General features: G+C 41.4%; 8 protein-coding genes and 1 long non-coding RNA gene across 13 annotated transcripts; 5 read left to right on the top strand and 4 right to left on the bottom strand.

Moving 5' to 3' along the window:
* The first annotated feature begins 53,586 nt into the window (after positions 1-53,586).
* On the top strand, positions 53,587-55,303 carry LOC124280622 (extensin-2-like). Its single transcript, XM_046716602.1, has 3 exons — positions 53,587-53,674; positions 53,997-54,690; positions 54,913-55,303. Exons 1-3 carry the CDS (start codon positions 53,587-53,589, stop codon positions 55,301-55,303), a joined length of 1,173 nt encoding a protein of 390 aa, XP_046572558.1.
* Positions 55,304-126,096: 70,793 nt separating this feature from the next.
* Positions 126,097-141,646, top strand: LOC124280640. Its single transcript, XM_046716621.1, has 4 exons — positions 126,097-126,433; positions 133,979-134,149; positions 135,318-135,394; positions 139,082-141,646. The coding sequence occupies exons 1-4, from the start codon at positions 126,394-126,396 to the stop codon at positions 139,340-139,342; spliced, it is 549 nt and encodes a 182-aa protein (XP_046572577.1). The 5' UTR covers positions 126,097-126,393; the 3' UTR covers positions 139,343-141,646.
* Positions 141,647-144,448: 2,802 nt separating this feature from the next.
* On the top strand, positions 144,449-162,993 carry LOC124280639. 2 transcript variants are annotated; one of them, XM_046716620.1, is made up of 4 exons: positions 144,449-144,735; positions 157,395-157,573; positions 158,788-158,865; positions 161,050-162,993. In XM_046716620.1, the coding sequence occupies exons 1-4, from the start codon at positions 144,711-144,713 to the stop codon at positions 161,326-161,328; spliced, it is 561 nt and encodes a 186-aa protein (XP_046572576.1). In that variant the 5' UTR covers positions 144,449-144,710; the 3' UTR covers positions 161,329-162,993. The 2 variants fall into 2 exon arrangements, with proteins under 2 accessions (XP_046572576.1, XP_046572575.1); XM_046716619.1 differs by lacking the exon at positions 144,449-144,735 and adding an exon at positions 150,910-151,054.
* A 3,786-nt stretch (positions 162,994-166,779) lies between these two features.
* Positions 166,780-195,018, bottom strand: LOC124280633 (acid sphingomyelinase-like phosphodiesterase 3b). Of its 3 annotated transcripts, none has more exons than XM_046716614.1 (6): positions 194,918-195,018; positions 173,948-174,140; positions 171,283-171,527; positions 170,146-170,309; positions 169,830-170,007; positions 166,780-167,442 (listed from the first exon to the last, which is right to left on the bottom strand). In XM_046716614.1, exons 1-6 carry the CDS (start codon positions 194,985-194,987, stop codon positions 166,928-166,930), a joined length of 1,365 nt encoding a protein of 454 aa, XP_046572570.1. In that variant the 5' UTR covers positions 194,988-195,018; the 3' UTR covers positions 166,780-166,927. The 3 variants fall into 3 exon arrangements, with proteins under 3 accessions (XP_046572570.1, XP_046572569.1, XP_046572571.1); XM_046716613.1 differs by lacking the exon at positions 194,918-195,018 and adding an exon at positions 180,491-180,796; XM_046716615.1 differs by lacking the exons at positions 173,948-174,140; positions 194,918-195,018 and adding an exon at positions 189,172-189,287.
* Positions 190,508-205,395, top strand: LOC124280638. Of its 2 annotated transcripts, none has more exons than XR_006899727.1 (2): positions 190,508-190,520; positions 205,302-205,395. It is a non-coding gene; the product is annotated as an uncharacterized LOC124280638 (long non-coding RNA). The 2 variants fall into 2 exon arrangements; XR_006899726.1 differs by lacking the exon at positions 190,508-190,520 and adding an exon at positions 195,462-195,486.
* LOC124280635 (acid sphingomyelinase-like phosphodiesterase 3b) lies at positions 197,034-213,518 on the bottom strand. The gene is made up of 6 exons (XM_046716617.1): positions 213,412-213,518; positions 200,388-200,580; positions 199,630-199,874; positions 199,074-199,237; positions 198,575-198,752; positions 197,034-197,961 (listed from the first exon to the last, which is right to left on the bottom strand). Exons 1-6 carry the CDS (start codon positions 213,476-213,478, stop codon positions 197,450-197,452), a joined length of 1,359 nt encoding a protein of 452 aa, XP_046572573.1. The 5' UTR covers positions 213,479-213,518; the 3' UTR covers positions 197,034-197,449.
* A 4,506-nt stretch (positions 213,519-218,024) lies between these two features.
* LOC124280621 (acid sphingomyelinase-like phosphodiesterase 3b) lies at positions 218,025-224,436 on the bottom strand. The gene is made up of 6 exons (XM_046716601.1): positions 224,364-224,436; positions 221,678-221,870; positions 221,060-221,304; positions 220,066-220,234; positions 219,249-219,424; positions 218,025-218,536 (listed from the first exon to the last, which is right to left on the bottom strand). The coding sequence occupies exons 1-6, from the start codon at positions 224,434-224,436 to the stop codon at positions 218,025-218,027; spliced, it is 1,368 nt and encodes a 455-aa protein (XP_046572557.1).
* A 7,860-nt stretch (positions 224,437-232,296) lies between these two features.
* On the top strand, positions 232,297-246,209 carry LOC124280637 (1,5-anhydro-D-fructose reductase-like). Its single transcript, XM_046716618.1, has 10 exons — positions 232,297-232,570; positions 236,523-236,690; positions 237,592-237,708; positions 238,234-238,311; positions 238,804-238,926; positions 240,648-240,760; positions 241,197-241,278; positions 243,586-243,669; positions 245,863-245,945; positions 246,101-246,209. The coding sequence occupies exons 1-10, from the start codon at positions 232,496-232,498 to the stop codon at positions 246,138-246,140; spliced, it is 963 nt and encodes a 320-aa protein (XP_046572574.1). The 5' UTR covers positions 232,297-232,495; the 3' UTR covers positions 246,141-246,209.
* A 2,268-nt stretch (positions 246,210-248,477) lies between these two features.
* Positions 248,478-257,129, bottom strand: LOC124280634 (acid sphingomyelinase-like phosphodiesterase 3b). Its single transcript, XM_046716616.1, has 6 exons — positions 256,897-257,129; positions 252,570-252,762; positions 251,430-251,674; positions 250,433-250,596; positions 249,786-249,963; positions 248,478-249,133 (listed from the first exon to the last, which is right to left on the bottom strand). Exons 1-6 carry the CDS (start codon positions 256,967-256,969, stop codon positions 248,619-248,621), a joined length of 1,368 nt encoding a protein of 455 aa, XP_046572572.1. The 5' UTR covers positions 256,970-257,129; the 3' UTR covers positions 248,478-248,618.
* Positions 257,130-271,480: the final 14,351 nt, after the last annotated feature.

The following is a 271,480-nucleotide window of genomic DNA, read 5'->3' as shown; positions in this document are numbered from 1 at the left end:
AGTATCTTATGGTGTCAATCACTTGATTGTCTGGTCCAGGCTCGAATGTTTACAGGGGCGGTGGGGTAGCCTAGTGGTTAAAGCGTTGGCTCGTCACGCCGAAGACCTGGGTTCGATTCCCCATATGGGCACAATGTGTGAAGCCCATTTCTGGTGTCCCCCGCCGTGATATTGCTGGAATATTGCTAAAAGCGGCGTAAAACTAAACTCAGTCAGTCAGTCAGTCAGTCGAATGTTTACAGACCGCGTCGTACAGCTGTAATGCTGCCGAATGCACAAACACATACTGATGATATAGTTAGAATTGTACAATCGACACTTGACAATCGAGATCTCTTACGGACGTGGAAAGTTTTTATTATTATTTTCCTATTTTACTTGAATCAGTCTCATTGTGTGCGCTCTACCAACTAATAAAAGAAGCTGAAAAGAGTAAATAAGAGTTACGTCCCTTTATAAATACTTGCCTTCACTCGGGCAGTTTTGAGCGCCTCACATGCAGCTCGTTTAATTCTGCACTAATTATAATGTAACTCACAATGTCACCCTCTTTAATTCTGCGTAGTCTATTCAGTAACCCATGTTTGTCGTAAGAGGCGACTAACGGGATCGGGTGGTCAGGCTTGCTGACTTGGTTGACACATGTCATCGGTTACCAATTGCGCAAATCGATGCTCATGCTGTTGATCACTGGATTGTCTGGTCTAGACTCGATTATTTACAGACCGCCGCCATATAGCTGGAATATTGCTGAGTGCGGCGTAAAACTAAACTCACTCACTCACTTCAATATTTTCTACCCGCGAAGAATAAATCTTCAGCAGCCAATGCTTGTGGTCAGAGGTGACTAACGCTTGTTGTAAGAGGCGACTAATGGGATCGGGTGGTCAGGCTAGCTGACTTGGTCCATGCATGTCATCGTATCATAAATGGGTGGGTTGATTCTCATGGATTCGAACCCGGGTCTTCGGCGTGACGAGCGAACTCTAAGGCAGTGAGGTAGCCTTGGGTTAAAGCTTTCGCTTGTTAAGCCGAAGACCTGGTTTCAATTCCCCACTTGGGTACAATGTGTGAGGACCATTTCTGGTTCCCACGCCGTGATATTGCTGTATGCGCCCAAAATAATAAACTACCTAAAGCATATGTTTTCTACGAAAGTGAAATCTGACCCATGAAGATCCGTGTTAGAATTGATCTTCAGCAGCCCATGCTGGTCGTAAGAGTCGACTAACGGGATCGGGTGGTCGGGCTCGCTGACTTGGTTGATACACGTCATCGTATCCCAGCTGCGTAGATCGATGCTCATGCTGTTGATCACTGGATTGTTTGGTCCAGACTCGATTATTTACAGACCGCCGTCATAGCTGGAATATTGCTGAGTGCGCCCTTGGCCAACAAACCACCCAACCAATATTGATGGAATATTGCTTGAAGCGGCGTAAAACAATACGCTCTCTAACCCTGAATCACCATGATAGTGATAATGTACTAATCGCCTGATACTGCTAGTCCTGACTGCGGCGTTAAACAACATATGTCACCTCAACCACCCACGCTCCATCGGCAATGAATAACGCAACATACAGCCGCTCGCAGAACGACGACAGCAACATTTTATGATAAAATCTTCAAGATCGGTACTTTTAAATGGACATTTCTAAATCGAATATACGTTCCTTCTACAATTAGGTCTCGAAAGCACAAAGACACATACATCCAGACAAAGTCAATACAATCCGAAAGCACCAATCACTAACAAGTCAGAAGATGCGAGTTCTTCATGTCTTTCATTCATAACCCACATGATCAATAGAGTCGCTGACTTTAGTCTGCACCAGAGCTCACCACGAATCACGAGACTGTCGGTGATGTGATCTATTTTAGATCGCTATCATGCAGAATTGATGAACTAGTGCCATTCCTCCTAACAACAAACGTTATCGTTTTACTCCCATCTCCATCCCTCCTCCGCAACCTTCACTTTACTGATTGCCGGAGGAGGGCCCCGCAAGGGGTCGGGAATTGATTTTCAAGAATTCCGTTACATTCATTTGAATTTTATGTGCATTTTGATTGATGTTTCGAATGAGATATGGTGACATGAGGTTCAAGTTTCGTTCACGGCGTGCATGTGTGGATATTTGTACATATTTTTACATATAGTGCTGACCCACTGAACAGACTCTCCGCCGGTTTGATTTATCCCCCTTGTGTGGAGCCCAGGCAGGGCAACAACATGTACCTTCTTAAACTGTCCTTTTATATGCGTCACGATATAGCTGAAATATTTGCTTGTTTCTTGTTTAACGTAAACAGACAATCAAGTGATCAACAGCATGAGCATCGATCTACACAGTTGGGATATGATGACAAGTGTCAACCAAGTCAGCGAGCCACACCACCCGATTCAAGCATGGATTGCTGAAGACCAATACTAGCCCCTTCTTGGCTCGTGGCTGTAATAATGCCGGTATGACTTAAAATTTTAACTCACACACTCACTCTTTTTGTATGATGCGATCTGGGTTCGAACCACCGACCTTCCCCTCTCTAGATGACATTATCCGCGTCTTGAAGTCATGAGAACAACCAATTTTTATTTTGGTTGTCGTTTCACGATAATCCAGCTATATCGGGGCGGTGGGGTAGCCTTGTGGTTAAAGTGTTCACTCGTCACGCCGAAGACCTGAGTTCGATTCCCAACATGGGTACATTGTGTGGAGATAAATTTCTGGTGTCCCCTGCCGTGATATTGCTGGAACATTGCTAAAAGCGGCGTAAAACTAATCTCACTCACTCCAGCTATATCACTGAATCTTGACCGGATAACTAGTGGATGATGTTGTGAGCAACATGGTAAGAAGACACGCAGTCAACCAAGTCGAGGAATCTGAACACCCACTCCACAGAGTTACTTCGTATGGCAGTCATAAGAATGTTAAATATTGCATGGCACATTTTTATCTAAATGTATAGACTCATCCGAAATGAGACAGCTGGAAACACATGGCTGAACCATGTGACATGAGACGACGTCACACAGAGGATGACCCTGGCCGAAATAAAGTCTGGGCAGGTGAGTGATTGGCTTCCTACGACTGAGACATATTTAGGTATTCTAAGCTTTAGTCAACACTGGCTTCTGACCTAATCATGCTGATATTTTGTAACTCATCCGTAAGACAAACACACGAGCCTTCTCTTCAATTTGTCCCTAATAAAAATATAATGACTCAAGCCGATTTACTCTGTACACCGCTTGCGGTGTCAGCTTTGCTGTGCGGAGCTCGACGGTATCGGTTTGAAAATGGAATCGGGGGTGAACTAAAGGTGGGACGTGCCACGCGGAAATAATTCCATGCAGAATTTGCATATATATGGAAACTTTACAAAGTTAATCGATTTCTGCTTATTTCACTGAATCAAATCCGGCACATTCTACATACATGTATGTTTAAATTATATGTCGAATGAATTTGATGATAAAAATAAATTCCTAGAAATGCTTTCCGTATGGTGGCTGATTAGGGCCATCGCTTTCTCGCCTTAAAATTCGGAGGCGAGAAAGCGAGAAAGCGATATCACGAGACGAGAAAGCGAGAAAGCGATGGCCCTAATCAGCCACCATATTTCCGAGACATATAAATTTAGTTAGACGAGAGATGCATACTTCACGTTTCTCTCAAGAACGAAAATAAACTTATTAGCAAAATTATTCTCTGTCGTATTGAACAATACTATATGTCATCGATCTCATTTCATATACCAGCTCAGAATGTGATTATTTCAACAAGACACAGTTGACTAATCTCTTTCTATTTTGATGCTCAAGCTGCAGAAATATCCAAACTTAAAACTTAATTTTCTACAAGAACGATTTCGTTACTGGATCTTAAATAAACATGATTTAATCTGAATCCGTAGAGATACAGATTAGAAGGTGGTAGACAATGATAGAGATATGAGTAGATACGGAACAGTGAGTGAGTTTAGTTTTACGCCGCTTTTAGAAATATTCCAGCAATGTCATGGCGGGGGGACACCAGAAATGGGCTTCACACATTATACACATGAGGGAATCGAACCCGGGTCTTCGGCGTGACCAGCGAACACTTTAACCACATAGCTTTCGCAAGATATAGAACATACACAAGTGGGTTGATACTGGGTATAGATGTCGCATGCTGTTAGCAGGTATATGGTAGACATGGGCTAGCAACGTGGTAGCTATGAGGTAGACAATGTAAGAAACTGAATAGATATGTTGTAGATATGGGGAATGGGAGAGTAGGTATTGGGTAGATATTGAGTAGATGGTAGACACTGAGTAGATACAGGGTAGGTTGGATGGACAGTCGGTAGATATTGGGTAGACACAGGTTGGATATTGGGTAGACACAGGCTAGATATTGGGTAGACATAGGTTGGATATTGAGTAGACACAGGTCAGATGTTGGGTAGACACAGGTTGGATATTGAGTAGACACAGGTCAGGTGTTGGGTAGACACAGACTAGATATTGGGTAGACATAGGCTGGATACTGGGTAGACATAGGTTAGATATTGGGTAGACACAGGTTGGATATTGGGTAGACACAGGTTGGATATTGGGTAGACACAGGTTAGATATTGGGTAGACACAGGTTAGATATTGGGTAGACATAGGTTAGATTTGGGGTAGACACAGGTTAGATATTGGGTAGACACAGGTTAGACATTGGGTAGACACATGTTAGATATTGGGAAGACAGGTTGGATACATACACATGGTAGATATTTATAGATAGAATAGCGAATAGATTTGGGTTGATAGAAGGGTAGACACAGGGTGGTTAGAGACAGAATAGGCTCGGAAAAGATATGCGTAGATATAGTGCAAGGACATTGGATCAAAGGATAGACATGGTGTAGATAGAATGGACAGAGGATAGACACGAGGTAGATGTGGGTAGACAGTATGAAGACATTGGGTACACAGTGTGGACACAGAGTAGATATCACTGGAGTGAAGGCAGCCATCCTGACAATGTACACGTGGAGTGAGTGAGTGTATGGTTTTACGCCGCTTTTAGCACTATTCCAGCAATATCACGGCAGGGGACACCAGAAATGGGCTTCAGAAATTGTACCCATGTGGGGAATCGAACCCGGGTCCTCGGCGTGACAAGCGAACGCGTATGTAAACGTGGACCAGATAGAAGTGGACATAATGATGATTAAACATGTAACACGCCAGAAGTGAGTGAGTGAGTTTAGTTTTACGCCGCACTCAGCAATATTCCAGCTAATATGGCGGCGGTCTGTGAATAATCGCGTCTGGACCAGACAATCCAGTGATCAACAACGTGAGCATCGATCTGCGCAATTGGGAATCGATGACAAATGTCAACCAAGTCAGCGAGCCTGAACACCCGATCCCGTTAGTCGCCTCTTACGACAAGCATGGGTTACTGAAAGCACTTTCTATCCCGGATCTTCACGGGTCAACACAACAGAAGGAAAGCTTTTGCCTCGAGATAACCGTGGTTTCGGTATACATGTATAGGTATTTATCTGTCTCGCTCTCGAGATTTTAACGAATCTTTGGCCGTCATAATGAGGTGAGGTGAGGTGAAATTGGGTTTAACGTCGTGCTTGAGAATATTTCGCTCATATGACGACGTGCATGCGTGTGTATGTGTATGTGCGGCTGCTTGTACTAGCCCAGACTTAAGCTGGTTTTATAGTGCTAGCTCACTGAGATACCATGCCGCAGTGAAGCATGAATACCCCACTCAGACACATTATACTGACTCCGAGCCGACCAGTCCTTGTTGTACCCATTAATGCCGAGCGCCAGGCAGGGACCAACAAGTACCATATTTTAACGTCTTTTGGTATGACGCGGTCGGGGATCGAACCCGCGACCTTCCGCTCTTCGGGTGGACGCTCTAACCACTACACCACGGAGGCGGTCCCGTCATAATGAACCGATATAGAGTGTTGGAAAGGCAATAAAACGATATTATTTAGCTGAATGGGTGCATTCATGATTAGAATGTAATCACTCTAAGAACATCCTGGGAATTTTCAACTATGGGACTTGAAAGTAACTACGACGTAAATATGGGTGATGAAACCCGACTGCATCCGTTGTTAATAGTAAATCACAACAGGGCATTTTGGATTACATGTAAAAGGGGCGGTATTGATTGATTGATCATTTAATGATCGATTTTCGGTTTTCGTTCACTAAAAAATAGTCTGAGGCAGTGTTTTTTAAGAAAATAATCATTAAACCTAAAATGTGAAAGATAAAAACCTTTAGATTTTTATGGCTGTTATTCGATGTGGAGAAAATAATACATTTAAAGTTTCTTGCGAAGCACTTTTATTCGAGGCTATAGTTAATTAAACGCAACTGTATTTCTAAAAAAAACCAACTAAGAAAGAAGTCATTTCTGCATGCAACCAGGTTTCCATAACGCCGATCACGATTCAGTGGTCGGAGCTGTATTGCAGTGCGTGGTAGAATCGCAACGTCCTCGTTAGGGATCGAAATATCGCTGCGAGGAGCTTGGGAAATCTGCGCACACAAATTGATCAATGACATACGTCATTGACTGAAGATAAGTTTGTTCGGTGTGTTAAATCAAACGATCTGTACATTCATATTCTTGATTTAAAAAGGTCGAACCGTGATCTGAAAGCTGCAAAACAAAACGCGAGTCGTAAAGTGAAGGTATTTCGTGCAACGTCAAATCTCATATAAGTGAGTTGATTTTTACGCCGCACTCAGCAATATTCCAGCTATAAATCTGAAGAACCCTAATATTGGAGATAGACAAGGAAAGAATAATGAGTGTAACGTGTCGTTTTAAACTTGCTCCAAACTGCAACAATTACGAAAGTAAAATTCCACCATTCATGAACTCCAGACATTAGCGCACCCGAGTCCCAGGGCGACAAGCGAACGCTAAATAACTGCTTAAAGGAAGCCATCAAGCAATGACTAACGACAAGTGGACCTAAAGCGTCACGTGACCTTACGATACAAAGGAATTTCTGCACACTACACTTGTGTTATAACTACATGCTAGGAATGCTCTTGAAGATCCAGGTTTGGTCTTCAGCAACCCATGCTTGTCGTAAGAGGCGACTGCCAGGATAGGGTGGACAGGCTCGTTGACTGGGTTGACACATGTCATCGTATCCCCAATTGCTTAGATCGATGTTCATGCTGTTGATCATTGGATTGTCTGGTCCTGACTGGTTTATTTACAGTCGCCATATAGCTGGAATATTGCCGAGTGCAGCGTTAAACAACAACCAAATATACTGCTAGAACTAACGGGTAGTAAACTCCATGACACTAAACAGTATCACTGCAATATAAGCATCGTTGTGGGACAAGTATCGCTGGAGTAAACGCCGCTTGTTACGTCAACTACTCTCAGATAAATCCAAGGAGAGGTCCCCAGTAACACAGCTCTATATCAAACTCATTCGACCTGCTGTCCAAGACACTCCTTCATGAATATTGTACGCGTAAATGGTCCAATATGCTTGGCACTTAAGCTAAGAAATTGAAAAACTAAATCATAACAGCAAAAAGCAGTTTCTTTTGCGGCATCTTTGAACATATTTTACAGCAAATAAGTTCAATCACTGTGAAGTAACAGACATGACTGGGGATACAGGATCAAACGCAGGCTAGTCACCTCAGTCATCGATTTCCCCCACCGTGTCTGAGGTCTATTATAGATGAAAAGAGGCACACTGACCCGGGGGGTACTGCATTGTCTCGATAGCCCATCGTGCAGTTGTCAGTCTTTTCCATTATTCATCCTTGACCGGTCAGAGTGAGCGTGTGGGCTTTATGCCCCCAAGGCTGAGGGTAGGGAGGGGAGATTGCACCAGGGAAAGAGATTGCCTGGGGATGGGCTTTGAGAGTGGGAGTGGTTGGAGTGAGTGAGTTTAATTTTACGCCGCACTTAGCAATATTCCAACTATATGGCGGCGGTCTGTAAATAATCGAGTCTGGACCAGGCAATCCAGTGATCAACAGCATGAGCATCGATGACATGTGTCAACCAAGTCAGGAGCCTGATTTCATTTGTACCCGCCAATCAAACATGGGCGTACGTTTTCTTTTGGGGTGATGGAGGGGTAGCCTAGAGATACAAGCGTTCGCTCGTCACACCGAAGGCCCGGGTTCGATTCCCCAAAGGGGACAATGTGTAAAGCCCATTTCTGGTGTCCCCCCGTGATATCGCTGGAATATTGTTGAAAGCGGCGTAAAACCCAAATTACTCACTCACCCACCCGCCGTGACGAAAATCTTGAGAAACATTATCCAGAGAGATCCGTAGCCGCCTATGTGTTTCTTCAAGAGTAAATAATCACAGCCCAGAACATGTCTACGTCATATTATTGAACACACATACATCTTCTATTCCCAAAGCCAAGAAAAGACACCATACCATCGTAGCAGTGGGTGAAAACCGCGTTACCATATGGATGGAATTAGATTTGTGCGGTTCTTTTATTGATTCAAGTCAGGGATTGGAATGAAAATCCAAATTACTGTGTGTGCACTTCAGTAATTATGTAATCAGCGGAGATCCTATGGCGATAAGACAAATACGTACGTAAGTCAATATTCTCAAATTAATGTCACGGTGACATGATGAAATTGACAATGAAATTAACCAGATCCGTGTCAATGTCACCTCGTTCCCCGCCCACTCACCTCTGATATCAACAACCCCAGACAGACCCTTCTGCTCACTTGTCAATAAGAGGAAGTGGAGTCGACTTTGGTAATTACGTATTTCCAGGAACCGTTCTTGAGAGTATTCCTGAATCATTTTTGCATGGTGCACCAATTACATCTCAAGAAATTATGTGCAAAAACCGAGTGAGTGAATGTTGCAAGTTAGCAGCAATATTTTAGCGGTGTAAGGATTCATGTACACTGTATGTGAATCGTTTTGTGTGCCACATTCAGCAATATCGTCCTTATATCGTAGCTGCCTGTGAACGATAAGTCAGTTTTGGAAACAGAAGTGTATATAACTGCGTTGTACACTAATAGAGTGAGTGAGTGAGTGGTGAGTGAGTGAGTATGGTTTTACGCTGCTTTTAGCAATATTCCAGCAATATCACGACAGGGACACTAATAGAGACTTGAGGCGCATTTATGTAAATTTCGTTGCTTATTGCACAAATTGGGTGTCCAACAGTTGCGTTTCAATAAAGACAATGTAGACGATACTATAGCAATATGTAGCAAGTGTCATTTAGATGTCGTAGAAGATGAATACCGCTTTCTATTTGTATGTCCTTACTACCATACAAGTAGGATGCAGCTTATTCCTGGGTATTATCATATAAATCCATCTGTATTTAAGTTTAAGCAGTTGTTATGCACAAAAAATATGAATGTTATTAAAAGCCTAGCAATCTATCTGAAGAGAAACCTACCTGTCTGATTGTTATATATTGATATCTATGTATACTATCCCAAAAAAGAAACGCATAAGCGTTTTGTATTGTTTAAAAATCTATTAATTACCTATTGTGTTCAAACAATCGTGAAAATATGTAACATGTTGATAACATGGTTTTACACAATTGCACAAGTAAAACATCGACTTTACGTGAAAATGTTGATTTTGATGAGATTTCTTACAAGGATTAAAAACGCATCAAAACGAAACAAAAATCAACCTTCGAGTTGAAATTGTGCAGCAAAGAGCATGCACTGTCTGGCTATAAAAAATCCAGATTACTTTTGGAAATTGGCATTCGTTTTGAAGGCGTTTCAAGGTCAAATCACTACGCCACGTCGTGACGCTGCGACACGGAACATCGCCATTGAAAGAATGCACGCTGTAGATTACCAATCTTCTGTTGCCAGGCGTCTGAATGTAAGTCTGATCACGATATCACGGCCTGCAGCTCGTTACAACCAAACAAGTATAACAAGTGACCGTCCCCGTACAGGCAGACCTCGAGTCACCACTGCAGCCCAAAGTCGGTACATCCGGGTACAACATTTGCGTGATCGTGATCGTACTGCCACGGGTGAGAGCACAGCAGCCAGGGTGCCTGGACTTCGGAGGATATCCGGTCAAACTGTACGGAACAGGTTGAGATAGAGCCAGGAGACCCGACGTCGGGACCGTGCTACGTCGTCACCATCGCGCTCAACGTCTCCGTTATCTAAAATTATTCACTTGGTTGTATTGACATTACGTTATTCTCAACTGATGTAAAAATTCATTTCTTAAAGTTTATTTGTGGACGATTTATACATGTTTGATAATACAACATTTTCGCCACAGATTTCCGTTTCTTTTTGGGGATAGTATATATGTATTGTATGCGCACAAACAAACAAACATGTATTTTTTGTACTCTGGGCCATGAGGCCATTATGCAAAATATACTCTCTCTCGGAAATATTCACGGTTATTTAAAGCTCTTGGCGTATGATAAAGTTCGGAGTGAGTGAGTTATTTGGAATGATCCTGTACTCATCAACGCTGGAGGGAGCTGCATCACGTCTGAATACATAGGACCTGAAAATCCGGTGGTTGATATAAGAACGTCGAATCCGACTTGACAGACCATCAGTCATGCTTTTTTTGCGTAAATAAAAGTATGCTTTGAACTGAATTAGTTTTTTACTGATATAATTTTAACACTGTTCATTGATATCAGTGATTAATTTTAGCCCAAAACTACAAAATAACACACGACCAGTAAATCAAGTATTTTATCAATAGCATCAATCGAACTTACTTATTATCTCAGAGCCTGACTAGCTACTGGTCTCACTGTTCCTTCACCGAATCTTTCATTAAGCACCGGGGCGGTTGGGTAGCCAAGTGGATAAAGTGTTCCCTCGTCACACCGAAGACCCGGGTTCGATTCCCGGCATGAGTACAATGTGCAAAGCCCATTTCTGGTGTTCCGGGCGGTGGGGCAGCCTAGTGGTTAAAGCGTTCGCTCGTCACGCCGAAGACTCGGGTTCGATTCCCCACATGGGTACAATATGTGAAGCCCATTTCTGGCGTTCCCCGCCGTGATAATGCTGGAATATTGCTAAAAGCGGCGTAAAACTAAACTCACTGACTCACTCTGGTGTTCTCCGCAATGATATTGCTGGAATATAGCTAAACGTTGAGTAACACTACACACTCACTCACTCATTCAGGCCACTGACTTATCGAGTAACATTGATTGTAAATCTGAGATATTAACCTTTAAGACATACCACACATATCATTGGTATAATAATCATATACCTATCAATGATATGAGTAATTTTCATTGCGATAGAGCCAAACATAAAGACAATAATATCAGAGATGGTGTTAATGACCAAATCCGTAGTACGCCCCCTGTCGGGCTGATATGGCTTTTGAATGGGCGATCGATATCGCCCAGAGTGGTAATAAATTGGAGTTACGTCCCTTTGCTGGTCGTATGCTCGTCTGCTCTGCTGGCGTTTCCGTGACAATGTCTCGTAAACAAGATAAAAATGTATTGCATTCACTTGCAAGAAGATTTATTTTACAATTTTTTTTATAGTATATGATACGGATATTTTATGGCAGTTTCGGTAGCTTCCCTCATATCAGCCCTTGACCCCGGATCAAACCTGGGGCTGACAGAGGGATCTCGGGTTGATTTTTGGTTTGGTATTACAAATGTTAACTGTCACATAATCTTTAAGTAATAACCGGAAGCTGTGATATAACGCATAGTCACAGAACGATCACATGCTGTAACCACTTACGTATACGGACTTGAAGCTGAGAAACGAAGAGTCATTATCATGGCGAATCACCCGTGAATTGGTCTTCAGCAGCCCATGATTGTCGTAAGAGGCGACTAACGGGATCGGGTGGTCAGGCTCGCTGACTTGGTTCACACACGTCATCGTATCCCAATTGCGTAGTTCGATGCTCACTATGTCAGTCACTGGAATGTCTGGTCCCGGCTCGATAACTTATAGACCGCTGTCAAATAGTTGGAGTATTGCTGATAGCGGCGTTAAACAGCAACAAATCTAGGATTCAGTCCCATGTCTTCGAATCCTGGTACGACAAAGGGATTTAAGTCCTATTTATCTGAACGCTGGTTGTTGTAAGCTACAGAGGAGATTATGGGTCAAGTGGTCCAAGGAGACGCAAATTTCTGACAGGCACTAACCTTAGATTCGATTCCAAGATTAGCGCTGATCTTTATCCGTAGTTCCCCCCACAATCCCAAATTACTGATTTTCAGCCAAATTTGTAAAGTCAAATGGCGTCATCTTTCCTTCTCATTAATACCCCGTGATATGACCGAAATACTGTTCAAAGAAACGTTTAACCCTCCCATTCACCCATCGTATGACACCTTGAAACATCAAAGTAGACAGAATGAGTCACTAAACAAGAACACCCACATCCCTACCACTGGTGCCATTAAATATGTTTTGTTGCGAAATCTCAGTACCAAACCTTACACAAAGCTGTCCAAAGCCGCAGTTTAATAGCTACGTACATGATTCCCCAGACAAGTGATGTCCTGATAAGTCCTTGTGATCTTCCTTCACTATGGTCTTATCAGAACTATCAAAGAAGTTTCTGTGTATTGTATCTTATGTAGCAATATCATTAAAAGGGTGACGATCTGTATAACAAAACCAAAAGTAAAAAATACCTACTGTCACAAATGAACAGTTTCCTGATACTTGAAAGGGAGACCACTCATACATGTGCGTTTACGTGTCATCGATCATCTGAACAATTAATATATCTCCGATTATACCCCAGACTACAGCTTGTCATTTTGTCATCAATGGCACTGGCTGCAGCCATACTCAGATATTTTCTGCGTACAACAACTGACAACTCTCATTAAGGAACAAGATCCGTATATTGGCGTGACTGATATTGATTATCGTGTACATAGCACAGTTGTCAATCAACAAGATTAGGCAGCGAGGGGAAAGCAGACATCAATTGCTGAATGTTGTTTTATACCGCAGGCACCTTTCAACAAAATTTAATGTAAAAGACTGTGTAAACGCTGAAAATATTTTTTCTTATTTTCAATGCAAGCAATTTCTTAACATGGTGAAAAGAAAAACGGTATAAATTCATAAACAAAGATAAATATTGCGAACATACAAACAGTTTGAATTTCGCTTGATGCAAGAATAATCAGCCTTCTATATTCTTTGATCACAAAGCTGTATAAGATCATTCCCTGGTGAGTGAGTGGGTTTAGTTTTACGCCCCTATTAGCAATATGCCAGCAATATCACGACGGTGGACACCAGAAAAGGGCTTCACACATTGTACCCATGTGGGGAACCGAACCCCGGTCTTCGGTGTGACGCGCGAACGCTTTAACCACCGTCCCAGATCAGTGTCAAACCTGATGCGATAAGGCCAACCTAATCACACAATTTTAACAGTTTTTTTTATCAAGATTTCGGGCAAAAACTGCGTTCATAATTAGAGGTATGACTATACGGAAATGTCACGATACGATACGTATCGCGATATCTTGGAACGATACGATTCCATTCGATGCATATCACGATATGCTAACTTTAGTTATTTTCTTTAAAAAAATTATATTTTGATAGCAAGTAACAGTGTAAAGATTTACATAACCGTCAATTTCTAGTGAACATTAACAATTTTAAGGTCAACGATACATATCACGATACGAACAAAAGTATCGATATATTTATCGTGAGATAAAGTATCACGACTATCGATACTACGATGTATCGTCATAGCTCTGTTCATAATTACATAATTCAAGTGACCCGTGAGGATCTGGGTTCGAGTTTGTCTTCAGCAACCCATGCTTGCCGTAAGAGGCGACTAACGGGATCAGGTGGTCAGGCTCGCTGACTTGGTTGACACATATCATCGGTTCCAAGTTGCGTAGACTGATACCCATACTATCAATCAGTGGATTACAGACGCGATTGTATACAGACTTGATTGGGTTCAAGACTGTTGGACCAATTCCCTTTAACACCGATCAGCATCCTGAATAGGCATGGCAACCATAGCATCTTCAAAATTTGAAAGTAAACTCACACATCATGTTAAACTGCATCAGTTTGATGACATTCATTTTAGCTATCTTGATCGCACAGACTCGTTCTCTTCATCACCCCGGACACACAGTCATAATTAATAATTCGTGTTCACAGATTCCTCTGCGTTATGACGTTTGACGTCACAGACGTATTTATTTTAGCCGCCAGTCTGATGGATATACCTTTGCCATTTATGTCGCATCGGAAGATGGATTTGTGTAAAAGCGACTGGGGGCGGTTGTCAGGAGCACTCTCTCCTTTTGTGTCCCGTTTACACAGGGGGGTTAGCTCAACTGGATATGTTGGTGATGGGAAGTCGTCCGTTGTCCTTGTCGTTAGCAAACTGACCCGACCCTGGTTAGAATTGGTCTTCAGTAACACTTGCTTGTCGTAAAAGGCGACAAACGGGATCGGGTGGTCAGGCTCGCTGACTGGGTTCACATGTTATCGTATCCCATGTGCGTAGATTGATGCTCATGCTGTTGATCACTGGCATGTCTGGTCCAAACTCGATTATTTGCAAACTGCCGCCAAACATTTGGTGAGGCTGACTTGAGAAGTGTTCCCAGACACGGTAAAGCTTGTTCAGCGCTTGGACACGACAATTCAACATGGCTGCCAGGGAGTCATCTTTGCTGTTCTAATTAGCCGTAAGGGCAGTAAAACTGAAATTCTAAAGGTGAAAAGACTAGTTAACATATTCTCCATTTCTATAAAGCGTCTTGCATCTGAAAGCCACCATGGCAACTGAACGGCAATCACAAAGCTGACATACTGTTTTTATGCGTGTCATTTTTGAATGCCTTAAGCAATATTATGATGAATTGGTTATTGGATCCCTCGACTGAAAACTTCACAAAAATGGAAACAAGTAAACCTTTGAAAGTTTTCGCATCTCAACTCCACTCTGTTAATTTGTTTCAGAAATAGACTACCCTTCAAGTTAGGAGGCATTGGTGAAAGGAAAAACTAATGTTTAACGATTTTCAGTTAAAAAAATCCCATACATTATCAGGCATTTCCCCGACAACACATTGGACTTTAACTTAAAGTTTAACAATAATATTGTCAGTAGTATTATATAATGGGCACCACCTCATGCCACGAGAGAATTTGTTATGATATACGCTAAGGAAGAAAGTAAGTTTTGATTTTAATAACTCGGTGAAAACAAACCCTAAATACCATTTATCCTCAGACTGGCGGATGTTCCCCGACAGCGGGGCGCCGCCATTTTAAAACTAAAAACATCTGTTAGAATTAATGAGATTATAGTTTGTTTTCTTCAAGTTAGAAAAATCAAGACTACTTTCTACTCGTTTAAGTGGTTAATGTCCACTCACCAGTATGTAGATACTAGTGACTATGAACTGTAATATCTAGACATTTTATAGTTTGTGAATGTGAATCATAATTCGCACACACACACCCCTAGTTTACGCCAAATATTAAAATTAAAACTTTTTGTTCGAGCAATATTCCAAAACAGCAATATCACGGCGGGGACACCAGAAATGGGCTTCACAATTGTACCACTAATGTGGGGAATCGAACCCGGGTTACAACGAGGGAGTATTAATTGCTGTATTGCATGTGAAAACTTCGCCGCCCATGACATGATTAAATATCGAGGTAAAACAACACAGAAATGGGATCAATTTGGATCAGATTTACAAATAGAAAGATGTAACTGGCACACAAATTATCGTAATTTTATAGCTTTCATTTTTCCACAACAATTGTCAGTCTGAAATATACATTTTATTATAACTATGGTGTTTTTGCTTTAAGTGGCGTGTTTTGGCCATGATCACCGTACAGTCTCTACATGCTTTACTAGCGGGGCAGGGTAGCCTAGAGATCAAAGCGTTAGATCCGCAAGCCGAAGCCCCGGGTTCGATTCCCCACATGGGTACAACGTGTTCAATCCAGTTCTGGTGTCCCCGCCGTGATATTGGAATATAACAAAAAGCGGCGCAAAACCTTACTCCCTCACTCCTTCATCGTTAACCACCAGCTGTAAGTGTCGCTACTTGGAGTTACAGATCGATCCTGAAGTGAGGTATGCAAAATGGGCTCCTTCCCATATCTTATTGGCTATGAAAAAGAAGCTAAACATCTATTACCTATGTTCTCTTTCATCATTGTACGCTATAAACCTCACAGTACTTTTCGCGAAAAACGCAATCTTGCATCAATGTTGCTGTTAGCTGCCATCTTGTTTTCCAAAGCTGTTTAGGAGCTACATTCCAGCTGACAGCCCTTGTACTTCAAATCCAAGTCCGTTTGTTGGTCCGGAAAGTAACGCTATTTCTTTTCAAAATATCAGTGTGTGGTTTCCCTATTTTACCTTTAAAGTCACATAGCACATTCCCTAGTTAGAACCTTTCATTAATCTTAAGTAATACGTTCACTGTTGTTTAACGCCGTGACAAGCAATATTCATGCCATATGACCGCAACTTCAAGTAAAGTCTGGACCGGACAATCCAGTGCTTGACGCCATGGGCATTGATCTAACATATTCAGATCAAAACGACTTAATCGTTTTGTCGTACCGATCCGATCTGACTGAATCCCAGATTTGTTTGTTGTTGAGGCCGCACTCAAAAATATTACACCTATATGACAGCGATCTATATGCAATCGATTCTGGACCAGACAATCCAGTGATCAACCCCATGAGCATCAATCTACGCAACTGACATACGATGACATGTGTCAACCAAGTCAGCGAGTCTGACCACCCGATCCCTTTAGTCGCCTCTTACGACAAGCATTGGTTGCTGAAGACTAGTTCTAACATGGATTATCAAGGTGTTTTAATGCTTTTGAGACAGAAGAATCTATATTAATAAATTGATGATACAACCGTCAGGAACCCTAATGCCACATTGTGTCCCGTCTTAGTTCCCGGGCTATTTTTAATAAATCTGAAGCAAATTGATTATTAACATACAATCCTTTACAATTAGGCTAATTATAGCCTGAGATCCCCTGAGCCATTAAGAGCATTGCTCGTGAGCCAGGTGATCGGTCACGGCGCTAAGGGCTGTCCCTGTGGTCAGGCACACGTACTCTGACCACCTCCGTAGCTCCGGTCTCACCAGCTGTGAGATTATGTGTCAGAGAGACAGATGACCACCGGAAATCCATCAGTCTGCTGAACCAGACATCCGGGATAAAATGGATGTCCTGAAACTAGGTTAATGATTATATATGGTATGTTTGGAAAAATGTAAAAATAGGTACCATCGAGAATGCTGGTGTACAAGAATCCAGGCACCAATATGTCAGAAACATGCGTCAGTAGATTTGTGGGAGACAGATCCAAAATTGACGTTCAGTGCCAAAAATATCCAACGTATTTCCGTAATTTCAGTTGTTCTATATGTTTCCGTGTGTTTCTTTTAGAGTGAGTGAGTGAGTTTAGGTTTACGCCGCATTTAGCAATATTCCAGATATGTCATGGCGGGGACAACAGAAGTGGGCTTCAAACAGTATACCCATATAGAGAATCGAATCCGGGTCTTCGGCGTGACGAGCGAACGCTTTAACCAGAGGGCTACCCTTCCGCTTCTTTTATACGAACTATTGACAAGCCTTTGCGTGAGTTTCTGACTAGTGACACCGATAGGGCAGGATACAATCACATTTTCGCACCTATATCATCGCTATTTTGATAGAAATTTACAAACACCCGCATAAAATATAGTAATTATTCATTCTGTTTCGTATGTTTATGGAAAGTGCATTGTTAATCTTAAATGAAACACAATGAATGGAAAGAAAATATGTCGCCATACCTTTTAGTCTATATGTCTCTTGCTTAATGCCGCACTGGACAATATTCCAGCTATATGACGGCTGGCCCAGCCAATCCAGTGAGTGACATCATGAGCATCGATCTACACAGCTAGGATACAAAGTGATGTATAGACCGGGCTAGAGATCTCGTAAGACGCCTCTTACAGGCATTGGTCGTTGTGATACGGTTGCACTGACAAGGAATCACAATCAGCATTTGGACAACTTTTACGAGTTTACAGATTCTGAAGCATCATTTATGCCCACTACCATGATGACAACCCGTGAAGATCCGGGTCAGAATTCTTCTTCACCTAACGACATGGCGACTAACGGGATCGGGTGGTCAGGTTCGCTGACTTGGTTCATACATGTCACCGTGTCCCTATTGCGTAGATCGATGTTCATGCTATTGAACACTGGGTTGTCTGGTGCAGACTCGATTATTCACAGACCGCCGCCATATAACTGGAATATTGCTGAGTGCGGCGTTAAACAACAAACCAACCATGATGACATATCAGGCTCCAATCCAAGGTCTTCATAACCCAATGGAATGACATCACGCCAATGCAAGAAAACAGACAGGTGTCAAAGACTGTGTGTGTACATTTCACCGGGGCAAGGCGGCTGTCGGCTCAGCGCTAGGAACAATTCTACGTGAAATTCCCAAGAGAAAATGGTAAAGAGACATTGCACTCCTTGGTAGAAATGGCTGACAGACAAAATTAGCCGAAATCGAAGACATTTTTCAGCGTTCATTCACTTGATGGCCCGGAAATCAATTTGTCTCCTCTCAAAGGGTCAATCGTGGCAGAAGAACTCGGTTTGTACGTCTTGAGGAGGATTCTAGTTCGTTTAAGAATTTCGCGCCTTCACGAACGTGCTTCCGCTAGGTGAAACTTACATGTGTTGGTGCACATTTCAATGATATTGATTGTCTGGGTGTGAAATGGACATACTTTTGGCCGATTCAATAACGGAAATGCAGAACGATGAGGAACAAATGTTTCCATGCAAAAGGTTTGGGCGTTTTTTGCATCCTTTCTACGCTAATTCCGGCGGTGAAGGCGTTTCGTTGATGATTGAGCGAGAAATAAAACCATTTCTGAAAGTTGAGTGTAGAATCCAATCTTCGCAATCCAAATCTTACACATGAAACTCACCAGATTCCGTTTCTTGCACGTCTACCGGTTTAAGGTGATGGATGTTGAGCACATACGGACAAGGAGATTAAAGATCCACGTACGGTAGTTCTTCGAAATAGTTCCATAGGGAATCGCCGCAAGACGTACATTATCTGAAATCTCTGGTTCAAAGCACCTGCTGTCAATGATTTCAGTGATCAATTCATATAATAAAAATTTCACAGCTGTTTTGCATTTTAGGCCTCAAATATGGTTTGACAGGTAATCGAGACCGTGTTTCTCTTACGTTTCATATTTCATTTCATGGCGCCGCAACTTGCAGGATCAGCTGATCGTATGCTCGAATCCGGATTGTGATCCATGGTGGATCACCAACGTAAGTAATTTCGTAAAGACCTGCGGTGCCATCACACCGACATTCTGTGATCTCTGTTAAGTAGAGTTTATGGTTATGGCCCGGGAAAGCGAAATCTGGACGAAGCCTCCTCAATTTAGGTGTCGCTTTCGCAAGAACGTCAAGCTACAGTGAACACTGAATTTAGCGTTGCCGGGACTCTCACAAGAAAAACAAAGAAATGTGAGTCGTCGTCTTATACCGTAGTCATGGTAGAAAATTGATAAATAAGTAACAATAAACGTTTGAGTCACAGACTGTTTACATTGTCACTATGTCACATTGATGGATCATGTGGAGGTGGATCTTGATGGTGGATCAGGTCAGCGACGTGATCAGTGTAGTCAAGGACACTGATGACGTCATTCGTCTATCCAATTAAAAGTCTAAGTACAGAAAGTACAAATAACAGTAGAACTTCGTATTATGTAAACACTTCAGCTGTGAATTGAACCCGGGTCTTCGGCGTGACCCATCGCGCCAGATCGAACCCGAGTCTTCAACGTGACGAGCGAACGCTTTAACCACTGGGCTACCCAACCGCCCCGATTGAAGTGGAATCAGCGTGTGTAGTTATGACCAGGTTCCACAAAATGAATGCTTAAAACGAAACTTATCTTCATTGTTGTTTCTTTGTGTTTGTGGACACGGCCATCGAACGGATGAACATACAGAAAAAGCATCGTTATGCGGAAGCCAAGGCGGAAGAAGGCAGACTGGGCGTACACCGTATTGGTAAGCAGAAAATGAAATACCTATCTACGGACATGTTCTAACTGTTCCACGGAAATAATCCTTCTTTGACTGACTTTCCAGGTGCCATCATGTGATGACGTGGATACTTGCGACCATTGGCAGTAATATTCTGCGTTCTTGTACTTTTCATGTTATTCAAAAACATTACTCAACAAAAGTTGAATCGCAGCAACACGCCCCCTCACTTAAAAAAAGACAAATAAAAAACAAACCAAAACAAACAAAAAACAACCCCCAAAAATCCCCCAAAGCAAAACAAAAAACAACCCCCAACAAAAATAACCCTCCCCACAAAAGAAGAAAAAAAGAAGATAATAAAACGAACACAACCAACAATATCGTATATTTGAAACTTTGAAATGGGTTGATGGTTGAAATGATGGTTGAATAATTAATGTTGGTTTCTTATGTTCGGGGATATAGAGCAGAAGGGCGAAACATTCTCGACAAAAAGACCTTAAGGACGGTGGCAGTTCGCCCTATTAAAAAACCCGTGTTATACCACGTACCAACGTTGAAGCTCCAGTCGACTGGTGCGTGCCCAACTATACGGTGATTTGTCAGATACAGCCCTTAACCCACACGCCATTGATCACTGATGTACAATATCGTCTGAAAATTCTTTTCCAAAAATAGCAAAAAAATCAACACGGGCTCCTCCACAGATCCTAATGACCGTTGGTCATCGGTGAGATAATTGATCAAGGAAGCCAGGTAACCAAGGTAACCTAGGTAGTTAATCAACTCGGTGGTATCAGTAATTGTACACGTCACTACATGGAGCTACGGATGAAACAACCGGAAAGATCTGCCAATCTCGCCAGCATCTCTTCTCTTCTGGTTCACGACAGAACATGAGCTATTTTATTTTCAAATCCCATGTATACCTAAATTTATGCGATCTATGATAATAAACTACCAAAACATATGATTTAATTCATCGAAAGTGAAATCGAGATTAGTCTTCAGCAAACCATGCTTGTCGTAAGAGGCGACTAACGGGATCGGGTTGGCAAGATTGGTTACCTGTGTCGTAAATTATCGCTTTGGCTTTGGTTCCATCTAATCCAACTGATACTCGTTAAACCCATTGCCACCCCTTCTCCAATAGCATCAGGGTTCTTAGGATTTGTTAGGTACCCAATACATCGACGTTGCGTAAGAGGCGACTAACGGGATCGGGTGGTCAGGCTCACTGACCTCGTTGACACGAGTCATCGTATCCCACCTGCGCAGATCGATGTTAATGATGTCAATCACTGGATTGTCTGGTCCAGACTCGATTATGTACAAACTGCTGCCATATAGCTGGAATATTACTGAGTGCAGCGTTAAACAACAAACAAACAAAAGAAACTGATCTATTTCCGACTGGGCTGCGTTCTTTTACGTTAATTTTGTGTACCTCTTCATTCCCTTCAAAGGTTAGCAAGCATATGTACGTCTGGGAGCCTTAGTACATGTAACCTAAATAAATACACTCAGTGCAGGACCATATGTAATAACTACCATTTAAGCAGAGATATAAAACTGCCCCAGAATTAGATTTAAAAATGTATGACACGTTTAGGGACAATGCAGCGTTTGCAATTAGCGTTCGATGACTGCCTCTAAGTCTCAAATGAAAGACAACACCTGAAAACGTAAATATACACAGTAGATTATCACTTGAAACAGATGCCATTGGGTGTAAAATGTAGATGGTGAGAATTAAAGGAAGGTGAGTGAGAGGGTTTAGTTTTACGCCGCACTCAGCAATATTCCAGCTAATTATAGGAATGAATCACTGAAATCCAGTGACGACAGTATGTGTTCGCTAAGATAAGACCTCCAACAGCATCCGCCGGTTTCAAGGAAGAGGTACACGAAAAGAACTCGCATTACTTTCTGCATCCTTCATTAAACTGACAAGATTCGATATTGATTTCGTCAACCCAATTATCAAAATTCATTAAACAAAATCATTCCAATTATCACTAAAAACCCGGACAATGAAAAAACCCTCTGTCATTATGCCTCTTCTACATCATTAAAAGAAGCATTCCCAGGTTTCGTACAGCATTGAAACGCCCAAGGGAAACGAACGTCTTTTCATTTGACTAGCAATCTCTTAATAGGCCGGTAAGAGCAAATAGCAATCAGATGAAAACCTCCATCGTTATTTTCATATCACTGAAAGTTCTTGTCCTTTCGCCTTTGAATGGCTTTGAAGTAAAGCAGGATGATAATGGCAATAATATCCCTTTTGTTATTGCACGTTTAGATCCTTGTCAGAGTCTACGAGCGTGGGGGCCATAATATGATTGCTGAACATATAGGAATATTTCCAACGTAGCTTAAAGAATGTAACAATGACACAACAAGGTGTTTTTATCTCGTCTTAAATAACCTTTTCAATCGTATGCAACATCTGAGATAAGTGCTTCCAAATATCTAAACTGATAATCGCGGTTGTCATGGAAACATTATATCTGAGTCGTGATGCAAATACGGATACAGAATCTATGAAGTACAGTGTGCTTGTATTTTCAGCGTCCCGAGCTTGTATAACGCCACACTTGGCAAATTTACGGCTATAACGGCGGTCTGTAAATAATCGGGTGTGGACCAGAAAATCCAGTGATTGACATCATGAGCATCGATCTATGCATTTGGGATACGATTACATGCATTAAACAAGTCAGCGAGCCTAAAAATCCCGTCAGTCGCTTCTTACGACAAGCATTGGTTGCTCAACTGCCTAACTGGATCTTCACCGGTTCAATGTTTTAAGTAATAAGGGCTGGCGAAAATAATCGATAATCGGAAATATCGTCGATATGTTTGTTTGTTGATTAACGCCGCATACAGCAATATATCGTCGATGGGAAAGAATATTAATGATTAATTATATGAAAAGTCTGTTATCAATAATATCGTATGTTAACTTTTGCAACAGCAACTAATTTTAATTTTCTCATTGTCTGCTACTAAATTATGTTTCATTAGGAGCCCAAGCAAAACATGTCACCACTCACACGTGATGTGATTATCGAACGAGGTTTTTGGCAACATCTACACAATGTTAACTTGAAAGTCAGCATCAAAACACATACTTTGTTTTTTTTTATTCTAAATAACCCCCACCCCGCAAACAAACCCAAACAAAGCAAAAACAACACCAAACAAAACAAACAAAACACAACCCACCCCCCAAAAAACCAAACAACAACAACAAAACAAACAAACAAAGAAAAAAAAACCAGGTGTGTACTTTCTTTCTTTTTTAAATTTCGATTAGTTTCTCATTAATTGAAATGAATTCTTTTTTTTCAAAGACATCTAAACTTTGATGATGTCTCCCTACTTCGATTATTTTATCGTAAATTCTATTATTTTTACGTTACTTCAATTCTATTTGAAAACTAGAATTTTCGAGAAAATAATTCAAGTAACGAGAATTTGGTAGCTTTTAAGATAATTTATAATTACGTGAAAATGATCCAAATTACGTGAAAAAAGATTCAATATTTTAATTAACGAGAAATTTATTGGATATTCTGTTTGAAAAAAAGAATTATTGTGAAAAGGAGCAACATTCAACGTAGAAATTGGCTCCACCCATTACTTCAATGTGGGGGAATAGAACTAAGGTTGACGGTGTGACGAGCATTATATCACTGAATTATCCCACCTCGTTGTGCGGAATATAGGAGGTGGGTAATAAATACCTACACGAAAGCAAGCACGCAAACTCACGTTAGCCGCACGCATTCAATTTCTCAGAAAAGTTAGGGAAAGAGCGAATGGCACAAAATCATGATCCACAGCCAACTTATCTTAAAGGGGCGATTGGGTAGCCTATTGGTTAAAGCGTTCGCTCGTCTCGCCGAAGACCCGGGTTTGATTCCCCACATGGGTGAAGCCCATTTCTTGTGTCCCCGCTGTGATATTGCTGGAATATTGCTAAAAGCGGCGCAAAACTAAACTCACTCACTTGTCTTCAAAATACAAGATGACCAGGAATTCTTCCAAGAAAACTTTCTGCAACCATGCCATTGATTTGGCTCGGAAACATAAATCACCAGAGAGTTTACCAAACCGATATTCATGTCAAAACCAAAAATATTGACAGTCCTAAAAAATGTCGTTCACATCGCATGCCAACGAACTGTTCGCTGATGAGAATCTGACAGACACGCCACAAGAGTAAGCCATATCGCTTTCGACCCTTATGGGGGAAATCTTATGAATCTTAAACCGATAGTAGAACTATTTGGCAATTGTAATTTTCAGATGCCTACTTTAAACTGGGCTATTTAAAGGCAATCAATCTTAAAGTGGATGGGCCGGGTGTTAAACTCAGATTTACCCATTGGAAGCTATTGCCCCAAAGCAAATGGATGTCGGATCCCAGGACTATGTCCGTTTCGAAAGAGGCCCATCTTCCCCAGAATCTCTGGTAAGATTCTCAAAGAAACACACGTGATAGAGGGGCCTTTAAAGTGGAAATAATTCATTTCCCCGATTCAGACCTTTTGGGGGTTTTCGTGCCTGGGGGTGATGAGCGGTACAAGACACTTGCTAAGAGGAAGTGAATTTGTTGGTCTGATTACATTGCGCTTCTGAACAGGCGAAGAGACGTGGTTTATATACTCATGCCAAAAATGGTTGTCACCCCCTCCCCACCCCAACCGCCCACACACACCCACCCCTCTCAATGAAAAACATTGAAGGGGGAGACAACCATTATTGGCATGAGTATATGAAGAAGTGGACTCTCTGACTCTTTTCAGAGAGTGAATGACAGTTGTTTTACGCCGCAGCCCACAACTCTGCTTTGTCACGGCAATTGGAAATTTAAGTGTTAGGCATTTTGTAATTAACATTAACTATATTCTGGCCAAAAAGAAGTCCCTCACACTTACCCACCTATTAGATCTGACGAGAGAGATAAGCTACTTTGGCAGGAACAGTTTGTTCAGGAACGTTTGTCTACATGAACAGTCTGTTTTTGTTTTGATAGCACCAAAAAGTCATTTTATGTTAAAGGTGAAAATGAATTAATTATAAGATGTTTCCTGGTAAACAACTAGAGAAGGACACAGCTGGGACAATGATGGGCTTCTCTTTTCTTATATTGGCATCCCCTCTCCCCCCCAAAACAAACAAACAAAAAAACAATAACAAACAAAACAAAACAAAAAACAACAACAAAAACAAAACAAAACAACCCCTCTAAAAAAAAGATAAGAAAACCCAACAAAACAAAACCAAAACAACCCCAAAGAACAAAAACAAAACAACAACAAAACAAAAACAACCAACTTCAAAGCATAACCCCCCCAAAAAAAACAACAACAAAAAACAAAAAAACAACAACAAAAAACCCAATCATACCCAAAACAACACCCCCCCAACAAACAAAATACAAAAGCATCAAAACCAAAAACAAAATAACGTAAACAACCAAAATACAACAAACAAAAAACTACATAAACAAAACATAAAAGATTCCCAAAAACATTAAAGTAACACAAAAAATACACAGACGAAACAAATGTCATTCAATGAATCAAACATGTAAACAGTTAAAAAGACATAAAAGACAACAGACATAAAGATGGTATGTATGGCGCCACGATAATAACAGTCATCTTTAATCTGGTCTCTGAAGAGCCTCTGACATTTACACCAACCAATATAGTGCACATTTATAGCGATCTATAAAGATCTTTTGACTCACAGACATCCTATATTCTACTATTCTGATACATTCCTGGTAAAAAATTCTCAAACACAACTAACGAAGATAAATGCAACTACAAGGATTGATAAAAACCAGATTCCTGGATCTGTTGAGTTTACTGATAAATGTCCCTTTCTGACAGTCTGCAGAGCTGCTGTGGGCGACATAATAAGCCCACCTTAAGGACAACAATGGGATCTTGAACACCAAACTGAACTCCATTTCATCTAACCTACAAAGGCTCAGGTGAAGTTCAACGTGTCCAACGGTAGAGGCTAAAAAATGACTGGTTCACAAATATGTTGACTGACATACAGATATCAACAGTCAGCCATAATGGATGATGCTGCCTTCGCATTGTCCATTTGCCTCATTGTGTACAGTAAAAAATAGTGCATCTTTGGACTAAGACTATATAAATATAATGCTGTACTAAAGATTTCATTCAAAATGACATTAAGATCAGGTCTTTCGCTCCGAACAAAATATCTCTCGCGGTGACGATATGACAGCCGTCTCAGAGGTCTCATCTTGTACTTTCTCATCAGCCAATCAACGTGAAGTCTTGTCATGTAAACGTGCCCATCAGCCAATCAGCATTGGTGATTCTGAAATCCCCGTTCGATTGAGTGAAACGAGCAAAACATCTGACTTCTGAACCCTGACAAAAAAACGAAACGCGGACAACTTGCGCTCGTGTTGAATGGCCTTGACCTTTCGAACACGAACGTCGAGGACAGCACTGGACAAGGACGGCACTACGCTGCCAGATCCATAACTGACAGAGTGCTATTGCTTTTAACAGACGATAGCAGACTCTGCTACTACTGTTTAGTCGCGCGTACAGTTGGGAAACGATTGACGACTGACTGGATACAAGATTTACATCCTTAAGGTGGTTGTGTTGTGATGGTTTGAGGAGGAATTTGTTGCAAGGGACTTGTATTTATCATTGACCACGTCACGTCATATGTGTAGGGATGACGTTTTTCCACCCGTGCTGTTACATTTCCTGCGCCGATAGCAAAGAACGCCCTCACATCAAGAGAACGCTAGACCACACACTGCAAGGGTCGTGCAGGATTTCTGCAGGGGACAATACAAATGGGTTCACATATAGCAACCGTGTGGGGAATCGAACCGGCGTCTAAGGCGTGAAGAGCGAATGCTTCAACCACTAGGTTTGAACCCTATTGAACACTCGTGGGTTCATCTTCATCGCCGATCAGGAGACGTCCTTATCCACCACAGAAGCAATTACGGCTGTACGCCTTAGTGAGGGTCCAGTGGAAGCGGAATCCAAATGACGTCATCAGGCACCTGGTGGCCAAGCTCGCTGATTTGGTTGAGACATGTTATCGTATCCCAATAGCGTACATATCGATGCTCGTGAATGAGTATTGTTTTACGCCACTTTTAGCAATATTCCAGCAATATCACGATGGGGGAAACCAGCAATAGGCTTCACTCAATGAATCAAAGTGGATAATTCGGTGTGACGAGCGAACGCCCCACCAACCTGCTGCAGAGACTGTCTGTTATCTGTGGACCGACTCAAACTGATCATGACGCTCTTCATTACGGAGTGAGTGAGTTTAGGTTTACGCAGCACTCAGCAACATTCCAGCTATATGGTGGCGGTCTGTAAATAATCGAGTCTGGACCAGTCAATCCAGGGATCAACAGCAGGAACATCGATCTACGCAATTGGGATACGATGACATGTGTCAACCCAGTCAGCGAGCCTGACCACCCAATCCCGTTAGTCGCCTCTTACGACAAGCATGGATTCTAACCCGGATCTTCTCGGGTGTCTTCATTACGGAGTAATGTGGACAGCGACCATCATGTCCCCTGAGACGTCATGACCCCATATCATCAATTCACATTACCTCATTGATATCATGCATGCAATGTCCCCATTTCATGTTTGGTTGTCCATAGCTCCAATCCAACGTGGGTGTAGTTTCTTATGCCAGACAATTATTACCCTTCTCCCACCTCATTTGGCTGTATACTCCCCTCAGGGAGTTGAGAACGACATTCCAGTGCACACTGATTCTGGGATGTGGTTTGGAGGCATTGCTTTCACCATTCATCATGACTATTTTTAATTTTCATGAGTACTGACATTAAGATGTAAGTCCAAGGAACTTCAATCGATATCTGAAATAATGCAAAATGTTCACAAAAACATAATGTTACCATCACTATGTTTCCCATCTCAAAGATCAAAACTCACCCACGCCAGTCTTTATCTTTTGATTAAAGCGATAAAAGCCGTTTCATACTCATTAGGAATCTCTGCTAAAAGGAGAGTTGGTTGTTTTTACAGTATTCGAAAAATGTTGCATTTGACCAGAAACATTTCAATAGTTGGATCAAACGTTTTATTGGTATTACGATTCTGTGATAATTGAATATTGCACTTTAAAGAAATAGAATAGCACCATTAATGCCTTTGATCCAGCCCACGTAGTTGCAGATATAATATGAAACGTCAACGTCAACGTCAACGTCAAAGCCCAGCGTCGATTACCTGCCGAAAAAATATTCCACTGGGCGTAAAGGGAAATCTAGTGGTGTAAGTGCCATGAACAGTTCCGTGAAGATCCGGGTTAGAATTGATCTTCAGCAACCCATGCTTGTCGTAAGAGGTGACTAACGGGATCGGTTGGTCAGACTCCCTGACTTGTTTGACACATGTCATCGCATCCCAATTGCGTAGACTGATGCTCATGCTGTTGATCATTGGATTGTCCGGTCCAGACTCGATTATTTACAGACAGCTGGAATAATGCTTGGGTGGCGTTAAACAACAAACAAAGATAACAATAAATCTATCATGACACCAGGTGTTCGCGGAGAGAAAGAGTAAGCATGACGTGCACTACCGGCACCACACGCCATTCACAAAATAAAATGCATATTAATATAATCATGTCTTGTTTACAATCATGATTTTTTGTGTGATTGAAGATGCCACATGTCAAAGTGTTGTATTATATTTGGCGAGAGTGTTTACGTGCATAAAACCGATCTTAATTTACGTGCAAGATCGAATGAAAACAAAACATTTTAAAAGATTCCAACACTCAAATAACATGCCCATCTTATATTCCTATTATACTTGAGTAGTCCTCGGCTTCTATTTTTCTTTCGTTTCGATTTGGTTCTGAGTTGTGTTTTTAAAGCAGCCAGGGCTATTAACCAGCGTTCTTTGTTTAGGTGTTGATGTAATATTTATGTGGTCTCACATCAAATACACATTCCTGAAATTTGTTCGATATATAGCAAAACCGTGTTCTGTTGACGGATGTGGATTTCCATGCACGAAAGCAAGTTTTGGTTGTTTCTTTGAATCTTGCAATATCCTTCTAAAAAACGCATTAAATCGTGTTTGTGTTGGGTTGGATTGGGTCGGGTCGGGTCGGGTCAGGTTGGACTGGGTTAGACTGGGTTGGACAGGGTTGGATCAGGTTGATTGGGTTGGGTTAGATTGGGTTCATTCGTAACTACTCATGTCATTCCGGCAAGCCGGATGGCGTATCGTACCCCTCTCGTGGCCATGTTTACGACTGGGCCCTGTCTAAGCGCCAATGGACATGGAGATGAAAATAGTCTGGTACTATTACCAAGGAAATATAACTCTGAATTTCCAAACATGGCTCCTAGAATATCTTATATCCAGTGGGCAAAACAGCAATACAGTCATTCCTTTTGTAAATACGTTTCAGTGTTTAAAGTTTCTGATCCTTTAGCTCAAAGTTTATGTTTAAATTGTGCTTTGCATAGTTTAGCAAAGTTTCAAACTTCAACGGTGCCGCCATTTTCATGCTTCGAAATGCGTTTTACTACGCGCGATTTGATTGGTTTGCCACGATTCTTGGCAATAATGGCGTACGATAGGGTACGAGTGCTCTTGTAGGTCACGGAAAGAGGCGAGTAGTTACGAATGGATTGGGTTATGTTGGGTCGGGTCAAGTCGGATTGGACTGGGTCAGGTTGGATTAGGTTGGTTTGGTTTGGTCAGTATTGGTTTTGTTTTGGTTTCTGTTGGTTGGGTTGGGTTGAATTGAAATAATCTGATATCATATCAAAAGAGAAGCAGGGTAACCCCTCAATCTCTCAGCTAAGGCATAATGAAACTGATCCCTTCTGAAAAATGGACACTGTGATTTCAAACTCTAGCTGCGTCTCTGCAGTTTTTGGTTTCACCTTTACCCCTCGAAAATAATTTTTTTATAATTTGTTTATTTATCTAAGCATTTACACGGTTGGGCATGGCATCGTGTTTAGGAGAATAGAGCATGACAGTTTGCCCAAACCTTATTGAAATAGTCTCTATTACAGTTAATGACAGAGGTATACTTTGTTAACTTATAAAATTCAGTGAGCTCCTTCTGTATGAACTGGAATGTTGGTGGGTAATTATTATTTCTAAAGTTGAAAATGATCCGTTTTGACAGGATGATGACACGGTTTAAGGGATTGTTATTTTTCGATAGATAGCCAAAAGAACGTTTTCTTTGGATATTGTTACCGAACTTTGCAGTTTGTACGATATCCAACCTTCAATGTCTCTCCAGATGGAACTCACTTTGTTGCATTCCCAGAATATATGTATGACATCTTGCATTTGATTTAAACAGTAACATCATTTGTACTGTCGACGTAACCCATCTTAGAGAGAAGACAGTTGGTTGGCAAGATATGGTGTAAGATTTGATATTGAAACCACTGTAGTTCAGTCACTTGGGATAGAATTGATACACGTCCTATGTTGTTCGATAATATCATGTCCAAGAACGTACTCCCATTTAGCCAAGTGGTTATTTCTCTCGCATACGTTTTTAATAAGGATTTTGTAGTTATACTGTGAACCTTTTTTTTGTTTGTTCAGATGGTATATATGAAAGGGTAAAAGAGGAGATTGTAGGAAAGTGTTTAATTTTGGTAATCGTTGGCTTCTACAAAATTGTTTTACAACTTCAACAACACCTGTGTGGGTTAAAAAGTTAGTTTTCACGTTGAAAACAGTTTTGAAGGTTTCGAATGGCATGAATTGTCCTTTCTTATCTACAAGATCGTTGATGAAACGTACCCCATTTACAAACCAATCTTTGTAAAATATGCTGGTATTTCCTATTTTTATGTTCTCGTTGCACCAAATATATTGTGCTAAAATGCCCTTATCATTTATACTCTCCACGTGGATGTTATCTATAAAGTTCCACCAGGCCTTCATAAGGTCTTTGTAGTATGCATTTCGTATCCTACCCTCGAAAATAATACACGTGTTCCTCTTTTTGAAACACCTGTAAACATTGCCAGGTACTTTCACGTACACAAACTTAAATCCCTTGTCAGTAGGAGAACATGCTGAATCCCGTTCACGGAGATAGACGAGGTTTATCGAATGCACGTCATGGTTTCATTCCGTAAACAGAACACCGCCCGTCATTAAAATCGCAAAGCATTTATTTAACTTGAAACGGCGAATGAAAAGTTATTCCGTCCACGTGAGGTGCACACCTGCTCTACATCATTTATTGAAACCGGTGTTGGTTGCGGGGAGCATTCCCTACAGACACGCTATACGTCCGTGTAAAGCCATGACACATCAAAGGCGAGGTCCGGTTCGATCTGAAACCGGTTTATGTATTTGTACTGTTCGGCGAAAGGTTCACCACGGGTTCCTTTGAAGGTTAAAAGTATTTGTTGGATGTACTTCCGGGTTATGGTTCTACCTTAAAAGAATAACTAGGGGATTGGCAGGTTACCTAATTATTGGACGAGAATTTCGTCTACATATATAGCTCACAAACATTGTTTATATAATTAAAAAACGTAACATAATTATAGGGATGACAGCATGAAGGGCATAAACCACGTGAGGTAATGGGTCAGAGGTCACGGACGAAGCTACGCTACATGTAACACACGTGCAAGTGCTTTTTATACCCAAAGTATCGAGTAAATGAGGCTGTATTAATGATGCTTTGATTTGAGTACAAGCTGCGATAGGTTAAGTGGGTTACACGGCTGTCTTTGTGTACTGGTGATTAGGTGCCTGACTCGGACGGTGTGGGTTCGAATCCCGGATGGGACTCAATCCCGTAAAGGAACTAGAATCTATACTTCCCTGAGAAAGTGTAATCTCAAATATAACATATGCTTTGATCAGTGTTTCCGTTACACAAAGCTGTGATCCTACTGGTTCAAGCCTGGGATCTAGGTAGGCATGCACCGTACACCGGCGTGAGAGTGGACTAATATACGTTAAATCACATTTAACCTCACATTCACGTCTTGAGTGAATGAATTGTGTTTTTTGTCGCGTTTATTATTTGATGAAACAGAAACAAGCTCTGCAAATTACCTAATGGGGAAGGAAACTAACCCGGGCGTTGCGAGCGAACACCTTCACCACTAGCCTACACAACCACCTTTACGCCTTAAAAATGTGCATACAATTCAATATAATTCTAGCGTTAAGTCGTAATGTTAGTTACAACTCCGTCAAGATCTGGGTTAGAATTTGTCTACAGCAACCAATGCTTCTCGTCAGTGGCGACTAACGGGATCGGGTAGTTGTCACATGTCATCATTCCCCAGCTGCGGAGATCGATGCTCATGATGTTGATCACTGGATTGCCTGGTCCAAACTTAGTTATTTACAGCCCTTCACCATATAGCTGGATATTGCTTATTGCTGTGTGCGGCGTTAAACAACAAACAAACAAAATGTTAGTAACACACATAAATGTTCCCTTCAGAGTACCACTAGCCTTGCTCCAAGGCTGTACTGAATGCCAAGCCCATGGATGTATACTAAAGAGGCAAGTCTAGATAAGGACGCCCGATATTTCTTCTTGCAAGATCTCCTTTATATCTGCACAAGATCTTTCGCCGTTCAACGGCTCTTCAGTCGTACAATGAAAGCTTTCATGATTATTATTTCAACAACGTATTACCTTTGAGACTTGCGCAAGTCTTGAGTACCACTTATAACATCATAACACCCTATGCTCATTGGGTTTGATTCGCAGCGCACTCCATAAATAGCCACAGAGCTGAGAGCCTACAGTTGGAGAGACGACATTAACACCAGTGCACTGTTACCACTTTAGTTCGGTTAAGCGCATCCTTCCTTCACCGACGATTACGTCTTCTACCTCTCACTGGTACATACACGACCACACCGACGGACAACTCATGGTAGCACTTTTCAAACATAAAATTTTCTCTAATGGAGAATTTAAATGTCTTGTTTTTTCGCAAAGCGAAATGCGTTCATCACACCACCAAGCGGGAAATTTTGTCTCAGCACTGGTCCTTCCTCGGGCACCGCAGGTAATGTTCTTTTTCAATTAAAAAAAATAAACCGAGTTGAGTAAAATGGAAGAAGAGTGGAATTTCGGAAGAAGACAAAATGTACAATTTCCTGACCTTTCCGCCCAAAAACATGAATAAAAAATAAATCTGATTTTTTCGTATTCCATATGTGACAATCTTCTACCAAGCACTTAAGCTGTAAGTGCTGGAGGAAAACCCAGTTATTGACGTTTAAAGCTTTATTGTATGAAAAATGGAGATCTGAAAACGACGATCACGCTGGCTTCGTTATAATTACTTTTTGGCTGTAGGTGTTTTACAATAAAAAGTGAGTTTGAACTGAAAGCAACTTGGCAATGTCAAAACAATTTCATCTGCTATCAGTATGTTTTTAAACCTTGTTTTCATTGAAAGTCCATACCCTCAGGAGTTGTAAGGTAGACAACTACTACATGCGTTCAAGGGAAATTTCTGGGTTTTAAAACCTTTTTTGGTAGACCGCAGGACAAGTAATATTTTTCGATGCATTCATCTAATCGATCCCTATGATATACAGTCAAACTGGGTTGTCTAGAAGTTGAAGGGAATAACGTAAATATGATGATGAAAGTGATGAATAAAGAATGCATACATAGAGACCGTGCTTTTAATTCGAGATAACCGTAACTTCGATACATCAACATTCGACACATGGGTGAAGCATTTAGTAACCAAGTGGATGTTACTGTGCATACTATGTTATTGTTATTCACACCACTTTTAGCAACATTCCAGCAATATCACAGCGGGGTACACCAGAAATGGGTTTTACACATTGTACCCATGTTGGGAATCGAACATGCTCTTTAGCGTGACGAGCGAACGCTTGAACTACCGGGCTACCCTACCGCCCTTACAGGTGGCAAGCCTCACTGCAGTTAGTTTCTAATTTGGAAACATTCCGAACGATTTGTTCGATGAGGATCGCTACAGTTGCACATAAACCAAACCAATTGACCGCAGTCTGTCTGGCGACCTGTCTGACCTTCTGTAAGACCTGTGGTCCTGGGGGAATCCCAGAGCTTCTGTAGACGTTATGTTATATTTAAGTAATGACATGTTATTGCGCCTGTTACTGAGATAAGAAGACATATTGAGATTAATCTGAAGAGCTGCTTAGTTGATGAATGGGTTAAGATAACACTGGTAGCTAACAGCAAGCGGATTCCAGGATCAAGGTATTTGTATCTAGTGACAATCGTTGTAATGCCAGGGTAGAATAAGTCTCACACATCCAATGTTGGTTTTTAGATCAGTTTCTAACCAATTGAATACAAACTACCCTACGATTTTGTTCAAATTTGACCAACACGTAGAGGCTACAGCGCCCGTTAATCGGAGCTACGGACAGTTTACGGGCGCCGTAGACCCATCGCAGGCCATTTGTGAACCAGGCATAAGAAACCCGATGAGAATTTGTCTACAGGTACCAATGCTAGGAGGCCACTAACGAGATCGGGTGGTTGGCATATGTCACCGTATCCCAACTGTTTAGATCGATGCTTATGCTGTTGATCACTGGATTGCCTGGTCCAAACTCAGGCATATTTAAATGAAATCAAACTGTATGGCAAAGTATTCTCATGAATGTAATAGTTGACCGTGATTGTGATAAATTCTCATCACCTTCATTGTGTTTAGTTAAATTAATGACATTTCTCGCTAGGAATAAATTTTAGTTGCAACATTGCTGATGCGGTGTTAATCAATATTCACTCACTCACTCCCATGCTGGTCGTCATAATGCAGCCACTAGACGTTTACCCCTTTGGGAGAATCTGGGATTCGAAACCACTATCGTAGGTATCGGACATTCCCAAGGGACGCAACTCTGCACAGCGACTGACGGTAGTTAATGCTGTCTCAAGGTTTACATGACGTGATCTTCCGTGACAGATCTTGAGGGAAAAGGTGTCAAATATGAATAATATATCTGTTTTTAGAAAGTTGCACATTTCGACCAACGAGGAGAGATTATTTTGCGGGATCCCCAAAGGGTACTGTTAAATTATCTACTAACATCCTCAACCAGAGCAACCTGTAACATTCATGGTACCAATACCAAATAAGCACAACCCATCGTAGAGGTCACACAACGAATCCAGTTCAGGTCGATGTCGATGTCAGAGTCTTCAAGGGTTCGTGTTGATTTGGTTGCTAGTATCCTCAATCAGAGCAACCTGATGTAACTTCCATTCATCCAAAACCATAGACGCATAACCCATCGTAGAGGTCAAACAAAGAATCCAATTCCCGTCGATGTCAATACTGAAGATGGTATCAGTAAAACTATGTGATTCATTGTCCGGATGCTGTAGATAAACTAATAAATCTATACTAAATTACTCCTTGAAATATCGGAAACTACATACCCGGATATTGCAATCTGTTTGATACAATATCATAAGAACGCTCTCTGCTTTCTCGTATTTTTTAATTCCTTCCACATTCAAAAAAGGAATGCTCCCTGGAAAACTCCATGACCTCCGTTATGCTCAACGATAAACAATCGATGTGGCGCTTTGACCTGAATCTATGGGAGACATGCACTCCATCCCAAACTTGGCACCAAGCCATTTTCAATATCTGTTGATGTTCCTACAATGCTTTTGTGAGTTGTATTCATGCTAGGTGTAGTAATGTGTCTGTAGGGTGTGGCTATCCATGGATACTGGACGAGATCAAGAGAATCAGATAACCCGTTGTATTCCCTCACCCCTGAATCCGATGAAGAGTTTATGACTAGTGACTGACATATATGTATTGTTTGGTACGTAACCCACGCATTCCACTCCCTTGGCGGCATTTTAAAATTATTTATATATTTTGTGTTGTCATATATTATTTACATTACAACGAATTATTGCAAAACACTGCTAACGGTCTAAAATTTTGAAACAACTCGTTTTGAAATAAATGATAGCTGATGGGCAGGACTGCGGTAACCTGTTTCTTAAACACAATACGATCGCACTACTTTCTCATGGGGTCGATGCATATTTTGTCTTATTACGTGATCGCGGTGGCGTATTAATACATGACACAACGATCATGAGTGGCGTCATCCAGCTAACTCCTCATAGCTCGTGTGACCCTCCACAAAAATGTTCCAGTGAATTATCAACATGATGACAAAAAATGCATACTAGATAAGATAAAAGAACCTCTATTACACCCTCTGTAATTATAACATAGGACACAAACGATTGGGGGTCGATTGAAGCACGAACAGCTGATCTATATATTACCCTGAGGAAAGTAGTACGTCATAACCTGACCTTAGGTCATCATCACAAAGTGACCAATCACAGACCAATAATTCGATCTCAGACATGTCTGATACCATTTGTAAGAAATATGTTTTTCACCAATGGGTGAATGAGAAGCTAGTATACACCAAACATGGCGTCAAATCCAACACTCCTTTGGGGACGACGCCATCATTCGAGAACACACAGAAATCTGGCGGAGCTAGGTGAGGAGAAAAAGATGGGTGCTGCAGGTAAAATCCAATCCTGTAGCAATGGCAATGACTGACTTGTGTTCTGACGCATTGTCCTCATGGAAGAGCACATCTCTGCTCAGCTTTCCATGTCTCTTACTTCCATTCTGAAACTGCTTCAGAAATGCAGCATAATACTCTCCTTTTATTCTAGTGCTATCCGTGAAGATCCGGATTAGAATTGGTCTTCAGCAACTCATGCTTGTCGTAAGATGCCACTAACGGGATCGGGTGGTCAGGCTCGCTGGCTTGGCATTGACACATGTCATCATATCCCAATTGTGTAAATCGATGCTCCTGCTGTTGGTCACTGGATTGTCTGGTCCAGACTCGATTATTTAGAGACCGGCGCCATATAGGTGGAATATTGCCGAGTGTGGCTTTAAACAATAAACAAATGATTCTTTTACCCAAGTCAAACATGATGCCACCCTGTCATTCAATAAAACTGGGGCCATATCCATTTCATCCGATGGACGTCTTTGCCTTCTTTAGTAGCGCGACCACCTACGTGGTGCAGTGGATAGAGTGTCCGTCCGGCCAACTGATGGTCGGTGGGTCGATACGTAAGAAATGGTATTTGATGTTTGATGTTTCCCTGTCTGCATTAGGGGATAAGGCAACGTGGACATTTAGTATACTGGGTCTGGGAGGGGAATCCGTGTTAATCATGGGTATCCCGAGGGGCAAGCACTCTAAAACATTAGTCTGGGTGAATACAAGTAGAGTCTGGACCAGTCTCGAATATTTACAGACCGCTGTCATATACCTGGAATATTGCAGCTACTGGCGCTAAACAACGACAACAAACAAATAAAAACAACAACCTCCCCTATCCACCAATCCGCAAATACAGACACAGACAAGCACGCACGCACGCACGCACGCACGCACATCCACTGTTTTAAGTGTTGTTTTGGCTCAATGGTAGACCGAAGTTCATGCACAGTCACATGTCACGTTTGGATCAGCTCTTACACAGATGAGCACGTGACATGCTCTGCCTCTTGCGCTTTTAATGAGATGCCTCAAGCTTTCGAACCAACGAGTTTCTTCATTGCCAAAGTTTCTGTGATAATGAACTGTACTCTCTCAGGGGAAATGCCTCGAGACCTAACAACCTGACGCTCATTTATCACCATGTCCTGGATACTTCTGATCAGGTCTAGTGTTTCTAACCTTCCAGCGCGGAGGTCGCCTTTAAGAGTCTCTTTGCCATGCTCAAGCTCTGCTGCCTATCTCTGCAGTGTGAATGAAAGGGGCATCCTTCAACAGTATTGCACCATTATCGTTATCGATTTGTTCTGATTTTTTAATGTGCTTGATCACGGGTTACTTTGTTAGAGTAGGATGTGACGAAGGTATTTTCAACGTAAATAAGAATTGACACTCTGACGGTTTTTTGTTTGTTTTATAATTGATTTCTATATGTAAATTCTTTTGGTTATCACGCTAAATCACGCGAAAATGTCGTTAAAGTAGCTCACTTGATGGTCATGAGTGTTTATGTAAATGAACGCTCCTCAACTAGCTCCACCACGACACAACTCAACTCAAGGAAAGCAGAAAACATAGAAAAATTGCATAAGGAATAAATTCGAGATAATATAAGGAAGATCGATGTATCCCCAGACAAAGAACTTAAATTTATAAAAAAATAGATGGGATGCAAATTATTTAAATTTCGCAGCTGGTACATTATATATATATATCATTCCACTTGTATAAGTGCTACATAAGCCGTATAATTTCCTGCAATATACACTGTAAATATAAAAATGGAGTTAACACCAAGAGGGTGTCACTTTGTACAGCAATATAACTGAGTACCCCTGAACATGGAACGCTGCGCATGGGGGACCCATCTCTGGGTCAATTTCTGGTGAAAATTAACAATTTTAAGGTCAACGATAAATATCACGATATAGCTCTAACGGCCACTAAATGTTCCATGGGTTGAATGTATGTATTTATCTTTCAGCGTAAACCATCACTTCAGTCAGCTCGGCGTCAGTGATATAATGGTGATAGGGATGGTGAGGTGTATTATACATCGATTTGTTGGATACTCTGTGGCATTGAGGATGTACTTTATTGGGTAATTTCCCTATGGTCGTTATTAACAATATTGTGGTGAAAAAGTAGACGAGGAGGAGAATAATGATGGTGACTAGGATGATGGTGTTTTTTTATCCAGAGGTTTTTTTAAAAAATTATTGTTTATTTTTTTACTGTTCAATTCACATCGTTTATTGCTCTCTTGCCTTTAGCAATGGAGTCTGGTTTGAAGGAGGTTATGGACTGGTTGAGGATTTGTATTTGATGTTATTGTTGATGTTGTTGTTGATGATGATGAAAAGAAATCGATTTAATGACAACAATGATCTCAGGAGTGACAACGACGACGACGACGATGATGACAATGAAAAGAAATCGAATTTAATGACCACAGTTATCTCAGAAGTTATGATGATGATGATGACGACGACGACGATTATGATGATGATGATGATGATGGTGGTGATGTCGAGAATGTTTATAACGACGTGTATTAGCAGTGGGTCAATGCTCTTTTAAATCAAACCGTGATGATGATGATGATGATGGTGATGTCGAGAATGGTTATAACGACGTGTATTAGCAGTAGGCCAATGCTCCTTTAAATCAAACCGTGATGATGATGACGCCCTGTCAGCTAGACCACAAAGGCGTTAGGTACGAATTAGATATGATACAAATACATTTTCAATGGTCTTAAATATTATTGATTGATTGAGTTTAGTTCTACGCCGCTTTTAGCAATATTCCAGCAATATCACGGAGGGGGACACCAAAAATGGGCTTCACACATTGTACCCATGTGGGGAATCGAACCCGGGTCTTCGGCGTGATGAGCGAACGCTTTAACCACTAGGCTACCCCACCACGCTCTTAAATATAAAACTACAACGACGTCCCAGCGACGTCACGATTATCTTATGAATCAGATTCCATTGGATAGAAGAAACAAAATCGTGGTAAAAATATGATAAAAAGACAAACTATTTCCCCTATCCTCAATTACATGTCAAAACAGAAACATCAAATCTGTCTAAACAGGAAGGTTTCCAAATTGCCACGTGTACACTGAATCATATGTTTAGTCTCCGCAAAGATTTTGCAACTTCGTAATAGATTTGAAGTACCCAAAGAAACTATCATCGACCTCCCAATAATATGAGAATATGGAATCGTTTTATTGAAATTAATACGCTGCGTAGACAACGAAAATCAATGTTGTCATGTATATAGTAGATATGGCGAGTCGTAAAAAATCATGTATGTATATACATCAGTGTAACAGTATATGTCTAACTGCGCCAGATGTTTCTGTACTGTGAATCTGAAACGTGAACGGTTTGCCGAGATTTTCAATATAATTATGCATTTGAAGGTCTTCTGACAGCTGAGTACAGCTAGGGGATTCAGTTGTTTGGATTGGCAAGTGATGTATGTTTGGACATAATACCTCTCCTTTACATATTCGAAATAAGTCAGTTTAGAACTCAATACACATTGAAGGTCATCTGATGTGGAATACGAGCAACAAAAATAGGAACAGTGCGTTGTACTGAAAAAGGGCTAACGTGAAGAGGACTTTCAAAATGCCACCGAAATTGAGCTGACTACACATAAATCGGAAATAATTTGTTCGATTTTGTCTCAGCTGTCCTTAAATGTAGCACGAAGAGAGAAATTACACGTATGTCGACTTGATCTAAGCTTACACAGCTGGAAACTCGAATTCAAAACGAAATGTGATTCTTTTTTATTGAAAAAATGTCATATTTTGTATCAAAATGCCTGAGGCAACATTTTCAGCAACGACATAGAAAAACGACTTCGAGAGAAAAAAACCCAAAATAACTTAGATGTAGCATCTTTTACCCTATTCTCATATCAGAAAAGGACGTTGGGGTAGCCTAGTGGTTAAAGTGTTCGTTCGTCACGCCGAATACCAATGTTCGATTCCCCACATGGGTACAGTGTGTGAAGCCGTTTCTAGTATGCCCGCCGTGATATTGTTGGAATTAACTCACTCACTAACTCATATCAGCATAAACATTCTGCAAAACAAACAGAACTGCATCGCATCACCTTGAGCTGTTATCTGAACACATCAGCAAACATTTACCTGAAATAGTCAAAGAGTGAAACGGGTGGGTGTTACGCCACCTGGAACAGTATTTCAGTTATATCACGAGTGGGAGCGGGGTAGCCCAGTAGTTGAAGCGTTCGCTCGTCACGCCAAAGACCCGGGTTCGATTCCCCATATGGGTACTATGTGTGAACTCCATTTCTGGTGTCCCCCGCCGTGATATTGTAGGAATATGGCTAAAATGGGCGTAAAACTAAACTCACTAACTCACTATTGATATTTTAGCAATATTCCAGCAATATCACGGTAGGGGGACACAAGAAACGGGCTTCACATCATACCCATGTGGGGAATCGAACCCAGGTCTTCGGCGTGACAAGCGAACGCTTTAACCACTAGGTTACCCACCTCCCCGAGCATAGCCGGAAGCTAAAACAGAAATCTGTAATATAAAAAGGAACGACGCACTTTCTGAACCCAACACTGAACTAAGTTCAAACATCTTTAAAGTATAATAGTTTAACGTGAAAAGCCTGACTGAATGTCTTGTTAAACACAATTGGGAGGGAAATATGGTAGAAAAACGAGTTGTTCGTCCTCTCGATCTACCAAAACGATTCTTTTGTTGTTAGTACAGAACTAAACTCACTCACTCACTCTGTTACATGACAGGGAATCCCTAAATTATGCAGTTCTTTAAACGTTTACTCCTTCGCTGCCAATCAAAGAGCACGGGTATGGTGCTGACTTAATACATAGTCAGAAAGGTCATTGCCAGGTGTCTGAGGTGCGTTATCCCAGACACGTATATTACACCTGTGAATGGAGCCATGTACTAGCTCTGAGAGTGGTTGAGACATTACATCACAGTGATCAAAGTGATATACAGCAGAGGTGAAAGTGACACTGATCAGTGATCAAATTCGTGCGAAACAGTGATCAAAGTGACGTACGCCTGTGATCAAAATAATGTAAATTATTGATGAAATGGTAATCAAAGAGTTTGGGCCGGGATCAAAGTGGCATAAAGCAGTGATCAAAAATAATATAATCCAGTGATAAAAGTGATATAATTCAGTGATCAAAGTGGTATAAACTAGCGATCAAAGCGACAAAAACAAGTGATCAAAATCATATTATCCAGTGGTCCAACTGATATAAAGCAGGCATCAAAGTGGTATTAAGCAATGATCAAAATCATATACAAAAGTCATCAAAGTGACTTAACTCGGGGATCACAGTTACGCATATATATGAAAGCAGCCAGGGGTAGAGACACTGTTAAAATGGCGGGGACGTCAATAGCGTCCTGGTTATATTCTTTTGTAGAAAGGCTTAGCTGCAAATGAATGCTTCAACTAGAAGAAGGTTGTCGTTAACTTCCTGGAATTGTTCCGTATTACAAAATTGCTATACTCTTCTTTCTTTTATATGTATCCACACACTAAACGACAAAGACCTGGCAACCTCCGAACGATAATTCGTAGATTATACGCCAACGTACGACCTCGTCTTGTAAATAACGTCACCGAAATGCATTGCTTGTCGAATTTGTGATAGAACGTTCATCTGTTATAAATGTCAAACGAAACGTTAAAACTGACAGATCAATAATACCCATCGGAATCTTCAATATTATGTTAGCAGCCGTCAGCTGACGCCCCCAACACTTGTCCATTACAATGATGTAAGATGATAAAAGACAAATCACCCAAGAACCTAATGGCGTAAAACCATACCGATTTCTCGTTAGAATTTGACCCAGAAAAAACCCATCAACAGTAATACTTTCTGTAAACAGAAAAATATTGCTGCAAGCACTCCGTTTATCCTAAGTATTGAACAAGCAGCATTTCACCCTTTAAACACGCGAGCCCTTTCATCGCGAGATAATTATTTAATCGAATGCTAGTCAGGGTCCATATTTTTCTTCAACATTAATCTCTCAACATTGACACTGGGGTCAAAGCAGCAGTCTGATGGCTCGAACTTTCTTAATCGTTTGCCATAATTTTGTCGTTCTGACAATATGAATATCTCAAGTATGACGTTAACTGAATAAATGCGCATAAGTGGTGGCGATAAAATACCAGTTTAGTATTCTGAGTGTCGGGAAGGCAATATAAAATGAAGCTTGACTGTAACACTTTGATGTCATATCGGTAACCGGGAAATAACATTTCTCTAGCAGTAATTGAACCGTTTTCCCGGCTCTAAAACAACTGTCAGTTAGTCCCTTCCAATACTGAACATTTTTAACAACCGCGCAGGATTTCTAAGAACTAAAAATCAATTTTGATGAGGGAAAAAGACTTGAATGAAATACATTGTTGCTTCATGTTAGCATAGAATGGGGGGAAAAGCGAATCCTTACCGTGCCATTTCCGAGGTGAGGAGTTCCACTTCTTCATATATGTAAGTAAGTAGATCCAAACTCCACACAACGCTTGATCCGAGAAAACAGACGGCTGACAATATCGTGGGTCACTGTGACCTTTGATAATGTCTATCTTCTGGTGGAATCGGAACAATGAGTCATGAATTTTTCATTTTTCATAACGATTCATCCATGATTGTATCACAGAGTGTGGAGGAAAGACCAGTATTTCAACACTGTTGTCTCCACCGAGGGTAATTCTCGACGCCGATGATTACATCACAACACCAGTAAACTGTCGCATCCGGGCTTAGAAAGAGTATCTCCAGTCCGCTCGACACACCTCCTCAAATAACTGACATTTCTCCAAACGAAACAGGCAACATTCAGAGTCAATAGTGTCGTCTGCTCTAGGTGGGTTATCCAAAGCCGAGGCGGTCATTCTAACTGATCCACAAGATGCCAAAACATCATTGGATAAGGGCGCTTCGCGAGCTCGTCCAACTTCGTTCAATATCGGACATCGACTGACGTAAGGTGATCTTCCCAATCCTCTATCATACAGTTTCCTTCCTGATGAACCATTCCTGATCCGTCTTTGGAAACGGTATCTACAGAAGCAGACGACTCTAACCGAAGTGTATACGTTATGAATGAGTCGTCTGCTCCGCAGTTTCCTTAAACCGGTCGTCTGCTTCTCGCGCCAGCTGCCAGTCAATATTTTCAACATCACCTTAAGTCGGAGAAGGCAGAAGCCAAAACGGCTCTCTTAAAGTCTCCTCAACTGTTGTTTTGAGCTAAAAAGGCAGGCTCCGTTTTGTTAATTTCTGCCCAATGGAAAACGAAATCGTCCGAGAGTAGCCGTAAAATCGTGCAGTCTTTTATTGAATAGTTTTAAAACGGCAAATAACCTTAGCGGTTGCACCCATCACTAACCAAGGTGTTACAGACATATTCATGTTCAAAACGACTTTTTTAGAAAAGAAATGTTACATGGTTACTTCGGACAACGTGAAGTAAAACCTTTAAGTTAATACTATCGTCAAGAAATATAAAATGTTTCTTGGAAACGCTGTCTTGAACTATTACTCAACTGGGCGGTGGGGTAGCCTAGTGGTTAAAGCGTTCGCTCGTCACGCCAAAGCCCAGGTTCGATTCCCTAATAGGCACAATGTGTGAAGCCCATTTCTGGTGTCTACCGCTGTGATATTGCTGGAATATTGCTAAAAGCGGTGTAAAAACCCAACTCACTCACTCACTACTACTCAACTATTTTATATTGTTTCCTAAATAGCAATTGTTATAGGGGATCAGTTTTCCATACACTCAGTGTCACGTATCTTCAGTAGCCTCATCAATGAGGATAACGAACTTTGGGGATTAACGAAGGTATTCAGTAACAGATACGTGGGCTAAATGTTGATTTGTCCGTCTCAATCGAAAACTAACGAAGGTGGAGAGTGGTATTTAGAATGAGTGGTTTTACGCCACTTTTAGCACTATTCCAGCAACATCACGACGGGGACACCAGAAATGGGATTCAAACATTATACCCATGTGGGGAATCGAACCCAGGTGTTCGGCGTGACGAGCGAACGCCTTTACCACTAGGCTACCTCACCGCCCCCTGGTGTTTAAATTTACTGGTGCAAGGACTGACAGTTGTGAAGACTAAAGGATGGGATTAAATGATGGGAAGACTTACAGCTGTGAAGACGAAAGGATGGGATGGGAGTACAAGCAGTTGTGAAGACTAAATGATGGGAGTACTTACAGTTGTGCAGGACTACTAAAGGATGGGAGTACTTACAGTTGTGAAGACTAAAGGATGGGAGTACTTACAGTTGTGAAGACTAAAGGATGGGAGTACTTACAGTTGTAAGGACTAAAGGATGGGAGTACATACAGTTGTAAGGACTAAATGATGGGAGTACTTACAGTTGTTATGGGAGTACTTACAGCTGTGAAGACTAAATGATGGGAGTACTTACAGTTGTGAAGACGGGAGGATGGGAGTACTTACAGTTGTGAAGACTAAAGGATGGGAGTACTTACAGTTGTGAAGACGAAAGGATGGGAGTACTTACAGTTGTGAAGACTAAAGGATGGGAGTACTTACAGTTGTGAAGACTAAAGGATGGGAGTACTTACAGTTGTAAGGACTAAAGGATGGGAGTACTTACAGTTGTAAGGACTAAAGGATGGGAGAACATACAGTTGTAAGGACTAAAGGATGGGAGTACATACAGTTGTAAGGACTAAAGGATGGAAGTACTTACAGTTGTGAAGACTAAATGATGGGAGTACTTACAGTTGTGAAGACGAAAGGATGGGAGTACTTACAGTTGTAAGAACGAAAGGATGGGAGTACTTACAGTTGTAAGGACTTAAGGATGGGAGTACTTACAGTTGTGAAGACGAAAGGATGGGAGTACTTACAGTTTTGAAGACTAAAGGATGGGAGTACTTACAGTTGTGAAGACTAAAGGATGGGAGTACTTACAGTTGTGAAGACTAAAGGATGGGAGTACTTACAGTTGTAAGGACTAAAGGATGGGAGTACTTACAGTTGCGAAGACGAAAGGATGGGAGTACTTACAGTTGTAAGGACTAAAGGATGGGAGTACTTACAGTTGTAAGGACTAAAGGATGGGAGTACTTACAGTTGTAAGGACTAAAGGATGGGAGTACATACAGTTGTAAGGACTAAAGGATGGGAGTACTTACAGTTGTAAGGACTAAAGGATGGGAGTACTTACAGTTGTGAAGACTAAATGATGGGAGTACTTACAGTTGTGAAGACTAAAGGATGGGAGTACTTACAGTTGTAAGGACTAGAGGATGGGAGTACTTACAGTTGTGAAGACTAAAGGATGGGAGTACTTACAGTTGTAAGGACTAAAGGATGGGAGTACTTACAGTTGTGAAGACTAAAGGATGGGAGTACTTACAGTTGTAAGGACTAAAGGATGGGAGTACATACAGTTGTAAGGAGTAAATGATGGGAGTACTTGCAATTGTTATGGGAGTACTTACAGCTGTGAAGATTAAATGATGGGAGTACTTACAGTTGTGAAGACGGGCGGATGGGAGTACTTACAATTGTGAAGACGGGAGGATGGGAGTACTTACAGTTGTGAAGACTAAAGGATGGGAGTACATACAGTTGTAAGGACTAAATGATGGGAGTACTTACAGTTGTTATGGGAGTACTTACAGCTGTGAAGACTAAATGATGGGAGTACTTACAGTTGTGAAGACGGGAGGATGGGAGTACTTAGAGTTGTGAAGACTAAAGGATGGGAGTACTTACAGTTGTGAAGACGAAAGGATGGGAGTACTTACAGTTGTGAAGACTAAAGGATGGGAGTACTTACAGTTGTAAGGACTAAAGGATGGGAGTACTTACAGTTGTGAAGACGAAAGGATGGGAGTACTTACAGTTGTAAGGACTAAAGGATGGGAGTACTTACAGTTGTAAGAACTAAAGGATGGGAGTACTTACAGTTGTAAGGACTAAAGGATGGGAGTACTTACAGTTGTAAGGAATAAAGGATGGGAGAACATACAGTTGCAAGGACTAAAGGATGGGAGTACATACAGTTGTAAGGACTAAAGGATGGAAGTACTTACAGTTGTGAAGACTAAATGATGGGAGTACTTACAGTTGTGAAAACGAAAGGATGGGAGTACTTACAGTTGTAAGAACGAAAGGATGGGAGTACTTACAGTTGTAAGGACTTAAGGATCGGAGTACTTACAGTTGTGAAGACGAAAGGATGGGAGTACTTACAGTTGTGAAGACTAAAGGATGGGAGTACTTACAGTTGTGAAGACTAAAGGATGGGAGTACTTACAGTTGTAAGGACTAAAGGATGGGAGTACTTACAGTTGTAAGGACTAAAGGATGGGAGAACATACAGTTGTAAGGACTAAAGGATGGGAGTACATACAGTTGTAAGGACTAAAGGATGGAAGTACTTACAGTTGTGAAGACTAAATGATGGGAGTACTTACAGTTGTAAGGACTAAAGGATGGAAGTACTTACAGTTGTAAGGACTAAAGGATGGGAGTACTTACAGTTGTAAGGACTAAAGGATGGGAGAACATACAGTTGTAAGGACTAAAGGATGGGAGTACTTACAGTTGTAAGGACTAAAGGATGGGAGAACATACAGTTGTAAGGACTAAAGGATGGGAGTACATACAGTTGTAAGGACTAAAGGATGGGAGTACATACAGTTGTAAGGACTAAAGGATGGGAGTACATACAGTTGTAAGGACTAAAGGATGGGAGTACATACAGTTGTAAGGACTAAAGGATGGGAGTACATACAGTTGTAAGGACTAAAGGATGGGAGTACATACAGTTGTAAGGACTAAAGGATGGGAGTACTTACAGTTGTGAAGACTAAAGGATGGGAGTAGATACAGTTGTAAGGACTAAAGGATGGGAGTACTTACAGTTGTGAAGACTAAAGGATGGGAGTACATACAGTTGTAAGGACTAAAGGATGGGAGTACTTACAGTTGTGAAGACTAAAGGATGGGAGTACATACAGTTGTAAGGACTAAAGGATGGGAGAACATACAGTTGTAAGGACTAAAGGATGGGAGTACATACAGTTGTAAGGACTAAAGGATGGGAGTACTTACAGTTGTGAAGACTAAAGGATGGGAGTACATACAGTTGTAAGGACTAAAGGATGGGAGTACATACAGTTGTAAGGACGAAAGGATGGGAGTACTTACAGTTGTAAGGATCCTAAAGGATGGGAGAACATACAGTTGTAAGGACTAAAGGGATGGGAGTACATACAGTTGTGGAACTAAAGGATGGAAGTACTTACAGTTGTAAGGACTAAGGATGGAGTAGTTACAGTTGTAAGGACTAAAGGATGGAAGTACTTACAGTTGTGAAGACTAAATGATGGGAGTACATACAGTTGTAAGGACTAAAGGATGGAAGTACTTACAGTTGTAAGGACTAAAGGATGGGAGTACTTACAGTTGTAAGGACTAAAGGATGGGAGAACATACAGTTGTAAGGACTAAATGATGGGAGTACATACATTTGTAAGGACTAAAGGATGGGAGTACATACAGTTGTAAGGACTAAAGGATGGAAGTACTTACAGTTGTGAAGACTAAATGATGGGAGTACTTACAGTTGTAAGGACTTAAGGATGGGAGTACTTACAGTTGTAAGGACTAAAGGATGGGAGAACATACAGTTGTAAGGACTAAAGGATGGGAGTACATACAGTTGTAAGGACTAAAGGATGGAAGTACTTACAGTTGTGAAGACTAAATGATGGGAGTACTTACAGTTGTGAAGACTAAAGGATGGGAGTACTTACAGTTGTAAGGACTAGAGGATGGGAGTACTTACAGTTGTGAAGACTAAAGGATGGGAGTACTTACAGTTGTAAGGACTAAAGGATGGGAGTACTTACAGTTGTGAAGACTAAAGGATGGGAGTACTTACAGTTGTAATGACTAAAGGATGGGAGTACATACAGTTGTAAGGACTAAATGATGGGAGTACTTACAGTTGTTATGGGAGTACTTACAGCTGTGAAGATTAAATGATGAGTACTTACAGTTGTGAAGACTAAAGGATGGGGTACTTACAGTTGTGAAGACGTAAAGGATGGGAGTACTTTACAGTTGTGAAGACTAAAGGATGGGAGTACATACAGTTGTAAGGACTAAATGATGGGAGTACTTACAGTTGTTATGGGAGTACTTACAGCTGTGAAGACTAAATGATGGGAGTACTTACAGTTGTGAAGACTAATGGATGGGAGTACTTACAGTTGTAAGGACTAAAGGATGGGAGTACTTACAGTTGTGAAGACTAAAGGATGGGAGTACTTACAGTTGTAAGGACTAAAGGATGGGAGTACTTACAGTTGTAAGAACTAAAGGATGGGAGTACTTACAGTTGTAAGGACTAAAGGATGGGAGTACATGCAGTTGTAAGGACTAAATGATGGGAGTACATACAGTTGTAAGGACTAAAGGATGGAAGTACTTACAGTTGTGAAGACTAAATGATGGGAGTACTTACAGTTGTGAGGACTTAAAGGATGGGAGCTACTTACAGTTGTGAAGAACGAAAGGATGGGAGTACTTACAGTTGTAAGGACTAAAGGATGGGAGTACTTACAGTTGTAAGGACTAAAGGATGGGAGTACTTACAGTTGTGAAGACTAAAGGATGGGAGTACTTACAGTTGTGAAGACTAAAGGATGGGAGTACTTACAGTTGTGAAGACTAAAGGATGGGAGTACTTACAGTTGTAAGGACGAAAGGATGGGAGTACATACAGTTGTAAGGACTAAAGGATTAATTCACTAGTTCAGGTGCGTTTGCTACTAGTTGTAAATACTAATGAATGGAAGGTTTGTTTGGTTTTTGTTTTACGCCGCACTCAGCAATATTCCACCTATATGGCTGCGGTCTGTAAATAATCGAGTCTGGACCAGATAATCCAGTGATCAACAGCATGAGCATCGATCTACGCAATTGGGATGCGATGAATGAATGAATGCAAGGACAAACAGTTGTAAAGACTAATGAAGGCGAAAACTAATTGTTGCAAAGACGTAAAGGTTGGTCGTGATATCGCTCTATGGTGAACTGAATTCACTGATGCCTTTAAGGTGGAACACATTTTGTAGCCAAGTATGGAATCCTAGAAGGGACATTGTCGTTATGTCTCATTGTCGCGTTGTCGCCCTTCTAGGTTTCCATAGGCAAGTGCTTCAAGCGTTCGCTCGTCATCCGAGTTTGAACCTTACAATTACAAAGTGTGAAGCCTAATTTTGGATATTGCCCGTCATGTTCCCAACACTAAACCCCATATTACCACCTAACGTCAGAGTTGTGTCCCTTAGGCGCGCTTGGATCAGCTGATTATGATTAAGAATCAATGATTCACCTTGACTATGAACCATGTCGCGTCACCCTGATGTTTGTACGTTTCAGTAAATGGGTAAACATCAAGTAAACTGTCATTCTGAAACTGGAATACTGTCCCGTCACCCTGACGTTTGTTCGTTTCAGTAAATGGGTAAACATCAAGTAAACTGTCATTCTGAAACTGGAATACTGTCGCGTCACCCTGACGTTTGTTCGTTTCAGTAAATGGGTAAACATCAAGCAAACTGTCATTCTGAAACTGGAATACTGTCCCGTCACCCTGATGTTTGTAGGTTTCAGTAAATGGGTAAATATCAAGTATACTGTCATTCTGAAACTGGAATACTGTCCCGTCACCCTGATGTTTGTAGGTTTCAGTAAATGGGTAAATATCAAGTATACTGTCATTCTGAAACTGGAATACTGTCCCGTCACCCTGACGTTTGTTCGTTTCAGTAAATGGGTAAACATCAAGTAAACTGTCATTCTGAAAGTGGAATACTGTCCCGTCACCCTGACGTTTGTTCGTTTCAGTAAATGGTTAAACATCAAGCAAACTGTCATTCTGAAACTGGAATACTGTCCCGTCACCCTGATGTTTGTAGGTTTCAGTAAATGGGTAAATATCAAGTATACTGTCATTCTGAAACTGGAATACTGTCCCGTCACCTTGATGTTTGTACGTTTCAGTAAATGGGTAAATATCAAGTATACTGTCATTCTGAAACTGGAATACTGTCCCGTCACCCTGATGTTTGTTCGTTTCAGTAAATGGGTAAATATCAAGTAAACTGTCATTCTGAAAGTGGAATACTGTCCCGTCACCCTGCTGTTTGTACGTTTCAGTAAATGGGTAAATATCATCATTCTGAAACTAATACTGTCCCGTCATTGTTTGTTCGTTTCAAAGTAAACTGTCATTCTGAAAGTGGAATACTGTTCCGTCACCCTGATGTTTGTTCGTTTCAGGAAATGGGTAAATATCAAGTAAACTGTCATTCTGAAACTGGAATACTGTCCCGTCACCCTGATGTTTGTTCGTTTCAGTAAATGGGTAAATATCAAGTAAACTGTCATTCTGAAAGTGGAATACTGTCCCGTCACCCTGATGTTTGTTCGTTTCAATAAATGGTTAAATATCAAGTAAACTGTCATTCTGAAACTGGAATACTGTCCCGTCACCCTGATGTTTGTTCGTTTCAGTAAATGGGTAAATATCAAGTATACTGTCATTCTGAAACTGGAATACTGTCTCGTCACCCTGATGTTTGTACGTTTCAGTAAATGGGTAAATATCAAGTATACTGTCATTCTGAAAGTGGAATACTGTCCCGTCACCCTGATGTTTGTACGTTTCAGTAAATGGGTAAATATCAAGTAAACTGTCATTCTGAAACTGGAATACTGTCCCGTCACCCTGATGTTTGTTCGTTTCAGTAAATGGGTAAATATCAAGTAAACTGTCATTCTGAAACTGGAATACTGTCCCGTCACCCTGATGTTTGTAGGTTTCAGTAAATGGGTAAACATCAAGTATACTGTCATTCTGAAACTGGAATACTGTCCCGTCACCCTGACGTTTGTAGGTTTCAGTAAATGGGTAAACATCAAGTAAACCGTCATTCTGAAAGTGGAATACTGTTCAAACCGGCGTTAACATTAACACACCCGCGTGAGGAACTCCAGACATTTGCCTCGACGTTCAACCCACACAAGATTCCAGTTATTAGCATCAGCGACTAAATATCCACCGCCACATCTAACTCACCAACCACTTCTGATCAGAGATAATTAGATTACTCGTGGCCAGGACATCATTATGTGACGACAGGTTCTATACGGACGACCAATTCATCCTATTATGGAACCCGATCTTTGAGTATTAGGATTAAGTCGAAGGGCTTCCGACCAAGCACCTGTCGTCTACAGTCGGGAGTCTGAGTGAAACAGCATTATAAAGACCCACCGAGACAGCAGGACCTATGACAACTCGCTGACGGCAAAGAGGACTTACGTTTATGCGTTGTTGTATTGGGAGGCAAGGGACCGAGTTTTGTATATTCTCGGAGATGTGGATGTGAGTGTGAGTGTGGGTTTGGGTTTGGGTTTGGGTATGGGTACGGGTATGGGTATGGGTATGGGTATGGGTATGGGTATGGGTATGGGTATGGGTATGGGTATGGGTATGGGTATGGGTATGGGTTTGGGTTTGGGTTTAGGTGTGGGTGTGGGTTTGGGTTTGGGTTTGGGTTTGGGAGTGGTTGTGGATGCGTGCGGGTGTGGGTTTGGGTGTGGATATGGGTGTGGGTAGGGGTATGGGTGTGGATTTCGCTATATTTCTGAAAAATAAATCTTGTCAGCTGGAGTCATGCAAAATATGTGAAAAGAATAGTATGTCGTCCTGCCAGAATGGCGGCATCTAACAAAGCCAAAGGGGTTATTTCTAGACACAATTATACTATTACATTGGTCGTGTAATTGTGGGTTCAATTATGACTATCCAGAGATGGGGCAAGGTTCGACTCCGATATGCCCACAACCCTCTTTCAATAATACAATAGTTCTACTGTATTATTCGTTTCTTTTGCACTGGAATTCGTATGTCTTGTGTAGGTCACTGAGTATTGTCCATACTAAGCAGTACTTATGAGCAAGGGTCGATGGAGTAGCCTAGTGGTTAAAGCGTTCGCTCATCCCGCCGAAGATCTGGGTTCGATTCCTCACATGGGTACAATGTGTGAAGCCCATTTCTGGTGTCATCGGAAGTGATATTGCTGGAATAATGCAAAAAGTGGCGTAAAGTTAAACTCACTTATTGACACCCGATATCAACCTTTGTCCTTTAAGGCCGTCAAACGTTGACGATTTACCCAGCGTATGCCGACGTATGAACGTATGAAAAAAAAGGCGAATAAGCTGGCGTACGTCGAATAAGTTATGGGTAAGTTTTGTATAAGGTAAACGCACGCTGAAGAACGCTGGTATACGTTGTAGTATGGCGAGGTCGTCGGAAATGTTTGTGCACGCCAACGATTTTCGACGTATGCAAACGTATGGCTCATACGTCCTGCATACGCGGGCAATGCAATCGTTGACACACATTCACACACGTTACTTGTAAGTCGAAATACGGCTAAATAATGTCTACTGTACCCATGAGTAACGTGCTTTGAACGTATGCGTAACTTTTATCGACTTATTTTAACTCCAACGCATATTGACGAATGTAGATATTTGACGTGCTCCGGACGACAACAGAACGTACTGAACGTGTGTACAGCTACGGTATGATGGCGTGTTTGGCAGCGTTTAGGGGAATTGGTAGATAAAAATGGGGTTCACAGGAGGCAACCGTCAGAACTCCTCAAGACACCATGGTGACCAGATGTCCAGGAGATGTCCAAGAGATGGAGGATTCGGCAAGGCTGAGACGAGAATACCTACTATCTGCCCTTCAACATCAGCATGACCTCATCGATTTGACATTGTACCAGTTGCGTGCCAGGGCCAGGAGAAGAAGACGTGAACGAAGGAGAAGGGCCTGGGTGCGACCATGGATCGGGAGGCGACGGCAGTTTGGCATGTATGACCAGCTTATGGTGGAACTCCGAAACCAGGACAATGCATCCATCTTGGTATGCGTATGTCCCCAGCGATGTTCGACGAGCTGCTAGCTAGGGTGGGGCCAAGGATAACCAAGCAGTACACCTTCTACATGGATCCGCAGTAAACTTTATACAGGGATCCACAGTACACCTTCTACTGGGACCCGCAGCACCTTCTACAGGGACCAGCAGCACCTTCTACAGGGACCCGCAGCACCTTCTACAGGGATCCACAGTACACCTTCTACAGGGATCCACAGTACACCTTCTACAGGGATCCGCAGTACACCTTCTACAGGGATCCACAGTACACCTTCTACAGGGATCCACAGTATACCTTCTACAGGGACCAGCAGCACCTTCTACAGGAATCCACAGTACATCTTCTACAGGGATCCACAGTACACCTTCTACAGGGATCCGCAGTACACCTTCTACAGGGATCCACAGTACACCTTTTACAGAGAACCGCAGCACCTTCTACAGGAATCCACAGTACATCTTCTACAGGGATCCACAGTACACCTTCTACAGGGATCCACAGTACACCTTCTACAGGGATCCACAGTACACTTTTACAGGGATCCACAGTACATCTTCTACAGGGATCCACAGTACACCTTCTACAGGGATCCACAGTACACCTTCTACAGGAATCCACAGTACACCTTCTACAGGGATCCACAGTACACCTTCTACAGGAATCCACAGTACATCTTCTACAGGGATCCACAGTACACCTTCTACAGGGATCCACAGTACACCTTCTACAGGGATCCACAGTACACCTTCTACAGGGATCCACAGTACACCTTCTACAGGGATCCACAGTACACCTACAGGGATCCATAGTACACCTTCTACAGGGATCCACAGTACACCTTCTACAGGGATCCACAGTACATCTTCTACAGGGATCCACAGTACACCTTCTACAGGGATCCACAGTACACCTTCTACAGGGATCCACAGTACACCTTCTACAGGGATCCACAGTATACCTTCTACAGGGATCCACAGTACACCTACAGGGATCCATAGTACACCTACAGGGATCCACAGTACACCTTCTACAGGGATCCACAGTACATCTTCTACAGGGATCCACAGTACACCTTCTACAGGGATCCACAGTACACCTTCTACAGGGATCCACAGTACACCTTCTACAGGGATCCACAGTACACCTTCTACAGGGATCCACAGTATACCTTCTACAGGGATCCACAGTACACCTTCTACAGGGATCCACAGTACACCTTCTACAGGAATCCACAGTACACCTTCTACAGGGATCCACAGTACACCTTCTACAGGGATCCACAGTACACCTTCTACAGGGATCCACAGTACACCTTCTACAGGGATCCACAGTACACCTTCTACAGGGATCCACAGTATACCTTCTACAGGGATCCGCAGTACACCTACAGGGATCCTTAGTACACCTTCTACAGGGATCCACAGTACACCTTCTACAGGGATCCACAGTACACCTTCTACATGGATCCACAGTACACCTTCTACATGGATCCACAGTACACCCTCTACAGGGATCCACAGTACACCCTCTACAGGGATCCACAGTACACCTTCTACAGGTATCCACAGTACACCTACAGGGATCCACATTACACCTGCTACAGGGATCCACATTACACCTTCTACAGGGACCAGCAGTACACCTTATACAAGGACCCACAGTACACCTTCTATAGGGATCCGCAGTACACCTACAGGGATCCACAGTACACCTACAGGGATTCACAGTACATCCTCTACGGGGATCCACAGTACACCTGCTACACGTATCTGCAGTTCACCTTCTACGGGGATCCACAGTACCCCTTCTATGGGAATCCACAGTACACCTTCTACATGGATCCGCGGTACACTTTCTACATGGATCCGCTTGAGGCTGGCTCTGACTACAAATTCATTTGGGCAGGTACTGGATCAACAACCGATGCGCAGACATACAATGACTGTGAGCTGAAGGGATGCGCTGAGGACGGTACCCTAGGTTTCCCTGACCCTGAGCCTCTTCCCAACCTCAACCAGGGTGTCCCCTACTTCTTCATCGGTGACGATGCCTTCGCCTTACGACCAACCATGATGAAGCCATACCGCCTTCGGGGTCAGACGAATGAACAACGCATCTTCAACTAGAGGCTTTCCAGAGCAAGGAGGGTAGTAGAAAATGCTTTAGCCACATTGGCTGACAGATTCCATGTACCATGATTCAAGTACCATGCATCACCCCTCCACTGTCAAGCTCATTGTCAAAGCATGCTTGATCCTGCTCAACCTCATGAGGATCAGGTAATTGTTTACATTGCATTTTGATGCAGTATACAATGCATTTGAACTTTTAGCCTTTGTTTATAAATGTATATGCTTTTACCTAAAATTTTATGGGAATCATTATATATATTATTTTTCATTGTACAGTGGAGGAGAGTCATCCTCGATAATCTCCAGGGTATACGTTTCGATCACTCTCCACTATACCCTGGATGCATCCACAGCTTGGCCCGAGGATGGCAAGAGGGACGTCACTTGGAGGATACACACACAGCTAGTGGCCCCAATGCTGCCTCCCAGGATACAAGATACAGAGGAATCTCCTCAATGCACTGGGTTAACTCCAGGTGGTGCAGCTTCCTGGCAATATAGGATGATCTAGATGATATTTGTGTTACAAGTCATTAAAACACTCAGTAGTAAACAAACACCTTTGAAAAATGATGTTAAACACTGTTTTTATCTAAATAAATAAACGAATGCCTTTGTTTGTATATAAATATTAACAGTTGTTTTGTTTTTATTTATGAACTAGATTATACACGTAATAAATATAAGCTAATAATGACAGACACACACTACATGTATGGAAACGAATAAGGGAACACATGAAAGTACAAGTGTCCCTTTATTCTTTTCCAGGTTTCTTCACAAGGTATGTATTGTACTGTGGGAGAAATTCTGGAAAAAATAAAGGAACTCTTTTACTTTCATGTGTTCCCTTATTCGTTTCCATGAGTATATGAACCAACTACTTTTCATTGACATGCCAAGGAATAGGGTTAAGAGATAAGGCCATAAGTAATGTATTATTGTCAGTTATTGTATTTTGATTTTAAAATTAAAAATTAAATTAAAAATAACATCAACAAACATTAATTTGTGACAACTTTTATTCAGTGCTCGTCTGACAAATAACTGTACGTGATAACAATGGTCATTCAAGTACATACAAAATGGCGCATAAATTGCCAAAACACTGTCTCTGGTAATCCGGAACTCTCACTGTCACTGAAACTAGTTCTTCTCTAGTGGTGGAAATGTCTTCAGCTCCTCAGACGGACTGCTTACAGCATCAAAATTACTGGTCAGGTTGAGCATTCCTGAGAGTCCAGAGATGTTAGACATACTCTGACTGTTAGCGTCAAGGCCGCTGGGGCTCTGGTTCAATACCTGGTGGGCCGAACCTATAGTAGCAGGTACAGAGGCGGACCTTGGCTGCTGCGTGATCTGAGGAGGAGGTTGAGGAGGAGGAGGCTGAGGAGGAGAAAGCATCATCCGCTGGTATTGAGGCTGTTGCTGTTGGTACTGTGGCTGCAGAGGCTGCTGCATGTACTGGTCCACGTAGTCAGCTATTTGTGAACCCCAGACTGTCGCAGCCGGTGCCTTGTGTCTCCACACGAGGGGAGGGGGCTGGTATATCTCCCACGCCGATGGGGTGTAGGTAGCTGGTGCTGAACTGAGCCGCACGTAAGCAGGAGCAGGAAAGATGGGGACTCTGGGAGGTTCTTCCTCGTCACTCTCCTCGTCCATCAGCTCACTGAGGATGGTGTTGACGCGTGACCGTGCCTTCCGGAACTTGCGCTTGGACATGATTACCAGGCTGTCGCGCACGTAGTTGGCGAAGGCTGTGGTGACTGTGATGGGCTGAGGCTGTGCGAGACCTTTGATGAGCTCCCCAGACTCGTGCACCCTCTCCTGGAGTGACTGCAGCAAATGGTCATCGTCCTGGCTACGCTTGCCCAAGCGCTGTGAACATGAGGAGAGGACAGTGAACATGAGGAGAGGACAGTGGACGACGTGTGGTCATCAACCACCATCTGCAGAGGCAGCCTCGGAAGCCTCGAGGTCCCCGCTGTGAGCTGTAATTGATGCCCTCACCTGCAAATATTATTATTATTATTATTTTTATTATAGGATATTTATATAGCGCACATATCCAGGCAACTAGTACATGCTCAAGGGGCTGGTATTACTTATGACAATACAAGGCAATTCATTCATTATAAAATTGATATAAATATATAACAATATTACTTTATACTTACACTGTTGACGGGCTCATGATGGCTGACCAGAGTCTTGATGAATCTGAAGTGTGCCTTCACCCACTGATCTCTCTCTGTCAGTTCCGGGGAGCTGTCACCGCTCTTCTTCTTGTCGAGACGATTGTCAGAGGCTTGAACCACCCTTGAAGGTGCTCGAAAGTCTTTCCCATGGCCTTGGCTTGATCCTCCCACATCTTTGCCCTTTTGTCCACCCTCCGGTAGTCAGTCTTCTTGATGTCCCAGAGGATGGCATTCTCGAGAAGGAAATCGCGCATAAGCTGCTCCTCTTGAACATCAAGACAAAACTGTGTCTTCTTGGCCCTCTTCTTCTTGGCCTTGGATGGCTGAGTGGAGGTGGACTGAGAGGAGGTATCTGACGATGTCCAAGAGTCGTTGGAATCAGCATCATCTCCATCGGAGGGTGAGGGTGTGGGTGATGATGGATCACGTCCATCATGTCCACGGCCGCGGCCAGCAGACTTCTTGGCAGCATTCTTCGAAGATTTCTTCGGCATGACGGTGATGTTGATACGGTGATGTGGATACTGGGACACTGATGTAGGTATTGCAATGTCCAGTGCGGTTATGATTTGAATCGTCCAGCAGCAGCCTTTTTATAGGCTACGACACGTGATCGTCGGCGATACGCTGTCGCCCGCTCTGCATAAGTTAACAGATTATCGTTGGGTACAAGATGTGAACGCCGGCAACACACTAATCATTTGTTGGTATAAGTTATCTGTAAGTTATCGACACGGTCTATAAAAACTACGTCTATAAAAACACGTTACACACTATTATTATCATTATTATAGGACATTTATATAGCGCGCATATCCACGCAACTAGTACATGCTCAAGGCGCTGTATACACCCAACTCGTTATGAATACACTATGTTTACGCCCCGCATTGAGTGAGTGAGTGAGTTAAAATTTAAAGTCACTTTGGCAATATTTCAGCCATATCGTGACTGCCCCGCATTGAAAACACCATCGATAGTTTGTGATACATCGACATACGCTGGCTAAATATTCAAGGTGTGACAGGGCCTGTAAAGTTGACATTGTAATGTCTTTTTCTTTAAAATATGTGAATCGGAGGTGGTTTTAAGGCAAATCGTGTAGTAGCAACCAAGGAATCTTGAATGGTTTCATAAACGGATTTGCATTACATAAAATTGACTGGTAGTTCACAAGTTCTTCATTTTTTACGCTACTTTATCCCAGAACAAACATACACAATACTTATAACACTTTTATACTGTTAAATTAAAACTGACGCGGGTTTCTAAGTTAGTTTCAACACTGGCACCTAGGTCAGAATTCAAATGTTACATAAAAAGGTTACTTGCCTTGGTGTATCGCTCTGTTACTTCTTGTAACCGTAGGGGCGGTGGGGTAGCCTAGTGGTTAAAGCGTTGGCTCGTCACGCCGAAGACCCGGGTTCGAATCCCCACATGGGTACAATGTGTGAAGCCCATTTCTGGTGTCCCCCGCCGTGATGTTGCTGGAATATTGCTAAAAGCGGCGTAAAACCAAACTCAGTAAGTCTTGTAACCGTTAATCAGAACTCATACATTTTTTCGTGAAAACAGCGTGTACTGTTCACAGAACTTATCAACCCTTGCTCAGAACCAAGTACTTTGACCACATGGCACTGCTTTGGTGGCCTCGTGGATAGAGTATCTGCCGGAGAGCTGGAGGTCGGAAGTTCGTTAAAAACGTTAAGAGATGATACTTATTTCACTGCTTGGCGCTCGGTATAACGGTTTCATAATTAAGTGAGTGGGTGAGTTTTGTTTTACGCCGCTTTTAGCTATATTCGAGCAATATCACGGCGAGGGACACCAGAAATGTACCATGTGGGGAATCGAACCCGGGTCTTCGGCGTGACGAACGAACGCTTTAACCACTAGGCTACCCCACCGCCCCCTCATAATGAAGGGGGTCATGTTAAATTGCGGCATTGTTTATCAGTGGGGTAGAACAAAAGAGCCGGCATTAGTCCGAACAATGTCAAACAGACACACAGAGAGATAGAGGCAGGCACAGAGACAAGGCACAATTTGACACACAGACACACACACGCATACAGACACAGACAGAGAGTGTGTGCTAGCACTATAGATATTGGCATTTGTTCGGACTATGAAAATGCCGAGCACCGACAACCATCATGTCTGTTTCAATTAAGGCCCCATTGATTCAGATTGACGTCTTGTATGTGCATCAGGAATTGGTCAATCAGTAATCCACGTCAGTCAAATCAGAACATATTCTTGCCCTCATAATGGCTTAAACCAACAGCAACCAAATTAAACCCTATTACAGCTCTATAATGAGTTTAACCCAGCTTCATAATGACTACAGCTTAGAGAAACTGGCCGTAACAAACATAATATTCTAAAATGAATCTCATATGAATGTGACTTAATCCCTGAGACAGGTTGACGAAGGTAATTAATTCTCGTTATGGGAATGAAAATCCCGAGGCGATTGTAAGCCTAATCAGCTTATGATTTTGATCATAAATGAGGAAAGGTTGATTTGTCATTATTCTCTGTAAAGACGGGAGGATATACAATATTTTATCTTTATAAATGTGACATGAACTTCATCTCCGACTGATGCATCATTTTTGTGAACCTAGGTTGCGTTCTAAAACCTGTTCCTGCTAATGCAACAATTACCGGAGAAAGTTAAGGAGTTTGTAAAACCTACGTTATTAAGCACAGACTTAAGTTGATACTTAAGTTAAAAACTTAAATAAAATTTGAAACAAAAGTATACATGCAATACATCCAGCCATAATCTCGCGCTACAGATCAACACAATGAAGCGTTATAATGAAATGTATTAAATTTAAGTAATAGAAGTAATAGACAAAATAGGAGTGATCATTTTTAGTTTCGTATTTGTAGTTTTGTATCACTGGGCTGTGTTTTTAACTACTGTTATTACTTGTACGTACACGTTAGATACTATTTTTGTGAACCCACCCATTTTATTTCAAGTTTATTTTAGTTTTCTACACTATTTTAAAATGCTGATTCCACCATACAGTTGGATAAAGTTCAGATTGGTTTGATCAAATTACAAGACGATACCTACAGTCATAGTACAAGAGGAACCCGTTGCCATGCCAAAGCGGATCTGGAACTACGATTCCGCAATTATTGAACCAGAAGCATTATCAATCTCAACACAAGATATTCAGCGAGTTGACCTTTAGTCGTTGTCTAAATTGTCTGGGTAGGGACGTATATCTTGCTAAGCTTCGCCGTGAAATGTCTGGTAATTAGTTAAATGGATGAATGGTTATCTTTATGCCCAGTTTTCGTGACTGAACATATTTACTGAGAACAATACAATCCACCCATCACCATTGACTCGTTGGTTCACAGTGTAAAGGATACATCTCGTCACTGATTGTAGCTAGGTCCACGGTTGTTAAACAGACATATATTTTATTTACAAATACAAATACGGTTGTTTTAGGCACTTCTAAGAGAAGATCCTCGAGTTTCGGAACAGTCGACCATATACGGTCAAAAATAGCCCACGTCTCGCTCTCATAGAAACCTGTAAACAACTAGTGGAGATCACTATGATTTTCAAGCGCCTAAATCTGTTGCCGCTCGCAGTCAATAAAATGTACTTGCAACACATCAACTGAATACCTAATACTATTCATGATACTATTAATACCTAATAATAAGTCATGTTTCTCGAACCATATGCGCTGGGATCTACCGGGATACTGTTTAGTAGTGTTTTCAGTAACATTATACACAATCACTACCCCATTGTCGGTTGCCGTATTACGTAGGTAACGGAATGTGCCGAGTAGACCCGAATGGTTAAGAGTTATGCACGTGGTTTATGCTCTCTTGAAATTCAAGCGGTGTACAGTGGCATTACTGTCATGAAGGGTTCTTTAATTATTGTGTCATTGGGCATTCGCGAAGCTGTTATTGACTGTTCTGCATGTCAGCTCGTCCCCTTACTCATTCTGATTCTGGTGAATGTCGCTTTTTATTACTAAAAAGCAAATGACAGCGATCAAACGCAGAAACAGGTATATTTGTAAATTGTTTAATGTCGACGTGCTAAAATTCGTTTCTTTCATCCATGAGCATATTTCGTTTTTGAGATTTTTAAGAGAAAAATATGGCCATACCGACTGAGCATGTGCGAATGCGCTGAGGTTAACGCGCTTCTAACAGAGTGAGTGAGTGCACGAGTACGATGCTTTTAGCAATATTCGAGCAATATCAGGGCGGAGGATACCAGAAATGGACTTCACTCATTGAACCCATGTGGGGAATCAAACCCGGGTCTTTGACGTGACGAGCGAACGCTAGAACCACTAGGCTACCCCACCGCTCCCTTAGTATTCAAGTCATATCACGGCGTATCAGGTTCTATTGGAGGAGTAAGAGGCGACTAACGGGATCAGGTAGTCAGGCTCGCTGTCTTGGTTGACACACGTCATCGGTTCCCAATTGTGCAGATCGATGCTCATACTGTTGATCACTGGATTGCCTGGTCCAGACTCGATTATTTACAGACCTCTGCCATATAGCTGGCATATTGCTGAGTGCGGCGTTAAATTAAACTCACTCACTCACTCTATTGGAGGAAGGTCCGAAGAAGGTCTCCAACATTTGGTTCAAATACACAAGCACGGGTATGGTTCTGACAAAATACGAAGCATTAACGTGGCGAACCGGGGTTTGAATCCACGACCATACGTTTCCGACGTTCCGCCCGGAAGCATCACGGGTTCGATCCCCGACCGCGTATACCAAAATACGTTAAAATATGGTACAAGCACGGGTGGCGGTTTAATGGGTACAACAAGGACAAAATATGTGTCTGAATCATTAACGTGGCGAACCAGCTTAAGTCTGGGCTAGTTTGACCGCACATCACATACGCATGCCATACGTTTCCGACGTACCAAAGGGATGCAACTCTGCATAGCGAGATGCAGCGAATCAGGCAACTGGGCCCTTTGCGCCAACACAGAAATAATAGGTTTGGTTGGTTGGTTTATTTTAATTGTTTAACGCCGCACTCAGCAATATCCTACTAGCTATTTGGCATCGGTCTGTAAATAATCGAGTCTGGATCAGACAATGTAGTGATCAACAGCATGAACATCGATATCTATCTACGCAATTGGGATTACATGTGTCAGAAATGTCAACGAGTCCACCCGATCCTGTTAGTCGCCTCTTACGAGAAGCATGGGTTACTGAAGACCAATTCTAACCCGGATCTTCACGGGTAGAGAAACAATGGGAAATTGTATCGTTGACATAAAATGTGTAGAAACGATACCATAATCCGAACAAAGGTGTGTTATCTGTCGTGCATTAATTAAAGAAATGATAAAGAGAACAAGAAAATTCATACCGCTTCAACGTAATTAAGACATGATTGACAGATTTTGTGTTAGAGCAAGCCTCAAGGAAAACTTCTAACAAGGAAGCGGCTTGCGCTCAGTGGAATCAAAATGACCCCTGGCTATTTATCAACAGAGTGTTGTATGGAGTTGTTGACCGTCCAATTAGAGTTGTGAGGAATACAGCATTACAAACAAAGAACGCTGTTCGGAGATTTCCTCTGAGGCTCCACAGAGAAGGCATCGCTGACGTTCCGAGAGCAACACAAAGGTTCGTTCATTTAAACGGCTTCAGGTTACAACAGCTGATGGTGTTCTTGTAAAGAGGTTTCGGGAACAAACAAAACGGACACACTCTTGGACAGATTATCGTTCGACAGATCAAAAGAACACAATTATTTGCCCTTGGAATCTAGGCCTACGTTGCCACTCGCCTCTTTCCTTATCTTGTAAGAAGAGTCGTCCATGGATCGATCAATGACACATACACAAATACGACGACTCAATCCCTATGCGCTTTATCATTTTAAGGACAGTAGAATCTCGTTGTGTCGAACATTAATGTGTCGAATTCACGGTTGTATCGAACTCCACTTTCAGTCAGTCATTTTGTCATGATTTATATTCGAATCTGTGGAACTTGATATGTCAATATCCTGGTTATCCCATGTCGGAGTTACTCCGTATCAAAACTGAGAATAAAAGGTACTATTGATTGGCCAAACAGTCGCTATTTCATGAGTCTCGAACCATTTGCGGATCCTGGACCGCCTAAGGCCCGCAACTTTGTACAGTGAATCCGACTGGGATACCCTCTTACCAACACATTAAGCATTTAGTTCTCACACACAAAGTTTGTTTGTCCTCGCTTTAAACAGATCCGCTGTAAATAATCGAGCCTGGACCAGACAATCCAGTGATCAACATGATTTAAACATATTTATTTCCAAAGAAAGGAACCGGTTTGGTAAACAAGCATGAGCTGATATGAATACCGCTCCGGGTTACAATGGAAGGAAGAGTACCCATGTCATGATGAATGTACAATGTGAATGATATATAAATGTTGCACAAACGAGAAATAACGCCAATCATTGTTAAACAGTATATGTCATATGAAGAAATTATTTTTGATCTGCCTGTTAAATTTATAAACGAGTGCACTGAAATTAAAAGTTGTTTGTTTACTATCGAGGAACAGCTTTGGTTTCCAAACAAAATTGATTTTAGGTCAAATCCTTTAGTATAAAAATACATAATTTGACGTATATCGTTGTAAAGAGTACATGAGAAGAAATAATGAGCAGAGTCTTCATAGTTGTGGCCACAAGAGCAAGATGATGTTGGAGATATAAAGCTTTCATATTTGTGCGCATTAAGGTCACTACATTCAAGTCGGAGACGAGAATGTATGATTTAACAAAATCTACCGAAATTTAAGTCAAAATGACTGTAGATATTAGAATCATTTAAAAGTACATTTTTGAATCTCGATAGGCACGGTGATTCTCTATGTTCAGCTGGTAATGAATTCCATAATTTAACAGTATCTGGAAGAAAGGACCTCGCATAATTTACAGATTTACAGTTTATAGTCTGAAGATTTGAATCACCATGCAGATTATAACCAACGATATCTGATACTCTAGGCGGAAAAAGGTTACTAAGGTAACTTGGCGTAGTGTTATTAACTATTTTGTAAAACATGGTCATTTTATGAAGGTACCTTCTACGACACAACGGGTGACAATTAGTTTCTTTGTATATTTTATGATGGCTGGTACCACGAACAGCACCACACACGATTCTTAGAGCATCAAGATTGAGCTTTTCAAGTATATCTGCTTGCTGTTTAGTACAATTATCCCATATGTGACTGCAATAATCCAAAACTGGTAATATGAACTGTTTGTACATGGTTTCTAATGTTTTTCGGTTTAAACGATATTTGAGACTTCTTAGACAATTCACCATTGGTGCAACTTTTTTAGCATAGTCGTTAATGTGTTCATTCCATGAGCAATCATGCTGAAGTATAAAACCTAAATGTTTAGGACTTTGTGCGGAATTAATGACATTACCATTCATGGTTAGGTTCGGCATTGGAGTTGGTTGCAATTTTAGAGTAAAGCATATTAACTCTGTCTTATTGGGATTAAAAGATACTTGCCATTTTTCTGCCCATTCGGCAATTCGCTGTAAATCATCGTTCATTACAATAGCAGTTTCCTCAGGATCATCATTGATCGCATATAAAGAAGTATCCGCAAAGAGGCGTATATTACTATTTATACCTTCAACTATATCATTTATATAAACAATAAACAAGAGAGGCCCCAATACTGAACCCTGGGGTACTCAAGCAAATGCAGCTTTATTATTAGATCTAAATCCATTAATTACGACACGTTGTTCTCTATTTACAAGATAGCTTTCAAACCATTTTAGCAAATTACCCTTTATACCATATCTTATAATTATAATCTTATAATCTATATAATTTATAAATGATACCCTTGTGCCAAACCCTGTCGAATGCTTTGCTTACATCACATAATACTGCTCTTATTTCTTTTCCTGTATCTACTGCACCGGCAATGAAATCATATAAATGCGTTAGTTGATTAACAGTAGAAGTGCCTGGTTTAAATCCTGATTGGAGATTAGAAACTATGTCGTTATCTCTGAAATAATTGAAGACGTGTTTGAAAACGCACTTTTCAAAAATGTTAGCCAGACAACTTGTGAGTGCAACGGGTCTATAATTGGAACAGTCATTAATACTACCTTTTTTGTAAATGGGGACGACAGAGGAAAGGTAATTTCAGAAAGGGATTGGTTAAAGACATCTGACAGAGGGGCAGCCAACAATCGAGCGTTCATTTTCAGAAACTTATTGCTAATTCCGTCTGGGCCTATTGCTTTTGTAGTATCTACAGAAGAAAGAATATCATAAACTTCGTTTTGGTTCAGATAAACGTCACACAAAGAATTATCAGTATACGAAATAACCTCTTCAATATTCCTGTCTGGATAACTAACTTTTGTTTGATTTGTGAAATATTCATCTATTATATTTGCAATTTCATAATCGTCATAAAGTTGATCATTATTTAATACTGGAGGAAAGTAGCGATCAACATCATGAGCATCGATCTACGCAATTGGGATAAGATGACATTTGTCAAACAAGTCAGCGAGGCTGACCACCTGATGCCGTTAGTCACCTCTTACGACAAGTATGGGTTACTGAAGACCAATTCTAACCCGGATCTTCACGGGTAGATTTGTCTTGTGAGTGTGTGAATGAGTGAGTGGGTAGAGGTCAGTACTGCTTTTAGCAATATTCAAGCAGTATCCCGTCTGTAGACCGATCTTCATGGGTAATAAAACGTCTGTTTATTACCGACCCGTAGCCTATGCTTTGTCGTAAGAGGCGACTAACAGGGTCGGGTGGTCAGGCTCGCTGACTTGGTTGACACATGTCATCGTATCCCAATTGCGTAGATATATGCTCGTGCTGTTGATCACTGGATTGTCTGGTCCGGACTAGATTATTTACAGACCGCCGCCATGTAGCTGGAATATTACTGAGTGCGGCGTAAAACTAAACTCACTCACTGTTTATAACCGCTTTGAACAGTATAAAACGTATCGCACGGTGTGTGAGATCCAAATAATACATGACTTACATGTGGTCAGTATGATGCTGGCAGGCAGATCAAGGATTTGGGTTTCATCAGAGAATCCGCCTATGACCATGGAACGCATAGGATTGCCGAGGATTGCCTTAAACTAACGGACAAAGTGTGCCCTCTCCAATAACCAAATGAGAACACGAAGACTCTGGTTTGTTTTTATCTTCGTGTACGCGTGTCTACCGCAGCACACAACACTACTCTACCTACATGACAACGTTATGTAAATAACCGAGGCTGGACCACCCAAACCAGTGATTGATATGATAAGCAAAGATCCACAGGGTAATATGATACGCTATCAGTCCTGACGTTCAGACTGACTCTCGATCCACTGATAACCTTTGATATCCATTGACGTATAAGTTGCCCCTTACGATCAACATACGCTGCCCGGGACAAAGTTGAATCCGGAAATTCCACAATTTCCATGGGGTTCCTCAGATCCAATATCTTGTTTCTAGGGGGCTTCTACCCTCGTTGGGAATCGATTCTATTCCTTCAGTGTGACGACATACGTGTACACAAACACATATGTACATGAGCACCGCCATGTAAGTGCAATTATCACGAACGCGGCATTAAACCCCAGTGTCAGCGTCGATCTGGAAAACCAAGAGAGCTGACAGCCATCTGCCATTTCTGAAAGGGATGCGTGGCTCATCGCAGCAGAACAGTTGACGTTGCAGTAATTGTTGCCGATGTAGGTGTAATTGTAGACGAGGAAGCAGTCAACATCTGCATGTCGTCTCCGAAGGTTACGTCTCCTCCAAGGGATTTGAAACTGGGAGACGCTTTGATCAGTAATTCAGTTTTATCACCACACGGCAATTACACGTGTCGGAAAGGTGAGCGTGTTAAAAGATGTAGACGTTTACCGCTGCAGTCGAACCCACGAGCATCGGTGATGTGGGATGCTGATAGATCAATGGCATGTCTCGGTGACCTGTATCCCTCTGGGGGTTTCTTCTCGCATCAAGCTAACACGACATGACAGAACTAATGTGGCGATGAACAAAATGTTTGCCGTTCCAAAGCTTGCGTGGATGAACGCCCATCCTCTCAGGCATGCTTTTGAATTTTTAGAGTGGCGTGTATCAAACATACGTTTGCCGTTTCAAGACAGGCGCTTAGCAACGCCCACCCTTACAAGAAGATGTTTGCTTTTCCAGACAGGCGTGGATCAACGCTCACCCTTACAACAAGATGTTTGCCGTTTCCAGACAGGCGCTTAGCAACGCCGACCCTTACAACAAGATGTTTGCTTTTCCAGACTGGCGTGGATCAACGCCCACCCTTACGAGATGTTTGCCGTTTCCAGACATGCGTGGATCAACGCCCACCCCTACAACAAGATGCTTGCTTTTACAGACATGCGTGGATCAAAGCCCACCCTTACAACAAGATGTTTGCCGTTTCCAGACAGGCGTGGATCAACGCCAACGATTACAACAAGATGTTTGCCGTTTCCAGACAGGCGTGGATCAACGCTCACCCTTACAACAAGATGTTTGCTTTTCCAGACAGGCGAGGATCAACGCTCACCCTTACATGAAGATGTTTGCTTTTCCAGACTGGCGTGGATCAACGCCCACCCTTACAACAAAATGTTTGCTTTTCCAGACAGGCGTGGATCAACGCCCACCCTTACAAGAAGATGTTTGCTTTTCCAGACAGGCGTGGATCAACGCTCACCCTTACAACAAGATGTTTGCTTTTCCAGACAGGCGCTTAGCAACGCCCACCCTTACAACAAGATGCTTGCTTTTCCAGGCAGGCGTGGATCAACGCCCACCCTTACAACAAGATGTTTGCCGTTTCAAGACAGGCGCTTAGCAACGCCCACCCTTACAACAAGATGTTTGCTTTTCCAGACAGGCGCTTAGCAACGCCCACCCTTACAACAAGATGTTTGCCGTTTCCAGACAGGCGTGGATCAACGCCCACCCTTACAACAAGATGTTTGCTTTTCCAGACAGGCGTGGATCAACGCCGACCCTTACAACAAGATGTTTGCTTTTCCAGACAGTCGTGGATCAACGCCAACCCTTACAAGATGTGTGCTTTTCCAGACAGGCGCTTATCAACGCTCACCCTTACAACAAGATGTTTGCTCTTCCAGACAGGCGCTTAGCAACGCCCACCCTTACAAGAAGATGTTTGCTTTTCCAGACAGGCGCTTAGCAACGCCCACCCTTACAGACAGACAGACAGACAATAGTTTATTAACGTCTCACTTTTGTACAAAGCTAAAATATGCACACAATTGTATGTACAATTCATTTATAAAAGTGTACAGAATCATTCAAAATAGAATTATAAGAGACATAAACAAGTTAAAAACAGTTTTAACCATTTAATAAGCAGATGTTTGTGTTTCTAGACCGGCGTGGATCAACGCTCACCCTTACAGGAAGATGTTTGCGTTTTGAGACTGACGTGGATCAACGTTCACCCTTACAAGATGTTTGTGTTTCCAGACAGAAGTGGATCAACGCTCACCCTTACAAGAAGATATTTGTGTTTCCAGACAGAAGTGGATCAACGCTCACCCTTACAAGATGTTTGTGTTTCCAGACAGAAGTGGATCAATGCTCACCCTTACAAGAAGATGTTTGTGTTTCCAGACAGAAGTGGATCAACGCTCACCCTTACAAGCTGTTTGTGTTTCCAGACGGAAGTGGATCAAGGCTCACCTTTACAAGAAGATGTTTGCGTTTTGAGACAGACGTGTATCAACGCTCACCCTTACAAGATGTTTGTGTTTCCAGACAGAAGTGGATCAACGCTCACCCTTACAAGATGTTTGTGTTTCCAGACAGGCGTGGATCAAGGCTCACCCTTACAAGAAGATGTTTGCGTTTTGAGACAGACGTGGATCAACGCTCACCCTTACAAGATGTTTGTGTTTCCAGACAGGCGTGGATCAACGCTCACCCTTAGAAGAAGATGTTTGCGTTTTGAGACAGACGTGGATCAACGCTCACCCTTACAAGATGTTTGTGTTTCCAGACCGGCGTGGATCAACGCTAACCTTATATCTTTCCTCTAATGTCAACGGAAAATGATATCAACAACACTCACTAACTCTAAGCTAGCTCTATACTGCAACACGACGGAACATGTCCACCACACTGCAAGGTTGATGGCAAAACAATCAGTGCATTTCGCCTGGACCCACAACGTCCAAGTGTCAGTCAGAAGGCTTGACATTTCCCATGCTACTTGACTCGTAGCAGCTGACGTTGACAACATCTAAGTGCTGTTGTGGATGTCGCGCAACGTTACAGACACCGCCTGGGGATGGATCTACAGACTATTGCGACACTATTGACAGATGGAGTGCGGTGCTGATAAATGTGTTTCGATAATCTCAAAGTTGGTTCCATCGACATAGTTCAATTCAAACATGACAAATATTCTTAACATTATAATTTTAGGTTAGCTTTTGAATCAAGAAAATAATGACAATTTGTTTCAAGACGTGAATTCAGGGTGGGCATTTTTGTAATCATGTGTTTTGTGTACGCGACAGCGGCCAAAAGGTTGTTGTTTAACGCCGCACTCAGCAATATTTCAGCTATATGGCGACGGTCTGTAATTAATCCAGTAAGGACCAGACAATCCAGTGATCAACAGCACCAACGTCGGTCTACACAACTAGGATACGATGACATGTGTCGAGTCTGACCACAGGATCCCATTAGTCACCTCTAACGGTTACTGAAGACCAATTCTAACCTGGATCTTAACGGGTCGACAGTGGTGTTGGACCTTCCAGGTATTACCAAAGGCATAAAACATTGATATAAGAACAAATGTACACAAGGACGGTTGAAGGACCGTGAGAAAGACTCAACTTTCCGGGCAACTTCGGCATTGAACATTTTGAGCAACGGTGCTACCAACCTAAAGTAGCATATTAATTGGACTGTATGTCCACGTCCATGTGCCCGAGCCTTGGTGAAGAAGTCCCACAGATCAGCCTGGTCGAAACTGGGGAATTGACATATGAAATTGGAGTTATCATTAACTGCTAGGTCGTTTTATATCTAAAAAATTCGATGCGATATAAACAACATACGTGTAATTGCAGTAGTTTTCAGATATGTCTCCAAACCCTATAAGATATAATTGTGACGACGTCTACATCATCAAAGAGATTATCTCATAGAGAACAACAACAACAACAACAACAACAACAACAACAACAACAACAACAACGACAACGTCAGAACGCTGTTCCTATTGACGAAAATACCAGTGGGGTAGCCTGTTGGTTAAAGCGTTCGCTCGTCATGACGAAGACCGGGGTTCGATTGTGTGTCCTATGTGTGAAGCCCATTCCTGGTTTCCCCTTTCGTGATATTGCTAGAATATTGCTAAACACGGCGTAAAACTAAATTCACTGACTCACTATTAATATTTTAGCAATATTCCAGCAAATATCACGGTCGGGGGAACCAGAAATGGGCTTCACACATTCGGGAATCGAACCCGGGTGACGAGCGAACGCTTTAACCACTAGGCTACCCCACCGCCTCGAGCATAGCCGGAAGCTAAAACAAATCTGTAATATAAAAAGGAACCATGCACTTTCTGAACCCAACTTTGAACCTTAGTTCAAAACTCTTTAAAGTCTAATAGTTTAACGTGAAAAACCTGACTGAATGTCTTGTTGAACACAATTGGGAGAAAACCATGGCAGAAAAACGAGTTCATCGTCCTCTCCATCCACCAAAACGATTCTCCTGTTTGAACAGACCTTAGTTAAATACAGAAAGGGTCTAGCATCACCAGTCATTAACAGCCCGTATATCTTCACCCTTGCAGACTTCTGTCTGGAAGGCACTGTGTCTTTGGTACCGGCGTCTGATAGAAAACCAATGCTGCTCCGCATTGGCTCAGACATGTGCCAACTCGGAGTGGCTGCCAAGGAGTTTTTTTTCCTCCCGATCTATTGAAACAACTTTGAATTTCAATCGCTTTGAACGAACAAGACCGTTCTCTAGTCTGTTTACTTCAGGGTTGCGTGTTTTTTTTAGATGTGTGGAAAAGCTGGGAGTATTTACTTTCGTCTGACGCCAGCCGATTGGGGATAATTGGATTTTGAATGTATACATTGCTGTGGTGGTAACATAAATGATGAACCATGGTCTGTCGTAACTAAACTGTTTTGTAAAGAGGGTTAAATCAACTTGAACTACTTATTTATAGTAGGTTCACTTCAGGGGATTTATGTAAAAGCTCACTTTGTCTTTAAATGTTCTTCGATAAGGCGCTTAATGATCTGTTTCAAGGCTGCGGTTGAGCGGGAATAGATTTGTCTTGTGAGTGAGCCAGTTAGTTTAGTTTTACGCCGCACTCAGCAATATTCCAGCGGTGGTCTGTAAATAATCAAGTCTGAACCAGACAATCCAGTGATCGTTCTACGCAGTTGGGATATGATGACATGTGTCTGTCCATGTGTCATGAGACATATTCTGCAATAAGGCGCTTAATGATCTGTTTCAAGGTTGCGGTTGAGGGGGGAATAGATTTGTCTTGTGAGTGAGTGAGTGAAGTTCAGTGCCGCTTATAGCAATATTCAAGAAGCATCACGTCTGTATTGGAAACACCAAGTATGGGCTTCACGCAACACAGACGAGACAGCAGCTGGGTGAATGACTGTGTTCAGCGGCTGTGAATGGGTACCCGGAAGAATGAGATGCTAATATGTTCTGTCGAATGATATGTTCATAGCGGGAGACACCATGTATGGGCTTCACGCAACACAGACGAGACAGCAACAGGGCGAATGACTGTGTTCAGCGGCTGTGAATGGGTACCCGGAAGGATGAGATGCTAACATGTTCTGTCGAATGATATGTTCATAGCGGGAGACACCATGTATGGGCTTCACGCAACACAGACGAGACAGCAACTGGGTGAATGACTGTGTTCAGCGGCTGTGAATGGGTACCCGGAAGGATGAGATGCTAACATGTTCTGTCGAATGATATGGTCATGGCTGGAGACACCATATATAGCCTTCACGCAACACAGTCGATATCAAAACAAGATTATAATTGCAAAGGCGTTCCCCATCTTCCACCTGTCCCACACCACACCCTAATCAATCTCTTTTTGCGTGGGAGACACGACTACTAACGACTGAATCAATAGCTGTCTCTTATTACGACAGATGTACAAACAAAGGAACCTACATCTTAAGGACACATTTGCAGCGCCCAGTGTCGATGGTTAATTGACCTAATGTATGTCTATAAATGAACACAAAACTTTGTCACGGAAGATAATAATGGGATTTTCAATCACGCACTTTTGAATATGTTGGTTGTAAAAGCGATAACACAATGAGTATTTTGTTTATTGTTATCCATCTTCGATGTAAAATAATGAAAACCTTCTCTCATCTTCATTCTCCTCGCCGTTATAGAACACTATGCCCCGATGTCAAAAAAAATACAAAAACTATTGCACACTTCGAAAACAAAACAAAAAGAAAGAAAAAAATATTGCAAGAACAACAAACAACCTAAAGAAATATAAACAACCTCAACCCTCCTCCCTATACCTCAAATCAAAACAAAACCCCAACAAAAACCAAAAGAAAAACAAACCTTGGTTAGCGTGATCTTCCATGATCTATGGTGGCATAATGATCTATACTGTAAACGTACTTATTTTCGCGTGGTGCAATTTTCGCGGAATTGACAGTTTAGACTACATCGCGCGGTCAATTATTCGCGCAATCAGTAATTGCCGGAACTGCCAGCTGTCTCTTTGGCCGCCACTAATAGCAGTGAAAACAAACAGAGTGGCTTAACCTGTCAGGCGGCGTTTATTGCTTACTCACAGGAAATCCCTATCTGTGCGATATACTAGTACACAACAATCCGTTTACTCACGGAAGTATTAAGTGCTTAGGAAGTGAGATATCGTGATGCAAGTACTAGTATATAAAGAGATGAAAAACACATCAGTCTTATGTTCCGAATTCTGACGATCTGACGATGGCATTGCGAATGTGGTTAAAGAAAGCACCTACCCCCAAGTCACCTGGACTTCCAGATCCAAATGAGTGTAAAGATGACACTGAGATCAAAGTTGTAATCGCTGCAAATGCTGCAGTAGATCTACTTAAGGAAGAAATGGCGACAAGTGACACGTCACGTGACCCATCATTCCGTAAAAGGAAACGTGGGGAATACCAAAACTATGATGCGGAAGTACGGGCGAAAATTGCTGTGTATGCAATTGAACATGGTGTTATGAAGGCAGCCCGTAAGTACTCTTGTGAACTGAAGAAGAAAGTGAACGAATCTACCGTCCGTAGTATGAAAGCAAGTTTCTTGAAACAGCAAAGTAAATCGGCAGAATCTCCACGCCGATTGGTTAAGGCTGTCCGAGGTCAGAGGCCAAAGCTGGGTCAATACGAAGACGAGATAAAGAACTTGGTGAAAAAAACAAGATTGTCTGGTGGTGCTGTCAACACAAGAACATTGCTTGCAGCAACTGATGGAAAAATAACTCTCCGAGGCAAAGGTTTCGGTGTAAATAGTAATGGTATGTATTAACTGATGTGTTTCAAATAAACTCTTATTACACATGAACACGTGTTGCTTATTATGCTTGTATCAAGGCCGGGTATCACAACAACATATTATGAAAAATGACGACATAATTGATAATAATGATTCCATAATGCATATTTCTTGGCACAAAGAAGAAATTGATGAAGGATACAGAGTGGATATGAAAATAATTGTCACTACTTAACAGGGTCAGTGAACTCAACGGAGCATTAGGGTGAGTGAGTATATAGGTGAGGTGAGGTGAGGTGAGGTAAAATTGGGTTTTACGTCGTGCTTGAGAATATTTCGCTCATATGACTACGTGCATGCATGTGTATGTGTATGTGCGGCTGCTTGTACTAGCCCAGACTTAATCTGGTTTTATCATAGTAGTGCTAGCCCACTGAGATACCATGCCGCAGTGAAGCATGAATACCCCACTCAGACACATGATACTGACTCCGAGCCGACCGGTCCTTGTTGTACCCATTAATGCCGAGCGCCAAGCAGGGACCAACAAGTACCATATTTTAACGTCTTTTGGTATGACGTGGTCGGGGATCGAACCCGCGACCTTCCGCTCTCCGGGCGGACGCTCTAACCACGACACCACGGAGGCGGTCGAGTGAGTAAATAAGGTTTTACGCTGCTTTAACACATATCCCAGCAATGTCAGTCAGTTATATTCCAGCTACATGGCGGCCGTCTGTAAATAGTCGAGTGCCCGTTATTAAGGGTAAATGGCCATACAAGATGACCACCACAATAACGCCTGTTTATTAAACGACTAACTGAGTCGAACATTGAATTTCACTCAATATTCCAGCCATCTATAAATAATAAATAATGTTGACCACAACCCAGTGATTGACATCATGAGCATCGATCTACGCAATTGGGATACGATGACATGTATGAACCAAGTCAGCGAGCCTGACCTACCGATCCCATTACTCGCCTCGTGCGACAAGGAGAACATAATAGGTTGGCTTCGCACGTTGTACCCATGTCGTAAATCGAACACGGGTTTTCGGCGTGACGAGCGAACGCTTTAACCACTAGACTACCATGCCATCCCATAGATCTCTAAAGACCATTTCAGTTATATCATGGTGTGAATTCAGCCAGGAGTTCTCTACGTTTACCTGTTTGTAACACATGATCTCTATTGGGTACAGATAAACCAACGGTCAAATTCAGGGAAACCTGGCATTCGAACCAACGATCATATGACGCAAGGGAGGTAACTCTTCACAGAGGATTGTGACGCTCTCAGACGACCAGGCTACCAGAATTAGCGTTTAAAAGAACAGGATACGCACGCACGCACGCACACACGCACGCACACACACACACACACACACACACACACACACACACGGTAACAGGTGGGCTCGATCCCGTCACACACACACACACGGTCACAGGTGGGCTAGATCCCGTCACCTCAAGCTCGCTGGATCACTATTCCTAGGATGCTAATACAATCATGACAAGTCTATGGATAAATAGAGGCGCCACTCGTGAACATATCAACTTTGTCAGACCACTCGATGAAATATACATTAACAAAATATTCTATTAATTATATTTTTATCATTGTTTATAAATGATCGAGACATCGAGTAAATCTGCATTTTATTACGCAACCCAACTACAGTCTAGCCCTTGCACCCACACAAAATAGTTCGCTTAAAATTTTTATCCTACAATAATTAATGTAATGTTTCTACTTTTTGTAGTCATATTTTATGAAATACAAACTCATATTAAAAGTAAATGTAGAACTTTAATAACAAATATACTTCAGTATTTGTCTGGAGATGCAATCAGTGCGCGTATTAATACATATAAACTTGAAGAGCAGCCATTGTTTGGTTGGTTGTTCCAGGCAAAAGTGATATTCTACTCAGTGAAATAACATCTTATTCTACTCAGTGAAAATACCATTTTTATTTTCACCAATATTTACAGTACTTAACTTTTAAGAATATAATAATAACTTTTCTTAATTTGTGAGTGCAACGTTCAGACAACGGTACAAAATCTATACTGAAACGCCACACACACCAAATAAAAGGAAATTTAGAGAAGATGTCATCTATAAATTTGACATGATTGTACTTCCCAAATTCAGTTAGTGGGTTTAGTTTTACCCCGCTTTTAGCAATATTCCAGCAATATCATGGCTGGAGACACCAAAAATGAGCTTCACACATTGTACCCATGTGGGGAATCGAACCCAGGTGTTCGGCGTGACGAGCGAACGCTTTAACAACTAGGCTACCCAACCGCCCTCTTCCCAACTTTAAAAAAAAGGCCACTCAAAGAACGATGCTTGTATTTGACAAAGTTTCTCCTCTTCGCCATGTTCAACTGTGCACGAGTTGTCGAGATAATGTGACTTAGTGATGAACCGTTTTCAGACTTAGAAACAACAAGACAATACATATGTGTTAATGTGTCTGAAAACAGTGATTTATTTAAACCCACAAAGGTCGGAATGCGTAGGTTCTATTACGAACACGGCAATAAAGACAAATTGGTGAAATCACGTTGTTTTGCCATTTAAACATACGAATATGATATCCTTAGATACATCAGACAAACTTGTTACATACTTTCTGTCTGTCAAGTACAGTAGACATGTATATAATGAGCTAAAGAGCCACAGTATTATACTTTTCATAGTGCGAGGCACCCGTGGGGTTTCCGTGTTGGTATAGGTGTCGAGCAACCTCTAATGGGCCCCGTTTCACAAAGCAACCTAAGCGTTAACGTGATCTTAATTATTACGTTTAAACTTTGTAGGGTAACCTTGTCACGTCTAAGGCCTAGGTTCGATTCCCAACATGGGTACAATGTGTGAAGACCATTTCTGGTTTCGCGATATTGCTGGAAGATTGCTAAAAGCAGCGTAAAATCATACTCACTCACTCATCAATCTTACTTAACGGCCCGAAGACGTATTGTTACAGAGGTAAGGTTGGTCTAAGGTTATTTTGTGAAACCTACGGAGTGAGTGATTGAGTGAGTGACTGAGTGAGTATGGTTTTACGCCGCTTTTAGCAATATTCCGGCAATATCACGGCGGGGACACCAGAAATGGGCTTCTGAAACTTACGGAACAAACTACTAAGGTTACCCGACCCGTGAAGATCCGGATTAGAATTGGTCTTCAGCAACCCAACCCAACCCAGGAATCGAACCCGGGTCTTCGGCGTGACGAGCGAACGCTTTAACCACTAGGCTACACCGCCGTTCTTTTCCTCAATACAAACAGTATCACTCTCGTCATGTTCGGACGTTGTTATTGTTGTTGTTGTTGCAGCTTCAGCAACCAATGCTGGTCGTAAGAGGCGACTAAGGGGATTCGGTGGTCAGGTTTGCTGGCTTGGTTGACACATGTCATTAGGGCTGGGACGGGTCCAAATTTTCTACCCGGGTACCCTTCCCTCTATTATTCTACCCTAGCCAGATATCCGTTATGTTAATTCATGACATCAAATTTTCAAGAAATGGCAATATATTCTTCAGCTAGGAGGCTAAAATTTGGAGTTTTTCAAAATCTTAATCATGTATTATATTTAAAAGAAGTGACTGTAAATTATGGCTAAATATTCAAAGACGATACAACCTTTTTTATCATGAAAGAGTAACATATTACATTGTTTAATCTATTAGTCACATTATCATAACGGGTCCGGGTACTGAGACGGGTACCAGGGTCCAACTCATTACCCACCCGTCCCGGGTATCCGGGTTACTCGTCACAGCCCTACATGTAATTGTATCAAAAAGAAACAGACTAAACATGTTGGTTGGGGGTGGGGTGTTGGGTGGTAGGGGGTGGCCGTTACATACCCTGTGAGGATTTCAGCGCTGAGTGGGCTCGTCCTTCCACATCCCAAAAGCGGGACAGAATACACCTCAGGGACTACATGCTTGCTTGTCTGGATCCACAGGCATCAGGTGGGGTAGCCTAGTAGTCAAAGTGTTGGCTCGTCACGCCGAAGACCCACATGGTCTGTTGAATCCCCACATGGGTACAATGTGTGAAGCTCATTTCTGGTGTCCCCCGCCGTGATGTTGCTGGAATATTGCTAAAAGCGGCGTAAAACCAAACTCAGTCAGTCAGTCAGCCACATGCATCAAGCGGTTTAAGCGTTAAGCATATATGATAAAGACGGACTAACAATACTAGCATCGCCAGGAACTTTCCGCTCCTCTCATTAAGATCGTTAAGATCCTACTGCTACGACTAGCGTAAGCCTATATTTAAGTATGGGAGTTACGATCACTTAAATCTAAGATGGTTTTATGCAACGGACCCCAGCTACGCCAGTCGTAAGTCTATGTTAAAGTATGGGAGTTACGATCACCTTATCGCTTTGTGGAACGGGTCCTTTGTGGCCTATCGGCATTATGTGCAACGTTGTTTATGCTGCACATGTGTCATGGTACGCCTACCCCGACGAAGAAGTTGACCGTGTATTTTTGAAATTATTAGAGGAAGCCATCGATAGATACTGAACGGCTGGAGGACATATTACGAAATCGGAATGGAATCCCTTTTTGCAGGTGACAAAGAGTGAGTGAGTATGGTTTTATTATTATTAGAGGATATTTATATAGCGTACATATCCACGCAACTAGTACATGTTCATGGCGCCTTTAGCAATATTCCAGCAATATCACGGCCGGGTACCCATGTTGGGAATCGAACCCGGACCTTCGGCGTGACGAGCAAACGCTTTAACCACTAGGCTACCCCACCGCCCCTGGTGACAAAGGGAGGTATGAAGAGTGAACTGAGTGACCAGATTTGCCCAGTGGAAATGGACAATGCATTTGATAAAGCCTCCATGGTAATTGTACGTTTGCTGACTTCGTCTCCAATCCATATGGTCTTACAGTACCTTGTACATCTACTTGATTTTCAGCTCCGTATTTTACGAAGCTTTCACAAACGTGTTAATGTCATTGCGACCATCCCGCCGTGGTCTATAAAAAGTATCTGTATTTTTTGGTATAAAGTCTCTGGGCACATGGGTTGTTTGGTAATGGTCACTTAAATTCCTGCATTTCAGATTTTGTCTGCAATTGTCTGAAACAATTCAGTTTTGTTTTCAGGCATATGCTTTACACATTACCATTATGTATTTGTTGTTAGTTACACCTTTAACGAAATCCCCAATTTGATTCAATATGACTGAAAATTGGTCTCAGTAATGAAGAACAGAACTAAATATATTTCCCTCTTATTCCATGGTGTTCCAACAATGTAAATTAAATTAGTAAGGGAGGTAACCGCACTTGGACTGAATACGCCACAACGTGTCGATACCATGTTTATCAATTTCGGCATGTGACGGGTGTAATCGCATTGTAGTCATAACAAGGAACGCTTTTGAAACCAGTATTGTTCATATAGTTTCAAACATGACTGTGTTGATTAAACATTGGGGGTAAATTATTTGACTACTTTGAATTTGTTTGCTATTGTAACGAACACATGCTACTGTGTTGTCGCCGTGTTGCCGCCGTGGATGAAGGTGTTCTTGTCACATCTGTGTTGTCATGCAACCTGTGGCGCGTTATTTGTTGATGAGGCTCAACTGTGCAGACTCACAGGTTACAACAGTCGAGCTCAATACATTCTACACTGTTGGTGCATACCCATGAAGATCCGGGTTAGAGTTGATCTTCAGTAACCCATGCTTGTCATAAGGGGTGTGCTACGACGTAAATTGTAATAAAAACGCAAATTGTAATACTTGCAGCAAATTGTAATAACTTGACGTAAATTGTAACAAAAACGTAAATTGTAATAAAATCGTAAATTGTAATAAAAATTGACGTAAATTGTAATACGCAAATTGTAATAAAAATTGACGTAAATTGTAATAATTTTCGTTGCGGTAAAATGTAATAAATATTTACGTAAATTGTAATAACAGTTTTAATCACTCGTAAATACGCAGGTGTTTGTTTTTCGTTGCATTTCATACATCAAATAAGCTTGTTAGGGCAATAACTCAAGAACAAAATGATGGATATGGTTCAAATTTGGTACCAAGGTATATTGGCGAGATTCACCGACACAAGTGAAATGGAGTGACCTTGAGATAATTTTCAAGGTCGCAGCAAAAATCTGAGGGTTTTGCCAATACAAAGATTGTTAGCCCGATAACCCAAGAAAGAATTGACAAATCTTAGCTAAATGACGAAAATGATATTCATCCTGATATATAATCGATATAAGATCTCTTACTGTCCTCTGTATCATGTCTTTTCGCAAATATCTTTTGAGGTTTTGATATGTATAACTAAAAAGTGGAGTGGGGTGGGTGGGTGTTTCTAACGGGTATATCTAACACACTTGCATGCATGTAGAGTCGGAGACAAATTAGACATTTGTATAGCGCTACATATCCAGAGTCCTGCTCATGTGCGCTTAGTCGGATGCTCGTTTGAAGAGGATGGTTTTGCGACAAGATCGGAAACTGTTGATATTTTCCGATTTTCAGGTAATCAATTCCAGAGTACAGCACCCGGTCTGCTAAATGATCTGTCTCCGTATGTTGTGGTTCGGACCAATGGAATAGCCTAGCTGACTAGCAATGAAATGCATCACAAATTACACTTAAGGAAACAAAATATGAAAGAAACATTTTTGTATGTTTAAGATTGGTAGAGGTCGGCTAGAATCAAACCTAGATATTAAACTGCACAAAAGGCAATTTGAAACTACAATCGCTTGTTCAAATGACTCCCCCTTCGGTTTACTGAAAGAACTCGAGTAAGAAATGATGGATTTTGTTCAAATTTGGTACCAAGGTTTATTGACGAAATTTACCGACACCACTTGAATTTAGTGACCTTGAGGTCATTTTAGAGGTCACAGCGAAGGTGTAACAGTTTTGCACATGCCAAGCTTGGTAGCCGCGAAATTAGGAAAGTATTAATAGATTTTGATCCAATTTTATATCAAGGTGTACTGGCGGGAATCCCCCTACACCAATTGAAACAAAATATGCAAAAAACATGCTGTATGTTGGTAAAAGTCAAACTTAGATATTAAACTGCACAAAAAAGCAATTTTAAACTATAATCGCTTGTTCAAGTGACTCCCCCTTCATGTTTACTGAAAGGGCTTGTTTTGGAGACACTACTCACCCACTTTCAGTTGACGTCATCATAAGGATATAACTCATCCTAAAGTTTTCACTTATTCATACAGGGTGTCAAGGGTTCAAACTAAATACTGAATGGTCACACAAGTGTCAGCTCTCAATATGTTGTATATCTGGACACAATGTTTTTGAAAATTTAAAATGAGGGTGTCCTAAAAAAACAGTCCCCGTCTAAATGTAAATCAAGCAATCCAAATCTTTGAATGTTGATGATGATGGGAAGTCATCCAATATTATGCTGAACATATTTTATATGATAATATCTGAGGGTATACCATTATCCAAGAGATAGCGCAATGGTGCAGTTGTAAGGCGTCTGCCTATCACGCTGAAGGGCCTGTTTCGAGGAGGCACCGAGGTTCGGTTCCCGAGATGGGCACATTGCGTAGTATCCTTGGACAAGATACTTAGATCTACACTGTCTCAGTTCACCCAGCTGTAAAATGGGTACCCGTGAGTATGTGCTGGCAATGTGAGTGTTTAGTTCATTGCGCCTAACAGGCAGCATGGCTGTACAGTCCCCAGGGAGTTGAAAAAGTATCGGAAACTACGATAGTGTCCTATGATCGGGGATAGTAATGTACGTAGCGCCGTGAGCAGGCAATGTGCCTGGATGTGAGCGCCATATAAGTGGACTATTACTATTACTAGATAACAAATGGGAGATTGTTTTCCATTTTCTGCAAATTTGCAAGAAACATAATACCCCAATGTTGTGATGACTAATATCTCGTTAACCACATTACCCACATGAAATTGTGGATATGACTTTGCTAATGATATTGTGAAATTTCAAAAGCTTTTTACAGGGCATGGCATAAAGGTTTATTACACAAATTAGAAAATGATGGTGTTCGTGGAAACGTACTTAGTTGGTTAACTAACTATCTATCTGGGCCCGGTTGTTCAATACTCGGTTATCTTAACCGCCGGTTAACTCCTAACGGCCGGTTAAATCCTTAACCGGCCGTTAGGTAACCGAACGTTAAATATGCGTTGTTCAAAACATGGTTAGTCATGCCGTTAGCTAACGTCGCCGTCAAAGTTTAACAGTGTGGTTAACGTCACTGGTTAGCTTCCATATATCCCATAGTTCCGTTTTCTGTTTACTTCCGGTTTACCAAAAATGGAACGCAAAATGTCGCCTGCACCCCAAGGAAAAAGAGAAGTCGAAATTTCTCTGCTGACGAAGAGAATGTAATCCAGTCAATGGTTGAGGCCAACTCTATAATTTATCATAGGCATGCGAATGTCGTAGCGTTACGAACGTTTTGTATTGGAACACAAGGTGTCAGCCGTTTGCATAATTTATATTTCAAAGACATATGATCCCAGCTCTGTGTGGGACTTACTTCAATTCCAGCAACAGAAAAGACATTTTAATGACTGACTTACTGACTGACTGACTGAGTTTGGTTTTACGCCGCTTTTACGAAAGGCCAACAACCATTCTGATAAATCCAGTCTTCAAGTGTGTCATACAGCACTATCCTGCTTATATGAATATGAATATGTTACATTTCTATTGTACATGAAAACAGACAGTGGGTACTTCGATAAAGTTAACGGTATGTAGAACAATACAGCGCTTTCCCAAGATAACTTTCTATTGGTAATTCTGTTATCTCGAATGTGGCAACTGACTTCACGAATGCACTTTTCTCTGTTTTGTGTTGACTGCAGTGAGTGAGTTCAGTTTTACGTCCCTTTTAGCAATATTCCAGCAATATCACGGTGAGGGGACACCAGAAATGGGCTTCACACATTGTGCCCATGTGGGGATTCGAACCCGGGTCTTCGGCGTGACGAGCCAACGCTTTAACCATTAGGCTACCCCACCGCCCCACATTTTAATGAACAACTATACCACAGCTATAGATAAAATATGATGAATCCATGAAAATAATATTAATATTAGAAGCATGTTGTCAGTGGATAGAAAATGTATAAATATTACACACAGAGTTACGCTTAGACGGCTACAGTCTTAATGAATCTTTGAATTCCCACAAGACCTATCGCTCACTTTTCACTCCTTAAATTGTCATGACTGTATGGACAAGTTGTGAAGATGCTATCAATATCATTTATTAATTATTTGCCAAGTCTGTCAAAAATTGTAATGTATGAACACACATTGCCAAATCTTTTAACATCAAACAATATAGATGTTGTATAATTAATACCATAGCTTTTATCTGAAATATGCATTCAATACCAATAGAAACTTAATATGTTACTAGCACCACGTGCAAGTAATCAAACTTTAATCGTACTGTTACGACGTAAATTGTAATAAAACGCAAATTGTAATACTTGCAGCAAATTGTAATAAACTTGACGTAAATTGTAATAAAACGTAAATTGTAATAAAAATTGACGTAAATTGTAATAAAATTGAAATTGTAATAAAATTGACGTAAATTGTAATAATTTTTCGTTGCGGTAAAATGTAATAAATATTTACGTAAATTGTAATAACAGTTTTAATCACTCGTAAATACGCGGGTGTTTGTTTTTCGTTGCATTTCATACATCAAATAAGCTTGTTAGGGCGATAACTCAAGAAAGAAATGATGGATTTTGTTCAAATTTGGTACCAAGGTATATTGGCGAGATTCACCGACACAAGTGAAATGGAGTGACCTTGAGATAATTTTCAAGGTCACAGCAAAAATCTGAGGGTTTTGCCAATATAAAGATTGTTAGCGCGATAACCCAAGAATGAATTGACAAATCTTAGCCAAATGACGAAAATGATATTCATCCTGATATATAATCGATATAAACTGTCCTCTGTATCATGTCTTTTCGCAAATATCTTTTGAGGTTTTGATATGTATAAATATAAAGTAGGGTGGGGTGGGTGTGTGTTTCTAACGGGTATATCAAATCAAATCAAATCAAATTAGACATTTGTATAGCGCTACATATCCAGAGTCCTGCTCATGTGCGCTTAGTCGAATGCTCGTTTGAAGAGGATGGTTTTGAGACACGATCGGAAACTGTTGATATTTTCCGATTTTCTGACATTTTCAGGTAATCAATTCCAGAGTACAGCACCCGGTCTGCTAAATGATCTGTCTCCGTATGTTGTGGTTCGGACAAATGGAATAGCCTAGCTGACTAGCAATGAAATGCATCACAAATTAAACTTCAGGAAACAAAATATGCAAGAAACATTTTTGTATGTTTGAGATTGGTAGAGGTCGGCTAGAATCAAACTTAGATATTAAACTGCACAAAAGGCAATTTGAAACTACAATCGCTTGTTCAAATGACTCCCCCTTCGGTTTACTGAAAGAACTCGAGAAAGAAATGATGGATTTTGTTCAAATTTGGTACCAAGGTTTATTGACGAGATTTACCGACACCACTTGAATTTAGTGACCTTGAGGTCATTTTAAAGGTCACAGCGAAGGTGTAACAGTTTTGCACATGCCAAGCTTGGTAGCCGCGAACTCAGGAAAGAATTAATAGATTTTGATCCAATTTTATATCAAGGTGTATTGGCGGGAATCCCCCTACACCAATTGAAACAAAATATGCAAAAAACATGTTGTATGTTGGTAAAAGTCAAACTTAGATATTAAACTGCACAAAAAAGCAATTTTAAACTATAATCGCTTGTTCAAGTGACTCCCCCTTCATGTTTACTGAAAGGGCTTGTTTTGGAGACACTACCCACCCCTTTCAGTTGACGTCATCATAAGGATATAACTCATCCTAAAGTTTTCACTTATTCATACATGGTGTCAAGGGTTCAAACTAAATACTGAATGGTCACACAAGTGTCAGCTCTCAATATGTTGTATATCTGGACACAATGTTTTGAAAATTTAAAATGAGGGTGTCCTAAGTCCCCAGTCCCGTCTAAATGTAAATCAAGCAATCCAAATCTTTGAATGTTGATGATGACGGGAAGTCATCCAATATTATGCTGAACATATTTTATATGATACTATCTGAGGGTATACCATTATCCAAGAGATAGCGCAATAGTGCAGTTGTAAGGCGTCTGCCTATCACGCTGAAGGGCCTGTTTCGAGGAGGCACCTAGGTTCGGGTCCCGAGATGGGGCACATTTGCGTAGTATCCTTGGACAAGATACTTAGATCTACACTAACTCAGTTCACCCAGCTGTAAAATGGGTACCCGTGAGTATGTGCTGGCAATGTGAGTGTTTAGTTCATTGCGCCTAACAGGCAGCATGGCTGTACAGTCCCCAGGGAGTTGAAAAAGTATCGGAAACTACGATAGTGTCCTATGATCGGGGATAGTAATGTACGTAGCGCTGTGAGCAGGCAATGTGCCTGGATGTGAGCGCCATATAAGCGGACTATTACTATTACTAGATACCAAATGGGAGATCGTTTTCCATTTTCTGCAAATTTGCAAGAAACATAATACCCCAATGTTGTGATGACTAATATCTCGTTAACCACATTACCCACATGAAATTTTGGATATGACTTTGCTAATGATTCCTTCAAAATAAAATGGAAGCTGTTTTTCAAATATTGGACATCGAGAATATAGTTAGTTTGACTACTTTTTCAACGCCCCTCGTAACATACTTAAAAGAAATGAGAACGTCTAAGGAAAAAGCATTTCGATCTCTGAATACTTCTGAGCTATTTAAATACAAAAAGCAAAGGAATAAAGTAAATAATCTGAAAAGAATAGCCAAGGGAAACTTTTAATCTATTTTTGATAACTATTTATCACTTCAGTCTACTCAATCAGGTGGTTACTACTTCATCGGGACCCATTCCCCTTCTTGTCACTGATGATTCTGGGATACCTTCAGGTTTTACAGATTTGGATAAAGCTCAAACATTAAATGAATATGTTGTATATATAATGTATAACAAATGTCATTGTAACCGAAAAGGAGGTATCTGATAAGACCTTACCAGCAAACAAATCTAGTGGACCTGATGGCATTAACATGAGAGTGTTAAAACGAATTTGTACATCTATAGCTGAACCTCTTTGTTTGTTGTATAATATATCACTGAGTGACTGTATTTCCTACATTGTAGAAAACGGGTAATGTTACTCCTATTTTGAAAGAAGGAAATGCATCCCTCCCAACTAATTACAGACCTATTAGTTTAATATTACCTATCCTTTGGAAAATCCTTGAAAGAATAATGGTAAAGCATGTGCACGACCATTTCCATGAACATAACATTTTAAGTAAATTCCAGTCAGGTTTTACTGCTAGTCATTCTACTACATCTCAACATAGACATTTATCATAATATATGCTCAGTCCTAGATAATCACCACCTTTACTGTATGCTGTTTTGTGATATTTCAAAAGCTTTTTACAGGGCATGGCATAAAGGTTTATTGCACAAATTAGAAAATGATGGTGTTCGTGGAAACGTACTTAGTTGGTTAACTAACTATCTATCTGGGCCCGGTTGTTCAATACTCGGTTATCTTAACCGCCGGTTAACTCCTAACGGCCGGTTAAATCCTTAACCGGCCGTTAGGTAACCGAACGTTAAATATGCGTTGTTCAAAACATGGTTAGTCATGCCGTTAGCTAACGTCGCCGTCAAAGTTTAACAGTGTGGTTAACGTCACTGGTTAGCTTCCATATATCCCATAGTTCCGTTTTCTGTTTACTTCCGGTTTACCAAAAATGGAAACGCAAACTGTCGCCTGCACCCCAAGGAAAAAGAGAAGTCGAAATTTCTCTGCTGACGAAGAGAATGTAATCCAGTCAATGGTTGAGGCCAACTCTATAGTTTATCATAGGCATGCGAATGTCGTAGCGTTACGAACGTTTTGTATTGGAACACAAGGTTCCAGCCGTTTGCATAATTTATATTTCAAAGACATATGATCCCAGCTCTGTGTGGGACTTACTTCAATTCCAGCAACAGAAAAGACATTTTAATGAAAAACTATAGCACAGCTATAGATAAAATATGATGAATCCATGAAAATAATATTAATATTAGAAGCATGTTGTCCGTGGATAGAAAATGTATAATATTACACACAGAGTTACGCTTAGACGGCTACAGTCTTAATGAATCTTTGAATTCCCACAAGACCTATCGCTCACTTTTCACTCCTTAAATTGTCATGACTGTATGGCCAAGTCGTGAAGATGCTATCAATATCATTTATTAATTATTTGCCAAGTCTGTCAAAAATTGTAATGTATGAACACACATTGCCAAATCTTTTAACATCAAACAATATAGATGTTGTGTAATTAATACCATAGCTTTTATCTGAAATATGCATTCAATACCAATAGAAACTTAATATGTTACTAGCACCACGTGCAAGTAATCAAACTGTAATCGTACTATAGGCCCCAGGGCCAACACTGCTGAATAAAATCGATCTATTATCCGACCTTACTTTTGACAAGAATCTCATGAATAATACTGTGCAATATCGTCATTATCTGAACGCCTTCACAGACGCATATTCCGGAAAGATGTCTTGAAAAAACATGAAGCTGCGTCTAATTTATAGATGAACATAATTTCCTCGATACTCATTAATCAGATGAACCTTCATTTAGTTCAATTCACAAGTGACTGCAGAAAATGCATAATTCTTGTTAATGACTTCACGGTCGGAAAACATATATTATATTTCATAAGTGCATTATAGAACGCTATAGCAGATAAACATAATTTCCTCGATACTCATTAATCAGGTGAACCTCCATTTAATGCATAGATAGTTCTTTTCAATGTCTTCAAGGACGGAAAACATGTATTATATTTCATAAGTGTATTATAGAACGCTGCAACGATTCGGCAGAGAAATACTATTGTGCCATAGTATTCCTTATATGAACCTATCAGTGTATAACATTAGCATTCAGATATTGTTATAAAATAAGTTAAAAATTCCAAATATTATCGTGTAATATGACAAGAGATAGTGTTGTGTTCGCTGTGACAAAAAGGTTTCGATATTCAAATATAACATTTAATCAAAGTGACTACGAAGTAGGCCTGCATATCACTCACAACAGAAATAGATACATAATAATAATGTTATGTTTATTTTCCTACACATCAGTTGCGAGAGCAATGTTTATGCTAACTAAGTTTTCATCAATTAATACAGCATTTTTAAAAGATGATTTGCTTCAATTAAAACATTCGAAGAATGAAAAAGAAATTAGGCCTATTGCTGAAATGATTAGTAAAAATATAATTAAAATCCATCTATGGGAAGGGATGCCAGACGGACATATCAAAACAAAATCGGATAATTACTTGGAGTATAGACTTTCAAAAATAGCATATTAATTAACAATGATATCAGTTTTTAATAAAATCACTAATAATTCTGAAACGTTGCCGATAAGCCTGGAATCGTGTTCAGATGTTTTCATAAATACACTCACACGAACGCCCAAGTGCACTTTGCGCCCTATTGGATAGTGTTTACAAAATCACGTTTCGCGAAGGCCGGTATTGAAACGCCAATTACATCACTTGTATTTCATATTCAGCGGCGACAAATGAATCACTGCATTCTAAGGCTGGGACGGGTACTCGGGTACTCGAATCCGGGTCGGGTACAGCTGGAATCGAGTCCTATTTCTAGGAATCGAGTATCCGGAAAGGGAGAGAGCTCTGTAATGACAAGGGCAGACAATAGCTTGTCTTTTTCATTTTTGACGTAACACACATTTACATCATTGAGTGAGTGAGTGAGTGAGTTTAGTTTTACGCCGCACTCAGCAATATTCCAGCTATATGGCGGCGGTCTGTAAATAATCGAGTCTGGACCAGACAATCCAGTGATCAACAACATGAGCATCGATGTGCGCAATTGGGAACCGATGACATATGTCAACCAAGTCAGCGAGTCTGACCACCCGATCCCGTTAGTCGCCTCTTACGACAAGCATGGGTTACTGAAGATCCATATTCTAACCCGGAAATTCACGGGTTTTTACATCATTGGTATTGTCCGATTAATGGAGCATAGTTTTAATGACTGTAATTTATCTGTGCATGAGCAGTGAGTAGTTAAGTTACAGTAGCAGCAGGAACAAAACGTTCGTTGTTATAACGAGGAATGTAAGTAATGGTGTTACTCTCTATATTGGTTAAACAGACGTAAATTAAATAGCTTGAGGTCAGTTTTAATGTCTTATTACCAACTGTTCAAGTTTTCTACAATAATCTCTGTCAAATCGTGATTGAATATTCAGAAAGTTGACCCGAATGTATTTCTTACATTTCCGGGTACTCGATTCCGATTCGGGTACGTACATGCGGGTACTCGATTCCATTGTTTCCTACTCGTCCCAGCCCTACTGAATTCCTCATACATTTTAGAATCTAATTACAACTGGTCTTTTTGGCACCAATACCAAGTGTCTAGATAAAGTGAAACGAAAGATATTGGGGGTGGAAACAACTGCTGTGCTCGAAAGACAACACCTGTTTGAAATGTAAACAAAGAAAATTTCAGACTTTACACTGTGTAGCATTTTCTCAAATTTTCAGACACCCATTTGCATGGAAAGAGCATAGTAGCAAGAAATAGGAAATTAAAAATAGATACAATACAGGAATGTGATGTGTTTACACGAAACTGTCAAGTTTCTGTGCTGCGTGACGCCATGACTGACGCAAAATCACGCAGAACGACAACGGTAATAATCGGCATTTCTGGCTTCTTCTCTATCTTAAAATGGGAGTGTATTTGGCAATTTCTCTGAGGTGAAGGTCGGTAGAATAAGAGTATACACAATCACCATATCCCGCCGATTACACTTTCAGTATCATAATGTAATCGTTCGGATATTTTTTCATGAAACTAATTTAATTATCTACATGTAGCCTTGTTCAATATCATATCATACGTGGGTATAGGGTGTACGTGTTATATTCTTTGAAAGTGTTTGTTTGAATAATATTTACAGAAGAAATTCACACATTTAGTGTAGTAAAGCATATATAAACCTTTCCACAAGTGTTAAAAGATGAAACGTAGGCATCATGTACTTGTACAACATGTATTTTAGTTCCTATGATGTGCATAGATACAGTTTCGTATGTAACTCTTCGTCAGAATAATTTCCAATATCGAAGTCCAGTCCACGATACACCCTATCCTTTCTTTGCTGAACTGGCATCATGAAAGCAGTGTTAGCCATGAACGCCATTTGCGAGTTAACCACACTGTTAAAAAGTTAGCGGCGGTCCTTAGGTGTGTTAACTTAACGTCACGTTAACAGCCTGTTAAAAGTTAACAGAGTTTTGAACAACAAGATAACCCTCTGTTATTAGGTAACAGTCGGTTAAATGTACTTAACGGCTGGTTAAAAGATAACCGAGTTTTGAACAACCGGGCCCTGATAGACGACAGTGTGTCTCTGTTAATGGAACATTATGAAAAACTAAATGTTACTGCAGGGGTTCCTCAAGGATCTGCCCTTGGTTAATTTGTGTTCCTTGTATATATCAATGATTTACCTGGAAATTTACAAAATATCACAATAATGTTGGCCGATGACACATCAATCGGTGTTGCGGGAAAATATGTAAAATCCATAGAAGCAACTCTCAACTATGATTTAGCCCAATTGAATAAATGGGCAGAAAAGTGGTGTGGTGTGTTCTAACGGTTATATCTAGCATACTTTAAGACATAGAGGGGGTGGTGGTGGTTCTAACGGTTATATCTCAAATACATGTAGAGGCGGGAGGCCTAACGGGTATGAACAACAATAAAAACTTTCATGCATTTATGACCCACATTTTCGAACCTTTTATCAGTCTCTAAAAGGGGAGCTGGCAATAGATTTTAATGAGCTTCGTCCTTCAAGCCTGAAAACCTTTTAATATGGTTGATTAATCCTTTGTCATTTATCAAAAAAAGTAGTGAGGTTGTGCTTTATTGTTATAGATTTCTAAAATATATGGACACTATTGGGACGTTGGTAACTGTCATCAGACATTATTTGACGACATTTCTCATGGTTTGAATATAGCCGACTTTATAGAAGATAAATATCAGTTTACAACACAACTGCCTAAATCTTGGTATTTTCGGAACCAGAGAAGGGATATGCCGATATTTAGGTCGTTAACCTAGCATATTATGGTCACGAATATAATTTTCTATTTATTACCGAAGTCTTTAATTGCGGAAATTACGCGATAATCTACTTTCCAACAAAGGCAGGCTCCCCGTCATCGTTGTATTTAGAAGGCGGCTTCTTAGAAGCAACGTGACGTCATAACATTGTTCATGATGTCATGTCACCATGACAAAGTGATATTTTACCCGGTGCATATCGCATGAAAACAAATTATCCCCGATATGTTTGCCCTCGTATGTTATAAGCATTGTTATTATCATTCTTTGAGGTTAATGCCACCCGTTGAATTCTTTGTTGTATTTTGAGCGGTGAAACTAAATAAATGATTTCTTTGGTCTACCCATAACAATTAAGGTGTCAACTTCCACTGTATACCTTACAGAAAGAAGTTTTGACTTTACTTTGATAACGAGCACATCTGATCGATTCCTTGAAGCAAATGATGCAATTCAATATCATTTCTACATTTTATTTTAAATGCATCAATCAAATACAACAAATGAGTAGACAGATTGACTGCTATGTGGCAAGGAATAACCAGGCGCCAGCGATTTATGATATCCTTAGCAAATGTAACTTAAAATTCCCTCTCATAAAAATACAATAATATGTAGTAATATGATGAAGAAAATAATACGAACCAGGTTAAACTATGACAACGCAATATATGAATGTATGATCGAAACATAAATCATAATAAATCACATATGATTAAAACATTAAATTAACTTCAAATATGTCATTGCGTCAACATTGAAAATAATTCGAAAATGAAGAAGAAGAAACGTACATTTCAAAGCGTAAACAAACAATATCCTGTTATTTTGGGATATGCTATGAAGAACTTCAAAATGTAATAGAAATAACATTAAATTATTGAAAGCTATTGCTCGTAAAATATGTCCTTGCGTCAACATCGAAAATAACTCCATAATGAAAAACAATTAACTTTAATTTTCGAAACATACACAAATAATCTCTGGCTTTTTTAAGACGTGTCACGAATAATTTCACAGCTGGTAGAATTAACATGAAATTATAGAAACCATATGCTAACAAAAATTTGAAAATTAGTAATGACAAAGCGTTTGTCACAAACATAGCTATTACCCCCGCCACATGTCGATATCTGAATGTCGCAATTATCCTCTGTCTGACCCTGAAAATTATGTAAACGTTACCGAAACTGTCATCTGATGCCTTGATACAAAATGCGAACAAATTCCATCCATTAGGTTTGGAGATATCGCAAGAATACTCGCTGTGACCTTGAAAATAATCCGAAGGTCACTGAATTCGACTGGCGTTAGACGATACTCCCAACGCATCTTGGTACTACCTTTAAGCAAAACATATTAATTCTGTCTTGTATTTTCGCACTAAAAAGTTAGACATGTGCAAAACACTTTTCACTGTGAACTTAAAATGAGCACAAGTTTCCCAATCAATTGGTGTTGGGGGAATCCCGCCAATACACCTTGATATAAAATTGATCAAAATCTATTAATACTTTCCTGAGTTCGCGGCTACCAAGCTTGGCATGTGCAAAACTGTTACACCTTCGCTGTGACCTTTAAAATGACCTCAAGGTCACTAAATTCAAGTGGTGTCGGTAAATCTCCAATCTCCAGTCAATAAACCTTGGTACCAAATTTGAACAAAATCCATCATTTCTTTCTCGAGTTCTTTCAGTAAACAGAATGGGGAGTCATTTGAACAAGCGATTGTAGTTTTGAAATTGCTTTTTTGTGCAGTTTAATATCTAAGTTTGATTCTAGCCGACTTCTACCAATCTCAAACATAGCATATTTTGTTTCCTGAAGTTTGTGATGCATTTTATTGCAGATTTTACGTTTTTGGGGAGTACCAAGCCAAGATACAAAGTCTCACAAAATGGGGATCGTGAGGCTGCAACATAGCAAAACCAATTTGCTTGAGGCTGACAGATAATATGTAGAAAAATAAAACATAAAAACAGCTGCATTTGTATCATATTCTAGGTGAGGCTGACTACTATTTGAACGTCCCTCGTAGTTATACCCGTTAGAACACCCACCCACCTCTCCGACTCTACATGCATGCAAGTGTGTTAGATATACCCGTTAGAAACCCACCCCTACCCCACCCCCACTTTATATGTATACATATCAAAACCTCAAAAGATATTTGCGAAAAGACATGATACAGAGGACAGTTTATATCGATTATATATCAGGACGAATATCATTTTCGTCATTTAGCTAAGATTTGTCAATTCATTCTTGGGTTATCGCGCTAACAATCTTTATATTGGCAAAACCCTCAGATTTTTGCTGTGACCTTGAAAATTATCTCAAGGTCACTCCATTTCACTTGTGTCGGTGAATCTCGCCAATATACCTTGGTACCAAATTTGAACAAAATCCATCATTTCTTTCTTGAGTTATCGCCCTAACAAGCTTATTTGATGTATGAAATGCAACGAAAACAAACACCCGCGTATTTACGAGTGATTAAAACTGTTATTACAATTTACGTAAACATTTATTACATTTTACCGCAACGAAAATTATTACAATTTACGTCAATTTTATTACAATTTGCGTATTACAATTTACGTCAATTTTATTACAATTTACGTTTTATTACAATTTACGTCAAGTTTATTACAATTTGCTGCATTAGTATTACAATTTGCGTTTTATTACAATTTACGATTTAAAAGCTTTCTCAGCCCGCTCCCACATTTCAGACAATGGTTGAGTTTGATTTCAAGTCGCTTTGCTGACCAGTATTCCAGTTACACCTAGGCGTGTTAACTTGACGACAGAGGAAGACTTGGAATGATGCTGCGAGCACTCCACGCAAGCGAAACACACACCATCGGTTATACTATTGTTAAACCTAGAAATGAAATCAAGGCGAAGGGATTCAACCAGTTCCAAGAGCGCAATATGGCGCCTTATTCCATTGGACCACTTTCGGCTTTACAATGTAAATGAGGTGACTTGTATTATCTGAATTCAGCTCAATGAATCCGTAAAACACCAATCTTTCTCACAAGCTATGCCACCTGGTATACAATATTTTATACCCCATCCGTCTTAACCGAACAATGATCAGATCCCGAATCAACCTTGAGGTATACCTATACATTTCTATGTATTCATCATCCTCCACACAGTAGTTGTACCGATTTAGGACCGCCTCCGTGGTGTAGTGGTTAGAGCGTCCGTCCGGAGAGCGGAAGGTCGCGGGTTCGATCCCCGACCGCGTCATACCAAAAGACGTTAAAATATGGTACTTGTTGGTCCCTGCCTGGCGCTCAGCATTAATGGGTACAACAAGGACTGGTCGGCTCGGAGTAAGTATAATGTGTCTGAGTGGGGTATTCATGCTTCACTGCGGCATGGTATCTCAGTGGGCTAGCACTATTAAACAAGCTTAAGTCTGGGCTAGTACAAGCAGCCGCACATACACATACACATGCATGCACGTAGTCATATGAGCGAAATATTCTCAAGCACGACGTAAAACCCAATTTCACCTCACCTCACCTCACCTATACATTTCTATGCATTCATCAGCTTCCCCACATTAGATCTGAAAACGCTACCTCTAACGCAGTACTTTTCAACACGAGTCTCCAATCCCACACGAATTGTCACCCAGACATCAGACATGATTGTGTAAGCCACTATTCCCAGCCAGGATTTGTACATCCTTACTAAAATCTTCACCATCCGGGCCAGACGTCAATGGACGCCAAACCAGCTTCAGGGCGCTCAATGCATCTCCCGTTCATCACATGTCTATCTCCGAGAAAGCAATTTAACACCTGGAAATATATGTGCCCACGGTAATAAAAAAGATTCCCTTTCAACAAACGGACATCCACCCTCTGAAGAGATGTCTGCTTGCCAAACAGATGAAACTGATTTGTTTCCTTGAATAACTGAACGGATGTTCTTTGACGACTTGAGGTGTTTGTGGATATTTGGTAACTGTTAAAGCGTTTGCTTGACGAGGAGCTTTTCGTAACTAAGGAAGGGAAGAATTGTGTGGTTTAATGGCGAGTGAACTGTCGTTAGTTGCTTTCGCTGGGTGTCGAGGGGATTTGATACACGTGGGTTGACGTTCTGAGTCCGAATGCTGTGTTAATGTATCCTGTTAGGATGGTATTGTGTATCATCATCATCATCATCATCGTCGTCGTGGTCATCATCATCATCATCGTTGTGGTCATCATCATCGTCGTTGTCGGGGTCATCATCATCGTCATCATCGGTGTGTCATCATCATCATCATCATCATCGTGATTGTCATTTGAATGAGGAATGTGGCCATCACTATCAACGTCATCTCCCCAACCTCCTCATCATCACCAGTGTCAACCTTCTGCGTAACCACCAGCGCCATCACAATCATCATCATCATCATCATCATCATCATCACCAGTGTCAACCTACTGCGTAACCACCAGCGCCATCACCATTATCATCATCATCATCATCATTACCATCACCGTTAACGTAAAAATTCTGCATGGCCAACACCACGACCACCATTACATCAACGCCATCATCCCCATCATTATCATCATCACCAGTGTCAACCTTCTGCGTAACCACCAGCGCCATCACAATCATCATCATCACCATCATCATCACCAGTGTGAACCTACTGCGTAACCACCAGCGCCATCACCATTATCACCATCACATGAATCAACAATACGGCCATCAATCCATGTACAAACAAAAGACGAAACCAACACATTAGGATCCACGCAGATCCGCCATCTTCTCCTCGTGTCTGAGGAAGAACGCCATGAATCTTTACTTCATATAAATAAACCGGTATTGGTAATTATCATTTATTCATTGCCTTTCTTTGTGTATGAGGAAGTTAGAGCGGAGCCAATTTGCTACACACACCTCGTTCAATATAGCATATCGCCATCCATAGCCGGGCCACGTAATGGAACTGGCGCCTTGCCAACAACACAGTGTCAATTGTGCTTCTCAAAGGGGATTCTGGTGTGACTGTGTTCTTTATGAACCCATATATACTTCATCTATGTTCCGTTTGTGCACAGACTTCTCTGGAACCAATAATCAACGAATGAACGTATATGGTATGAACAAGTCCCCATGACGTCACAGATGCGCCAGTTCATCCAATGAAAATAAAAGCAAAACAGTTTCCAATATCGTACTATGTGTCTGCTAAAAGGTGTGTCTGTTGTACGATTCCGAGGATATCACAAACATGTTTTCCACGTTGGTAGCACCCATCACAGATTCATGCAAAGGCAAGGCAATTATTCACCTAATACACTTAAATTACATTTGTGACGTCATTCCATTGTGTGTTCGCTCCATTACTTTTCAGGAATGGAGCGATGTGTACCAGTTTCAAAATAAAACCTTCATTTTGTCACTTTGATTTTTAATTTTGATAACAGAAATATTCCCAATACTTTGAATGTAATTTAAGTAGGGTAATATCCTCGTAACTCTCCATTCCTTAAAAATAATGTGCCTCGGCCCCTCCGGGGCCTCGGATCCATTATTTTTAAGGAATGGAGAGTTACTCGGACATTACCCTCTACGGAAACGTGATACACGTCATAATAGGACATTGGGTCAGATAATCAAGGAGGGGAGTACAACTCGTACCCATAGGCATCACCTCATGATTTCACATCGATGACACTAAGACGAAGTATTTCACATATATACTACTCACACTTTGATAAGGATCACAAAAATTCACAACTCACTTAAACGTAGATAGATACAGTGGAAACCTGATAAGTAAAATTTCAAGGGACAAAATTGTTTACTTATCAGTTTTTTACTTATCCAAACTTATAAAAACCTGCAAATGACAGCCATATGCATGTATATGTATGCATATGTAACAATGAACAACTTATCAGGGCTGGCCTCCAGTTGTCAGTGTATTGTCAACTGCGTGCTGCCAGCGAGCTGTAAGTAGGATGTTTGTTTAGCTGGAGACTGACACGTGCCCCTCATGTCAGATTATTGTATCCATTTAAAACTGGATAAATAATAACATGATAACCCCTCTTTAGGCAGACAGCCACTAAATTCTAACCTTATGCACTTGATACATGTTTTTCATGGCACCAGTCAACCATTTTGCAAATCATGGAACGAGTCATTGACAAATAAACAACGCCTGTCAATACCAGGTATGGGATCCACAAGATGCAGTGACATACTGAAACCTAGGAACTATGCTTACAATTAGCTTAGATATTTAAACCAAATTTGACCCCACGTCATAGTTTTCTGTTGAATCAATGATTTGATTCTTAACAAAGTGTGAATAGTATAGTTTTGCTAGTAAACCTTTGTAACAGTTCATTATCATCTAATGTATGCAGAACTTCTCTTCTTTCATTAAATATATTTTGGAATACGTGTGGCAGTCATTTTGTTTCACATGACCTAAGTCAAAACAAGTTGATTTAGGCCTAGCAAGTTGAGTCTTAATAGTTAAGTAAAAAAATGACAAACTTAAGTCTAAGTCTGTTGATAAATATAACTTAAGTTTAACCTCAAAACTTATGTCGAAAATATGAGAAAACTAAGTTTTTTAACTGACTTAATGTTTTTTAATGACTTAAGTTGTTTGACAAATACGGACCCAGATGAAATACGGTTTCTTTTTGACAAATTGCCCTGAACCTTTGAGCACAGATATGCAACTGTATGCAAATCGATCGTACTGATGTGTTGTTTCTTCCTAAGTTGACGTATTGGCCTTATGATTACATGAAGCGTTAATTCAATTGCATTGGTTTTTGCTTTGGTCGTCTGTGGTTTTCCTTAAACAAATTATTATTGCCAAAAAATAATGTCATTCCCATTCCAGAATATGCAAGAGTCCATGTCTAACAACGCCGAGAAAGCAAATATTTCAAATGAAAATCGATTAAAGCATCTGACCATATGCCTGCAGTTTGATGAACGTCCCCATGGCCCCCCAAATCCCGTTAGAAATAGACTACAAAGTCGCTATTATGTTCCACGGTGGAAAATCTCGGATCGTAAATGACCATAAATGTACAAACTATCTCAACACGATCGCTTAATTTTATCCGCTTGACCATTGGTCAGCTGGAAACGATGACCCGCACAAGGGATAACAGAATCAGAGCAGAAGGGGTCGTAAGGAGGGTCGGAATTCGGTTCGAGGTTGGACGGGAACAGGCTGATATTGACGGAATAGGAATGGTTATTCTCGTTCCATTTCCAGATGAAATGGTATTGTGCAGATAGTAACAGTCGTTGGAGAGTTGGATTAAAAATCAATCCCGTTTCATGGAAGTTGTCTGTGACGGATTTGATTACACCCCATGCCGGCCTGGTCACGTTTTGCAAGTGTCGATTTCGTTTCCTTCATCCGGAAAACGTCCGGGATGAATTTTTAAAGAGGTTGAGGCGAGTATGAGCCCGAACTCAGGGCCGAAGGTGACTAAATTTGGCGTCCTTGGCGAAACAGGGAATTTATGCTTGTGCAGGGGACTGTGTGCGTCTGTGTGGGTGTTTGAGACGGAATACGTCAAATGGCTCTTATTCTTGATGTATTGAACATGTATCTGTGAGCCATCTGACTTCGTTGCCAGTGTGAATATATATATATATATATATATATATGCGCTCCTCTCATCGTGCTCGTCTTCACAGAGGTTAGTAAGCCCCTCTCATCGTGATCGTGTTCACAGAGGTTAGTAAGCCCCACTCATTGTGTTCACAGAGGTTAGTACGCCCCTCAGTTCGAGTTCACAGAAGTTAGTAAGCCCCACTCATCCTTTTCACAGGGGTTAGTATGCCCCCCAATTCGTGTTCACAGAGGTTAGTATGCACCTCCCGTCGTGATCGTGTTCACAGAGGTTAGTACGCCCCTCACTTCCTGTTCACAGGGGTTAGTATGCCCCCAATTCGTGTTCACAGAGGTTAGTAAGCCCCTCCCATCGTGATCGTTTTCATGTTCACAGAGGTTAGTACGCCCCTCAATTCGTGTTCACAGAGGTTAGTAAGCCCCTCTCATTGTGTTCACAGGGGTTAGTATACCCCCCCAATTCGTGTTCACAGAGGTTAGTATGCCCCCCCAATTCGTGTTCACAGAGGTTAGTAAGCCCCTCCCATCGTGATCGTGTTTACAGGGGTTAGTGCGCCCCTCTCATCATGTTCACAGAGGTTAGTACGCCCCCCAATTCGTGTTCACAGAGGTTAGTATGCCCCTCCCATCGTGACCGTGTTCACAGAAGTTAGTACGCCCCTCTCATCCTGTTCACAGAGTTTAGTACGCCCCTCTTAGTGCGCCCCTCTCATCATGTTCACAGAGGTTAGTACCCCCTTCTCATCCTGTTCACAGAGGTTAGTACGCCCATCAATTCGTGTTCACAGAGGTTAGTAAGCCCCACTCATCCTTTTCACAGGGGTTAGTATGCCCCCCAATTCGTGTTCACAGAGGTTAGTATGCCCCTCCCATCGTGATCGTGTTCACAGATGTTAGTACACCCCTCACTTCCTGTTCACAGGGGTTAGTATGCCCCCAATTCGTGTTCACAGAGGTTAGTAAGCCCCTCCCATCGTGATCGTGTTCACAGGGGTTAGTACGCCCCTCTCATCATGTTCACAGAGGTTAGTAAGCCCCTCTCATCCTGTTCACAGAGGATAGTACGCCCCTCAATTCGTGTTCACAGAGGTTAGTATGCCCCTCCCATCGCGATCGTGCTCACAGGGGTTAGTACGCCCCTCTCATCATGTTCACAGAGGTTAGTACGCCCCTCAGTTCGTGTTCACAGAGGTTAGTAAGCCCCTCTCATCGTGTTCACAGGGGTTAGTATGCCCCCAATCGTGTTCACACAGGGTTAGTATGCCACCACCACCCCCACCCCCACCCCCAATTCGTGTTCACAGAGGTAAGTAAGCCCCTCCCATCGTGATCGTGTTCACAGGGGTTAGTACGCCCTCTCATCCTGTTCACAGAGGTTAGTACGCCCCTCTCATCCTGTTCACAGAGGTTAGTACGCCCCTCAATTCGTGTTCACAGAGATGTAAGTAAGCCCTCTCTCATCGTGTTGACAGGGGTTAGTATGCCCCACCATTCGTGTTCACAGAGGTTAGTATGCCCCTCCCATCGTGATCGTGTTCACAGAGGTTAGTACACCCCTCTCATCCTGTTCACAGAGGTTAGTACGCCCCTCAATTCGTGTTCACAGAGGTTAGTAAGCCCCTCTCATCATGTTCACAGGGGTTAGTATGCCCCCTCATCGTGTTCACAGAGGTTAGTATGCCCTGCCATCGTGATCGTGTTCACAGGGGTTAGTACGCCCCTTTCATCATGTTCACAGAGGTTAGTACGCCCTCTCATCCTGTTCACAGAGGTTAGTACGCCCCTCAATTCGTGTTCACAGAGGTTAGTAAGCCCCTCCTCATCATGTTCACAGGGGTTAGTATGCCCCAATTCATGTTCACAGAGGTTAGTATGCCCCTGCCATCGTGACCGTGTTCACAGGGGTTAGTACGCCCTTTCATCATGTTCACAGAGGTTAGTACACCCCTCTCATCCTGTTCACAGAGGTTAGTACGCCCCTCAATTCGTGTTCACAGAGGTTAGTAAGCCCCACTCATCCTTTTCACAGGGGTTAGTATGCCCCCCAATTCGTGTTCACAGAGGTTAGTATGCCCCTGCCATCGTGATCGTGTTCACAGGGGTTAGTACGCCCCTTTCATCATGTTCACAGAGGTTAGTAAGCCCTTCTCATCATGTTCACAGAGGTCAGTACGCCCATCAATTCGTGTTCACAGAGGTTAGTAAGCCCCACTCATCCTTTTCACAGGGGTTAGTATGCCCCCCAATTCGTGTTCACAGAGGTTAGTATGCCCCTGCCATCGTGACCGTGTTCACAGGGGTTAGTACGCCCCTTTCATCATGTTCACAGAGGTTAGTACACCCCTCTCATCCTGTTCACAGAGGTCAGTACGCCCATCAATTCGTGTTCACAGAGGTTAGTATGCCCCTGCCATCGTGACCGTGTTCACAGGGGTTAGTACGCCCCTTTCATTATGTTCACAGAGGTTAGTAAGCCCCACTCATCCTTTTCACAGGGGTTAGTATACCCCCCAATTCGTGTTCACAGAGGTTAGTATGCCCCTCCCGTCGTGATCGTGTTCACAGGGGTTAGTACGCCCCCCTCATCATGTTCACAGAGGTTAGTAAGCCCCTCTCATCCTGTTCACAGAGGTTAGTTCGACCCTCATTTCGTGTTCACAGAGGTTAGTGTGCCCCCCTATTCGTGTTCACAGAGGTTAGTAAGCCCCTCCCATCGTGATCGTGTTCACAGGGGTTAGTACGCCCTACTCATCCTGTTCACAGAGGTTAGTACGCCCTGAATTCGTGTTCACAGAGGTTAGTATGCACCTCCCGTCGTGATCGTGTTCACAGAGGTTAGTACGCCCCTCACTTCCTGTTCACAGGGGTTAGTATGCCCCCAATTCGTGTTCACAGAGGTTAGTAAGCCCCTCCCATCGTGATCGTTTTCATGTTCAGAGAGGTTAGTACGCCCCTCAATTCGTGTTCACAGAGGTTAGTAAGCCCCTCTCATTGTGTTCACAGGGGTTAGTATACCCCCAATTCGTGTTCACAGAGGTTAGTATGCCCCCCCATTCGTGTGTTCACAGAGGTTAGTAAGCCCTCCCATCGTGATCGTGTTTACAGGGGTTAGTGCGCCCTCTCATCATGTTCACAGAGGTTAGTACGCCCCCCAATTCGTGTTCACAGACGTTAGTATGCCCCTCCCATCGTGACCGTGTTCACAGAGGTTAGTACGCCCCTCTCATCCTGTTCACAGAGTTTAGTACGCCCCTCTTAGTGCGCCCCTCTCATCATGTTCACAGAGGTTAGTACCCCCTTCTCATCCTGTTCACAGAGGTTAGTACGCCCATCAATTCGTGTTCACAGAGGTTAGTAAGCCCCACTCATCCTTTTCACAGGGGTTAGTATGCCCCCCAATTCGCGTTCACAGAGGTTAGTATGCCCCTCCCATCGTGATCGTGTTCACAGATGTTAGTACGCCCCTCACTTCCTGTTCACAGGGGTTAGTATGCCCCCAATTCGTGTTCACAGAGGTTAGTAAGCCCCTCCCATCGTGATCGTGTTCACAGGGGTTAGTACGCCCCTCTCATCATGTTCACAGAGGTTAGTAAGCCCCTCTCATCTGTGTTCACAGAGGTTAGTACGCCCTCAATTCGTGTTCACAGAGGTTAGTATGCCCCTCCATCGTGATCGTGTTCACAGGGGTTAGTACGCCCCTCTCATCATCATGTTCACAGAGGTTAGTACGCCCCTCTCATTCCAGTGTTCACAGAGGTTAGTAAGCCCCTCTCATCGTGTTCACAGGGGTTAGTATGCCCCCAATTCGTGTTCACAGAGGTTAGTATGCCCCCCCATCCCCCCACCCCCAATTCGTGTTCACAGAGGTTAGTAAGCCCCTCCCATCGTGATCGTGTTCACAGGGGTTAGTACGCCCCTCTCATCCTGTTCACAGAGGTTAGTACGCCCCTCTCATCCTGTTCACAGAGGTTAGTACGCCCCTCAATTCGTGTTCACAGATGTAAGTAAGCCCCTCTCATCGTGTTGACAGGGGTTAGTATGCCCCACCATTCGTGTTCACAGAGGTTAGTATGCCCCTCCCATCGTGATCGTGTTCACAGAGGTTAGTACACCCCTCTCATCCTGTTCACAGAGGTTAGTACGCCCCTCAATTCGTGTTCACAGAGGTTAGTAAGCCCCTCTCATCATGTTCACAGGGGTTAGTATGCCCCCCAATTCGTGTTCACAGAGGTTAGTATGCCCCTCCCATCGTGATCGTGTTCACAGGGGTTAGTACGCCCCTCTCATCATGTTCACAGAGGTTAGTACGCCCCTCTCATCCTGTTCACAGAGGTTAGTACGCCCCTCAATTCGTGTTCACAGAGGTTAGTAAGCCCCTCTCATCATGTTCACAGGGGTTAGTATGCCCCCCAATTCGTGTTCACAGAGGTTAGTATGCCCCTCCCATCGTGACCGTGTTCACAGGGGTTAGTACGCCCCTCTCATCATGTTCACAGAGGTTAGTACACCCCTCTCATCCTGTTCACAGAGGTTAGTACGCCCCTCAATTCGTGTTCACAGAGGTTAGTAAGCCCCTCTCATCCTGTTCACAGGGGTTAGTATGCCCCCCAATTCGTGTTCACAGAGGTTAGTATGCCCCTCCCATCGTGATCGTGTTCACAGGGGTTAGTACGCCCCTCTCATCATGTTCACAGAGGTTAGTAAGGCCCCTTCTCATCATGTTCACAGAGGTCAGTACGCCCATCAATTCGTGTTCACAGAGGGTTAGTAAGCCCCTCTCATCCTGTTCACAGAGGTTAGTATGCCCTCATTCGTGTTCACAGAGGTGTATGCCCCCATTCGTGTTCACAGAGGTTAGTATGCCCCTCCCATCGTGACCGTGTTCACAGGGGTTAGTACGCCCCTCTCATCATGTTCACAGAGGTTAGTACGCCCTCTCATCCTGTTCACAGAGGTTAGTACGCCCCTCAATTCGTGTTCACAGAGGTTAGTAAGCCCCTCTCATCATGTTCACAGAGGTCAGTACGCCCATCAATTCGTGTTCACAGAGGTTAGTATGCCCCTGCCATCGTGACCGTGTTCACAGGGGTTAGTACGCCCCTTTCATTATGTTCACAGAGGTTAGTAAGCCCCACTCATCCTTTTCACAGGGGTTAGTATGCCCCCCAATTCGTGTTCACAGAGGTTAGTATGCCCCTCCATCGTGATCGTGTTCACAGGGGTTAGTACGCCCCTCTCATCATGTTCACAGAGGTTAGTAAGCCCCTCTCATCCTGTTCACAGAGGTTAGTTCGCCCCTCAATTCGTGTTCACAGAGGTTAGTAATGCCCCTCATCGTGTTCATTCGTGTTCACAGAGGTTAGTAAGCCCCTCCCATCGTGATCGTGTTCACAGGGGTTAGTACGCCCTACTCATCCTGTTCACAGAGGTTAGTACGCCCTCAATTCGTGTTCACAGAGGTTAGTAAGCCCCTCTCATCGTGTTCACAGGGGTTAGTATGCCCCCTAATTCGTGTTCACAGAGGTTAGTATGCCACCCCCCCCCCACCCCCCAATTCGTGTTCACAGAGGTAAGTAAGCCCCTCCCATCGTGATCGTGTTCACAGGGGTTAGTACGCCCCTCTCATCATGTTCACAGAGGTTAGTACGCCCCTCTCATCCTGTTCACAGAGGTTAGTACGCCCCTCAATTCGTGTTCACAGATGTAAGTAAGCCCCTCTCATCGTGTTGACAGGGGTTAGTATGCCCCACCATTCGTGTTCACAGAGGTTAGTATGCCCTCCCATCGTGATCGTGTTCACAGAGGTTAGTACACCCCTCATCCTGTTACAGAGGTTAGTACGCCCCTCTCAATTCGTGTTCACAGAGGTTAGTAAGCCCCTCTCATCATGTTCACAGGGGTTAGTATGCCCCAATTCGTGTTCACAGAGGTTAGTATGCCCTGCCATCGTGATCCCAGGGGTTAGTACGCCCCTTTCATGTTCACAGAGGTTAGTACACCCCTCTCATCCTGTTCACAGAGGTTAGTACGCCCCTCAATTCGTGTTCACAGAGGTTAGTAAGCCCCTCTCATCATGTTCACAGGGGTTAGTATGCCCCCCAATTCGTGTTCACAGAGGTTAGTATGCCCCTCCCATCGTGACCGTGTTCACAGGGGTTAGTACGCCCCTCTCATCATGTTCACAGAGGTTAGTACACCCCTCTCATCCTGTTCACAGAGGTTAGTACGCCCCTCAATTCGTGTTCACAGAGGTTAGTAAGCCCTTCTCATCATGTTCACAGAGGTTAGTACGCCCATCAATTCGTGTTCACAGAGGTTAGTAAGCCCCACTCATCCTTTTCACAGGGGTTAGTATGCCCCCCAATTCGTGTTCACAGAGGTTAGTATGCCCCTCCCATCGTGACCGTGTTCACAGGGGTTAGTACGCCCCTCTCATCATGTTCACAGAGGTTAGTACACCCCTCTCATCCTGTTCACAGAGGTTAGTACGCCCCTCAATTCGTGTTCACAGAGGTTAGTAAGCCCCTCTCATCATGTTCACAGAGGTTAGTACGCCCATCAATTCGTGTTCACAGAGGTTAGTATGCCCCTGCCATCGTGATCGTGTTCACAGGGGTTAGTACGCCCCTCTCATCATGTTCACAGAGGTTAGTAAGCCCCACTCATCCTTTTCACAGGGGTTAGTATGCCCCCAATTCGTGTTCACAGAGGTTAGTATGCCCCTCCCATCGTGATCGTGTTCACAGGGGTTAGTACGCCCCACCTCATCATGTTCACAGAGGTTAGTAAGCCCCTCTCATCCTGTTCACAGAGGTTAGTTCGCCCCTCAATTCGTGTTCACAGAGGTTAGTATGCCCCCTCCACGTGATCGTGTTCACAGAGGTTAGTAAGCCCTCCCATCGTGATCGTGTTCACAGGGGTTAGTACGCCCTCTCATCCTGTTCACAGAGGTTAGTACGCCCTCCCATTCGTGTTCACAGAGGTTAGTAAGCCCCTCATCGTGTTGACAGAGGTTAGTATGCCCCCAATTCGTGTTCACAGAGGTTAGTATGCCCCTCCATCGTGATCGTTAGTATGTGTTCACAGAGGTTAGTAAGCCCCTCCCATCGTGATCGTGTTCACAGGGGTTAGTACGCCCCTCTCATCATGTTCACAGAGGTTAGTAAGCCCCTCTCATCCTGTTCACAGAGGTTAGTACGCCCCTCAATTCGTGTTCACAGAGGTTAGTATGCCCCCAATTCGTGTTCACAGAGGTTAGTAAGCCCCTCCCATCGTGATCGTGTTCACAGGGGTTAGTACGCCCCTCTCATCCTGTTCACAGAGGTTAGTACGCCCTCAATTCGTGTTCACAGAGGTTAGTAAGCCCCTCTCATCGTGATCGTGTTCACAGAGGTTAGTAAGCCCCTCCCATCGTGATCGTGTTCACAGGGGTTAGTACGCCCCTCTCATCGTGTTCACAGAGGTTAGTACGCCCCTCTCATCATGTTCACAGAGGTTAGTACGCCCATCATTTCGTGTTCACAGAGGTTAGTACGCCACTCCCATCGTGATCGTGTTGACAGGGGTTAGTATGCCCCCCAATTCGTGTTCACAGAGGTTAGTATGCCCCTCCCATCGTGACCGTGTTCACAGGGGTTAGTACGCCCCCCTCATCCTGTTCACAGAGGTTAGTACGCCCCTCTCATCCTGTTCACAGAGGTTAGTACGCCCCTCTTAGTGCGCCCCTCTCATCATGTTCACAGAGGTAAGTACGCCCCTCTCATCATGTTCACAGAGGTTAGTACGCCCATCAATTCGTGTTCACAGAGGTTAGTAAGCCCCACTCATCCTTTTCACATGGGTTAGTATGCCCCCAATTCGTGTTCACAGAGGTTAGTATGCCCCTCCCGTCGTGATCGTGTTCACAGAACTTAGTACGCCCCTCACTTCCTGTTCACAGGGGTTAGTATGCCCCCAATTCGTGTTCACAGAGGTTAGTAAGCCCCTCCCATCGTGATCGTGTTCACAGGGGTTAGTACGCCCCTCTCATCATGTTCACAGAGGTTAGTAAGCCCCTCTCATCCTGTTCACAGAGGTTAGTACGCCCCTCAATTCGTGTTCACAGAGGTTAGTATGCCCCCTATTCGTGTTCACAGAGGTTAGTAAGCCCCTCCCATCGTGATCGTGTTCACAGGGGTTAGTACGCCCCACTCATCCTGTTCACAGAGGTTAGTACGCCCTGAATTCGTGTTCACAGAGGTTAGTAAGCCCCTCTCATCGTGTTGACAGGGGTTAGTATGCCCCCCAATTCGTGTTCACAGAGGTTAGTATGCCCCTCCCATCGTGATCGTGTTCACAGAGGTTAGTAAGCCCCTCCCATCGTGATCGTGTTCACAGGGGTTAGTACGCCCCTCTCATCATGTTCACAGAGGTTAGTAAGCCCCTCTCATCCTGTTCACAGAGGTTAGTACGCCCCTCAATTCGTGTTCACAGAGGTTAGTAAGCCCCTCCCATCGTGATCGTGTTCACAGGGGTTAGTACGCCCCTCTCATCCTGATCACAGAGGTTAGTACGCCCTCAATTCGTGTTCACAGAGGTTAGTAAGCCCCTCTCATCGTGATCGTGTGCACAGAGGTTAGTAAGCCCCTCCCATCGTGATCGTGTTCACAGGGGTTAGTACGCCCCTCTCATCGTGTTCACAGAGGTTAGTACGCCCCTCTCATCATGTTCACAGAGGTTAGTACGCCCATCATTTCGTGTTCACAGAGGTTAGTACGCCACTCCCATCGTGATCGTGTTCACAGGGGTTAGTAAGCCCCTCTCATCGTGTTCACAGAGGTTAGTACGCCCATCATTTTGTGGACACAGTATTTAGCATGCTCGCCCCTCTCATCGAGGTCACGGTGACCCTTGCCAAACACAAGGCTAACACAGTGGGTTCCCCTATCAAATGGTGAACACAGTATGTTGAAGAACAGTTGGCTCCCTTTAACTCCTCGTGTGTGAGTGGAAGCAGTTAACAGTACACACTAAAATTACATATATGTTTTAACGAACGACCTCAATAACAGATGGACGGAAAGAACGAATTCTTCTCTTTACCCCGGTATCTTACTGCAGTATGCTCGTTGAAATGCTCATAATGAATTACGCTTACAACGAGTGAGTGACTGAGTTTAGTTTTACGCCGCACTCAGCAATATTCTAGCTATTTGGCGGCGGTCTGTAAATAATCGAGTCTTGACTAGACAATCCAGTGATCAACAGCATGAACATCGATCTGCGCAATTGGGAACCGTTGACATGTGTCAACCAAGCCAGCGAGCCTGACCACCCGATCCCGTCAGTCGCCACTTACAGCTTACAACGAACGCAGATGAACCATTAATGATAGTTCGTCATAAGCGTCCTTTATAATACACTCATTTCAATATAAAGGAGGTATTGGTGTTGTTGAAGATAGTCTGCTGTGGTCCATCTGTTTTGTTTCAAATTGCATAGGGGACGAAAAAACCTTTAACATACCGCCTACACCCGCCCCCACGTATACTACGAGCGTAAAACGATCCATTCATCAGCGGTCTCAAATGAAGAGAAAAAGCATCAAGGAATTGGTCCATTCATAGAGCTATGAAAACAAACGGAACCATCCAAGTTGGCAAATCGATTCTCTTGAACCAAGCCGCGTGCTGCGAGTGAACAGGTTCCTTGAAGCATTGAAATCCCGATGGTGTGAATACCTTCCTGTAGACAGATCTTACACGAATGAATATTTCAGCTGGTGAAATGTATATCTGTTATGCGGGGGTTGGGTCGTAGCTTTAACTTTGCACTTCCATCGTGGATTGAAATCGATTACGGTTTAAGTCTAATAGACACGGTTTCTAACGGTAAAACATGAAGGGTTGACCGCTGCTGGAGTACAGCGTGGGCCATCAGTCTGATAATGGAAGCAAGTCAGTTGCCAAGGTAAATAAAGTAAACTGAAATAAACCCATGTACAACACTTTAAAACCTCAGAGAAAGGAATTAGCGTTGAACAACGGATCTCAATACGTGAGTGAGTTTAGTTTTACGCCGCATTCAGCAATATTCCAGCTGTATTGCGTTGGTCTGGACCAGACAATCCAGTGAATGGGGACGACGTCTGTAGAAATGTAGTCCACATTAATGAATTTCACTATATGCTATAAATATATTTAGAGTGAGTGAGTGAGTATGATTTTATGCCGCTTATAGCAATATTCCAACAATATCACAACGGGGGACACCAGAAAGGGCTTCACACATTGTAATCATATGGGAAATCGAACCCGGGTCTTTGGCGTGACGATCAAACGCTTTAATCACTAGGCTACCCCACCGCCCCATTTATATATATTTAGAAGTGTACTGAATACGAGTCTTACATTAGTGAAAGTTTTTCTGATTGGCGTTGTTTGTGAGGGTAACGGTATAGCAGTACAAATTGAGTCTGTGATCATCATGTGTTTAAAAAGAAGTCATGTTTACAAGACGTTTGATTCAGCTGAAACGTCTACGCCATACATACAGTCGTCAACATGAGTGAACAGAGTTGACGCCCCTTTTAGCATCATTCCAGCCATTTCACGACATCAAGATCGGGTTCACCGTTTCCAAGGGTTCAACACACGGATATTTGACAAGACGGTGTGTTGACCGTTCGGATGCCCCAGAGCCCAGGAAACCAGTGGGGCAAAGTATTAATAGGGTGGACAGATCTGTGTCAACCCATCAGAAGCAGGAAAAACCCAAAGTTTTCTTTTAACCTCATTTCATAATAATACTTACATTTGCTTAGAATGAAATCAAGATATATTGATCTGTATCAGTCAATCAGTATCAGCAAATATGACGACCATTTCCAATACTGAATCAGTCGAACATATAGAATGGATATGATGTGATCTCACGTGACATGACCTTGATCATATTCAGAAAATGATGCACACTGATTATGAACCAATTCTTCCGTAACAACACAAAAATGCATCATCAGATACAAAGTGGATTATCTTGATCAGTATATAGTCAGTTAAACACACACACATTAAATTCCTACCTGAGTCGGACCTCGCACAAGAATTCCAGTACTTCATTAAGACGATGTTGTACACAGGTTGTAATTCCCTTCACATAACAGAGACCACAATGGTCTTATTAATCTGTCGTGGTTTCCTTAATGGATTGTAAATTTTCTCCAGTATCCGAGCAAGATAACCAATGTGTCAAAGTTGGACCGGTTCTACAATACCAGTGCCAAACGCACGGAGCGGCAACAATGGTAACTCGACCAGAGAAGCAATCGATTCCGGAGACCGGTGTGAGTTCAGCGGATAGCTCAGTAACGATCTCACTGGATCTAATAGAAGGATGGATGGATGGACGGAGAGAGAAACATGACTATGACTTCAATGAAATGTTTGTTTGCCCAGCAATATATATATATATATGTAGATAAACGGGACCAAATAATATGTACCAGACAACCCACTTATTCACATCATGACAAGTGGGATACGATGACAAGCGTTGCGTCAAGCTTAGATTCCTGAAAACCAATTCTAACCCGGGTAATAAATGACAGAATGTGACAAGAATGAAAGACTGACAAAACTAATGAATATAGTGAAATGACCAACACAATGGATATGACACAAATTAAAGAATGTAACAAAACTAAATAAATATACCTGAACGAAAAGTAGTATGACAAAACTAATGAATAAGATAGGTATGGACAATATCACTAACCCAAATGAATATAACTGGAATGAAAGATATGACAAACAATAATGAATTTGAGCAAGAACGAAAATATCAAGGTTGATACGTAATAACACAGTGTGGAATGTTGGTGTTGAATATATCTGTAGCTACAGGTAACAAAGGATGGTACGAGGTCCTGTTGGCACCAATCAGTGATGTATTTATACTTTATAGCTGTGGACGGGAAAGAAACGAGCCAGAGTGACGTTATTGCCAGTTCCTGAGGGTACCTCAAATGAAACTCCTCACATCGATACTTGTGTCCTACGAACCTCATACAACAGCCCAGCAAAATGCCACGCGTAGCAATGGAGCTTGGACAGAGGCTACACACCATCAAGGTATCAATGTATTAAGGTAGTATAAGACTAACGTTTCTCCCAGTCTGTACACATATTAAATATTACGTAAATATTACGTTCTTAAAATATGGTTATTGGTTACTTAAATACAGATATATTCTGTATGTTTAGTGTTATTTCCTGGCTGACATTTGTCGAATGTAATAAATGGTCCTCATTTTACTAGGAACAGCCCATGATTACTTGCGATATCAGTGTCAGGAGTTTGGCTGGATGCAGTAACATGGCGGGCGTCATTGATTCAACCTCAATCCCGTATATAAACATCCCAAAGGGACGTTACTCTGCATGCACAGCAACGCGCGCCTAATCATCTCAATGCCAATCAAGCAAAAACGAAGACCAATTGTCCGGCCAAGTACAAGGACTGGGTTGTTTTCATAACCGCGAGGAAACTAAACGTGTTAGGAAAATGGCGCTCTGTATTCCGGATACGGAATTGCATTTATCCTGACTTGTAAATCATGGCACGAGGTCGGGAGTCTGTCGTCAGCTCATGGACTGCAGATCTCAAGGGATATTGCAATACTGTCGAACTGATCCTTTGTGTTGGTGTTACACTCTCGAGCAATTGGATTTTGACTCGACGTTTCGTTTGTTGAATGTTTCGTTTCACTTGAGTCTTTATTTTCGAATTTATCAATTCTGGACTGGTTCACATGTAACATCTCAGAATTTCAGTTTATTGCAATTCTGTCAAGTTGCCTTCAAGTTGAAATTGTAATTGTTCCAAAGAAATAAGATAGGAAGGAAACCGATGGTATCCTACACGATTTGGTGTCATATTTGGGTTATTTTAATCGGTATGAAGAATTTAAGTATACTACCGTTAGTCTGATGGTTAAGTTTCCACGAGGAAAAGGAACACATATTTCGTGGTCGATCACTCACATGATCATAGACAAAGTTGCAACACTTGGTGAAGTGATGACCCAGAAGGTACATACGCACTGGTACATACGCACTGGTTTCAGAGACAAGGGAAATTCGTATCAAGATGTTTTCAAATAAATCTGATCAGAAGTTCCAACTTGAAATAGAAACTGAAATTGATTAAAGTAATTTATTTGAAGAACCCTTCGGACGCTCTTTTTAATTAGTGTTATTGTAGAGCGGCGGTTTAGTGTAAGTATACTGGTTGCTGTAGAGTTGGTAAGATAAAACAAGTATCACACCCAGTGTGTGAAATAGTTTCTAAATGTTACTAGCCAGTCGGTTACTAGCCAGTCGGGCTTACCATGCCTGAAAGTTACTAGCCCACAAAATAATTCACTAGCCCGAAATGTGAATGTATACATGTGTACATGTGTTATAACTAAACAGCATTTACAAAATTACCCCATGAAAATTCACAGCCATTCGGGCCAGTGACTGTGGAGATTTACTGGCCCAACTGGATTTTTACTAGCCACGGGCTAGTGGGCCAGTGGTTATTTGTCACACTGTTCATACCTTTCTCAAGATCAAACAACGTGACACCGGGTGTTCGGGACACTCGAGACATGATAAAAGTCAGGATTTTAAACAATGAAAAACAAAAATTGATTTAAAACACCAAATTCGACCATTAGTTCAGACTGAAATCTTCCTGTGAAGTTGACTGAATGCATTAAACATTAATGTCCGCTTCTCGTTACCGTTGATGAATATCCTTCAAGGAATGATAAAAAATGTTTCGATATATTTTTTCTGTAAAGAAACCATATCAGTCACAGTTTGGAACCGACACATAAAAGTCGACCAAACCACAAACCCTGCTAACAAACGATTCAAACGAGTCTCAAGATTCACCACTACAAAACTCCACACATACGCGATCGATTTCCACATGAGCTAAATCCCCATGTGCGCCAAGGTAAAGCGTCAACAATCTTACCTGGAATAGATCTTCGGCTCGAGTTCCAGTTCCTCATTATTGTTGTACTGCTAACTCTGTTTGAGCACCAATGTCCCCTGTTCTTCAAGAACGTCCAATCTCTAGGAATGCCTTAGTTCTCAACACTCTCTGTTCCTGATCCACTGGGTTGTACCTGAACAACCTCAAGCTATTCGGAGTCCACAATCCCAGAAGTTGTAGTACCCGACACCGTTTCACTTCATGAGGTTGTATTATTCATATGTATTGTGTTATTACATCTCTTAATCCAATCCGATGTGCAAACAGTTTTTTTCAAGACCCTCCAAAGACGTTTAACAAAATGATGAAAGTCAAATGCGTCTAAAACTCTCCGGAGTTTGGATGACTGATCTGGATGTTTTATTAATACATTTGGGTTATGCCATCAAGAATTTTTAACCTTCCGATGGCGTCTTTCTTGTTTCTTGGTTCGTTCTGAAACAATGCGTGGACTATAAAAGGTTCTCCAAGATTCTTCTATTTGTCGCGGTATTATCTGTGTTATTTAATTAAGTATTTCTGTCCCGCTGAATTTCTGTTCCGTCTGGTAACCAATAGCAACAGAAATCAGAAATGGGGTTGGTAAAAAAACCTTTCTCGATCTGACGCACTATCAGTCCAATCACCAACAAAACCTCCTTACAATATATCTAAAGAACTGACAAGATCAATATATGTCTTCTCAGTACGACTGTAGACTAATCCCGTCAAGATTAATATCTCTGTTTTTAATAAACGTCCACTCATTAATTATGCTCCATCCCTCGTCCTTAAACGTTCCAGCTTCTCCAAGTCTGTCTGGTAGCACTAATGGCAGAAAGTCCTCACGAAAATACTCTTCCAATAGTTTCACTCGATCAATTCTGTCCAGAAATTGTCACGAGATCACGTGAGGCGAGGGCGTATATAGACACACGTGGCCATTCAGTACCATCAGCAGTGATTCTACTTGATGTACTTTCTTACTCAGTGTTTTTTTAATACAGTACTGAGTATGTTTTGTCGGTATCCAACAGTGACGATGCTCAGAGTTACAATTTTAAAATTTTAGTTAAATAATTTTCACAAAACCTTCCACTAATAGATTCTTGATTTCCCATTTCTTTGAATTATTAAAAACGGAATACTGTAATTCGTTTAGATCCACAATCACATCAACAAAAGATGTATTCACACCCGTACATATCCCGATAACCTTTCAAGCCAAAGCTTTAAATAAGATAATCCTCCGCAGGTCCACGTGAAAACGTGTAAAATATATCACAAGTCCTTGAAAAACATCCCTTAACATCAGCTGCCGATGAAATGTACCATCGATATGAAAGCTTTCCGTCTCAAAGGAATACAAACAGCGAGTTTACTGATTCCTTTAAAGCGTTGTTTCCAGTCGGCCTTCTAACGCACGATGACGGCTCAGTTAGTGACGGAAGGGACAGCCTACTGAAAAGCGCGGCTCTACTTGCCGTAAGCGGTCACCGGCGGATACAGCGATGCTGAGGAACATGGTTGACATGGCAAATCCTAATTACGACATATTAACGACATTTGCCGCAAACCGTTGCGATGGACGTTGGGTTTAGGACTGGCGGGAGGACGTGATCATTGGTGGTTACGGGAGTGTTGATGGATCGCAGTGCATGAAATATCAATATACCTCTTAGGGTTTCGTTCGGGCGTACTTATGGTAATCGAATGTGGATTTTATATACAGTAACCCGAGCCACTGCGTTGTTCTTGTGTATCAGCAGGAAGGATCGCTATTAGGGTACCGAAAGTCTTATAGAATGTTGTTATGTATGTACACGCACTTATCTATATGTTTAGTTATAGAAGTACACGCACACAACCCGTGAAGATCCGGGTTAGAATTGGTCTTCAGTTAACCAAACTTGTCGTAAGAGGAGATTAACGGGATCTGGTGGTCTGACTCGCTGACTTTTTTAAGTCATAGCCTCCCAACTGCGTAGATCGATGGCTATGATGTTGATCACTGGATTTTCTGGTTCAGGCTCGAATATTTGCTGCAATATAAATGGAATATTGCTGAGTGAGGCGTTTAATAACAAACAAACGAACACGCACAAACACACATATGTACATATATACGTACTTACGTACGTACGTGTTTTTTTATGCACCTACATGTATAGTGATGTTATTTTTCCAGTACATCATTGTCGTCGTAGTTTACAAACATGCGTGTGATTCACAACTAAATCCAGGATCGGTTAATTCCTACCAGGGGCGGTGGGGTAGCCTAGTGGTTAAAGTGTTCGCTCGTAACGCCGAAGACCCCGGTTCGATTCCCCACATGGGTACAATGCGTGAAGCCCATTTCTGGTGTCCCCCGCCGTGATATTGCTGGAATATTGCTAAAGGCGGCGTGAAACTAAACTCACTCACTCACAAATCGCGTACCATGGTACACGTAGTTACCACCAGTTGTGTACTTGTACCAGCTTGGCTTATTTCCAGCCGTTTGACATTGCTGATTGCGGCTGAAAACAACAATCACTCAAACACCGCTGGAACGTCGAAGATTGAGTTTATTAACCGTACATTTGCGCCAATATGTGAATTGTCACTATCTATCGACGCCAACAGACCATCAGTTGCACCTATCAATACCCTTGCCATGCCCATCTGTCCATGGGCCTGTGTCTACCAGTCACTGCCCAACGTTGTCGGTGTACGTCAATCATCATCAACACTGAAATGTACAAGAGGGAACATTGTTATCGATTGGAAAACCCTGGTGTGTTTCACGTACCACTTGCAAGCTTCTGATGAAATTAAACCGTCCGGCATTATACGCCGGAGACGTTGACGTCACGGTGACGACATGACGATCATTAACGCTGATCTTTGACCCTCCGTGCAACACTAGGGGTCAGTGGTCCCCCATCTTTGCAGAAAGGGGCGCTTCTCTCTGCACAGCAAATGCTTTGGGCAAGCTGCTATTGATTTGTTGTTGATGTACGATCCATACAATGTCTTGCAACCGGAGGATATAATTATTTGGGAAGGCTAGTCCTTCCTAGCTTGGGCTTGTCCCCTTTCAAGTCATTTTGATGAGATTGACTGAGATTTACAACTTTTCAGAGGAACGGTCCTTATTACGCTGATGTAAAAGCGACATGTGTGGACTGAGGATGAGGCCGAAAAGCCAAATGGATTGAACTTTCTTCTTTCTCAATTCTTTAATGCTTTTTTCAAAAACGTGTAATTTCAGATGAATTACCCATTACCGTTTTAACTCATTCTGTAATATTTAGATGCATGAGACAGTTCAAATTGGAGGTATTGTTTGGGCTGAATGTGATTTAAAGCCGCTTGTTATCTCGACATGCATGTAGAACAAATTGTGTGATGGGAGCATTTTTTATCAGAACATTTGACTTAAGAATGTTTTTAACGGATGTTTGCTGAGCCTTGTTTATTGTTTAACACCATACTCAGCAATATCTCCGCTATTTGAGAGAGGTCTGTAGTTACCCGAGTCTGGACCAGACAATCCAGTGACTGACATGAGCATCGATCTACACAATTTGGATACGATGATATGTGTCAACCAAGTCAGTGAGCCTGACCACCCGATCCCATTAGTCGCCTCTTACGACAAGCATGGCTTGCAGAAGATCACTTCTAACCCAGGTTCGTTATCAGAACGCACCTATGATTTGACCACTTGATCAATATTCACAATGAATCAGTACAAGCCATTCCCTACTTGAATTAAGCATTAAACCCAGGCGTATGGAGTGAATGAGTATAATTTTACGCCGCTTATAGCAATAAACCAGCAATCTCACGGCGGAGCATTCGTGATCAACTCGTGTTATTCCGGGACAAGCCGAATAGCATCTTCTTGGAGGTTACGGAAAGGGGCGAGTGGTGACGAATGACGGTGGAGGACAGAAGAAATGGGCTTCACACGTTGTACCCATGTGGGGTATCGAACCCGGGTGTTAGGCGCGACGAGCAAACACTTTACCCATTAAATTACCCCACCGCCCCTCTTATGATAGAATGCCTAAACGATTAACCATAAAATGCAAAATTATGATCAGTAAAGAAAATTGCGATTACCTTTCTGAAAGGTTTCTATTGTTTACACCACGCTTTTGTTTAATACAGTTATTCATAGGGTACGACAAGCATGGGTTACTGAAGATCAATATTCTACCCCGGATCTTCACGGGTCTCTGGCGACGTGAATTAGAAGACATCTGAGAAACAGGCTGATAAAAGCAATTGATTTCGAATGTCGCTATCATAAGCTACAATTCCTTCTGCTTATTAATAAATAATGGCACTTGTAGCAACGGAACTAAAGTTACTATATCCGGATTCTTTAACAACAACAAAGCATATTTCAAGATTTCAATTTCGTCCTTTCAAATACTATTTTGGACAAACTGGAATAAATAATCGTTCTTTACACTCTATCTTCGACAAAATAACTATTTCCAGACCAAACTCAGCTTATTTGGGGAAATTTGTTATTTCAGGAACAAGCGACGGCCTTTGCGGAAAACACCTCGATCGTATTTCAGTAACGCGCACCTTTGATTAGAGCCCTGACGTCATGTCGTTCCCAGCGCTCCTTGTGTGACGTCATCGAAGCACTTTGCTGTCAGCGATTGCCAAATGGACTGTATTGTGGTCAACAAGGGCTGCATATAGTTCCTCTGAACTCAACACACATCAATTACTGAGTATATTTTTGCCTTTAATGAGTAATGATATCCTGAACCTGAAAAAGATCGAGTTTTTTAAGGAATACTCCTCTTTGAACTGTTCACAATTGACGGTTTGTAGTCATGACAACGCTCAGTGAACCGATACTTATCACTAGCTTCGTTTGTTGTGGTAACACGTTAGATGTGAAGACATTGAATTGACACATTACATGCATAGGGTAAATACAGCTTGCAGCCCGCTGAATGAGATACATAAAGTGAGTAAGTGAGTTTAGTTTTACGCCGCACCTAGCAATATTCCAGCTATATGGCATAAAACACACACGTACGTACGTAAGTACGTATGTATGTACATATGTGTGTTTGTGCGTGTTCGTTTGTTAGTTGACGTCTTACTCAGCAATAGTTCAGCGGACCGTGAATAATAGAGTGTAGACCAGACAATGCCGTGATCAACAACATGAGCATCGTTCTGCGCACATTGGGATACGATGACATGTGTCAACCAAGTCAGCGAGCCTGACCAGCCGATCCCGTTAGTCGCCTCTTACGACAAGCAAGGATTACTGGAGACCAATTCTAACCCGGATCTTCACGGGTAGATACGTAACGTAAATTTTGAGGTGTCGAACTTGTGGTTGTCTCGAAGTAAGATTTTGGTTCCTGCGTATTCCTTCTTTAGTCACCATAGTGTCGAACCTTGGATAGCTCGATGATTTTACATAGGTCCCTAAATGCGTGAATAATGGTGAGTGAGTGAGTGAGTTAAGCAGCACTCATATGTTCCTGCTATATGGCGGCGGTCTGTAAATAATCGAGTCAGGACCAGTGATCAACATCATGAGCATCTATCAACGCATAGATCGATGCTCATGCTGCTGATCACTGGATCGTCTGGTCCAGACTCGAATATTTACAGACCGACCCAATTTAGCTGGAATAGTGCGGAGTAAAACTAAACTCACTCACCCATAGCCGTGCTGGTGGGTTTCACCATAAGGGTGAAGTCTGCGACATTCTGTACTCACCCCCCCACCCCCCACCCCCACACACATACACACATTTATTGAGCTTACTGCCAGTGACACAACTGTGATTAACGATTTTGAACCCAACTCTGTCACTCTTTGCTAAGGGACTCTTCCAAGACTTTTTGGGACAGTGGAGCGGCCTAGTGACCAAAGGGTTCGCTCGTCACACCGAAGACCGGGGTTTGATTCCCCATATGGGTACAATGCGTGAAGCAACCAATTTCTGGTGTCCCCCGCCGTGATATTGCTGTAATATTGCTAAAAGCGGAATAAAACTAAACTCACTTACTCGCTCTGAGTTTGTTTCACATTCAGCCATACTTTTGTATTTAGTCTCGTCAAGAATCCAAAACTTGCAAACGTAAAACAGGTAATCACAGTGAACATAATATTATCTACTAGTTTAACACCAATATTTCAAATTCAATATTTCAAGTTTACGCTATTTTATTTCAAAAAATTTAGTGGACCCAGTAACCCTAACTCGTCCTTCGATGGGTTTTATATCATTATTATTTCCGTAGCTTGTGATCTGATCTTATCAGGTCTGACACGGCTAAAAACGTTTTAATTTTAAAAAAAAAAAATGATTTAAAAATTACGTAATCACGAATTTTACTAACGTATGTGTTTACTTTAGTAATGATGATAGATCACGAGTTCAAAACACGCATTTTACAAATATATTGTCATTTTTTTTACTAGGAAGACTTAATATAAACATGAAGAGAAAATAAATATGCATAATTGCATCTAGAGCAGTCGCGCTGTGACCGTGAGTGATGTATGTAGGTAGAGACGTTCCATAATCGAAGTTTTTTCTTTCTGTTAATATATTTTGGTCAACAGTGGGAGGACAGGTGCATAGGAGTTGTTAGTCGCTGCGTTTTACAAGTACAATCAGAATATGTTTGCTTTTTGTTTAATTCCCACTTATTCTTCCCGAGGCTTGAAAATAATCGATACTGGGGTTTGATGAACTTGTGATTGATAAAGTGAGCAACGATCCATGCAAGGTCATTATTCTGGACTTGATGAACGAGTGATTGATAAAGTGAGCAAAGACCCACGCAAGGTCATTATTCTGGACTTGATGAACGAGTGATTGATAAAATGACCAACGATCCAAACAAGGTCATTATTCTGGACTTAATGAACGAGTGATTGATAAGGTGAGCAAAGACCCATGCATGCTCATTTACTTCAGATCTTGTTGCTCGCTGTCGCCAGAGATAGTTCTGAGGACACCCCAAGACAGGTCTCGTCAGAATAACCTAAATTTATAATAGAACTTGCCACTGTGGTTGATAACACGAGCACCAGGCCAAGGAAACCGGGCTAAATGTCACATATATTGGTGTTCTAATTTCGAAACGTTTGAATGTAATACTTTCGAGATTGAGTAAAGATATGGTATAAATGTTGATATTGAATGGTTTGAAACATTTGACATGAAAAGCCACACTTCTTACTCGAAACCGATGAAGGTTTTGTGGACACTAATATGGGTATTTACAGGCCGCTTCAGGCAATTCAATCACGATCACATCACTGGTGGAAACATCGATAATACTTTTCAGGAATCGTCGGGACGTTTACAGCTTAAATACAAGCTTTTAGTTTGATACGTCCATCCATCCATCCACACACACACTAAAGCGCTAGTATCCAGCGTTAGCTGCTCAAAAGCGCTAGTGTCTGAGATAATTGAAAGGGTCACAGAAATACCATATTGATGAAGAACGTTTTGAGTTTAGGTTTGAACGTGGGTAGTGTTTGCTCGGATCTTATGTCAAGTAGAAGACTGTTCCAGAGGAGGGGTCCTGCACGTTTAAAAGAGCGGTCACCAAACGGTTATTTTTGTACTGGAAGAGAGTACAACTAGGAGAAATGTTTCACATGAGCGCAGTGTCCTAATTGGGTGGTATCTGGTCAGCAGACTGCTGAGGTAACCTGGTGCTTTGTTGTGGAGGGACAGGAACACCAGTACAAGTATCTTGTACTGTATCCAATAGTGCCCTGGCAGCAAGTGAAGGTCAGGCAGGACTGGCTGTATGTGGTCGAATTTCCTCTTCCTGCTAACAGCTCTGGTTGTGGTGTTCTGAACTTGTTGCAGTTCCTTGATCAGGTATTGGGAAGCACGAAGAGGACAATCGTGCCCTGGCAGCCAGTGAAGGTCAGGCAGGACTGGCTGTATGTGGTCGAATTTCCTCTTCCTGCTGACAACTCTGGCTGTGGTGTTCTGAACTTGTTGCAGTTCCTTGATCAGGTATTGGGAAGCACGAAGAGGACAATCGTGCCCTGGCAGCCAGTGAAGGTCAGGCAGGACTGGCTGTATGTGGTCGAATTTCCTCTTCCTGCTGACAACTCGCTGTATGTGGTCGAATTTCCTCTTCCTGCTGACAACTCTGGTTGTGGTGTTCTGAACTTGATCAGGACTGGCCACTGGTATTGGGAAGCACGAAGAGGAGGGAGTTGCAGTAGTTCAGGCGGGATGTTACGTGAGTCTAGACGAGTGAGATGGCTGCATGCTGGCCTTATTAGCCTAATGTGGAAATAGGCTCTGCAGATGGTATTAACATGAGACTCAAGACTGAGACTGCTGTCAAAAATCACGCCGAAGTTGCGAGCCTCTTTGCTGATTGGATTTTCACAGTCTCCAATGGTAGATGGGTACCGTAGATGTAGATGTTTTGAGCCGATGATCATCAGTTCCGTCTTATCATCATTTAGGTTAAGGAAATGCGATGTCAACTATGCCTTGATGTGTTTAACACAGTCTTGGGTTTGTTGGTGAGGTGAAATTGGGTTTAACGTCGTGCTTGAGAATATTTCGCTCATATGACGACGTGCATGCGTGTGTATGTGTATGTGCGGCTGCTTGTACTAGCCCAGACTGAAGCTGGTTTTACAGCGCTAGCCCACTGAGATACCATGCCGACCAGTCCTTGTTGTACCCATTAATGCCGAGCAGGCAGAGACCAACAAGTACCACATTTTAACGTCTTTTGGTATGACGCTGTCGGGGATCGAACCCGCGACCTTCCGCTCTCCGGGCGGACGCTCTAACCACTACACCACAGATGCGGTCATTGGGTTTGTTGAAAAGCATTGATTGCTAAACGCTGTTCCACGCTGAAGGTGAGATAGAGCTGCGTTCCGTCCGCGTATAGGTGGAAGCTTGTACTGTCTCACTAGGTCTCCGAGTGGGGAGGTGTATATTGTGAACAATACAGGGCCCAGGACTGAGCCTTGGAGGTCGCCATAAACTAGCTCCTTCTTGTCCGACATGTGCACATCAAAGCAGACTGATTGGTATCCAATGTAATTCCAATGCCTTGCCTGTTTCTCCTAGCCTGTTCTGAAGGTTGCATGTACAAAATTACACGTTGTTATAATATCGTAGTTCTATATAAAGTCGTTTATGTGACAGGGGCATTATGATTTTTTTTAAACAAATGTGACAAAAGCTGGCCAAACTCTTCCCAAGACAAACCTAAAAGCGCGTTATCAATCCGAATAATATGGGATTAAGGTCCGGAGATCATGAAGGCCATGTCATACGGGTGATATTGTTGGAGTGTAGAAAATTAGTCACCCCAACCCCAACTAAATGCGTTGTCATCCACAAAGATGAAGTTGGGACCACGTCGTTGAGCTAGAGGACGGAGGACTGGTGTGGTAACGTACACCTGTCATGGCACATGACGATGAGGTCAGTTCAGTTTCCAGCCAGGACCTCAGCCCTTACCAACTCCCACCCCAAAATGACAGTTTTCCGCATAGTTCTGGTACAGTTGGCATATTGTTAACCCCTGTTCCTCCGTACCCCCAACCATCATTTAAGTCCAAACAATATCTCATCTGTGAAGCGGACGTTGCCCCAACGATTGACGATCCAGTTGCGATGGATTAGTGCATATCAGTTATTTCATCGGTTAATTTAAATCACACACATATACTAAGCAGCAAAAGAAACGTCAGTTTGGAATTTGCCTTCGCAGAAACGGATAACTGTAAACTCATTTAATGTTTTGATTGTATATTTTTTACAACATCTCCAACTTTACCTGAGCAAAGACATTCCTTCCCAAACTCAGAATGGAACCCAGGAAATGGTCTCAAAAACGCAACCTGATCTCGGAGATGGTACGGTGTTCTCATGTTTTTCATGCAACTCATGCTGCACGTATAAAATGCACCCCCAAACCTGGTTGAAACATTCACATTACAACGTCAGCAGGATGCCGCGACTCACGACAGCTCAGAGGAACCAGGCGCTAGGAAGACTTGAAGCTGGTCACACTGCACAAGCCGTTGCCAATCACTTCCAGGTCAACGATCGGACCATCTACAGGCTGCAGCAACGTTTCCGGGCCACCAAAGCCACAAATGATCGCCCCTGTACTGGCAGACCAAGGGTGACCACAAGACGACAAGACCGCCATGTTGTGCGACAGCATGTACAGAATCCCTTCATGCAGGCATCCCAAACAGCACGCCAGACAGTGGGAACACACGGAAGACCAATCAGTACTTATACAGTACGCCGACGTCTTAACAGCGGGAACCACCATTGCCGTAGACCTTACCGTGGATCTATCCTCACCCCTCGTCATCAGCGTGAACGTCTACAGTTTGCCCTATAACAGCAAAACTCGCGACACAGGCAATGGAGAACTGTTCTGTTCACAGATGAGAGTCGGTACTGCGTATCAACTGCAGATGGCAGAACAAGAATATGGCGACGACGTGGCCAGCGTTACTCAGACCGATGTGTTATGGAAAGAGACTCATGGGGAGGTGCAAGCATCATGGTATGGGGTGGAATAGGCCTGAACCAGAGAGTGGGTCCTGTGGTGTTCCAGAACCTTGGTCCAGGGAGAGGAGGCGGCATCACAGCGGTGCGCTACATCGACCAAGCTCTCAGACCCCACGTCATACCACATTTCGCACGTCACCGGAACAACATTTTCCGGCATGATAACGCCCGGGCCCATACTGCCAGAGCTACACCGGACTTCGTACAGCAGAACGGTGTCAACAATATGCAGTGGCCGGTCCTTAATCCTGATTTAAACCCAATTCTTTGGGATGAAATTCAGAGGAGACTGAATAATGTCATACCAAGGCCGAACACAGCCGATTGATTGCGCCAAGCCTTTCTCAGATTGTGGTTCCAGGTGCCAATGGCTTTCATCAATCTATTGGTGCACTCCGTGCATAGACGCTGTGCTGCAGTTATTGCCGCTCGTGGTGGTCACACTAGATACTGAAGTAAAGAGTCTGAATGGAATGCAAACGTTCACGTAATGTTTTCAAATTCTGCTGAGTCATTCGTTGATGTGCCAAGATATTGTACACAAAAACTGTTTTTGATCCGCTTATTATGTCAATTTCTGTAATGATTTGATTACAGTGCCTATCTCATTTTCAATTCGTACTGGCGTCTTTTTTGCTGCTGAGTATATATATGTTGTTTACTTTTTTTAGGTTGGTTGGTTTTGTTGTTTAACGCCATACTCAGCAATATCTCCGCTATTTGAGAGAGGTCGGTAGATACCCGAGTCTGGACCAGACTTCCAGTGACTGACATGAGCAACGATCTACGCAATTAGGATATGATGACATGTGTCATCTTAGTCAGCGAGTCTGACCACCCGATCCCGTACGTCGCCTCCTACGACAAGCATGGGTTACTGAAGACCTTTCCTAACCCGGATCTTCACGGGTTCGTTTTGTTTTGTTTTAGGAATGTAGATCCATACCGTTAGAGTTCTATTAACAAACGCTGACACTCTTGTTTACCAAGGGTTTAGGGGTGTAACGGCGTAACCGAATGCATGCCAGTGGACATTGTCTTGACGTTAATCAGTGCATGTTTGAAATCATTGATACAGAACATCGGTCACCCCACGCCCAAAATGAAGTCATGTTAAATTTCGGTCTTCAGTTTTCAGTTTCGCCACGACGTCGTGCAGGTGGCATGTGTCTATGCACGACCATACAATGCGCTCGATGACTTGGTTAACACATGTCAACGATGCTCATGCTGGTGATCACTGGATTGTCTGATCCAGACTCGATTATTTACAGACTGCCGCCATATAGCTGGAATCATGCTGAGGGCGGGGTAAAACTAAATTCACCTACTCACTCTTGCAGGTGGTACTCTAATGGCGGTATAACAGCAAATGAAAAAAAACTGTCACATCCAGGTTAGCTATCGACTGAATATGATGAGGAAAGTTTCGGACATATCAATTACATATAAACAAATAGACCGCTAGCTTAGGCAATGTATTGAATATACAATTTATACACCGATAACATTCATACAACAAGAAATAATTTTCAAATAGCAATGCAGCCACGAATATGTTGTCATGGAAACATGTCGTCATCACTTGCAGCACAATGAAACGCTTAGATAAAGACTAGGAAATAAATTAAAACATATATTCGAGTGTAAATAAAATGCGTTTCATATCACCGCCGGTCTTTTCTTTATTCGCCAAAGACGTTTACTGTCTACGTGTTTTCACGCAAACAGGGTTATAGATGAACGCGCTTTGACTGCACGATCACTGGAGTGTGACGTCTCATAAATATTGACCCCAGGCCGTTGCTCGTCCTTTATGACAGCCTATCGGGAGGCCGGCTGATTCGATATATGTTGTGTTGAGAGCGGAGGTGTGTGTTTCACAGTTCCGTGTTTCACTACGAGCCTGTCCTGTCATAAACTGCTGAGGGTCTGTTGATCAACTGGTTTAACATAACTGTAATCCACGATGGCATCCGGCGACGAGGATACGGGAGGTAGCTGTACAGGTAGGTAAACTTATGGTACATGTGTATCTATTAACGTTTTATGTCTGGGAAAACAGGCGGAGAGACGAACATCTGGTATTCAATACACACTGTATTGACTGTAATGTTAATGTGTACTGGTGATTTTCTTGTGTAATGATCATTAGAATTTTTAGTACGCTGTCACAATTCTTCTGTACAGTACGGGGTTACGATAGCTCTACCACTAATATCACTTCCTCGTACGAAGATCTACGTCGATCTACCCTACGAACCAGTGGAAGAATTGGTGGGGAAAGGTGTAAGCCAAATCACCTCCTTTCATTGTAGACACCATATGCTGACATAACCTATTTTAAACTGTTATTTCTCACGTCAGGTGGCTTGGGTATGGTGTTCACCACACCTTTTCTAAAAGCCCTGTTCACCTCTCCTACCCGACTGCCTACGATTTACTTTCGTTCTGTTTGAGGTACAGTAAGGGTGGTAGGATAGTGTAGTGGTTACAACGTTATCTTGCCATCACACAACCCGGTGGGACATGCACCCTTTGTATCAAGCCTCGTGTCCCCATTGCTAAAAGCGGCGTAAAACCACATTCTTAATATAATCTGCGTTTAGTTACAAACCGTGTGCAGTTACAGATATATTTTTTTCAGTTTTATTTATTTTTAAATTATTATAACACCCCGATGGGACATACACACCTATACGTTCTACCGTGTAACGGTGAAGAATGTTTTTCATGCTTGTCGAGGGCACGGGGCTTAAGAAGACCAGCCCTCACCAATAGGGCCATGACCATGCCGTTTTAAAACCATTCAGGTAAAAACTGCTTGGTCATTCTGCTTGTATATACAGCAACAAAGTTCCTGCGATGAATGGGTGTAGGAGATCAATAATGGATCAGCACGATTGTCGGGTCCGTGATCGATATATTCTTCGTTAGGGTATTTTATTGATCTGGTGGCAAGCAACTAGGTCTGGATGACTTGCAAATTTCTAAACTGCTCGTCAAAAGAAAATATTCACTGGAGGATTGGATTTCATCAAACAGTTGTAAATGTTACTGGGCTGAAATCAATTGTCTGGTTTGATGTAGTCGTCGATTTGATTCATGAAATATTCATGAATACCCGTTTCAATCATATCACAGTCATCAAGTAACCATTGTTACAGGGCGGATACAGCTTTTGAGAAAGGGGGTGGGTGGGGTGGGGTGTGTGCACACTATTGAGAAAAGGAGGGGTGCACATTTCATTTTCACCCGAGTTTCAATGGTCATTAAACAAACTTTCAGCACCAAAGGGGTGCACCCCTGCACCCCCTCTGATCCGCCTATGTTGTTACACAGTTTCCAACGTGGTTGTATACTTTTGTTGAAAGCCAATTTGTGTAAAGACTATGGAGCCTTATGAATTCGGTTTCTGCAAAAATGGTCAGGAGAACCAGCAAAAAATTGGTGAATTCAGTCCAAGTCTAAGCAAAATTGAAGCATTTATAACTGTTTATGAATCTCAGCATTCAGATGATATATGTCAATGGGGACTACCACCATCGAATTTGTACTTGAGCGATTTGGTATTCTCTGGCTTGTTAATGACGATTGTGAATTCGACATTTACAATCCGTACCTTGTCATACAGCATACGTCATGCAAGCACGTTCCGCTGACAGAAAATGTGTATTACCTGTAGTTCATTCAACAGTTACTTACTAATAACTCTTGCAAAATTAGTGATATACTTTAGAACCTATTTCAAAAGAAGGAATCAAAAGATAATATACGTATTACAGCAATGGATACCGTCCTCGTAAACGAAAACTTTTAGATTTAGACAAACGTTTTAGGTAAAATGATGCTATTCTGAAGGTATTAAGCAAGAAATCGCATCCCGTACATATATTATGAAACTTATTGGACGTATCGTCCTAGGCTATGACCTGTGACAAGAATGCTTCGTGCATATATTTTCGCATTAAACATCGTGAAGATTGAGGCGGTGAAAGCCGAGATGTCACTTGTCAGTGACTTAACTTACATGACATGATCCCACAAAAAGAGGGAAATGTTTTAATTTGTTGCACAATTACAAAATATCAAAGGCATTATAGAGATAAAGAGATTGACGAGTGTAAATGGCAGCAATGTTGGAAAATGATCGTCACTGTCTAATCTGTTACCCTGTCTAAACCGGCATTTTATTTCGGCCCCGCTGGTTCCGGTTTAGACAGGTTTCACTGTATAATATTCTAACAAAATAACTAGATCTGGGATTGGTAACTCTTATACCCGAGACGGGTGGGTGATGACTTGGACCGGGGTACCTATCTCAATACCCGGGCCCGTTATTATCATGTTACTAATAGATTAAACAATGTAAAATGCTATTCTTTAAAGATCACATATACTCTAGGGGGGTACAAATACATAAATCACTAATTGGCATCGTTATAAATGAAACCCCTTCATTAAAACTACTCATTTCGATCTTTAATTAACTTAAATCGACCTTTTGACAACTGTGCAATTTCACCGCGAATTCTCACCGCGTCTCTGAATACGAAATTTCAAATGCAATCAGAGCGGCGTATGTTCTCACAATCTATACAGTCGTGATTTAAAAGCTATTTGTCAATCCTGGTCATTGCTTTGCCTAGTTTCCGAGTTACAACTTGTTTTCACAGACGAATCTGTCAAAATCTCTTGGTGTCGCTAGGCCTTATTTGTTCGAGCCAGACGCTAGTGATAGCGAAAACGATGATCAGCCTCTCTCATCACGGTTACGGTTTAATTTCTTCAACCTAAACAGTGCGACATTAAGAAGGGTGGATGCCCATCAGATGCGGTTATTTGAAAATATCCCCGGTAGTTCTTGTCTGATTTGAAATAAAGCATCAAAAGCAGTGTGGGCTTTTTCAGGTTTTCTAATGCCTGGATGGTATAATGACTGATCCAAATTGATCCCATTTCTGTGTTTTTTTACCTCGATATTTAATCATGTCATGTAAAAATATGACGCCTATTACGTATGATATTAAAAATTGACGTGATTTATTTAAATCCGTAAACTAAACAACCCTACTTTGCCATTGCTAGAAAAATCTGAAAATATGCTCAGGTAAATAGGGTACATTCAGTTTTAGCACACAGCAAATGCTTATATGTATTTCTTATGCAACAATGAAGTTCTGTTTGTATTCTCAACACAGTGTGCCCATAAGTTTTCACATGCAATTAAACGGTTGTATTGTCTTTGGCGATTTAGGCATAATTTACAGTCACCTGTTTTGAATATAACACATGGTTTAGTTAAGGAAAACCTCGAAATTTAGCTTCCGAGCTGAAGAATATATTGCCATTCTTTCAAATTTTATGTCAGGAATTAACATAATGGGTATTAGAGTAGGGTAGGGTAATAAGGATGGGGTACCCGGGTAGAAAATGTGGACCCGTCCCAGCCCTAAAAATAACCCCATTCTAAAGAAAAAAATTGACATCTGATAAATTTGACATATGTTACTTTAAAGTGAAGTTTTCTCAGAAAGTTAGTGTTTGTTACTAAAGATATTTGAAATCTTTACCTCATAAAAATAAAGATGAGTGAGTATGTTTTAACGCCGCTTTTAGCAATATTCCAGGAATATTAGGAATGGGCTTCAAACATTGTACCTACGTAGGAATCAACCCGAGTGAACGTTTTAGCCACTAGGCAAACCCTCACTCACTCACTCACTCACTCGAACAGCACAGTCATATCAGATACAAACTAATACAAACACCGGTACCGACCTATACAAACACGCTGAGCATTGTGTAAGCCACCGTATGTGGTAACACAGCTGCACAGTATCATGTACCAGTACACACACGCAACAATGCTTCGTGTCTATACTTAGCACCCCGGATGTAAAGCCAAACAAAAGAGACATTATAAACACAGTCACGATGTCCGATTTTTTAAACACGTAGGTTTGCACAAATTTCAATGAGTCAGTTATCCGGTTTTTTCTTGAGCCTCCAGGAAGAATAATCTGACATAGATTCGTTTCACAGTCACGATAACACATCACCTACAATCGTTGTGCAGTGGGTTACCTATGGGAGGTCTGTGCATATGATGGTAGCAGATGCAGGCAGCCCAGTGACTTTCCAATACGCTTTTAGATCAGCGTTTAGTCAGTCAGTCGGTTAACAGTGAAAATACCTGAAATTAATACATCTAGATTTGTTAATATCTGCACTGTAGAAGAGACAAAATATCTGTAACTATGATTTTGCTCAAGGAGTGGCTTTGTAATATGTGCATGTGGTTGGTTGGTTGGGTTGACTCAGCAATATTCCAGCTATATGGCGGCGGTCTGTAAATAATCGAGTCTGGACCAGACAATCCAGTGATTCACAGCATCTACGTATGGAAAAGAACACCTATCTCAAAAACTAATTTATTCTGTATTTTTGTTATTCAGGAAATAAGAAATGTATACAGCAAAAATCATTTGTTCTCGCATTTGTAGAAATTGAATCCATAAAACAGACTGCACCGCAAAACAATAGCGGCATGCAGAGAAACAACAAAGAAAAGCAGCAGAAAACATCAAAATAAAATCAGATGTTACTGTCACAAAGTTAGACACCCAGGTCATTAAAAGGTTTTATATTCTTCAATACATGATAGTGTATTAATAAATTAATATAAGAAACAAGAATGTTAATACCTAACGCTTAACTGTCTTGTAAATTTTCACTTGCTGTACGTACCTACAGGTCACGATATGGCTGCAATATTGCCGATGTGACGTTAAATATTAACTCACCACTCACTCTACCTACAGCCTTTTATCCCAGTACTGACACGGGTTGGAAGCATTAGAATGAGTTCTGAGTCGGCGGAAATATATAAAGGTTCATTTACAAACTATCTGTCAGTCATTATTTCAATTGTTCTACAGGGGTTAGACAGGGTGTGCTCTCAGTCCCTTTTCCATATTCATCAAGGAGCTATGAGTGATAAGTTTTGATAATTGAATGTTTATATCAGGAGACATGTATCTCGTATTAGTTGCTGATACACCTCCTCAGTTACAAAAAGCAATTAGATTTTCTGTATAGATATTGCCTTAAATGGGACATGGAGATCATCACTGACAAAACAAATTGATTGTTTTTCGAAACGGGGTGGACGGGGTGTGGGGGCCGGTTATATGAGAAATGGTATAATGGTATAGACATAGAAGAAAATAATGCATACACGTATCTAGGTATTATGATGACACCTAATCTTGTATGAACAAGAGCACGCACTATTTTAGCACAACAAGCGAACAAAACTCTACTTCCCATAACAAGTCTTATTCGTAAATGTGATATAAATATTCGTGATGCATTCAAGATATTTGTTATGAAGATTGTACCAATTTTGATGTATGGAAGCGAAATATGGAGATTTAAGGAAGTGAATCAACTAGAAATAGTACACTGATCATTTTGCAAATTTGTATTGAAGTTCAGTAAATCCTTAACGAATACTTCTATGTGCGGAGAATGTAGAAGATATTCCTTGTATGTGAACTCTTATACGAATTGCATCAGGTACTGGTTAAGAATAATTGTCATGCCACCATATAGATATCAAAAACAATGCTATAGCAAACAAACAATAGCAAACGTACAATCTGGGCTTCTAATAATGTGCAGCTATTATTCACTTATGGTTTTGGCCATGTCTGGATTCAGTGTGCAAAATAGTTTCCAAATTTTGAAGGCCCGTCTGGCTAGCTGTGCCTGAGAGTTACTAGCCCACAAAATAATTCACTAGCCCAAAATTTGAATGTAGAAATTAAGCGAAAGATTACACAAACGTAAGCTGCTAATATGATGAACATTTTTATCAGGCCATTATCTTGCATGATTTAAAACAAGTCGGAGAGAGGATATGTTAACAAAATGACCCCATGGAAATTCATTATCCAGCCCGGCCAGTGACTGTGGAGATTTACTGACCCGACTGGATTTTTGCTCGCCACGGGTAAGCGGGCCATTGGCTATTTCTGCACACAGATCTGGATACAGCAGGGAGTAGGGAATGCGGATTAAATTTTAAAGCTATTTAAGGAAAGATTAATTGACTGTGCCAGCAAGACTGACATGCAGAACTTACAGACACGCCTCCATACAATTTTATTCTACTATAAAACCATCATTTGCTTCCGATATTGTATATATATGATCTTAATAATATAAAATATCTGAAGGCACTACTTATTAGTAGAAGCTGTTACAATCGTCTAGGAATACAATGTATTAGAAAAGTTTTTTTTGATTATGAAAGTCCTGAGTCTAACTGTTTCTATAGGTAATGTAACCGAAGATGAAATCCATATTATACATTATTGTCCAATTTGTCAAATTCTTCGTAATGATGTACCACTTATTTTCAAATACAGCAGATATATTAATGGTTTCAGGTACATGTATTTAATGAATTGCAATGATAATAATTTCATGTTAGGAAATACTTATACAATGTGTTTCGTGTATACAAGGAGAATTCCCTTTGATATGCATGTGTGTATTTACACGTAAATATTAATGTACCGTGTTATGAGTCCATTGAATTGAACTGAATTTACAAACTGGTCGGCGGCCAATTCACAATCGGTCGGGCGATGAGAAACACAGAAATAAAAAAAAATATGTTGCTCTTATCATGAAAGGAAATCCTTTATCCTCATCATGCATACCTTCATCACAATTTTACTACATACGTACATCTATCATGGCTTTATATTTATTACAAGAGAACCGGGGAGGTGGGCATGGATGGCTCAGTTGTCGGAGGCTGTTGAGGGTTGCGTCCGTTAGTAACACGGGACCCTACCTCACTTGAAACTGACGATCGCGTTTCCTTGGAGTGCCCCTGTATATTTTCCGTGTATATATATATAACAGATATATGACTAAGGTCACATCGTGTTAATATCTCCCTATTCATTTACCTGGTATCGATAAGGTAGCGTCGTCACAAGCAAACACATCTTATAAATCTGTGTTCTTCGGTACGCTGTGGACCCGTGAAGATCCGGGTTAGAATTGATCCTCAGTAACCCATGCTTGTCGTAAGAGGCGACTAACGGAATCGGGTGTGTGTAGATTGATGCTCATGCTGTTGATCACTGGATTGTCTGGTCCAGACTGGATTATGTACAGACCGCCGTCATATAGCTGGAATATTGCTGGGTGTAAGCGTAAAGCTAAACTCACTTCACTCGCTCACTCATCGTGGTGGTGGTGGTGACACTGATGATGATTTTATGGGGTGGGGTGGGTGGATGTGTTGGGGTTACCCATTTTGTTCTGCGAGCTGGGGGTCATCCATTTTGTACACACGTACTGGGGTCGGGGTGGGTTAATAAATTTTGTACAAAAAATATTGTAAATTATGCTTAGAAATTATGGGTAGGTGGGGTGTCATTGATTTTGTACATGGGGTTTACGTATTTTGTACATAAATTTTAGGGCGGGGTCATTCACATTGTTCATTCACATTTATGTCCTTGTCACAGCTCCAAAACTCGAGGATGTCAAGCGGACGGTTGTCGGCCCTGCAGACGTTGTCAGTTATCGAGATCGTCGTCGGAGTACTGTGTTTCACTCTCGGTATCCCCACATTGGTGTTCACCAAAGACAACCCCTGCCTACCCTTCTTCTGATCCGGAATATACACAGGAATAGAGGTAAACCTGAATCGGAATGGATGTTGTGTGTTCTTTGGGATTCAGGGCCTATTTTCGTTTTCCAGTTTGAAAATGAAAAATACGTATTGAATATTTCGCAAACCAAACAATGTCTCTGAAGGATTATTATATTTTCTTGTAGTGTTTGACGTTTATATCAGTCAACCTTGAATATCATCGTTAGCGGAAGCGACAATATGGTGATTTAATTGTCAGTTATTATGCAGGTGTTTGATTGGTTAAACATACGACAAACACGTAATTTGCTTGTCACAAGATGATTAATTAACATATTTGTATTCCTTTCGACTTTCGCAAGAACACACTTTAAAAGCATCTTTGTGCAGTCCCCATATATTCCTCGGTTGACGTGGATATTGTCTCATGTTATCAACCACTCGTTTGGCCAATACCTTCGCCGTAATATATATAGCTGGAATATTAATTATTGCGGCGTAATACATCACTTCACACTTCCCTGGCGACCGTCGCGGGATCGTGTAAAGGTTGTGAAGTGTTATGTTCACGCCAACGAATGCTTGAATTGGAATACATGTACAGTACTTGTATTGCTTAAGTTCATATTCTCTCACTTTATGCAGGTGAATCACAACTTCTAAATTTCTGATACAAAAAAATGGGATATTGTATAAACAAGGGCTGGACGGTAACCCGGATACCCGGGACGGGTGGGTAATGAATGAAACAATGTAATATGTTATTCATACATGATTAAAAGTTTTATTGTCTTTGAAGATTTAGACATAATTTACAGTCACTTTTGAATATAATACATGTACATGGTTAAGATTTTGAAAAATCGATATTTTAGCCTCCGAGCTGAAGACTATTTTGCCATTCCTTGCAAATTTGATGTCAGGAATTAACATAACGGGTATCCGGGTAGGGTAGGTAATAAGGGTAGGGCACCCTGGTTAGAAAATCCCAGCCCCAGTATAAACACACACAAGCTTGGGGTCAATGAGCATATTCCCCTGCTATCTACAGCGAACTCAGGATATATACTGTATAATTAGGAGCATACATGTACATGTGTACATGTATTGTCTCGTGAGACTCGTATCGTGATACAGGACTCCATTGCCGTTCGGGACAATAGTACAATTATGTAAATCTATTGTGATCATATATCTGCTTTCTTCACCAGGTTATACCGACAGGATGTTTGGGATATTAACACCGAAAGAAGCGAAAGCTACAGATCCAGCAAGACTGCGATGTCTAGTAAGTACCATTAGACAGTGAACACTACCATAAAACACAAATTCATTTTACCTGGTATCGATAGGGAAGGTCATCACAAGCAAACACATCTTATAAATCTGTTTTCTCGGTACGCTGTGAATCCGTGAAGATCCGGGTTAGAATTGATCTTCAGTAACCCATGCTTGTCGTAAGAGGCGACTAACGGGATCGGTGGTCAGGCTCGCTGACTTGGTTGACACATGTCATCGTATAAAAATTGCGTGGATCGATGCTCATGATGTTCATCACTGGATTGTCTGGTCCAAACTCTGATTATTTACAGACTGCCGCCATAGTGCTGTAATATTGCTGAGTACGGATTAAAACTAAACTCACTCACTCACTCTTCCGGTTCGCTGTGAGAACAGAAAACTTATCTAACAGTTTCGTTAGCTACCGTTAGATTAGGTAACCCGTCCTAAGAAATGCTTACAGTCACAGAAAAAATATCGTAAAGGCGACTAACGGATCGGGTGGTCTGGTTTGCTTGACACATGGCATCGTATCCCAGATGCGTAGAACGATGCTCATGATGTTGATCACTGGATTGTCTGGTCCAGATCAATTTATTTTACACACCACCGCCATATAGCTGGAATATTGCTGAGTGAGGCGTTAAACGACAAACCAACCAACCAATCTTATTCTTTTCCGATTCTTTCTTAAAAAGTTCTTGACGGTGATCTTAGTAAAGCGATGGCTCGTATCGCTGATTCCTATTGGCACGTTAATGTTTTTATTCCTGTTCCTCGTTGTGTTATTGCTGGAGTATTGCTGAAAGCGGCATAAACCATTTTATACTGACGCACATTGAAAACGCAAAACCAAATCTCAAATGAGGAAAACTTAACAAACAAACAATACTTGCATGAAAATTGTTCTACAGTTATGTTGAGAATTTCATTGCGCTTCATTTTCATAAAAGATGATTGCAAGAGTTCCGCCAATATGACTGACACGTCAAGCGTCACACACAGACCCCCTTACGTCCGTCAGTAGCGAGTGTGACATCCCTGAGCCTGTACATTACGCACGGAGTCGACGCGGCATGGATTCGCACAAACGTCGAACAGGTGCTTGAGGGATGTTCTGCCCTCCTGTTGTAAAGCCAGGTCAACTCAGCAACGTTGTTTGGCTGATCGACGTTGACGTTGACGTTGACATTGATGAATCCGGCGGCCAAGCTCATGTTCATGTTGCTGCGTGAAGACGCGTTGTCTGCCATCTGCAAATGACACACAGAACCTGACCCATTGAAAACACCCACTGGTTGGAGATTCATGGTGGTTGGAGGCTATGTTACTGTGCAAACAGGAGTCTGTTGACTCGATGACGCTGCGTAATGACGTTTCCCAACATGGCCCCCTTAGTGCCACAGCCTGCAGACGTCAAAATGACTGTCATGGCGCTGATGTGGCGGCCTTTACGTCCTACGGTATTTCGAGGTGAGTTTGCTGCCGTCTGAAAGCGGTTTCTTTGGTGAACTCGTCGGATGTGCCGGTCTGACGTGCCGTCGTGACTGGAGTTTGTCCTGGTAAGGGACGGTCGCGGACGCTTCCAGTTTGCTTGATGACGCTTTTGGAGTCTGTTGATGGTGGATGGGCTCACTCTCGAAGTGGTGGGTGACCTCATTTTGTGATGTTCCCACCAACAGCATCCCGATAGCTTGTTCCTCTGCTGTTCACTGAACCGTGGCATTTTGTGACTGCTAGTGAAACGGTTGGAACCATAGTGCCTTTATGCGTCCAAAACCTGGCTTTGCATGTGTATGTCATGATAATCATGCACCCCAACAGGTCCAAGGAATATGCCAGAGTTGTGTTTCATGAACTGTACCCATGCCAGAAACACGAAAAGGGTTCGGACCCAGATGTGCATATGGTTTTATTCGGCAACCTCACATCACTATATTTTCGTGTGGTAAATGAAATTGCTTCACAAAACTTTGTCTGAAATTGCCAAAATGGGTTTTGCGTTTTCAATGTGTGTCAGTATACTTACTCGTTTAACATCAGCAATAATGTCTCCAGCAACCCATGCCTGTGATAGTAAGAGGTGACTAATTGATCGGCATGTCAGAATTGCATGATATATTTACAGCATTTACCGCGATTTATCATAACAGATTGTATTGATAAGTTTAACGTTCGACTTCTGCGTAAAACAATATCCATATAGCTTGTTTAGAGAGATTTGATACAGATAGTTTGAAAGAACATTTTCATCAAAAATAATTCCAAGATATTTATAAACAATAACAGTTTTCCTTAGGTTCGTTCAACTAACTGGTTGAAATATCCAATTGGGGCATCTGAATTTTTATATAGAGACAATTGGGAAGTCTAACTAATGGATGTCTAACTAATGGGAGTAAGCCGTGACTTGGTTGATGCTTGTTAGTTGGTTGGTTGTTGTTTAACGCCGCACTCAGCAATATGTCAGCATATGATGCATCTATAGTTTTTCATTTCTACCATCGATTAATTGCTATCGGAGGCTCAACAAATGCAGTCCATAGATAGTTCGATGCCTCGTTATAAAGTCCTACAGTAAATTGCATATGTTGCAAAAGTATTTAGCAACAGTTTTCGCCTAGAAACGTCCTTGACGTTTGTAATGTTTTGTCCAAGTCAAGTTTCAAAAGTGTATGCTCTCATTTGCTCGAGTACACTCAAATATTACATCATGGAAGTAATATGGAATTATTTGGCAAGTGATGCTTGACGTTTTCGAGTTTAATGTCTGAAAGAGACGTTTACTACATAATTTTTCATCTCAACTCCGTAGTTGTATCAATGCCATAATACAACATTGTTAGTACAATATATCATTACGACGTTTTGCACAATATATCATTACGACGTTTTGCAATGGAAACATGAAAAACAAAACAAAAGAAAAAGTACAACCCTCACCCCACCCCACCCCCAAAACCCCAATCCAAAACAAAACACAAACAAAAACAAACAAAACAAAACCATAAAACAAAACAAAACAAAACAACAAAAAACAAACCCAAGGTACAGAACAGCGGTCATTGAAGAATAAGGATAAGTTCCATCTAAATTATAACAAATGTGTTACTTAATCTGGATTGTCCTCTTGCTCTTGTGTGACCTGAAGAGCCGGGTCTCGAGTCCCCACACGGGTAAAATGTGTCCAGGTTCCTTCTAACTCACATTTTGAAGTTAAAGAGGGTAGATGGAGAGTGTGATGATGATGTAAATGCATAAATGCAATGGTCTTTTAAATATCGAGGGACCATGGGTAGCCTAGTGGTTAAAAGGGTTTGATTCCTCATATGGGTACAATATGTGAAACCCATATCTGGTGCCCCCGCCGTGATATAGCTGAATATTGCTAAAGCGGCGTAAAACCCCAACTCACCACTCACTTTGGTTGTCACAGTGATTTTAGTCACCGAGAACAGAACTTGTACCAAATAGGAGGATGCTCCCTGGGACGGTGTAAATACAATTTCCTGCTCATTAACAACTTTATCATTTGTTACTCAGTCGAAGACCCGGGTTCGAATCCCCTACATGGGTACAATGTGTGAATCCCATTTCTGGTGTCGCCCGCTGTGATATTGCTGGAATATTGCTAAAAGCGGCGTAAAACTAAACTCAATAAATTAATGTTAATTCAGTTTTCATTTCTCTCCAGGTAATCACATTTCGAGTGTTTTTATCACTGGGAATAGACGTTGGGTTAGTCCACTTCGCCTACGGATCTGGTCATGTGTCGTCTGCTTCACCGGAAATGGCGGAGCACGTGCGGGGCAATACACCATTCCGCCAACAGTCTGCTCGCCGTGCTCAATATGACCGTAGGACTGGCCATTTTGGTGCTATGCTTAGTGAGCACTATCGTCGGTTGGCAGCCATTCGCTATTCTGGAAAAAATGGGAAGGTTGAGGACGATTAAGGAGATGGTGAAGGCCTAGACGTGCCTTCTGGACCGCCCTTGGCTTTTCTCAGCTCAATAGTACCTTTGGGGTAATGGATAGGCGAGCGACCCAAAAAATTTAGTTCCGGAAGTCTCTCAGAATACTGAAGACTATCGGGACTTACATTGTCTCTTGATCCTTTACATGCTCAACCTCTCTGAGCTACTGTCTCATATCTGATCGAATGGATATCCTTGTCCGTTATGTATATATGGCCTAAAGAGACTGGAACTGTGAAATAACTAATTTATCCCATGTTTTATTTTTCCGTAAACGGCTCGATGCGGTGAGCTTTACATACAAATTTCCTGACCCATCCGCCACCATAGATTCAGATCGGAGATGACGGATCTTCAGCATTATGAGCGAACGCTTTAACCACTAGCTTACCCCGCAGCCCCTCCGGACTGAGAAAAGAAACCATGGTGGCGAATAGGTGTGTATGGCATGCTAATAGTAATTATGAGCATCTGAACATCCCAGATGCATACGTAACGTATCGAATGTTTTGAGTTGTTCTCTCTTCTGGTATTTTAGATGCAACATTCATGAATATTCATCTCTGTGTGTGATGCAAATGTGTTCATATGCCTCGGATACTGGATTCAACGTCAACACGACAGCCAATTTGTGTTTTTGAAACACTTTCTCTCATGAATTTAATCAATGGACACTCCAGCATTTGATACGTTTCATCTAACATTAACCAAGCAATTGGTTGTCAGCTTTAGGTATTAATTTTCTCGGTGAGTCACTGTTATTTGTAGGATAATCGTTAGCCAACCAAATGTAAACAGTTTCTTTACTTCCGTCCCATTCTTTGCCTCAATATGTCTGATGGTCATGCCCGCGCTTCTCACAAACATCGAGTTTACAAGGAGGTTACATAAGTCGAATTTTGCGTAAGTCGATATTTGGCATCAATCGATATTTGACATAAGTCGAATTTGGGCGGGTGCAGGATATCCATTTATCTGAGGCTCCGGGAATCTCTCTCTGCTGAGTAGTGTCCCTTTGGTTTAACGGGAACGTATAATCGTGTGTTTGAAACCTTTTCGCCCGATTGTAAACTGACATAGGAAAGAAAGTACACATCTGGTCCTTTGATGTTTTTTCAGAAAATCAACGTAAATAGTGAGGCGCTGGCGACGTTTCTTTGCATAAGATATCTATGGCATCACGTACACAAACTTTGTGACTTGTAATTCGCAAAAACTTTGTTAAAAAAATGTTTACGTAATGTTTTCAATAGTCCCAAAGCACTAGGTGTGTACTTTCTTTGTATATCAGTATCATAAAAGTCTATGATTAACATGTCTTCATGCATGATTTTACCCACATCAAGCTGATGATATAATTTGTTTGAACTACAGTGAAGTAAGTGAACTGATTAAACGTGAAACACTCCGACGTGCAAAACTACATATCCATGGAGACAAGGAACAGGCTAAAAAATATTCAGATTTACAACTGAAACAGTATTGACTGTTTGCTATTTTGCAGAAAACCACTGGTTGAAATATCAATATATTTATTCAAGAGTTCCTGGAATTCTTTATATATGCTGCAGATTTTGGTATGGTATTTATGGTAGTCAATGACATCATGAGTGAGGAGTGAGTGAGTGAGTGAGTTTGTTTTCATGCCGCTTTTAGCAATATCACGGCGTGGGACACCGCAGTTTGCGACGACTCAGAATGAAGCACCGAGTGCAACACAATACATGAGTGTACATATTAACCTACTGACGGGCCCGATGTATAGCATAAAACAACGATGTACGTACGCATACCGTATGAAATTTGACGCTTTGTATAGTGGCACTACTTCAATACTCAACTGACATTTGATGGTATATACTCAGTTGGGAAAGGTGCACTCATATACCTGTGTAAATACTCCTAAGGACTGGTTTTACTTGTATTTATGTTAAAGTTTCTTTATAAACTGCTTGCCTAAAGAAAAGTGTTCATCCATGGTGATTGTGGTAAAAGGCGGAACAAAGAGGAACAGTAATGGTTGGTAATGATTGTATTTTTATGCTGCTATCGTTGTTTATTTTGGACTTTACATAAGGCATGTAAGTTTTCGACAGTTGCTTACAGCTAGTATGGTTTTGAAAAACGTTGTCAATATTTCTTCATCAAAACCAGTTGCCAGACGTATACTTTCTTTGCCTAGTAGTTTGTCTACCGTACCTGTGTAAATACTTCTATAAATACTTTTACTTGTTAATATGTCTATTATGCTTTTAAAAATAAAATAATTTATTTTTGTTACAAGGATGTCATTTTAAATGCAGAGTTGCTTCCCCATTAGGTTAGCATCCTATCATCATGGGTTCGAATCGCGGTTAATTATGTTTTTGGTTAGTCAGCACCATGCCATTGCGTATGGGTTTCACCTCGAAGAGGAACTTGGTGGCTTTGGTGGCCTTGTGGTTATGGCGTTTTTGTTTGTCACACCGAAGACCCGGGTGTGATTCCTCATTATGGGTACAATGCGTGGAACCCTATTCCTGGTGTCCCTCCGTGATATTGCTGGAATATTGCTAAAAAGCGGCGTTAAGCCAATACTCACCACCAGTTTGGCAGAATTGCATCCCTGTACCCAGCAGACCCTTTGAAGGTCCGGGTTAGAATTGATCTTCGATCAGTAACCCATTATTGTAAGAAGCGACTAACGGATCGGGGTGGTCAGGCTGCCTGACTTGCTTGACACATGTCATCGGTTCCCAATTGCGCAGATCGATGCTCACTTTTCGGTGTTTTGTTGATCACCGGGCTGTCTGGTCCAGACTCGAATATTTTACAGACCGCCGTCATATATAGCTGGAATATTGCCGAGTGTTGCGTAAAACTTAACTCCCTCACTCGCTCACCCCTGTGCCAGAAGCTCATGATCCCAGCGTTCGAATCTCGGTTGTGTTTTAAGGTTTGCTGGCACCATACGATTGCTTGTGGTTCCCACTCAAAGTGGTTCTTCGAACTTGAACCGACCCGTGAAAATCTGGGTTAAAAAATGGTCTTCAGCAACCCATGCTTGTCGTAAAAGGCAACTAACGGGATTGATGGTCTTGCTGCCCTCATAGACACGTTACCGCTTGTTATCGTATCCCAGTTGTGTAGATCGATGCTCATGTTCAGATTCGATATTTGAACGACTGACTGCCGCCATATAGCTTGAATATTGCTGAGTGCGGCGTTAAAACAACAAACCCAACCAATCAATATTACAAAGCAATAGTATTTCCACCGTATGTGCTTTGATATGAAGCGTCCGTAAAATATGTCAACGCCAGCACTGCAACATAGAGTTGCCTCGCTTTTAACAAAAGATTGTAAGAAACTCAGTTTCCAAATCTCAAGTCGGTGTATCAACTTCATGTTGGGCGGTGTTTGTTGTTTAACGCCGCACTCAGCAATATTCCAGCTGTATGGCGGCAGTCTGTAACAACTCGAGTCAGGACCAGACATTCCAGTGATCAACATCATGAGCATCGATCAATTTTGTAATAGAAACCTGTGGCACTTACTCTTGGAAAGTCCAGTGAATGAGGAGCATGGTTTTCATCAATATTCTAGCAATATCACAGAAATACGTGAAATATTAGTTGCTTTAAGTTATTTTGTTATCCGTTTTATTGCTAATAATATAAAAAAAAAAAACATAAAATAAATAAAAGGAATATATCCTGACATTTTCCGTTACTGGGAAGCTGTTATTATTATAATAAACTATAGTCCGTCAACTGAACTTTGGCACCCTGTTTTTCACAATTTACCTTTTAACCAAATATGCCTTCAAAATGTTTTTGTGCATAGGCTCTTTATATCTCATGACCTATCCATATTTAAATTTCATAATTTTATGTCAAGTATTAAAGCTTCTTCTTAAGAAGCCATCTTATAAAAATATGAAAATAGAAGTAGTTATACAAGGGAGTAAAATGATACGATGGAACAGCCAACAACATGGCGTGACACGCGTGCATCGTGTTTACATTGTTACGCCTGCAAGCAATAGGACTCCTCTATAATCATCATAAATCCATTTTAAACAAGTAGATTCATTGAAGTCTTAAAAGGCTGGTTGCTTGATCTCTTCTTGTATCTATATCCAAATTTTGAGCAACAGCTTGCATATGGTATGCTTTGATACATTGATGTCATGGTCTTCTTTGAACAATATTTTCTACAGTTTGCTTGATAATATGGATCGATGTAACCGACGCATGACGTCCTCACAACCCTTCTATCGAATTCATCAAGCTTTGTTTCTTTGCATGTTTTGAGACGGTGTCCCCGATTTAACTGCCAGGCTCTGAAATAGTGTCATGGGAGATAACTCTTTGCCATATTCTTTTTTGCAGATCTTGGTGGCATTAAATGTCTTTGGAGAAACATTCAATTGAAAAATTGAATTTTCTTTCGCTTTGCCTCTTCGCTTGAAAAAGTTGTAAACTCTTTTGATGATTTGCCGGTCATCTTGTGCAACCTCGTTTTCCCTACAACCTGTGCGTGTTGACGATCTTTGACATCACTTAAGCATGCTAATGTAAATACCCGTGCATGTACATATCACTCTGACACACTTTTACAGTGTTGTTGGCTTTTCCATCAGGTGCGTTAGCCCCCTCGTAAAACTCTCCACCGTTTTACAATAATTATATGACAGGTTTAAAGGCAAAATCTTTAATAATCGTTTTAAATTTACTAAAATCGATATCTTGTTTTATATAAATTGTGAAAAACAGGGTGCCAAAAGTTAAGTTGACAGACTATAGACATATTCCTGAATATGTATGGTTTTTATTGCCTGAAATTTTTAAACCACTTGTTTGTGCAGATGCCATATACCTGTGAAATAGGAAACAAGTGACCTATCGAAAGTCCATCACTGATCAAACCTACAGATGCATACAGACCTATCTAATTAATACCATAAATAAACTGGAATACATTTTTCTTGATCAATGCGGATACGCCCTTTATACTGCACTTACGGTTGGCGCAGCATTGATTGAGAACCAGTCGAGAGTTCTGGGATATCATCCGGGTAGGTACGGGATTTGAAAAACAATAACAAAGGCAACAGTCAGTCCCGAAAATCAGTTCCCCATGTCACAAGCAACCTGTTTTGCACGGGTGAGTGAAGAAGAGGCGCGCGAGTTTAACCCACCTAACAACTCACCACTAGTGACCTACAACACGCATCCACATCGACGAGACGTAACTAACACTGCGTGAATCGTGTGTGGTCATTGCTTCATTGGAAACACATAATGAGAGCCAGGAATACTTGTGATATACCGAGGAGGGTTAACTGTTCAAATTTCTTCTAAAGATGAAGTGTTGCAAAGGTCATGGATGTAAGTAGATGTGTAAATATATAGCTTGTATGTTTGTGTTTATAGAGTATATAATACGGAGCCTTATTTACTGACAAGCCTGAGTGTAGCTTTCGGGGTGAAATGATGCGCGAGCGAGTAGTAGATCTACATATGTCCGTGTTTGAATGTACAGAGACGTATTCGTTGTGGATTAAGGTGCGCTTAGAAATGGTGTTGGTCACCAAAAGCAGCGCAAACAAATCACTTGTACTATTAATGAAGGATTGCTATAACAGCATATATGGTTTCTGGTTGGCAGTGCTTAGCGTGAACTCCTAGCAACAGGTAGCAGCTTGTGACCTCATTATATACGAGTAGAAATGGTTCAATCGATAATCCATTTGCGGTCAACCCTGTGTTTTAAAACTGGTTATGAATTGAGGTGACATAATGTTGACAATATATTTCCCCCACAGACTATCAACTATCTAGCTGCTTCCGATCTAGATAGTAATTCAATAGTACATGCTCCGAAAGAAAACTGTAGCATTATGTCTGTTTTTAGAAAATTATATGCCATAGAAAATTTGTTAAAATCAAATAGCGTTATGATGAGATAAAATCGAATTTAACCTTATGCAAATATGTTTTTGCATTTATTTATAGTTTAACACATGACATTGATTATAATTTATATTACTATTATGATTGCTAAAACTGCATGTATGTGTAATATAATATTAAAGTACACATGCACCATCATACAACGCTATCAGATAAAATTACAACATTGTACAACTCAGATATCTACCGATGTAAAGAGAAGAAAAAAACAGAATGGCATTTTAATAATTTTGAACAGAAGAAAAGTATATTATTCGAAAAAGGCTACACCAGAAAAAGGCTACACCAGTTAAAGTGCATCTTCAAGGGTACTTTAATTCCCACTTCAATTTTTTATGATAAAAATAAAACCCAGTACATTCATACTATATTTCAATCTGTATTATGATACTGTTAGTATTATAGTAAACATCAAATAGTTTACATTTTTCTGACTTACAGTGTCAACAAGCAGTTTGCCTTCATAATGATCAGGCGATTATAATAGCCATGACAAAGGTCATATTTATTTTCTAGACCTAGCTTTTTTGTTTCCTTGCTGTAAACTGATTTTTCAAATTCTCACACAAAAAAAATCAATAATGTCATTTTATTATATATCCTTAATGTATCATAATTAAAATGTAGTCACTGCAGAAATTTGCAATAAATATCCATCATTCATCCATACAATCACGTTATACACAATGCCCCATAAACCCTTACAGGTACCTAAAAAGATTTCAGCAATTTCATCTCTATTTTTAAGTCGTATTTGAACATTATATTAAGAAACGTCGTGATGATTGACACAATTCGTCCGTTACTATTTATTTATTTCACAATTACTTCAACAATGTTTCGCATTTCTTAGTTATCTACCTGGAAAATACTAGTACTTGTGTTGTCAAAATCCCAAAACTGGCCAACGAAATTCACACGTTGCATACAAGAACTTCACATTTCGTGTACGGCATCAGCTACCCGCCACAATGAAATACATGGATTGCATGTATAGAAATTATTAACCGAGTGTGTTTCCATAACGTTAATATCATATATTAGGAATAAAAATAGTATTTTAATACATAATTATTATTCCTAATATATGATATTAATGATACAGAAACACACGGGGTTAATAATCTCTTTATCATATAATGCCATTCTTAAAATTTCTCTGAAAAAGAAGCAACTCGTACGTAGGGTTATATGAAGAGAATCGAGCATTGGCGTAAGAATACTTAGCGGTACACCAAGGTGAAGGTCGTTCAAGACAGCAGCATATGGTTGTGACTAGTCGCCAACACAGCGCAAACATAACTCGTGATCTTTCTGTCTAAAAAACCCCACAAAATCAGGGTTTTCCTGGCTGTGTTTTATTATCATTGCGGGTAATCACCTCATCAATATCAGTTTCAGATACATGACGGATTCGATCCGTCGTCTGTATTGTGATCGTTAATTCGAAATCATTGGCTGGTACCTTTCTTAGACGATTGCCTTTCAGTCGTGCCTCATAATCCGTACCTTCAATTTGAACGAAGTACACCGTTTCATGTTTTCTAAAGTCAATTACTGCAGTAATGACTCCAGAGCCTCTGTCATCAATTCTTACAGAATCACCAATTTTGAGAATGGGTGCAGCTATGTTTGTTTACAAACAATGTAAACTCACGATGACGTCATCAATGAAATGTTAAACGTTTTAGGATTCGCATGGCGTGTATGGAGTTTTGTGAAAGTAGTTCGTGGATTGACGTAATTTGCATAGTTATCAGATTTCGATACCATGTTTATCAAATTGCTTCATTGCATCGATAACACGCTCCATTAGATTATAGACTATTATTGCCCATATGGTGAAACATAAGCAGGCTGGCTATTCTCGAAACGTTCGTAGCCCTAAGAACTTCTTAAGCTCATTCTGAACACATTGGCTACGATCAAAGTTAAGAATTCTTAGGGCTACGAACGTTTCGATAATAAGGGTCCCTGCAGTGTCGTATATTTCATATGTATACATGCGCACATATCACTTTTGCCTAGCAACCATTGTTTCTGTATTTCGTCGTCTGTGACGTCATTATACAATTGAACGTGACGTCAATGAAGAGGGCCGTAACACCTGCTTACCGTGTTTTGCTGCAGACGTTTACATGGATCGATAAAATGGATAATAAACACATTATTACGCTCGAGCAAGTGTGTCATATGACTGATACGAAACTCGTGCAAAATTAGTATTGTTCTCGTCGTATGACACACTTGCTCAGATAAAATAATATCTATGTATCTAATGCGAAGGAGATTTGAGTACGTTTTCAATTAAAAAGTGTTATATTCAGACATCTAGTGCAAGACGTAAATCGACAAAACATGACCTAAAAACGATCAGCTGATTCTACAGCCGGGTCTCAGGCTTTTCACTATTGCAATGTAAGCGATCATGGTCATCCCTGATGTGTTTAGGAACCATGGAATAAATATTTTAGCACATATATTAACACGTGATATAGCATCGTTAAAGGGGAAAATAGCTATCGTCTATGCACCAGCGTGAAGGTGAAGGCTATATTGGTTAACTGTCTCTAAGTGAGTACAGCTCGCATTGCGCATACGAGATGCGCGGTCAGTTTAAGGTTGGCAAGATCAGCGAACCCAGCGGGTTAGTGAAGGGAAGATAATTTGAAAATTGCCCATTTAATGTTTAGCTAACAGGGTAGGTAGAAACGTTCTCCCTGGCTGAGGTCAGTGTACATTAGGCGGAGCAGGGCAGACTAGGTCGTCACAAAACTGGTTTCCCCGAGGTCACTGATCCGGGTGTAGAATGAGACCTGAATGACCGCTGTCTCTCCATTATATAACTCGTATTGAATAGAGTTACATCACCAGCCAGGCGTAAACGTACAAGGAACAAACGGTGTCTCCTTTATTTTGATACCCATTGAACAGTACATAAGCAGTGTATGAATTAAGACCCGTCCAACCGCCCGAGACGGGCTAGATTTCTGCCGGACGGTCTAAATTTACAGCTAGCCAGCCCGATGGACGGTTGAAAAATATATTCAGATAACGTGTCCACTGGCAATGTCTATTTAGTATTTAACAAGGACTGGTTAAATCTATTCTGTGCTGGTAAGTTTTTGAAGTTACCAGCCCAGATGTCTGGCTGGGTTTTTGGCTTATTTCATACACTGATGACATAAGATAAAATATTATGAGTACACAGAGTATATTCGATGGCAGATCTTTAGAAATATTTTTGGGTGAATGAATTTACGGAACTGGTACATAATTATTTAATTAGGGTCCGTTCATAATTTATGGCTAGGGGGGTAATGATGATTTTTATAGATAAGCATGCACAATGTGAATGAACCCCCCTAAAATTTATGTGCAAAGTAAGTGACCCCCCCCCACCCCCTGGCATGTCATGTACAAAATCAATGACCCCCATCCCCACTTCCCATAATTTTTAAGCATAATTTTTATTATATATTCATGTACAAAATAGCTGACCCCAGATCAATGGCTGTGCTGTAGGTTTCGTATATTCAGTCAGAGTCTTTTGAACTGAGTTTTGTCTTAATATGTTCACGGCATTATCAAGCTGGACATACAGTGGCGTTTTCTTATGCCTAAAACTTCGAAGCCCCGCGTATTTGTTCTTGGTACATACGTATACTTCCGGGCCTTTGACCATGCTATCTTGACATCAAGGGTGGAAATAGCCTTCGGCTAAGGTCCTGTCTCCACCCAAACCTATTGAGTGTGCGACTGACGGTTTGGGATTGTGTGAAAAGCGGACTAGGCCTGATAATAGTAAAATAGTTTAAAGGCTTGTGGAATACCCCTAAAATGTCTTATCAAGTAATAGCGGTTGCGCGTCAAAAGCTTTTGTGCACATAAAGTACATCACTTGCTTGATAACGATGTTATCACACATGGACTCTATCATACATACGTATGTACCTACCTACCTACTCTCCCAACACTACCTACCTACCTCCCTTCCTACCTATACCTACCTCCCTTTCCACCTACCTCCCTACCTCCCTTTCCACCTACCTACCTCTCTTCCTTCCTTCCTACCTACCTTCCTTCCTTCCTTCCTGTCTGCCTGCCTGCCTGCCTGCCTGCCTGCCTGCCTACCTACCTACCTACCTACTTACCTTCCTACCTTCCTTCCTTCCTACCTACCTACCTTATTACCTACCTACTTACAAACCTGCCAACCTCCCTTTCACCTACCTCCTTTCCTTCCTACCTACCCACCTACCTACCTACCCACCCACCCACCCACCTTCCTACCTATCTACCTACACACCCACCCACCCACCCACCTTCCTTCCTACCTACCTCCATCCCTTCCTACCTACCTACCTACCTTCATTCCTCCCTCCCTCCCAACCGTCCTTTCTTCCTACCTGTCTCACCCATACACCTTCCTTCCTTCCTACCCATCTACCTACCCACCTACCTTCCTTTCCTCCCTCCCTTCCTACCTTCCTTCCTACCCATCTACCCACCCACCAACCTACCTTCCTACCTACCTCCACCCTTCCTTCCTTCCTACCTACCTCCTCCCTCCCTCCCTCCCTCCCTCCTCTTCCTTCCTTTCCTTCCTACCTACCTACCTTCCTCCCTCCCTCCCTACCCACCTCCCCAGCCGTCCTTCATTCCTACCTACCCATTCACCCACCCACCCACCTTCCTTCCTACCCATCTATCTACCCACCAACCTTTCCTTCCTACCTACCTACCCACCTACCTTCCTACCTCCTTCCCTACCAAACCGTCCTTCCTTTCTACCTACACCCACCTACCTTACGTCCCACCTCCCTCCCTCCCACCCTGCCTACCTACCTACCTACCTACCCACCCACCAATCTTCCTTCCTACCTATCTACCTACCCACCCACCTTCCCTTCTTCCTTCCCACCTACCCACCTCCTTCTTACCTTCCTACCTACCTACCTACCTAAATACCCGCACACCTACCTCCCTTCCCTGACACCTACCTACCTTCCCCTCCCGTCCCCCCACACATACACGTGTCATTTCCATTGCCATTTGCCATCATAAAAGCCTGATCGTTGATATTTCTATCCCTCTTTTTAGTTTGAAATTCATTCCAACAATATAATTGGGAATCATAAAAGCCTGCTCGTTGATATTTCTACCCCTCTTTTAGTTTGAAATTCATTCCAACAATATCAAAATGATGTACCAGAAGACGGGCTTCTCAGATGGTACCAGGTTTATCAAAAACATAAGATCGATCACCCTATTCACTTAACCATATCATATATACGACCTGTACTGTTTACATTGACAAATCATGCTCGCAGACCTACCGAATTCCTAAATGCCTACCTGTGTAATTTCGCAATAATCTACCTAGGTTGGTTCTTTTGTGATTGCTGAATAATTTGAGTTGCATCATGATCAATACTATATTGCAGAATCGTCAGTAACGTAATAATCTTATGACCTTGTCCAACCCTGCCAGGCTGTTTGCCAATGCCATGCACTGTTGCGGTTGAGTACTGGCGCACCTGGGACACAGGCTTTTGTTGTTGTGTGTGACGTCCCGACAACGACGCCGTGTAATTAACGCCGAGTTTCGCAATCACCCTGCTTATATTTATAAAGGGGCTTTGTGTTGGTGTTGATCCACTAAGGGTTTGACTGTCCACAAATCATCTCGATATACTTCTGACGATGGCGCTAACCAAATGTGGATCTTCATGTGAGTATTATAAACTTGTTTTAGACCGCTACTTTCGTCTAATGGGTGGGGGCTATTTTGGTCAGATAGTGTGCATTTTGATCCCCTGTTCTCGCGACAGAACGTTCATACTCCAGTAATGTTCTGGCACAATGCTCTTTTCACCATTGAAGCCGCTAAACTGTTTACATGGAAACTAGTGCGTCTTATTTGTCATGCATCCGTGTTTATCAGTGGCTGAAGGTTATAGATTTTGTTTACTAGTTGACTACTGCCGGGTTCATCTCAAATTCAGGGCGGTGGGGTGGCCTGGTGGTTAAAGCGTTCGCTCGTCACGCCGAAGATCCAGGTTCGATTCCCTACATGGGTACAATGTGTGAAGCCCATTTCTGGTGTCTCCCGCCGTGATATTGCTGGAATATTGCTAAAAGCTGTGTAAAACTAAACCAACTCACTCACTCATCTCCAAATCTCCGAAACTCGAGGACAATACAAAACATTCTTGCGGCAAGTTGTGCTGTGCTGAGAATGTGTTTAGGTTCCTTATTGATATCTTTGTAAATACATTCGTTTGATATCTGCGTTTGGGTTAGTGGTTAAAGCGTTCGCTCGTCACGTCGATGACGTGGGTTCGATTCCCCATGTGGGTACAACGTGTGGAACCAGTCCTCCGCCGTGATATTGCTGGTACAGTGATAAAAGCGGTGTAAAACCTAATTTACTGTCGGTCTACACTTCAATAGTTAACAGTATTGCGAAAATATTAGTCCACGTTATCAATAATGATTATTTTTTTTATGATATGGCAACCTGGATCCTTTTCTCCACTCTATGTGAGTGAGTTTAGTTTCATCGTAGAATGGAACCCAAAAACTGAATTTTCGAAAACGCATTTCTTAGCAAAGCAAATGTTGTACGGCTTACTAGTGACTTTGGTGGAGTTTCTATTTCTGTGTGAGGGTATAGACTTTAGCAAATGACGTGTTTGTGAACTGACGCCTCACTGAGCTATATTCCAGCTTTATAGGTCTGCAAATGTTTGGGTGTGGTCCAGACCATATCGATCTACATAGAGGATATTATAAGAGATGGCCATGTCATACTATGTTTACGACACGATTGGTATTGGTATTGTCGTAACTGGCGATTCGGCTTCAGTAAACCCCACCGCAGTTACCTACTAATTATGGTCGTCCCACATTGTCAGGGGAGATGGTAGCTCTGGCGCTCCCTCGCTTGGTCCGTTGCAGGATGCCAAGTCAAGGAGTGAGGGGTCGGACGGCCGTGGACTCCTAACTAGCTTCATAACATTCATGTACTGGCACCCATACATTCAAAGATTAACGCAACACCAAGTTTATACTCACATAGTTATAAAGTTTTTACTCTGTCTCAGTCCATCTCTCTAAATACAACTGCACCAACCGACAGGGTAGGTTCGTACCGCACGGAGTGGCGTGGATTAGCCCTAAATGTTGATTAGCCCGCACACTGAGCTCGTAGTGCCAAACATGTCTTTTTAAATGGTTCGAACCTAGCCTGATTTTTGGTCACATGCTTCCACTCATCGTTATAATTCGTTAATCCTGTATCCTTCCTTGCACTCATGTATGTCGTGATTGGATGAATATTGTGTGTTGTGATTGGATGAATATCGGGCAGCACCGTTCGGTGACTCACCTCTTTTAATTGATTTGTTATTGTTTCAATGTAAGATTAATCTGTTATGTATTTCACTACGAATGTGTTCTGTCTCTCTTTCCATAGCCTACGGCTAAACGCCATTTCATGGAGACATTTCGTCTCCATACCGTGCCTAACCATTATGACTGGAAATCTAATTACGGAATCTGATGTAATTCTCTCATGGTTTTAGGGATGCATTTTTACCTTATAACAGTATTTCCCGAGCGAGAGCGAGGGATATACCGATATTCAGGCACGAGTGTCGTAAACATAGTAGGATATGGGCACGAATATAATATTCTATTTATTACCGAAGTGTACCGAAAATATACCCAAATCTACTTTCAAACATAGGCTGGCTACCTGTCGTCGCTGCATGTAGAACGCAACGTCATAAAAGAAACGTGACGTCATAGCGTTGTTCATGACGTTACGTCACCATGCCAAAGTGATATTTTGCCCTAGGGCATCGTATGAAAAATATGAACCCCGATATTTTCGCCCTCGTAGGTAATAAAATGGGATACGATGACATGCGTCACCAAAGTCAGCGAGCCTGACAAACCGATCTCGTGACTCGCCTCCTATGTTGGTTGGTTGGTTGGTTATTTAACCCCGCATTCAGCAATATTCCAGCTACATGGTGGCCGTTTATAAATAATCGAGTCTGGACCAGACAATCCAGTGATCAGCAGCATGAACATCGATCTACGCAATTGGGATGTATCAATCAAGTCAGCAAGCCTGACCACCCGGTCACGTTAGTCGCCTCTTACAAGCTGGCCTCTTATAACAAGCATGGCTTGCTGAAGACCAGGATCTTTATGTCGCATGTGTTTAGCTGTGTTAAGTCTGTCAAAAATATCGAAACTCGGTCAGAATAAAAGTATGCGTAGGACGAAAATATTTTAATCGACTCTTGAGTGAATAAAGTACATTACAACATCCAAAACAGGTATTGGCTAATATCTCGTTTGACTGAACACTTGGATGAAAGCCTTCACAAAATATGTTGCAATCGTCGAACAAGAAGCGTGACACGTAAACATGACTTGCTCGTGTGCGTTTTGTGCTTCGGGGGACATATCGGGTTACAGGACTGACCCTCATGGAGCTTTCTTCCACAGATACAACCACTGCGTTATGGTTTGGAATCTTTCAACCATGACCGTAGTCACTACAGAGTGAAATGCTACACCTCAATCATTGTGTATATATTTAGCAGAGACGACAATTGGCCGCCCAGGTGCTCTATTTCATTCAGTCAGTGAGTGAAGGAGTTTAGTTTTACGCAGCTCTTAGCAATATTCCAGCTATATGGAGGCGGTCTGTAAATAATCGAGTCTGGACCAGACAATCCAGTGATCAACAGTATGAGCATCGATCTGCGCAATTGGGAACCGATGACATGTGTCAACCAAGCCAGCGAGCCTGACCACCCGATCCCGTTAGTCGCCTCTTACGACAAGCATGGGTTGCTGAAGGTTCATTCTAACCCGGACCTTCACGGGTCCATTTCCGAGTCACGTGATATGTGAATAGGGTTCAGTGTTTTAGGTTAAGGTCTGAGTACGTTAACCCCAAATCAGATCATAATTATGATAAACGTAAACATCATAACCATATCTAGAACCAAGGCTAGGTAAATAAATGACTGTGTATATATCTTCACTATCTCGGGTCACCCTGTGTCTGTGAGGAGATAGGCACGACTGAGTATAGTACACATTATGACATTCAAGTTTTGAGAGGTGAAATCATTAACGATAAGTGCAAACATGTTGAACTGATGGCACCTGTCAGCGCGCTAATCGCCATTCTTTCGGAGACACTTACACCTCACTGTCATAATGACTTTACGTACACCAGAGACCATATAATCTCTATTATATGGTCTCTGCGTACATATATTCACCGCAAACAGAATTGTGTCGCGCCCGTTCGCCATTGACGTCCTTGGCCTTAACCTGCCCCGCACTGAAAAGAGCAAGGGAGCTAATTGGCTATAAATAAATATGTCTCATCACTTCGCATTTGTCACCACTCGCCCCTTTCCGTAACCTCCAAGAAGACTCGTCCCCCACTTGATGCTTGTTATGTGCGAAAATACGACAAACCAATCAGAGCGCGCGTAAATGACTGCGGTGCTTTGGTAAAAATAATCCCGAGTACTTAAATCGTTTATGGCATTATGTCATTGTTTAAAAAATCATGAAAAATATATATCGTCATATTGGAAGTACAAAAGAATTAGCTAACAGGATTTTGCTGCCTATTGTGGTGTTTTTGATAAGAATCATGCGATTGACGGTGAGAGATTCAAATACACGCACGTGCGTTTGTTGACATAACGGCTCTCATGGGTCCAACTGAGGGTGTTTCTGACGATCTTACGGGCTTGCTATGGAGATTGTACGTGCGCTTCCAACAAATTTAGGAAATGTAATTATAAATCGCTACGCGTTTCAAAACAATAATATTATATCTGTATGTAACTAATCAACTTTAATCTTTAACATTGGACATATATTTAACATCTCTGGGAATACTTTAGTCTGACCTTCTTGTGGTCATTCATATATTTTTCAGCGAATTCAGTTGTACCAAGGAGGTTAAATTCTTTAAAATTGCAAAAACAAAAACAGCTATACAATGTATGAGTACTTCGGTGATATTAAGTACCATTGGAATCAAACAGGAATAGAGTTATCGTTCCTGTTTGAAGTAGTTCTGATGTTCCTACGCCAATATGAAATCCTTCCAGAGGGGCACGAGTCGCTATTCGGCTTGTCCTGGAATAACACGAGTTGGTCACGAATGATCACTTCGCTGACTCTTTTCAGCGCGGGGCAGGTTAAGGCCAGGTAAAAAAAATCGTGAAAAATATATATCGTCATATTGAAAGTACTAAGAACGTAGCTGACAGAATTGTGCTGTCAAATGTGAAGTTTTTGATAAGAAACATGCGATTGACGGTGAGAGATTCAAATACACGAACGTGCGTTTGTTGACATAACAGCTCTCTCACTGGTCCAACTGAGTGTATTTCTGACGATCTTCAGTTTCCAAACAATAATATTATATCTGTATGTATCTAATCAACTTTAATCTTTAACATTGGACATATATTTCACATCTCTGAGAATATTTTAGTCTGACCTTTTTTGGGCATTCATAATTATAGTTTTCAGCGAATTCATATACAAAACCACTTGGGGTATGACAGCAAGGTTACAGGTATGTTCAGTTTGAGAAATATTTTAAAGTCATTTTTGAGTTTCTGCCTTGGGATTTAGTATTTGCAAAATCCCAATTGTAAATTGGTCTATAAAATAAATTGTATTTGCATATTCAATAAAACAAATCCCTTTGTGATTATTAAACCCTTTTCAGAAATATAATTGGAAATCTAAGTCGAACATCTGGTAATAATTACGTCAGAATATGTCTTTAACAAATTAATATGTTTTTCTTCTTCTTTTAGTTGTTCCAAGGAGGTTCAATTCTTTAAAATAATTAAGCAAAAAAACAAAAACAGCAATACAATGTGTGAGTACTTCGGTGATATTAAGTGCCATTGGAATCACACAGGAATAGAGTTATCGTTCCTGTTTGAAGTAGTTCTGAATGTTCCTACGTCAATATGAAATCCTTCCAGGGTGGCACGAGTCGCTTTTCGGCTTGTCTCGGAATGACACGAGTTGGTCACGAATGGAATGCTGGTCCAGATGTGGTTTCAGAGTGATTTGATTGACGACGTTTTGTTTCGAAACTTTCATGCGCATGCGCAAGACCCTTTCCGGTAAAGGGTTGCATCCCCCTGTCGACACCCCCCACTATGTACCAGGGTTTCTGACAACTCCGTTTTTCAGTCTCTATATGCAACTTCAACTTATGACTCGTGAAGATCCGGGTTAGATGTGGTCTTAGCACCCCATACTTGTCGTAAGAGGCGACTAGCGTAAGAGGCGATCGGGTGGTCAGTAGTGGTGTTCCGATTAATTGAAATAATCGAAGATTGGTCGCAGTGACCAAACGACCAAGCAATCGATCACATTTTCTCATAATCGAACACAAACGATTTTGGAACTACTGTTTTAGTCTTTGAAACTCTTGTCGATGGAACATATATTCGAAGTTGTCAGGGCCTGAAAATGTGTTTAATTCTTAGAAAACTCACTTCACTAACTGAAACGTCATGACTTAATAATAGTTGAAGACTCTGAGTAGTTTATGTTCAGTATAAATTAGTCACCACATTAAAGTAGCAAGTTGCATCATGTTATACTTATCTGCAACTACAACCTGAATAGAAAAATCTGAGAAATGAGGATAACCAAGGTTTTTCGATGATTTCTCGTTGGTAATGAAGCAATCATCAATTGTGAGATTTCAACCAATTCCCAACACTAGTGGTAAGACTCACTGACCTGACATGTCATCGTGTCCCAATTGCTCAGATCGATGCTCATACTGTTTGCCTGGTCGAGACTCGATTAGTTACAGACCATCGCCATATAGCTGGAATACTGCCATGTGAGGCGTTAAACAACACCCTGCTTGGTGCGGTAAGTTATTATTTATTTAAAAACAAACATGACAAAAGCATCATTCAGACAATATAATTTAACAACATTTATAAAATGTATATTTTCTGTGTTTCTTTCCTCCTCAGCTTGCAAGGTGTCTGTTGAAGAGGTCAGAGGTCGTATGGGATCATACCGCGTGTTGTCAGTAGTCATGATCGTTGTCGGAATAGTCAGCGTCTCTTTTGGTATCCCCACTGTAATCTACGCTGCTCCAAATCCAGCCAACCCGTTCACCTCCGGCTCTGGAATTTTCACAGGAGTATCGGTACGAATCTTCAGTTCATCTTCTTGCTTATCAATATTTAAACCCGTGGAAATCCGTGTTAGTCTGTTTGTCTTAAGAGACGATTATGGGAATCAGGTGAGATTTGATTGATGAGATGAGGCTCGATGACAACTGCGTAGATCGATGTCCATGGCGTCAGTCACTGGATTGTCTGGTAGAGACTCGATTATGTATTTTGTAGCTGGAACATTGCTGAGTACAGGAAACCAATAAAAGAAAAAACAACTGGTCATTATTTGAACATGAGAAAAAAACGTGAATCTTAACTTTTAACTTTTGATGGTGAAGATATTTTCCGTTTTGTATAATTATTTCGAAATGTTCATAATGCATTGGTAATTCGTAATGCACTGACCCGTGAAGATCTGGGTTAGAATTGATCTTCAGTAGCCCATGCTTGTCGTAAGAGGCGACTAACGGGATCGGGTGGTCAGGCTCGCTGACTTGGTTGACACATGTTATCGGTTCCTCATCACGCAGATCGATGATCATGTTATTGATCACTGGATTGTCTGGTCCAGGCTCGATTATTTACAGACCGCCGCCTTATATCTGGAATATTGCTTAGTGCAGCGTAAAACTAAACTCAATCACTCATGTAATGCACTGCATGTATGGTCATATGTAATTATTATTAGCACTAACTTGTGCTTCTTGAGCTGATTTTGGCAGATATGTTAGATATGCCTCTCACACAATGACTCACTCACCCAACCAGCGACCGACCCACCCCCAAACTCAACCAGCTAGCCAGCCAGCCATCCACTCACTCACTCATCCAGTGACCCATCCAATCCCATCCTCCCCACTAAAAGCAAAACCAAACTCAGTCAGTCAGTCCACTCACTCACTCATCCAGTGACCCATCCACTCCCCACTCACTCATTCACCCAGCAACCGACTCACCAGCCAGCCTCTCACTCATCCAGTGACCCATCCAGTCCCCCCTCCCTCCATTCACCCAGCAACATCCACCTGCCATCCACTCACTCACAGCAACCGACCCACTCGCTCACTCACTCACCCAGCAACCGACCCACTCACTCCCTCGCTTATCCAGAGACCGTCTCAGCGACCCACTGAAAACAATCTCGTCCTACAGGAATTAGTCCAAACTCACTCTTTGAAGCACGACTCAGTTCGTTTTTGTCTATATTCTATTTTGCTTGATCTGCTATTTATTCTTTGTGCAGTCTGTCTTGAGCGGGATCTTTGGGATGTTGTTGATGAAGGAGGTACTGTCAGAGAAACCATCAAAGGCAAGGTGTCTGGTAAGTAACACGTATTATATTTCATTGGGATTATCTCTGGAAAGTGTTTAAGAATTTTTAATTTCAAGGAAACAGCAAAATACTTTATATTGTCTATTTAATCCATTTCACGTAGATATAAAGGCGTACTAAAACCCTCCTTTGAATAGATCTAAGACTCGCTCTATTTACAAATTAATCAAGGAACTCTAGATAAACTACAGATACTAGTACTTTTGTTTGGTTGAGTCCCATCTGGGATTCGAACCCACACCCGCAGAGTCAGACACCTAATCGCCAGCACACAAAGTCAGCCGTCTAACCCACTCAGCCATCGCCGCTTCCCTAAAAATGGAAGTTGGACAACTGGTAGTCTAGACCAGGGACTTCGTGTACCCCGCTGATAGGTGTAAATTGAAACGGCTCCCACGACCGAAAGCTATGAATGCACAGTTCCATTTAGAAAGTGGTCAAATACAATGCATGTTATATTTGGGATGGCACTTTCTCTGGTCAGTGTTTAAGAATTCTAATGACAAGGCTAAAATCAGCATACTTTAAATTGTCCATTTAAATCTAGTTCACGTAAATAAAAGGCCTTACTAAAAAAAAGAAAAGTACTATTTTTTTTTTATAAAACCACCCCCTGAATAGATCTGAAACCCAAGATTGGCTTTAGTTACAATTTAATTTAATCAAATCGTTGCATTTATCGTAATAAAAGGATAGTACTGTTCTGAATATTTTTATCTTTAAGTCCCTAATAATCCAAAAATATCGTTGATGAACATTTGAATCCGCTTATCTATATTTAGCTTCAGCTGGAGTGTATTGCGTTGTTAGGGAACTTACAGACTCGAAGCATATCATCCGTCAATCTCATGATATTGATGATACCATACGGTTATTGTCGTAATTTGAAACCCAAACAACTCGGCACCAAGCCAACTGTCACTGTTGCCTGGTAACGGCGGTGTAAGTTGACAAGCGGGCTGAAGATGTTTGTCACGATAAAGGGATCACGACTGGATATTGTTAAACGGCTATGTGATAGTACTAGAGAGCCCGTTTTGAGATAGTCGGACACCCGTATGGGATATATAACGTAGGTGCGTAGCTAAACAAACTAACATATTGACTTTGGATTTGGTTATTCGTTGTTTATAGGAGTTGGGGGTCTTAAGACACTTAGAGCGCAAACATTAAGTTTACTGGGGAAAACAAATACATATACATGTAATAAATAAATAATGATATAATAAATAATGTAAGGTCCAGCTTATGAACAATGAAATTTCCAAAAGTATTGAGTATTCCCTTCATCAATGCACAAGGTGGACGCACTCGCTACTAATCTTGTGAGCTTGCTTGTGAAGCCCCTCCTATGGTAGGGCTCATTTGCATATGCCAGGTGCGGAACGCTCACACTGACGCACGCACGCACGCACGCACGCACACACACAGACACACAAACACACACACACATACACACACTTCGTCTTTTAGAAAAAACGTGCCCGTGACTTATGTCTTCGCAGTTGATTTCTCAAGTTAATTTGGATGTGGAATGTTTGTGTTCCACGGTCTGTTTGAGATGCTATATTTAGGGATGACACTTTCGATTTTTCTGAATACAGTTTGTTATCCCCTTCAACAACGCAGTTGCGGGGGATATAGAAACAGTTCCGTGCGTCCGTCACACTCTGTCCGAAGTATATCTCCTAAACTATTCGTGTTAGTTTAACCAAACTTGGTACACATGTCAACCATGATCCCTAGATGTGCCTTTTGGGGTTTCGACCGAGATAAGAATTTTATTTTCTGCGGTTTCCATGGAAACGTGACTTAGGCTGTGGCTATGAAGATGGCATATTGTCCGGAGCAGATCTCCTAAAGTATGCGCGCTACCTTCATCAAACTCGGTTCATATATCAAGCATGATCCTTAGATGTGCCTTTTGGGGTTTCGACCCAGATATGAATTTTATTTTTTTAGGTTTACCATGGAAACATGACTTAGGCTGTGACTATGAGGATGTCATCTTGTTCCATTTCCATGGCAACAAGTTAGGCTTCAACTGAATTTGATGGTAGTGCTCTATTCTGGAGCAGATCTTAAAAACCTTTCAATACTCTCCTTCCACTTTGCTGTATACACTCCAAAATATTTGACATAATCATAAATTTGTCTGCTTGTTTTGTTTAGGTGGTGGCAGTGAGGATGTTTTTGCAAGTACAGATGACGGTCGGGGGTTTGCATCTCGGTTATTCGATCTGGTCATGTGTCGTCTGCTTCAGCGGTGATGGCGGCACCACCTGCGGTGGCGAACACCGTTCTGCTCTCAGTCTGCTCGGCGTGTACAGTTCCATCGTTGGGCTGGCCATTTTTGTGATGGGCATTCTGGCCCACGTGTTCGCCTGGAAGATATTCAATGCCGCCTGGTCTTTGGGCAAAAGGTCCGAAGTGGAAATGGTTAGTGCCTAGACTTGTGACGCTAATACCTTGACCAGACAGGCATTACACCTGGGGGTGGTTGTACAAAGCGATCATAGCGCTAAGGTGATTGTAACTCGCGTACCTTAACATAGACTTGCGTTAGTCTTAGCGCTAAGGTTGTTTTGTACAACGGCACCACCAGCATCACTACAAGACAGCACCAGATCTCTACAAAACCGACCGCCGTACCAGACCAGATCTCTACAAGACCGCTACAAAACCGCACCAGATCTCTACAAGACCGCAACAGATCAGTACAGGAACTTACCAAAGAAGATGCAGTCAAACACCTTTGTGTCGAAGCTGAAGGGACATACGTAATACTTCGAGTTACCCGAGGTTATCCGAGGGTTCGAAATAAACGTGAAACCATAACACAAACGTGAAACCTAAAGAAGGGTTACCCAGGGACAAACTTATACTTCGAGACAACAGTAAGTTCGACTCAACAGTGTTTGACTTGTTTCCCAGCGTCATTATCACTACTGAACATAAACAAGAAAACAAATTTAATAACCTTCCTGTCAATTCACGCACCTGGATGCTTCATTTCTTCTTCATGGACAGTTTTCCATTAAAGGCTGGATGCTCCCATTTCAGGATTAGTGTCTGAAACGGTATAATTGTAGGCTTGGTGTTCTGGTCCATACTGCTTTGTCATCACGTTACCTGGATGGACAGGTAAAGGTCAAGCGACATGTAAAGACAATCATATGTAAAACAGATCTTGCCTATGAAATACTCGTATGTATACAATGTTATTCTTCGCACAATGTACAAGTGTACAGTATACCCTCAGATTCCACGGCACAATATATCAAGAAAGTGTTTAGAAAAGTTCATTATATCTGTTATAAGTTTTTGCCCCTTTACGGTTGCAATGTCTAAAAGTTACTAGGCATGTATTCACAAAGATTAAGTAATTATCACGATACACAACTGTCCAAACATACATTTTATACTGAACTCCCAAATGTGTTTGAAACCTTCACAACCGTGTGCTTTACGTCTATATTGACATGTTTCCATTACCGATCCTATATATACTAGTCAGATTTTCTATCGACAGTTCAGGAAAATTGTTCAGTGTTCAGCTAAACCGGTTTCATTGGGATTATTCGTTGATTCTCGTGGAACCAGTTACAAGGCGCATTTGGATTATTCGTTAATTCGGTTAAACCGGTTACAGGGTGCATTCGGACAAATCATTAATTCTGGTCAAACCGGTTGTTGGGCACACAACTCCGGTAAATATTAGAAGTAACGGACATACTGTGAACAAGCAGTGAGCTACTGCTGATAATGTTCACCTGGATTATATTTTTATCATAAAGAATTTAAAGCTGACTTACTTCTCTCACTACTTTGGTTCTCGATAAAATGTAAGACCGTTAACCCTGTGTCGTAACCCGAGAATCTTTTACGTCGTCACGTAATACAGTATATGCAGAAACTTCCGTGCCTATATTTTATACAACTTTATTTTCCGAATTAATTTTAATTTGGCCACAACAATTTTATTTCTTGTTTTACAGATTTTTGTCCTTAGAAAAATTAAGGCCAGAAAGACAAAAAATATGAAAAAGATCACCAGTCAAAGTAACATTCCTAAAAAATACTAAAATCATTTTACTTTTAGCAATTTATGAAGTGTATATGGGTAAAAAAAACGATTTAAAAAACTATAAAAAATTGTTTTTGGTTTACATTTTAGGCTTAAAACCTCAGGATTTTATTTTTTAAGCGGGGTAAAATACTTTTTATGTTTTTTCTTATTCTAAATAATTGGCCTTGACTTCATATTCCATGATCTGTTGATTACTTTTTGTCCACTTGTTCACGTCCTGTATATATTTGTAATAAAAGACCAATTTTCATATTAGAGAATAACTTTTGTCATCTTTCATAGGACATATTACCATGATGCCATGCCGTGGATGCGTGTTCATTGACAATGCGAAGGAAACGAACACCTGTTGCAGAGTTTATGTTATTGCTGAGAGCAGTGTGCGAAATAGCCACCGGCCCGTGGCTAGTAAAAATCCAATCGGGCCAGTAAATCTCCACAGTCACTGGCCCGACTGGCTAGTCAATTTTCATGGGGTCATTTTGTAAATACATCTCTCTCTCCGACTTGTTAAGTTATTATACATTTTTAAATGATCTAATAAAAATGGCCTGATAAAAATGATCACAATATTAGCAGCTTCATGATAAAAAAAGTGTCTACATTCAAATTTCGGACTAGTGAATTATTCTGTGGGCTAGTAACTTTCAGGCATAGCTGGATCGACTGGCTAGCAAAATTTGGAAACTATTTCGCACACTGCCCGAGAGATGTCTTTATACCAACGAAAGTGATCACTGCCTTGAAATATTCTTCTGTTGTCTTCGAGGTGTCACAACAAGTATATCACTATCCTATTTGCTCTCATACACAGACCATTATAAGTTGTTCGCTGGTCTCGAAGGGGACATGGGTTGATGTACCCTCGATGTTTCTTTATGTTCCCTGAGCCCATAAACAAACATCAGGGTACATCTACCCATGGGCCCCGAGCGACCAGTGAACAACCTATTTATCTTACCGAATTACCTCAATGGTAATTTTGAACTGTTTGAAGCACGGGTATCGGATCATAGCATGGAGTACCAGACAAGAAAAACAAATTAAGAGTTATCTCCCTTCCATCGATTTGCATTCGCAAAACATCTGTAATCTCCGTACATCATACGTGATTCAATGTTTTTCGAGATGAAGAATTTCTACTACGAAGTACCAAATGAGTTCGGCATTCCCAGCGGGGTACATAGAAAATGTTACTCGCTTGTAAGTGGGGTACATTGAAAATAATAGAAGAGCGCTCAGCCAATCAGAAAACGACATTTTTGTGTGAGGCAAGATAAATCATGATGTTATAACTCACAGCTAAGTCTGTAATACTAAGGGTTAGTTTGAAACTGATGACAAAACGATTTGCATAGCATATTGATATTATTCTCTTTAAGATCTATCTCTTTTTCTTATACTACTTTCTTGTCCACTATCTGTCATCTTTAGTTGCCGGACTCTAAATTACCTATGTACATACCAAGGAGAGGGTTTTCTAAGTTGGAGAACTTGTTCCTAATCCTTTTCTCTGTGAATAAAATATGTTTAAAACAACTGATGACATTATCTAGGTTCCTAGTCTGCAGTGCAGACCCTGAAGCAAATTTACCCAATGTAGCCCGTGCAAGTGTAGAATGTGTGGCAAGTACAGGTTTCCACAGTTTCTGAAAATGAAGAAAGTCTCTGGGCTCCTTTTCATTGTATTTTATTTTAATTTTAAAACTTTTTGTCAGTTAAATATGTTCGTTTCAGAGACTAGCTGTTAGTCTACTGGCTTCCTTACTTTATATTGTAAATGGCAATGTACAAAAAAACACAAATTAGAAAAAAATACAAACAAACTAATAAACAAAACAAAAGAACCCCAAACGAAGAATATTTTTACAAAATGTTAGTTGGACTATTACATAGTGTCATATTATCAACTGTTGTTTTGCATCTTTAAACCCAGTTATAATTTATAATATATTTGAACTATTTAACGAGTATTGGTCATTATCTATTACCTCCAACATATTCAGTAAGTGGAAGTACCTGCTTCCTTCATTTTGAAACTCAAAATCTCCTTTTTACCAGTTTGTACCTCAATGACTGTTTCATTTGTGTAATGAGCGGCCATTGTCGGGGTGAGGTCACTAATGTGTGGCATACTGTTTAAAATCAGGGAGACCTTTAAGTGTTATGTGTAACGATTTGTGCATCGAAGTATACAAGCTGTGTGTTGAGTGAGTGAGTTTAGTTTTACGCCGTTTTAAGCAATATTCCAGCAATATCACGGCGGGTTACAAGAAATGGGCTTCACACATTGTACCCATGTGGGGAATCGAACCCGGGTCTTCGACGTGACGAGCGAACGCTTTAACCACTAGGCTACCCCACCACCCATAAAGAATATAGCTGACACAGTTCAACTAACTCTTGCAAAAACAACAGTAATATCAGTTTTCACGTTCCGAACTACTGTACACTACAGTCCGTTTGAGTCAGAAACGGACCGATGAATTGCAAATTTTATCATTGTACAAAATTGCCACATAAATATAAATAGTACACATGTTTATCATTTACTAATACCCAACAGCTTTCTTATATTTGAAAATTTTCCCGACTCCACCAAAAAAGTTCTTTAAGAAACTATCATTAAAATTTTGACACAGTTCACTATTTGTTACGAGGGAGGAGTACAGAGAAAGGGACAGCCAGGTGTGCGCGAAAGGATGGCGACGGCACAGCACAGGCTAATGAATCAATAACTTGGCGGGCACTTATGCACGTGCTTCTCGCACACCGCCACTCAAATAGGGGACAAATTACAACAGGCATTTGATGCAAGAGTGCATGCCCAAAGGGTGCAACATAGTCTCCTATGAAGGCATGTGCGTGCCCGACGTTCATGTATCACCGACAACCCCACTGCACGTCATTTAAAACAAACGAAACGCTGGACTAACGATATGTTTTCTAAGATTTTCAAATTTCGAATTTGACCCCCGATCTCTTCAGTGACCCAAATGCACCACAATCCCATCATACCAACCACTTGAATCCGTTATATCTGATCACCTACTCCACAGCAAATATGATAATATCATTTCCATTGGCCAGGACCATATGGATATGTCCTGATGATTCCCACTATCCCCTACATTTTGTGCATAGTATATGTTAAAGTTGAAAAAATTCTTCAAATTTACTGACGCTGGTTTTATCATATCGCAAGGTATGTTTCATGAGTAAAACACCGCACGTGTAAAACATAGCATGTGTAAAACATCAGATTGGTTTTATTTGTAATGTAAAGATTATTGAAAACAGGAACTAGGATTACGGGTGTCATTAGATTGCAACTCTTCTGGTTAATTGTACATAACATTCAGATCATGTTTATCGTATCATATCATGAATATATACACAAAGAACTTAGTTAAGCACCCCTGACATCTCACGATTGAATGAGCCCCGATCGTAACCCTTTGGAGCATATCTGGGGCATGATTGGTCGTTGTGTGCAAGAAAGAGATCCTCCTGTACAGAACCTGGCTCAGTTGGAAGCTGCTTTACACAAGGAATGTCGTACACTGCCCCTTCAGAGGACCAGGAGGCTGACAGGGGGTATGAGGAGGAGAGTACTGGCTGACATACAGTCACTTGGAGGTTACACTCGGTATTGACCTTGAAACACGCAAAATGACATTTCCAATGTTCACATTAACCAATAAAATTGACATTCCAGGGCCATACTTGTGCAGACATGGTTTTGTATGAAAATCAGTGGGTTTTGTTTTAATGAGCAATTATCATCATAAAATCAAAATGGATTCCAATCATTTTGTCATTTTATGAGCCGAAGGATCATACGGGTCAGAAAACCTATCATTGCAAAAATACATGGGGTGCTTAATTAAGTTCTTTGTGTGTATTATGACAGGATCACGTATTTACACATCTATCTTAAAGAGGTATCGATGTTTGTCTCTAATACACTGTATAGCACATGGTGGCTAACATGACAATAAGAAGGGACGAAGAACACAGCCTTGTCGAACCTCCAACTATTGCTGTGTAGCAAGAATCGAACGACCCCTCGGTCATGTGGATGAAACCACAGTTTAATTCAGCTCGACACTTCTCGTCACAGGCATTGACTGTTGTTTCTCCATTAGCCAGGACGGAATGGTGTCTGATATACTGATCAAGAAGAGATTTGTCTGTCTTGAAGGCCTGTATAATGTTATCAATTGAAACAGCCGAGAGATCAGACTGCCCGTACGCTTCGGTGGCTTTGTACTCTAGTTTCCAGTCAGAGGCGTTGTTTCTGTTGCTGGCAGTCAGGTTCATGTAATACTGGTGGATGTCTAGTGGGACTCCGTTTTGCTGGTTGTACTTTATAAGTCTGATGGCTGGGTTGTGGGGATCGCTGGTTACATCGTCATTCTTGTATCGCCAGGGGGTGAGTGATGGAGCCATGAACATTGGTACACCAGGACCTCCTGGAATAAACAGAATAGAACCTACCGTCATGCACAGGTCATCATAAACCGGTAGGTCAGCACCAACACCTATGCTCGTGAGTGAGTGAGTTTAGTTTTACGCCTCTTTTAGCAATATTCCAGCAATATCACGGCGGGGACACCAGAAATGGGCTTCACACATTGTATCCATGTGGGGAATCTAACCCGGCGTGACGAGCGAACGCTATAACCACTAGGCTACCCCACCGCTCCCCATGCTCGTGAGATTTACAAAAGGTGGTAAACGGGTAGACCAGCATCACTACGGGATTTCCTTCCACATTAAACAGACCTGCTGCGATATTACTGGAATAATGTTAAAAGCGGTGTTTAAACCACGCACAACATGTTATGCAATGTGTTCGTACTTTAAAGTGGGATGAATACCCACTTCAAGCACGAGTTTACAGACATAGACTAATTCCGTAATCTAATACTGAACATTATTGAAAACGCACCAGTCTAAAACTGTCCATATTTTCATCAAGATGGATTTCAATATGACAATGATCAATGAATATAACTAACATGAAGTCGAAGGGCATGTCCAGTTGAAAAAAATGCTTTAGAAACAAATTCCTGTCCACAGTATGACTCTTAATTCCAAAATGCATCAACATGCAGCCACGCCATGAAAAAAGCGCGAATTTCATTCTGAATTCATACTGACTGTGACATTAAAAGCAGGTGTATGAAAACCGATTCTCATTGCTTTACTAACGATTGTGAAACGAGGACAGAAATGCCGAAATAGAACGTGCACTAGGCATGATTCAGGTTGGCACCAGCAGCAGGGATATTGCTCGACAACTTGGACTTGGCCACTCCACCATCGTTAGGCTTCATAGACGACATCAGTAGACAGGCAGCACCCGTGACCTTCAATGACCTTGGCAACAACGTGTTACGACGCTCCATCAGGATCGCCATATTGACCTTGTCCATATCAGTGATTGAACACTGCCGACTGCAAGGACTGCTGCACTAGTTCAAGGTTGACGTGGGGGTCATCAGCGCTGACTCCATGCGACGCCGTCTACACGCTACAGGGCTCCATGCTCGACGTCCATACGTTGGACCAATTCTGACTGACAGTCACCGTAATGAGCGTATACAATGGGCTAGCAGGCATTTTCAGTAAAGGTTACAACAATGGCAAGGTGTGGTAGTCACTGACGAGTCACATCTTCATCTACGTAATGCTGACGGACGATTACGTGTTTGGCGTAGACGTGGTGAACGTTATGCTGATGAGTGTGTGGTTCAGACAGAACTTTGGGTGGTGGGAGTGTCATGGTCTGGGGTGGAATAAATTACAATCACAGGACTGCCTTCATGTCTGTCAAGGGAGAGTTAATGCCCTTTATTACCGAGGGCACATTCTTCAGAATCACATCGTATCTGTCTTCCATCACCACCAAGATGTCCATACTTTTTAACAGGACAACGCACGGGCACACACAACAAGACTTTCCATGCAGTATCTGGCCCAGCAACACATCCAGGTTATTCATTGGCCAGCACAGTCGCCAGATGTATCCTCCATGGAGCACTTGTGGGACGAAATTGGTCAAAGTCTTTCGCGGCGACAACAGATGCGAAACATCCGGAACTTGAGGCTGCACTACTGCAGAAGTGGAATGCCATCCTCAAGAACTCTATTCGGACGCTTATTGACTCAATGAGGGGACGTTGAACTGCATGTGTCAATGCAAATGGCGGTCACACGCGATATTGATTTTACGATTTGACCCCACGTGTGTTTGATCCTTTCTGACTGTGGAACATTTCAATGAATGAGCGCCTTTTCTGTGTTGTTGTTTTTGTCAGTTGTCCATCTGTTATTATCCACTCAAAAAATATCAATTCCTTACATGTGCTTTTAATAATCTGAACTTTTATAAGTGGTGCGTTTTCAATGATGTTCAGTATATATTCCACAATGAAAAAACAAACAAAACTAAAACAAAATGCAAAGCCGAATCTCCTTTGAGGTGTCATGTATCGTGTCAACATAAAGAGGACATGGAATACAAAACCGGTTTCTTTAAGTACGTAAATTTAAATAACACACCACTGGTAATAATTCAGTTATGACACCAAGTATTGACCAACCAGATCAATTATTCCTTGCACGAATGACGGGCTTCGACAAAAAGAATGGTGTCAGAGATTTATCCCTAAAGAGACTTTTGATAATACTTTTGATCTTGAAAATATCACTTGTTCAGAATATATTTATATGTAACGACTTTATCATAACCAAGATTAGCAGGACTCTTGTCACACAGGATTTTTTGATCACATCAGTGTTTCGATCGTAGCACTGCAGGTGATTGGGAGATGGGAAAAAAAGGTCTACCTACCACCAGACATTTGCAAGAGTTTGAATGCGTCGGCGTGGTTGTGACCGAAGAACATGCCCACGATGATGTCGGAGTATGTACGGCTGATATCTAGAAAGCGGGTGTTGTAATGGTTGTAAAACCATTGGACCTTCTCTGGGACGTGGAAGCCTGGAGGGACGTGGGCAGTCATCAACACCTTAAGCAGGGAAAGGTTTAAAGAAATAATTTAAGTAACGTTTTAAATGTGCGTTTTGAAGGATCTTCAACGACTTTCCAAAACACGTAACCCTAAACTGCAAAGAAACTGTGTTGCTTTGTAACATCAAGAAATCACCTTTTCTCCAGCAACCTTGGCGTTCTTGAGGACCGCCTCCAGCCAGGCGAACTGACCAACAGGGTCGGTCAGTGCAGCAGTCAGTTTGTCCGACGTGTAGTAAATGTTTGTGTTCAGTCCTATAATCCTCAGTCCCTGAGCCGTCTTTACTGTGTAGTAGGCGCCTGACAGATAAACATAAACAGAAACATAAGACTTTCGTAACAGAAAAGTGTATGCTTTAACCTTACATAAAGCAGTTTTTTACCTCTCAGCACAATGTGGGAGAAAAAATACAGGCAGATTGTACAATTCTGTGATCACTTTGCGGAACTATGACCAATGTCACATGTGTACACAGTGGGGAAAAACTACAGAATACCGGATAACTTCCGCCATTTTTGAAAACTTTAGAAACTGCGCAAAAAATGTGCACAACTCAACTCGAGTTTTCAGTACTTCGCTATCTTAATGTACTTACTTTTTAGCCCTCGGATATCCGTTACTCTCTTCTTTTAGGTTTGTTTAACTAATAAGGTTAGGGTTAGGGTTAGGGTTAGGGTTAGGGGGTTAGGGTTAGGGTTAGGGTTAGGGTTAGGTAACTTTCCCACGCTCAATCGCTCCAACTCCCTGAATTTCGAAGCTTCGTTATTTCAAAGACTCATATACATTTTTTTATTGTGATAACTTACCTTTCATTTTCAAAATCGTTGGTTAGTTTTACTGACCAGAAGTCGTCCCAAATTCTGATTTTAATGGTTATTTTTTTATTTTGATGCCCCCTTATTTTTTCGAATTTTGTGGTTTATCAAGTGCATGTGACACTAAACAATATGGCTGGTAGGTATCCGGTATTCTGTAGGTGTATCCACAGCGGTTGAACCATGGGAGAGGCGTTACGTCAGTAATGTTAGTAGGGCCACAACTCTCTGATCACTTTGCGGAACCCTGACCAATAGCACATCTGTACAATCGGTTGAACCACGGGAGTGGTGTTACTTCAAAAAAACTCCAAACATTCTACTGTTAATGACTTCTTCCGATTATATGACGTTAGACAGATCCAAGTAGACGTTTATCAAGAAACTATGAATATAATTTGGAAACATTCTGATAATATTATCTTTCCAACTTGGAAATAGGTTTGTCTTAGACTACCTTTACGGAAGTTCGCCATCTGTTCTGCATCGCCAATCCAGTCTTCCCAGAGTTCCGCAGTGGCGTTGTACAGGAGGTGCGGTGTGTCTGGGAGCTGGTCGGAAGGATACCAGTCGTGGTTCCCCATCGTGGCGTAGACCTTGACCCCTGGGAACGCCGTCTTCAGGGCGTCAGTGATACTGCTGAGGATGTGCACGACGTATGTCTCATTGGTGTACTGATCTGCGATGTGGGCCACGTTATCACTGTAACAAGCAATGGAAATACAGATAGATAGTATAGCTATGTTGTAAGGCATTTGCGCTTTGTTTAGTCTATACGGACCAGGGGTGGCTGGAGAGGGTGTTGTGATGATAAGATGGAGTGTACCTTCTAAAGTACTCACGGAAATTGAAATGAAATGATTTTTGGCCTTTATTTCGAAGTTTTGAACACAACTGAAGTTTCATTCTTAAATATTCTATGAATATCGTTTTTTCCAACTTTTGTTTTCACACTCTTTGTAAAATCATCCGAAATAGACGACTTTACAGGAGTGCAAATCGTGTCATTTTAACCTCTTGGAATTTTATCAAAGTCACAATGTACGTTTCTGATGCAAGCTATAGTATGCAAATGAGATGTAATCTCCATAGGTTCGCGTACATGACATATTTTATGAAAAACGTCATATACTATTTATCCTGTATATCCTAATTGATATACAAAATAATTGATTTAGGGATTTTCTCATTACATATTTTATGCCTGTACTCTTGTTGAAAGTTTGCTATATTTACGAGTTCGTTCATACTTAGCCTTGATTGTCAATTGCGAAATCGCTATGGCAACGCACGTGCATCTTCCCGTCTAAACAGTGCAGCAGGTAGTTGTTACCACCCATTGTTGATTATGACGTAAGTTATAACATGTTTCTAAATTTGTTGATAATATGCAAATTTTTGTAAAATGGTATTTTGGATGATGATAAAGAGGACCAAATTAAAAGGCTTAGTTGGGAAAAACATAGCTATTTTAATATTTGTTAAACTACCTTAATGAAGTTATAAACAAATAAAAGCCAAAAACATTTAAAAAAATATTTCTATTTCCGTGAGTACTACAAACCCGATCCCTCGTTCGCAAAACCTCAACCTACTGGATCGGATGTTTCGCCTCAGTAAATTGCAGATGTCATCTTACTTTGACGGCGTTGAAGGTTGCTCATAATATCCATCACTAGATTGTCTGATCCATGTTACCTTCGTTACAGTCCGCCGTCATATCACAGGATTCATCTGAGCACCGCGTTTAACAACACGGCAAGCAAAAGAACAAAATACATATTAATTAGTTTTGACAGAGCACGTATTTTCACAATCAACACGCCCATGCTTATCTGCACAGCCAGGATTACATACACTGTATCTTCGTCGCGAAAATGATTTGATCGTGGTCTTCTCTCATGCGTGCAGAGTTCTCTGACTTGGATCACTCATGTCATCGTATCACAAATGAGTAAATCGATACTCATGCAGTTGATCACTGGATTGTCTGGTCTAGACTCGACGTAAACTGAATGCGGCGTAAATCTAAACCCAACCGCTCACTCGTGCAGAATTTCTGTCGCGCATTGACTTGACCACCACAACAAGACAAAAACTCACTCTTCATGACAAGGATTCTCCATACATATAGACCTGACTTAATAATCGAGAACACGTTCTAGTTTACCATCAATATATATTTCAGTCAGAGGCATACACTACGAATCAGAAGAATAAAATATATGAATGTTTGCCTGAAAAATACGTTATTTGTGCTATTAAGAAGGAATGAAGTCCTTATACAACCCAGATGGTTTATCCAGGAAGAGTGCAGTTTGAATTCTAATCACCACTGTTGCAAAAATACATGTTATGTCGTGAATGGAGAATGTAATCGTTTTGAGGGTAGGTAAATCTTTATTATTTGCTTAATTTGGAATCTACTTCGGGATGTGATGGGTTTGGAGAAGTGTTCTCAGGGTGCCCGAATCACGATCTATTTCAGAGCCCTTGAAACCAAGACTCGTGTTGCCAGTGGTCAGTTGAGGCACAGTTCTGCCGAACTGTTACCACAACTGTTTTAACAACGATCCTTCTTTTAATAGCACATTGCGTTTCAACAACGATCCTTTTTTTAAAAGCACATTATGCCCTTATCGCGTTTCATCAACGATCATTTTTTTAAAAGCACCTTGCCCACTTGTCGGGTTTCAACAAGGATCTGTTGTGAAAAAAGCACATTGTGCCCTTGTCGCGTTTCAACAACGATCCTACTTTTAAAAGCACCTTGCGCACCTGTCGGGTTTCAACAACAATCCTTCTTTTAAGAGCACCTTGTCGGGTTTCAACAACGCTCCTTTTTAAAAAAGCACATTGTGCCCTTGTCGCGTTTCAACAACAATCCCTTTTTTAAAAGCACCCTGGACAGATTTACACCAAATATCCACGCATTCTGGAACACTTGGACTTCCTGCAAGATTATACAAAGGGCTGAGTTCAAGCCATGTACGCACGTTCTTTGTGTAAAGGTTTCAAACACTGTCAGCAAGTATGACTCCACCACCGATATTTTGACATAAAATACTGATTCGAATTAATAAGTGATATTTTGGAATCAAATGAATATCAAGCATCTTTACCCAGTCCAGAGGATGAAGTCGACGTCTCTCTCTATGTCGGCCATGGCGTTGATGCTGTCGAGTACGAGCCGCCAGGGGGAGTCACACCAGTAGTCGCCATAGATACCACGAACCGGAACTTCGTCATTACAGGACCGCATCTCAGACCAGTACGTTGTGTCGTAATGATAGTCCGTGATGTGCCAGAAGTAACCTTAGAAAAAGTCAAGTTGCTTCTGAATAACCACATGTATCAGTATAATCCTGACGTGTTAGTCAACATTTACATCTTTATAGATATAGAATTAATCGTCAATACTTGGTACATTGGGAGGTGGTTAGGTAGCCGAGTGGTTAAAGCGTTCGCTCATCACGCCGAAGACCCAGGTTCAATGCCCATCATTGTTCAGTGTGTGAAGCCCATTTCTGTTGTCCCCCTCGTGATATTGCTGGATTACTGCTATATATGTGGCACGGCCACAGGGTGAGTGAGTGAATGAGTGAGTGAGTGGGTTGGTGGGTGGGATTGGGTGGCATGGGTGAGTGAATGAGTTTAGGTTTACGCCGCACTCAGAAATATTCCAGCTATATTGTGGCGTCCTGAAAATAATCGAATCTGGACCAGACAAGCCAGTGATCAACAACATGAGCATCGATCTACGCAAGTGGTATACGATGACATGTGTCAACTAAGTCAGCAAGCCTGACCACCCGCCTCTTACGACAAGCATGGGTTACTGAAGGCCAATTCTAACGCGAATCTTCACGTCGTGTTTTCAGAGATAGGGAAAGAAGAGTGTGATCTGATTAGTCAGGGCTCTACCAAAGATGTGGTTCGCACAAAGGAGAGAGTATGGATAATTTGACTTGCATCAGTTACAGTACGCTGCTCATTCCATTGCATGATTTTTAATAGCCACGCGTCACAAGTACACTTCTTTTCACCTGTATATATAGGTAAGGATGATGAGGTGTCGCCTAAAACTCTCACTCACTCACTCACTCATTCACTCACACTTCAACAATTATTAACATCACGACAGCAAGTTACTACTTTAGCCCAGACCCGTGAAGATCCGGGTTAGAATTGATCATCAGTGACCCATGCTTGTCGTAAGAGGCGACTGACGGGGATCGGGTGATCAGGCTCGCTGACTTGGTTGACACGTGTCATCGTATCCCGATTGCGTAGATCGATGCTCATGCTGTTGATCCCTGGATTGTCAGGTCCAGACCCTATTTTGTACAGACCGCCGCCATACAGCTGGAATATTGCTGAGTGTGGCGTAAAGCTAGACTTACTCACTCACTCTAGCCCAGTAAAGTGGTTGATAGCATGAAGCCTTTGAGCGAGGGACGGTTCTATATGTTTGTAGCGGTTGGGTAGCCTCGTGGTTAAAGCGTTCGCATGTCACGCCAAAGGCCCGGGCTCCCCACATGGACTCAATGCGTTAAGCCTGGTGTCCCCCGCAGTGATATTGCTGGAATATTGCTTAAAGCAGTGTAAAACACGTTTCACCTACTCATTCACATGATAATGATAATAATGATAATCATGATGATGATAATAATGATAATCATGATGATAATGATAATCATGATGATGACAATCTAGCTCTCTGCTTACTTTGCATTCCCGGGAATATTCCCTTCGAGGTGTTCAACGTCTGCCCCCTTGCGCACAGGGTTACACAAACGTCTTTTAACGACTCGATTAATGTTAAACAGTACATTAATAGGTTAATTGGGTTTCGGTACGCACTGTGAGGAGAAGAAAGTGCCAAATATATTCAGTGGAATGCGTGACTGGTTTGCGAGACCGGGTACATTTAAGGGTGGGGTTTGGTTGGCATTACCCTCACCAGATTATACCCCGGGGTAAACTATAGGCTAGCCCAGTTTATACCCCGGGGGTATATTCTGGACCAGGCCAAAGTATACCCCTCCAGCCCAGCCTATACCCCTAAACAATTATGTTTACAATTCACTCAATATGAGTGTGTGACTCCGGGCTGGAAACCATCCTCGATCTACGCAAAGGCATCTGTTTCACTGTTTCCGACAATATCTCCAATGCACAGGATCGCCAGAAAGAAAACTACGATCGACGGCACACCAGCAACAAGGAGATAGCTGTTGGATCAACAGTGTACATCAAGAATAACCGACGAGTCCAGAGGATGGGAGCCAAGATGGAGCCACGCTGGACTGGACCATACTCCGTCGCCGAGACCTTGACCAAAGGTCGTGTGAAGCTACAGAGCGTGAAAACCAACAAAATCCTGAACAACACATACCACGCCAGTAACCTCAAAATCTACTCCAGTGACCCACCCACTAACAACAAAGCCGAAAGCCCCAGTGATTCTGTTGACGATCCGAAGCATCGAAAAAGACTCAGAGATGAACTGGAGTCAGGCGACCATACAGACCATACTACCACACAAATCAAGTCAACCCGTTTGTTCAACCCTATCCCCCAAAATGCTCGAAGGATTTTGGCTGCTGCATAAGGCCTGAACTCTTCAAAGGACATTTATTACGGAAGATCAACAGACTTGACAGCACCCCGACGGACATACAGAACCAAATGCGACGGCATCTGCTACTTCCGCTGCACCAGTTACAGCCTGACAGGATCCGAAGACAGTCACAGCACTATCCGAGATCGAGTGGTTCAGCATATGAACAATGACATAAATAATGAACTAAAACATTTCCTGAACCAAAATGTCAATGAGTACATCACTAATTCAGGAATTTCACGAGATGGAGTGTGGGCAACAGATGCAGAAGTTATGTCAACAGCAAGTCTGTTACGATGTGACATTTACATTTACAGTACAGTTGGTCAGTCAATGCAATGGCTGACATACCCTGCCAGATTCAGCTTGAAAACCCAGACTGATTATGCTTTGTACCTGGAGAATGTATCGGACCATTTCAATGTTGTAACCAGTGTTTAATTGTGTGAGAAGTACAATGAAATTATAGTAGTATCCTTAATCATTTGTTTTCTGTAGGGGTATAATCTGGGCTGGGGGTGTGTGTGTGTGTGTGTGTGTGTGTGTGTGTGTGTGTATGCTATGGCCTAGTCCAGAATATACCCCGGGGTATAAACTAGGCTAGCCCAGGTTATACCTGGGGTATAGTCTGGGCTAGACCAGTTTAACCCACGGGTATAGTCTGACACAGGGGTATACTCTGGCCTGTTTGGCAACACATTCGTGACCAACTCGAGGTTACGGAAAGGGGCGAGTGGTGACGAATGCCGGCAACAGTGATGAACCCATTCGTCAACACTGGCCCATTTCCGTAACCTCAAAGTAGAGGCTTGTTCCGGAATAACACGAGTTGGTCCGAACGTCATAAACCTTACATAACTGTCACACAGTTTTCGACTGTATTCTTCACATCGAAATATATGCCAGTTTTGTGATGCACCCGTTTTCACATGCGGTCGTCATGTTGTGTGAAGGAGAACACACCTCTCCGAGGACTTCCGTGTATAAGAGTGAGTGAGTGAGTTTAGTTTTACGCCGCTTTTAGCAATATTCCAGCAATATCACGGCGGAGGACACCAGAAATGGGCTTCACACATTGTACCCATGTGGGGAATCGAACCCGGGTCTTCGGCGTGACGAGCGAACGCTTTAACCATTAGGCTACCCCACCGCCCCTCTGTGTATAAGAAAATCCTAAAGGGAGGGAAAACCTGTTAGGGGACTTTAATGAAAAAGTCAAACCTCTAACCAGGTTTTACAACTGGTAAAACCTTTAATTTGAGGTTATTCCAAGGTTTTAAGCTACCTCTTCAATAACGGATAAGGGTTAGGTTTATAAACGAACTGAAGGTGGCGGGACCCGGCCACACAACATTTACAGTTAACTCTTTAACTATCACTACCCATTTGCATCCAGTTGTAATACCGGAAATATCCGAATGGTCTCAAATGGTTCAGAAACAAATTTGGAAACGTAACGCTCCTAAGTTGTGGGATGCGGGGTGTTGGTTTAGAGATGGGTGTTGTGAGGCAGTGGGGTTTTGGGGTTGGGATGGATGTTGTGAGCTTGTTGGATGCGGGGTTGTGGTTGTGAGATGGGGATGGGTATTATGAGGCTGTGGGGTTGGGAATAGGTGTTTGTGGGGCTGTGGTGTTTGTGGTTTGTGGATGGGATGAGTGTTGTGTTGTGAGGTTGAGACATGCGGGGTATTGGGGTTGGGGATGGGTATTGTGAGGTTTTGGGGTGAGGAAAAGGTGTTTGAGAGGCTGTGGGGTTATGTGGTTTGGGGTTGGGATGAGTGTTGTGTTGTGAGGCTGAGACATGCGGGGTACTGGGGTTGGGGATGGGTATTGTGAGGTTTGGGGGTTAGCAAAAGGTGTTTGAGAGGCTGTGGGGTTATGTGGTTTGGGTTTGGGGTTGGGATGAGTGTTGTGTTGTGAGGTTGAGACATGCAGGGAATTGGGGTTGGGGATGGGTATTGTGAGGTTTTGGGGTAAGGAAAAGGTGTTTATGAGGCTGTGGGTTGGGGATGGGTGTTGTGAGGTTGTGAGATTTGGGGTTGAGGATTTGGGGTAATAATGATAAATGAGCCCTGACTATTGTTTAGTATATTAAGAATCCAGTCTGGACTAAATACTAACCTATATATTCAATGAATATATGAATATACGTTCATACTCTATCACCCTGACGCATAACATTACATCTAGGACATTCAAACCCTGCAAGCAAACATCCAGGAGTAGGACCCGGGGTCACTACAGGCACGTATCTTAATAGGGGAAGGTATTTGGGTCTCGGAACGCTCGCGAGACTCGCTATTCTGGATTTTTGACTACGGTTCGAGCGTGTTTACACACTTTAATATAAATATCGTGACACTGTGTGATGACTTGAATAATACCTGAAGGTCGCGAGGCTTCTCCACGTTATGAGGAGACCAGGTTTTGAGGTAGCCTCTCTCAAAACACCGACGACACTGGAACGGCGTAAAACCATGACGTGAAGCAGCGAGTTTAGTTTTGCGCCGCTTCTAGCACTATTCCGGCATTTTTTACGGCGCAGGACGCCAGAAATGATCTTCACAATTTGTGCCCGTGTGGGGAATTCAATCCAGGTCTTCGCCGTGTTTAGTGGACGCTTTAACCACTAGGCTACCCTACCGATCTGCTTTTGCAAGAAGCAAAGAAGGAAGTTTGAGCTTTCATTGCATTCATCATATGTTTTGCAAGAGAGTGTGATAACTTTTAAAACAACACAGTCGTACCTGTTTGCCTGTTATATCACAACCGCCTGTAAATAATTAATCGGACGTGTGATAGATAAACCAGTGGTTGATAGAATGAGCACATACTAAGGGGTTGACTTGACTTGATCTTGAACCTGATCCATAGTCTCCCCTTGCGACCCGCCACGTAATGCTGTGGACATAGCGCAGATCACCACGAGAATCTCTACATCAAAATGTCTCAGGGCAATACATATTATTACTAAAGAAATAAGCCACAGACACAATATGTGGATGAAAAGCAATGCAGCAATGCAGCAGAAACAATTGCCCGAGTTAGAAAAAAGGGGTGTACTCTTGATTGCATGTTTCTAAACTCGTCGAGGTACCAGGGTGTTGAAAGGTTTGAAAACCAGAGAACCAAACATTCAATCTCCAATAACACATGACAGTCATGAGTGGCGTGTTTACACAGAGTATCCAATGTCAGTAAACAATGTAAACGGGAGCTCTTTGTATAATCCAGAGGATCTAAAATTTATTTGAAATGTATTTAGTATTTTATTAGTGCTGAAAGTTCCATGCAATGAAACATACTTACCTACCTTTATTCATATGTAAAGTTTGGATGATTAGAGATGGTATTACAGTAGTCTGCTGTTATACTGGAATGTGATCACTTGTCACTGAAGCAACCGGTCATTTTTTAAAACTCGAATGCAGAGCACATTTACACCACGATAGCTGAGAACTCTCTTTCCTCATTCTACAGAGCACATACACCATACCTATTTTCAAACCCTGCGTTGTTCACTTCTTTTTCTGCAGAACCCATACGCTGATTTAACTGTGTTGACTGTCCCTTTCTGCAGAACCCAGACGCTGATTAATCTGTATTGACTGTCCCTTTCTGCAGAACCCATACACTCATTAACCTCTGTTTACTGTCCCTTTCTGCAGACACTGTTATTTCTCTCCCTTCCCCCCTCTCTAGAACACGGGCACAACCATCTTCCTTCACCTTGCTTCAAAGCAAAAACATCGGTATCTCTCTCTGCTTCTTCTCCACAGATAACAGAAGCTCTTTTCTCCTCACTACAAACACACCACTCTCTCTTTCTTCCATTCTCTGCAGAACTCATTCAGCACCTTCTCCCTTTCACCCCTCGCCGCAGAACACAGGCATTCCCCTTTCCTCCTTTTTAATCGTCGTATATTCTCATTATATCGCAATACAAGAACACGTATTTCATGTTAATGTTAAATAACTTGTTTTCTGGTTTCGATATGTTTTGTACACACACTAATAATGAAAAAATCCTTCATCTCACCTTCTTGTGCACCGGCAGATGTTGAATATAACACAAGTATACAAAACAGTTTTATCCAACCGTAGTACATTCTGCTCCGTGTTGCGTGATCTAACATCACTATCCCAGGTCACTTAATCCGTCGTACTGTCGTCCCAGTCACGTGAGACGAGGCGGTGTGCAAAAGTACATTAACTGTGACCCACAAGCCGAACAAAATGTAAGTTAGATCAAGATGAATCAAGCATACCTGACTGCTCCAACAGGATGGTCAACAACTCTACACAAACATCTTTGGAAGAGGAGAGGTGGGGTAGCCTAATGGTTAATGCGTCCGCTCGTCACGCTGGAAGACCGGGGTTCGATTCCCCACATGGGTACATTGTGTGAAGTCCATATCTTGACTGACTGACTGAGTTTGGTTTTACGCCGCTTTTAGCAATATTCCAGCAATATCACGGCGGGGGACACCAGAAATGGGCTTAACACATTGTGCTCATGTGGGGAATCGAACCCGGGTCTTCGGCGTGACGAGCCAACGCTTTAACCACTAGGCTACCCCACCGCCCCAGTCCATATCTTGTGTCCCCCTGCCATGATATTACTGGAATATTGCTAAAAGCGGAGTGAAGCCATACTCAATCACTCTTTTGAAGAATAGAGGTAATCCTTTTGTCACTGAGCCCATCCTGCTTCCCGGTAAGCACTTTACCCGGAGTCTCTACATCATGCCGTTATTATGTGAGTGAGCTTAGTTTTACGCCGCACTCAGCAATAATCCAGCTTATGGCGGCGGTCTGTAAATAATCGAATCTGGACCAGTCAATCCAGTGATCAACAGCCTGAGCATCGATCTGCGCAATTTGGAACCGATGACATGTGTCAACCAAGTCAGCGAGTCTGACCACCCGATCCCGTTAGTCGCCTCTTACGCCTCTTGGGTTATTGAAGATCAATATTCTAACCCGGACCGTCACGGGTCGCCGTTATTATATTGAAGCGTTATGCGACTCGTTGGTAACTTAACATTTAAACCTTCAGATAACAGATCTTTTAGGAGTATTGTATAGTTTGTGTCAATATTATGATTTCTCAGTGTTTCAGTTGGGGCATGGAGTCAAAAGGTGTAGAGCACCGCTATTCGCTGTGTAGAGTTGCGTCCCTTGGGCACGCCAAACATCTGCCATTGCGGGTTCAAATCCCGGTTGGGATTGAGTTTTTAGTAGGGCTCTCACGAGTCCAAAATTTGGGACTCGAGTACTCGAGGTGTGAGACCCGACTCGGACCCGAGTACCCGACAATTTGGATGCTTATCTGAAACCAACATTCAAGCATACACGTAGCTGTTCCAACTTCCAATCTACGAATAATGCAACATGTATATGTGAATCCAAACGTTCCTGAATAAAGCAATTGATATTCAATGTCAATGGAAGTATCTATTACCTTTTTATTTGCAAACAGAATGTGAAGGCAACGTAAGTGTCACTGTGACCCAGTTCTACGCGATCAATTATGTGATTAATATTCATGAGCTGGGCCGGTGATACCTTATTACGCCTGTAAATGCTGTAATATGATTGGATGTGTCCGGGAAAAGAAACCAATCAATGTACTTCTCTTTTCTTTTGGTTTTAAGTTTGACTGCGCTTTCAAGATTATCTAATATTAATATGTCGTTGCAGTTATGACATATTAGCAACTTTTAAACATTCACCTGGACGATAAGTCACATAATCAATTAACCTTAATCACGGTTAAAATGCGGCAAAAACACGTTCCAAAGCTGGAAGATACATAGATAAAGCATTCATTGATTGGTGCTGCATTAGATACTAGTATCTTGTAAAGATGGATCGACTATGGAACTTAAAGAATATGTAAAACAGGATTGATGTTTATTTGAGACTTCTTATAGTGAAAACGGTTTGGTTTCAAACTAAAGACTAACCATTTATTGAGTAACACTACGCTGTATTTCTTCTTCCGAAACTCTGCTGAACGGAGATCACGTCAATGGTATTCATTGTGATTAAAAAATTTCACTATTAAGGATATAGGTCTCCAAGTGTGAATGTTATTTTGAATGCGTATGTATGTGTTGATTGTTGAATATGTAACACTGAAATACGCTGGATAAGAACGACTGAATATCTATGTAGAAAACAAGTTGTTCAAACATAGGTATAGTGGGCAGGGACAGTGATACAGCCGTGAGTGGTTACGCTTGTCCACGCGTCCGTAGTTAGGGCAACAGCAGGTACTGTTTTGGGTACTGATATTTTGTTCTCCTTGCAAACTTCATTCGACTTTATGAGGTAGTTGTGAATTGTCGCAGTACATGGGACCTGGTAATTTGGGTTCAACGGTTCACAGAAAGCCCTGAAACCCTCCCCTTTAACAAGACTTAATGGTCGCATATCCTTAACGCACATAAGCATTGCTTTTTGCTTATACCTTCATACCATTTCCTGTCAACAGGCTTGCGACTTTTGCTATCAAACTTACTGCCCCAGCGTTGCTTGTTGAGCTGGTTTTCTGTCTACAGTGCTTATTGTGGGTGCTTACAGGACAAATGCTTGCGTAACTAAGGGAAACGCCACAAAGACGGCATTTCGTATTTTGGCCACTAAATCAAGATAAAAATGCGTCCAGACATTGGATTTTTTCTCACGATCATTCATCTTGATTGCATGAGATGTTTAGAGGTATCTCCCCTGCGAGTCCTCGAGTCCATTCAATTGGACTCGAGTCCTGTTTTACCCGACTCGGCCCCGAGTACCCGAGTACTCGTGAGAGCCCTAGTTTTTAGTCTACCTGTTCTCGCTGTTTATGCCAAAGTGTTAAACGTCTATGAACGGCATTCTTTTCTCTCACTCAAAGTGACATAACGTGGCACACAAGGAATACTGTTTAAAGCGACCATAATCCACTCACTCAACCCAGTATTATTTCGGACAGACCCGTGAAGATCTGAGTTAGAATTGATCTTCAGTAACCCATACTTGTTTGTTTGTTGTTTAACGCCGCACTTAATATTCCAGCTAAATGACGGCGGTCTGTAAATAATCGTGTTTAGACCAGATAAACCAGTGACAGACAGCATGAGCATTGATCTACTTATTTGGCATACAGTGACCTGTGCCAACGAAGTCAGCAAGCCTGGCCACCAGATCCCGTTAGTCGCCTCTTACGAAAAGCATGGGGTTTTGAAGACCAATTCAAACCCGGATCTTCACGGTTCCAATGTGATTGGTGAGCGGAACTGGCTATATTGTACAGTGGGGTCATCTGGATATGAGTACAGATATCTTGACAGGGCCATGTCAAGTTAGATGATTTAGGTTAGACGTGTAGATCAATCTACTCCACAGAGCGTGCGGAAATCACGTCTACTTTAGCTACATCAGAAGGTCTTTATCAGTACAAGCCACTTCAGACGCATGTGACAGCTAGTTACATCATCAACGCCATCATCCATTCAGTGGAGTGGGGCGGTCGTTGAAGATGACTTATGGCTACTAAAAGAGACTTCCACATGCTTCATGAACTGTAAATGTGAATGCAAAACGTGAATTTGCTAAAGCACATGTTGTTTTCTAACGCCACATATTCCGCCAAGGTTATGTATACCATGTCAATAAAAAACCAAAAGAATAAGGAGAAAGTTGTTTATTTGTCATTGTCTCTAGCATATTAACCAAGAAACATCTCCAGCTCAAGATTGGTGAGAACGGTGACTTTAAGAAATCAATTGCAAACTGCCGCTGAAATAGTGAGTGAGTGACTATGGTTTTACGCCGCTTTTAGCAATATTCCAGCAATATCACGGGGGACACTAGAAATGAGCTTTCTACATTGTACCTATCTGGGGAATAGAACCCGGGATTTCAGCGTGACGAGCAAACGTTTTAACCATAAGCCTACCCCATCCCCCTGCCATTCAAATAGGGAACCGATTACAACAGGCATTTGCTGCAAGAGTACATGCCCATACGCTGGCATTTGCGTGCACGACGTCCACGTGACATCGAAAAACTCACCGCACGTCATTTAAATCCGAGGAAACGCTGGTCTAACGATTTGTTTTCTGAGTATTTCCAAGATTTTCAAATTTCGAATTACAAACCGAGGAAACGCTGGTCTAACGATTTGTTATCTGAGTATTTCCAAGATTTTCAAATTTCGAATATGCCCCCCAACCTCTTCAACGACCCAATGCGATACCATCTCATCATACCAATCATTTGAATCCGTTATATCTGATCACCTACTACACAGCAGATATGACCACATCATTTCCATGTGGATATGTCCCGATGATTCCCAATATCCCCTATATTTTTGCATAGTATATATAAGTTGACTGACTTTGGTTTTATCATATTGTAAGAATGATATGTTTCATGCGTAAAACATCAGATTGTTTCTATTTGTCGATAATAAAGATTTGTGCAAACAACAGGGGCTAGGATAACATGTCAATCATGGGAGTGATTTGTTTGTAACTCTTCTGGTTAATTGTACATAACATCCAGATAATGATTATTGTATCATATTATGATTACATTATAATAAGATCACGTATTTACACATCTATCTTAAAGAAATGTTTCTCTCTAATACACTGTAAAGCACATGGTGGCTAACATGACAATAAGAAGGGACGAAGAACACAACCTTGCCGAACCTCCAACTATTGCTGTGTAGCAAGAATCGAACGACCCCTCGGTCATGTGGATGAAACCACAGTTTAATTCAGCTCGACACTTCTCGTCACAGGCATTGACTGTTGTTTCTCCATTAGCCAGGACGGAGTGGTGTCTGATATACTGGCCAAGAAGAGATTTGTCTGTCTTGAAGGCCTGTATAATGTTATCAATTGAAACAGCCGAGAGATCAGACCTCCCATACGCTTCGCTGGTTTTGTATTCAAGTTTCCAGTCAGAGACGTTGTTCCTGTTGCTGGCAGTCAGGTTCATGTTGTACTGGTGGATGTCAAGTGGGACTCCGGTCTGCTGGTTGTACCTGATAAGTCTGATGGCCGGGTTGTGGGGATCGCCGAATTCATCGTCATTCTTGTCCCGCCAGGGGGTGAGTGATGGAGCCATGAACATTGGTACACCAGGGCCTCCTGGAATAAACAGAACAGAACCTATCACTACTGTCATGCACAGGCCATCTTAAACCAGGTCTTCACAAACCTGTGGCTCAGCACCATACCTTGCTCATGAGTGAGTTTAGTTTTACGCCGCTTTTAGAAATATTCCAGCAATATCACGGCGGGGGACACCAGAAATGGGCTTCACACATTGTACCCATTTGGGGAATCGAACCGTGACAAGCGAACGCTTTAACCACTAGGCTATCCCACTCCTCCCCATGCTCGTGAGATTTACAAAAGGTGGTAAACGGGTAGACCAGCATCACTACGGGATTTCCTCCCACATTAAACAGACCTGCTGCGATATTACTGGAATAATGTTTAAACGGTGTCTAACCCGAAACTTGTTATGCAATGTGTTCGTACATTAAAATGAGATGAATACCCTCTTCAAGCGCCAAATTCTTTAATTTGATATATTGCAACACGAAAAAACAAAACAAAATTAAAATGCAAAGCGGTATAATGTATCAGTTCAACTTATAGAGGACGCAGAAAACCTATTTTTAAATATACTTAACAAAGAAGTTATGAGCCATATAATACTTTGATATTGAAGATTGGGCCATGGTCCTTATCTTTTTATGATGAGTATACATGAATAGTACAGCCACGACACCCAGTATTAACCAACCAGATCAATTATTCCTTAGAAAATGAGTGACAGTTTACGTCATCCGGTTACCTTACTGCCCTTTGAGTAGGGCTTCTAATAATACTTCATGACCCTGAAATTCTCCATTGTTCAGTATTTATTTATATGTGAGTGAGTTGGTTTTTTACGCCGTTTGTAGCAGTATTCCAGCAATATCACGGCGGGGGACCCCAGAAATGGGCTAAACACATTGTATTACCATAACCAAAGGTTAGCGCAGGACTCTTGACATGTGACAACCAAGTCAACCGCCTGACCACCCGATCCCATAAGTCGCCCCTTACGACAAGCATGGGTTACTGAAGATCAATTCTAACCTGGATCTTCACGGATCAGTTAATAAATAAAAGTCATGCTACCTACCACAAGACATTTGCAAGAGTTTGAATCCGTCGGAGAGGTCGTGACCGAAGAACATGCCCACCATGATGTCGGCGTATGTACGGCTGATGTCAAGAAAGCGTGTGTTGTAATGGTTGTAAAACCATTGGGCTTTCCCAGGAACGTATATGCCGGGAGGTATGTGGGCGGTCATCAACACCTTCAACAGAAACATGTTAAAAGAATTTAGTTAACGTTTTAAACGTCCAAAACATGTAAGCTTGAACTTCAAAGAAACTGTGTTGCTGTGTAACATCAAGAAATCACCTTTTCTCCAACAGCCTTGGCGTTCTTGAGGACCTCCTCCAGCCAGGCGAACTGACCAACAGGGTCGGTCATGTCAGCGGTCAGTTTGTCCGACGTGTAGTAAATGTTGGTGTTCAGTCCTATAATCCTCAATCCTTGAGCCGTCTTCACAGTGTAGTAGGCACCTGACAGATACAGTCCACACAGTTAATATAAACATCAGCCTTCGTAACAGACAATTGTTTGCTGTAACCTTACAGAAAACAGTTCTTTACCTCTCAAAAAGTACTGACAGATTGTACAATTCTGTGATCACTTTGCTCAACCATGACCAATGTCACATCTGTACAGACAGTTGTTGAACCACGTCAGAGGTGCTACTTCAGTAATGTCAGTAGGACAAAAAAAGAAAACTCCCAAAATACTATGTTATTATTATATAGCACACATATCACGCAACTAGTACATCCTCAACGTGCTGGAGCGTTCCCTTGATCAACGGATGTCGTTTTTCTTTCATTCTTTAACCAACTCATCTCCCTGGGAGTTTTCAGCTCATGCAGCCTGTTAGGCGCAGCGAGTTATCGCACATCCTCACCCTCACAAGGTACCCATTTGCAGTTGGGTGAACTGGGACACATAGTCACAGTATTTTGTCCAATGATAAAGCACGTTACTATACTCACAACTAGGTGTCTGCACGTGTTCGTGTGTATACCATTTGGTCACCTACCATCGGATGAGTGGGTTCTTTTAAGTGCACAGGGTTGTGTACTGCACACTAGGGGTTGTGACAAAACTGAAAGAGCCTGCTAGTAGTATTAGCTCCAAGGTTTTAACACTCGGTCACAAGTTGGGATCAATCCAGGCACCTTGCTCTTACCAGCGCGGCGCCTTAGACAGCTCGCCGACCTTACTACTGTTAATGACTTCTTCCGATTATATGACGTTAGACAGATCCAAGTAGAAGTTTATCGAGTGTCAAAGAGGACCTATAAATCTTAATTTGGAAACATTCTGATAATACTGTCTTTCCAACTTGGAAATAGGGTTGTCTACCTTTACGGAAGTTCGCCATCTGTTCTGCATCGCCAATCCAGTCTTCCCAGAGTTCCGCAGTGGCATTGTACAGGAAGTGCGGTGTATCTGGGAGCTAGTGGGGGATGGTGTGCACCTTCCTAGACTCGATCCCTAGTTCGAATTCGACCTACTCCATCTGATGTTTCGCCACCGTGACTTGCAGATGATAGCATGCCATCATACATGACGGCTTTGAACGTTTCTTATACTAGACTAGATTGTCTTATCCATGATATTTTCTTTACAGTCCGCCCTCATATTGCAGGTATTTAACAACACACCAAACAAACAAACAATATACAGAAGTATTTAATATTGACAGAGCACGTACTTTGGCAATCAATACGTCCATACGCATGTGAACCTTCTCATTGTCTAGCTTAGTATAATACATATCTTGGCTCTTCGTTGCGTAAGTGACTTCACATAGGCAAACTCTCAAACCACTAACTTCGGTCAGAATTTCTGTTGCCATGAGCTTCAACTCAATAACAAAACAGAATCTCTCTTCATGACAAGGGGTCTTCATAGATCTGACTTTACAAAGGCGAAGAATGAAAGATATGAACTTCTTGGCGAAAAGATGTTTTCTTGAATATTAAGAAAGAATATGGCCCTCGGGAATAGGTTGTTTCCAGGAAGGGGGCAGTTTGTATTTCAATCACCACTGCCAACTTGTAGAAAAATAAAAAATGCTATGTCGTGATTAGAGAATGTAATCGTCAGAGGTGTCAGTAGTTTTCTGAGACTGTCCGAATTACGATCTATTTCAGAACACTTGGAACAAAGGCCCGTGTTGCCAAACGGCCAGTCAAGGCACAGCGCAGCGGTATTGTCACCACAATCAGGTGTCCTTTGTTTAAAAGCACTGTGCGCTTTTCGCGTTTCAGCAACGGTCCTTTTTTTAAAAACACCTTGCGCACTTGTTGGGTTTCAACAACGATCCTTCTTTTAAAACCACCCTGTTCACCTGTCGGGTTTCAGCAAGGGTACGTTTAAAAGCACACTGAAACATGCATTCTGAAACACTTGTACTTCCTAGAGACTGAGTTCAAGCCATGTAGAAGTTTCAAACACTGTCAGCAAATGAGACGCCAACATTAATATTTTGTCAGAAAATACTCATTCGAGTTAGTAGTGATATACCGGAATCAAATAATTGTCAAGCATCTTTACCCAGTCCACAAACTGAAGTCGACGTCTCTCTCTATGTCGGCCATGGCGTTGATGCTGTCGAGTACGAGCCGCCCAGGGGGAGTCACACCAGTAGTCGCCATAGATACCACGAACCGGAACTTCGTCATTACAGGACCGCATTTCAGGCCAGTAGGTTGTGTCGTAATGATAGTCCGTGATGTGCCAGAAGTAGCCTTACAATAAGGGAAAACAATCAATGAGCGTCAAAAATGTGGTTTTCCTCCAAAACGTAGTTGATACGTGGGAATACTGTTGAAGGTGAGGTGAGGTGAAATTAGGTTTAACGTCGTGCTTGAGAATATTTCGCTCATATGACGACGTGCATACATTACAGACACATTATACTGACTCCGTGCCGACCAGTCCTTGTTGTACCCATTAATGCCGAGCGCCAGACAGGGACCAACAAGTACCATATTTTAACGTCTTTTGGTATGACGCGGTCGGGGGATACTGTTGAAAGCAGCGTAATCACAATTCACTGAACTCAACAGATCGATAAACCCAAAAGCGGATCCAGATATTCTTAAGTTTACTGCATGTGTTAATGATATTTCAATATTTAATAAGGCTGTTAGCCCAGCGGATAAGTGATCGAATTGTGCACTTCGTGTTACAAGAATGAAATTTGGCATGATTGTAGCTTATACCATTCTTATTAAATAAAGATCGAGAGGCCTCGCAGATTTTTGATATTTTTCAGATTTTTGGGGAAAAAAGTGAATAATGATATTTTTTTTCTACTATTTTAATCATAACATTTTCTTATATTCTCCAATTCTCATAAATTCACAATATTCTTGATACATAATTTATTAGGATTTAAAATTGAGTTGAGATAACATTTTGTGGAAAATTCATTTTTTCTCCCCCTATTTTCCCCCCAAAATGAAAAATGGCCAAAATCTGCGAGGCTTCACGTTTTGAATTTGCAAAGAAATGATAAAAAATGTTAGATCATAGGATGATCTCATACTTATTTTACTGTTGTAGTCGATATGGCGGCCATTTTTAAAAATGTCCGTCAATTTTCCCTTTTTCAGATTGTCATGATATAAATTGACTTCCATAGACCTAACCATTAAAGATAGACAAGACATGTATATGGAAAATAATCAGCTATGAACTTTCTACAATTTGATATATGATGTTTGAGAATTGGAGAATTTAAAAAAAAGTTATGATGAAAATAGTAGAAAAAATTATCATTTTTCACTTTTTTCCCCAAAAATCTGAAAAATATCAAAAATCTGCGAGGCCTCTCGATCTTTATTTAATAAGAATGGTATAAGCTACAATCATGCCAAATTTCATGCTTGTAACACAAAGTGCACAATTCAGTGAAAAAACTGCACTTATCCGCTGGGCTATGTGGGGTAGCCTATTGGTTAAAACGTTTTCTTGTTACGCCGAAGGCCGGGTTCGATTCTCCAAAAGGGTACTTTGTTTGACACCCTACTTTGTGTCCCCCGCTTGATTTTGTTGGAATATTTCAAAGAGCGGACTAAAACCCAACTCACTCACTCACTCAAACAATTAATTATTTATAACACGACTCGACAAGTATAATTTATATTAATCGGTTAATCGGAGGTCGGTATGCACAAAGAGAAGACAGTGTTCCATATGATCAGTGGATCGCGCTGTATATTAATTGGTTAATCGGGGGTCGGTATGCACCAAAAGGAGAATAACTGTTACCCTGTTTTGTGAAGCACCCGTGTTCACATACGGTCGTCACGTTTGTTATACGAACTCACTTGGGCAGGACCCGGCCACACACGATGTACAGTTAACTCTTTAACTAGCACTTCTCATTTGCAGGCTGATATAATTCCGGAAACATCCGAATGGTCTCAAATGGTTCGGAAACAAAGTGGGAAACGTAACGCTCCTAACGCTCGCCGTTTCGGCATAGTTGTAAAAATAGTTCAAAACGCAGCGGAATGAAAAGAAATATACATACAAATGAAAAAATAAACAAATTAAAAGAAACTGATTCATAATCGGATAAAAATCCATGTAAGTTGTCATCATGTCATCATTTATTTTGATACTAGGAATAACGATTGTTGATAAATATCAATATACCGCGCCTGATTTTGATCATGGCATCCAAGCTGACGGAAGCACTCCAAAAATACTTTTTGTGATATTTCAACGCGCGTTTTTGTGCTGGTTTTCTCAAAGCAAGGCATAGGCAGACTGTAAACAGTGTTTCCCTTTTAAGGGTTATTCAAATGTGTCTGGGCCGACAACAATCGCGGTGTATTCGAAATTTGTATCTTCATATAATTTATTCTACCATGGCTACGTGAAATGCTCGAATTTGATTGGTCAAGCCATAAAATCAGACGGTATCAATTTGGATTGAAAATGCGTCTGATTTCACGGCGCTTCACTGCGCACGTATACAACACTGCCGCACTACTTCAGCTTGGCCACCAACATGACTAATATCAACACAATGATGGAAATGCTGATGAAACATGTATTAAAACTCGAAAAATACAATTATACGATTTCTTCTCCACAATTATAAGGGGACCTCACTATCATAATTATTACCTTCTATTATAAAAATATTCAAACTCAATTACAATACACAGCCCCACACATAAACAAACAATATCTCACATATAAATCAGAAAATCTTGTAACAATACATCCCTATCCACAGGGGCGTGTCACGCTTAGAAACAGCGTTAGAAAGACATATAGGTATAAAGACCCTACCCTAGTACTATATAAAAGGAAAGGGATGTAACGACGGAACCACCCCCTTCCTCAATCTAAGTTAGATTTCACCACGTAAACTGTTTTTCAGGATCCGTCGAGGCATACGGCGTTATATGCGGATATGCGTTATGGATTGTTGGGTGGGTTGGTTGAAGGTTGTGGGATGCAGGCTATTTTGGTTTGGGTTTGGGTTGTGGCGGATCGGCTGTAAGGGTTCGGGTATGGGTTGTCGACAGTAGGGTTGAGTTGTTGGGTTGTACAGGTCTGGAGGTGTGGGTTGTAGGTTGTGGGATGCGGGGTGTTGGTTTGGAGAAGGGTGTTGTGTGGCTGTGGGGATTTGAGGGTGGTGGGATGGGGATGAGTGTTGTGGGTTTTTTGGGTTGGGGATGGATGTTGTGAGGTTGTTGGATGCTGGGTTGGGGATGGGATTGTGGATGGGTATTGTGAGGTAATGGGGTTGGGGATACGTGTTTGTGAGGCTGTGGGCTTGTGTGATTTGGGGTTGAGGTGGGTGTTGTGTGGTGAGGTTGAGGCATGCAGGGTATTGGGGTTGTGGGGGGTTGTGAAATATTGGGTTGATGGTTTGGAGTATTAATGATAAATGATCCCTGACTATTGTTTAGTATATTAAGAATCCAGTCTGGACTAAATACTAACCCATATATTCAATGAATATTTGAATATATTCATACTCTATTACTCTCTCGCATAACATTACATCTAGGACATTCAAACCCTGCCAGCAAACATCGAGTGAGACCCGGGGTCACTACATGCACGCATCCAAACAGGGGAAGGTATTTGAGTCTCGGCACACTGACGAGTCTATCCTGTTCTGGATCTTTGACAACGGTTCGAGCGTGTTTACACACCTTGTTATAAATATCGTGACACTGTGTGATGACTTGAATAATACCTGAGCCTGAAGGTCGCGAGGCTTCTCCGCGTTATGAGACTAGGGTATGGGGTACACTCTCTCGAAACGCCCAAGACATGGGTTCGATCCTGACGCTGATACGGCGTAAAACCATACTCATTCACTATGAAATGAGTTAGTGAGTTTAGTTTTACGCCGCTTTTGGCAATATTCCAGCAATATCACGGCGGGGACACCAGAAATAGGCTTCACACATTGTCCCCATGTGGGGAATCGAACCCGGGTCTTCGCGGTTACGAGCGGACGCTTTAACCACGAGGATACCCAACAGCTTTTGTAAGAAGTAAATGACGGAGTAGAAATGTCATAACTTTAAGTTTTCATTGTATTCATCATATATTTTGCAAGAAACTGTGGGAATATGTAAAACATCACAGGTATACCTGTTGGCCAGCCTGGAAATAATCGGACGTGGGATAGATAAACAAGTGGTTGAAAGCCTTTGGTACAAATAAGGGAGCCTGATGACCTGATCCATCTAAGTGACCCCTTGCTACCCGCAACGTAATAATGTGACCTTGCCTAGATCACCAGAAGAATCTTTGCTCAAAATGTCTCATGGCAATACATTTTATTACTAAAGAAATAAGCCACTGACTTGATACATGAATCAGCTGACTGAAAGGCAATACATCAAATACAATTGCCAGAGTTGGAAACAAAGATATATCCTTTTGATCACATATTTCTGAACTCGTCGAGGTACCAGGGTGTATAAAAGTTTGAAAATCAGAGAACCAAACATTCAGTCTAATAAAAACCATGACAGTCAAGAGTAGTGTGTTTACTCAGAGTATCCAGTGTCAGTAAACAGTGTGAACGTCAGCGCTTTGTACAATCCAGAATTTATTTGAAATAGTCCGGCGAAAGCTTCTATTTATGTCTTTATTCATGCTGAAAGTTCTTTACAATGAAACACACTTACCTACCTTTATATATGTGTACAGTGGGGGTGATTAGAGATAGTATTATAGTAGTCTGCTGTTAAACTGGAATGTGATCCCTTGTCACTGAAGAAACCAGTCATTTTTAAAAGGCGAATGCAGAACACATTTACACCACGATAACTGAGAACTCTCTTTCCTCATTCTACAGAGCACATACACCATATCTATTTTTAAACCCTCCCTGCAGAACACAGACGCTAATACACCTGCGTTGACTGTCACTTTCTGCAGACCCGAGACGCTGATTAACGTGTGTTGACTGTTCCTTTCTGCAGAACCCAGACGCTAATTAACCTGTGTTGACTTTCCTTTCTGCAGAAAACAAACACTGCTGTTTTTCTTCCTTCCCCTCTTTCTAGAACACAGACACTTTACTTCGCTACAAAGCACAAACATCATTATCTGTTTTTGTCCTCTCTGCATAACGCAGACACTGCTATCTCCCTTTGTTACTCTAACTACTAAACACATACACTCCTATCTCTCTTTCTTCCCCTCTTTTAAAACAGACACTTTCTCTACAAATCACATATGCTACTATCTCTCTTTCTTCTCTTCTCTGCAGGACACAGATACTGTTTTCCTTCTTTCCAGCCCACTCGACAGAACACAGCCACCGATAGATTTTGTTTTTGCTTCTCTAAAACAGCATATCTACTTCTTTTCATACAAACACCACCTTCTCTCGTTCTTCCCTCTTTGCACAACACACATATCAATAGCTCTTTTCTCCTCACTACATACACACTAATCTCTCTTTCTTTCGCTCTCTGCAGAACACAGACCTGGCGATTTTACTCTTCTTTCTTCCACTCTCTGCAGAACACGGAACTGACAATTTTACTTTTCTTTCTTCCACTCTCTGCAGAACACGGAACTGACGATTTTACTTTTCTTTCATTCTCTCTCTGCAGATCTTATTCAGCACCATCTCCATGGCTTCAGAACACAGACATTCCCCTTCCCTTCTTTTTAATTGTCGTATATTCGCATTACATCACAATACAACATGTATTTCATTTTAAAGTTAATTAACGTGGTTTGCTGTTATCGATATGTTTTTAAGATGCATGTACACGCACTAATAATGAACAATTCTCACCTTCTTGTGCACCAGCACATGTTGAATATAACAGAAGTATACAAAACAGTTTTATCCAACTGCAGTGCATTCTGCTCCGTGTCTATCCCAGGTCACTTATTCCGTCGTACGGTCGACCCAGTCACGTGAGACGAGGTGGTGTGCAAAAGTACATTGACTGTGACCCACAAGCCGAAGATGTTAGAGTTTTTAAACGTCATAACAAAATTTAAGTTAGATCAGGATGAATCAACTTACATCCTCAGTGGAAAACATTAAGTCTCCATTGTTTGTCGAGGAATATCCTGAAATGAGAATGCTGTTGCATGCTCGTGGATGGTAATTTTCCCGGTACTTATTTTTCTTTTGTGAAGAGCGAGTGAGTGAGTGAGTGAGTATGGTTTTACGCCACTTTTTGCAATATTCCAGCAATATAAAGCTGGGAACACCAGAAATGGTATTGTGCCCATGTGGGGAATTAAACCCGGGTCTTCAGCGTGACGAGTGGACGCTTTAACCATAAGGCTGTCCCTTGCTATTTCGTTATTATGGTCACGATGAACCAGTTAACTAGTGTTTTGTTTCGAAAAGTATATTTTGATATCCTTGAACGAAATGTGACATCTAAAGTTAGAACAATCAGATGCCTCTGTTATATTCGGTTGAGTCGTTAAATGTATTGTACCTAAATTTTAACAAAATCTCTAAATATCGATCAGATGGTTGTAGAAGGAAGATACTAAGTTAAGTAAAGTTATATAACACATGCAGTGTCACATGACACTATTTTAACAAGAAAAGAAAACGTCGTGGGTGGTCGCTGTTTAGAGATAGTTGGAATGTGCATAAACCATGGTTTTACTATTTGTTATCAGGCTTTTAGTCACCTTTCGGTGTAGATACTTACACCGTTATCAAGCTTTTAGCTTGATATCCGTGTGAGAATCTCCACCGAAACGTTATCAACCTTTGTATCAATTTTGCTTGGATTATCAAAGTTAACGTTGCACATATTCTTTTACTAACCAAACACTTTTTCTCAGAAACTACAAACAGTAATGCCATGGCGTATGTGAGGTGAGGTGAGATTGGGTTTAACGTCGTGCTTGAGAATATGTCACTCATATGACGACGTGCATGCGTGTGTATGTGCATGTGCGGCTGCGTGTACTAGCCCAGACTGAAGCTGGTTTTATAGTGCTAACCCACTGAGATACCATGCCGCAGTGAAGCATGAATACCCCACTCAGAAACATTATACTGACTCCGAGTCGACCAGTCATTGATATACCCATTAAATGCCGAGCGCCAGGCAGGGACCAACAAGTACCATATTTTAACGTCTTTTTGGTATGACGCGGTCGGGGATCGAACCCGCGACCTTCCGCTCTCCGGGCGGACGCTCTAACCACTACACCACGGAGGCGGTCCCATGGCATATGTAAAAGCTTGATAACGGTGTAAGAATCTACACTGAAACGTCGCTCTATGCTGTAAACAAGAGGTTGAAATCCATAGAGTCGTTTGCTTCATTATTGACTCACCAACTTCAAGCATGCCGATCATCACATACATTGAACTTTCTATTTTTATATGTTTAATTCTGCTTAGTTTCTTAAAGTTATTTTTTGTGCATATTCTTTTTCCTTCTTCTATCTAATTACTTTTTCTGAGAAAGTACAAATAGTAAAGCAATGGTTTATATAAAAGCTTAACAACAGTAAAAAGCTTAATAACAGGGTAAGAATTTACACCGAAACCTCGCTCTATGTAATAAATGCGATAAGTTGTTATACATATAGCCGCATGCTTCAATATTTTGTATGTCCTTTCAAACTTTGTTTATACCATTAGTTTTTTCGGTTTACCACTAAGGGGTAATATGTACGAGATTAACGTTTGATGAAAGAAAAACAAACAAATAGGGCGCTAACCTTAAAGTACCTTCACAATTATACATGCAATATGAGCAATTTTTACACGAAGAACAGGTTTTACATATACAAAGTGGTGCAAACAAAGGCAGTAGTGATAAACTCTGGGATCCTTTGCTGATTTGATTTATATTAACAAAATAATAATCAGTAGATGTTACTTATTGTTATTGTTACATTCACTAAAAACAAAAGAACTAAAGTTGTAAAACATATATTTATTATGGGATAAATATTGGGACAAACACAACAGTGAAAACAAACGTTCCGTCACTATTGCACGGATGTAAAGTGTAAGATCTCACGTAATTGACCACTGTCCTTTATCAGTCAAATTGAATTAATATTCGTATGAGTTATGCCGAATGTCACAAGCTACTGGATGAAGACTGCATGATTCACAGCGTTCAAGGGTCGCGAACGAAGGTTATCGTGTTTCCTTACCATTGCACTAGTGACATGTAGTATGACAGGTGTTTGGATCGACGATTTATTTTACAACAGTATCTGTTAAATGTTCACATATTTTACGAATGAACGAAAAATGATAAAGAGTAAAGCACGAAATGAAGCTCACATTATGAACACAGAGATCGATATTAAAGAGACATTTCTCCTACTATAGAATACAACATATGGTGACTAAGATGACAATAAGAAAGGACGAAGAACACAACCTTGCCGAACCTCCAACTATTGCTGTGTAGCAAGAATCGAACGAATCCTCGGTCATGTGGATGAAACCACAGTTTAATTCAGCTCGACACTTCTCGTCACAGGCATTGACTGTCGTTTCTCCATTAGCCAGGACGGAGCGGTGTCTGATAAACTTATCAAGAACAGATTTGTCTGTTTTGAAGGCCTTTATTATATTATCAACGGAAACAGCCGAGAGATCTGACTGCCCGTAGGCTTCGCTGGCTTTGTACGCAATTTTCCAGTCAGAGACGTTGTTTCTGTTGCTGGCAGTCAGGTCCATGTAATACTGGTGGATGTCAAGTGGGACTCCGGTCTGCTGGTTGTACTTGACAAGTCTGACGGCTGGGTTGTGCGGATCGCCGGTTTTGTCAGTAATTTTGAAACGCCAAGGTGTGAGTGATGGAGCCATAAACATTGGAACACCTGGACTCCCTGAAAAGTACAAAGAAAATCCAACTTGAGCCAGCCATCCTCCACATGATAATAGTGTAAAGTGTTTCGAAATATTTTATTCATGCTTCTTTTGGTTGGTGTTGGAACAAGTTCTGGGATATAGTTTCAATTTCAAGGCTACAGGTAAATGTCGGTTTCCAAATATTACATAATCAAGGATCGCGTTACTCTATTAAACACAGGCGGTATTTCCTTTAATTATTAAAGTGATGAGCTAGTTTAATTAGGCTGAACCCAAACGTACTTGTTTCTGCTATTTGTAACGTTAGGAATTGATCAGTATCAGTATATGTGTTGATAAGTTTAAAAGACGCTTTATGTTTTCGCCTTCATCGCCAGCTTTTTTCTTGGCATGATTCCTCGAGTTAAATATAAAAATGGTTCCATTCCACTGCAGCTTAAAATAAAAGAAATATGTAGCTGGCTGAAATCAGCATGACATGACAATAAACACAAGATATTTTCTGGCGTATTTTAATAAGATGATAAAAGGTTAGTACAATGTAATTGAAATATTACATAAAACATTTGAACGATGTAATAATGGAAGAGTAGCATAATCAAACATAGCTAATGACCGATGGCTACCTACCACCATTTCTTTGCAAGAGTTTGAATCCGTCGTAGTGGTCGTGACCGAAAAACATGCCCACGATGATGTCTGAGTATGTACGGCTGATATCAAGAAAACGGGTGTTGTAGTGGTCGTAAAACCACTGAACCTTCCCTGGAACGTGGATGCCGGGAGGGACGTGGGCAGTCATCAACACCTTCAGCAAGGAAAGCAATAAAGGAAGTGAGAGTCTTTTCACATAAACCGTCCAGTATATCCACTTTCCTCTCTTGATAATGTCAACATTTGCATAATTATCTTATGGAAACAGATCAGTGCATCAAGTTTATATCAAATAGCACAGCACAGTATCTTTCAAGGTGTACAAAATCAGAGAAATGTTTGAGTATTTCCAAAAATTGAAGCAAGAATATGTTGTGAGCATTTATAACATTATTTCGCGTGTGTTTTCAGGAACAGACACTTGATGACATAACTGAAACCTGTTTTGATTAATACTAATTTGCAATATAACTACCTTCTCTCCAGCAACCTTGGCGTTCTTAAGGACCTCCTCAAGCCAGGCGAACTGACCAGCAGGATCAGTCAAGTCTGTGGTCAGTTTGTCCGACGTGTAGTACAGGTTTGTGTTAAGCCCTATAATCCTCAGTCCTTGGATTGTCTTCACGGTGTAGTAGGCGCCTGACACGAGATGAATTTGTAAAAATATGAATTCGTGTCTATATTACTGTTGGGTGAGAGTGAATGTCAAAACGCCAATGGAACACTTCTAACATTGTTTTTCAGTTTCATTTGGATACCAAGATTTAAAGCACTGTGATGACAAACTAATTAAAATAATCAAGATGAACCGCAGTTAGCAGATCAACACTCTTCCCAGACACACAAACAGACGCACGCACGCACGCACGCACACATGCGCCCAATGTTCAGTAATATTTCCAATGGGACATCAACGCCTAACAAAACCCATACTGCTTTATCTAAACCACATTACACTCACTTTTAATACCGCTAAACGAAAACAACATTTCATCACTAGTTTTGTCCAATATAATTGAGTGCTTGTCTACCTTTACGGAAGTTTTGAAGTTGACTTGCATCGCCAATCCAGTCTTCCCACAATTCCGCAGTGGCGTTGTACAGGAAGTGTGATATCACGGGGTACTGGTCGGAAGGATACCAGTCGTGGTTCCCCATCGTGGCGTAGACCTTGACCCCTGGGAACGCCGTCTTCAGGGCGTCAGTGATACTTCTGAGGATGTGCACGACATAAGTCTCATTGGTGTATTGATCCGCGATGTGGGCCACGTTATCACTGTAACAAGCAATGGAAATACAGATATATGGTATAGCTATGTTATAACACATTTATCAAATAACAAATCACTTCGAAAGTGCAAAATGTGTTTATTTATGCTGGGGAACAGGGTCCGAAAGGACAGTCACTCGTGTTGATTTGCACTCAGAAAAGGACGTAATCATTTTAAAGGGACGTAATTCTTCAGCCTTTAATGACCCATCCACTGTTCTAGCTTCGGCACTAAAAACAACCATCCAATGAAATTACTCCTGTGAACGGGAGAAAGGACTAAAGGTGGTGGTGACATCACTTCCAAAATGAATCTAAGGTTGCGCATAGGTCCAGGATATTTACTGTGATTGAATTGAACTACAACTCATTGTATATAATACAACATAATACAATATATTGGCCATATCCATCCTGAGACGTTTAAAATGTTCCATGTGTCACCGAGATTTCCATGTATCATCAGAATACAATTGAAACATACTTCAAAGCGAAGCCAAATGAATATAATTACTTTACCCAGTCCAGAGGATGAAGTCGACGTTTCCTTTGATGCTTGCCATGGCGTTGATGCTGTCGTTGACAAGCCGCCAGGGGGAGTCACACCAGTAGTCGCCATAGATACCACGAACCGGAACTTCGTCATTACAGGACCGCATTTCAGACCAGTACGTTGTGTCGTAATGGTGGTCCGTTATGTGCCAAAAATAACCTTAAATAGAGACAGCACATCAAAGTTACGTTGTATTCGTATGTTATTTTCAAACCAAGCTTAACGTTTACGTGTACAATGCATGTATTTTCTGCAATCCACGTGATGCACCTGCCCATGGGGATATCCGCATATGAATATATCCCAAACGACCTTGGGCGGTGGTTAAAGCCTAGTGGTTAAAGCGTTTGCTCGTCACCCCGAAGACCTGGGTTCGATTCCCCACATGGGTAGAATGTGTGAAGCCCATTTCTGGTGTCCCCCGCCGTGATATTGCTGGAATATCGCTAAAAGCGGCGTAAAACCAAACTCATTCACTCACTCACCCCAAACATGCAATTAGCTATAGAGTACACTGATGTTGGCTGCATGCTTCTCTACCTACGTTAGAATATTTGTGAAATATACATATTTGGTGTATGCTGAAATACAATTATAAAGAATGGAAGTTCAGCTAATTAGTTACGCTGCATGTGTCTTTTGTTGAAGTGGTGGACAATAGTGTGGTTCCTTTGTTACGGATCCATTAAAGGTTTCCTAGGTGAGTATTTTCTGGCGAAACGACATGGGCTTTACTGAATCTGTTATGGGTCTGTTGGCAGGTGAAGGTTTGTCTTATAACTGCTTGCAAAATGCTGTCTAAATTCGTATTACTAAAATGTACAAGATGATATACTTTAATTTAGTGCCTGACCTGTAATGTTTAAAATACCTACCACATGTGTGTCAGTCTGTCTGCATCCAACACGTACATTGAACGTTGTAATAATGAAAACAGTATGGCTATCCTTTCCATACTTGTGTGGCTAACCCTTACACATTCCTGTGGTCAACCCTTGCACATTCCTGAGACTATCCCTTGCATATTCCTGTGGTCAACCCTTGCACATTCCTGTGGTTAACCTTGCACATTCCTGTGGCTAACCATTCTTGCATTCCTGTGGCTAACCCTTGCATATTCCTGTGGTTAACCTTGCACATTCCTGTGGCTAACCATTGCACATTCCTGTGGCTAATCCTTGCACATTCCTGTGGCTAACCCTTGCACATTCCTATGGCTAACCATTGCAGATTCCTATCGCTAACCCTTGCACATACCTGTGGCTAACCCTTGCATATTCATGTGGCTAACCATTGCACATTCCTGTGGCTAACCCTTGCACATTCCTATGGCTAACCCTTGCACATTCCTGTGGCTAACCCTTGCATATTCATGTTGTTAACTTTGCACATTCCTGTGGCTAACCCTTGCATATTCCTGTATTTACCTTTGCACATTCCTGTGGCTAACCCTTGCACATTCCTATGGCTAACCCTTGCACATTCCTGTGGCTAACCCTTGCATATTCCTGTGGTTAACCTTGCACATTCCTGTGGCTAACCCTTGCATATTCCTGTATTTACCTTTGCACATTCCTGTGACTAACCCTTGCACATTCCTATGGCTAACCCTTGCACATTCCTGTGGCTAACCCTTGCATATTCCTGTGGTTAACCTTGCACATTCCTGTGGCTAACCCTTGCATATTCCTGTGGCTAACCCTTGCATATTCCTGTATTTACCTTTGCACATTCCTGTGGCTAACCCTTGCATATTCCTGTGGTTAACCTTGCACATTCCTGTGGCTAATCATTGCCCATTTCTGTGGCTCAGTCTTGCACTTTCCTGTGGCTGACCCTTACATATTCCTATGGCTAACCCTTGCACATTTCTGTGGCTAACCCTTGTACATTTCTGTGGTTAACCCTTGCATATTCCTGTGGCTAACCCTTGCTCATTTCTATGGCTAACCCTTGCACATTCTTGTGGCTAACCCTTGCACATTTCTGTGGCTAACCCTTGCACATTTCTGTGGCTAACACTTACAAATTCTGTGGCTAACCCTTGCACATTTCTGTGGCTAACCCTTGTACATTTCTGTGACTAACCCTTGCACATTACTGTGATCTGATAACGCTGGCCAGCAGGTGTTACAGATCATAACACACACAAGGACTTTTGACACCAATGGCGAGGATCTCAGTCCCGATTGGCAGAAAGGCAATTACAATGTCACACCTGCTGATGTATTTTATCAATGCCATATATACATTGGCCATTTCCACCGTCATGTAGCTGGAATATTGCCGAGTGCGGCGTTAAACAACAAACAAAACAACCAACTGGCCATTTCTTTCTGTCATGTAAATTGCTTGTCAACACAGCAGTACTATTAACAACGCACTGAGGAGGCATATGAACTGGCAAACGTTAGAGCACATTCAACACAACTTTACCCCTTTTAACCGACGCAATTAAATGTACAAATGTATTTTTTATTTCTTCTGGCGGCCATTGTGCCAATTAAGGCATCATAATGACAGCCCAACGCGTCCGTCAACTGGTATCGTCCTGTGGTACGCCAATAACTAGAAACCTCTACCGTAAACATTTCCTCCGCGATGTAATCTATTGTCATTAGGCACATACTGCTTTCCCAGCACCACGGAGCTGAGGCAAAGATGCTTAGGCCATGATAAAGTTAATATACAGTGAGAACAATGCCGTTCCAAACCTTAGCTATGATCACCAGTCAAACGTTCGTAGCACTATGCCATTCGTAAGCCTATGATAAGGTATAGGATTTCAGATAATAGATAATTTACTCATAGTTTCTACAAAATCACATTTTAATAGCAGTGAATACGTATTTCATTTTTTTCATGGAAATAGAAAAAGCACTGTCCTTGTTACTGCGTCGAATTTCAGTTTAAAATATGTCCCCTTTTAGTCACAGTTTTATGCTCATGTTGTTGATCACTGGATTGTCTGGTCCAGACTCGATTATTTGCACACCACAGCCATACAGCTAGAATAGTTCTGAGTGCGGCTTTAAACCAAACCACACGATGGTTTCCCCCCGAAATAGATGTGTCACGGGTCACACACCCATCATCAACGCGTGGTCGACGGGTTAAACACGAGACACCAACGAGGTACATCCGGGAAGCATCACGCGTTTCCCATCCGTGTAGGGGAATGAAGTTCGGCAGTAGTGCATGCCAACCTGCCCCACATCCAATTGCTATTGTGTTGAAAGGCCAGGCAAAGTGTAGTAAATTATTCGCCTGCTATATATATAGCAAATCTGGGGCGGTGGGGTAGCCGAGAGGTGTGATTCCCGGGGTCGATTCACTACATGGGTACAATGTGTGAAAACCATTTCTGGTGTCCTCGCCGTGATATTGCTGGAACACTGCTAAAAGCGGCGTACAACCAAACTCACACACTATATCAAATCTCGGAGAGGGTATTTTCAAGAGCTTGTCATTAATGGTTTTAAACACTAGAAAAAAATGGCAAGGGTATTCAAATATTTTCATAAACACTTAGACACATCATTGAAATCTTTCAGGTCATGCTTGAAGCATTAAATGTTATCTTCCCGTTTTAATGAATGATCCTATGGGAAAACGAACAGGTCCTTTCAAGGCGGACCCGTGAAGATCAGGGTTAGAACTGATCTTCAGCAACCCATGCTTGTCGTAAGAGGCGACTAACAGGATCGGTTGATCAGGCTCGCTGACTTGGTCAACACACATGTCATCGATTCCCAGTTGCGTAGATTGATGTTCATGCTGTTGATCACTGGATTGTCTGGTCCAGACTCGATTGTTTACAGACCGTCGCCATATAGCTGCAGCTGGAATATTGCTGAGTGCGGCGTAAAACCAAACTCGCTGTCTCACTCACACACTCTCAAGGCGGAGGTCTGTTGTAAGCGGTCTTAAATGACAATTGATGCTCACAACGTTCGACTGGTAGTGCTGCATCGTAACAGAACACAACGTCAAACAACATGTTCATATTTAATATTAATTGAGCCTGGAGTGAGAACTCTATCCTTTCAGTGTTGAGACCACAGTGTATAAACTAGAATGAAACAAGATTTTCTTGCTTTTGAAAGCTGGGCTCCGACGAACTATTAATAGTCATGTCGTAAGATATTTGTTCAGATGGCAAGACATTTAATGTCAAATCGACCTTCTAGGCTCATGTGATGTAAATCTTTGAACTGTCACCTGATATTGTTGTGGATTTATTGAGATGTCGAAATCAACCATGGTATGTGTGTTTCGCAATATCGTACGATAAGACGCGCGACCCAAACTAAACAGCGCGGTTTAGTTACTAAGGTATTATTCGGGTTATGGTTAACATACTCAAACTGTAAAATGAAAAGGTGGCGACACGAAACTTGGAAGCTTCCTCAGAAGTTTCAAATGAGATAAAACATCATTCTTCATGATTTCTGATCTACATTTAGCGTGTAACGACCTTAAACTACTTCTGATAGGACAGAGTGCGGTGGGGTAGCCTAGTGGTTAAAGCGTTGGCTTGTCACGCTGAAGTCCGGGTTCGATTCCCCATATGGGTACAATGTGTGAAGCCTTGTTTTTGGTGTCCTGATATTGCTGGAGTATCACTCTAATAGGACAGGGCTGGAAACGACATTGAGTTAATGCAGTTTTACTTTTGGCGTGGCGTGATATTAAGTCAGTGAAAGTAAATACTCTATCTACAAGAAAAATGACACATAACGAGTTAATTCAGACATATTAACATCTAACGCTCCTTTAACGCGGTTGATACGATCCCACTCGCTATTGTCCAAACTGATTTGAAAATGAGCGCTAGGGTTCTAAGAATCTGTGCCATTCTAACGGTAATATTACGTAAGCAAGCATTGTCACTAAAGTGACATAATCCCCCGCCGCAAATTATCAAATCAAACTTAAAAAGTAATGAAAGTTGAAGATGAAGTTAAATGTCAACAAAAACATGACCAGTCAACCTCTCTTGATATCTTCTCTTTAGTTGTTCAAACACACAAATATTTTGAAGACTGACTTTGACCTTGACGTGAATGTCATAGCGTATGAAATATGCAAAAATGGTACTAAAGACATTGCCTATTGAAAAAACATTCAGGGGAAGTCTTGAAAGTCTATGAAGAAAATCCAGTGAATTCAGGTTAACATGCTGAAATCTTCAAGTGTTTGCAGGGGTGCGCACCCCCTTTTGTCCTGAAAATGTGTACAATGAACATTGAAACTCGGGTTGAAGTGTGCGCCCCCCTTTTCACAATAGTGTGCACCCCTCCTTTCTCAAAAAGCTGAATCCGCCCCTGCTACCCCACCTCCCCACTTCGGTTTGAAGTATGAAAAGACAGGCAAGAGGCCAAGACTTCCCTAAAACGTTGACATTAAGTGCAAAATGAAAATAGATTTTTTAACACGTTGTTTCATTGTAGCGCCCAGAATAAAAACAAGCATGAGGCTGGGTAAAGATTTGGAGAAGGCGATAAGGAACACGATGGCTTTACTCTAACAAGCCCAAACATAACTACAAATCCGTGACAGTTCATCTTGACCTAAATCAGATGTGACAGTGTGGTCGACGAGGAGAAATATGGGGTGAGACGACGTGTTGTAGCTCACGTCCATATACAGCATATATACAAGATATATCTAATATAGAACCTGTCAGACAGCGTCTCCCAGCTAATGCATTGGAGTGACAGTATTGGTATTTACGTACGGCTGATAACAGCGAGTCTGTACTTAATCTTAATGTTGTCGGATAATGTGTTATTGACACTATCAAGTACCTTTTATCTCATATTGTGGTCGGATGTACCTTCAAACTGTTATATACTCGGCGTCATTAATGAAGAGTCAAGCTATTGGTAACACTATTTCTTAAAAGTTGTAAAATCTTCGTTTTTGTTTGAAATATATACAGAGATTTCAAGCCAATGGGTCCGTGGAATATGCACGTCGACCAGGTCGCCTCAGAGTCGCAACAGTCTGAGATAATGGGCACATGATTAACACTGCATTACGATTCCTTAAAGAACAAATTAACTTTGTTTTTTTTGGTACTCTGTTAACCATTACATACGAAAGATTTGTGGTTAGTCTTATGCGGATCTTCAGACAGAACACTTCAATGTTAACAATGTAAGGATATCCAGGAGCACCGTTCGTATATTGTATCTATAATGTGATTGCTAAAAAAAATATTTTCTTTCTTCTATCACTTTATGCAGTTTCATGGTACGAGTAAATCGAAAAAGTGTATATATTAAATGTGACGTGTTGAGAGTATTCACAGTATTTAATAGTCATTTTCCTTACTGTGATATACTCTGATACTGTGCGGTAGCCTAGTGGGTAAAGCGTTCGCTCGTCACGCCGAAGACCCGGGTTTGATTCCTCACATGAGTACAATGTTGGAAGCCCATTCCTGGTGTCCCCCGCCGTGATATTGCTAGAATAGTGCTAAGGCGGCGTTAAACCCATGCTCACTGTGAAGGTCCGAGTAATATACTCAAACGATATGCGGTCGTCATAACACGTGACTCAAATATCAAGTGAGTGAGTGAGTGAGCTTAGTTTTACGCCGCACTCAGCAATATTCCAGCTATATGGAGGCGGTCTTTAAATAATCAAACCTGGACCAGACTATCCAGTGATCAACAGAATGAGCATCGATCTACGCAATTTGGATACGATGACATGTGTCCACCAAGTCAGCGAACCTGGTCACCCAATCCCGTTAGTCGCCTCTTACGACAAGCATGGGTTGCTGAAGACCAATTCTAACCCGGATCTTCACGGGCTCAGAAACAATGGCTAAAATAGCCTTTATGTAGATAAAACCTGTATGAAGCAGACGGACAGTGAGAATAAAAATATTAACAATAAGTATTTTATTTAGCATCAAGTCAGCTTGCCCAAATATTTTGATTAGCATCCATTCAACTTGGCCAAGTATTGTAATTAGCATCCAGTTAGCTTGCCCAAGTATTTCAATTAGTATTCAGTCAGCTTGTTCAAATATTTTAATTAACATCCACTCAGCTTCCCCAAGTATTTTAATTAGCATCCAGTCAGCTTGTTCAAGTATTTTAATTAGCATCTATTCGACTTGCCCAAGTATTTTAATTAGCATCCAGTCAGCTTGCCCAAGTATTTCAATTAGTATTCAGTCAGCTTGTTCAAATGTTTTAATTAACATCAACTCAGCTTCCCCAAGTATTTTAATTAGCATCCACTCAGCTTCCCCAAGTATTTCAATTAGCATCCAGTCAGCTTGTTCAAGTATTTTAAAGCAACCATTCGACTTGCCCAAGTATTTTAATTAGCATCCAGTCAGCTTGCCCAAGTATTTCATTTAGTATTCAGTCAGCTTGTTCAAATGTTTTAATTAACATCCACTCAGCTTCCCTAAGTATTTTAATTAGCATCCAGTCAGCTTGTTCAAGTATTTTAATTAGCATCCAGTCAGCTTGTTCAAGTATTTTAATTAGCATCCAGTCAGCTTGTTCAAGTATTTTAATCAGCATCCAGTCAGCTCGTTCAACCTTGTAATTCTTACTGTATATCTAGTTTCAATACATTTACGCTATATGTTATGCTCACTGGTGTATATTTAGCATCATTTAGATTCTATGTGCATCTTGCTGTTCATGTCGTATTGTTGTTGACGTTAAACTGCTGCTTATCAAGGATTTATACATCTAATGACTTCGTGGTGGTCAGTCTAGCTTGATACCGGTGTCAGAATCTACATGGAAACAAAGCCAAATGCAATTAACCAGATGTTTTTATCCATAATGTTTCCTTATCTACAAGATATGGCACAAGTATTTGTCGACATTGAATCTGTCTATCTGGAGCAAATACCCAAATCACCAAAATCTATTGTCCAAAACTATATAAACATTTACATGAACACTAAGGACTCTCTAACTCTCGGCCAGCATGACAGATAAGACTTCGCATAACTCATGGGCAAACACGGATGTGGGTCGCAAACAATGTGTGGTGGACATATCACTACGTCTCTGACATACATTTTGTACTAGGCGGTGGGGTAGCCTAGTGGTTAAAGCGTTCGTCCACATGTCCAAAGCGCGGCATAAAAGCGGCAACACAGTCCGCTCACTCACTTTTAAGCAGACATTCCAAGACATGGGGTCCACTTTCGAGCATAAACCAAATGATTCTATCTTTTTCAGAAGAATCCCCACTGGGACTTCATCAAAGCATTTACTACAGATGTGGTATACAGACGCACTATTTTCGGAGGTATCTCCACAGGGATGTCTATCTTGAATCATCAAAACATTTACTACAGATGTGGTATACGAGTACAGACGCACTATTTTCGGGGGAATCTCCACAAGTACGTCTGCCTTGAATCATCAAAGCATTTACTACTAATTACGTTGAAATATACCACCCGTAAACGTTATTTCGGCTGTGAAGGACATATGTCGCACCGCACTGAAATATTAGGTCTGGTTTAAAAACGTCGTTAATTGCTCAGCGTTTAATCCCCACCTGACCAAATAGGTACCACAGCTTTCTCTGCTCTTTTACTCGTTCTTACGGACATTCTGTGTCGTTTCTTCCGACAAAGCGAATGGGCGAGAATAGGTGAGGGGTTTTGACATGATCAAAAAGAAGCGGAAAACAATGGGTAGCCGAAGATGACCTCAAACATTAATCAAACTCCTTGAATTGAGCGTGGGGTATCAGTTACAACAGTCTACAACTAAGCTGGGGATATTTTTGATTACATGTTGATTGAAACATATTTTATTCAATTAAGAAACGGATTGGGCACAAGTAATCCAACTTAAATAAGCCCTCTCCACATAGTTACAAGTGTATATTACAAAAAAGTTCAACAAGAGGCAGACAAAGGGTATAGATATGTACAGACAGAGTTATTTAAATCGTTTAGAGTTATGGATGTAGATATGTACACTTTTAAAAACATTCTGATTTTCACAAAGCGAGAGACCTGCATTGCCATTTAAGATGAGATTAATATCAATACATGCTCTATTATTCACTATATTTTCTAAAGAGGTTAACATTTGTTCTCTTTGAATTATATATAATGGACATTCAAGAAAATAATGAAAAGCATTTTCACAATTATGGTCACACTGACAAAGTGCATCATTTCTAACATTAATTCTGAATAGATCATAATTAAGTGTACTTGTCATATATCTTAATCTTGTATGCAAAACATTTAGTTTCCTTTTCCCATATGAGAAATATACGGGTGCACATTTTTGTTTAACATGAACTGCAGTTTTAAAAGACACAACAGATTTACAGTTTCTGATAGCTAAGGGGATGTTATTCCACAGTTTAATTGTCCAAAGGTCAGTGCGGAAAATGTTTGCAGAACGAGGCTTGAATACCGTATTATCACTTGTTTGGAGATTTGGAGTGTGTTTACACAAACTATCAAGGGTCTAGATGGATATCTTGAGTACAAGTTCATAATTCATAGCACAATAAGATGAATTTCAAACGTGTCTATCATTTCATATTTTGAGTTAATACCGGCACCCCGTTGCTAGGATACGTACCAACGGTGAGACAGGGCATGCTCACCTTTTTCGCGAACACCAGGTGTCATCTCCAAATTTCGGCGGTCAGTTCATACAAGTTTCACAGCTATTTTCCCGTCACACCAAATGAATCAGTGCACTGACGTGACCTTAAACGTCAGTTATGACGTCTTAAGTGTATGGAAGACTGAATAATGCATATCTTGTGTTGGTACAGGTAGGCTAGTCTGTCGTACAGACCCTGAAGCAAATATGTCCAAGAAAGCCCACGCAAGTCTAGAAAATGTGGCAAGTCTAGATTTCCTCAGCTTCAGGTCTGAAAATGAAGAAAGTCTCAGGGCTCCTTTTCATTATATTATTATTATTTTTTTAATATGAACTTTTCTCAGTAAAATATGTTCATTTCAGAGACTAGTTGTTAGTCTACAGGTAGGCGAGAACCGATGTCAGAGTCTTCATTAAGTTGCAAGGGGTTGTCACACTATCAACCATTGGATTATTTGCGTTAGGACAGAGCAGAATTACTACACTTTTCCCTTGATACAGTGTAAATGTTGCTGATGCGACTTAAGTTAGTTCACTCAGTGATTACGAATGTTTGATATAATGAAAATATTCGACAGTGTTACTGCATAGCACAGCGTCTCTTATATTGCTTCAAACATACTTATTTCCAAAAGTGAAACCGGATTGGTAAACAAACAGTATGTTGCTTATCTGAATACCGCTCCGGAATACAAATAAGTTATAAATATAATAACCATGAGAAGAAGAGCATGCTATTAACAAACCAAAAAAACAGCTTTTCTGGAAATGTAGCAATCAATAACTGTAAGTATAGCTGCTTATAACATTAGAACAATTAGTGTCGGAAAGTAATAGTTAGTGCAATTTCGTTTATACTACTTACAACATAAATTTGACAATACAATGGATAGATTCTTAGATTCTAAGTCTCTTATATTGTAAAAACTGCTTTCATTTATGTCAATCAATGCAAAGTATGTAAACTGTTCAGGAGACAGTACAAGTGAATTTAATTATTACCCCCATTTCAGAAAATTCGTATTCAAAGATAACAGATACAGGTCTGTCACTGATGCAACAATTCGCGCAAATGTAACCGTCTTTTGTGATGGGTCCATCTAAGTCACTTTGTTTTCTGCAGATGTAGCAAAGATACATCCATGCAGGTATATGCGACTTAAAGCTTGAATGTAGGTCAGGGATTCTTAGTGCACCTTATGGATACATGTGACATAAACTACGGTTTTCTAGTAAGTTTAGCGTAACGTCGCTCTGAACGGTTCTTCATTAAACCACATAACGTTGGGGAAAGGTTTGAAGCAAGGTCTTCGGCGCTTAAAACCTGGTTAGAACCCTAGAACATAGGCATGGCGCTTGCAAATTTACAAACTTAACCAGGTCGAACCTGGGTGGGAATCTGCGCCCGAGGATTTGTATGGCACGCACCTCAAACACCTGTCATTTCCGCCCCTTCGTGTTATGTGCTATCATGTAATGGTATTTATGTACGAGTATCTGTATGAATTGTGTGACGAGTACTCAGAGACAGTAGTGACGGTAGCACCTTCGAAAGTGGTTCACCAACACGGTGATTGTATACAAAGGGGAGCAATGCAAAGAGCAGCATATCGTATTCAGGTTCAAGGCCGATACACAATGTGTATGAACATGCCAGCTCGTAACAACATGAGAATAAATCTCGAACCCCTTACACGCTTCGTCATAAAAGTGACTGCATTACTAAACAACGCAATGTTCTCATAGGTTTTGATTTGACATGGTTATTTTATCTATGCATCAACATTTACACATTACATTGTGGGGATCACGATGGTGGATGGGGAGGACACTTAATTTTTACGAGAGATTCAATGTTCATTTAATACACTTTCGGGACAAAAGGGGGATTGCGCAACCCAGCACCCCCTCTGGATCCGCCTAGGTTATCTCCCATTTGACAGACACCCATTTGACAGACACCCAATTGACAGACACTGAACTAGAAGGTTAATTAGGGTAACGCCTACGGGTATAATGGAACAGTCCACTGTTTAGTGAGTAGAGCAGGGTGAGCCTGAAACAGGTTCGTTACTGAGAAGTTTGATTGTAGGTAAATAGAACTTTGTTGTGTTTAAATGATAAATGTTTTCTCTTCTCAAAATTGTTTTTACTATCAATTACTATCGAATATAAAAACAGGTTTGTCACTGAGAGGTTTGATTGTGTTTATTGATAGAAAAGCCCCCTCCCAATAATAGCATATGTACAACAGAAGTTAACTGAGAAAACGTTTTTGGGAGAGATATAGATATGTACATATTTGAAAACATTCTGATTTTCATTAAATGAGACACCTGCATTGCCATGTAAGATACGATTAATACAAATCAGGTTTCTAATTTTAACAATATTTTCTAAAGATTGTAACAGTTTATGTCTTTGAGTAGTATACAATGGCCATTCAAGGACGTAATGAAAAACATTCTCACATCCATGGCCACATTGACATGATGCGTCATATTTTAAATATTTATTCTAAATAAATCGTAATTAAGTGCACTCGTCATATATCTTAATACTGTGTGCAAAACATATAACTTCTTTATTCCATATGAATAATATTTAGGTTCACATTTGTCTTTAATTGATTTATATGATACATCAGTGTCGCAATTTCTAATAGATAAGCTAATGTTTTCAATATAATGATGTCGACTCCTGTTAGACTAGAAGGTTAAACCGAAATGTTTCTGAAAAACTGTTTTCATATTGCAGAAATAAAAGTTCAAATTACTGTCTTTTCGTCCATCTTTCAAAATAAATAATATAGCCTCAGTTTTAATACAAGACAAATCTTATGGATAACAACTTCTTGATTTATGTTATCCATAAGATTTGTCTTGAAGAATTTAGCTTCAGTTTGTTCCTGTGTTTTTATTTGGACTATTCCATAATAATGTGTAGGTAACAGGTAGTAGATAATCTGTTCTCTGAACCGTAAATGTTGTTGTTTTAAGGTGTCTGCGAACTGGCTGTCTGCGTAATGGGAGGACACCTCCGCCTATGCATAGGATTTTCCAATTTCAAAATTCTTCTTGTTTGCTTTGGTATTTAATGCGGCACTCAACAACATTCCACCTGTACATATTCTGGAACAGATAAATATCACAAAGCACCGTCCATGCTGCTGCGGTTTGATGGCACGCTATTCACCTAGCCACCGAGTCTGACCGTCAAATTAATTCAACCGCCTTAACAACCAGCTTAGTATAACGGACTCATGGAGCTCCCTCTCGGACTTTAAATAATTGGTATACAACTTTCAAGTCATGTTTCACGAATGATCTCATCGTATATAATTGCGAAATATTTCTTTTCTCACCTTCCTGTGCACATGCACATGTTGAATACAGCAGAAGAACAGTGAGTACGTTTATCCTGCTCAACATGTCGCACTGCTCGAACAGTTGTGTTGTTGTGTCTTCGGCTTGTCGTCTGCTCGGTCACGTGAAAGTAGGCCGCGTGCCGTGTGCAAAGTACACGCCGCTCGCGGAATTAGTTAATGACAAAAACAAAAGTCTAACCTCTTACACGAGAGAAAGACGAAACCCACTTCTGTGAAACAGGGATAGTCTGTGTAAATCAATCTCACATCATTCCTAAGTATTCATGACTGGATTGTTCCGTTTTGACTACGTCGCAAACACACTTTGTAAACGTTATAACTCAGATATACATACAAATAAATTGTGTGCCCAGTATGTTCGTCTATAATGCTTAATAATATTTTAACCATGTAAAATTAAATTGATTAAATAATTAATGATAAATGATTCCAAATTATGACTTGCTTCTAACAGATTGCCGGAACGACTCGCATCTGCTCTTGTGAACAGGCTCTTTTTCTGAATTAAGGATTAGTCCGCTTTGAATTATGAGCTCCTAGTCCTCTGTACGGTACAATGTATTATATTACAAGACCCCCTTTGTGTAATGCATTACAAACATAGCATATTATTGTATGAACTATTATATGCTGCATAGATATTGATAGATTCAGTGCTCAGAATGACCTGAGAACATTCAAAATCCTGACTTTGAAACAGTCATATACTAGTATACAATATCCCATCCAAATTTCAAATATCACACGGGGGCGGTAGGGTAGCCTAATGGTTAAAGCGTCCGCTCGTCACTCAGAAGACCCGGGTTCGATTCCCTACATGGGTACAATGTTTGAAGCCCGTTTCTGGTGTCCCCCGCAGTGATATTGCTGGGATATTGCTAAAAGCGGCGTAATACCATACCCACTCACTCAAATATCACACAAATGGATAATGAATGAACGAACAAAATGATACACTGTCGCATATGACTATGTATCAGGGACAACATAACTGGGCACCATAACTAACACCAATCTGAGAGTCGAACATGGACTAACGATGGAACCGTATTACTACCTTTCTGTGCATTGTGTACAATCAGTTGTGTACTTCTCAGAAATAAACATGTTTATCTTGTTATATGCGCAAAACATAGAAAATCTACGGTATATAACAAAATATCAAACATGCTTTTAAAAAATACACCCCATTATGTCATAACGTATTTCAGTGATAGAGCTCTGGTAGTATGAACATTTAATGATATATACAAAGGGCCGACAGACTTTACAACAGACGGGCAATTAGAATGTCTTCTCTCACATAAAAATACCCTAATGGCTACGACAAAGGTCGCCTGTTTTCAAGTGCATTTTTTTCGCAAAAAGCTGCACTCAGCAATATTCTTTATGCATCTAGACGATGCAGCATATAAACAGTCGACGCTGAACCAGATAAACACGTGACTGTATGGCGAAAGGATCCATTTATTAACAAAGTCAACCAAACTGCAGAGACTGGCCATATCATCTTTTGACTTGATTTGAACCAGAAGGATTGGGCCCCATTCTCCGTCGGGATATCGTCAGTGGAAGTAGAGATCAGTGTTGCTAAGGATAGATTGACAGTCAGTATCTATACTGACCAATACTTTTGAACACAGACTTGGAACATTGGTACGGCATGATTGTGGGTTTTTACTCAAATAGCATTTCTAGTCTGCGTGTTCGAAATGCGTGACATGTCTGTATTAACTAGGCCTCCTTTCACAAAGCACTAAGGTGATCGTAAGTCACTAAGGTAACCTTAGTGCGATGTTAAAGAATGGGAGTTAAGGTTAACCTTAGTAAAGGTTGCTTCGTGAAAGGAGCCTCTTATCGAAAGTAGGCATCACATTCATGACGTCTATGGCAGTGAATATTGCACAGACGTGTCACAGCGACATCGACACTGCATTTGTCAACGTGGGCGACGTGACACCCACCTGGGAAGTGCGATCACAGGCGAAGGTGTCACATGACGTAGTTTCTGATTGTATGTTCTTTAACGCCGCATTCGGTCGTTTAACGGTCTGTAAATATTCGAATATGGACCAGACAGTCCAGTGATCAACAACATGAGCATCGATCTTCGTTGTTGGAATACAATGGCATGTGTTAACCGAGTCAGCGAGCCTGACCATCCGATCCCGTTAGTTGCCTCTTACAACAACCGTGGTGCCGAAGAACAATTCTAACCCGGGTTTTCACAGGTCGTTCCTTGAAACATCATTGTAATCAGAATATTGGCAAGAGTGAGTGAGTGAGTGGTTAGGTGGCTGAGTGATTGAGTGTAATTGTCAACCGTTATAATATTAACAAAGCGCTTGTCTTGGCACTTGGGAAGCTAATAAGCGGCTTTAAACAATATCATCATCACGCTCAACAGATCAGTGTGACTCAAATTTCGTTCGCACCTCAGTACACAACCAAAACCCTTAAGGCTCTAGAAGGCTCTCCTATAACTATCTCGTCTCCTGTCAGCGCCAACAACTTAACTACGGCAGGTTAAAAGAAAGTATACACTCACAAGATGACCTCCCCCCGACATCTTACGACAAGCATGGGTTGCTGAAGACCAATTCTAACTCGAATCTTCACTTGATTTCAGAACAATTCATAAACGTGGCTTAGGACTTTATTCTCAATCTGGAAAGAAACATGTTTTTACATCTTAAGTCTTTAGAATTCCTATGGCCAGCATAGTCAGGTGTATTTGAAACCCACTACAATGACGTCTAATATCCCCTATGACGTCTACGTCATTCAATGCGTGAGTGAGTATGGTGAAAAGCCAATTTCTTTCAGTCTCTAGGAGCACATGGGTTGTTGAAACCTCTATGTTAGTTTCCTCGAACCCGAAGATCTATCTTTATGCTATAATCCCAGTAAGTAAGAATACCGCAGTGAAGAGCTTCATTCATTTCTCACATTCATCGAAAAACAGCTGCCGACTGAGAGACGATGGAGTTATTCCCCTTAGATATATCTCACTCTGAAACTGGCGTTATTATCGGGCGAAATTGCGTTTGAAACGCCAACAGTTCGACAATAATATAAAAATGTACCTTAGAGTATGAAATAATAGAATGTCTCTCAGCCAATCAGCATCTGGCCGTGAGTCAGCTGGGTGCGGGAAGAAAAGCCGAGGAAATGTATGTTTAGTTCCATGTTGACAGATTTGGTGCTAACAATTAGAGTGCATGCAAATGCAGAAACATAATCCGATAATTATGATGCTATCGTGTCATGTTGATTAAGAGTGAATGAGTTTAGTTTTACGCCGCTTTTAGCAATATTCCTGCAATATCACGGCGGGCCACACCAGAAATGGTCTTCACACAAGTCGAACCCGGGCGAACGCTTCAACCACAGGCTTCCCAACCGCCCCTTTGTTGAATTAGAAACTCTATCAGAAAAATACCCGAAAATATAAAAGAAGAAAAAAAATTCTCATAAAATCGTTTATATGAGACAGTACATCGTGAGTAACACTTGTCGAAAGCAGAATGTCTGAGAAATCAATGATTGTGCGTACGAAAAAGCAATATACGAATAAGTTGAACGGCGTTTGGCGATGAGCAATTTATCCAAGTATATATGCGGAAGTAACGTTCTCTGTAAAAGCCGTCTTGGTTCCATAATTTGTCTTGTCCAAATACACCACTGCTTGAACGAGAAACTCGCTGAAACTGCCCGTCAGTTTGCGCCAACAACGTTAGAACATTATGTGAACAGTGCGTACATGTATACAAAAATAATACAAAACATCTTGTCTAAAACGTTTATTTTGTATTATGATAAACTCCCAAGACACATTCGCCGCCATAGCTTCATTTTGAAATCATTCTAATTACACGACGCTAGGTTCAAAATAACCGACATATGAAATAATATTACCCTTAGGGTCGTGAGATATTTAATGTTTTGTTAGTAGATGGCGATGGCATTGCCACATCGGAAGTGAAGCTGTGGTGGCAAATGGATCCTGGGAATTGTTCACAATGGAATGGTATAATCTACATGATCGAGTAAAATTCCGAGCCAGGGCGAACTTTTCAAGCAACAGTATGAATGTGTGTCTGTTTTAGTGATAAGGTTTCGCACTAATTTAATATTCAAAAGATCGTTGAGAAACAACATTGAGAAACAGGACATCTACATGGTTTCATCTGAGTTGGTACAACAGTGTCAAAGGTGTAGAATATTTTCTCCAACAATGTCAAATAGGTGTAAATGCCTATGATATACCTTTGATGTTTATTTGTTATCATAGTCGCAAGGTAAATATTTTGTTTGAAACTGAAAGATTACATGACGACTACGCATGTTAAAGAGGTGCTGCAGATCCTATGTCTTTTGCTTCAGAAAACCGTCCGTCGGTATCATTCATGGTGAGCGGTAGGCTAACTGTGAAGATCATTTTTCCATGACAAAACCCAGGTCGTTTTCTTCATTTAAGTGACATTTATACACCGAAATATATCATGTGTCCAAATAATCATTGACTGTCGATTTTAAACAGCAGTCCCCTCCAATTCCGCATGTTTCCGTAGAATACAGAAAATGCCCTACATGAGGATGTACAGTGTAGCCAAAGCGATAAAAAAGGTGGTAGTAGAACGGAGCATTGTCGCAGCACCGACGCGAAAGTCTACACAAGAATCGAATGATGTTTTGTCCATGTGGGTGAAGCCACATGTGAATATTGCACGGCATTTCTCGCCACATTCATTGACAGTTTTTTCCCCGTTGGCGAGAACGGTGTTGTACTTGATATACTTATCAAGCAAGGTCTTGTCTGTTTCCATCTTCTTAATAACGCCATTAAGGGAGTCTGCCGAGAGGTCAGATAAGCCAAAGGCCTCGCTGGTTTTATAAGCTATTGTCCAGTTGGAGGCGTTGTTCTTGTTGCTGTCAGTCAGGTCCATGTAGTACTGGTGGATGTCCAGCAGGAGGCCGCTGCCCTTGTTGTACTTGACCAGTCGGATGGCCGGATTGTGGGCATCGCCCGATTTCCCTGGAATCTTGTAACGCCAGGGGGTGATCGACGGCGCCATAAACATCGGTGTGCCAGGAGTACCTTCAATTAACAAAAACCCACCTAAATCACAACCTGACCGTAAACCTTAAATTGAGTGAGTGAGTTTGGTTTTATTTACTTTTCTTTTGTCAAGATCCTGCTTTATGAGTGAGTGAGTGAGTATGGTTTTACGCCGCTTTTAGAAACATTCCAGCAATAACACGGCGGGTACACCAGGAATGGACTCCACACAGTGTATCCACTAGACTTCCCCCAATTCCAGACATAAAAACAAATTGCATATAGTTTGATTGTGTTAAAAAGAGAACATTTGATTCAAGACAACATTTTGCCTCTGAAAAGACGAGTCTTTTTAACACGTTATATTTGGGATTACACTTTCACAGTAAAGTACAGATTCTAGTCCTTTTGTTGGGTTGAGTCCCATCCAGGATTCGAACCCACGCCCTCAGAGTCAGGCACCTAATCGCCGGCACATTTAAAGTCAGCCGTCTAACCCACTCAGCCAGCGCAGCTTCCAGAAAAATAGAAGTCCGACAACTGCTAGTCAAGACCACGAATTTAACAACAAACACAGCACGAAACGTTGTGATTGTTGCGTTTGTGTGTACGCTGTACGGCGTGGGAAAAATATAACCCACTGTGCCCGCGTTGACATCTTCTCTTTTTTTCACTTTAAATCATGTACTGGATAGCATCCAGATCGAAACGCCTTTTCTGCCTAAAAAGAATTAACAAATGCTGGACTTACTCCCATTCTTGTAATAATTTGAATCCGTCAGCGTGGTCGTGCCCGAAGAACATGGCGGCGATGACGTCGGTATATTGTTTGAGTAAGTCGATGAGGCGGGTGTTGAAATACTTAGCCAGCCATTGAACATTTCCAGGAACGTGAACGCCGGGAGGAATGTGAGCGGATAACAACACCTGCAATTTAAAAGTGGTTGAGCATTTAAAATTGATTAAACTGCCTTGAACATTAATTTAGTTATTTAACAGATTGTCGATTAAATGTGTCAGGAAAGCTTTATGGCAATGTAAATTCCCATTTTGTGAAACCGCTACGGTGCTAAAGACAAAACTAGAAATATATGGGCGAAATCGGATTTGAACCCAGGGTCATAGGGTTCTGGCATTTTTTAAGGCCCGTAACTCTTCACAGCGAATCGCGGAGCCTTAGACGGCAGGTCCCCTCGTGCCATGAAAATGTTTTGCAATTACCGTGATGAACGGATATGTCAGACATGAAATATTAATTAGATCACAATTTGAAAGCTGTATAGATTTCTCAGTCACGAACAGTTAAAGAGAAATGTTTGTCAATACAAACCAAGGTAGTGTGATGTCATTTTAAAGTGTAAAGAGGTATATTAAAATACCACTAATATTTACCACCCTTTCAAAGTATACAATTGTGATGTGCAGTAATACGTTTTGAAAAAGAGCTGTTATTAATGAATGTCATGAAATGTCCAAAGAATGTCCCAAATAAAATGTTAACAGCTTTTGACTGAAAAAATAACACAGGATTAACAAGTATATATACTATTTTGAGCTTAACACAATGCCTCACCTTCTCTCCAGCAACCTTGGCGTTCTTAAGGACCTCCTCCAGCCAGGCGAACTGACCAGCAGGATCAGTCAAGTCTGTGGTCAGTTTGTCCGACGTGTAGTACAGGTTTGTGTTCAGTCCGATAATCCTCAGTCCTTGGGCTGTCTTCGCTGTGTAGTAGGCGCCTGAAAGTGTTTCCAAAATACGTAACTGCTCACAAACATCACATCAAGTTAAGCAACGTCGGTGGCGGAGAGGAGTTTGGTGGGTGACCTTCTCCGGGAATTAGACTCCTGTTTGTATTTCTTAACCCTTCAATATCCGATCAAGAATGCTTAGAATTTCAACGTGTCCTCTACTGACCGTAACTGAAACACGGGCGTTGAATTTGGTACGACTCAGTAGTTGAAACATGCATAAACATCGGTATGCCAGGAGCTCCTACAATTCCAACATTTAAAATTTGAAACATGCTTCTGTTCCTTAGCGGTGAATGAATTCCAAGTAGGATGTGATCATGACTGTAAAGGGAGTGTAAACCTGGCGCCTCATGGTAGCTCTATTTGCACATATAAAGCTACTGTAATAAATACATGTAACAATGTTTTAAATTTCCATTATTTTGATAAAAACGAATATGATAAACAATTTATTAAAACATTTACACTCGTAAATATTATTATTGTTATTCCTAATATATGATATATAGGATAATAATGCATACTCAATATGTCCAGAGAACAAATTTTGTGTTTACGTAACATCTGAGGCAAGACAGGATCTTTCCAGTTTTTGTCTTCCAATAGCTATTATTTAATATGACCCGTTAATTATCAAATGGCCGCCCCTGTAAAAGATGATACAGTTACATGGCTGATTGCGTGCCGAAGCCGTGAGCGGTTGCGTTCGTCGCAGCAGGCCGTCACAATATAACTGGAATAGTCATTATAATAATACACGACAAGGAAAAAACCAAAACAAACGTGCTCTGATAACAAAAACATGTCTACCTTTCCGGAAGTTCGCCATCTGTTCTGCATCGCCAATCCAGTCTTCCCAGAGTTCCGCAGTGGCGTTGTACAGGAAGTGCGACGTGACAGGGAATTGGTCGGACGGATACCAGTCGTGGTTCCCCATCGTGGCGTAGACCTTGACCCCTGGGAACGCCGCCTTCAGAGCGTCAGTCACAACTTTCATTATCTCCAGATTAACTGACTCATTCAGGTATTGGTCCTTGATGTGGGCCACTGTATCTCTGAAACATCGAATAGTTTGATTTCTACACAGCTTTTTGAAATTATGTGGTGCACTGGGGTAGCATAGTGGTTAAGATGTTCGCACGTCACGCCGAAGACCCGGGGTCGATTCTCAACATAGCTACAATGTCCCTCTGGTGTCCCCCGCCGTGATATTGCTTGGAGATTGAGAACAACGTCGTGAAACTAAACGCACTCACTCACTCGAACACATTTTCCTAATGTTCGGGAAGAAATAAGTAGTCTGTGAAATTTTGTTCACCTGTTTATTTATGAGAATTTAGTTCAATCCGTGTTGCGTTTGTACCAATTAAAAAACGTAAACATTGGCGTGAACCAGTTGCGTAAATCCGTATGTCTGCTATACTGTACCCAGTCCAGATGATAAAATCGACGTTGCTTTTGATGCTTGCCATGGCGTTGATGCTGTCGTTGACGAGTCGCCAGGGGGAGTCACACCAGTAGTCGCCATAGATACCACGAACCGGAACTTCGTCATTACAGGACCGCATTTCAGACCAGTACGTTGTGTCGTAATGGTGGTCCGTGATGTGCCAGAAGTAACCTTAAAGGGAAGAATATTTTGATGCGTTTTCATCAATGGTTAGGTTTTCCATGAATCCTTTACCTGCAGTGTGCGAAAAAGTTTCCAAAATTTTGCTAACCAGTCGGTCGGGCTATGACTCAAAGTTACTAGACCACAAAATAATTCACTAGCCTGGATTTTGAACGTAGGAACTAAGCAAAAGATTACACAAATTAAGCTGCTAATATGATGAACATTTGTATTAGGCCATAATATTGCATGATTTAAAAGTGTATTATAACTTAACAAGGCGGAGAGAGTGATATATTTACAAAATGACCCCATGGAAACTAACTAGCCAGTCGGGCCAGTGACTGAGGAGATTTACTAGCCCGACTGGATTTTTACTAGCCACGGGCTAGCGGGCCTATGGCTATTTCGCACACTGCATTTACCCGTGAAGATTCATCTTCAGTAACCCATGCTTGTCGTTAGAGGCGACTAACGGGATCGGGTGGTCAGGCTCGCTGACTTGGTTGACACATGTCATCGGTTCCCAATCGCGTAGATCGATGCTCATGATGTTGATCACAGGATTGTATGGTCCATTTTCGATTATTTACAGACGGGTGCCATATAGCTGGAGTATTGCTGAATGGAGCGTTAAACAACCAACCAACCAACCATGAATTTATTTGTGTTTATTCTCCCCAAATTAAGTTTTCTTGAGACAACTGGCCACGATATGGCATTCATTAAATATACATTTTGTATTGTATTTGTTAACGCATGTGTAGTGAGTGAGTATGGTTTTACGCCAATATTAGCAATATTACACCAATATCAAGGCGTGGGACACCAAAACTGAGCTTCACACATTGTATCCACGTGGGGAATCGAACCCGGGCCTTCGGCATGACATGACGTGAACTAAATGTTGGAGAGCCCCACGTATAGTTTGGCATGAAATGCATGTGGACCCGGTTTTTTGTAAATATCTCTTCATCCAATGACCCAATCGATCTCAAACTGCGCAAGTGGATGTTTTGTCAGACAACGTAATCACATTGTAAATCACCAATTTTATGCATTTGTATTAAAGAATCTGTCTATGTAACTGTCAACAAAATAAACAGCAGAACGCAGAATGCTTGCAGAGGGAGGGAGCCAATGACCTGTAACAGCGTCAGTGTTGGGTCATAAAGGTCAACGTTCGTCAATATAGGTCAGCTATGCACGTGACAGGTATGAAGAGGTGTCACAGGTCGTGAATAGGGTAAGTCGGGTGCCAACTGTTAACCATCATACGGAGTTTGTTTCTCTGAGTTGTTCAACATTAACCACAAAACCCATTAGTGAGAATTATTCTGTAGGTTAAAATCTTTAAATTTTGCAAATAGCCGGCGAATGACATCTCTGATGACCCTGATGTCAAAAGAATCTTACTTTGGATGCCTACCTTTTTGCACAAGGTTTTGTTTATTGGTTGTTGGTTTATTTTTCACAATTTTTAGCACGATGTTCTTTTCATGCCAAGAGCAAAAGTTGTAGTTTCATGTAATCCGACACCTTATAAATCGGTTTTCTACGTTTGCTCTCTTTTTAAAAAAGATTCAACACATTTCTAATTAAACGTTTAGCATCATCTGAATAAGCTTTCATGATGACAGTTAGAAGTAGTCAATGTGAATGATCCAAACGGTCTATCACTGTGCAGTGCCTATCATGAACTGCACGTGCATTGACCTTTATGACCCAACACTGCCGCTGTTACAGGTCATTGGCTCCCTCCCTCTGCAAGCATTCTGCGTTCTGCTGTTTATTTTGTTGACAGTTACATAGACAGATTCTTTAATACAAATGCATAAAATTGGTGATTTACAATGTGATTACGTTGTCTGACAAAACATCCACTTGCGCAGTTTGAGATCGATTGGGTCATTGGATGAAGAGATTTTTACAAAAAACTGGGTCCACATGCATTTCATGCCAAACTATAGTGTAAGTTTCAAATGCTGAGCACAATCGACAAGCCCGGCGTGGTGTTGACAAACATTCAAACACAATGCGAATCTGGGAAACGAAACAACAATCATAACCTTTCTGCACTGCAATGACCCGGCCTAAGCCTAAGCCGACTCGGACTACCGGTTCTGCTAGTTTCATGACGACTTGTGATAATAGCAAAAGCAGATGGACTGTGTACCTGTTATGAATCTTGTACACGCCTCAATGCATCACTGCTACGTGCAGACCCTCACTGATGTCGTGTACTGTTGGGGTACAAGCATTCCTAACTCTAGAGCATGTAAAACCACCAAAACAAAGCAAAAGGCATGGTAGTGAAAACATGGTCGTTCTTAAGACACATAAATACATTCAATTTGGTATTCAATACCACGTCTACCTGTCAACCCAATGCTGCATCTTGACAAAAACAATGATTAACAATATTACTTCACCTCGGTCAAGAGAAAACTGACCTTGAAATCTCTCATTGGAAGCCCCAAGTTAAATAACATAATGAAATACCTTCTTGAGCTTTCGAAGCGCTGATTATCAATAAAATAACGAGGGTTCCCAGCCAGCCATTGACCGCCGCCATGTTTGCGTTCAGGGCTGATCGAAATGAAATCGAGCGAGTGTCGTCCACCTTTTTGCTTTGTTAACTTTTGACCCCTATTTGGGGCGGTGGGGTAGTCTAGTGGTTAAAGCGTCCGCTCGTCACGACGAAGGCCCGGGTTCGATTCCTCCACATGGGTACAATATGTGAAGCCCATTTCTGGTGTCCTCCGCCGTGATATTGCTGGAATATTGCTAAAAAGCGGCGTAAATCATACTCACTCACTCACTCACTCTGACCCCTATTTTAACTTTAAATTTTAACTGAATTGTGTAATAGCATAGCAGGCATCGGTGCATTCAAAGCTGCATTTGCTCCCATCGCCGCAGCTTTCTTTCAAATACAGTAACAGCTCGTTTCGCTTACATTTAGATTACATTCAGTTAATACCATCCCTCACTAGATAATGGACTGGTCCAATCTCCATACTACTAGAGAACAATGAAAACTGAAATGAGGCCGAACAATTTAAAGCACCCTGATCGTGAGTAGCAGAAGCAGTCTTTGACAAGAACATTACTTATTTGGCTACTCCTTGGCCTTCCTTGGCGGTCTCTCATACAGGCCTCGGGCCGAAAGCCGCAGGACCTCTCTAAAATAGCAGGGGTGTGTGGGTGGGGTGTGTGGGTGGGGTGTGTGGGTGCAATGTTTTCCTAAATATATTTGTTTGCTATGGAATAGCATGGTGTTGAAATATGAACATAAAATCTTAACTTTTTGCTCAAAGTGCCCACCTCGGTGCAAGTATATTGAGTGTGAATACACACGTTTGTCATTACCTCATATCTTTAACAGTCAGAGATCCCATGAAATTGACTGCATCTCATGCAATGCATTTTTGGATAAAAATCTGTCCATCAATGAAATCAATAAAGTCAGCATCCTTCACAAAGAGTAATCTATATATACTTCTCTGTTGAAACATTTTTGTGAATGAAACGTCCTTGAACTATCATGTCTTTCTCTTGAACTGAGATTGCTGGTATCATATATTTTAGTTAAAACAACATTAACCCACTGATAATAACGAACACAAAGCTTATTAATAACAACGAAAAGGATAATTTATACACTAGATCCTAGCCAACTCCTTTTCTTTGAGTTAACATATTTATTTTAACATGCCGGTGACTTAATACGTTATCAGGAGCTGTGTTGTCATTAACGTACACTGTAGGTGCTTTTGATTCACAATTCAATGAGATATGTTGTATTGGGGGAGAATTCCTATAGTTGGATTGTTCCATTTCCTAAGGGATGAGGCAGGTGCGCGCTGGACCGTATAGTTTGTTATATCAGTCTATAGACTGACTGACTGAGTGAGTTTGGTTTTACGCCGCTTTTAGCAATATTCCAGCAACATTACGGCGGGGGACACCAGAAATGGGCTTCACACATTGTACCCATGTGGGGATTCGAACCCGGGTCTTCGGCGTGACGAGCCTACGCTTTGACCACTAGGCTACCCCACCGCCCCTCAGTCTATAGAAGTTCAGGCGGTAAGACTTGGGAGAATACCATCCAGGAGAAGGTGGGTGAGTGAGTTATATAAACCTGAAGGGCGCTTCTCACTATATATTAAAGGTCACATGCAACCAAAAAATCAAACATAATTAAAACACAATTATCACTTCTTCATGACATATAATATGCATTGCTGATTATGAAAAAACAAATAAACAATATTATAAGCGTATAATCGCAAATCAAAAGTGCAATATTTTGTACTTGGGTTTACCTCCCTCGAAACGAAGCAGCCGGGATACCGAACCCAGTCAGAGCGGGTGGGTGTGCACTCAAGTGTAACGGCTGGTTCATTAGCAGATGCCGCCTTCACGGGTCATTGTGTGTGTATATATAGAAAGTTGGGTTTTGTAAATACATGCTCATTTTTTGTGTATAACATTTTGCAATCAACAGACATCATAACATGTCATGTGTTCAAGTATCACACCTGCCTGACTGTGTAATTACATAATGTGACAGAGACCGAACTCGCGCCATAAATCAATGCGTTTTGTTTATGGTGTATAGCCTGATTGGTGTTAAGTTCAAATTGCATGTGGTCAGTGATCAAAGTTGTGTATTGAATATTGTCATTAGCAGACAGGCAGGCAGACACACTGGTGTCAATAAAACAAGACATTGATTTTGTCTGTGACATCGATATATCTATATCACAGTTAGAAATCGTGTCAACTCTAAATAATGGTTTTAAGTATCGAACTGAGAAAGTGACTCGGTAAGAAGAACCTGTGGTGAAATAGACAAATGAAATTATATAAACAGTTTATTTACTGTCATAACATACAAAAAGCTCGCGCCTGTGAGATATCAACAAAACATTAGGAAACTAGCTCACACCAAAGCCTTCACAGAGTATTCACCAGACAGCCCGCTTCCAAGTTGCGCGAACCTATTTCACTGCGCACGTGCTATGAGCGCAGCCAGCTGTTGAAACCCGTATTCCCCAGAAAAGTCTGGGGAAAATTAGTGAAACGTTTGAACTCCGATTTCGCGCGTTTTTTTTTCATCGCGTTATTTTTCAACTTTATAAGTTGAATTTGCATTTTTTGACGCTTTGTTTCGGTAAGTCCATACCGAAAGGTATCAGAATCTGCAAAGTTGTGTTTTACGTTGCATGTGACCTTTAAGCATGGCCTCTTTTCCCATAACGCCACAGACCGCCTCCGTGGTGTAGTGGTTAGAGCGTCCGCCCGGAGAGCGGAAGGTCGCGGGTTCGATCCCAGACCGCGTCATACCAAAAGACGTTAAAATATGGTACTTGTTGGTCCCTGCCTGGCGCTCGGCATTAATGGGTACATCAAGGACTGGTCGGCTCGGAGTCAGTATAATGTGTCTGAGTGGGGAATTCATGCTTCACTGCGGCATGGTATCTCAGTGAGCTAGCACTATAAAACCAGCTTTAGTCTGGGCTAGTACAAGCAGCCGCACAAACACATACACACGCATGCACGTCGTCATATGAGCGAAATATTCTCAAGCACGACGTTTCACCTCACCATAACGCCACACTCAGCAATATTCCAGCTATATGACGGCGGTCTGGACCAGGCAATTCAGTGATCAACAGCATGAACAAAGCAATGGGGAACCGATGACATGTGTCAACCAAGTCAGCGAGCCTGACCACCCAGTCCCTTTAGTCGCCTCTTGCGACAAGCATTGGTTACTGAAGATCAATTCTAACCTGGATCTTCACGGGACCGAATTGGTGGCTGGCGGACTGGATTGATGAATGTCATCGTATCCCAACTGGCCATCATGATTGTCTGGTCCAAACTTGATAATTTACAGATCAAGGTAATATAGCTGGAAAATTGTTGAGTGCGGTATTCAACAAGCAAATATGTAAGAATGGCCACCCAACAATGCAAATGATAGATGCGCACGTAAAATATTTGTAAAGATACAAGGGACATAAGTCCTGAATTATGCAGAGGCTGTTTGATCAGCACGCTGCATTGAACAGGGAGTTTCAAGATGCCTGGCACCTTCTAGAATAAAAACGTAGATTCTTTTGGGCAGTTTCACTTGATACACATCATATTCAGCCTTTTGTCCATTTTGTAAGTAAACTGATCTATGTATTGAATTCTTGGTTAATTATTACATTAAGCTTTTAAATGATGATTTGCAAATTGAAACTAAACGTTTGCCGGAAATCAACCCGTAAAAGAACTCGGTGTGAAACCTACAAACAATGAAGAAAAGATATATATTAAATCTTAATTTTACAAATTAATTTAAATCACTACAAAGGTGCCAGTGCAAATTCAAAGGCAGTGATTGATAATAATAATAATAGTGGGTATTTGTAACTGCGCCTGTATCCGTGCATTCAATGCTCGCTCAAGGCGCTACAAAAAGTGTAAGTAGATAACGATTATAGCAATAAGGGCGGAGATGGTGATATTCACCTCTACCCGTGAAGATCCCGGTTAGAATGGGTCTTAAGTAACCCATGCTTGTAAGAAACGACTAACGGGATCGGGCGGAGGCTTTCTATGCTTACTCCATCGGCTTTGGATACAGAACAGGTTTATTTAGGCCATGGGCCAAAAAACAAGGGTTACAAAATTCATAATTGCACAGTCGTGAGTGTTTGTGGATGTACATAGTTTGATAATATTATACAATAAATGAACAGAGAAATGAGGGATGGTAACCCAGAGTAAATATTTATAACATGTCCATTGTACTTTCCATTTTAAAGGACCGCCTCCGTGGTGTAGTGGTTAGAGCGTCCGCCCGGAGAGCGGAAGGTCGCGGGTTCGATCCCCGACCGCGTCATACCAAAAGACGTTAAAATATGGTACTTGTTGGTCCCTGCCTGACGCTCGGCATTAATGGGTACAACAAGGAGTGGTCGGCTCGGAGTCAGTATAATGTGTCTGAGTGGGGTATTCATGCTTCACTGCGGAATGGTATCTCAGTGGGCTAGCACTATAAAACCAGCTTAAGTCTGGGCTAGTACAAGCAGCCGCACATACACATACACACGCATGCACGTCGTCATATGAGCGAAATATTCTCAAGCACGACGTTAAACCCAATTTCACCTCACCTCCATTTTAAAGAATTTTTTTTTGTTGATAAACACATTCAGCAATACTAATCAGTTGTTGTACATTAGTAGTTTGTACCGTATTCACAAACTTTATCATACTTGGTCTGGTAATGACATGCTTTGGTAGATAACGATTCCTTATACTTAAATATTTTGGACAAATGAGCAAGATATGGTATTCATCTTCAAGATCGTTCACTCAAAAGGGACACAGTCGATCGTGTAATGGTGTTTTAGGTGTAGTCCATCTGCCCTTTTTCAATCATCAGTGTATGTAAACTCAATCTGAACCGTATAAGAGCAATTTTGTATTTCTTATATCAATATGAACTAGATACTTTTGGTCGGCTTGAGTCCTGATTAAAGCGTTTGCTCGTCACACCAAATGGGTACGATGTGTGAAGCCCATGTCTGTTGTCCCCAGACATGATATTGCTGGAATATTGCTAACAGCGGCGTAAAACCTTACTCACTTACTTTGGATACATATGGTTTGCTCAATATATTCAGTGGCTGCAGTTTCAGTATTTAATTCAAATTTTTACAAATGTCGAAACTAGATGGTACACAAGCATGCCATATAAACAGCGTTTATGTTCCAACTGCAAGTTACACGATAAAGAATTTATCGAAAACCAAATTGATGTAATATTTTTCTTGTTGTGTGGCAGTATTATGCATTGTGTAGCAATGTTCGAAGTGTATAACATTGTAGGTGTGGATTGTCAATTGTAGGTAGCGGTGTGCTGTATTTAGACTTGTGCTATATTTAGACGTGTGCTATATTTAGTCAGAGTTCTGGAAGGTACTGCAGATTAGTACACCATTACGGGCTTTTTTACTATACTCTGATCCAGGGATCAGACAGCCTAGCTAGTGGTTAAAGCGTTCATTCCTCGCACCGAAGACCCGGGTTCGATTCCCCACATGGGTACAATGTGTGAAGCCGATTTCTGGTGTTCCCCGCTGTGATATTGCTGGAATATTGCTAAAATCGCCGTAAAACTAAACTCACTCACTATAAAATAATGGTCAGTGCAAGTTTTTAATCCGGCTGGTTATGTCACACACTCACTTTCCGCTGATCAGTATGAGTAAGACACAATGTACCTTATAACTCTCGGGTAACCTTCAGCTAGACAGGCGGTGTGGTTCGTGGAGTCGTGGGCTGTACATGTATGTGAAGGCATGCGTCGAGACGTGGTTGTAAATAATCACAAATAAATCACTAACTGGGGAAATTCTACGGGTGTGACAGTGTTTAAATACATCTGACGCCCTGGTAAGGTGAATAACCAGCCACACTGCACGAATGTTATAAATGGTCTTCTCAAGTGAAGCGTGGCCTGCCTCGTATGAGGCTATATATTGTGTCGGTGGACTCAACTCAATTGGCTCAAGACGGCTGTGATATTTCGCCGATGAGAAAAGTAAATAAACATATGACGAAAACAAACAAAAAAGCACCACACCAACCCCGCCAAAGAACGCCCAAATTTTTATTCACCCCAATCCCGACAGTTATCAGGCAGGAACCTGGTTGATGGAATTCTTGTTCTTCACACCGTTAATGTACATCACCTTCAACTTTATATCCACTAAGGTAATCAAATACACACACACACACACGCAGAAACAGAGTATAATAAGAACAGATACTAAGAAAAAACAAAGCAAACAAACAACAGCAACTCCCCCCCACAAAAACAAAAAAACAACAACATAAAACAAAACAAAAACAAGAAACAAAAAAAACAACAACACCGAAACAAACAAAAATAAAATAAATATAAAAAAATAAACCAAAACAAAACAAAAAAAACCCCAAACAAACAGACCAAACCAAACCAAACCAAATTCAACCCCAAAAATATCTGTCACCGAAACTACTGCAACAGTGTGTTTACAAAAAGCTTCCAAATGCAGGTTTTCCTCACAGGAAAGGGACTTAACTCCGAAAGCTGCTTGCTCTGTGTGCATAGCCTGGTTCGATCACAGGCCCTCGTGTCTTTGCGAGGATTAAAGATTGTTTAAAAATATATAAAAATTTGACATGATCCCCGACTCGAAATGCTTCTCAGTACAACACATCATGACAAGGCCGGACACTTCGGTGCACCCCGTATTTTACTGTGAAGCATTTCGAGTCGAGGGTCATCTCAAATTGTTATATATTTTTAAAAAATCTTTCATCCTCGCAAAGACACGAGGGCCTGTGGGTTCGATGTGTGCCGTCATACCTGATTCTGCTCATGCTGATAACCACTGGTTTGATTGGTCCTGATTCAATCATTTCCAACTTGCTTTGACACAACCGAAACAGTGTTGTCAGTGCGCAAAACTACATTCACTCACATAACAACGTTGACACCTTGAGCTGGTTTTTATACCATTTTTCACGATAGGCCAACCATATAGAAACCCGAGTAGAAAGAGGACTGGGGACTGGAATACATATTGTCAGAATGACCAGTACACGACTTAACCCTTACCCCACCCACCACCTAAATACAATGTATATAGTAAGTGCATTGCCTGCATAGAAAACCCTGGGGTCGAGCCTGGGGTAAGGTGAGGGTAACATGGAAACCAGCTTATGGTTTAGAAGTATGTCTATATATTATTGTTACACTGAATGGTAAGAGTGATTGAGTTTAGTTTTACGCCGCTTTTAGCAATACTCCATCTATATCACGGCGCGGTACACTAGAAATGGGCTTCAAACATTGTACCTATGTTGGGAATCGAACCCGGGTCTTCGGCGTGACGAGCGAACGCTTTAACCACTAGGCTACCCCGTCGCCCCTAAATTAATGTATTGACACTAATTGGTAAAAACTGAACGCAATACTCGGTACACGTGATGAGGGCGAATGCGCCACCCTTTCATTAACAATTCTTTAACCCACTGCACATTTTCACTTGTCAATGAAAATCAATTTAACTTTTATAACATCATCCGTTATCACTCGTGCCTCGTTGATTATGTAATAAATAGTCGCATGCCATAATCAGGACCGAAATACCTTAGTTGTGCGTGCGACGTTAAATAAATCAAATAACAACGACAACCAGGACCCACATACCACCCAACAATCATCACATTCACTTCACAATCATTAGGTATATGCATCCTCATAGCAGACTAGCTGACAATCATATCTGTTGAAGCCACACAAAGTCTAGCTCAGTCGAGGTGACCTGGACAGCAAACACCGCGTTGCCTCCAAATTGACTGGTTTCACGATCGCGTTATATGCAGTATGCATTACATGGTCCGGGACCCAGTCGAAAAGCTGTTGCCCGCGGTTCGGAATACATTACTGTCGGGACTATCACCATCCTGGTTGCCAGCAGAACGTCATGTGATATGTGGTTTATGTAACTGGAGGTTGACAGGCTCAGGTGACAACAGGAAGGTTTCAGGTACAGTTACGTGGCTGAGTCGAGATGTCAGGTTTAGTTCCCAGCGTCTCCTTCAACAACGGCAGATGTATGCCAAGTATTGGACTAGGGACGTGGAAGGTATGTATGTAGTGTTTATGTCTATGTGCGTCTGTGTGTGTGTGTTTGTGTGTGTGTGTGTGTGTGTGAGGGAGAGAGAGAGAGAGAGAGAGAGAGAGAGAGAGAGAGAGAGAGAGAGAGAGAGAGAGAGAGAGAGAGAGAGAGAGAGAGAGAGAGAGTGTGTGTGTGTGTGTGTGTGTGAGAGCTAAGCCAAGACGAGGGAGAGGTGATGTATGGTGCTTGAAGAGGTGTGGGGTTGAATTACAGGTGATTAGTGATGTGTGGTGCTTGAAGTGATGTAGGTGGTGAATGACGGGTGATTAGTGATGTGTGGTGCTTGAAGTGGTGTAGGTGGTGAATGACGGGTGAACAGTGATGTGTGGTGCTTGAAGTGGTGTAGGTGGTGAATGACGGGTGATTAGTGATGTGTGGTGCTTGAGGTGGTGTAGGTGGTGAATGACGGGTGATTAGTGATGTGTGGTGCTTGAAGTGGTGTAGGTGGTGAATGACGGGTGATTAGTGATGTGTGGTGCTTGAAGCGGTGTAGGGGTGAATGACGGGTGATTAGTGATGTATGGTGCTTGAAGTGATGAGGGATGCTTGAAATGGTGGGGGTTGTGAATTACGGGTGACTGAAGTGATGTAGTGGTGAATGACGGGTGAACAGTGATTGAAGTGGTGTGGTGGTGAATGGTGGTGAAGTGACTGGGTGAGGTGATGCTTGAAGTGGTGGGGGTTGTGAATTACGGGTGATTATTGATGTGAATTGCTAGAAGCGGTGTGGGTGGTGAATGGCGGGTGATTAGTGTGTGTGCTTGAGTTTAGGTTTGATGGGTGGGGATAAGGTATCTGTGGTGTGCATTTCTTGTGTGGCGGTTGGTACAGTTTGTGTAGTGAAAAGACTGGTAACAATCGGTTGCTTGAAGTGGTTGGGTGGTGACGGGTGTGATGTGCGGTTATTGATGTGAGTGTGGGTTGTTGATGAAAGTGGTGAGCTAGTGGTATCTGGCAGTTGGTAGAGGGGTGATTAATGAGTGATCCGTCGTGTAAAGTGCCGTTTGGTGGTTTAATGTTCTTGAGACGGACCGCGGGTGATTATTCATGTGTGCTTAAATGTTTTAGTGGTTAATGTCTGTGAGGTGTAGTGGTGAATGACGTTGGATGATGCCTGCATCGTGTGTATGTTGTACAAAGCTGTAGTTGTAACTGTAGTTGTAGGTTGTAGCTGTAACTGTAGTTGTAACTGAAGTGAATGTAGCTGTAGTGGTGTAACGACCGGTAGTTGTAACTGTAACTGTAGTGGTGTAGTTGTAGCTGTAGTTGTAGTTGTAACTGTAGTTGTAGCTGTAGTTGTAGTTGTAGCTGTAGTTGTAGCTGTAGCTGTAGCTGTAGCTGTAGTTGTAGCTGTAGTTGTAGTTGTAGCTGTAGTGGTAACTGTAGCTGTAGTTGTAGCTGTAGTTGTAGCTGTAGCTGTAACTGTAGCTGTAACTGTAGCTGTAGTTGTAGCTGTAGCTGTAGCTGTAGTTGTAGCTGTAGTTGTAGCTGTAGTTGTAGCTGTAGTTGTAGCTGTAGTTGTAGCTGTAGTTGTAGCTGTAGCTGTAGCTGTAGCTTGTAGTTGTAGCTGTAGTTGTAGCTGTAGCTGTAGTTGTAGTTGTAGTTGTAGCTGTAGCTGTAGCTGTAGTTGTAGCTGTAGTTGTAGTTGTAGTTGTAGCTGTAGCTGTAGTTGTAACTGTAGCTGTAGTTGTAGCTGTAGCTGTAGTTGTAGCTGTAGTTGTAGCTGTAGTTGTAGCTGTAGTTGTAGCTGTAGCTGTAGCTGTAGTTGTAGTTGTAGTTGTAGCTGTAGTTGTAGCTGTGTTGTAGCTGTAGCTGTAGCTGTAGCTGTAGTTGTAGCTGTAGCTGTAGCTGTAGCTGTAGCTGTAGCTGTAGCTGTAGCTGTAGCTGTAGCTGTAGTGCCTAGCTGTAGCTGTAGTTGTAGCCAGTAGCTGTAGCTGTAGCTGTAGCTGTAGCTTGTAGCTGTAGTTGTAGCTGTAGTAGTTGTAGCTGTAGTTGTAGTTGTAGCTGTAGCTGTAGTTGTAGCTGGCTGTAGCTGTAGCTGTAGCTGTAGTTGTAGTAGCTGTAGTTGTAGCTGTAGTTGTAGCTGTAGCTGTAGCTGTAGTTGTAGCTGTAGCTGTAGCTGTAGCTGTAGTTGTAGCTGTAGCTGTAGCTGTAGCTGTAGCTGTAGTTGTAGCTGTAGCTGTAGTTGTAGCTGTAGCTGTAGCTGTAGCTGTAGCTGTAGCTGTAGTTGTAGCTGTAGTAGCTGTAGCTGTAGCTGTAGTTGTAGCTGTAGCTGTAGTTGTAGCTGTAGCTGTAGCTGTAGCTGTAGTTGTAGCTGTAGTTGTAGCTGTAGTTGTAGCTGTAGCTGTAGCTGTAGCTGTAGTTGTAGTTGTAGCTGTAGCTGTAGCTGTAGCTGTAGTTGTAGCTGTAGCTGTAGCTGTAGTTGTAGCTGTAGCTGTAGCTGTAGTTGTAGCTGTAGCTGTAGTTGTAGTTGTAGCTGTAGCTGTAGCTGTAGCTGTAGTTGTAGCTGTAGTTGTAGTTGTAGTTGTAGTTGCTACAATTCGTTACGGTTATGTTGTTGTGTTTCCACACCAGTACATTCCGGTATGACAATAAAGTATGCATGACTGACAGCGGATGACAACGTGCATGCCTCATGTTGACGCCAGTGTTATAACAGTGTACTCACTGGAGTGCAATGTACTTCACAGTGTGATATCACTGAAAACTTTCGGATACAGAATGCGTATCAACTCATCTTAATCATATTTCTTTGTTGGTAATAAAGGACGGTGGGGTAGCCTAGTGGTTAAAGCGTTCGCACATCACGCCGAAGGCCTGGGTTCGATTCCCCACATGGGTACAATGTGTTAAGCTCATTTCTGGTGTCACCCGCTGTGTTATTGCCAAAAGCGGTAACACAGTTCGCTCACACTTTGGAATATTGCTAGAAGCGGCGTAAAACTAAACTCACTCACTCACTTATACTAAATGTTTACAAAATGTAAACACTACAAGTACATGTTTTGTAACTTATTCAGTGGCATGCTTTTAACACTACCACACCTGCAAATTTCGATGTGGATTACCTGCCTTCATCCAGAATTATATCATCACAAAATAAAGCCTGACTTATTCAAACAGATTTTATCACATTTAGTTTGAATGAGTGAGTGAGTGAGTTTAGTTTTACTCTTACGCCGCACTCAGCAATATCCCAGCTATATGGCGGCGGTCTGTAAATAATCGAGTCAGGACCAGACAATCCACTGATCAACAGCATGAGCATTGATCCCCGCCATTGGGAACCGATGACATGTGTCAACCAAGTCAGCGAGCCTGACCACCCGATCCCGTTAGTCGCCTCTTACGACAAGCATGGGTTACGAAAGGCTCATTCTAACCTGGATCTTCACGGGTACATTTAGTTTGAAGTCTATAAGTTAGGATTAGTTGAGTGTTCGCTCCATCGTCATGTTGAATATTTACACTTTGGGTCAAGTCTTCTAAATAGTCTTATGTATGTGTTACATTATACGACCAAAACGTTTTGTGTCGAACTTATGGTTATCTCAAGTACAAGCTTTGACCTTGGGTATATTCAGTCATCATTTCGCGGGGCGGTGGGGTAGTTTAGTGGTAAAGCGTTCGCTCGTCACACCGAAGACCCGGGTTCGATTCCCCACATGGTTACAATGTGTGAAGCCTATTTCTGGTGTCCCCCGCTGTGATATTGCTGGGGTATTGCTAAAAGCGGTGTAAAACTAAACTCACTCACTCATCATTTCGCGGGTGTGTCGAACCTCGAATACCCCGTGCACTTGAAAACGGGGAGCTTGGTTTTGAAAAAGAGCTGCGACTAAACTATTGAAACATTGTCCTGACCACGTTGAATCCCATTATCATGAAATAAGTTAATCATCTTGTTCACATCTTTCAGTCCGAAAAAGGCAAGGTTACAGAAGCAGTCAAGGTTGCTATTGAAAGTGGGTACCGCCATATTGATTGTGCTTGGTGCTATGGCAACGAGGCGGAAGTAGGTCTCGGGATCAAGGCGAAGGTCGACGATGGCACAGTTAAGAGGGAGGACCTGTTTATTGCTACAAAAGTGAGAAAGTAAATTACATCATGCATTGATCTGAAACACATTACAAATGTAAAACAGTTCAGTTCTAATAAACGATATAAATAAATGTCTTTGATGATGTTACAAAGAATTAGGCAGCTTCATTTACCATCATATCGACGTCATATAACGTCAATCGTCATTAGATTAACCCGTGACTCTCATTAGGATTCTGATGTTAGAATGCTACAAAGCAACCTATGCTAACTGTGAGAAAGGCCACGATGAATCTTGGTGACTTGTGCTAACGTAGCCAGACTGAGTAGGTCGATGCAACTGTCGGTGTATAGCCTAGGGGTTAAAGCGTTCGCTCGTCACACCGAAGACCCGGGTTCGATTTCCCACATGGGTACAATGTGTGAATCCCATTTCTGGTGTTCCCAGCCGTGATATTGCTGGAATGTTGCTAAAAGCGGCATAAAACCATACTCACTCACACACTCACTACTGTCAGGACCCGTGAAGATCCGGGGAAGAGTAGGTCTTCAGCAACCCATTCTTGTCATAACAGGCGACTATGCTTGTCGTAAAAGGCGACTAACGGGATCGGGTGGTCAGGCTCGCTGACTTGGTTGACCAATGTCATCGGTTCCCAATTGCGCAGATCGATGCTCATGCTGTTGATCACTGGATTGTCTGGTCCAGACTCATTTATTTACAGATCGCCGCCATATAGCTGGAATATTGCTGAGCGCGGCGTAAAACTAAACTCACTCACTCACACACTCACTGCTGTCAGTCAACGGATTGTCTGTTCCATTATTTACAGCTGCGGTCATATACGTAGAATATGTCTGAGCGTGACAAACAAACAAATAAACAAATAAACAAACAAACCTAATCATACAATAAGAAGTAAACCTATTTCTTTCCCTCTCATTAGCTATGGTGTACCCACCACGAACCTGGTCGTGTGGAGACGGCGGTGCGTGATTCCCTCGACAAGCTGGGTCTGTCCTATGTTGACCTGTACCTGATGCATACACCATTTGGCTTCAAGGTACGCATCTAAACTACGTTAATCCGAGCATTTATTTTCGTACGATTACAAAATGAACTAATTTAGAGAATACCTTTTCGATCAAATTTCCATAATAATTCCAAACTAACAGGAATTACACTAAATCGATAAAAGGTGAGGTGAAATGGGGTTTAACGTCGTACTTGAGAATATTTCGCTCATATGACGACGTGCATGTGTGTGTGTCTACTTGTACTAGCCCAGACTTAAGCTGGTTTTACAGTGCTAGCTCACTGAGATACCATGCCGCAGTTAAGCATGAATACCTTACTCAGACACATTATACTAACTCCGAGCCGACCAGTCCTTGTTTTACTCAGTAATGCCGCGCGCCAGGCAGGGAACAACAAGTACCATATTTTAACGTCTTATGGTATGACGCGACCGGGAGATCGATAAAATATAGCAAGGGAAATCAAATATCACTTGAAATGCTTGATGCTTACCAGCTTACGTTTTATTCCATGGGCAAAAAGTGAAACTATACCCTCTGTCTTTGAAAAGGAATCAGAAGAAATCTGTCCAAGAGACGCCGACGGCAACGTGATGATGTCTGACCGGGACTATGTGGATACTTGGAAGGTCAGGCATAGAATTAACATATATAACCTGAGATCAGTCGACTGCAAGTACTTGTTGATTTCGTGAACTAACACATGGTATCGCTGCAATACATATTCTTTGATTGTAATTCTGAAATTCTGAGTAATTCTGTTTCTATTTACATACGTCCATGGGTTCTAACATGATACATACACACGGGGAAAAGTATCGCAACACCTCATATATCTTTTTCACGTGTATGGCTGTTGAATCCGAAATGGTGGAAAACGTTTTGCAGATATAACGAACACATTTCACCAGTCGCATGGTATTCCTTAAAACGTGTTTACTGGTTTATGTTTTCTCAGGGAAAACATTGAATATCTTTAGAAGCGAACCCACTGAAGATATGCCCTGTCAACTGTGTATATCAAAAACATACGTTTGTTCATAATCATTCTGAAATGTTGATCTTTTTTTCTTGTACAAAAGAATTTTATCAATTATATACATGCATTGTTTGTCTGACAGGCAATGGAAAACTTGGTTGAAAAAGGACTGGTCAGATCTATCGGGGTGTCCAACTTCAACCTGGAGCAAATGGAACGGTTGCTTAAAACTGACGGGCTGAAGGTTACACCCGTTACAAATCAGGTAAATATGTTTCTGCAGTAGCGGCGCGTGGTCCTGTGCATAGAGCCCAGTTGAAGTTGCGCGCGGAGAGTCTTTGGATGGGTGACTGTGTTTGCCAATTTGACTCTTGAGGGTTTCTAGGACTTTAGCCCCGCCCCACAACGAAGCACATGTGATATATGTGGTCTCACATTAGGCAAGTGAATTTGTTCATAAATTGCCTTTGTTCACCCAGCAGAAAATGGGTACCCGGTGGGATACGTCATGTGACTATATCCTTCTAGCGCCTCACAGGCAGCTTGGGTTATCCGGTGTAATGATGAACTGCCTGCAGGTTCTTATTGGGGTTCTCAAAAACATTCACAAACTCGTAGATATTAATTATCATTCCTTTTTCAAAATATATGATACAAAAATCCTTCCTATTATATTGTATGGTTCAGGGGTATGGGGTTTCAATCATTTTGACGTAATTGAGAAAATACATTAATTTATATACTTGCAAGAAATGTTTAGGAGTGAAAGCAAGTACAACTACTGCCATGATATATGGAGATTGTGGAAGATTTCCCATACACATTTTTGCTAAAGCTAGAATAATATAATATTGGATACGTCTGTTATATATGCTATCTGATAGATACCCTAGACAGTGTTATGATATGATGTTAATGTACGATAACAACGGGAAGACTAACTGGGTGACTAACATTCGAGAATTGTTAAATACAATAGGTTTTGGGGATGTATGGCAAAGGCAAAATGTTGACTTCAATTCAAATTTTGTGAATAATGTTACTCAAAGGCTCAAATATATATATATATATATATATATACACAAGAATGGGTTGTAGCACTGTCATTGTCAAGTAAATGTTTCTATTATAGAATGTTTAAATCCCATATACTATATATAGAGAGAATTATCTGTTTTCACTAAATATCAAGAAATTTCGAAAGGCATTTGCTCGGTTTAGGTGTTCCTCACATGACTTGGCAATCGAAACAGGGAGATATCATAAAATAGAGAGAGAAAATAGAATTTGTACATTTTGTGATCTTAATTGTGTAGAAGATGAATATCACTTCCTCTTAATTTGCCCATTCTATTGAGAGTTAAGAAAAAAAAATGTCCCAACATATTATTCTGTATATCCCGATAGGGTGAAATTTTCTTTGTTAATGAGTACTGGTGACAATGTTCTTATCCGTAAGTTGTCAACCTTTATCTGTCAGGCATTGTCTCTAAGAAATAAACATAATAATTCATAGAATGTATGTACTTATATTGTTATTTGCTATGATATGGTATGATGTGGTGCGATATGATATGATATGATATGATATATGGTATGATATGATATGATGTGATACGATATGATGTGATACGACAAAGTATGTGTAATGCGATGTTATATGATGTGATACATTTTGATGTGATATGACATATTGTGATGTGACTATATTATTCTTTTCTATGATATTGTGTACTGTGGGTCTGTGGCCTTCAGTATGAATAAAGATTGATTGATATAAAAAATAATGCCTCACTATGAGCATGCTGTCAGTGTGGATTTATGGACTGATTATTTTTGTCATTATTATTATTATATCTGGGATACTGCTGCGTGCGGCGTGAAACAAACAAACAACAAACGAAACTCACCTGCGACAGAGTAACGTTGACAATGTCCTCACGATGTCATTAATCCTGTACAAGTATTACTTATATACATTCTCAGATTGAAGTGTCTCCGTATCTCACCAACGATAAACTTGTATCGTTCTGCAAGGAGAGAGGGGTGACAATCACGGCATACGCACCCCTTGGGTCTGCTGACAACCCTGCTTTACTGTAAGTCAACACGCTTTTTAAAAATAAGCAGATACTTCCGCATGTTAGTGTTCCAAGTTTTGAGAAAATGGAAACATTTAAAGCTGAGCGACGGTTCGCTGAAAGCGGATTAATTCCAAACAATATTGACCAAAGGTAAACCGAAAAATGGCTTTATCTCCCACAACGAATGTATGAGTGAGTGAGTTTTGTTTTACGCTGCACTCTTCAATATTTCAGCTATATGGCGGCGGTCTGTAAATAATCGAGTCTGGGCCAGACAATCCAGTGATCAACAGCATAAGCATCGATCTACGCAATTGAGATACGATGGCATATGTCAACCAAGTCAGCAAGCCTGACCACCCGATCCCGTTAGTTGCCTCTTACGACAAGCATGGGTTACGCGTGTATTAGGGTTGGTGTTTAGTGATATGTACCGTTACATTTATTTTAGGTCAGTGAAGGATCGTCCACTTGTCATCAATGACCCAGTATTACAAGAACTAGGCAGAAAGTATGGTAAAACGGCGGCACAGGTAAATTGATACCATAGTAAAAGGAACCCCACACATGTTCTAGATCCATTTGGGTGTAGATGCACTGTAGGCGCTCATTAACGACAGGAAGATTACTGATAACGATTTATAAACTATACACAAGAATAATTATGTTTAGCGATCGTAAAAGCAAAGGGTCGTTATACTGAAATATACTGAGTCAAAAAAGAAACTTCACATTCTTTCTTCAGGGCACTATAAAAGAACAAGAGATGGTAAGATGGTTAAATTGCTATTATTTCATTGCTGAGACCTGTGTGATGTACTCGATACACTGACAGTGCCATAATCAGTTCCATTAGGCTACACCGCCGTTCCAAAACATGGGTATAGAGAATGTCAAGTCACAAGAATAAAAACCCGAAATTTCTCAGTTCAATATCGTGTATGGCCGCGCCGCGCATTCACCACTGCCAAACACCGTCTCCTCATCGACTGCCTGATGCTTGTGAACACGTGGTTGGGGATTCTGCACCATTGCTCTTACAAGGCAGCGCCAAGTTCCTGCAAATTCTGAGGTTGGTTCCTAAGACCACGAAGCCTTCTCCCAAGTGCATCCCAAACGTGCTCTATTGGATTAAGGTCAGGGGACCTCGATGGCCAGTCCATGACGTTGATTCCAGCGTTTTGAAGGAAATTTCGTGTCAACATCGCGGTATGCGGCCGAGCATTATCATGCTGGAACTGTAGACCTGGGCCATGAGCGGTAAGCATCAGCTGTGAGGTTTCCACGGATGACCAGAAGTCGGGAACGGTTGTTCCCACAGAAAGCACCCCACACCATGCAACTTCCGCCCCCGAATCTGTCGACTTCCTGTACACAACATTGGGCATACCGTTCACGACGTCGTCTCCAGACTCTATGCCTGCCGTCCGCGAATCTGAGGGTAAACCTGGATTCATCGCTAAAGACAACTCGATTCCAGTCTCTCTGGGTCCATCGGAGGTGACGTTGGGCCCACAGCAGACGTTGACGTTGATGATACGGCGTCAATATTGGCCCACGATATGGACGTCGAGAATGGAGATTGGCAGCCCGCAACCGATTTCGAATGGTCTGTGAGGACAGTCGACCTCTAAACATCTCAGCCCTGGTTCGTGTAGCCGGCAGAAATCTGTCACGTAGGTGACGTAGGACGATTTGACGGTCTTCTGCTCGTGACGTCACACGTGGACGACCCGACCTTGGGCGATTAGAAGTGGTGCCAGTTTGTTGTAGACGACCTCGCAAGTCATACACAGTACGACGGCTGCATCCCATTGCTCTTGCGACGTCAATAACTGATCTTCCCGCTTGCAACATGCCAACGGCACGTTCACGTTGCATATTTGACAATCGTGGCATTTCAAGTACCGTTAGAACTGTGGTTTAAAAGTGTTTTTTCAATTCTTGAGGCCAATGCAAACACGTGCATATGAAGAAAAATTCGATGCGAAGATCACGTGATCGACTGCACGTGCAAAACCTGATTTGGCACTAACATCATTTGCACGACGAATGGATGGGTTTGAGTGGGTTTGGCTAACGTTTTTCTAGAGTCGAAAGATAGGGATCCCATTTCGGATACATAGATGTATCATCAGAGAAAAAATATTCATTATTTTTCAAACTACATTTTGTGAAGTTTCTTTTTTGACTCAGTATAGATATGTGACCTTTGTGAAACGAACAAACTTGGTTAACGTGCAGAGATACAGTAGTTGCAGAGTAAGGAATTACTGCCAAAAGCCATCCTTGAAGATATGAGGTAAATTGTCTCATTTATTGGGATGATCCTTCGTGTATCACCATAAAGTTGGCTGCTTTGTTGTTTAACGTCGCACTCAGCAATATGGCGGCGGTCCGTAAATAATCGAGTCTGGACCAGACAATTCAGCGATCAACAGAATGCGCATCAATCTAAGCAATTGGGATACAATGACCTGTGTCAACCAAGTCAGCAAGCCTGACCAACCGATCCCGTTAGTCGCCTCGTATGACAAGCATGGCTCGCTGAAGATCACTTCTAACACGGATCTTCACGGTAACCACCCTAAAGAGGTTGACATCACGTGGGAGGAGGAGCCTAGCTACAGTGTTTATCCTTTAAACATATAGTTGTGACATCTTTTTTAACGAATATCCCCTAGTCTTTTGGAATAGTATGTTTATTGTCCATGTTTTCAGTGTACAGATGGTGAAATATGGCCAACTCGCCAAAGCAACATGCATCAACTAAATCTATTAACACAACAAGCCATGTTCCTAAACCTTTCTAGTTCTGTATATTTTCTTCGTGGACACAGGTTGCACTGCGCTGGGGAGTACAAAGGAATACTTCTGTCATTCCGAAGAGCGTCACACCATCTAGGATCAAGGAGAATATACAGGTATTAAAGAATAACCCAATGGTTTTGTTTTACCATATGGCCTTGATAGTTCCAGGCTTCTGCAACATGTAACATCCCGGTTCAGCTCTCTCCGCACGCTTGATTACTGGCGCATTCTAGACGACTGCTTATATTATCATTTGACAGGTACATTAAACACAGTTCAGCCTCGTGCAATGTACTTTAGGAGCGACAGAGGCACTGAACTGTTCCATTCATGTATATACGCTGCCTATATGCCTTTTGTTGTTTTACCGAGTTGACGTTCACATTGTTAAAGCCGGGGTAGAGGATGCAGGGAGTTGTTACTGTGAGGGAGATTAGTAGTTTGTGTGAGATTAGTTGTTAGTATGGGATTAGTAGTTTGTGTGAGATTAGTAGTTTGTGTGAGATTAGTAGTTTGTGTGATATGAGTAGTTTGTGTGAGATGAGTAGTTTGTGTGAGATGAGTAGTTTGTGTTCCCGGTTCAGCTCTCTCCACACGCTTGATTACTGGCGCATTCTAGACGTCTGCTTATATTACCATTTGACAGGTACATTAAACACAGTTCAGCCTCGTGCAATGTACTTTAGGAGCGACAGAGGCACTGAACTGTTCCATTCATGTATATACGCTGCCTTCTCTTCACTACTTTTCTGTAGAACAACGGCAGCCTCCCCATCCATGTCCGAGGGGAAAGAGTGAGTGAGCGAGTTTAGTTTTATGCAATTATCAGAATTATTAGAAGTTTCAGTCCGTGGAAGTTTCACCGTAGACGATTCAGGTTGTCTACTGCTATATTGTTTTGGGTGTTGGTTATTGTTGTGTGTTTGCGGATATTTCTCTCTAAGTGACAAGTCCGATCCGTCTGCGGGTCCACAACGTTTTATTGAGAGCTTTAATTGTGACTGGGATCTTAGTGCTCAGCTCCCAGTTTCTAACTGACTAACTCGCGCTCATAAACTTGACTACATCTCAGTCTTGATAATCTGTCTTCCTAAAATGGTAATATGACAAGACCATGTGGAACCTCGTCCACAACCAGCATGCCTCTCGTGCAGTGGTCGTCATGATCATCCTACTCTTGACCTTATAAGACCATAGCGGAAAGCCACAGTTTCAGAATTTCAAGAGTATGTTTAAATCCTGCACCCATGATTATCAGGCCAACGACCAAACAGCTGACCAGAACATGCCTGACATGTGACCTCGTTACATCCCCCATGCGGTGTTTGTCAAGGGCAGTCTAAGTAAACTTAGGCTCAGTATTATTCGTTACTCTGCTATACTGAGTCTAACAAAACCTTGTGGAAGGTCGCGTCAGGTAACCTTTGAGCGACCTATGACCGTCCAATCAAACGCGAGACGGCCTAACGGATTTAACCAATCAGACAACGGCTACTATTTAGGGTTTGGCGGGACTTACAAAATGGATTTTCTCTTCCCCGGTCGCCAACACTGATCTCATAACAAATGAAAACCCACATAGAAACAGATATATGACCTGCAGAATATACGCTTTTGGGTTTCTGTTGGCATGGCTATCATTAGCTAATATTTCCAAAAGCTGACATCCTTGAATACTGCCAAAACGCTATTTTCAGCGACTGTTTACTCACTCTTGTGTCGTGCTCCATGTGCATCACTCGGAAGCGATCGTACGGAAAATAGCATTCGGAATCGTTCGGGTACAAAACGTTTTCGAGGTAAAAGCTCAATAGGTATGTGCGAATGTCAACTTTCGCGATTTGGTAAGCTGTGTTCTGATTGGTCCATTGAAAAGGTCAGCTGATGCGACCTTCCACAAGGTTTTGTTAGGCTCAGTAGAGCAGTGTAACGAATAATACTGAGCCTAAGTTTACTTAGACTGTTGTCAAGGGGAGAGTGGGAGGCTATCAGTGTTACGACCCAGTCGGGAGTTCGCCCGGTGCACACTGCACATGGCACGTTGTATAGTGTATGTGATATACAGAACACTGCACTTGATATGCAATATTCCGGCAATATCTGGACGGACAACACCAGAAATGGCTTCACAGATTGCACCGATGCGAGGAATCGAGCCCGGGTCTTCGACGTGATGAGCGAACGCTTTAACCACTAGGCTACTCCACCGCCCTGTGAGGAGAAAGAATAGATTGTGGAAGAATATTTTGTTTGGATATGTTATATATTACATAGCTGTCTATAGATGCTCTTTTCACAAATCACAGATTCTTGACTTTGAACTGACGGAGGAGGATATGAAAGTTGTATCTGATCTCAACCGGGACTTTAGGGCTTGTTCGTTTCTCTTGTGAGTACATTGACTACTCTTTGTTTGATGAAATGTTATCAACAGTTGATGTAATATGATTCTTTGTGATATGCGTTCTGTGTTAAATTTAATTGACTTTTGATATTGTATGGAATAATGATTTTATTATTTAAATGTATTTTTTCATATTGCAGCGTACCGAAACACAAGTATCATCCTTTTAACACTGCATGACAGAACGGAAAGTCTACCAAAAACAAAATATGATTTGTGCAAATCATAGTAAATATTTTAATTACGCACTATCATTTCTGTGTTGTTTGACATCGAGTTCAGCAATATTCTATACACACGATGGCGACCCTTTGATAATCTTGACAAGTGAGTAAGTTTTAGTTTTACGCCGCACTCAGCAATATTCCAGCTATATGGCGCCGGTCTGTAAATATTCGAGTCTGGACCAGACAATCCAGGGACCTACAGCATGAACATCAATCTACGCAACTGGGTTACGATGACATGTGTCAACCAAGTCAGCGAGCCTGACCACCCAATCCCGTTAGTTGCCTCTTACGACAAGCATGTGTTACTGGAGAGCTATTCTAACCCGGATCTTCACGGGTCTGACCCAGACAAATCAGTGCTTCATGTTATGAACAACAATCATCATATGATGACACACAACCAACCACGGCACCGGGCCAACCAACGAACCTCAAACGTCCAGCAAGATGGGGACCAAGGCTACGTAATATTTGACCTTAGTAAACTATATTTTGAGATGCTTGTCACCAGTGACCTCCCTTTGCATGATCACGTAGGTTTTATTACCGTTATCTCCCTTTCACATTTTCACTAATGTTGGTTTCGCGCCCGCATGGTGTTTGTCGTCCAACGTTTGCTATTTTGTCACCCATTCCACCCTCCCAGGAGTATTATTGGTTTTTGAGGTAAAGGGGAAATCAAATAAGTGCCTTTCTTCGCCCCGCATGTTGGCACCTTTTCATTTGTTTGCCTAATGCTTATGTATTAAAACATTCTCTTGACATATATGCCTTTTGTTGTTTTACCGAGTTGACGTTCAGATTGTTAAAGCCGGGGTAGAGGATGCAGGAAGTTGTTACTGTGAGATTAGTAGTTGGTGTCAGATTAGTAGTTGGTGTGAGATTAGTTGTGAGTGTGAGATTAGTAGTTGGTGTGAGAGGTGTTTGTGTGAGATTAGTAGTTTGTCTGAGATTAGTAGTTTGTGTGAGATTAGTAGTTTGTGTGAGATTAGGTGTTTGTGTGAGATAAGTAGTTTGTGTGAGATTAGTAGTTTGTGTGAGATTAGGTGTTAGTATGAGATTAGTAGTTGGTGTGAGATTAGGTGTTAATATGAAATTAGTAGTTTGTGTGAGATTAGGTGTTAGTATGAGCTGTTAGGTACAAGTGTAACAGTAGTTGTTGATGTGACATTCAGTCGTGTGACATTAGTTGATTAGTTCAATATTATTTGTTAGCAGAGTCGTTAAGCTCGGTTCTTCACGTGTTAAAAGTATTCCGTTGTTTCCTCTATAGCTCGAGCGGTGGGGTAGCCTAGTGGTTAAAGCGTTCGCTCGTCACGTCGAAGACCCGGGTTCGATTCCCCACATGGGTACAAAGTGTGAAGCCCATTTCTGGTGTCCCCCGCCGTGATATTGCTGGAATATTGTTAAAAGCGGCGTAAAACTGAACTCACTCACTCACTCTATAGCTCACAGCATCTAACGTCACGTGGTAGTGATCCATGAGCACATACTTATTAATAATATGATCCATTTTTTAAAAATCGATTATTGTACAATGGAGATCTGTTATTTGATAATGGAAAGGAAAGGCTTTCATCGCGTCTAGGTTCACAGGTGTCACAGGATATAAACAATGCTGCAACTTATGAAATCATTAACTGCATGTGAATAACATTCAAATTGTTGCTTGGAATTGTTTTGTGTGACTTTAGTCTTCGTACATGTTTGACTGAGGTGTTAAACAACATTATCTCATCAACGAATCTCATTTCATTCGTTTTCTGACAATGTCATGTGTATTTTCAACATTTTAACAAAAGTAAACATCCCGAAGTATGACGTATGGTGTCGTATTATCAAACATTCCCAGAAATAAGTTCCCTGAGGCAATACGTTTCAACATATCTGATGTTTTGGAGGTATTTTAACAGACAAACATGATACGGTAATCAGAGGATGCCTTTGGTTAATTTATTCTCTCTTCGTATCAAGTCTTTTAACTTTAAAAATAATTGTAAAAATTAACTTTATCACTGACAGATAATGTACCTAAAAGTGACAACAAAACGTTCTGTCACAATTTCATGGATTTCTATAAAAAGGTTCCGAAATATCCAGTGTGATTCCTTAATGTAAACTTGAATATTCGGAAGACTTATACCGAATGTACTGCAACGGAGTGAATGGAATTCGTATAAATACTTGCACTGAAGGATCTTGCACGAAGCATATGCTGTTATATCAGCACCGCTGTAGTGACACATGACATAACAATAATGATATAAGACATATGACGTAACAAGTGTTCTGATCGAGGATGTTTTATTCACATAACTGGATTACAGGAATATAAAATGTCGATCAATGTAAAATGTAGAGTACAAAAATAGAAAAAAGGACTCTCAAATTGTTGTGTTCAGAAATCGACCTTAAACAGAACTTCTCTCTAAAACAGTCCATAATAAACGGCAACTGACATGACAATAAGAAAGGAAGAAGAACACAACCTTGTCGAACCTCCAACTACTGTTGTGTAGCAGGAATCGAGCGACGTCTCGGTCAAGTGGATGAAACCACAGTTTAATTCAGCTCGACACTTCGCATCACAGGCATTCACAGTAGTTTCTCCATTAGCCATGACAGAGATGTACCTGATATACTTATCAAGAAGAGATTTGTCTGTCTTGAAGGCCTTTATTATATTATCAACGGAAACTGCCGAGAGATCAGGCTGACCGTACGCTTCGCTGGCTTTGTACTCAAGTTTCCAGTCAGAGGCGTTGTTTCTGTTGCTGGCAGTCAGGTCCATGTAGTACTGGTGGATGTCAAGAGGGACTCCGGTCTGATGGTAGTACTTGACAAGTCTGATGGCTGGGTTGTGTGGATCGCCGCTTTTCTCAGGGATCTTGTACCGCCAGGGTGTGACTGATGGAGCTATGAACATTGGCACACCCGGACTCCCTAAAATATACCAAGAAAATCAGTCCAGAACCAATCATCTCGCACAGTCATGTTAACAATTTTGATAAATCAAAAACAGCGCTAAAAGATTCACATATTTTATCCAACCTCCGTGGCTGAAGGTGTATAAGGAACATCTTCAGATGTCCGTCATGGTCAAACATGAAACACTGCTTCTAATGCCCCACTGAGTAGGATTTCGTATATGCATATATTGTGCCAAACAGGCAAACGTTAAGTACTAAAATAATGAGTGCATATGAGTGCAGCATTTTCAGCACAAATTCATGCAATGCAATGTGTTTGCAGTTTGACACAGCCATCTCCATCAGAACATTTGGTTATTGGAATATGATTTATGTCGAAATTATAGAATATGTCGTGAGTGATCAAATTTTGATAATAAACATGTCTATCACTTTCAAACTATTAAGGTTTAAGAACACAATTCTAGATGTCATTGATCGTCCAAACAAGTGGAATTTGAGGATGTTGAGGAAATGTATATTGGAACCTGCCTAAATTGCATCTCTGGTTTGATGGATCTTGGTCGCTTTGTCTCTTAGTAGTTAGATACCTCGATATTATTGAAGTATAAAGTATTATCTGCGAAGATGGTTGAAAATAACCAATGAAAATGGCAGGAACGCACCGTCATTCTTTTGCAAGAGTTTGAATCCGTCGTAGTGGTCGTGGCCGAAGAACATGCCCACCATGATGTCGGCGTATGTACGGCTGATGTCAAGAAAGCGTGTATTGTAATGGGTGTAAAAACGCTTGACCTTCCCAGGAACGTGGATGCCTGGAGGGACGTGGGCGGTAATCAACACCTTCAGCAGGGAAATGAGCATAGAAAGTGGGGATCTTTTCTATAAAAACACTATAATATCCCAAACAACAAAATGTCGCGCAATGAAACTCTTTTTAAGCGTGGCTTCTAGGACACAGAGAGTAGATTATCGTGTTTGCTGATTTAAATGGTTTAATTGTCAATGCCAAAATGCCAGAAAGAACAGTGTTGGCATCATTGCACTTTGAGAAGCCCGGTGGACCAAGCATGGCCGGATTTCTCTGTTCATATTGTGTTTGGTCGGAATATATACTAAAAGTATTCGGTTTGAACAAGACATAGTTTTGAATCAAATCAGAGAATCATCAGGCTGAGATAAAGGCCTTTCAGAAAACCAAACATTTACGTACATGTATATTGAGAAAAGATGTACTCTGTAAGGTTTTTTTAAGAAAGGTACTTATCCTACATCTGGAATCAATTTCATATATACTCTGCTTTGTTACTACCTTCTCTCCATCAGTCTTGGCTTTCTGGAGAACGCCCTCCAGCCAGGCGAACTGACCAGTGGGGTCGGTCATGTCAGCGGTCAGTTTGTCCGACTTGTAGTAGATGTTTGTGTTCAGCCCTATAATCCTCAGTCCCTGCGCTGTCTTCACGGTGTAGTAGGCACCTGCCATGAGATTATGGGTTAAGCACCAGAAGGGTCGGTGGGGTAGCCTAGAGGTTAAAGTGTTCGCTCGTCACACCGAAGACCAGGGCTCGATTCCCCACATGGGTACAACGATTGAAGCCCATTTCTGGTGTTACCTCGCCGTGATCGTGCTGGAATATTGCTAAAAACTAAACTAACTCACAATAGTACATTCAACACCAACAGCATATCTGTTCTAACATGGCATCAAATTTCAAAACCAAAAGTGACAAATTTTAAAATTGGTAGAGAAAAGGTCTGACAGAATAATTATATTAATCTGAACGATTTCCTCCGTTAGCGAATCCTGGCACTGCTAAGGGCACCAATCTTTACACATGCACGAGTTCAATCTAAGATCCAGAACACCCATACACTACTATAAATTCTATAAAACACATTTTTAAAGACTAAACCATATCACAAGATGGTAGGAACCGGCTGTAAAACCACACACATTTGATCACTATCAACATAAAGTGGCTTTACGAAACGTTTCAACTTGCTATGCGTCACCCAATCCAAAACCATACCACACTTACTCAAGGTGGAGCAAAACGGCTATCAAAACTGAATCATCAGATTCTAATCATTGGCTCTGACCAACGTAACAGAGTGCTTGTCTACCTTTACGGAAGTTTAAAAAAATACTACTGTTAATGACTTCTTCCGATAATATGACGTTAGACAGATCCATGTAGATATGACGTTAGACAGATCCATGTAGAAGTTTATCGAGTGTCAAAGACGAACTATAAATATTTGGAAACATTCTGATCTTATCTTTCCAACTTGGAAATAGGGTTGTCTACCTTTACGGAAGTTCGCCATCTGTTCTGCATCGCCAATCCAGTCTTCCCAGAGTTCCGCAGTGGCGTTGTACAGGAGGTGCGGTGTGTCTGGGAGCTGGTCGGATGGGTACCAGTCGTTGTTCCCCATCGTGGCGTAGACCTTGACCCCTGGGAACGCCGTCTTCAGGGCGTCCGTGATACGTCTGAGGATGTTCAGTACGTATGTCTCATTGGCGTATTGATCATCGACATGTCCTATGTTATCCCTGGAACACGGCGGAAATACATGAGTAATGTATATATTAACAAACTGATAAAATAACCAAGCCATGTTAAACGGAAAACATTGGGTATATGGTTTCGTCATTAAAAGTAACAGGGTCTGGTTGCAACGCAGTACCGCCGTTTCTAGTGATATATAATTGTCTGCAGAAGCAACGTCATTTCAAAGGGACGTAACTGTTTAGTACGTTTAGACACATTCAGCACCAAGCGTTAATGCTGGTCTTCAAAAGAAATTACATAGCTCTAGTAGTAGGTTAGGGACGAAAGGGCGCACTCGTCGTTTCCGAAACAAAGATATAGCAACGTAAGGTGCAGGGGAATTTTCATTATAGAATGGGGGTACAAATACACTGGTTAAATGAAGGTTGTTTGTCTTGAAAAATAAATAAATTGAAAATAAAGAACCGGACGATACCTCTTGTAATGAGTGAGTGAGTATGCTTTTACGCTGCTTTTAGCAATATTCCAGCAATATCACGACGGGGGACGCCATAAATAGGCTTGACACGTTGTACCCATGTGGGGAGTCGAACCCGAGCCTTCGGCGTGACGAGACCCCCAAACTCATAATGCATTTTGCAACATTGTAATTGCCATGGATTACTTAGACTAAGTAGCTTATCACGCTATCACTGTATTCGCTTATCTATCACTCTCCAATGTCTCATAGGTCGAATTTCATTTCTATACCAATCATGATTCTTCTTTTGAAATATTGAACATGTAGCTAAAGATTTGAAATTCGCCATGTTGGAGTATTTAAGCCGGTCTTGAATCGCTTTTCACGAGTTCGAATCCCCCATTTGCTTCGATTATGATCCTTGGTTTGTCCTTATTGATTGTACCAAAGTGGTATGAGTAATATATCATGCCTACCCAGTCCAGAGAATAAAGTCTACATCGTCCTTGATGCTGACCATGGCGTTGATGCTGTCATTGACAAGCCGCCAGGGGGAGTCACACCAGTAGTCGCCATAGATACCACGCACCGGAACTTCGTCACTGCAGGACCGCATTTCAGACCAGTAGGTTGGGTCGTAATGGTGGTCCGTGATGTGCCAGAAGTAACCTTAATCAGAAACGCCCCGTCAAAGTTACGATGTATTGGTATGCTTTGTGCCTAATACGAATTATGCGTGATTCCGGATTTGAATATCTCCCCAGTTACCAAAGTTTAAAGGTTCATAATATCAATCACTGACTTTCCCGCCTGAGGCTTGGTTACTCAGAGACCGCTGCAATAGCTGTAAAATTTCTCATTTTAAAGCAGCACTTCCTGTACATGTTTCATAAGTTATGTTCGTGTTTTAATGACGACCTCTGTGCGATAAGAATAGGCCCTTAACGTATGCCTGTTGTCTTTAACTGTATATTCATAATGCTTATTGATAGTACAGCATTTCAGCAAATGAGAATGGTTTTCCGCTACCTTTAAACAATATTCTAGCAATATCGCGACGGGGTACATCACAGTTGGGTTTCGAACACTGTTCCCAAGTGGGGAATCGAACCCGGATCTACAGCGTGACGAGGCGACGCTTTTACCAGGCTACCCCTCTGCAAATGTATCGTAACAGAATAAATCATGAAACAACATTCAGTATTAATTTGGCCCAAACTGAAAACTTTATCCTTTCTGCGTTGAGACCTCATTTGAATGAAACATGCTTTTCTTGATCTGAACGCAGGGAACGGATAGACTATGCATTGTAATACTATAAGATATGTTTACATATGGCTGGACACTGAATGTCAAATCCACCTTCTTGTCTCTTGTGAGTATAGATAGACTATGTATTGTAACACTTTAAGATATGTTTACATATAGCTGGACACTGAATGTCTCTTGTGATATAAATATAACAACTATTACCTTATGTTATTGCTAGGATGACTCGTCGCATGTACCGAACTTAATATTGTGATTTTGCGTGCGTACGTGCGTGTATATGTTACGAAGTACTATGTTAATTTTAAAGCATTCGTCCTCGACCCAATTTAAACCGTTATTACCCAAACCCATCAATAAACAGAAAGTACTGAATTTATTAAGTCCATAACACTGCAGACAAAACATGGCAAAACTTACACGTATCCCCAACCACGTGTTTCATCACGGGACGCGCGGTATTAGGGTCGTGGCACACGAGCGGATCCTTCTTTACAAGGGCTCCCGATAGGACATACATTTCAATATCAATACACAATAATACAGGATTAGACTGTGCGTTTTGACTTGCATTCTGTCGACATCCTGTTCGGTGAGAATGAAATACGCCCTTAGGACACCTCGAACGTCACGTCACGCTCGATTCCCCAAATGGGTACAATATGTGAAGCCCATTTCTCGTGTTCCCCGCCGTGATATTACTTGAATTTTGCTAAAAGCGGCGTAAAACCTGTCACGCGAGTCGCGTGTGTGGTACGCAACATGGCCGTAAGTGCCTGCGCATTTGTTTATTCAGCTCATCTAGTTGAGCCGTGCGTCCCGTGCTAATTGTTGCTTGCTATGCATTGTAATCAACATCTTTTAACACATATGTATGTACCCTCTTGTAGAGGAGTATACTATCTTTTTGTACATGTGACTCCCGTCACTGTATCTGTTTTTATGAGGGAGATATAAGCGTTTATATGTATACCTCTTATTTATCAGGGGTTTTGCTAACTACAAAATTGTACAAACTATCGTCTCAATATCCACCTATGTCTATTTGTAGTAAAGCTCACGCTCTTCTTATGCGTGCATTCCCCTTCACATACGTTTACACGTTAGTAATTGTCGTTTATGTACCCAGGCATTAATGTACAGTCGGAAATAGAAAAATACTATTTTTAAGGCTGTCACTCTGTATTCCTAAAATTTACACAATTGCAAATAGCATATGTCGAAATAACCCACATCGGCCTTACTGGGCGTTTAGTGTGTTGCGTAATAGGATATCCAGAAAAGCATGTTTACTCGTAAAATCGGGCAAAATTTAGAAAAAAATACGGATGGCTGCTAAAAACAATAGATCAGACTATAGATGTCAGTTAGGCCGCTCGAAATGCATGTGCTGCCTACAGGCACAATGGGACATCTCAAAGATATTTTATGCTTTCTTATGTGTGTTGAATATGTTTCATCTATAGATTAACATCTTACGTGTCTTTCTTTCATAAAGTTTATGTTGTGATGTGTAAAAGAGTATGATCTACTATGATCCCATAGAAAAGCTTATATCAGCCATCGTATGAAATGTCTAAAAATATATAGGTGGCATGACCACCAGAAGATCGACAGGACTGGATAATATTTGTAAATTTTTATGACAAGCCGTTTTCTTCCCCAGTGTAATTCGCCTAAAGGATTGTTTTATCTTAGCTGATATCTCTATTCACCCAGCCCAACCTCAACCACCGTCTGCGACACCCGCCCTGCTTTTGCTTTTGAGACGACACCTCCTACCTGTTCCTTTTTTTAGTGATAGTGAGACTCCATAGCAGCTACATCCTTAATAGCTTCAGTGTTATAGTTATTTTTTTATGTAATCTATTGTTTATAATGAAGCTAAGTTTAATTACAAAATGAGCATTTAAAAAGTGTCCTTTGTAATACAATATCATAGCACACTAATTTGCATAAAGCCATGGTCTGTTCGAAATAAGTCGCTTTGCACTAATCTCTCCTCAGTAAAGTCCTTTTTCTACGTTTCCTATCTCCCTACCACTGAGACTGTACTTAGGTCGAACTTTGTTTAACAGATATTTCACACTTTCATATATTAACTACATAAATTGTAGATATAATTTTCTATTTCCGAAAGTACTTTAGCACACTTCTTTGCTGGACAGAGGCTAGATGCAAACTTTCACCTCGCGACGTCCGCGCGTTTACGTCATAGTTGGACGTGGCCAGTTGTCCATACACGTGGGAAGGCCTAGACTGCTTTGTGCATGTCGACCTGCTTCCTAGTTGTCAATTGTGGGATGACCTGACGACCGAAGTTGGGAGCTCAAGACTTGTTTTTGTGATGGTATATCTTGTTCTGGTCTGTATGTCCTATTGGTCACTTGGGGTGTTAAATGTTTATTAGCCCGATACTCTCCCTGTAAGTGGCAGTAGTTAGGTCCTTATTATCCCCCACTCATTAGGTGTCACCAGTCAATATATGGAGTCTTTGAATGGCATTTAGAAGGGTTACACATAAAGGCAAGAATTTATGGATGTCAACTTCTTTATTGTGAAGGGTCACGACGTTTCGAAGTACTAGTATATTCTTACTCCTTCATCAGTCAATATATGGTCGAGCTAGTCTATTAAGGCGAGTTTAATTAGCTAGCTACCTGTTGTTTTTAGCGGCTTGTTGTTGTGCTTGAGGTGCTAGTTCATTCATGCTTGAGCGGGTAATTAGCTTTAATAAATGGTTGTATCAACAATCTGTTTGTGTATTTGGTTACTATCCTGGATCATTATCCGTCCAGACTCCCTGGACGGTAGTTGGCGCCGTGACAAAACCAATCTCACCCACGCACTCAATTATAAACTGCAATATTGGACATCAGTTGTAATAAACTTCAAAGATCAGATGTACTGTCCAGACATCAGTAGTATATTCACATAATTTTAGGCACAGTCGACACAATGGAACAGTACATAGTATACACCCTTGTCTGATTGTTTGTTTCTTTAAAAATAAAGATTTTGCTGACTCCTTAGACAGCCCTCTAGCTGCACAACAATCAAACCCGAAATGCACTAATATGAGCCACAATCCACGGAGTTGACGTACGATGACACCCTGCTTACCAAGTCACCTATCATTACAAATTCCCACACCCTCTAAATTGTATGTACAAAGTAAGTGAGTGAGTGAGTTTAGTTTTACGCCGCGCTCAGCAGTATTCCAGCTATATGGCGGCGGTCTGTAAATAATCGAGTCTGGACCAGACACTCCAGTGATCAACAGCATGAACATCGATCTGCGCAAATGGGAACCGATGACGTGTCAACCAAGCCAGCGATCCTGACCACCCGAACAAAATAAGTGAACCCGCCCTCCCCATGCATGTCATGTACAAAATCAATGACACCCACTAACTAGTACATGTGTACAAAATTGATGCCTCCCTTACCTCCCCAGAACAAATTGGGTGACCCTTAAAAATCATCATCATCATCACCCCACCCCCCAGCCATGAATTAGCAACGGTTCCTTACCTTCATGTGCATATGAACATGTCGAATATAGCAGAAGTACAGCGCACACCTTGAGCCAGCGTTCGCCCTGCATTTTCTCCGCAGCGCCTTTGCCTTTCGTATGTCGTCTGTTCGGTGACGCGGGAAAAGGCCGTGTGCAAAGTACCTTCTGCTCTATGCATACGATACACACAAAAGGTAAAACTTCAGGTGTTCACGCTTAGGTTTAAATGACATTCTTTTAAGAAACATGAATCATCTATATTCTCATCTCATTTTCTTTCTGAGGTCCTTGCGTGAGGTAAGTTGATAAGGAAACAACGAGTACGTTGGGTTCAAGGTCATAGGCTCGACTGGGCTTCCTCCAGCTATTATTAGAATGAGTTATTTTGGCGACTTGTGTTACAAGCAAGCTGCAAGCAGCGGTAGCAGCACAATGGGTAATCTATTTTGTCAGCAACAAGTGACTAAAATGTCGCTGCAAAACAGGAATTAATCAAATCCAAATAGCGGCTGATATAGACAAACTACATAAACATGGGACCGCCTCCGTGGTGTAGTGGTAAGAGTGTCCGTCCTGAGAGCGGAAGGTCGCGGGTTCGATCCCCGACCGCGTCATACCAAAAGACGTTAAAATATGGTACTTGTTGGTCCCTGCCTGGCGCGCAGAATAAATGGGTACAACAAGGACTGGTCGGCTCGGAGTCAGAATAATGTGTCTGAGTGGGGTATTCATGCTTCACTGCGGCATGGTATCTCAGTGGGCTAGCACTATAAAACCAGCTTCAGTCTGGGCTAGTACAAGCAGCCGCACATACATACACACGCATGCACGTCGTCATATGAGCGAAATATTTTCAAGTACGACGTTAAACCCAATTCACATCACCTCACCTCGCATAAACATGGTTTCTGTTTTCCAGGAAGTTGGACATACCTCTACGAGTGCAAGGCGAAGGTTTCCAGGCCTTCCTTGGCTACCTTACATTTGTCCATCTAGTGTACAGGGCAGAACAATCCAAACTGCGTAGATCGATCTTCATGCTGTTGATCACTGGATTGTCTGGTCCAGACTCGATAATTTACAGACCGCCGCCATGTGGCTGGCATATTGCCGTGTCCGGCGTAAAACTAACGGAACTAACCCACCCACAGAACAGAACACCACTTTCTTTCTCTGTGACCGAGTGTATCAGCATGTGAGGTAAAACATCATTTAAATGGTGGTGTACAGTGGTTACCCGGCGTTTTTACACTTTTCATTATAATGTTAAAGGTCACATGCAACAAAAAAATCAAACATAATTAAAACGCAATTATCACTTATTCATGACATATAATATACATTGCTGATTATGAAAAAAACATATAAACAACATTAAAAGCGTACAATCGCAAATCAAAAGTGCAATATTTTGTACTTGGGTTTACTTCCCTAGAAACGAAGCAGCCGGGATACCGAACCCAGTCAGAGCGGGTGGGTGTGCACTCAAGTGTAACGGCTGGTTCATTTGCAGATGCCCTCATTGTGTGTGTATATATAGAGATGTTGGGTTTTCTAAATACATGCTCATTTTTTGTGTATAACATTTTGCAATCAACAGACATCATAACATGTCATGTGTACAAGTATCACACCTGCCTGTCTGTGTAATTACATAATGTGACAGAGACCGCACTAGGGCCATAAAGCAATGCGTTTTGTTTATGGTGTATAGCTTGATAGGTGTTAAATTCAAATTGCATGTGGTCAGTGATTGAAGTTGTGTATTGAATATTGTCATTAGCAGACAGGTAGGCAGACACATAGGTGTCAATAAAACAGACATATCTATATCACAGTTAGAAATTCTGTCAATGCTAAATATTGACATTGCTTTTAAGTATCGAACTGAGAAAGTGACTCGGTAAGAAGAACGTGTGGTGAAATAGACACATATATAAATAGTTAAATCGGTAATCTACTGTCATAACATAAAAAAGCTCGCGCCTGTGAAATATCAACAAAACATTAGAAAAATAGCTCACACCAAAGCCTTCACCGAGTATTCACCGGACAACCCGCTTACAAGCTGCGCGAACCTATGTCACTGCGCATGTTCTATGAGCGCAGCCCAGCTGTTGAAACCACTTTTCCCCCAAGCGCTGAATCGTTTGAACTCCGATTTCGCGCGTTTTTTTCATCGCGTTATTTTTCAATTTTATAAGGTGAATTTGCATTTTTTGATGATTTGTTTCGGTAAGTCCATACCGAAAGGTATCAGAATCTGCAAAGTTGTGTTTTACGTTGCATGTGACCTTTAACAAATTTACATAGTTTCTGTTGGACAAATGAGTTATAGCAGTTGAATAATTGTTGGAGTTTTAAGTTTCTGAGAAGTGTTTCAGAATGTTAATTTCCTTTTGATCATTGAAATATTTACACTTGAAAAACGGCGAAATTCATCACTAAGTATTATAAAATTTCATAAATGTTCATTCTGGTGACATTAAGTCCAAAAGATCAGTAATTTAAATGATAAGGTGGTGGGTCGTTTATTAAATATGTTTCAAGGGTATTGTCGATGTTACAATACGACATACGCGGTGGTATGTGGTCCTGTGCATATAGCCCAGGTCACAATTCAGTTGAAGTTGAGCAACGTTGGTCGTTGAATGGGTGACCGTGTATACCACGACAGTACTCCTGACAGTTTCTCGAACTTCAGTCCCGCCCCACAACAAATTAAAGTACACGTGACACGTCTAATCTCACCCAAGCCTAGTTTGTTTGTTCTTGCCTTTGTTCATCCAGCAGTGAATGATTTTCCGGTGGGATACACCGTCAACGCAGACTGCAATGAGCACCAATTGTACGTCGTAGTCAGCGACGTTGCTGGTTGTCGACGAAGAGGAGAGCGACTGACGCCAAAGAGCCCTCAAGAAGTTCATCCGCTCGATGGAGGGGGCATTTGTGGCCAGAGAACCAGGGCCCCGTTTCACAAAGCGATCGTAGCGCTAAGACAATCGTAACTCCCATACTTTAACATAGACTTACGACAGTCGTAGCGCTACGATCGCTTTGTGAAACGGCCCCCAGAAGACTAGTTTTCAGCCGAGGAAATTTGAATGCCCAGCGATACAGGGATGAGGTGTCGAGGCATCTTTTCATCTATTAGAAATTGTCATGTATCACAAAGAAAGTTGTTTAACAAACTATCATCGTTATAAACATGATTGTTGACAGTAGGCGCGGAGTGAATTTAGTTTGGCTGCTTCACAGAATGCCATACGTATACTGTCCACATTGCAGCGTGTGAAGAGACAACCCCAATCGTCAGCTGGTGATACCAGGAAGAAATACCACGTTGGTGAGGACACAAAATATGATGAGAATGCAGACCCATCAGTACAGTACCCAAACACAAGGTAAAAACTGACAGAAAGTTACTTACAAGGTGAAAGTCCGTAGCTGAGGTTACAGCTGAATCTCAGTCTTTGCATAAATTCAGCAGCAAAGCAAGACAGCGTGAAACCTTTGAGTGACACAGAAAACATATCACCAGCCTCCATGAGATATTCTGAAGAGCATAAAGTTGAACCCATAAACTGTAAGCCTTTGATCTCCGCAGAAAAACTGTTGACACAGCCCAATACACCAGAAGTTGAAACACTGCACAAATTACAATCATGTATGTTCCAGGGAAGAGTGTTTCATATCATAAAACATCAGTGCATTTTTTAGATACTAATGGCTGCTTTCTGCAAACTGAGAGAGGGTTGCCCTGTATAATCTGATGACATCCATGCTGCTCTTGGTGACAAGATACCTTTGAGTTCGAAGGAAACAACAACCTTCACCACACATTGAATGATACTGCACAACAACAAAAGAGTATTAGCAGTGCAGAGACTGTTTACACCAGCCGCCATCACGCTCACAACAAAAAAACATTCAACTCGCTCTATATTTGAGTTGTCAGTTCATTCTATTTTGCGTTTAAAGTTGGTGTCATAGCAGATCTAACTAGAAAGAAGGGACTGGAAAGAGGGTATTTGCTCATGGAAGTTTAAAAATCTGACAGGAGACATGCATTTTGTATTTGTCTGCGGTAATCTTCTTCCGTGTTGTTGTTCATGCCTTGATGTTGGGTTAATAAAATAATCATCTGGGAGGGCCTAGTGGGTAAAGCGTTCGCCGAATACCTGGGTTCGATTCCCCTCATGAGTACAATGTGTCAAGCCCATTTCTGGTATCCCCCGCCGTGATATTGCTGGAATATTGCTAAACGTGGCGTAAAACCGAATTAACTAAGAAACTATGTTAAAATGTGTTACCCATGTGTTCCATTTACCCCCTCAACTCCACATCCCTCCCATTATAGTTTGTTTGTAATCAAGCTGTCTGGCGGCAGTCTGTAAATGATTATAGCAGGAGGTACCCGTGCAGATCCGGATTAGAATTGGTCTTCAACAACCCAGGACTGTCGTAAGAGGGATCGGGTAGTCAGACTTGCTGACTTGGTTGACGCATGTCATTGTATCAAATTTGAGTAGATCGATGCTCATGCTGTTGATCACTGGATTGTCTGGTCAATACTCAATTATTTACAGCTCGTCTCCATATAGCTGGAATATTACTTATTTCGGCGTTAAACAACAAACAAACATACAAAAACGACCAAATGGAACGGGCTGTCTGGTTAATTGACTTGTTGAGTGCAGCGTTAAACAACAAAACAAACAAACAAAAACATCATGCAGAAAGCGGCCCTCTAAGTTCTTTTTAACAACAACATTGGCCTCAACCACGAGCAGGTAAAATCACTTGCAATTACTATCTATCTTATTGTGATGGAGTTAATTTTACTTTTAGATGTGTGTTCAGCAGTGGTTGAATTCAGGTTGCAAATAATAAATTTATGTCATAGGTTTCATATCAATAATTAAGGATTGATTTGACTTCATTTTTCAGGAACTGATGGAAAGATAAATGGAGACAATCTTGGTCTAAGAGTCAATACAAATGATATCAGAATGAGTGAGTGAGTGAGTGAGTTCAAATTTATCGTCACATCGGCAATATTTCAGCCATATCGTGACGAGAACAATTAATTTTATACATAGTAAGTAATGGTAAATTGTAAAAACCTGTCAACGAAGGACAGTAAAATAACTAGCTTATCACAGATTAGAATTTAAAACTAGTAATTAAATCTAAAACAGTTTAACTATAGATGATAATACAAGGTAAAAACAGGCTATATATTGCCAATAACTGAAGGTAGATCACCATACTAGGGACCATGGGGACTTACAGTACATTTACTTCCTGCATGGACCCCAGCTGGATTTACACCATCCCTTCAGCCACTAGCAATTTTAGATAATCTAGCCACAAATTAAACGAACATATATTCCACGATTAAAATAGTAGTATGTTTAAATCTACTTTGAAAGTTTTGGGACTTACTTACTCTCCCAGGAGGACAATAATTTTACAGTACTTTAACCCCCCTTTGAGAGTACAGCCACTGACAATCTAAGTTACTATTTCACACTACATATCATTGAAATACATCTATCTAAACAACATATTAATCAAAATTCATTAATTATATCAATTCCTTTTAAAAAAAACAAGCATTGAATGAAAATGAACAGCATTAAAAAGATCCATAACAGTTTTAACATTGAAATACTTATCCCTTATGATGGAGAATTCATAGGGATACACAAGGGATACAAAACGGAGGATCGTCACCTTTCAATAGGTACTAATGAGTATATCTTGTGTGGCCAATACGACATCGTTGTATGATGACCTCTTCAAATCTGGAATGACAACCCAAGTACGTGTAACCAATATAGGGTTTTATTTCATGTAATTTATTAATACCTAATTGGGTGTCCCACTTCTTCTGCATCAGATCACGGATGTACGATCTAATCAGAGGTTTGTAATCAGAGTATGGAAGATGAAGTGGTGTCACAGATTTGTTGAGTGCTGCCTTAGCAGCAAAATCGGCCAGGGTGTTCCCAGAAAGGCCAACATGGCTGGGCAACCAACAAATTCAATAATTTCTAATAAAAGTGGATGTTTACAAGAAAGATTTTTAATAGCCTGAAGGCACGAAAGAGAGCCAGAAAAAGATTATATATTGTTTGTATTTAGGGTGATTTAAAAAATATTTTAAGGCTGTTGATATGGCATTTGCTTCGGCTGTAAAAATAGAGCTGTGATCTGCTAATTGATAAGATATTGTTCTGGATCCAATGACAGTGGCACAAGCCACTGTGCCACCGTCCTTGGACCCATCTGTAAATAAGGATTTGTATGTATTATATTTACTTTTAATTGATTATATTCTTATTTATATTGTAATTCATTGGTGTCTGCTTTTTTTAAACATTGTCAGTGTTAGGTCAACTTCTGGTCTTACCAATTGCCAAGGAGAAGAGATAAGGCGGGAAGGAGCTATATTTTCCAGCTCAATGCCAGCAGCAGAAATGAATGGTTTAATTCTTAGCCCAAGAGGTGGAACAAGAGAAGGCTTTTTGTTGTACAAATCCTCATAGAGAGGATTGAAGACACAGTTATATGCAGGGTTAGACTTATTTGAATATAGTTTAGTGAGATACTGTAAAGATAATTTGATACGTCGTTGGGCAAGAGATGGCTTATCGGCCTCGACATAGAGACTGTTCTGAAAGACCCAAGACAAAGTCTTAGACCTTGGTGGTGGACAGAATCTAATATACTGAACAGCAAAAGAAACGCAAGTCTGGCTTTTTGTGAAGTTTTTGAATAGAAGACAACCAAAATCATTTCGAATCATTTATTCTATAGAAAACACTGTCAATTTAACAGCTAAAAGTTGCTGTTGACATTGAATTGCAATAAGGTCAAATTGATCACAGTCCGTCAAATGGAGATACCCCTGAACGCGAAAAGTGACAGTCTCTTTAGTAGCGCGTATTGCCACCTTGAGCTTGCACACAGGCCGTGCAACGTGGCCTCATTGAGTTCACTAGAGTCTCAAAGGATGCCTGAGGCAATTGGTTCCGCCAAAACACCAATCTCTATTCCAATTGTGCAAGTGTGAGTGGCTGTCTACCTGCCCCAATTCTCCGTCCAATTTCGTCCCAGAATGGGAGCCATATCCGGTAAAGAGATGGCCATGGCAAAATGTTAATGTTGTTCTGAGCCAGACAATCCATCGACACCCTTGCTGTGTGAGGGATGCAAACGTCATTGGCGTTGTGGACGTGCCAAAATTGGCCCCACATATGGCCTTCGACAGTGGATTCCAGCAGCCCAAAGACGACGCCTAATCGTATCACTGGACACTGCTCCCCTTGACCCAAGAACTAAGGCTGCTGTTACTGTTGCTGCTTGAGTTCGGTTCCTTAGAGTGACCCGGATGAACCGATCTTGCGTATGAGTTGTCACTCGTTGCCGTCCGGTACAGGGACTATCAGCAGCAACCCCGGTTTGCTGATGACGTTGAGCAAGTCGTGTAATGGTGGTAAAATGACAGCCCAATTGTCTAGCTACAGCGGTTGCAGAGCTACCTCGGTGCAACTTTCCAATGGCCATTCCCCTCTTTGTGTGGCGTGTACACCTCCTAGCGTCAATGCTGAACTGTTTTTTGACACAAACCTTTATAAAGGATACCTCAGAGTGAAATGCATGCTTTCCATCCAGAACCGTCGATGCACGTGCTAAAATTATTGTTTTGTTGCACCGTTGGTGTGTTTGTGCCCGTGTTTCGTATGGACGTCAAATTGCATGACATCATCTCATCGGGGATCATGACGTCACTTTACCATGAACGTTCCATAAACATGAACGCTTACCTTCATGAAATTTCATTTTTTCGAAACCTGCGTTTCTTTTGCTGTTCAGTATAGTTTTAGGTTGCTTTTGCAGGCTCCACCATACACGATGGAGCCGTAATCTAGTTTAGAACGGATGAGTGATCTGTATAAGTGTAGGAGGGTAGTTTGGTCCCCTCCCCACTTGAGTTGGAAACAACTTTTAACAAATCAAGTGCCTTCAGGCATTTAGCTTTAAGAGATTTAATGTGTGGGAGAAAAGTTAAATGCGAGTTGAAAATAACACCCAAGAACTTGGCCTCCTTTACAACTTTGATGGGTGTGCCATTTAGAGATAGTTCAGGGTCGTTATGCGGTTTGTATTTACGGCACAAATGTATACAATTAGATTTGGATTTAGAAAATTTAAAGCCATTTCAAGACACCATTTATTTATTTTGTTTAAACACAACTGCAGTTGCCGTTCAGTAGTATGCATATTTTTACCACGACAAGAAATATTAAAATCATCCACAAAAAGTGATCCATCTATTGAATCATTTAAAACCTTGGATAAACTGTTGATCTTGATACTAAACAATGTTACAGACAAAATACTGCCTTGCGGGACACCCTGATCCTGATTGTAATGGTCAGACAGGGTTGAACCCACTCGGACTTGAAATTTAAAAAGTTGGATATAAATTGAGGCAAACGGCCTCGTAATCCAAAGGCATGTAAATCTTTTAAAATCCCATGTTTCCATGTCGTGTACACTGCATGCTGTTTATGAATTATGGCATTTTTACAAAAGATTCTAAACGCACTAAATGATCGATGGTACTACGGTTTTTACGGAAACCACATTGTATATTAGTTATAAGTTTATTGGTTTCCAAGTACCAAACAAGTCGATTGTTGATCATGCGTTCCATGGTTTTACAAACGCAGCTAGTCAGTGAAATTGGTCTATAATTAGAGGGATCAGTATGATCACGTCCAGGTTTAGGTATGGGAACAATAATAGCATCCCCCCACGACGAAGAAAAATTTCCAGATGTCCAAATGTCTTCAAAAATATGTAAGAGCGTCTCTAAACATTATTCAGGTAAGTGCTTCAGGAGTTGATAATGTATCAGCCCCTGCAGCAGTATCATGAGCCTGATCAAGAGCAGCATGTAGCTCATGTATCGAAAAGGTTTCATTGTAGTCTTCCCCATTATCTGAACTGAAATTAAGAGATTTCTTTTCTTGTTGTTTTTGATATTTTTGGAATTCAGGTACATAATTAGATGAGGAAGAATGTTTGGCCAACGTCTCACCAAGTTTATTTGCAATATGTGATTTATTAGTCAATAATTGGTTCCCATCTTTCAGATGGTGAATGCTGGATTTAGAGCCCTTACTTTTGATTTTCTGGATCATGTTCCATACCTTCGATATTGGAGTGCGTGAATTAATTTTGAGACTTAGTTCCGCCAAGATTGGCGTTTACTTTGCTTGAAAGTCTTGCTTTAGCGTTTAGAATTTTAAATTTGTCTAAATTGTGGACCATAGGATGGCGACGAAATTAACTTTCTGCTTTTTTTCTTGCCTTCCTAGCCTGTTTGCAATCATCTGTAAACCATGGTTTTCGGACGTGAGGAATTGAAAAGGACTTTGGAATACACTCGTCAGTTACGTTATTTAGATCATCTGAAATACATTTTATGGCATCAGGAATATCATTAAAAAGTTCAGGTTTTAGTTTGTCAGCACAAAGAGTTTCATATAAAGGCCAGTTAGCATTTTTAAAATTCAATCTTGATGAAGGAGGAACATCAGATGGAATTAATGGTTTTAATAATGTTGGGAAATGGTCACTCCCACAAAGGTCGTCGTGGACTGACCATTCGAATTCACTCAATAGTTTGGAGTCAGTAATAGATAAATCAAGAGCAGAATAGGTTCCTGTGCCAGGATGTAAATAAGTATTTGTGCCGTCATTATAAATGCATAAGTCATTATTTGAAATGAAATCCTCCAGTAATTTACCTTTGGTGTTTGTATAAGTACCACCCCAGAGTGGGTTGTAGCCATTTAAATCCCACATGATTAAACAGGGTTTAGGTAATTGATCATAGAGATCTTGCAGATCCGTAAGTTGAACAGCTGTTGAAGGTGGGATATACAAAGAATACAAAGTAAAAGCAATCTGTAATGTTAGTCGAACTGCAACAACTTGAAGAATCGTTTTAAGAGGAACACTGCTATGGATAACATTACTCCTCACCAGGATTGATGATCCACCAGAAGCTCTATCACCAGGAGGAGAAAAAGAATGATACGCACTAAACTGACGTAGGTCAAAATTATCTGTCTGTTTCAGATAAGTTTCTTGAAAGCAAAACGCTGAAGGTTCATATTCTTGGACTAATAACTGTAAATAGGTTAAATTAGTCCTCAGTCCTCTACAGTTCCATTGTATTATAGGTGAGGACATTATGTCTTCGGAGGATGGACTGGAGATCTACCCCTCACCTTCTTCGAGGGCGACAAGCTATGCGTCCTACCATGGCTTTGGTCGGACACATCTATGTCGTCAAGGGATCCAAACTTATTAAATATTTGGATCGGGTTTTTGGCCCCCTTTGGGGCTCTGCCACTTTGTTTCTGTTTTGATGTTTCACTGATTGATTTGCATTTAGAAGTTTGTTTCACTATTGTGTCCCAGTGCGATGAATGTTTCTGAGATTTGGACTGATATATCTCAGAACATGTCTTTGATTGAATAGCACCTTTTGATATCGTCGAAGTTTGTGAACTAGAGCTCACTTGTGGAAGCATTGCCTTTACTTCAGTAGACAGCAGCGTGGGTGCGGAAGTCCTTGCCCATGTGTACTCTGTCTGGCAACCGACAGATACAAGTTTTTGTTTTGAAGCCTGGAGAGATGCAGAAACAGTGGTTGAGTATAACGGACCTGGCTGTTCTTGTGCGAGAATAATCTTCTTCGCTTCTGGGAAGAGAATATTCCGTTCATGCTTCAGTTTGGATATCTTTGATTGTAGTTTCCACGTCGGGCAATCCTTGGAGGAAGATGGATGGTTACCAGAACAGTTTACACAGCTGGGAGGTTTGACACAGACTACTGTTGTTACATGTTGCAGCACACCGATGACAAGCAGCTGGGTTATTGCACGATTTAGATCCGTGGCCATACTTTTGACAGGTGTAACACCTCAAGGGATTAGGGATAAATGTATCGACCCTTAAGATGCCATAACCACCTTTCAGTGATTGTGGGTGTGTCGGAAGAGAAAACGTGAACAGATAAGTATTCGTTTTTGTGACAGCATCATTCTTTTTAACAGAGAAACGTTTGACATCAGTAACTCCTTGGGAGCGTAATTCTCCGATGATGTCAGCTTCAGCAATATCTGAGAGGCAACGTCCTATGTCATCGGACGATGCCTTTGCTGCTATTCAATGTCCTGTGGGGAAAAACCTCAACAGGAACCTTGGCTAAACTTTTTGTTGAGAGAAGAATCTGAGATTGGATCTGTTTCCTGCATTGGATCAACAGAGAACCAGATCGTAGTTTTTTCACTTCATTTACTTCACCAGCCAAACCTTCAATACCCTTTGCTATCGCAAAAAGGATTCAGCTTTATAGGACCACCATCCGGTGAAGACATGACAATGAAGCGAGGCCAATGTTAACCAAATCGGCCGAGATTATTTCCTCAAAACCTCGGACAAATTCAGAAATTCGGGAACTACTCAAAATTTTCATTGCAAGAAATTAGTTCAAAACGTCAGTGGACTGTCTTGGATGAAACGCATTCTTCAGAACATACACCCCATGACCATCAAGAAGAAATGTCCAAGCTATCAGCCATATTCCTCCTCCCAATATTGTTGGAGAACAGTCCAAATACTGGGACTGCAATGGCATCATGTGAGGTAATGTGGAATGGATAAACCGATGGCATACTAAACTTGGAAAAGGTAATCCACTTTCTAGCAAGATATCTGGCAGACAGTGAAGGGACAGTGTTGATAACTGATTTTGGTAGAGATGTATCTAAGATCTTTTCTTTTATACAGGAACATTGCAAGAAATTCGCCACACTTGAAAAGGGCACCGAGAAAGGTACGCTGTGTCACCTCAAGATGGTTATCCAGAGATGAAATGTGAATGGCAAGGTGAAAGTAAGATTTAAGGTACGGACATGACAAGTTATTATGGTTTCCATATCATTTAATATATATATTTTGTCACTAGGCTAAATGTGCATAGATAGATATACTTTATTTCCTCCATAGCATATGAAGATAAATACAAGGTTTACAGGTACATTACAAGTAAATCAATATGGTATTATATGGATATACACATATGGTATTATGTGTATGGTATTTACACAAGTCAGAAATTATACACATTCATAGAAATATCGTTTCCACAACTTAATAGTTCTGCATATTCGGCTTATGCACCTTGTCCATGTTTCATAGTCGAGGTCCTTCGTGCACTGAATAGGGCGACCCCCAAGTAGAAAACAGAGTAATATATCGTCATCATTATTCCAAAGGTTACTAAACGTTTCTACATCAAGAATGTCGATTAAATTTTCAGTTAGTCTGTCTCTTTCATACTGCGTTTCTTTACAATAAAGAAATACATGTTTAACAATGTCAAAGGCAAACGTACCACAGAGACATTCATGAGATTGTATTACGTAAGTACCGATGTGTAATAGAACTGCAATATCAAAGAAGCACAGATGCTTTTCTAAGGCAAGACACCACAACCTGCTCGGTCAATTTTCATAGGTAAGGTTATACCGTGCTAGCGCTGCTCTTGTAGAAAGTTCTGAAATAATACATTTGGTGTCTGCTTCATGAATAGCTGTTTTAACCTGATGTGCCCATAGTTGTTTACTGGGAAATACAGAAGTTTCCAGGTACATATTTAAGTCATACATTCTATATTTTCTAACCAAAGCCAACATATGAAAGATGGGTGAGGTCTTACACTTTAGACGTAATGAAGGAGCGTCATCACACATGAACTGTGTAAATCTATAACAAAACATTTTCTTAAAGATAAAACTGATATCAGCACGTATTAATCTCCCGAGGAATAAGAGGGTTTGCTGCTCTATGTATGGCTGCATAGAAATGAGTCCCAAACAGCTTCTGGCAATAACTGAGCTGGATCGTTTGTTTTGACCTTGAACCTTTTTGCAGAAATATTTTTGTACTAATTCCAGCATATCATATTCTTTGGGAGATAACTCACACCAAACATTACAACCATACAAAGCACATGGTAGAATTACATTTTGCCAAATGCGTACAGCATGTAAGGGATTAAGACCACCAAAGTAAATGTTAATCATAATCATGGCTTATACTTTGGTGGTCTTAATCCAGGTATGTGAAAAACTGCGACTCACATACCTGGAGAGTGCGAGCAGAGGATGATCTTGATGTACAGACGTTCACACCGGCATAAACAACACTTGTTTTCACAGGGATGTTGTTTCTGCCAATGTAGACGTCTGGAAAAGCACCGTTGCAAATGCTGTTAAAAACAATAATTGCACTTTTGCATGCGTTGAACTTGAGATGCCACCTGTTTGCATAATCATATAGAATGTTCAAGAGAGACTGAGTCCCTTCAGTAGTACAGCTAAGCAGTGTGGTGTCATCAGCTAGAAGAATACCTGGTGTATTACCCCAAGGGAGACAGAGTCCATAGTTTGAGTGATTGAGTTCATGCAACAAATCATTAATATAAAGCGTAAACATCCAGGCTGATAAAACACGACCCTGGCCAAAACCCTGTCTTACATGGAAGATGTGGGATGAGTGGCCATTACACTTAACGTAAGATTGCATGGATGAACACATAATATAGAGAAGACGCCATAGTTTTCCGGTTATTCCAAAATGATGTAGTTTATAAAACAATCCATTAAGCCAAACTCTATCAAAAGCCTTTTCGTTGTCCATAAACGTACAATACACTGTAGAGTCTCTTTCCGTATAGTAAGAGATACTTTCACGTAACACAAGCGCAGCAATCTCTGCACCAGCTCCTTCTTAAATCCAAATTGAAAGGGGTGTGGAAAGCCTTTGTATTCTTTTTGCCCACTTTTCAATTCTACACAGCAGAAGCCTTTCAAATAATTTACCAATGACAGAGTAAGCGTAATCCCTCTATAATTAGAGGGATTATCCTTACTTTTACCATGGCCTTTATGTACTGGTAAAATGCTACCAATATTAAACATCTGAGGAACATATTCATGTGAAACAATAGCGTTATACAACGTAAGGATATGGGGAAATAGCGATCTTCCCGCACGTTTAACATGTTCATTAAAGATGCCATCTGGTCCAGGAGATTTACCACATTTTAAACGTTTAATAGATACAGACAGTTCATCATTGTTGAAGGGGCACAGTAATAGTGGATTTACATCTTTGTGAAAATAACGATGGTCTTCTGGGATGACAAGATATCACCAACAAAATTATTTACATGCTCAGTAAAAGATACATCAAATGATTCATCATGATATGGTTGCGATAGGTCGTTAAAGTACTGACCAAACAGATTACATATATCTTCCTGTGTGTCGCACGAGTCACCATTGTAATGTAAAACTCGTATATGATCTTTATTGCGTTTGTTACGCTTTGTAACTCTGAGATATTCTTGTATGTCAACTTCAGCAGCTTCATATATATCTTGAAATTTATCATTTTTGAATTTGCTTTTGGAGTGACGATGTTGCTTTCTAAAGATACGCTTCG

The sequence above is a fragment of the Haliotis rubra genome, unplaced genomic scaffold, assembly GCF_003918875.1.
Source record: "Haliotis rubra isolate DU_JTF1 unplaced genomic scaffold, ASM391887v1 Scf270, whole genome shotgun sequence".
In the NCBI taxonomy this organism is placed as follows: domain Eukaryota; kingdom Metazoa; phylum Mollusca; class Gastropoda; order Lepetellida; family Haliotidae; genus Haliotis; species Haliotis rubra.
This window is presented reverse-complemented; position numbering and strand designations above follow the sequence as displayed.

Excerpts from the sequence above, each read along its gene's own strand:
- LOC124280637 (XM_046716618.1), top strand. The coding sequence starts at position 232,496 with ATGTCAGGTTTAGTTCCCAGCGTCTCCTTCAACAACGGCAGATGTATG. Across the intron at positions 237,709-238,233 it reads ATACACCATTTGGCTTCAAG|GAATCAGAAGAAATCTGTCC; the intron begins GTACGCATCTAA and ends GTCTTTGAAAAG. Across the intron at positions 238,312-238,803 it reads ACTATGTGGATACTTGGAAG|GCAATGGAAAACTTGGTTGA; the intron begins GTCAGGCATAGA and ends TTTGTCTGACAG.
- LOC124280635 (XM_046716617.1), bottom strand. The coding sequence starts at position 213,478 with ATGTTGAGCAGGATAAACGTACTCACTGTTCTTCTGCTGTATTCAACA. Across the intron at positions 200,581-213,411 it reads ATGTGCATGTGCACAGGAAG|GTTATTTTTGGCACATAACG; the intron begins GTGAGAAAAGAA and ends TCTCTATTTAAG. Across the intron at positions 199,875-200,387 it reads GACTTCATCCTCTGGACTGG|TGATAACGTGGCCCACATCG; the intron begins GTAAAGTAATTA and ends TGCTTGTTACAG.
- LOC124280639 (XM_046716619.1), top strand. The coding sequence starts at position 151,027 with ATGGCGCTAACCAAATGTGGATCTTCAT. Across the intron at positions 157,574-158,787 it reads GAATTTTCACAGGAGTATCG|TCTGTCTTGAGCGGGATCTT; the intron begins GTACGAATCTTC and ends TTCTTTGTGCAG. Across the intron at positions 158,866-161,049 it reads CATCAAAGGCAAGGTGTCTG|GTGGTGGCAGTGAGGATGTT; the intron begins GTAAGTAACACG and ends TGTTTTGTTTAG.
- LOC124280621 (XM_046716601.1), bottom strand. The coding sequence starts at position 224,436 with ATGGCGGCGGTCAATGGCTGGCTGGGAACCCTCGTTATTTTATTGATA. Across the intron at positions 221,305-221,677 it reads GATTTTATCATCTGGACTGG|AGATACAGTGGCCCACATCA; the intron begins GTACAGTATAGC and ends TCGATGTTTCAG. Across the intron at positions 218,537-219,248 it reads AAATTATTACAAGAATGGGA|GTACTCCTGGCACACCGATG; the intron begins GTAAGTCCAGCA and ends TGTTAATTGAAG.
- LOC124280622 (XM_046716602.1), top strand. The coding sequence starts at position 53,587 with ATGGGGTTCACAGGAGGCAACCGTCAGAACTCCTCAAGACACCATGGT. Across the intron at positions 53,675-53,996 it reads TCCAAGAGATGGAGGATTCG|GGATCCACAGTACACCTTCT; the intron begins GCAAGGCTGAGA and ends AACTTTATACAG. Across the intron at positions 54,691-54,912 it reads ACCTTCTACAGGGATCCACA|GGATCCACAGTACACCTTCT; the intron begins GTACACCTACAG and ends GTACACCTACAG.
- LOC124280634 (XM_046716616.1), bottom strand. The coding sequence starts at position 256,969 with ATGCAGGGCGAACGCTGGCTCAAGGTGTGCGCTGTACTTCTGCTATAT. Across the intron at positions 252,763-256,896 it reads ATGTTCATATGCACATGAAG|GTTACTTCTGGCACATCACG; the intron begins GTAAGGAACCGT and ends TTTCTGATTAAG. Across the intron at positions 250,597-251,429 it reads GATGGCGAACTTCCGTAAAG|GTGCCTACTACACCGTGAAG; the intron begins GTAGACAACCCT and ends ATCTCATGGCAG.
- LOC124280640 (XM_046716621.1), top strand. The coding sequence starts at position 126,394 with ATGGCATCCGGCGACGAGGATACGGGAGGTAGCTGTACAG. Across the intron at positions 134,150-135,317 it reads GAATATACACAGGAATAGAG|GTTATACCGACAGGATGTTT; the intron begins GTAAACCTGAAT and ends TTTCTTCACCAG. Across the intron at positions 135,395-139,081 it reads CAGCAAGACTGCGATGTCTA|GTAATCACATTTCGAGTGTT; the intron begins GTAAGTACCATT and ends ATTTCTCTCCAG.
- LOC124280633 (XM_046716613.1), bottom strand. The coding sequence starts at position 180,587 with ATGTTAGATCACGCAACACGGAGCAGAATGTACTACGGTTGGATAAAA. Across the intron at positions 170,310-171,282 it reads GATGGCGAACTTCCGTAAAG|GCGCCTACTACACAGTAAAG; the intron begins GTAGTCTAAGAC and ends TTTATCTGTCAG. Across the intron at positions 170,008-170,145 it reads CCAAGGTTGCTGGAGAAAAG|GTGTTGATGACTGCCCACGT; the intron begins GTGATTTCTTGA and ends TCCCTGCTTAAG.